Genomic DNA, 288,358 nt, shown 5'->3' with positions numbered 1-288,358 from the left:
ATGTGGACCAAATGCAGTGTCGCGACAAGTCGTAATGAACTGGTGGCAACAATTAGACCAAGAGCCCTCAGACGGAGGTGGTGCTGGTCAGGAAGTATGGCCACCGACATCGGCCACAGACGACAATGTCCAGGGAGCTGAGGAACAGATTCGCAGCAATATCAGATTTTCCAGCGATGAGGACGTCATACAATGGACCTCAAATGGCTCTGTGACGAACGAGCGGATTTCTACTGTTGAGGAATTTAACAATTGGTATAACGTTCCGACATTTGTTAACAGCGTGTCCCTCTGAACTGTAGTGCACCATTCCATAAAAGTTACACGGCCTACCATAACAATGTGCTACTTAACTCTAGAAGTCCTCTCGTAGAATTATTTGCCATTAAGTTTGCGACTTAGACATGCATTCAGAGAACGCCGTATAAGGGTCTCTTAAACGCAGGAGGTAAGACAGAAAATCGCTGCGAACCTCTCCAGCTGCTGCCAGTGGAAGCAGAGCTGCAACATGCTGCACGGAACTGCCGCAGTCTGCTACTGGTGTGACTGTGAAATTCCATCCTATATGACAAGTGTTCACTGTATCCCCTTCCACAAGTCTGTAGTGATATTGTTACCATTCTCTAAGTTGCCCGCTCTGTTTGCCGTGGTGTAACGCACTGCTTTCCCGGCGGGAAGGAGCGCCGGTCCCCGGCATGAATCCGCTCGGCGGCTTTGTGTCGAGGTCCGGTGAGCCGGCCAGTCTGTGGACGGTTTTTAGGCGATTTTCCATCTGCCTCGGTGAATACGGGGTAACTCCCCTTATTCCGCTCAGGTACACTATGTCGGCGATTGCTGCGCAAACAAGTTCTCCACGTACGCGTACACCACAGTTACTCTACCACGCAAACATAGGGGTTACACTCGTCTGATGTGAGACGTCCCCTGGGAGGTCCACCGGGGGCCGAACCGCGCAATAATCCTGGGTTCGTTGTGGGGCGGTGGAGGGGTGAAGTGGACTGCGATAGTCGTCGTGGGGTTGTGGACCACTGTGGCTGCGGCAGGGACGGAGCCTCTCCGTCGTTTCTAGGTTCCCGGTTAACATAACGTAACACTCTCTAAGTTTGCCTCAAATGTTCAAAGGTGTGTGAATTCCTAAGACACCAAACTGCTGAAGTTATCGGTCTCTAAACTTGCACACTACTTAAACTAACTCAAAGTAACTTATGCTAAGAACAACACACACGCCCACACCTGAGAGAGAACTCGAACCTCCGGAGGGAGGAGCCGCGTAGTCCGTGACATGGCGCCTTAAACCGTGCGGCCACTCCGCGTGGCAAATTTGCATCATAAGAATAGATAATCTTGGTCCCAAATGTTGACTTTTGGAATAAACTGACACTTGTCCATATGATTACCGGGTATAGGAGTATGAAACCGGAATTTCGCTACAGTTGGTGCTGGCCGTCAATGCAGGGCCCTTGAGACCGCGTCTGCAGCGCCTTCTGCTTCCTGCAACGGCTGGCGACGAATGTCAACACACAGTAGCCCAAGTTCCATGCATCGGTATCCGTCTCAAACACGTAAACATGCCGAGTTTTGTGCCTACCAAGTACGATTAGAGGACAGCTATGGTTTTCAGTTATCATTTGAAGTAAACTCCTGCAGAATCGCATAGAATGCTCGTCGAAGCCTTCAGCTAGCATGCTCTCGGGATAACAAGGTGTCTTAAGTGGTTCGAAAATTTCAAAAGTGGTGATTTTGACGTGAAAAACGACGAGTGCGGGAAATGATCGAAAAAGTTCGAATACAACGAGTTGCAGGCCTTACTGGCTGAAAATGTTACTCGAACTCAACAGGAACTAGAGGAACAGTTGAATGTGAGGCAGAAAGCCGTTTCTCTTCGGTTGAAAGATATTGGGAAGATGCAGAAATTGGGAAAATGGGTTCCGCATGAACTGAATGAAAGACAGCAAGCAAATCGAAAGACCGCTTTTGAAATACTGCTCGACAGATACAAAAGAAAGTCGTTTCTCCAATCGAATAGTGAAAAATGGATATATTTTTAGACTTCTAAGCTTCGTAAGTCATGGATGAACCCTGGAAAACCATAGACATCCACTGCAAGACGAAATCGCTTTGGAAAGAAAACATTGCTCTGTGTTTAGTGGCGTCAGAAGTGTGTCACCTATTATGATGAAACCTGATGAAACCGTTAAGACTGATCGCTACCAACAGCAAATGATCGATTTAAATCGACCATTACGGGAAAAACGACCGGAATATGGAAAAAGGTAACACAAAGTCATTTTGCTCCATGGTAACGCCCCGTCACGCAAAGCAAAATGGGTGAGGGAAACGATCGAGGTGTTCAGTTGGGAAATGCCAATGCACGCAGCTTATTCTTCAGACTTGGCTCCGTCAAATTATCATCTATTTTCATTACTGGGAGAAATGTATGATTAGTACGGAGATTACTTTGAATAAAATATTGTTTATCTGTTTCAAACAACAGACACGTAATTATTGCAACCAAATTCCGATTTCATTCTTCTACACCTGGTAAGCTTAAGTCAACCACCGCATTCAAGGGCCCTGACAAAAAAATCCCCCGAAAAACTAATTTCCCCAGTTCATAAGATACTACTGGGATCCTAAATAACCATCTGACTGCGTATTATTAACATTTCGGGATTCCGCTGGCATCTGTCCCCGAATATAATAACTAAATTTTGAAGCTCAAAAGATTACTCTTCTAACGTGTATGTGTCAATTATGAACCTCTGTTTTGATATGTTATATTACTCTAAACAAAAGTACAAGTCGAATTCTCACGTTTGTGTTCAGTCACCTCGTTCCAGCATGTGGCCTCTCATCTAGTAGGCACAGGGTTCGCCATGGGCCCTTGCAAATCGTTCCATACGTGATAGCATCGATGTGTACAGGGCACAAATGGCGTTCTGCGGTATAGCCATCCATGCTGCCTGCACCTGGTTCCAAAGTTCATCTGTGGTGGTTGGCACAGGGTCACAGTGCTGCATCCATCGTTTCACCACATTAAACACATTTTCGATTGGCGACAAGTTTGGTGGTCTGGCGGACCAGGGCCAGAAGGCTCACATCCTATGACATCAACAAGACACGTGTTGCTGTAGCAACATGTGGTCGTGCATTGTCTTTCTAAAAAATGGCGTCTGGGAGTTGTGCAGAAAGGGTATAGCTACGAGGCACAGGGTGTCATTCACTAGGTTACGCCGGTCATAGTGCCTTGCACACATACTAACTGTGATCTGTGGTTGTACCCATTAGCAGCCCACACCATAAGCCATTGGGATGGCGATCCATGTCTTGTGTGAATGCAGTCACTGTGATGTCGATCCCCCTGTCTACAGCGAGCCAAAATGTGGTACAATTTTTAAACAAACAAATCCTGGATTCTAAACTTCCTGGCAGATTAAAACTGTGTGCCGGATCTAGACTCGAACTCGGGACCTTTGTCTCTCGCGGGCAAGTGGTCTACCTACTGAGGTACCCAAGCACGACGTACGCCCTTTTCTCGCAGCTTTACTTCTGCCCGTACTTCGTCTCCTACCTTCAAAACTTTACAGAAGCTCTCCTGCGAACCGAGTTCGGCAGATAGTTTTATTCTGCCAGGAAGTTTCGTATAAGCGCACACTCCGCTGCAAAGTGAAAATCTCGTTCTGGAGACCCTGGATTCGTCCAAAAATACTATATAAATTCCTGTCACCAGTGACGTCCTTCCACGCGCCATTGCCATCTAGTATGTTTCGGCACATTGGTCAAGAGAAGGCGGGGAAATGGACGACGCACATGTAACCCACACTGAAATAAACGTCGATGGACGTGTAGCATTCCCTAGACCGATGTACCATTTTGTAATCTCCTCTGCGGAATGACAAACCCTAACTTCTAACTTACTGGACCCCTTGGACTGTCTGGTACGGTATGCGATAGATTTACAGGGGTGCGTATCAGGTCCTCTTTGTTACCTACCTGCGCGGTGGCAGCGTAGTCAACCTCTAAACATTCTCGACCTGTAATGTTACCTGCACTACGTGCAGTTCAGCCGCTCGTACGTTATTCGGCACCCTGTGGATTCCAGACTTAGAAAATACGTAGAACTAAGGTTTTGTAGAGGAATTTGGATGTTACTAAATAATGAAACGCAGCTCAGATAAAAACAATTATATTCTACAGCCTCGTTGGCCTCAAAATCCGTTGATACAATTTATTACAAGCAAATTGCAAAATCGTAGTTTGCACGCCAGAATCCAGCCAGATAGCGGTCAGACGGATGTGCCCCTCTAAGTAGGCCTAAGACCACTGTCCGATACCGATTGCGTTAGTTTGTAGTCTCAATCAGGCTAATCCCAATTGTGAACGAATTAATATAATGCACTCAGCTGCCATGCGGGTCTTTTAGTGCACAAGGCCAGGATCTCGTATTACCAGATGCCACGGAACTCATTCTTTACTTACAGTTGATACTCCACATAAAAGTAAGCATGATCATAACCAATTGGTCATAATTATCAATGGCCGCAAAGAAACACAGTGCTACAACAGCAGGAGCGAGCACAGCAGCTGACTTACCGTGGATATTGACTGTCGTGTTGTTACACGCAATAAGTTTTGCTCAGTTCACTATTTACGTCTACGCCTCGGTAATTGTCACATATTAAGATAAACATTCGTTGTCAGTCAAACTAACTTCACCACCTACGCGAACTTTACTTTCTCACGCTCCTATTCAGATTTAGCCAAAAGGCAAAGCTTATTTGGTAATTTTGCGGGAACGCAACTGCCGGCCATCCGTACTGCGCACCAGTCGAACATCTAGTCCTCAACAATGGTGTGCTGTGTGTCCTGCTCCCTCATTAAGCCGCTTGTGACATCAGCTACCATCTTTTCACTTAAAACATAAAAATTTTACCTTATATTTTCCCTCTTGCCTCCTGTGCATATACGCTTTTGATTTACACTCTTCTGTAAATTTTACTCTGGCCCTCTGCTCTAATTTAAAGCTTATCCAACGTAACTACTTTTTTACCCTTCGGCAGTCTCTGCTAGAACCAGCTCACCATCCCCAAGGGGTTTCCGCCCGTGGATGCTGCGTCATGTTTGTAAGTTACCCCTGGCTTTTCTGTGACCTTCCGCCTTCACGTTCTTGCAAGACACCGTGCTGGCCTACCGCGCTCGACTCGGCTCTTAGCGTAACCCTTCGGCACACTACCTCCGCTGTGGCCGTTCGTCTGTGTGCTATCCCGCTGCATTCTAATCGGCATTCCCTTAATTAAAAAGGCTACAACTTAAGCTTCATCGCCCGTTCTTTCTGAAGCCACCTCATATTCATGGCTATCGAATGAAGTTCTTAAATCTATTGCTTATCTGAAGCGTGGTAATTCATGCACAGCACATTGCCCAATTTCAGAGTGTCACCCATGATAGTATACGATGTGTTGCGCCGTTCCACTGTTGACCAAAGCCAACGAGGACGCAGAAAAAAATGGTTCGAATGGTGCTAATCACTATGGGACTTAACATCTGTGGTCATCAGTCCCCTAGACTTAGAACTACGTAAACGTAACTAACCTAAGGACATCACGCACATTCATGTTCGAGGCAGGATTCGAATCTGCGACTGTTGCATTCGCGTGGTTCCGGACTGAAGCGCCTAGAACCGCTCGGCCACTGCGGCCGGCGAGGGCGCAGATCTGTCCTGCAATGCCATTCATATGATATGCTAATCTTCTCGGGGTATGGTCTGTGTGGTGCGGCCTGGTCCATCTCGTCGTGTTCTACGGCCTTCCGTGAACCATTCGGCAGGCACCCGTCGTACTGCCGAAGTACCTCGTTCCATCGAGCAGCAGTTTCCTGGATGGACGCAGCACAAATCCCTCATGCACATAATGCGCCCTCTTCAAGACGCGCTGATTTGATTGTACAGTTCACGCATACATCCACGTGACGTCCTGCACGTCTACTCAAGCCACATGATCGATTACCTTCTGTTTATAGCGACAACGAGAGCCGCAGACACGTTTTCAAAAATGGTTCAAAAGGCTCTGAGCACTATGGGATTTAACATCTGAGGTCATCAGTCCCCTAGAACTTAGAACTACTTAAACCTGACTATCCTAAGGACATCACACACAGCCATGCCCGAGGAAGGATTGGAACCTGCGACCGTAGCTGTCTCGCGGTTCCAGACTGTAGGACCTAGAACCGCTCGGCCACCCCGACCAGCGAGACACCTTTTGCCGGTAGGTGATGTTTTGGCGCGGTATCGATGTTTACCTTCAACCCGCTGGCCAATATGGTTCAGATACTAATCATTTCTGTAGAACATACTAATGTGCATTTCCTGTGAATAGGGGAGTCTTATCTCTAGTCGTTCAGAGTGTTCTGTTTCACTGGAAACGAATCGAATGCACTTTTCCAGTCTGTAGCATGACACATATGTTTCAATACACAGCATTATAAGAAGAACATCCCCACTCAGTACCACTTTTCTATCACTCAGCAATAGATCTTCTTTTGCTGTGTATCATCTTCCATTTTAAATTATATATTTTGGCATGAGTAAAAGAACCAGATATAACTGGACCCTTACAATATTAACTACTGTAAGGCATTCTGCTTCTCATTTTGGCCTTTTGCGCAATAAATTGGCTTTCGCTTTGTGGTAAGCAGACGTATTCAGCCGCACGGATTTAGCATGCGGCTATGTAGCTTCGTCAGCCCTTTCCCAAGGATCTGAAGACAGTGTATAAGACATACATGGTGTAATGGGTGTAACCGCAGGTAATGTAATCATTGGCACCTTAATATGTGCCCATTTCAGTATGTTAGTGGGTTTTATCTCTGCGATACATATTCTCCACTCAGACACAGCATACGATTTACTGCACGATTATTTTTGTGCAGTCGTAACTGGACTGGAAAGTGAACTAAGCCTGCAATGTAGAATTACCGATTTGCATGCATGCATCCACACTTCAACACCTCACGTGCTGCCCACTGTAAAATAAGCATTAAGGGCTTGCTCTTGCCACATATCCTTGTAGGTACTAACCAACCTAAAAACATGCTGCTCCTAATAGCTATAATTGTTAATCTGCAAATGAAGTAAATAGTGATGTAATGTTGTTCAGTACAGTGCCCTCGGTCACCAATAAAAATATCTGGACTTACACTAGTAACACGGTTTATAAGATGAAAATGGTAACGTCTAGTATTTTTTGCGAATGACACAGATACTCTCGTACTACACTCCTGGAAATTGAAATAAGAACACCGTGAATTCATTGTCCCAGGAAGGGGAAACTATATTGACACATTGCTGGGGTCAGATACATCACATGATCACACTGACAGAACCACAGGCACATAGACACAGGCAACAGAGCATGCACAATGTCGGCACTAGTACAGTGTATATCCACCTTTCGCAGCAATGCAGGCTGCTATTCTCCCATGGAGACGATCGTAGAGATGCTGGATGTAGTCCTGTGGAATGGCTTGCCATGCCATTTCCACCTGGCGCCTCAGTTGGACCAGCGTTCGTGCTGGACGTGCAGACCGCGTGAGACGACGCTTCATCCAGTCCCAAACATGCTCAATGGGGGACAGATCCGGAGATCTTGCTGGCCAGGGTAGTTGACTTACACCTTCTAGAGCACGTTGGGTGGCACGGGATACAGGCGGACGTGCATTGTCCTGTTGGAACAGCATGTTCCCTTTCCGGTCTAGGAATGGTAGAACGATGGGTTCGATGACGGTTTGGATGTACCGTGCACTATTCAGTGTCCCCTCGACGATCACCAGTGGTGTACGGCCAGTGTAGGAGATCGCTCCCCACACCATGATGCCGGGTGTTGGCCCTGTGTGCCTCGGTCGTATGCAGTCCTGATTGTGGCGCTCACCTGCACGGCGCCAAACACGCATACGACCATCATTGGCACCAAGGCAGAAGCGACTCTCATCGCTGAAGACGACACGTCTCCATTCGTCCCTCCATTCACGCCTGTTGCGACACCACTGGAGGCGGGCTGCACGATGTTGGGGCGTGAGCGGAAGACGGCCTAACGGTGTGCGGGACCGTAGCCCAGCTTCATGGAAACGGTTGCGAATGGTCCTCGCCGATACCCCAGGAGCAACAGTGTCCCTAATTTGCTGGGAAGTGGCGGTGCGGTCCCCTACGGCACTGCGTAGGATCCTACGGTCTTGGCGTGCATCCGTGCGTCGCTGCGGTCCGGTCCCAGGTCGACGGGCACGTGCACCTTCCGCCGACCACTGGCGACAACATCGATGTACTGTGGAGACCTCACGCCCCACGTGTTGAGCAATTCGGCGGTACGTCCACCCGGCCTCCCGCATGCCCACCATACGCCCTCGCTCAAAGTCCGTCAACTGCACATACGGTTCACGTCCACGCTGTCGCGGCATGCTACCAGTGTTAAAGAATGCGATGGAGCTCCGTATGCCACGGCAAACTGACTGACACTGACGGCGGCGGTGCACAAATGCTGCGCAGCTAGCGCCATTCGACGGCCAACACCGCGGTTCCTGGTGTGTCCGCTGTGCCGTGCGTGTGATCATTGCTTGTACAGCCCTCTCGCAGTGTCCGGAGCAAGTATGGTGGGTCTGACACACCGGTGACAATGTGTTCTTTTTTCCATTTCCAGGAGTGTATTTCCAGTCTTACACGGTGCATAATCCTTATGCGTGCAGGTGTATTAAGCGGATATTTGATATTGGCCAATGTAGCTAGACAACTTCTACATCTTGACACACTGTTAACGCGGCCAGTGTACTGAGAAGTCGAACTCCCTCCTACCGCAGCTTAAGAAACTAGTGGACGTTGCGAAATATTTCCTCCACATAAAGTGAAGTGAGAAGAGAGCTGAGTATCTCCTGGTGTATAAAATGTTCAAATAACTTACGGGAACACAGGAGGCTGACCTCGTTGCCATTCACCGATATTTTGAAAGTATCCACTTTGTCATTTGCAATACAAAGCTACAGCAAGTAAGGCAATGCAAGGCTACGAAAACCTTGGTTTTCACAGCAGTTCTAGAGACACACACATTACACGCACGCAAGTACACACAAAATACACACACACACACACACACACACACACACAAACACTAACGCCATCACACAATGAAAGTTGACCGATGTCAGAAGATATAAATAGCGAAAATTAATATCCAACAGGGAAGGTAGCATTAACACTGTCCCTCTGTTTTTGACAAGTGATACAGCAGGATTTCACACAGAATTTAAACACTAACCCCCATTGCCATTTATGAGATTATTTGCCAATTGAATTTCAGCTGCTTCCTCACTAAACACTGTCCTAGTCGCTGGAATTTACAATTTTGTCCATGTTCTACCTTGTCAGCTGCCAGCCGGAAGCCTGTTTGACCAGTAGACTGCCAGCTAGTGGGAAATGCTGAGAGTGATGCGGCAGATACGGAAGCTGTCGCGGCACATGGCACCAGACAGTGCCCACGTGGGCAAGCTAAGCATACTGAAATCATGGATGCCGAGAGATACTCTCATATTAGTGAAAAAGTAGAGTTTTGTAAGGAAGGTTAGGTATAACGCTACATTAAGAATTCAAATCCCAAGCCAGCAGAAAAGTGCCTCTGAAAGGTGAAGTTGCCAAAAGCTGAAGTCAATAGGACATTTGACAGCGAGAGAAGACCAGGACACATGACGCCATAGCCATCCCCTCCGCTGCGCAAACAAATGCCTGATTGCTAAGTACTGATTGCTGACTTCCCTGTGCATAATCTCAGCCCTTGTGTCAGCTGTAGCTCTCAAGTGAGAGGCGAGGCTATAGAGATCGAACCTCAGCACATCTAGCTAACTTCAGTCGTCTTTGCAACCACAAGCCCGGCTGGAAGGACGCTCCAGTTGCCAGCTGAACTACCAGCTTCCGAAGCAACGCTGATTGGGCATGGAGACCTCCATTACCCTGCAGGCCTGCTGGAGACTTGATCTGCGTAACCTGGATGCTGCCCATCATCCACCTTCGAGGGGAGAGGCGACTGCAGCTGCTCGTCCCACTCTTGTGGCAGACACCAATGAAGCCAGCTTCTGTCTTCTAGCCGGCTGGAGTGGCCGTGCGGTTCTAGGCGCTACAGTCTGGAGCCGAGCGACGCTACGGTCGCAGGTTCGAATCCTGCCTCGGGAATGGCTGTGTGTGCTGTCCTTAGGTTAGTTAAGTTTAATTAGTTCTAAGTTCTAGGCGACTGATGACCTCAGAAGTTAAGTCGCATAGCGCTCAGAGTCATTTGAACCATTTGAATTTTTCTGTCTCCTAAAGGGGATGTGAGTTGACAGCCCTGATCCAGTAAGTATCTCAGAGGGACCTCAGGGCAGACTCCTCAGTGCAAATCTTTGACATCAACGAGAGCATGTAAATCGATACGTAGAACTGCATGCGGCCAGAGTACACCGTAGACAGGCGCTCATGACGTAGTATCCGCCATCTGATGGTCTGCTGTTCTGGTGATGCTGCGAGATGAGTGAGTGGCAGTCTGGCGCCATTGACAGAGCATTGCTTCGCCGGCCGGCTGAGGTGCGACACTTTGGAAGACAATCCTGTATTAGTGTCTAATAAATGTGTTGCTGTCAATGATGCTTTCTTGGCACTGTCGAACACAACTAGAACCTCACCACTTCATCCCACCTGGTTCCTTGCTGACGACTCTAGGATTCTGGGACTGGGCGCATGTATTTGGTGACAGCGAGTGGTGGCCAGTGATAGAGACTTCTGCACCTAATGTCACATCCACACATCTAGGACAACAGCGACCGAACGTCTTGCAGCTTGATGTGAGGTCCACAACTACGAGTTAAACTTTGTAACATTGTGGTGTAGGGAGTGACTGATATTTGTTCGATTACTTGTTCTGTATTGTCGTATGGCCATGTTGAGTTGCATGGACCTCCACAGTATGTTGAAAGTGTCACTTGCACGAACAAACAGACTTGTCTCAGTTCTGTGGGAACACTAGGGAAGTTCATGTGCAGCCATTGTGGTGTCTGTAAAGTAATTCATCTGGACATCACTTGCCATGTTTTCGAGTTATGTCAGCTACCTTTAGTACATGTAGAACGGTTAGAAATGAAGCACACCAGTGCACAGAATCTCGTTGCGCTATGATATCGCATAAAGAATAAGTATCGTTTAATTTAATTTTTTGCCTTCTGCGAGCAGTTTTCTTCTTTTCTGGTCTAACGGCAGTTGGAGTTTACATAGACGCCAGCAACATGAGCAGCGACTCTAAACGAAATGGTGAAAAATTTGAAGGGACAGACAGCCACATTATTATGAACTGTAAGCGCTGCAGGGGCAAGACAGTGAAGCACTTCGTAGGAAATGGAGCAACAGGAAGCCGTTGGGGACCAGGACTCCTTGAGAGGGAAGAAAAAATAAAAAGCATGTTGATACTATTCGCCTATTCCATCCATCGCACAGTAGCTAATTTCATAGCTTGATTTTAGGGTCAAGCAACTCAGGTTGTATTTATTTTTATTAGTTATGCAAAGGGTGCCATTAAATTGGGAAAATGGTCCATGAATACAGCTAGATTAAGGGTAGTGGGTGAAGCAAAAATGTATGTTATGTGCTATGAGACCCTCAGTAATTGCCAAACGTTTCATGAACTGTTAACAGTTTTACGGTGCTGAGGTTCTTTAGGGAAAAACTCAACGGACTATCGCAGAAGTATCGCGAATCAGTTGCGTTCTTCTCTGACAACGTTAAGAAACTGAACTCGCAAACATATGAATCAACGCAGACTGCGGAGGCCGATAGAGTGACTCTGCATGAGAATAGGGCTCTGGAAGTTTTTGTGAGAGATATTTCTGCTGATATGCCAAGGATGGTCAGAATGGAAAACCCAAGTTACTCACCTGCTGCCATTAGATTTGCTACGCAGTTGGAGAAGACTGGCATTGCTTCATGAAGACAGGATGATCGTGGTGTTTTTTCTTCTGAAGTGAAGGGTTTAGATGTGAATACACATATCAAATCAGGAAACAGTCTCGTTTCAGTCCGATTACTATGAATGCAGGGATTTGGACGATAAACTGCGTGACTGTTGGAAGAAAGCATGGGCAAACAACGTCCTGAAATTGGTCATTATAGGGATGAGGTATTGCGTCATTAATCAGAAGGCATTTCCAGTTGAACACGAGACTAAAGAAAATTATACATAGTTAAAATGTTCTTTGCTACGCAGAGTAAATGGTATGGAACATAAATTTCTGAGGGACGCAGGGGTTCACGTGTCAGTAGTCAAATACATTATTGCTTCGATATATCAATCGTAGAAAATCATGTAAATTAGGTGTGTGGTAATAAAAGAATGAATAAAATTGTATGTGTAACTACCAGTGCCAAGCCGGCCGGGGTGGCCAAGCGGTTCTGGGCGCTACAGTCTGGAACCGCGCGACCGCGGTTAATTAGGTTTAAGTAGTTTAGAGGTCTAGGGGACTGATTACCTCAGACGTTAAGTCCCACAGTGCTCAGAGCCATTTGAACCAGTGCCAAATTTGTATGATGAGTTTCATGATGGCTAAGCCAAACTGAAAAATTCGAGACGAAGTTTTGGAGGCATGGAGAGATGTTATATCCCATGATATTACCCCAGGAAACTCTACAAATTCGTCCAAATTCTATCTTGGCCCCTCCTGGAAGCCATACTGCTTGTATCAATGACCAGACGGCTTCCAGCTAGGGGGAAACGCTGAGCGAGTAATACAAACACGGAAGATACCATAGCATGGTGTCCAGGGCTGCAAGCAAAGCATAATGATTTCAAGGGAGCCACGAGGTGCCATAATGCTAGTGGCAAAGCAGAGTTTTCTAAGAATAGCTAGGTACAATGCAGTACGAAGTATTCAGGTGTTGAGTCAGCAACACTGATCGGTTGTGGAGGCCACCATCAGCGGCAGGCCTGCTGGAAGCTTGACCTGCGTGACCTGGATGGTGTCTGTCCTCCGCCATGGAGAGAAGGGTAACTACTGCTGCTCGTCCCGTTTTTGTTACTACTGTTTTTGTTACTAATGTTGCTTGATCTTGCCTCCTACACATCGACTGAGAGCTGAGTCCTATGAGCCAGCACGTACTTCAGGAGTAACTAAGGCCTGACTCCTGAGCACAAATCTTCGGCATCAACGAGAGCACATTGGAGATCGGTATGTAGTGCTGGAGGTCGCCGGAGTTCACAGTCAATGGACACCTGTGACACTGCAGCCACCACCCACTGCTCTCCTGTTCTGGAGTTACTGCGAAATGAGTGCACACCAGCCTATCGCACTGATGAATGGATGCTTCACTGGCCCAGCTGAGGCACGCCGATTTGGAAGACAGTCCTGTGTTACTGCGTATAAAAGTGTTATTGTCAATGATATTTGGTGGTGCAGCTGAGCTTAACTAGGTGTTATACAATGTTCTGCAATAGCAGATTTACATGGGTGCCATAAGCGTGTGTGACACTTATTCTCAGCACAATACAGGTTCTCTCCAGCCGTGCCAGTCTTATTAAATACGACACGCCACATTTAGAGGGAATACGGTAGACCCTCATCTTACACAAACCAAAATCATCCTTTGCAGGTACCTAAAACGACTATAATTTTAGATGGTAGTCGAAACACACATTTCCCGTCATATTTACTCAAAATACGACCAGCTCCGTTCCAAATTCCCCATGAATAATGCAAATATTCCAGATAAATTGGTGCCACCTCGGTACTACCAGCAGTCATTCAGTGAACACATGGTCGATAGTGCAATGGACGTCTGGTCTGTCATTCAATGTAACCACTCTGTCGAAAGATGACATCAAGGTAGGTTAACTGGAGACTGTAAAGAGTCTCAGATCTTACTATGCTCTTCCTTCTAGGTTATTTGGCCTTTGGAAAGTTTACAAGGAATGGAGTTCTCTTACGCCGATTGTAACATTGGTTCTTGGGCATATCGCGTAAAAAACACCTTCCTGCTCTGTTAAGCCCACTAGTAGGTCGGTGTGAGCATCAGATTAAGAACTCAGCTGATTTTTAGTGTCGATTGGAGGGAATACGTTTCAATGACTCTGATATACTAATGTGTTTTAATGTGGTCTCTCTCTTCAGTCGCATTCGTTTGTCTTCTCTGTTTCGGTTAATTGAGACTAGTTTGATATTGTACTAGCAAACCTATTTCGTCATGTGTTGACTGCCACTTACTTTTAATGAACAGAGAACAGACAGGTGAAGTTGCAATGTTAAACCCATTGTCATCTTCCATTGAAAGATTGTTAATGGAAGAGTTCGTGAAATGTGCCTTGGTGTCGGCGGCTTTGAAGCCTGCTTCATTTTTCGGATGTGTAGACGGTACGTTTGTTGTTTGGCCTCATGGCAGTGAGAATTGGAACGAATTTTTAGAAATAAATATTGGTTCAAATGGCTCTGAGCCCAATGGGACTTAACATCTATGGTCGTCAGCCCCCTAGAACTTCGAACTACTTAAACTAACTAACCTAAGGACATCACACAACACCCAGTCATCACGAGGCAGAGAAAATCCCTGACCCCGCCGGGAATCGAACCCGGGATCCCCGGGCGTGGGAAGCGAGAACGCTACCGCACGGAATTTTTAGAACACTAATAGTTACCACCCTCTTGCTGAGACTGAAGGCACATATCCTACCTTGATTCTGCGTCCCCGCGTCATCTCGGATCCTGTGAATTTGTCACATGAGTTAGTCGATCTTAAGGCCACCATTCGTGAGAATGGTTGTACTGAAAGATAGATCAAGGCTTGTGTTGAACTATCGACTTATTGTGCACCGGATGAGTGACGATAACACCGAAGTGAGGCCAAGATATACAGCCTCTTTGCATTATGCAGAGAGCATTTCGAACAGGACTACGTATTTTGTGGATATGTTATTCGATATGTGTATTTTGAGAATTGTTTAAGATCAGTGCCCTTTAAGGTTTCGTGAAGTGTGATCTTGGCTTTTTTAAGGTTGGTGTGTACCGTATTCCTTCCAGCTGGCCGGCCGTGGTGGCCATGCGGTTCTGGGCGCTGTAGTCCGGAACCGCGCGACTGCTACGGTCGCAGGATAGAATCCTGCTTCGGGCATGGATGTGTGTGATGTCCTTAGGTTAGTTAGGTTTAAGTAGTTCTAAGTTCTAGGGGACTGATGACCTCAGATGTTAAGTCCCATAGTGCTCAGAGCCATTTGAACCATTTGAACCTTCCAGCTGTGGCATGTCATACATAGGTCATACTGTCAATACTGTGGGGGACCAGTGTACTGAGCGTAGGCAGCATACACGTTTACAATAGTCGAGTAAATCTGTTATTACATAACCTTGCTTTGGCACCTGTCATTGTATGAAATATAACAATACAGATATTCTGACGCGAACTTCCTGCTTTTAGGATAGTATTATTAAGGACATAGTTGAAATAAATTACGAAGTAAGTCTGTAAATAGAAATAGAGGTTCTTATTTAAATTCTGCGTGGAATCTTGTCCACTCAATTGACAAAAACAGGACATAGTTAACGCTACCTCACCTGTTGGTTATAAAGGGAACGTTGTATGTCCTATGCCGCCAATGTTAAATTATCGGTTTTTGTGACCCATTATCATGGAAATTTTTTAAGACACCAACTTACAATTTTCCATACTAGTGAATGTATCTTTGTAGATATAATGAACTAGAATTATTACTAAAATTGTATTGTGGGGCATGTTATCTTTTTTTTCCAACACTCAATTTTTTGACATAATTTTGTAAATAAAAACAAAATAACTCAGGATATTCCAGTTATTCTAGTTCCATATGTACTGAGTCTCACACTTGGCATGTTGTGAAAATTTCATGTATGAACAATCAGCACATTTTTAGAAAACGATTGTTTTATTGCAAAAAATGTAGTTAATAGATGTTGAGGTTTAAAACTTTTTTTACTACAAATTTTTATACAGACTTACATTTCTACGACTTTTATGCACTAGTATTGCCCTCGGCCCGTAGTCTGTGTCTTCTTCAGTGTTACAACCGACCAGTGCTTGCCTCCTCCTTTTCATTCTTGCTTCCTTTGTCATTTCCTGAGCAACTAACTCTGCTTCACGTACACGAATCTCATCCAGTTCCCACAGCCCTTTAGCTGTGTTCTGTCCACCTGAAGTATTTCATAGTTCCCACCATTAAAAGTTAATACAGCATCAGACACTACTAACTTTAGAGTCATAAGGCCAACAAATACATTTTTAGGGACATGGCACCACACAACATTATTGAAGCACTCATTCACATTCTAAGTCTTTCCACCTAAACACTTCTCAAGTAGCTCAGGATTTGCCAAATCTCTGTAAATAGGTTTGATTGTCTCTATTATTGTCAAAGGAAGAGAATGTTTATGTGTGAATTCATGCAGGGTGCCAGAAAATTCAGCTTGCCTATATTTAAGCCAAGAGCTTGGTGGAGGTAGACACAAAGTATGACATGGTTTTTCATCGGTTGATATTCCATGAATGAAAGTGCTTCACACAGCTCATTTCATCTTCTCTAAATTGTCACGGTTATCTCTAATGGCTTACCCATAATATTTCTGTAATTCATTAATTACTTTGTCCATTAGTCTTCCAGCACATTTTATTGTCCTGCCTTCAGACAGTTTTGTGTTACCTAGCTTGGTTTTTAGGTTACGCAGAAGTGTTCCCATCTTTTCCTTTACATGTCCAACACACTCAAGTTTTTGTGTAGGAAGATTATATGGCTTACTGTTTTGCCCCGTAATGAAAGCCTTGCATATCTGACACCTCTCTCCTTCTCTGAAAGCTGGAAAATGTTAACTGCTCCTTCTACCTCCTTCACTTGTGCCATCATAATTTTTTTACACTGCTGCTTATGAAGTAATCTGTTCTTCAGGTCCACTGTACAACCTTGACAGCACTTGTTGAGAACTTCAAAATCCCAAACATTTCCAGTCTCAATACTTATTGTAGAAGTAAAACCATTTTTAGAACTAAACCCACGCTTTTGCCAGGATCCATCCACAGCAATGCTGATGTCTGTGTCACCATAATTTTGTGCAACAGCTTCTGATGTAGCAGCAACCATTCAATCTTCAGTCACAGCATTTACAGTGTCCCCAATTGCTCTTACTTATTTCGTATACCTAGAAGGGGGTTTTGGCAATTTCAACGCAGTGCAGAGAACATTACCAGCCCTTGCACCTTTACCAATGCACGTAAGGCCATAGAACAGTCTCACATTAGTTTCATACAATTCACTTTCCGAACAGTTTCATATAGTATGAAACGCTTTCTTTTTTTTGCGCTTCTGACGTTTAATAATTAATTTAGACACAACACCTATTATAGCTCTAATATCCTCATAAAGTTTAACTTCACCACCACAAACACAGCAGCAGACAGTTTAAATAGAAAGAACTTGTGCAAGGATTTGCATATCAGTAATGACGCTGTCCATAATATCATTACTTTTACCACTGTCACCCGTCTCTAAAGTTACTTTCCTTTTCGATGCACTAGGGGGCGTGGTCACTTCAGAAGCATTATTGTGGTTTCCTTCACTGGTAGCACACGTGTTTTCAAGTACTTCAAAAGAAAATGCAAGTCTTACATAGCTGTTACCCGGAAATTTGCGTTTCTTGAATTTATAGTCTGTCGGAAAACTGAAGAGCGAGCGAGCGAGTCCCCAATCTGCCAACCCAGCTACGTCACAAGGCGCTTCTACAGGCTGTTTCACAACGTAGTACCGGCCCTGTCGATGCGCGCGCTTCAAATCTGTGGTGACGCCGTGTTCAGATACGTCTCGGCTGCGTTTAGTTTTAGACAAATGCATTAAGATAATAAGGAATACAAAAAACGATAGCTTTTTTCGAAACACAACGATAGAATAAATAATATTAACATAAGAACGGAAGTCAGGATTCTACTACAAACATTGAACCGAATGCCTGTTCATGTGAATATATGTTCCTCTATTGCTATTCATTAAACGGACCGCAAATAATGCAATCAATCTGTAGACTTTAAGGCTTGATCTTACTTTGCGTTTCTACTGGAAGGTAGAAGTTTTCTTTGAAGAACTGTATCGAAACTTAACAATTCTTGCAACATGAAGAGTGTTTAAAAAGTAAGTAGAAATGTATATTTTTGTGTGTTAGTCTGATTTGCACTAATTTTTTGTCACTGTCTTCGTAAACATGTCTCAAAAGTATGTGTACAATGTTATGCATCTTGGCTATTTACTCTGTTGTTAGCTGTCAAAAAGGTTACGTGTGTTTTGGTAGCATCAACGATTATTTGTTTTGTATAAAATAGATTAGAGAATTTGTATTAAATTTTATTGTAAGAATATAATAAAATGAATGAAATTTTTAGAAATGTTGCTTTTGGTGAGCCTGTTATGAGTAAACCAAGGGCATACGAGTGGTATAAACATTTCAATGCGGGTCTTAAAGGGCAGCAGATTTACAAGTACGGATGAGATTAAAAATGCACAGTTATAAGACCTATAAACTATCCCGAAGAAATAGTTCCTAAAGTGTTTCGCGAATTGGAAAAAGCACTGGCATAAGTGCACAGTATGTAGTAGAGAATATTTTGAATAGTATAACATTGCTGTAGACTAACAAATAGAATTCTTTCCAAAATTTAAAAGTTGATATGTAAGCGTACCTCGTATGTCAAGCTTTCTGCTTAGAAGTCTAGAATTGGGTATGTGTTTCGAAGGAAATTTCAGCAGTGTTTAGAATAGCTATTGCGCACATTTTTTAAGCAATATGTCTTTAGTGACAGAGATAGAGATTCAGTGATTCATCAGCATCAAAGGTTTTACGTGATTTTTAAACTGTCTATAACGTTGGGTTTCCTCACAAAATTATTAGCTTTCCTTCGTGGCGATTCCAGTAAACCATGTGGCCTATCTCCGCGTTTCTTCATTATGCGTCCTGTTTGGCGAAGCTGACGTTTGCATAAATTGCAGCCGTTAGGTTGGGAGTGGTAATATTAGCCAACAGTTCCTTTTGCATCGCCTTTTTAACATACGCTGTACTAACATTTGAGACGAACGAACGCTTGTTACTCCACAAATACCTCCTCTTCTTCGTATTCTGCACATTTTCTTGCAATACTGGACGATTATCCATCACTTCCGGATATAGAAGTGTATCAGTACATATGCAAAGTTAACTGACACTGCCAACTAAGATCCCACGAACAGAAACGACGTATATCAATGCACGCCGAACCGCACCGCTAGACAGGTAACGGGCAACAGATTTTGGGTGCCTCTGTAGGCTGGTGGCAGCCTTCTTCCGGGAAAGGCCACTTCCCCCACCTTAAGGACTTCTCGGTCTTGAGTTTACAGGCAGACTATACATCTACGCTAAGTCATCTTATTTAGTATAAAAAGCAATAGAAGTTAGCTTACTACAAAAATAGCCAATAATCATACTACTTTCAACGAAAACTAGTATTAGAAACAAAGAACTGATTTCTTTATTCGTAATGTCAACTATTGAGACGTAGCAATAGCCACAAACAAAGCAATTCACAGCCTTTTAGACTGCGTAGTTCCCAAGATATGACTGCTCAACTGTGGCAGTATATGCGTAGCCGCGAAATTTGACAGTTACACATCAAGATTCAAAATATTATTTGAAGGGCTCACAATTGTCTGATTTTAATGTATTATATACCAAAATGTTCAAGAAAGTCCAAAGTACGTCATGGAGTAGAAAACAGAAAATGTCAAATTTCAACGAATTTCATGTACAATGAATGACCCATTAATTTTGACTACCTATAACTTCTGACGTCAGTCTCTTTGGTTGTGTTGCAAGACTGCATTGGTCTTGCGGTCTGATTAGAAAGACTACAGGCAATTGCAAGTTCACACCCTGACAGCAGTCGCTTAACTTATCCTAACCTTCCACATGTCGACATAGCCATGCGTCTGCTAAATTATATCTGCCCTCTGACAATGGTCCCTATTGCTAGCCTGCATTGAAGGTTATCGCTTATATCAGAATCATAAATAAATATTGAATGTTGAAAAAAATTAATAAGAAAGGGGCCCTGTCATTATTGTACTCAATTATGGACAGGTGATAAATTTATACCAACATAAATTTTATCTTTGATGAAAATGGCAAGAGTTTATTAATTCTTAAATAGGATGACAAACAACACAAGTTAAACAAAATGACAACCAAATCACAACACAAATACAAGCAACAAGTAATCAGCACTCTAATGGACGGCCTTTGGTTGTAAAAGGTGAAGCTTTACTTGTGTAATCTGCTTACCCTGGCTCAATACATGGATAACGCAATCTTAAATTATCTAACGCTGAATAGTTCTTGATACGTTTACACTACACAGCAGCTACACTACGTTGATGCAGCTGAGAACAATTGGCGAGACTGTGATTCTGTTTGCCCTAACAAGCAGTAGCAGACAAACTATACCATTTTCTCAGTGCGTAGCACTGTCTCTGGTGATGGTTATGTCCAATCGTCGGCAGAGTAGCGAAGTGCGTCTCCTGTAATTAGTTATAGAGGGCATGAAATATGCAATATCTCTAATAGAGCCCTGAAATCTCGGCAGATTCCGGAGTGTGACATCCCATTCGCCGATTATACCGTGGACCAATTTGACTAACTTACACAGCGGTGCATACGAGGAAATGAAACGTCAAGGCAGATGGGCGGATATGAAAATGTTTGTCCTCATCTCAGGGCAAAATGATTGAGGTTCAAACTATCGGCACAGCTAAGAATTCACTACAGGCTCCCTAGTCAAGACCACTGCCAGATCAAAGTCATCATCAGGCCAAGTATCCCGAGTGCAACTCATTCATAGTAACAATCAAGAACAGAAATTCCTGTTCAGACTGGAGTCTAAATCAGAAGTCTTTTTCTCCATTCGTCGTTATTTCATTAAAACTCGGTAATCTCAAAAAGTGCATCAATGTAACTGCCCCAACACGGTTTTTCCAAGTGCCAATGCTGCACAAGTGCCACGTCTTCCCTCTAGCTCGTCTGCTCAACATCTGGGCTGACCTTAACTAACGTTAGTAATTTTCACAACATTAAAGAATAGCATTGAACATTAGAATAAGTGACAGAGTGACTTGTCCTCTCTCAGTGTCATGGTGCTAATGTCTACAATGTGTGGATGTGTGTGTGTGTGTGTGTGCGTATTATCTTTCCAGAACTGCCGAGTGATCTCTCTGGTTTTATCAAAATGATTGATTAATGGTGTGCCTTCGGGTGTCCTGCTGAATAATTGATCCCATTTTTCGAACGGTATTTCCATAATCGATCTCGACTTATTTTTCATCTCCATCTTCAAATGTAGAGAAAAATCTCTGCATATTCTTGGAAATGGGTTGACAATCCGTCGTATCGTAGGTTGTATTCCGCTGCACACCAAAAAGCAAAATTCCAGCTCTAAAGTAAAAAACTGAGACAAGTATTGGCGAGCTTCTGTTTTAACTCAGCCATTGTCAGTCCCAAGCCCGGGGCCCTATCTCGCAAGTCATGGGGAAGGAGGAGGGGGAGGAGTAACAACCTCGTAAAAAAAACCTCGGTCCATCTGGCTCCGGATGGTAGCACCCTGTTAGGGCCCCTACCTAGGGTTACAGGCGAAGTCCGGCCAACGGTCTTGAAGGCGGAAGAGGAACGGCGCTTCCCAACGGCAGAGAGAGCGGAAGAGCCACTGAAACACATCAGGTAGCGGCTGTACTCCATGTTAGGGGCGGCTACCAAAGGCGTCTGTGTCCCCATGTCAGGGACGGCCTGAACACATCTTCTGGGGCTAACAACTTCAGTCGTATAACTGGACGGACATGAGCCGTCCCATGAGAAATTTTTTTAGCTCATGGAATGGATCGCACTATGGAATCAAGATTACCCCAGGGGGACAATCCCCCGTTGACCAAAGTCGACGCAAGCAGGCATTCGGATTCTGGGGGACCTGCCAAAAAGTGCATCAGTGAAGAGTCGGAGCTCCCAAGAACCTCAAAGAAGATTAAAACTAAAAAGATTTTCAGAATTGGAACCATAAATGTACAGACAATGATTAAGACTGGTAAACTTAAACAGATAATAGATGAGATGAAAGAGAGAAGCATTGGAATATTAGCGATGCTAGAAACAAGATACACTGACGAAGATACAGTGGAGTCAGAAGGCTTCATAATACTGAAGGGGAGACCAGGAGTTAAAGTGGGAAAGGAAAAACATGCACCTAGATGCTTTGGTACAGGGTTCATAGTAGACAAGAGATACGAGGATGGCATAACTGAAATGAAGAGCAGATCACAAAGGATATCAACACTGACATTTCATGCAGGGAACAAAAATTATACAATACTAAATGGACATGTACCAACAAATGACAAGAACACGAAAGACAAGAAAGTTGCTGATAGTTTCTGGGAAGAGCTAGATGATACACTGAAAAACATACCATACAGACACGTAAAGATACTCGTAGGAGATTATAATGCACAGATTGGAAGAGAGAAGCAACATAAAGGAGTAGTGGATGAGTACCCTGCACACCACCGGACAAACAAAAATGGAGAAAGACTAATTTAACTGTGTCGAGAACACAAAATGAGATTGATGACAACACATGTCAGGGTCAAACCGTGTAAGAAAATGACATGGGCAGATCCATGCACCTGCCTTGGGGAATTTCAAATTGACCACATAGCAATCAGCTGGACAAATGCTAAAGAGATCATGAACACGAAGGTCACGAAGAACACAAGAATAGAATCGGATCACTATCTTACAGAAGTTAAGTGCCTTTGGATTCCAAACAGGGACAGTCTGCCACAGACGACAGAGACAAATTAAGACACAATCGATCCAGATATGAGGAACGAATTGAATCATTCAATGAATGGGACGACATGAAGCGAAATATGGCGAAACAGGCTGAACAGGAAAGGAAGAAAAGAAACGGAAGCACTGGTGGTGGAACAAGGAATGTGAGGAAGCGGTAGAGACTCGCAGGAAAGCCTGGAGAGATTGGAGCAGCAAGAAGGACCCGAAAAAATGGCAATTTTCTTAAGAGCAAGAAAGGAAGCGGCCCGAACAATAATATGGACCAGAATACACAAGATGAAGGAGGAAATGGAAGAGATTGAGACCAACTTCAGGAAAAACAACAGCAGACACTTTTTTCTGGAAATTCAAAAAGAGCCTGATTGGATACAAGGGTAGAGAACTGTTTATAAGAGATAAAAAAGGGGAGCTGGCTGTTAGTGCCAAGGAGAACTGTCGGGTTTTTTGCAGAGCACTTTCACGACCTGCTGAACTGTGAACCACCTGAAGAAGAGCTGGAACTGGGGACTGACACAGAAGAGAGAGAGCCACGACCTCCAACCAGGGATGAAGTCGCATATGCCATAAACAATCTATAGAATAATAAGGCAGCTGGAGAAGATGGTATAGCAGCCGAGATGATAAAGTGGGGAGGCAACAAAGCAATAGCCAACAGGACAAACATCATTCACCTGATTTGGAGAACAAAGAAGTTGCCAGAAGGTTGGAAGAATGCAATTGTAGTACCAATATATAAGAAGGGAGACAAGAGAGATGCAAACAACTACAGAGGAATATCGCTACTAGAGGTCGGATACAAGGTGCTGTCAAAACTATTGCTCAAGAGAGTAGAAGAACAGGTAGAAAGTGCAGTTGGCGACTACCAAGCGGGATTCAGGAAGGGAAGAGCCTGTATAAAACAGATATTTATCCTGAAGCAGCTGATAGAACAAAGGGCCTTAAAAAACAAAAAGACAATAATAACCTTCGTAGACTTCACAAAGGCATAAGACTCCATCGACAGACAGACTCTTGTTAGGGTCCCGAAGAACAGAGAACTTGATGGAACTACACAAGAACTCATAAAAGAAATTCTGACAGACACAAAAGCATGGGTGAAATTCAGAGGAGCACTGTCAGAAGAATTTGATATCAAGACTGGTGTTAAACAGGGAGATGGATTGTCGCCATTGTTGTTCAATATAGCTCTGGATGAAGTGATCAGGCAGTGGAGAGCAATAAACGAGGAAACGGGAATACCAAAGATCCATGTGGGAGACAAAAAGGACAACAGGGCTCAAGTGGACTGCCTAGCCTTTGCAGACGACATAGCAATAGTAAGTGAGACGGAAGAAGACGCAAAGGCACAACTTGACAACTTAAGTAAGGTAGCCAGAAAGGTGGGACTGAGAATCGCCTATAACAAGACAAAGACATTAAATACCACTGAAGACTGGGAAACACCGGGAGGCACTGTGCAGATGGTGGACAAATTTAAATATCTCGGAGAATTTATAACAGGAAGGAACAGGAGCAAGGAGGGAATAACAGAGAGGATAAAGAAGATTAGGTCAGCTTTCTACATGATGAGACACATATATAATAAAAAGAATATATCCACAGAGGCAAAGTTACGCCACTACAAGGCAACGGTGAGGAATGCAGTATTATATGCTGCTGAGACGATGAAACTAGGAATAAATGGGGCACAACAACTACAGAAAGGAAGAAAAATACTGAGAAAAATACTAGGTCCCAAAAGAGGTGGAGAGAGGTGGATGCGAAGACCTAGGGAAGATTTGTACTGGAACATGAGAACAATATCCGGGGAAATCAGACTCAAAAGGGAAAGGTTTGCTGGACATGTAGTTAGGATGAGTATGGACAAAATGACGAAGAGAGTGTGGGAAACAACAGGGAGGACAAGGGGAAAGGCAGGAACCTAGTGGGTTGTTGAACTTGGGAAGGACTGGTTGGAATTGGGGATCAAGGACGAAGGAAAGGAAAATTGGAGGAACAAATATACACCGACAAATGTGCCAGAGATTAGTGACAGAGAAGAATACTGGAAAGGATTAGAGTGTCACCAGTGGAGCCGACAGGAGAAACGGAAACTGAAGATCTCGGAAGAGGAGCAGGAGAGAAGAAGAGAAAGAATGAAGAGGTTCTGGGAGAAGAAGAGGAAAATGCAGTCCTCAAAGGGGCTACCCGTGGTCCTACAGAGGCCGTAACGTAAGAAGAAGAAGAAGAAGAAGGAGCTTCTGTTTTTTAGTGTTTGAAGAAATCAGCATTCCACCAGTCCATACTGTAACACCTATGCACAGTTCTGTAGCTAGCTAAGCTAAGAAACACATCGTGTACTTACAACTTGATGGAATCAAGCCGCTGTATTTTTGTCATCAACAATCTGTAAAATGGAGTCATATTCTTTGACTAATAGTAATCTACAATAAATTTCTAATCTGCATGGAAGAAATAATCAAACTGATGTAACGTCACGCTCAACAGAACTGCAAATGCTATTGTACAACATATGTCTTTTGAAACAGCCCTGTGCGGTGTACACAGAGGTAGTTCCATATTGCTTTAATCAGAGGCGATATCCTGTTTCATTTGCGTTCTGAAACATATTGCTATGTTGCGAAGTCGTATCATATGTATGTAAGTAATGGAGGAAAACTGTTCATTTTCTTCACAGCTGATTGATTTATACAAAACCGAATGGCAATGAGAAAGAGCTTAGAGAACGCCGCACTTGCTTCAGTTATATTTGTAATAGCCTGACATTTAGAATGGACGTAGAAGATGAATTCAGAATTAATTTCGTAGATGGATTAGTAGTGATAACTGAATATATGTATTCTACATTTAGACGTAACACTATAGACAACATTATTTATATATTCTCTTGTCACCTCTTGATACACAATAAGCCTTCGTTCCATAAAACGGTTGAAAGTGTACTAAGACTGCCATCAACGAATGACAGGAAAGGTAAGGAACTTAGAAGTCTTCATCACACTGCTATTAATAACGGCTCTGAGCCAAGTACGGTAGATGAAATGTACAACAATAAGCTGAAGGCTATAAATCAGGAAAGACATAGAGAAACAGCGATAGAAAATGTAGCGTCAGAAAGAAAAATACAAAATTTGCCTTTAAATCTGATGTTTGAGACAATACAGAGACATTTGTGAGCCGTGGCGCTCGTTACTGGCGCGCCAATCTCTTGGATGTCCATTATCGATCCTTGGATATTACTTATCTTTGCTTGCGTTGTTGTTTTTCGCATTCGCGGGGCGAGTGGCAGTTGACGTTTACTGGGGCTACCTGCTGAGACGCCGCAAGGTACGAGGTTGGAAGCAACTACGTATATGTGGAGTTGGTTGTACGCGGTCTGCCGGTTCAGGATGGAGGATACGTGTTGGCTGCCTGCCTGTCTGCTCTCCTGATTTTGCTCGCCATGCCTTGCGACCGCTTAGCTTGGGTTTCTGCCTGGTGTATCCTACAGGAGCCATACCGGACGTCCAGCAGAAGTTAAGCAGCCTTGTGTTTCTTTTAAAGAAAAGGAGCAGATGCATAAAACTTTTTGTAACCAATTTTGGTGGCCTCTTAAGTGTGGCCTTAGCGTTTACACTGCGTTTGGGGAGAGCTAATTCTTTTAAATTTAAGTAGTTGGGGTTCCCTGACCTTTATAATCTTTTGAGGGTTTTATTTGAATATTCTGTTTGGTGTTCCTTCCTTGTGCTTGGTTAAATGTTAACTTGTATAGCGGGAAGTGACTCCTGGTCAAAATTCGGGGAAGGTGTTTGATGTTACTGCCGCTTCCGGCATTCGTCTTTTAAATTAAGTGTTGTCATCCCTTCGAGCGACCTGGTGTTACTCCTCTTTAATTAATGCTGCTTTATGTGTACTTAATTTTGAACTGGCCATTTGAATTAATATTTTGGAGCGCAGTATAGCACTAAGGCAACCTCATTGTATACCACCTTGTGCCCCTGTCTAGTAGCTTAATTTTCAGTGGCACGAGTTAGCTTAACTACTAGTTCTACTGATGTGCTCCTTTCAAAATCTTGTCTTGTATAAGTTTGCCCGATGTGTGTCTAGGAACACAGAGATGAGCTTTAGTGTGACTTCAGTGCTAGTCAGTTAATGGAATCTTCATCTTGGCTTGGCTTCCACTGAAGAGTTTGAGTGGAGCGTAGTGTTTTTGATTTGTTATTCATTTAATTACTGTAAGTTTGTTTATTTAATGGGGAGCAACACATTTAAAGACTGTTGGTATTAACTCCTGTAGTTGCTGTGTGTTGCTAATTCGTTCCAAATGGCCTACCACTTATTCAAGGGCAAGGTTGTTGATTAGTTGGTTACTGTGAGTACAAATCCACGCTATTTATTTGTTGCCGAAATTGTTAAAGTGTCTGTGTCATGATTCATTCATTAGCTACGTGTTTGAGCTAAATTGATGTAAACCTTACATTGCCTCCTTAAAATTTGTTGCCAGCAGAAACCCTTAAGAGAACTAAGTTTTGTCACTGCTTGTGTTAACCTCTACTGGGAGCAATATTTCATGTAGTAAAATTTTGTCTTAACATGTGTATTTCTCTGATGGAAAAAAGCTAAGGGGCCTGGTCCTTCCTATTGTGTCCGGTTTGTAACATGTATCAATTTGCTAACATTTTTTTTAGAAACAGGCATAAAAATAGGTTACAGAAAACCAAACTGATAAGACGAGGAGTGACGACCTACGATGGTTTCGAGCAGATTCGAGGCGAAATTTTGTGCCAATGTAGTATCATTGAACCACCTTACACCTTACATGATCTTCTGAGCCCTGCTCTTTGTTTCGCATGTGTAGACACCTTTCTGTTTGAAGCATCGCCGAGTTCAGTGATGATGTTACCGGGAGCCACTTACGAGTTGTAACACAAGACGGTTGTAGGCATTCTCGAGCCAAATTCCAAAATTCTGCGTCGCAATAGGACTGAGTTATGAGATATCAAAAATGTGATTCTTCAGTTGTGTTGCGCTGTATATTCAGAAACCTAACGGTTGTGGCGTCTCTTACGTCCGTTCCAACGTGGTATCTAAATCTGCATCATACTCCACAAGCCATCTAACGGTGTGTGGTGAAGGGTACTTTCTGTACCACTATCTGCTCCCTCAAACCCTGTTTCACTCGCGAGTAGTGCGTGGGAAGAACGATTGTCGGTAAGGCTCTGTATTGGCTCTAATTTTTCGAATTTTCCCTCGTGGTCAATACGCGAGATGTATCTGGGGGGAACTAATTTCTTGTCCGCCTCCTCCTGAAAAATACTGTCCTAAAATTTCAATAGTAAATCTCTCCATGATGCACAACGCCTCTGTTGTAACGTCAGCCACTGGTGTTTGTTTAGAATCTCCGTAACGCCGTCTCGCTAGCTAAACGATCGCTTTACGAAAAGCGTCGCTCTTCGTTGGATCTTCTCTATTAGTCCTACCTGATAGGGATACTAGATAGATAAAAAATACTCAAGAATCGGGCGAACAAGCGCCTTATAAGCTACTTCTTTCGTGGATGAATTACATTTCCTCAAGATCCTTCCGATGAATCTGAATCTGGTATCTGCTTTTTCCACTATCTGTTTTGTGTGGTCAATCCACTTAAGGTCGCTCTGGGTAGTTATGCCTAGATGTTTTACGACAGACGCTGTCTCCAGCACTTTGTCATCAATAGTGTGGCTGTACAGTAGTGGATTTCTTTTCCTATGTATGTGCAATATGTTATATTTATTTACGTTCATGGTCAACTGCCAGATCCTGCACCATTCATCGGTTCTCTGCAGGTCGTTCTGCAAATTCATACTATCTTCTGGCGCTGCTACCTCGGTATGGTCAACTGCCAGATCCTGCACCATTCATCGGTTCTCTGCAGGTCATTCTGCAAATTCATACTATCTTCTGGCGCTGCTACCTCGGTATAGACAACTGCATCATCTGCGAATAGCCTGAAAGACCATCCGTCGCTTGCTACTGGTAGCAGATTGTTTACATATATTTAAACAGTAACGGTCCTATCGCACTTCCCTGTGGTACACCGGGTATTACCTTTACATCTGTCGATTTTGTTCCGTTTAGAGCGACGTATTGAGTTATATCAGGTAAAAAGTCTGGAATCCAACCGCCAGTCTACTCCGATTCTATGTCAAATGCGTTCCATCGCAGAAGCATTGACTCGAATTCAAGAGAACAGAAATTTATGGCCAATCTTACGAAAAAAAGATATTACCTGACAGATTCCGTATTTCTGTGTTTCATAAGGTCGTGTTCGTTGGTCGCCGGCTTTTGACCCTGTCTGTTCCTGTGTATTATTTTAGCGGGTCTTAATACAACGCAGTGAAATGTTTCTGTTTCGTAAAATAAAAGGAAGGTGGAAACTGAAAAACGATGCTAGCACAGAGCCTACCCCTCTCGAATAACTTCACTGCAAAATGGGCAGATACGCCAAATCATTTTTTTTGTTTATCTCTTTTTCTATAGAAACTAATCTGTCTACCTCTGTCTACCTTATTAAAACCATATTTTGATTTTTAACTTCCTCTCCGCAGCGAAAAAGGCATCTGCGAAACACAGCGTACGTATCCATCTTCGTTTCATTGTCACTCCCTTCCTGAGCTATCGTCACTGCCTACAACATAAATATTAACCAGTGTTTAGAACTTATTTCTGGGATTACGTAGCATAAGATTAACAACAATGAATGTATGTAGTACTCATATAAAAGGATCTCTCCTATGTGTACTTACCGATTAGTATGGTCAATGAGACGATACTAATAGTAGCGAAAACAAGAAGTATCTAATCCAACACGTACAAGTGAAGAAAAATTAAAGCACAGATAAAGCCTTAAAAAAGACTATGACCGTATTTGATGATTCTTATGTATACGGTATGGTAGAAATGCGATGAATAAATATTCTCAGTCACTCTGGGAAGTGTATGGTTGTACCTCTAAATAAATTGTTGTGTTCTTGCACGAGAACCGCCAAGAAGTGCCATCAGACTAAACCCTGAATATCAGTCAAACGAATCTTGTACAATATGTCATGGACAAACGTTTTCGAAATGCAGTCCGTATGCCACACTCGCACTGTGACGTGTTGCGTTAACGCAGTTGGGGTACTTCCAGCAATCGGGTAAACAACACGTAGATTGTGTACATATCGTTATTTACCAACAACAGCACTCCTATATCCGTACGAGACAGACAAAAAGGCTTAAAACTGCATTTGTGGAGCTTCTGAACGCGCCTGTTCGGTTTTTAAACGTATTATGAAAGAGAGCCAAATATTTTTGTTGAGTTTTCGTTTTACGATCTCAGCACATTTCGATCTGCTAGTCAGAAAATGGATTAATCTCCAAATATTACAACCATTTGTTACTAAGAGAAGTTTCAGATACGTTAGCCCAGTTTACAGTGTCACATTATGTTGCACACTTTTATCCAAAGCTGAATATGTGGTCCATTCTCAAGCTTTTTATAGCATTCGACTGCCTGAATGTCTCCATTGAAGATTTTAAATCAGGCTTTTTCTTTCTAGCAGCGGCACAGTTTCTCTTTGCGCTTCACTCGTTACATTCCGAAAGAGCTCATAGCTACTAGTATGCACAGCGTTTTACACTTTGTCCCCACATTATCTGCACCAAAACACCATACGTCATGCCGCTATAAATTTGCAGTGCCGCGAAATTCTATACATCATTTGTGGATACCTGGCATATTTATGACACGACGGTATGGCTACCTTGTCGGCATATATTTTTTAACAGCCATATCCTGTCTTCACTGAAATATTCGCAGTGACTCGGCAGAAATGTACCACCCATTCTGGTGTAGGAGAATGTTTTCCAGGTTCCACCGTAATCGTACGAAGAATGATATATAGAACATTCGGTCGCATGCTTTTCGTTCAGCACAGCAAATGCACTGTAACGTGATTTTATCTATTCTCTTCAGGCAATGCCGTAAGTTATTGCCGAAAAATTAAAAATGGGACTTCCCACATTTCTAACGAACATTTCGTCGTGGCACATTATTGGACGATTCTGATTCGTCCACGAATATTACGGTATGACAAATTAGCCTTAAGTTCTGGGTACGTCTGACTCCTAGACACTTCACGACCTCTAATATGGACATTAATCACTAGACGCAGCCTCACTGTAGGGTTCTCTTCACAAACTGGTTGTTTGGAGGTAACCACTGCAAGACTCACGCGAAGCGCTGTGACAAGGCAAGCAAACACTATTAATGTACCCTGGCGTATTCTAAGCGCTTCTATATACTGTTGAGTGGTACTTAAGATGGGTAAATAATTAGTGAAATCAATGTGAAGTAGAAATTAGAAAATAAATGAAAAACTTAGTTTAGTTTAGAAGAATTACACACTGGCAAACAGCGGGCAGAGCAGCAGTGACAGAAGAGGCCATCGCCCTCCCCACATAAGCGCACGCTGTCGATTCAGACATCAGGGCATCGCCCGACCGGCTCACGTGTTTCTCAATTATCACATGTGATCAAAGGTCCTCGCCTACATTCCAAGAACCAATGACCGACGTTAAGAAGATTCTTCGAGAAGCTTTTCAACGTGACAGAAAAGGCAATGACCGTGAAGTCGTTCACCTCCAGTGAACTGAAGTGAATAAATACACGAGACGCAGTGGGCCCGAGAGGATTAGTTTTCAGTTCAATTTCGGTGCTGAAGACCGTCATGCAGGAACAGACTACATCGTGCACAGAAGCACCAAGTCCGCCACTGTGATGGAATAGCGAGCCGCAGCCTCGCCGCCTGAAGTTAAAAAGTATTTGAAGGCTGATTTTTATGTACCTGGGTGATTCTTAAGGACAGGAAGGAGACGGCCTCAAATCAGCAGTCACCTGTGAGCTGGGGTGAAGATCGGACAGCGGAAGGCTGGCAAGATGGAGTCCGTTGTTCGAGTCCAGGACACTGGCCTTCCCCCGCCACCCTGCCCACATGTTGTTAAGAGAGAAAAAGTAATTTATTTAGTATTTTTCACCCTGACATAATGCTTTACAATCAAATGCCCTTTGCAGTAATGCTCATCCTGACAATTGGCTAGCATCAAAAGAGAAAACCCAGTTACATTTATTTATTCAGAAGTGTTACAATACCAACATTGGAAACATGTGACAGGTAATGCTACAAAGTGAAGCTGGAGTAATTTGAGCAGTTCAGTAGAAATTTAAGTTGACTCGCTTCACTGTCCTTACATGTTGTGAACCTGTCCCACTAAATTATCAGATAGACATGGTTCTAGAAATGTTAGAAGATTTATTTAGTCACAACATAGTAAGCGTAATCCATGATGATATATTTGTACTCCAGTTTCTTGTGGCATGTACAAATATTGATGGTGCGCTCTAGTATCCACTTTACAAGGGGCAGTCAAATAAAAACTAGAAAGACGGAAAAATGTAAGTAAACTGTCTATTATTTCAAAATTAATCGCCCTGCATTCCTTCAGTGCCCCAAAAATATGAAAAGCGCATGGGAGTGATCGGGACCATACAGTCCATTTAACGCCCTATGTGGCCAATAGAGTAACTGACAACAATTTCCATGATGTGTGTCATAGATATCTGTCTTATCAAATAGACTACTCTTATCACCACCATGCACTATGTTTGCATTGAATGTAAGTATAGTTTGCATGCCGTGCAAAATTAATCGAAGAATCTCTGTTACTTATGAAGCATAATGTACCTACAGCAACAAATGCAGCCAATATTAAGTTCAAAGATGATGAAATTTCACATGTAAAAAAAATATTTTTTTAACTTTCACTGCTATGAGTGTGAATCCTGAATCATTCCTGGTCAATCTGACAAAGTTTTATGAAGTTATTTGCAAAAGTATAGATAGTCGAAATTAAAACTTTCTGTGGTGCTTCTCCTGCTCCAAATCGGTTAGTTTGAAGTCCGTTCCCTTAAAACATTTCGACAGCCATTCTGTTAAGTGCCGCTCCATGCATCTCTAGCACAAGCTCGCGAGAATGTGGACTCGGGTAGCCCGCTCTGAGGCAGTAAAGCAGCAGCGGAGCTCCATTCAGTTGAATGGATGTTCAAGTCCCTGTACAGGTACTTTTTAAAATGCTTAACAAAAGCACACAGGTGGCATCGAGAGTGTTACCGAACTGGAAGTAGGGTTTCTTAGAGGAACCCTCTGCCGCTTTATGCTAGCAAATGTCGGTGCCTGTGGCACTCCCTGATGACGCCTCGGTCACATTCAGATCACCTCGAATAAATTTGTGAACAGTCCCTAGTGGATCTACACTGCATAAAACTAAGCTTCGCCCGATTAGGCCATGAAGGCCCAACAGTACCGACCGGCCGCCATGTCATCCTCAGCCCGCAGGCGTCACTGGATGTGAACGTGGAGGAGCATTTGGCCAGCACACCGCTCTCGCAGCCGTTTTGTCCTTTTACGAGACCGAAGCCGCTAGTTCTCAGCCAAGCAGCTCCTCAGTTTGTTTCGCATGGGCTGAGTGAACCTCGCTTGCCAACAGCGCTCGGTAGCCTGGACAGTGGCCCAGCCAACTGCTAGCCCACCTTGATAGCACTTAACTTCGGTGACCTGACGGGAACCGGTAAGGCCGTTGGCTGCACTGTATAACACAGCAAAAATTACGGTCGTCCTACCCTTCAATGGAGTCTCATCACATTCAGTGGGATTGCAGCCCAACGATAGGCTTCGAGAAGAATTGAATAGTCCGGGAGGTGTCAGAACGTCGTCCTGTTCCTTTCGACAGTTAAATGTGCGTTAGTGAACGCCCCACGAGAAGGGGTGGTTTTGTTGACACCCTTTATGGCCAATCCTTAGGCCTTTTCGAGTAGATTCTGAGCGGTGTTTTTCCCTGCCGCCTATAAGAAAATCGCGTTATTTCAACTGTGGGAATCGTAATTCTGACCTCCACCACAGAGGCGTCAAAACAAGGGATGGAATGTGGGTAAGAGGGAGTGTGACGACTACCCATCTTGTGGCACGTCCACGGTGGGGTTGGGCTGAAGTATGGTGACATCTGCTGCCAATGTGGCGTCATTAGTACACCTTTTACCTCAAGTGAACTTCTTAGCTCTGGCCTTTGTTCCGCCTGTGTCGGCACTGTGCTCTTCGAAGCATCTTCAGTCCCAAAGGCGACGTAGTTGGGTGCCATACTTTTGCACCGTTACTAAGGAAGGTAGTAGGCACGTTTGACCCAAATTTTAAAGTTCTGTGCTGCAATGACAAGCAGTGATGGGTTTCAAAATACTGACCCCTAAACTGCGTTGCGCAGTGAAAACCTTATCACAGTAAGTAAAGGTCACATGGGTCTCCAACCTCAGACAGGTACCAAGGGCGCCAGAGCGCAAGATTTGTGTACAGTGTTTGTCACAATCAGCAGCGAAAACCAAGACGACTGAAGTGCACTGTAAGGCGGGTGGGGACAGGGAGGTACCAGTGATAACTCGCTTGTGTGGTACGAAATATGCAGATTGTATGTAGCGTGAATAAAACGTCGCTAGGTGTAGGAAGCGTGAAGCGCACTTTGAATGTATCCTGATGGCTGAAAGAGCCATGCCTGCTTTGAATAAGAAAATGCTACCTGACATTGAAATCAGCGTAAAAGATTGGGTAGCCACCAACTCTACCCAAACGACAAATAAGAGGTTGCGCTGAGTCGGAAAATTACTTGAACTATTCGTAAGAAAAACTCACAAAAGAACATTCATTGTCAAGTCACTGATAAAGAATGGGATATAATTATTAATATGACCCAGTCTTTGTTCACGTGAATTAAATATTGACTAAAGTAAAGAGTGCGTGAACACTCTGCATAAGTGCAGCTTGCAGCAACATTCCTGAAAACAAGATCTATTCCAAAGAATTAGTTTTATATAGAAAAGGGACACAAATTATTGGACCTGTGCGCATGGAAGCGCTATGGATGGGCTACCAAGGAAAACTACAAGGTAAATGGCGTAGGTAACGGAGACGTAACATCGGTACACTGGATAAGAGTGTAGGCGAAATTATTTATTCCTTAAAACATGGATGTAATGCACCTACAGACTTCTGTTGCCTGGTAACCAAGTACATTTGTGAAACGCTACACGTTTCACAACAGACTCGTGTGCCCGCGTGGTTAACGGAGACAGAATTACTACGTACCGTGGCCAAATTTTAGTAACATCAAACCACGCAGTCGTGAACAGTTAACATTTTACAGAGGGCACATTTAAACAGACAAAGGGTAATGGCAGAGGGCCAACAAACTCTAATATTAACCCACGTGGATGTCTTCCACCGTGCATACAGTAATGAGACAAAGATAATTCAGAAAGAAGCAAAAATTACCAAGATTTGGGAAAGATTAGAAATCATGTACACGCAGTTGTAGGCACGCAAACATTTACACTGAACCGTGGGCGCTTCAACATATGCAACACCTTTGTGCTACGTTCTTCTTACGGATCAACGTCAAGTCTGCATTAGGAATCAAACTGAAAGTCTGCAAAAGCCTGCATTCGTAGCTGCCACCCAGTAAATCAATCTTTACAAGATGAAACGCGAGACAAAAAGCTAAAAGCTCCCATTTTGCAATGAGACAAAGCGCCACGCGGTTAAGTTAACTCACCCTTCTTCGAAGAGAATTCGGCTGCAGACCCTCGGCGATCTGGAAGCAGACTGACCGTCTCACGCACTCCAACAACTCTCACACGACCCCGTGGCCAGGAAAACCCAGAGATGAGGCTTCCGCCACCAACCTAACACCGGTAACTTTCACACAAGGGGAGAAAACGTTTTTGCCTACCTGAAAACTACAAGGGTTGGCCGTTCTGTACTACTACCACTGAATCTCTGCAGCAGACAAAACCACTGTATAGCAAAATGAAACACACCACCATTAATCACTCACGCATTCCAGAGAGTTCTGCGCCATTGGAAAGCAAATAAAATGATAATGAAAGGGGACTAAAAGACCCTTTCAAGGTCTCTGTTTTCTATCCTCTTTACTTCTCTCACTGTTAGCCATCTTGCAACCCAAATACGGCGACTCGTCCACAGCGTTTATCGTTTGACTTACAAATCTAATTCTCTCCGAATCCCCTTCAATAATTCTGCTCCATTCTTGTACACTTTTTACTTTTGTCGATGTTTATCTTATGATATATCTTTACAAGATACTACCCACAACATTTAACTGGAATACCATGTCGACTGCCGTCATTAACAGAATTTCGATGTCAGCGGCAAACGTAAAAGATATTTTCATCTACCTGACCATTAATTCCCTTTACAGACTCCTCCTTTTGTTCTTTAAAGCTTGTTGAGTGTACAAACTGAATAATAACGGGCATAGGCTACGACACTGTCTCACTCCCATATCTGCTACGGTTTCCTTTTCAAGTCCTTCGACTATTATAACCATAGTCTGGTTCCCGTACAATTTTCGCTTCCTTTAATTTATCACTATTACTTCCATGATTTCAAAGAGTGTATTGAAGTCAATAAAATCGAAAATTGTCTTTAAATCTTTAGATGAGATAAATGAAGGCCTTCCAACAGAGCAGCTTCCAATACCATTCGTAGAATCAGCATTGCCTGAAGCGTTCTTAAATTTATCCAGAAGAGACATGACTATCTTCTTTGCTGGTACTGCCGGTATTTCGCAATCAAGATTTATTCAAATGATGGTCAGATGTCATTCAAACTTGTCGACATTTGTCAACTGTGAAATTTGGATGCTTACATCTGGAGGTACACTAAGTGATCAGAAGTATCCGGACACCTGACTGAAAATGACTTACAAGTCCGTGGCGCCGAATTCAATATGGTGTTGGTCCACCCTTAGCCTTGATCACAACTTCACTCTCGGAGGCATACGTTCAGTCAGGTACTGGAAGTTTTCCTGGGGAATGGGAGCCCAGTGAGGAGAGGTCTCGTTGTCGATCGGTGAGACCTGGCACGAAGTCGGCGTTCCAAAACATCCCAAAGGTGTTCTGTAGGATTCAGGTCAGGACTCTGAACAGACCATTACGGGGATGTTATTGTCGTGTAACCACTCCTTCACAGGCCGTGCATTATAAACAGGTGCTCGATCGTGTTGAAAGATGCAGTCGCCACCTTCGAATTGCTCTTGAACAGTGGGTAGCAGGAAGGTGCTTAAAACATCAATGTAGGCCTGTGCTGTGATAGTGACACTCTCAACAACAAGGGTTGTAAGCCCCTTCCATGAGAAGCACTACCACACCATAACACCACCGCCTCCGAATTCTACTGTTGGCATTACATACGCTCGCAGATGACGTTCAGCGGGCATTCGACATCCCGACACCCTGCCATCCGATCGCCAAATTGTGTACCGTTTTCGTCACTCCACACAACGTTTTCCCACTGTTCAATCATCCAATGTTTATTCTCTTTACACCACGTGATGGGTTTTTTGGCATTTACCGGCGTGATGTGTGGATTATGAGCAGCTTCTCGACTATGAAATACAAGTTTTCTCACCTCCAGCCTAACTGTCATTTTACTTACAATGGATCGTGATGCAGTTGGGGCTTCCTGTGTGATGGTCTGGATAGATGTCTGCCTATTACACATTACAACCCTCTTCACGGGAAGTGTGCCAGGGATAAGTCCCTGCAGTCGCACTATCCTCTGTGTCCTCGGTGGCTCAGTCGGACAGTCGCCTTACGGCACGCTAGCGGCATGGACGTCTTGTTTACGTCCTCGCCGCGCAGAGTCGCTCGCGGAGTTGTTAACGTGATTCTGCAGTCTTCGACAGAGAATGGCTTACGGCCACTGAAAATCGACACTGAAGGTTAGAACCTGAATATGCCTGACCAAAAGCACTGGAAATCGAACAGTTTATCTGAAATGGAGTCAAGATTGATTTCAACGACCTTGTTGGCATCCACCTGTCCATAGCGAGCAGTGTGGAATATGTGAAATTGATTAACGAAGATATATGTGACAAAATTCTAAGTGCAACTCGACGTGGTCTTAAGATCTGTCACTCTGATGGACGCATCAGTGACACAACTGTGTGAAGTGCGGGCCTTGGACTGCGGATGATACGTGTATTTTAACTCTCTTTCGAGGTGACTTCAGAGGTAGTGGTATCTGCATTCCGCCCATACGGAATGTTGATTAGCCATACAGCTGAAAAATGGGTTCAGTTCACTACATACCAAGTTCTCAGTGGAGTACGACTGATTCACATAGAGCTAACCAAACATGTGCCGTCCTACTTATATGTTAGTTGCTGCCGTGCAATTATTATTTATGATGGCCAGCCGAAGATATGCTCGGTATGTGGTAAAGAAGGACACCTCCGTTCCAGCTGTCAGCAGCACAGAATCACACAGCTACCAGGTGGGGACCTGCCGGCCACGACCGCTCCGACGACGCCACCGCTGACGTTTGTCGAAGTTCTCCATAAGGAGCCCCGTCCGCGATCACCACTGGCTCCTACTACTGCCACATCGTCGTCTCCGGTAATGCCTCAGGCTGTTGCGGAAGGACAGACGCCTTTCCCTCCTCCTCCATAAATGGGCATTGGTGAGCAATCTCTAGGACAAGGGACGGCCCTTGATTCCATGGTTGTGCCTACCGATGCTTTTGTGCCCGAACATCCGGATCCCCAGGCGTCTTCGGACAATGAAGATCACGTGCGCAAGCAACGGTCGCCGATGAGACGGGGGAATCGGCGGACACCTGAAGGACGCAGTCTCAAGATGATGAGGATCACACCTACCAAGATGTTGCCCCCATGGACGATTCCGTGGTGGAAGCACCGGTCTGCACCCCGTCGGAGGTACAACCATCCTTGCAGGCACCAGACGCTGTACCTATGGACGTTGAACAGCAGCTGAGCCAGCACCACTCTTCCACCGCCGACGTGGGCCCGCCCTCAGACTTCACAGGTACTCCACCGGACGCACACCATCCATGCATCTTTGCGTGGTCTGACGATGTAGACGACGAAACACCCACCGTTGAGACAGCAGCGAATGCTGCTTTTACAACCCACGACTGCTAATCGACAGAGTTGCAGAATGGGGATGTGTATCCTACTGGGACAACATTCCAGTTCGATGCTGCTCTTCGTGCCTCCATGAGCGTTCCAGTAGTCCCAATTCCACGACACGCTTACAGGATTGGCTCCATCAGTGTCAACACCATTGGCATCCCTGTCAAACTACAATTGCGCCATGAAATGTTTCGCGCGTCGGACCTCGATGTTGCCCTTTTGCAGGAAGTTCGCCTGGCGACGTTTCCTAATATCTATGGCTATGTTTCCTACCTCACGCCGTGTGCTGATGGAGACAGTAGGACAGCTATTCTTTGAAAGGAAGGGATTGAGGTAGACGACGTGATTTACCTACCATTGGCTAGGGGTCTTGCTGTACTTTCCAACGTGTCCGAGTCACCAATGTTTACGCTCCCATGGGCACGGCCAAGCGACGGGAACGGTCGCGATTCTATTCAGAACAAGTCGATCCTTTGTTTGTAGGCCACTACGACCATATTCTTCTTGGCGACGACTTCAATTGTGTGTTATCACAGAATGACCAACATCCCCATTTCGCCACATGCTGGTAACTCAAGATGCTCGTTCATGAACTGAACCTCACCGATAAATGGGACCACGTACATGGTGATAGGCCTGGATACATGTATGTCACCAGCCATTCAGCAAGTCGTCTTGACCGTGTCTACGTTTCCCAAGGAAGCGTAACTGCCACGCCATGTCGCCTACATTTGCAGTGTTTAGCTCCAGAGGCAGAAGGTGCGGCGCGGTCGAAGCCTGTGGAAGCTAAATGTCGCCCATCTCAAAGAAATGGAATGCAGGCAGGTCGTAGAAACGACGTGGAACAATTGTGTGAGACGCCTTTCAGCGTATCCTTCGACACTCCGATGGTGGCTCGACTGCACCAAGCCTGCTTTACGTCGTTCGATGACGAATTACCGTCGCGACAAAATGCTGTGGCAACGACATTCCATGGAATACTATTTTATAATTCTCTGTTCAACCACAGGTGAAATTCAACGTATTAAGGCGAAGATAATTTCTCTTATGTGTCACCGCCTTGAGGGCACAATAGTACACGCAATCTGTCATGATTCTGTACTAGCAGAGCCCCCGTCCATGAATGATACTATCCGAGAGAAGCAGCGGCGTCGGAGAAAGCTGGCCACCGCCCTCGACATGCCAAATGGTCGTCGATTGACGTCCAAGAATGACATTGTAAAAGCCTTTGTGGATCACTACAACCAGTTCTATGCAGCAGAGGACCAGAATATAGCGGTAACGACTGACGTCCTCCGTTCCTTAACGGATACCCTGGATGAGGCTGCTGAGGAGATTCTCACATTGACAGTTACGGCTGATGACGTCGCCGATGTTCTTCATAAGGGTGCGGCGAATGAAGCCCCAGGTCCAAATGGATTCTCGCTGGAGTTTTACCGCACATTCCACGACATCGTGGGCTCACGCTGGAATGCGATGTATGAAGAACTGATGAACACTGACCTTCCCCTCCCACCCGAATTCGTAGAAGGCTTGCTTATCACGGACCCCAATCCCTCGGGAGGTCGGGGAGTTAGTCATTATCGGCCGTTGACCATGTTAGATTGTTTCAAGATTTTACTCTGATTCTGGCCTCTCGACTTCGGCGCGTCATTCCTCAAGTCATCTCTCTGGATCAAACGTGCTTTGGTGGCGACAGTAACATTCAGACGGCACTCAGCGATTACCGTGACGTCATAGCCCTGGCCACGACCTGACGCAATCGCAGTGCCTTAGTGAGAGTGGATTTCGACCACGCCTTCGATATAGTGAGTCATAACTTTCTAAAAAACGTACTCAGACGGATGGCCTTTCCCCACAGATTTATACACATCGTCTTGCGGCTCCTCCGAGGTGCCACGTCGCGTGTGCTGGTCAACGGCCGTGTGGCGGGCCCTATTAATGCCATGCGGTCGGTCCGTCAAGGATGTCCGCTGCCGATGCTGCTTTTCGCCATCGCCCTTGAGCCACTGTTACACGGTTTAAGGAGCCGGCTCACAGGGATAACAATGGGGGGGGGGGGGGGGGGAACAATTTCATCTGCCGCTCCTATGCAGATGACGTGGTGTTCTTGGTTCTGTCGGAGGCTGAGAGGCAACCAGTAAGGGACTGCTGCGGGCAGCTGTGTGAACCTGGCGAAATCTAGTGCTATGTCCGTCGGTAGAGATCTTCCAGCAGAGACTGTGGCTCCATTGCCATTAGTGGACAAGCTCAAATGTTTGAGATCACCTTCACGTGTGAGATACAGCGCACGATCTCATTTGACTATAAACGCCTGCTTCAAGCTATCTGCACGATCGTTCATGGCAACCTCCTGAGACCACTGGTCATGTTACAAATGGTGGATTTTGTTAACACTCATCTAGTCTCGTGACTATCCCATTTAGCACAGATCTTACCGATGCCAAAGGCAATGGCACACAGACTTCAGGCGGCGTTCGACTACTTTGTAAGCGTGAGTTTTATCTTCAAAGTCCGCTAAGACACGCTGACACTTCGTCCTCGAGATAGAGGCCTCGGCCTTTTCCACGTCCAAGCGACAGCTGCTGCCCTTTATGTAAGTACGACGCTTAAATCGTGGACCCGCCGCCGAACCGGATTATCGGGAAGCCTGATGGACGAACTGGCCCTTCCCTCTCGAGTGGCACCTGTTGCAGTAGCCCATATTTATTCCTCGCTCTCACATGTCAGGACCTCATTCGTCGAATAAAGTTATGTCCACGCTGACTTGACTAGTACCAGAAACACTATAGCACGTGATGAGAAATCATACTCGGAAAGCCGACATCCAACCATCGCATGGCCCGTGGTTTGGCATTATGTGCACCATGTCCTCCGCGACACGAGCGCTCGTGCGACCTGGTATCTGGTCGTTAATGGAAAGTACGTGACACAACTTCGTCTACATGCCATAAAAATGACCGATTCGCCGCTGTGTCCTCGTTGTCACACGCTTGATACGGACGAACATCGACTGATGTGTGGATCCTCTGCGGAGGTTTGTCACCTGATTCAGAAGATACTTGGCTTTCTTCTACGTACGGCTCCCAATGCCGTTAGACCGAAATCTCTTCTGTTCCCAGATGAGACATTTATCACGTACGAAGATCAATGCTGTGATCTGGATAAAAGGCCTGTCGATTTATTATTTGTTCTGTGAAAATGAGAAGAGTGTCCTTGATTTCTGGACGTTCGTGCAAGATCGATTTACTTTTCTCGTGCACCATTCGCGATACCGTCAGTATTATGCCAACTTTTTGGGTAGTGCCTTCTTCGATCCCTCCTGCAGCTGGGGTGTCCCAGGTATGAGACGGTGATTTCAGAGGGATTGTATAATACCGGGACTCAGCCCAATGTACCGGTAAATACAATATTCTTCGTGAAGGCGTGCTTGGAACATGCCTGATTCGCTTGGGATTCAGTGCACGTCTACCCACAAGTTGGAGGGACGGGGATGCCATTTTGTCTGTTCTGCCAGGAGGGCGTTTTCTTTAATTTCTATAATTACCTTTTTATTTTGTTTTTTACTGATGGTAATTGAACATAATTGTTTTTCGCCTTGAGGGCGTCCTCTGTGATCTAAACAAATATATAATAAATAAGTAAATTAGCATGATGAAAAAACAAGACAAAGATGAATTGAGTGTCTGCCACTTAAACAGGAGATCCCGTTTTCGAGTCCCGGTCGGGTAACAAATTTTAAGCTGTCCACATTGATGTATATCAACACCTGTCCGCAGCTAAGGGTCTCGATTTAATTATCATATCTTTTCACAGTATCATATCTCCTTTCTCGTCTTAATCTACTTCCTCTCTACTTTCTGTACTATCATCTTAAAGTTTCGTTCTTTTGTGCAGCCCATCTATTATTCTTGACACCTTTCGAGGCTTCCGTCCTTTGAACAATGCCGACGTCCGTCTAAATTCTTGATGATCGTAAAGTTGCGTTTCTTTCCTTTTTTAAATTTTCCTACCAACGACAGTTATCTTCACCGCAGTCATGCATCCTACTTTAGCTTTGCCTTTCTCCTTTAACCATTACTGACTTGGTGGTTTTGTCCTCTCTATCAAATTTTTACACCCCTGTATTCTATTCCGGCTAACTTATTTTTTACATTTCTATCTACATCGATTAAATTCGGTGACTCACATGCTACCCAAGATTTGTCCATATGGCATTCCCAGTTTTCCTATTTGATCATCTGATAAATTCACTACTTCATCTCTCAAATGTAGCCTACCCAATCAACTTCTACTGGGTGCCGTTCCTCTGATCAATTAATAGTTGCATAATCTTAACTCCAAAACTCTCAACAACGTCTGTATCTCTCAACATATCAGGCCCCAGATCCTTAATTTTCTACCATTCTTCAATTTTAATCTGCTCCTGGATACGTTTAGCTGTGTAACATCTGATCTCTAAATCTGTGTTTCACCATTACGTATTCCATCTGTAAGCCTCCGGTGTTCAGAACCTTACCACATATAGAAACATCCTTAAAGATTCACACATCAAATGTTTGCAATGATTCCGTGTCGCGCTCTAGTCTCGCATTGCAACTGAATTTTCATCTATCTTAACGAACGGTATAATTTCTTTGCTTTCTAAACTCATTCTTTCTGTCTCTTCGAGATATACAGAGCGTAGGCCTATACAGCTGTGCTAATGTACTGACTCTTGGCTTTATGGTTGTCTTGGATAAAGTAATTCAACTATTATGCTGTTCATGGGATTTCTCCCGGAATTATTTCATTAATTATCAGTCCTGCTTCTTCACTACCCCTATTTGATTTTGTGTTGACAGACCTACACACAACTGTCAAAAATCCATTTCTTCCGACTACTGCCCTTCCCTAATACTTACTATACTTTACTTCAACCTACTTGTTTCTCGTTTCAAGATTTTTAACCTACCTGCAAGAATAAGGCATCTGACATGAACATTTCAAGTGACAGAGCAAGGCATGTTGGTTTTGTGATGACAACATGCTCCTCAATAGTGCCCATCCCAAAACCAAATGGGGTACTATTTTACCTCCGGAATATTTTACCCAAGAGCATGACATGATCATTAGGACTTGTTGTACAGCTATCTGTAGTCGGGAAACATAAAGACTGTAGTTTTCTCTTGCATTCAGCCGTTTGCCGTACCAGTAAGGTAAAGCCATTTTGGCTGATGTTGCAAGCCTTCATCATTCTGTCATTCAGGCTGATAGCCCTGTAAGTATGGAAAATGCTACAATCCGTCTACGTTAGTCCGGTTTCTCCACAGATATACACGCTGTATGGTTGAGCTTATGGAAAGTATGTCTGCGTCGTTGAGGTATGCAAGCTTTTCCACCACGAAGAGACACAAATTTCATGTGGGGTGGGCGCAGAATCGGAAATAGTTTCATCGGTGAAATTCGCATAGAAAACATGCAGTGCTATATACTACGTTCTCATGCGTCTGTTGAAAGAGAGAACTGTTGTAATTGGCCGCGACTCTGGTAATTATTTCGTTCTATTCTTAATGCATTGGGAAGACCCGTTATTGTTTGATGACACGATTGCTGGAAACACACTGGGAACAGTTATAGCCATGAAATACATGAATACGTAAGACGTGAAGTCCAATGGATGTTGTAATTGGCCGCGACTCTGGTAATTATTTCGTTCTATTCTTAATGCATTGGGAAGACCCGTTACTGTTTGATGACACAATTGCTGAAAACTCACTGGGAACAGTTATATCCATGAAATACATGAATATGTAAGACGTGAACTCCAATGGATAGTCAATACCAAACAAATCATAGGAAAGACAGGTACTACAGTGAGATTGATTAGTAGAATCCTTAGGAAGGACAGTCGACTCATTAGGAAATTAGCTTACAATGACGCTGTCCGGCCAACACTTGAGTATTGGTCCGCATTCTGGGGCCCTTAAAGTGTAGGATTAAAAGCAGACCGTATCAACGGAAACTTAACGTGTCTCGTTATTGGTTCTTTTATTGAGGGTGAAAGCGTAGCAGTGATAACAGTGGTTCGCGCTAGAATTAGGTATTTTTGCATTACGGTGTTGTATATTCTTAAAATATGGGATGCGTGCGTCCCAACAAAAGTCAACCAATATGCAGAGGGGTCCAGAAAAATAACACTCTTTGATAGTAAATATTAATGTAACAAAATGATATACCTTTACAGTTCTTGCTACGAGGGGAAGCTAATTTTAAGTGTTCAAAGTGACTCCCGTTAGCATCCAACAACGTCGATGACGCTGAACTGGCTTCCGTTGACAAATTTCATTTTTCAAGGTCCCACATAGGTAGAAATCATGAGGTGTAAGGTCTGGAGACAGTGAGTGGTACACAATAGCTTTTCTTCGACCTAATCATCGTCCACGTAGATTCTCATCCTAGTAGCCTCTGACATCTCTGCGGTAGGCGGAGCGCCATTTTGTTGTAGGTTAATTTTGCTTCATAGATGAATAAATGCAATTTAATCACAATTCTTTTTACCTAGGCCACGGAGAATGATAGTACTTAGAACGTATGTGGCTATCTCCCGATCTACGTTGGCATACAACTGAATGTGTACCTACAGAACTATATTTATAACCCATTTCCTTTACGGTATTAATTCTTATTTTGACCCACACATTCGCAAATGTACGTTCCCTCTTATTCTGTGGAGTCAGTCTGGCACATTCTACAATAACGTTACTTGTAATATCCAGTGGCTTAGTATCCACAATTGACCTTTGCCACTGTCGCAACGGCGCTTCACGCGGAATACTTACTACGAGACCGCCATAAAAACTCTCATTTCAAAATTACGACACCGGCTGACTAAGATTCCAACACTTTAACAGGGAGGTTACACTCTTTTAACGCTTCTACATCTACATCTACATGGATAATCTGCAAATCACATTTAAGTGCCTGGCAGAGGGTTCATCGAACCACCTTCACAATTCTTTATTATTCCAATCTCCTATAGCGCACGGAAAGAATGAACAAGTATATCTTTCCGCACGAGCTCTGATTTTATAGTGGTGATCGTTCCTCTCTATGTAGGTCGGGGTCAACAAAATATTTTTTCATTTGGAGGAGAAAGTTGGTGATTGGAATTTTGTGAGATGATTCCGTCGCAACGAAAAACTCCTTACTTCTAATGATTTCCAGCCCAAATCCTGTATCATTTCTATTACACTCTCTCTCATATTTCGCGATAATACAAAAATGTACTCCGTCAGTCCTATCTGGTAAGGATCCCACACCGTGCAGCAGTATCCTAAAAGAAGACGGACAAGCGTAGTATAGGCAGTCTCCTTAGTAGGTATAAGTGTCCTGCCAATAAAACGCCGTCTTTAGTTAGCCTTCCCGACAACAGTTTGTATGTTTTCCTTCTAATTTAAGTTGTTCGTTATTGTAATACCTAGGTATTTAATTGAATTTTCGGTTCTTAGATCAGACTGATTTATCGTGTAACCGAAGTTTAACGAGTTCCTCTTTGCACTCATGTGGATGACCTCAAACTTTTCGTTATTTAGGGTCAACTGCCACTTTTCCCACCATTCCGATATTTCTTCTAAATCGTTTTGCATTTTGTTTTGATCTTCTGATGACTTTATTAGTCGACAAACGACAGCGACATCTGCAAGCAACCGAAGACGGGTGCTAAGATTGTCTCCCAAATCGTTTATATAGATAAGGAACAGCAAAGGGCCTATAGCACCACCTTGGGGAACGCCAGAAATCACTTCTGTTTTAGTCAATGACTTTCCGTCAATTACTACGAACTCTGATCTTTCTGACAGGATATCACAAATCCAGTCACATAACTGAGACGATATTCCATAAGCACGCAATTTGACTACGAGCCGCTTGTGTGGTACAGTGTTAAAAGCCTTCCTGACATCCAGAAATACGGAATCGATCTGAAATCCCTTGTCAATTGCACTTGTCTCTTGACTTAACCCTGGAGGAACAGAGGTGTGAGATCTGACAATCGCGCTGGCCACGGTGCAGGACCTCCCCTTCCTATTCTACAGTGAAGGTATGTGTCGTTCAGTTGCCTGCGGACATTAACATCAAAGTGGGCTGATTCACCGTCATGGTAAGGGTCCCAGTTTGATGAGAAATTGTCAAGAACAGGCCTAACAAACGGCTTGTAAGACACTTCATTCGTGGATGAGTTACATTTCGTTAAAATTTGTCCTACGGATCTCCGTCTGCCATCTACTTTTCCTACTACTTCCTGTGTGGTTATTCTCATTAATGTCGCTCGGGACAGTTACTCTCAGATATTTTACGGGCGATGCTATTCCCTCAAATTTGGCATCAGCAGTGTATTTTTTTACCTATCATGCACAATACGTCACACTGATTTACGTTCACGGTCAACAGCCAGAACCGGAACCACTCATCAGTACTCTGCAGGTCTTTGTAACAGAATTTGCTACCTTCTTATAGACAACAGCATAAACCACGTATAGCTTTAAAGAACTTCCGATGCTTTCAGTTAGAACATTTGTATACACTGTATACTGTAACCGCCCTATCATACTTCCTTGGGGTACCCCGAAATTTATCTTTACATCAGTCGATTTTATCCCTTTGACAGCGGCGTGTCGCCTTTAAACTGAAAGGATCTTGAATCCAGTTGCAAATCTGCTCCGATGCTCGGTAAGCTCGTATTTCTTTTTTTTTTTTCACTAAATGTCACTGCGTGACCGTGTCAGTTGCTTTCCTGAATAATTCAAGGAACACTATAAACCAGAGCGCCGTTGTCCACAGCGCTATGGATCGCATGGTTGAACAGAGCGAGCTGAGTTTTGCAAATCTCTGTTACCGAAGTCCTTGTGGACTTTTAAAGAGGAGATTTTCTTTCTCCGTAAATGTCGTAATTCTTGAGCATAAAACATGTTTCATATTTCTAAAACAGATTGATGTCAGCGATTAAAGGCCTGTAATTAGAGGTATCTATCCCACTACCCTTCTTGAAAACAGGAATGACCTGCCCTTTTTTCCAGTCGCTACGTGCTCTTTGTTGCTCAATATAACTACAATAAACTGCTGCTAGAACGGGAGCAAGTTCTCTTGGATAATCTTTTTGAAATCTTACAGGTATCTGGTCGGTCCTGATGACTTTCCACTAATAAGTGTGTTCCGTGCGTCGTAACCTTCGGCAAAGTTCTGGTATTTTTAGACTTTGTGCCTCTCTGGTGGAATTGCTGGTTGTTTAGAATCTCATTGCCAGAGACGCTTGTAGTGCGAATGTGGCCCACGAGGTGGTGTGTGACAGGCAGTGACGAGAGTCTTGAGTTAGCAGTGGCACGGGCAAGGTGGCTTGTGGGAGCAGCCCACGCATGTGACGGAAAACGAGTTGACTGCACCTGGATTGACAGCGCGTCTAGTTGTACTTGCGAGCCGTAGTCTGGCAGGCTGTAATGTGGAAAGGGGCTCCCCTTTCGCACAAGAGCACTTCGGTTGCACAATACTGGTGTTGTGCGAAGCAGATCGGCGGTTAAAGCAACGGTTGGATGTCTTTACAGCTGTCACTATACTGTCCCTGCGCCATGGTTGCATTGACACAAGAGTACAGGGTAACGCCACGTGAAGCTGAGTATCTTTGTTATTGAGTACTTGCCCATCTGTGTGGTTTCGTTGTCTGTCTTTCAAAATTGTAATTGAGTCTGCCCTTGTGGGGCGCCATTATTTCCAATATTTCGTGACTGGTCATTTGTTTAACAGTTCATGTTACAAGATTGTCACAGAGTTTGCCCTGATGGGGACCCATTATTTGTATGTGTGAGGGGAAACAGCACTAATTGATTTATGTTTCAGATCTTATCACGAGAATTTAGTGATATGTGTAATGCGTTGCTGTAAAGGCGCACAAGACTGAGGCAGCAGCGGAGGAATTGAAATTCGGCAGATTTGTTCTTGAGTTCAGTAATTACCTTTTGTAACGGAACAGTTCACGTCTCTTAATTCGGCATTCATCTGAAGGAGTTTTGCACCTAAACTTGATTTGAAATTGTTCGGTACTCTCGTACAGAAAATAAGCAAGTTTTAAGCTGTGCCATGAGAATTACTGGTGTGTACAATTCTTGTGATAAGAGGGTTCCGTTGTAATTTGTTGTTGTGTATTGGAAGCGATCTCGTTAAATATGACTTACCTTAATACTCCCTAATCTTGTTTTTAGGTCTGAATTAGTCAGTGTGTTGGTATAAATTTTTTAAAGGTTAGTACATGCTTTTTTAAGATTGTTTTGTGTATTTTAAATTTTTAATCGCAAATAATTATCGAGCTTGATTTGAAACTTTTAACTGGTGTTATAATTGCTTGGGATTCTAACTTTATACTACGGTATTTTACCTTTGATGTTAGATCAGTGTAAATATTATTAATTAAGAGTAAGTATTGTAATGCGTACCCTTTAAAGGAAAAAATCAAAGAGGCTGGGCAATGTTTTCTAATTACTGTTGAGCATGAATTTTATTAATAAATTTGTTTTAAAGGATGTCTCAATTCATATTAGTCCGGCACCTTATCACTCTGATACCTCCAGCCACAACGAAGTGATTGTAGCTCATTTATATTCCGCTGTCGGTTCTCTCACAATCGGTGCTTTCGACGTTCGTACGATGACCGAAAGGAGCGATCGGATAACGATTTTCTGACGTAAATGTATTTCGGAAGATCCCATTCCGTATTTAGGCCAACTCTCTGTTATCTTCCCTTCCAGTGCCTGTTTTTTCACTGGGAGTCTGAATAGATAATTTCGAACCGCTTACCGATTTTGTGTAAGACCTAAACTTCTTAGTGTTTTAGTCAGATTGGTTGACAGAATATTGCTTTCTAAGTTACTAAATGCTTCCTCTTCTTAAGCTCCTTTACGCTTCATTCAGCTCTTACTTGTCTACAATGTTTTGACGTTTCTTGAATCTGTGATTAAGCTCTCTTTGTGTATGCACAAGTTTTCTAACGCCGCTATTGAACCATGTTGAGTCTGTCCCATCCGTTAAGACCCTGCTCGGAACATATTTTTCTAATTCATACTGAACAATGCTTTTGAAATGTTTCCTATTGTGATCGATATCTTCTTCTCAGCACTGAATATATGGCGATGACTGCACAGACATTAGACAACTTATAGCCTTTCATTCTTGCTAAGAAAAAATCTTTTCCTACATTCCTTAACATTCCTTGTAATATCCGTAAAAAATGGTTCAAATGGCTCTGAGCACTATGGGACTTAACATCTGTGGTCATCAGTCCCCTAGAACTTAGAACTACTTAAACCTAACTAACCTAAGAACATCACACACTTCGATGCCCGAGGCAGAATTCGAACCTGCGATCGTAGCGGACATGCGGTTCCAGACTGAAGCGCCTAGAACCGCACGGCTACACCAGCCGGCTAATATTCGTAATCATAGTTGCTATAACAGAATTGTGATGTAAGTTCACTTAGTCTGTAGGCTGGGGTCTGTTCTTTGCCAGAACTTCTAACTAGGGAAAAGTTCCAGTACGACATCTCGAAACCAACCCTGAAATTTTGTTCATAGGAAGAATATAGTGGAAGAAATGTACTGCTATAAATTTAGCTGTTAATTCACACAGCAAAAATATTGAAGCAACTCATTTTTGACCCACGATGAACTGCTAACAGCTGTTTGTATAGCTCTTCCTGCCTAGTGCGCGAGCCGGTGACAAGAGAACGTAGCAGTGCAGCACGAAGTCTAAAGCACTCACATGTGAACTTCGAGTACTTAAAACTCACCGAAATTGCCTCAAATCGTTAATTTTTTGGATAACTTGCTGTTAATATCGACAACTAAACTATTGCCAAGGTAATTATTACACCAGTAAGTGGAAAACTTCGGCAGTATGTGATGTTACATTACAGGCAACTTCCCACAATTTGAATTATAATTTGTTACATAAAATATTTTATAACGATTGTAGCACGATTCTTACTATAATTTTCGAATAATATGCGTTCTGCTAACAACGAAACAGGTCCTTCTTCGTCCCCTCCAGGCGACACAAAATTGCGAAGTGTCTATTGGTTGATGCAAACAAACATTTTCCGTACATCATGCATATCAGATAAAAGAAAACTTGGCCAGCTGCGACTAGGACTCGGGCACTGAGGGATCCGTACAAACTTAATGATGTATGTAGAATAGTTCTTCTATTAATGGAATAGAGAATCTCTACCATTTTGGCCTATTATTGACATTAATACTGCCAAAATGTCTCAGGGATTCCCAGATTTTGAATAATATTTTCATTTCAGTAATGTAAATATGACAGAAAATCACGCAGGAGGCACGCGAGCACTTTATACACCGAAGCGGCAAAGAAATTGGTAAACTCAAGCGTGATTCAGATACAGATATACGCAAACAGGCAGAATACGGTGCTTCGGTCGGCACCGCCTATATAAGACAATAAGTGTCTGGCGCAATTGTTAGATCGGTTACTGCTGTGACAATGGCAAGTTATCAACATGTAACTGAGTTTAAACGGGGCGTTATAGTCGGCGCTCGAGCAATAACTTATAAAGCCGGGATTTTCACGAGTGTACTATGAATATCAGAAATCCAGTAAAACGTTAGATCTCCGACATCGCTGCTGCCGTAAAAAGATCCTGCAGGAACGGGACCAACGACGACTGAAGAGAATCGTTAAACGTGGCAGAGGTGCAAGCCCTCCGAAAACTGCTCCAGATTTCAGTGCTGGGCCATTAAGCGTCAACGTGCGAATCATTCAATGAAACGTCATTGATGTGGGCTTTCGGAGCCGAAGGTCCACTCGTGTGCACGACACAAAGCATTACTGCTCGCCTGTAAACGCCAACATTGAACTGTTGATGACTGGAAACATGGTGCCTGGTCGGACGAATGTCGCTTCAAATTGCATCAAGCGGACGGACGAGTACGTGGATGGAAGCCACCTCATGACTCCATGGACCCTGCATGTCAGCAGGGCACTGCTAACGCTGGTGGAGGCTCTGTAATAGTATGGGACGTATGTAGTTGGAGTGATATGGGACACCTGATAAAAATATACACGTGACTCACAGGTGGCACATACGTAAGCATCATGTCTGATCACCTGCATCCATTCATGTCAATTTTGCATTCCGACGGTCTTGGGCAATTCCAGCAGGACAATGCGGCACCCCACACGTCCAGAATACTACACAGTGGCTCCAGGAACATTCTTCTGAGTTTAAACACTTCCGCTAGCCAGCCAACTCCCCGGATATGAACATTATTGAGCACATCTGGGATGCCTTGTAGCTTGCTGTTGAGAAGAGATCTTCACCCCCTCGTACTCTTACGGGTTTGTGGACAGTCCTGCAGGATTCACGGTGTCAATTCCTTCCAGCACTACTTCAGACATTATTCGAGTTCATGCCACGTCGTGTTGCGGCACTTCTACGTGCTCGAGCGAGCCGTACACGATATTAGACAGGTGTACCGGTTTCTTTGGCTCTTCAGTGTAATAACTAGGAGTGTTCATCCAGGATGCCTGAGTCGCAATGGTAAAATTCAAAACTCACGTAAGGAATGAAATTGTTGCTCATACGACTAATTTCGTAATTTATCCATCATCAGATATATGGGTGCCATTACTGTATCTAGATACAGCGTTTCATGTTATACGTAAAACAGACATTCGTAGACTACTCTGCCATTACGGTCCGGTATCATGTGCGAGTAAGGTATGCATGCCTGTGTGAAAGAATGTGTGTGCGCTTACTTTTTTGACGAAAGCTGTGGCCGAAAGCTAATGCGTGTCTTTTAGTAGTTCCTGTCTCCAACTCAACGTCTCATCTTCACCAAAGTAGCAGTCTGTCTTTTCCTTATAATTAGAAATTAACAATTTTCCGATTTTTTTTACTTGCACTGTTAAACATCAATTCTTGCCAAATTCAATATTATATATCAACAGGAAAAACCCTATAGGTTTTAATGACTGAGCTTGCGAGTATCACAATGTGTGACATAAATGTCTGTTCCTTCTGACTGCATTGACGTACAAGCTTCAGTTTTTTACACCGCCAAGGGACCGTAGTCCATATGTGATGTAAATAGCCATATCATTTGACTGCATTGACTTTGCAGCTTGAATTTTTATACCGCCTATGGACCGTATACCTTTATATGTGACATGAATTTCTGAAATTTCTGAGAAAAATGGTATTTAACAGTCTGACGGACATACGAGTAACAAAGCGATGCTATAAGGGTTCTGTTTTCCCCAAATGAGGCAAGAAACGCTAAAAATTTATGCATTGAGGCACTTTAACGTGATTATTAGTTTTATTTCACAGAATTGGGATGGAGTAACAAATATTCGTGGCCATTCGACACACGTGCATGCGTACCAGGCATACTACCGATCAAATTCGTAAAACGTGGTGATGAAAACTGGCAATGTACAAATGACTGACGTTTAAGAGTACTGTCGGAAATCATATTTGTCCGAAAATTTTCTACATAATGCTCACCCTAAGTGAAGGAGTTCTTTATCGAGAGGCAGAATGAAACTAATATTTCCGAGTGGAATTCGAATTATATTAAGTCTTTTCGTCGTCCATCTAAAGAGAGACGTGTCGTTATGTCCCCTCCAAGAGTCCAACGAAAGCCATGAATTAATTTTTGCCACAGGTAAGATGCGTTTGAGCTCTAATATTGAAAACTATTCTCTCATTTTTCCAGATTTTGCTACGTCTAGTTTTAGATTGTTTCTGCTAAACAGTCCTTTACATAATTACTGTTCCTACTTTGTCTTAAGGTTCATGAAGATCAATATAAATCCGCGGAAACATTAATACACTGATACGTATCACTGGCATTGTCGTATATGAATGCGTCGTAGCGTTCACCAACTCCACAAGCGGCTCTGTCTTATTTTCTCTAGAAATGCTGAAGTGCGGTTGTATGTAGACGTTGCGCGTAATCGAAATGTGATTGCCTGCATACGCTGGATTTTAAGGTAAAACAAGAAGATTCGTCTTCGTGGCAGTTACCAATTTCTCTAGAGTATTACCTGTTAATGACAACTCCATGTGTTTACTTTAAGTAATCTTCGAAATTATTCAACTTTCTTTTCCATATAATTACCCGATTCTGCGTAGCCAGAGGACACGGTCTCTTAGACCTCGACCGGTAAAGGTGCGTTGACTATCAGGAGCAGTTTTAAACCTTCCCAGTAGTCTTTATTTTACATTTCCACGAATTTTATTTTGGAGCATATTTCATACTTCCAGCAACTATTTCTTTCATTTATACAACTTACGTTCAGATTTTACGAGACGAAACAGGCTTTGCGCCTTCGTTTAGCAAAAAATATCACATCGGGTATTGTATTTTTGTTCTCGACTATTCCCTGTTTCTTCTAATGTTTACAAAATTTCTGTCAAAACGTCGACATCATTTGAAAGAATTTGCAACAAATAAACTAATAAATAACACAGATGCAGGTCTTCAGGAGAAGCAGGCGATTTCGATAGCATACCACATTCTTTATATTTCATATTTGCAAGGTTCAAAGCATTATTCAGTTCCATATTACTGTGAAATTATGGAACCTGCGCGAAGGCAGATCTTATTAGCAAGCAAATACGAAGAAAATGCAAAGAAAATTGATTCAATCTAATCTCTATTGACAACACATAGTCATACAGTGAAGGAAAGTGCCACTTATTATGGATATTAAATGAGTTGTTAATTTTAGTGAATAGTAACTGTGAACAACTGTCACAAACTGTCAAAGAGAAGTGGAATTCGTTTTACAAGTTACTGTCGCGCTATACAGTGTTATGTTTACTGATGTGCCTTCGACCAAAGATATGCGTCTGTCACGTTGCCTGTGTTCTGTGTACTACAAATACAGTAAGGGTGTACAGTACTCCAATCGCCTAGGGATCTACGATTTGGCTATTTTCAGGGCTTTTTTAAATACTTTTCGCCTGCCTTAGCAACTAAAACTTTTGCATGGTGTTTCTTTAAGTGCATTCGTCCTGTATAAAAAATTTCAGGCAAGGTTTAGACATGTCGGATTGGACCATTCCCTGGCAAGACGTTACTTTTTCACTAAGGCCCTCTAAGTATCCGCTCGAAGCATGACTCTCCCAATACGTGACTAGCAAGCTGAAGTCACCCCCAGTAACGAGGGCATGATCAGGAAGTGATTAACGATATTCTGCAGGTTCTGTGACGCTCTCTACCACTACAGTTCCTGACCGAGGTGTTCTGTAGATCCACTCGATTACCATTTGTGTGGAGTTTTGCCCAATCGTCACTAATAGGATGCCTCAGGGATGCAGCGTTCTAGGAATTCCATACTACAATTCAAACAAATAACATTATTAGCTTTGTTTCTAGAAAGCAATTGACAATACTTAACTTTGGAGTTACAGCAAATGTCTCTAGCGAGAGGCGACATGAAAACAGTAAGGTTATAGCTATACACGGAGTTCCTGGAAGTTGACACGTCACTGATAACCACAGTTCGCGATCCAATGCCGATCGGCGCCGGCTGAGGTTATTTTCCTTATTTCCTTTATTGCCTGGCAGCGACACAGTCCACCACTCTTCAGATAAACGATTTTACAACATACATGAAAGGTGTATGCTTACAAAAAAAGGGGGTGATAAAAGAGGGACATAAGAAACACTGCAAATGGAGATGATGGGAGTGACATGCACAGGGTGGACAGTTAAAAACTCAACATAAAGTTGAAAGAACACAACTGGCAGTTCGTTACGCACTTAAAACCACAGGAGTCAAACACAAGTTAAAAGTCAGCCACAGTGTAAAAATCACACAGAGCGAGACACTCAAAACACAAAACCACTGGAAACAACAGAACACTACAAAGAATAAAAACCGCTGGTAGGGACCTGCCGAGGGACTGGAGGTCGGATAGGAGGAAAAACGAGGGGACGGGGTAGGTGCTGGAAGTTGCATTGGGAAAGGAGGTGGAAAGTGTGGAGATGGAGAGAGGGCGGGACACATCGGTAAAATCGTGGTAATGGGCTGAGGCTGGAGAGGAAGGGAGACACCAGAGGGTGAGGGGATCGAGTCGGCAGACTATATACAGGGTGTGGATGTGTTCAAGGAAAAGGAGAAGGTGGGGGAACGGGATGAGGTCATGGAGGATGTGTGTGGGGAACGGAAGGCTGATATGGAAGGCGAGACAGAGTGCATGGTTTCTAGGATTTGGAGGGCTTTATGGAACCTGGGAGGGGCGGAAATCCAAGCAATGCTGCCATAACAAAGGAAGCAGCACATCAAGAATTTGCAGGTGTGATGGGTGGTGGATGGGGCTCGCCAGCAGACGGATAGAAGGTACGAGAGTTGGAATTATGTCCAACCAGACAGGAGTTTCAGGAGGCGGAGTCAGTTGTGGGCTTTGTGTTGGATCGTAAGGATATGGGGAGTCCAGGTGAGGTGGTTGTCGAGGGTGATGCCGAGGTATTTGACGGTAGGAGTGAGGTGGGTAGAACAGCCATAATAGGTTTGGTAGAAATAATGGAGATGGGAGGAGCAGATGGTGCGGCCTATGATGATTGCCTATGTCTTGGAGGTGTTGATATGATGGAACGACTGGTTGCACCAAGTGGTGAACTGTTCACGGTGGGTTTGGAGGGTACGTGGCGACCATAGAAGGGTAGGATAAAGGGCTGGGAAGGCAGTGTCATCAGCAAATTGGTGGAGATGAACAGTTGGGGAGGTTTGGGCATATTAGCGGTGTACAGGAGATAGAGGGGAGGGGAAAGGAAGGAGCCATGGGGCACGCCTGCAGAGGGATGGAAGGTATGAGAGGTGGATTTATAGATAGTGATATATAGGAGGGACGACAGGAGAGAAAGGAAGCAACGAGATGAACGAAATTAATAGGGAGAGCATTGGTCTGGAGTTTGAAGAGGACTACAGGATGCCAGAGATGGTCGTAGACATTCTGGAGGTCAAGGGAGCAAAGATAGTGGAGCGACAGGAGTTAAGTAGAAGGTAATGAAGACTGGTAAGTTTAGGAGCTGGTCATCGGCTGAGAAGGAAGGCTGGAAGCCACACTGGGTAAGGGGAAGGAGGTGGTGCTGGTTAAGGAGGCAGTGAATACGGCATAGGAGGATGGCCTCGAAAACCTTACTGAACATGGAGGTGAGGCAGATGGGGCAATAGGAAGAGGTATCAGAGGGGGGTTTGTTGGGTTTAGCGAACAGATTGACATGGGAGGTCCTCCAAGGTTGCAGTAAAAGGCAGTGGACGACATTGTATAGGGTAGCAAGGAAAACGAAGAAGGACAGAGGGGGGGGGAGGGAGAGATTCCTTGAGGTGACAGTAGGTTATGCCATTGTGACCAGGGGAAGTGTTTCGCTTTTGGAGTGGAGGGTGAGTGTGATGATGTATGCAATAATGGGAGAGTTGATGTCTGAGGGGGGTAACTGATCCAGGTACTGGAAACTAGAGGTGAGAGGTAGACAGAGGCATCAGTGTGGTTAAGGATGGTGGGGAAGAGGGACTACTCGAAATGGGCATCATCAGGAATGGAGAAGACCTTAGAGAGGTGGGAATCAAAATGATTAGCCTAACTGAGGTTGTCAGGGAAGGGGCGATTGTTGTGGAGAATGCGGGGTTGGATGGCTACCAGTGGTGCTCTGGAAGGCTGACCATTACTTGAAGGAGTGGACAGGGAGGGTGGAGTTGAGGCATCTGTATGTCCTGCGCCAGTCCTGGCGTTTCTTTTCTGTAAGGAGCTTCTGGATGTGTAACTCTAATTGCCAGTGGTGGATGAGTGTATCGCAGTCATGGGTGCACAGGAAGGAGCGGTAGAGCATGCAGGATTCATGTAGAAGAAGGACAGCCTGTGGAGGAAGTGTAGGGTGTTGAGGGTGGATGAGTTTCGTAGGGATGTGGGCTTCCACATTGTCAGCGATGGTCTCCTGAAGGAAGAAAGAGGCATGGCGATGTCAACAGGAAGGTGAAAGGTAAGGGGTTGACTTTCGATGCGTGAGGCAATGAAATCCTGGTAGTCATCCCAGTCAGCATGGTGGTAGTCGGGGATGGACTATGGAGGGGCAACTGGTCAGGGGGCTGCAGGGGGCAAAGGCCAGAGGAGATGGTGAAAATTTTGGGGACGTGGTCACTACCAACAGGATCGAGGACGTCCATGGCAGTATGACCAAGGAGGTTGAGGGAAGTGAGGATAACATCTGGGGTGGAGTTGCTTTCATGACAGGTGTGTTGTCAGAGAGAAATAAGGTCATCATGGAGAGTCCCAAGGAACTAATGTCACCCCCAGATGGTCGCAGGGTGATGATGGCTGTGGATGTTGAGGTCGGCGGCAATCACATAGGTGGAGAAGGTGCTGTCAACATGGGTAATGAAGTTGTAGGACAGAGAAGCTGCAGAATGGATGTAGATAGTGGCACAGCTGATTGTGAGTGAGGGAAAAAATGCTGAGGAGAAGGTGTTTGCTCAGGTCATTGAGTAGGGGTTGTGGCCGGACGAAGAGATACTTGAGGTGGCCAATAGCGACCCTGCCTCTGGCAAAGGGAAGGGGATTGTCAGTGCAGTGAAAGAGATAGAGGTGTGGACTGCATGGGCATGGTGAAGTGGAGGAAGGTTTCATTAAGGGTGAAGGAGTCAACCGGGTGCTGGGATAGGGTATGCATGAAGAGGTATTTGTTGGCAGGGAGAGAGCGAATGTTGAGGTAAAGGACACATTATTGTTGACGCCACAGTAGGTGGGAGGGGAGATGGAAGTGGGGCGATGAGAGAGGGGCTTAAATGAGGGTGTCTGTATGGGTGAAAGTAAAGTGGGCCTGGTTGTGGGAGTAGGTGTAGTAGGTATTTAAATGGAAAACAGAACAGGTGGCGAGGGAAATCTGCTGGAGGGTGTGGGGGCGCTGGAAGGGGTGGATGTTCTGCATGGCGATGGTTGGGGACCTGATGATCTCTTCTGCCAGAGGGTAGAGGGGATAGAATTGTTGGGGTGGATGGGCAGGTCGATGGGGCGACTAGGACAGTGAGCTCAGGGTATGTGGGAGGGGGTTTTGCTTTGCATTTGGAGGAGTAGGAGGGGTGGGGTGCGTTATTGGTGTTGCACGAAGGGGGAAAGGTGAGGTTAGGACACTGTGTAAGGAAGTCGGAGCCTTTACAATGGGGTCAGGTGGAGGGTTCCTACAGTTTTGGATGAGGTGGTTGTTGTACAGCAGACAGCGCTAGCAGTGGTAGGGTTGGGGAGGGGGCCGAGGCTTGAATGAACAGCGTTTATATGCACTTGCAGGGGGCGCACCTGGTGCAGCGCAGTCCTATTCCGCGCACCACTGGCCGACGTTTCCTCACCGCCTTCTCTGGTCTTACATTCCGCATTTTCGTTCTGCGGTTTGTGGTAACGCCAGAACAATTTTTCACCGACTTCTGACACTTGACTTCATCTACATTTTTTCACATTTGTAATCCATGATAACCTCGCTATATATTATCGTTTTTTGCTCTAAGCCTATACAAAATTAATATAAAAGATAAAGTACGCCAAATCTCTGTTCAACTGGATTCCAGCTACTTCTACTTTTTAATTAAGCTTAAGCACCAAAGTAACTGGTACAGGTATGCGGATTCAAATACAGAGATACGTAAACAGGCAGAACACGGCACTGCGGTCGGCAACGCCTATATAAGGCAGAGTTGTTACATCTGTTACTGCTGCGGTTTTCAAGTTTTAAGCGACTTTGAACGTGATGTTATAGTCGGCGCAGGAGAGATGGGACACAGCATCTCCGAGGTAGCGATGAAGTGGGGATTTTCCCGTATGAACATTTCACGACTGAACCGTGAATGTCAGAAATCCAGTAAAACATCCAATCTCCGCCATCGCTGCGGCAGGAGAAAAGATCTTGCAAGAAGGGGACCAACGACGACTGAAGAGAGTCGTTCGGCATGACAGAAGTGAACCTCTTCCGCATATTGCTGCAGATTTCAGTGCTGGACCATCAGCAAGTGTCAGCGTGGGAATCATTCAAAGGAACATCATCGATTTGGGCTTTCAGAGATGAAGGACCACTTGCGTACCCTTGACGACTGCACAACAATGCTTTACGCCTGAGCCTGTCAACACCGACATTGGACTATAAATAATTAGAACCATGTTGCCTGGTCAGACAAGTCTCGATTCGAATTGTATCGCGCGGATGGACTTGTACGGATATGGAGATAACCTCATGAACCCATGGACCGTGCATGTAAGCAAGGGACTGTTCAAATTGGTGGATGCTCTGTAATTATGCGGGGCTTTTGCAGCTGGAGTGATATGCAACCCCTGATTCGTCTACATACAACTCTAACAGGTGACATATACGTAAGCATCCTGTATGATCACCTGCGTTCATTCGTGTCCGTTGTGCATTCCGACTGGCTTAGACAATTCCAGCAGGACCATACAACACCTCACACGTCCAGAATTGCTACAGAGTGGCTCCAGGAGCACCCTTATGAGTTTAAACACCTTCGCTAGCGATCATTACATGGATTGTATTATCTAAATATCTGACATCAAATCACTGTTGTAAACCTTGAACACGTCGTGTGGGGGTAGTGTCCTTGATTCATAATCAAAACATGTTCTGTCCCGGGTTCTAATCCCGCCACTTCTTAATTTTCTTTTAATAATTAGCATTGGTGGCCGAAGACATGAAGCATAAGAAGTCCCCCTCATTCTGTCAGTAGCCTTGTCAAAGATGGTGGTTGAGCGGACAGAGGTTCGGGGCACTTTCTTGCCCTAGGGGTGGGAAACTGCCCCTGAAGCAGCAGAAAATGGTAGGGTTCTTTATGAATAGAATTTTAGGGCAGAGAATGTGTTACTGTGATGAGTTTAGTAACAGGTTTATTCTTATCAGAATCGACAGCAAACCAACACCGACACGATAGTTCACGTATACACACCGACGTCGCAAGCTGAAGATGAAGAGGCAGAGAAAGTGTATGAGGATACTGAAAGAGTGATCTGGTATGTAAGGGGAGATGAAAATCTAATACTAATGAGGGACTCGAATGCAGTTGCAGGAGAAGGAGTAGGAGAAAAGGTTACAGGAGTACATGGTCTTGGGACAAGGAATAAGAGAGGAGGAAGACTAATTGAGTTCTGTAAAAAACATCAGCTGGTAATGCCAAACACTCAGTTCAGGAATCACAAGAGGAGGAGGTATACTTGGAAAAGGTCGTATTATAGGGGAAGATTTCAGTTAGATTACATCATGGTCAGACACAGATTCCAAAACCAGATACTGCATACTCAGGATCAGATATATACTCAGATCACAGCATATTAGTGATGAAGAGTAGGCTGAAGTTTAAGACATTAGTCAGGAAGAAACAATACGCAAAGAATTGGGATACGGAAGTACAAAGGAATGACGAGATACGCTTGAAGTTCTCTGAAGCTATAGATACAGCAACAACGAATAGCTCAGTAGGCAGCACAGTTTAATAGGAATGGACATCTCTAAAAATGGCCATTACAGAAGTTGGGAAGGAAAACATAGGTACAAGGAAGGTAACTGCGAAGAAAACATGGGTAACAGAAGAAATACTTCAATTGATCAATGAAAGGAGGAAGTACTAAAATATTGCGGGAGACTCAGGAATACAGAAATACAAGTCGCTGCGGAATGAAATAAATAGGAAGTTCAGGGAAGCTAAGACGAAACGGTTGCAGGAAAAATGCGACGACGTCGAAAAAGAAATGATTGTCGGTAGGACTGGCTCAGCATACGGGAAAGTCAAAACAACCTTTGGTGACATTAAATGCAAAGGTGATAACACTAACAGTGCAGCAGGAATTCCGCTGTTAAATGCTGAGGAGAGAGTGGATAGGTGGAAAGAAACCATTGAAAGCCTCTATGAGGGAAGATTTGTCTGATGTGATAGGAGAAGAAACAGGAGACGATTTAGAAGACAGAGGTGACCCGGTATTAGAATCAGAATTTAAAAGAGCATTGGAGGGCTTAATATCAAATGAGGCAGAAGGGATGGACAACATTCCATCAGATATTCTAAAATGGTTGGGGGAAGTGACAACAAAATGACTCTTCACGTTGGTGTGTAGCATGTATGAGTCTGGGGGCATACCATCTGACTTTCTGAATAACATCATCCACACAATTTCGAATACAGCAAAAGCTGACAACTGCAAGAATTATCGCACAATCAGCTTAACAGCTCATGCATCCAAGTTGCTTAGAAGAATAATGTACAGGGTGGTCCTAAAGTCCGGAAACACCCTGGTAAAATCCAAATGGAGTATCAAACAAGGAAACAGAGTCCCTACACACGAGGAAGGGGAAGGGGGAAACCTTATAGGATATGCCACCAACATGGCGGCCATCTTGAAAGCCGCCATCTTGGATTCAACTCCAAAATTTCAAATGGGAATGTGTTCATGTGACATATCGAACAGATAGAGAATTTCTCCAGCAAAAAATGCCGTTGTTATTATAAACATAGTTATCTTCATTCTCGGATTGTAGCCAGTTACATGTGGCAGCGGTGGGACGCTCGGCAGCATGTGTGTTATGTACCAAAGAGACGTTACGCCGTTGTTACACAGTCCCGAGAGACCACCAACAGTCATAGGAATGGCTCGATATGTTGTCCATTATGTTGGATTGTTAATGTTATCCTCCGAACCCAGTCCTCATGAACTTTCACCAACACATCTGGCTGAATTTGACCACACGCATCAACACTGCGCTGCTTTAGATGATGCAAATCCCGGATTTTTACAGAATAAACCATGACCCCCAAAGATAAAAATCCAAAGGGGTCAAATCTGGTGAACGTGGTGGCCACTCCACAGCACCCCTATGACCAATCCATTTTTGAGGGAACTACACATCCAGGTATGTTTGCATATTGTGCCCATAATGTGTTGGGGCTCCATCATGCTGCAAGAATTCCGGAAATGTCCCGCCGTCCGTTAACAACGAGGGAAACACTTCTTCATCCAATAAGCTCAGATAACCGTTGGCTATTAACGTACCATCAATAAAAAAAGGTACAACGACTTTCGTACCCCACACACCACACCAGACCATCACTTTTTGTGAGTCGACCGTTTTGGAAGCATCAATCAAGTGCGGTTTTGTGTCGGATCACTATCTGTGATTCTGCTTGTTCACTTCACCATTGATAAGGACATTGGCTTCATCACTGAACAGCACCTGATAGGTTAAACGTGGGTTTATCTGCAGCTGCTGTGTCACCCATTCTGCGAACTGTATCCGACGGTCTGGGTCATCCTCGTTCAGGTGTTGGAGCAGCTGAGTTTTGTACAGGAGCCATTCGCAGTATGGAGGTACGGCTAGCCCCACATTCTTGTGACAGGGGACGAGTACTCCGTTGCGGACTCTTGCTAAATGATGCCAACACGCATACTGTTGTTGCTTCATCGGTGGCGGATTTTGGTCTTCCAGCCTTAGGTTTATCTGCGACAGAACCAGTTGCTGGGAATTTTGCCAAAAGCTTGGCAACTGTGCTGTGAGTGATGGGTTGTCTGGTTGGGCGACGACTGTTAAAATCCTCAGCAATAACCCTTGTGCTTCTTTCTCCTGATATCAAGATGATTTCAATGCGTTCTTCATGTGTTACGGACATTTTGTAATCTGTAAATAAGGAAACAATGATTAAAACGTTAACATGAGTAAATGATACCTAACAGTTAAACGCATGTAACATATCAGGCATGGGATAGTCACTTTGCACCGTTTCAGACTGCATTTTATGACTTCTCAGTACGTAATACTCACGCTGCCTTCGTCCCACTGCTGCCGCAAATAATTGGCTATACCCCGGGAATGAATAAAGCTATGTTTAAAATAATCACGGCATTGTTTTTCTGGTGAAATTCTCTATCTGTTTGATATGTCACATGACCACATTCCCATTTGAAATTTTGGAGTTGAATCGAAGATGGCGGCTTTCGAGATGGACGTCATGTAGGTGGCATAGCCGATAAAGTTTCTCCCTTCCCATTCGTCGTGCGTAGAGACTCTGTTTCCTTGTTTGCTACTCCATTTGGATTTTATCAGGGTGTTTCCGGACTTTTGAACCACCCTGTACATCAGAATGGAAAAGATAATTGAGGATGAGCCAGATAACGACCAGTTTAGAAAGGTAAAGGCACTAGAGAGGCAATTCTGAAGTTGTGGTTAATAATGAAAGCAAGACTAGACAAAAATCAAAACACGTTCATAGGATTTGTCGACCTGGAAAAAGCGTTTGGCAATGTAAAATGCAACAAGATGTTCGAATTTCTGAGAAAAGTAGGGGCAAGCTATTAGGGTGAGACGTGCCATATACAATATGTAAAACAGCCAAGAGGGAATAATAACAGTGGACGACGAAGAACGAAGTGTTTTATTAAAAATGGTGTAAGACAAGGATGTAGCCTTTCACCACTGCTGTTTAATCTGTATATCGAGGAACCAATGATGGAAATTGAAGAAAAGTTCAGGAGTGGAATTAAATTTCAAGGTAAAAGGATATCAATGATACGATTCGCTGATGATATTGCTATCCTGAGTGAAAGTCAAGAAGAATTAAATGATCTTCTGAACGGAATGAACAGTCTAATGAGTACAGAATACGGACTGAGAATAAATCGAAGAAATACTAAGGTAATGAGTAGTAGTAAAAATGAAACAGCTAGAAACTTAATATCACGATCGATGGTCACGAAGTAGATGAAGTTAAGGAATTCTGCTACCTAGTCAGTAAAATAACGAGTGACGGACCGAGCAAGGCGGACATGAAAAGCAGAGCAGCAATGGAAAAAGGGCATTCTTGGTCAAGAGAAGTCTAATAATATCAAATATTGGGCATTATTTGAGGAAGAAATTTCTGAGAATGTACGTCAGGTATGTATGGCAGTGAAACACATACTGTGGGAAAACCGGAACAGAAGAGACTCGAAGCTTTTGAGATGTGGTGCTACAGGCCAATGTGGAGAATGAGGTAGACTGATAAGGTAAGAAATCAGTATGTTCTGTGCTAAATCGGAGAGGAAAGGAATATGTGGAAAACACTGAGAAGGAGAATGGACAGGATGGTAGGACATCTGTTAAGACGTGAGGGAATGACTTCCAGGATAAAAAAGGAAGCTGTGGAAGGCAAAAACTGTATAGGATGACATAGATTGGAATACATCCAGCAAATATCAGAGGACGTAGGTTGCAAGTGCTACTCTAAGGTGTAGAGTTCGGCACAGCAGAGCAATTCGCGGTGGGCCGCATCAAACCAGTCAGAAGAGTGATGACTTAAAACAAAATACTGTCTTTCATTAGATGAGATTTTTTAATTTGTCTTTTATTCTGAAAGGTGTCTCCCATAACATTTTCATTATAGTATCTTCATACTTCGGCCTTCGTTTATTAATTTGATCTGGAGACAACTTTATGCCATTTCGAAGACCGGCCCTATTTTATGACTGGTGCCGGCCGGCGCTACAGTCTGGAACCGCGCTACCGCTACGGTCGCAGGTTCGAACCTGCCTCGGGAATGGATGTGTGTGATGTCCTTAGGTTAATTAGCTGTAAGTAGTTCTAAGTTCTAGGGAACTGATGACCTTAAAAGTTTAGTCCCATAGTGCTCTGAGCCATTTCAACAATTTTTTTATCACTGGTGTGTGCAACACCTTATTAAATTTCTTTGCGGTGCTCTGATTCTGAGAAATACTGAGAGGAACTAATTCCTCAAATACGTATGAGGAGAATCTCGTTATGGAGAGCTCTCTTGATCTGAGCAAAAACACATTTTTTATCTTAGCTTCTGCCATTAAATGTAATTTAGCTTCCTATTTTCCACCAGGGCTTCTCAACCTTGATGTTAAAGTTATTTCTATGTTCCTTTCTACCGCCCTCTATCACTTTTCTTTTGGCGTTGTTATACTAATAAATTATCCATTCCATATCATCGGCGAATCGCCGAATTTGTATCTATTAAGTCACGTTTCTTATAAATACTATACACGCCATTTGTAGATCTGTACGGTGCTTCCATTCTGATGGATTAAAAAAATACTTACCCTTACAATTTTGAATATCGTCTCAATAGCGACCCGATTTGTCTTTATTCTCTCTTCTATTTCTAATCAAAAGATAATAATTTTTCAGCTACCTTAATATTTCAGATCTTCGTCGAGAACCTCTTTTAATATTTCCTTTCGTAACTTAGTCCAGGCGATATTTTACAACTTTGAAATGACAGGCTTTCGTTACATGGGGATAACCCAAAACATCAGAAGAGAAACGTTCTATAGTCTTATCCTGTGGTGGCGTAACTACGTGTAACTACAAAAAAAAAAAAAAAAAAACTCTTTTACATGTGAGAGTTATTCGAATTACTGAGAACCTGTACACTCCCGATTCTGCGAAGTATCGAACTCCCACATATAAAACAACTCCATACTTCCAATTACTTTATAAATGAATTGATGTGTTAAATATTGAACGTTCAGCATCTATGAAACCCGTTATTCAAGTGAAAGCGCGATTCGGTTCGATTGTGGACGGGCCGTAGGCATTTACTATTGGTTGTCATTTACAATTACACACAATTTTTTTGCAACTACTAATTCCAGACTCAACAATAAAAAAAAGAATACCACACGTTACTAATGAAGGAATTAAGAAATGTGTAAATAGTAGTGTTTTCAGTGAGTTGCAATATAGCAAATCACCATTAAATACTATTACTACAGATAATATTTTACAAGCAAGTCACAGTGACCTGGGCAGAAGGTCTTACACGCCAGGAATGGCAATAAATTAAGAATTGTTTAAAACTCGCTGCAACTTACAAATTACAGGTATTAAAATATTAAAGGCAAGTCGCCACAAACACACCAGACGGCATCAGACGCCAGGAATGGCAGTAAATAAGGTTTTAAAGGCTTACTGCGTAAATACATATACCAAATTAGAATTTTGAGGCAAACGACTACAATCACGGCTGAAGTCCTTACACGCCAATAATGGCAATAAATTAAGAATTGTTTAATAATTATTCATTGTTTACGTTTTGAAGTATTCCTGAACGTATTTTTAACATTGCGACACAAAAACTACCACCAAAATACGAATAAAACGACGGCTTTCTATTGTGGGTCAAAAATGAGGGTACTGTGATATCCGATAGTTCTGGTGTTAAGCATCTCAATGTTTATGTCGTCGTGTCTTCTGAAATATATGTCGTGCAAGAATTTCATTTTCTGAATACAGTCAGTGGTATTCATGGATCCTTGTCTGGAAAACGTGCTGCGAATAGAGTTAGTAGAAAAAGAGCAATAAATTAAAATGTCATACCTGTTGCTGGGGTTTGACTGCATGACAGGGAGTTGCAGCAAGCAATAAACTATTGCCTTTTTATCATTTCGTGGAGATGTCAATAAGAAAGTTTTCTCGTAAAGATTTCAAATTATGTGTTAAGTATGTGACAAATTGCTAAGTTTTCTCATTCTCAATACTGGATCAATATAGTCCGGGTATTTGCATGTCGTGATTTACCCAGCTTCAAGAGAAATACGCAATTTCTACCTGTCACACTTGTCTTACTGTGTTAAACCTGTGACATAAAATTATACCTCATAATGAGCAGGTCACGAGAGCCAATAATTACTCGAAATAATGAAAACCAATTTTTTTTTGCCTCTTGAAGACTTTACATTGGCAACCTCAAGTAGGACTGGGTTACTGTGCCTCTAGTTAGTCATCCACTAATGGAAACGCACCGACCGAGATGATTAGCCCACTGGACTCGAATGTTGAGAGAAAGGTATTCAGACCTTGTGCAACCATTGTAAATTAGCTTTCTTGTTGTTTCCATGAACCAGTTACGATGAATTTCTGGATATGTAGTTTGAAACAATAAGTATGATAACATTTCCCATTTAAGTTTACTCTGCGTCGACGGGACATGAAGCATTGGTTATAGGTGGTTACTGCATGTAACATGTTACATAACAATTCTCTCGCTTCTATCAACGTACTGTAATGTTACGTGTACATAAAGTATAGGAAATATGCAGGAATATCGTACAATCAAGTGCAGCAACGGTATAGTTAGGTACGTCACACGTAAATAACCACATGTTTATTTGGCGTAATTGCTAAGAACACTTCTTTCGCAACTTTGAATGTGCGCAGTAGTGTAAAATTTTGCTCAAAAGTATTTTGTGGAGATCACAAAGTCGGAAAGCAAATTCTTTGGGAGAGAGTTTTAATAAAAATACTTATCTATATAAAGCTTACTTTATTTTCTTACACATACACTATGTGATCAAAAGTATCCGGACACGTGGATGAAAATTACTTACAAGTTCGTGGCGCCCTCTATCGGTAATGCTGGAATTCAATATGGTGTTAGCCCACCCTTTGACTTGATGACAGCTTCCACTCTCATAGTCATACGTTCAATCATGTGCTGGAAGGTTTCTTGGGGAATGTCAGCCCATTCTTCACGGAGTTCTGCACTGAGGGGAGGTATCGTTGTCGGTCGGTGAGGCCGAACACGAAGTCAGCGTTACAAAACATCCCAAAGGGGTTCTATACGATTCAGGTCAGGACTCTGTGCAGGCCATACCATTACAGGGATGTTATTGTCGTGTTACCACTCCACCTCAGGCCGTGCATTATGAATAGGTGCTCGATCGTCTTGAAAGATGTAATCGCCATTCCTGAATTGCTCTTCAACAGGGGGAAGCAAGAAGGTGCTTCAAACATCAATGTAGGCCTGTGCTGTGATAGTGCCAAGCAAAAGAGCGAAGGGTGCAAGCCACCTCTATGTAAACCAAGACCACACCATAACACCACCGCCACCGAATTTTACTGTTGGCACTACAAACACTGGTAGATGACGTTTACCGGGCATTCGCCATACCCTCACCCTGACATCTGATCGCCACACATTCTACCGTAATTCGCCACTCCACACAACGTTTTTCCACTGTTTAATCGTTCAATATTTACACTCCTTACACCGAGAGAGTCGTCGTTTGGCATTTAGCGGCGTGATGTGTATCTTAAGAGCAGCCGCTCGACCATGAAATCTAAGTTTTCTCACCTGCAGCCTAAATGTCATAGTACCTACAGTTGATCCTGATGCAGTTGGGAATTCCTGTGTAATAGTCTGGATAGATGTCTCCCTCCAATACCTTTTTTTTCATGAGTCTTCTGAATTCCTCTCGTGTGCTAACCTCTTCATCTCAGAATAGCACTTGCAACCTACGTCCTCAATTATTTGCTGGATGTATTCCAATCTCTGTCTTCCTATACAGTTTTTGCCCTCTACTGCTCCCTCTTGTACCATGCAAGTCATTCCCTCATGCCTTAACAAATGTCCTATCATCCTGTCCCTTCTCCATATCAGTGTTTTCCACACGTTCTTTTCTTATCCTATCGGCGCAGAACCTCCTCATTCTTTACCTTATCAGTCCACCTCATTCTCAACATTCGTCTGTAGCCCCACACCTCAAATGCTTCGATTCTCTTCTGTTCAGGTTTTCCCACAGTAACTGTTTCACTACCATACAATCCTGTACTTCTGACGTACATTCTCAGATGTTTGATATTATTAGACTTCTCTTAGCAAAGAATGCCCTTTCTGTCATTGCTACTCTGCTTTTGACGTCCGCCTTGCTCCGTCCGTCACTCGTTGTTTTACTGTATAGGTAGCAGAATTCCTTGACTTCATCTGCTTCGTGACCAACTATCGTGATGTTAAATTTCTGGCTGTTCTCGTTTCTGCTACTTCTCATTACCTTCGTATTTCTTCGATTTACTCTCAGTCCACTCTCTGTACTCATTAGACCGTTCATTCCGTTCAGGAGATCATCCATTTCTTCTTGACTTTCACTCAGGATAGCAATGTCATCAGCAAATCATATGACTGATATCCTTTTACCATCAATTTTAATTCCAATCCTGAACCTTTCTTTTATTCCCTTCATTACTTTCTCGATGTACAGATTGAACATTAGGAGCGAAAGGCTACATCCTTGGCTTACACCGTTTTTAATACGAGCACTTCGTTCTTGGTCGTCCACTGTTGTTATTCCATCTTGGGTGTTGTACATATTATATATGGCCCGTCTCTCCCTAATTGCTTACCCCTACTTTCCTCAGAATTTAGAACATCTTGTACCATTTTACATTGTCGAACACTTTTTCCAGGTCGACAAATCCTATGACCGTGTCTTGATTTTCCTTTAGTCTTCCTTCCATTATTAACCGCAACGTCATAATTGCCTGTCCGGTGCCTTTACCTTTCCTAAAGCCAAATTGATCGCTATCTAGCGCATCCAAAATTCTCATTTCAAATTCTGATGGATATTAGTTTTGTCAGCAACGTGGATGCATGAGCTGTTAATATTACACATTACGACACTCTTCAACTGTCAGCGGGCTCTGTCAGTCAACAGACGAGGTCGGCCTCTACGCGTTTGTGCTGTATATGTCCCTTCACGTTTGCACTTCACTGTCACATCGGAAACAGTGGACCTAGTGATGTTCAGGAGTGTAGAAATCTCGCGTACAGACGTATGATACAAGTGACATCCAATCACCTGACTACGTTGGAAGTCACTGAGTTCCGCAGAGCGCCCCATTCTGCTCTCTCACTATGTCCAGTGACTACTGAGATCGCCGATATCGAGTACCTGGTAGTAGGAGGCAGCACAATGCACGTAATATGGAAACCGTGTGTTTTTGGTGCTTTCGATGAAATAATGTATCAAACAATTCTAATCTTGGCATCAATAATAAAACACAATTGAAAAAATTACATAGGCTCAAATGTATTTTGTTGGAGCTGAATAGAAGATAAACAATAATTAAATCTTGATCCATGCTGTTCTTGGCTTAATACTTGGTTACATAGCCCTTTGCGTGTATTGCTGCAGCACATGTGGATCGCATGAAACCCACGAGTTTGACCAGTCGCACCTGAGGAATCTTCTTCCATTTCTCACTCAGTTTTTTTAGAAAGACCCTTGTTGATGCAGTTTTGTTGGCGAACGCCTCTATGCTGCTCGCCCCAAAGAAATAGTGTGGGGATCATATTTGGACTTTATCTTGAACATTCGAGTACCTCTGCTTTGTACGTCTTCAGAATTGTCTGCATAGGGTCAGAAGTGTGGTTAGGATCGTTGCCATGATGAAATTGTCAATTACAGGACATATTTCGTCTTCTGTAAGGTATCATATAGTCTGTTAATATTTCACCATACTTCGGACTATCCATTAACCCATTGAATTTCCACAGAGGTTCTATACCACTTAGTGAGAAAAAGCCTCACACCATTGCACTTCCTTCCCCGTGCTATATGGTGGTTATTTGGTACGTGGAGTCATTCGTCTTGTTTTTCGACGTCGAATTTACTGTATCTCAGAGGAGAAGAAGAGATGAAACTTGATAACGTCACTCCATAGAACTTTTCATCAGTCTTCAAACTTGCCTTCCTATTTGTCTCACTTATCAAAGGTTTTGAGAAGGTCACCCGCCTTTCACATCTATAGCTGGTAAGCGACATTTAACTGTCGAAACATGGACCTTCACTGTGTGTTTTATTGTGCGGGTTAGTTTCCCTGAACCAGCCATCAATCGCCTTCTTATGATCCTATACACTTCTTGTGTGGTTTTTCGGGACTGACCACTTCGAGCATTGTTCCCCATCGTCCCTCTTTTTTTCAGAAGGTGGGCGCAGACGCTCACAGACTGTTGTTAGATGCCAAACATCTTCGCAACGAAAGACTGTGTTTGGCCTTGTGTGCGTGCTGTGAAGTCAGCTGCCTGATAGGTAATGAATATTCTTTAGTTTCAGTCATTGCTGTGAGTAAATAACAAAATTAAAATTATATTTACCTTATGTAGTTGGGCTTGTTACTGCTTTCTCATTGTACAGGGTATTAACGAATTCCTTGGCTCAAGTCCATGCTTACCTGTACTCAGCAAGCAATACGTGAAACCGCGCCCAAGTCAAGCAGTCTTCTGTCTGAAGTACCGGTTTGTTTCGATTCCGCGTATTGACAAACATGTTTACCAACTTACCAGTTCCACTAGAGAACACTTTTGAGGGACACTGTAGCTGCGAGTAGGGTGACATGATCTAGACAGGATAGTATCCGTCGTTCTAAAAATAATTTTTGTAACTGTGACTGACTTGAAGAAGTTCCAGCGACGTAATTGAATTGAATCGTCTCACATCTTTAGTGTGCTGGTACTTCCAAAATAATATCATTTTGATTCACCACGTGTGTGCACTGTATCATTACCTGTTGTATTAATAATTTATAGATACTTTTACTGTGCACTCAACTACTAAGATGAGTTTTCTCGTTACGATACAGTTTTCGTTATATTCAGTGATAACATAGCCGATGATAGGATTTTCTCAATTCATATCCCCCTTTTAATGTTGGCATTAGGTTTCCATTCACGTTTCCTCTATGATAACTCGGCTACAAATAAAAAAAGTGAAAGGATTTGTGGGACCATAATTGGTAAACAAAGACACACAATCAGGTTCACAATCAAGTCTGCTGGTAAGGCAATATTGTTCAGATGAGTTTATTGGCCGGCCCAGGGTGGAAGAGAGCGAGGGTAGTGGACTGTTTCCACATTCACCTCCTAAATCCTCGTAGGTACTCTTTTCAGCTGCATACTGTACATGAAACTAAATTCTAATATTTTATTTTCTACTGCCTGAATACCGGACGTTGACTGGGTATGTATGAGTACTTATTCCAATCTTTAATTATTCTTTCTCCTCACCCCCTCCCCTCTCTCCATCTTCACCTATCCTTCTCCCTGTCCGTCTCCTCTGCCCCCTTCCTCTCGTGCATCTGTCCTTTCTACCCTTCCCTATCTGCTCCATCCCTCTCTGTCCATCTCCTTCTTCCACTCTAATACCAACTCTTCCTTTCCCCGCTACCTTCTCCTCACCTCCTCGAAGTCCATCTCCTCCCCCCCCCCCCTTCTCTCTGTCCACCTCGTCTCCCTTCTCTGCCTCTTCATCTCCTCCTCCTCCTCCATTTCACTGTCCATCTCCTCCTCCTTCTTTCTCTGCCTAGAGTCTCATCTTCCCTTTCTCTTTCTCCTCTTCGCTCCTCTCTCTGTCCATCTTCCCATCCACCCTCTCTTTGTACACTTATTCACTCCCAGCGTTTTAGGAGATAACTTGATCTTGCCTCCACAATATTTCTTTCCAAATAGTGAGTAATATGTGTACCAAGGGTTTATGGGGAGCATTTTATCCCCAAAATTACCCACGTACACACTTGTCACGTATATTTAACATATCTAACAAAAAACTGTATACATATTCCACCTGTATCACTAGCAAATTTCGTACTGCAGATTCGTTTTCACTCAGCTCAGTATTTATGACGTATTATCTCGTGCACTGCGTGTCATAAAATGATTAAATTTGGCAGGTTCATCCAGTGGCACATGGGACTACTGTCTGCGATATGTGCTAGTTAGTGGCAACGAAGTAATAAATTAAAACGTCATGCGTGATGCGGCCGTTTTACCCGCATCTCAGTGTTTCTGACATCATATCTGATGATGAACTTTGTGTCGAACAATTATAGGTTTTTGCAAATCCATTCAGTGGTTTATGTGAAAACTGGCTGCATAATTCATTGCAAATAGCGTTGGTATTAGATAAGTAATAAATTAAAATTCATGCCTGATGCGGCTGTTTTACTGCATGAACAGCGAAAATATGGTAAGCGATACTTTTATATCATCATTTGTGAGGGGTGTCAGAGACAAAGATTTGAAATTATGTGCGAAGTTAGCTGAAGGTCACTAAGTTACTTCATTCTTAAATGCTGGATGAATATATTCCGGCTGTATCAGTGCCGCGAGCTAAGCTTTTTTTCCTCTCTCCGCCCACACCTCTCTGAAAGGTAGGGGCTTCTTAGCACTGCAGTGATTCTCTCCAGATAGTAAGTGATATATGTACCAGGTTTCGTTGAACTCGGTGTGTTTTAGGTGGAGGCCTGCATCATACATATTTCCTACATCCTATTTCACAATCTGTGTTTCCTGATATTGATGTTGCCGAAGTCGATTAATTTTGTGACATTTTAAGAAACGTATGGTCGAACACACACATGAAGTTACAAGGGATTGTGAATCGTCATACCTACAGGCTATCAAATTTGTATTTTCATCCATGCGTTACAGTTGACATTAGACAGTATCCGAGAAGCTGCCTCTATGGTGAGGAAACGAGCGCATACCAAGCGATGTGCCATAGAAGGTAGCCCTAGGAGAAAATAACAGTAATAATAACTATAATAAAAAAATCGGGAGTCTTTTTGTTGTACCTATCTGCGACTCAGCATCTCCGCTGTATGGTGAGTAGCAACTTTCTGTCTCATAATTTTCAATAATAATTACAAATACCTTCGTTATTTGAACTCGCTTCATGACCCGTCACACAGAGACTGAAGTGTCGATAAGTTTGGAGAAAGTCAGTTCGTCTGATGGATATTAACTAGTAGCGGATGCAGATGCAATCATTTATAGAACTATATATTCTGGAATCTCAGATCTATATCGCCGCAAGTAACTGTTCTCCTTGCAACTAGTCAATCAAGTATGAACAATATTAATTTTCTAACTGCCTGGGATACATCAAGTTCTGTATCAAGATGCACATCATTATTTGCATTGTTTTGTTCTCTTCAGTCTGAAGACGAGTTTGATGCAGCTCTCCATCCAGTCTACCCTCTATAAGGCTCACCATCTCCAGTTAACGCCTGCAATCTACATTCCTCTGAACTAGCTTACCGTACACATGGCTTGGCCTTCCTCTACAGTTTTTACCCCACTATTCCTTCCAGTACTAAACTAGTGATCCCTTCATGTCTCAGAAAGTGTCCTATCAACCGATCTCTTCTTTTAGCAGTCCATCTGCTTGGCTGGGTGGTACAGTGCTTGCCTCCCAAGCAAGCGGGCCCGAGTTAGCTCCCGGCCGGGTCGGAGATTTTCTCTGCTCGTGGACTGGGTGTTGTGTTGTCCTCATCATCATTTCATCCTCATAATAGGCGCGCCAGTCACGCAGTGTAGCGTCAAATGAAACAAGACTCGCACTTGGCGGCCGAACTTTCCCATATAGGGACCTCCCGGCCAACAGTGCCTTACGCTCATTTCATTTCCATTTTTTCTTCTTATAGTCAAGATGCGACAGAAATTTTTTTCTCTCCAAATCTGTTCATTACCTCTTCATTAGTTACCTGATCTACTCATCTAATCTTCAACAATATTCTGTAACACAACGATTTCAAAAGTTCCTATTCTCCTCTTGACTGAACTGCTTATCGTCCATGTTTCACTTCCGTAGATGACTTCACTCCACACAAATATTTACAGAAAAGACTTGCTAACACGCAAATCTACATTCAATGTCAAAAAATTCCTCTTCTTCAAAAACAAATTGCTTGCCATTGCCAATCTATATTTTATACCCTCTCTACTTCGACCATCACCAGTTATTTGTCTGCCCAAATAACAAAACTCATCTATTACCTTAAGGGTATTGTTTCCTTATCAAATTCTTCTCCTTATCTTCTGATTTGCGTTTTATTGTATTGAACTGGGGACCTAGAAACGATGAGAGGCTTCGTCCCCACCATAGCCTGCAGTGGTACACAGCTCCACAGCAGCAGTCCACTCACCCCACCGCCGCCCCACACCGAACTCAAGGTTAGTGTGCGGTTCGGCACACGGTGGACACCCACGCGAACGTCTCCAACAGGCGAGTGTAGCCTCAATGTTTGCGTGGTCGAGTAATTATGGTGTACCCGTACGTGTAGACAGTGTTTGCACAGCAATCGCCGACATAGTGTAACGGAGGCGGAATAAGGGGAACCAGCCTGCATTCGCCTAGGCAGATGGAAAACCGCCTTACAAACCATCCACAGACTGGCCGGTACTCCGGACCTCGACGCTAATCCGCCGAATGGATTCGTGCCGGGGAACGGCACGCCTTCCCGCGCAGGAAAGCAGTGCGATAGACCGCACGGCTAACCGGCTTGTTTTTCTTTTATCTATCATCGTCTTATATCCTTCATTCCGTTGAATTTCACTTCAGAGTCTTTTGCTGTCTGACACAGTAGCAGTGTCGTCGGCAAACCACAGATAGTTTTCTTCTTACACGACTTTTTTTTCCCTTTACTGCTTCCTCAGCCTGCAGATTGAATAACATCTGGAGTAGTAGGAAGAAGACAACCCTGTCTTATTCCCTTCTCAACCACTGCTTCCGTTTCATACCCCTCGACACTTAAAACTGCCGTTTCGTTTCTATAGAAGTTGTAAATACCCTTTCGCTCCTTGTATTTTACCCGTGCTAGTTTCACATGTTCAAATAGTGTGCCCCAGTCAACATTATCAAAACATTTCTCTAGGCCTAAAAATGTTATAAACGTAGGTTGGCCTTTCCTTAATCTATCATCTGAGATAACTCATGGGATCAAAATTGCTCCTGACTTCTCACATTTCTGAGGTTGGCTTCTACCAGTTTTTTCATTCTTCTGTAAATAATTCTTGCTAGTATTTTGCAGCCATCGTCGAAATGATACTTGGGTTATATTCACACTTTCCAGCACCATCTTTTTTGGAATTCGAATTATCATATTCTTCCTGAAGTGTCTGGATGTTTCGCCTGTATTATACATCGTTCACGACAGATGAAAACTAGCTGCGTGTTTGCTATGGTAGGACCCTTAACTAGTATGCAAGCCAGGGGGCGGAATCACGATGTTATGCAAATCACACCCAGGTAGGTGTTTTTTTTTTTAATTTGTGTTGAGTTATTATGGGACACAAATGCTGAGGTCATCGGTCCCTAAGCTTACGCACTACTTAATCTAACTTAAACTAACTTACGCTAAGGACAACACACACACCAATGCCCAAAGGAGGATTCGAACTTCTGACGGGGAAGAGCCGCGCGAATCGTGGCAAGCCGCCCTAGACAATTCGGCTACCCCGCGCGGCCATGTGGGTTTTTGTTGAAACTTCATCGAGCGGGATTGGTGCAGTGTTTAGAACAACCGACTAACATTCTGGTGGACGAGAGTTCTAACTGGCGTCCAGCCATCCTCATTAAGGCTTCCCGCGATTTCCCTGAATCTCTTTAGGCAAATGCTGGGACGGTTCCTTTGAAAGGGCACGGCCGACTTCCTTCACCAACCCGATGGAACCGATTATCTAATTGTTTGGTCCCCTCCCTAAATCAACCAACCTATTTTGTATCTTCACAAGGTGTGTAAGACAGTCTTTTAGGGGCCCTGATAAAAATCCTGCTTGGGGTGGCTAGCCTCTAATACAAATTATTCTTTAAATTGATTGATCGTAGTTCCCCACAAAAAATAGTGATGGAAAAGGATTGTGGTGAGTGTGACTGTTTAACAGATAAATGCGGAGCAAGAATTTTAAAAATTTTTTTCTTCAAATGGAACACAAAATTGATCGTGAGTTTTTACAAGGAACAATCATGTATATTAACGTATGGCAAACATGGAAATAGTACTCGCTTGACAGTGACGTAGGCAAGAACCAAGCACAAACGACAGTGCATGGATTCTAGTGCGCTTCTATACTAGCAAAGTGAACAGGTGAAATCGATAAACAAGTGGGTAATCGGATGCAGTACCACGATATCACCTAAGAAGGCAAAGTGGTGGTACAGCTGCCACGGCTGAGAAACCTCAGTTCGAAATTTGGGCGGCAGAAAAATAAATTAAAACCCTACAGGCTGGAGCTACTTGTGTTAACAACAGTGCGACGCAAGGCGGCGTGCTGAAGACGGCTGCTAGTCGTGGTCCACTCTGCAGAATGGAGACGGGCTCCACCTTAGAAACCGATCAAAGTGCGAGAGTGAAAAAGCTGAACGTTTGTCGAGGTGGCCGGAAAAGTGGAACTGAGAATGAAACTGCTCGGCATCAAGGGCGACGAAGTACCCGACCGACTCCTGCAGCAGGCAGGAAATAACGCTATTCAGTTATCTTCCGGTCTGCGCCCAGAGAACAAACACTCCGCTTTTGCCTTACAACAAATTCATCTGGACTGCCACTACCGGACTCTGTCAATCTAAGCGTCAGTACCATTCCTTCGCGCCAAATCCCGACGGTGTTTGCAAACGTGGGCTAACGTAACAGTCGAGCAGAGTATAGCCTCCACCATAACTTGGCGCGGAAAGCTTTCTGGCGATGGACACCAGCGGAATTCGGTAACTGGGATGTTATGTGTGGTGCAGTTCCGTCAGCCGTCCCCTAGAGCTCGGCAACCATTTCTCCAAAGCGTAAAAAACGACAGCACAGACGTGGCACTTCGCTGGCGCGTTCGTGCCCTGAACATGAGGCTCTTAGGATAAAACTGCCCAGAGCCGTTGTAAAAATAGCCAGCGTCCCTCGTTCTGGCCCCTGAGACCGGACATCAAAAGCAAAGGCCTCCAGTCATAGGCAGCTTGGGACTCAGTCCACAAATTCAGGTGACCGGATGGGTCCCCCTTCCCTCCCAACTCCCCCTCCCCAACCACCTGAACGTTAGCTGCTACTGTGAGCAGCTGACCTGATCAAGTTCGTTCTAATGCTGCAGCTAACCTCCAACGTGAAAAGGACAGAATTATGATACACGAGCATCTTATTGCGAATCATGTATGTACCGGTACACAGTATCCGATTAGCTTCTTTCCATGACAATGTAACATGGTAGCAAAGTAACATTACTTTGTTAAAAACTGTTCGAAAACCAAGATCGCAAAAATATATATTATTCATGACAACCGATTTTTGGTAGTAAAACATGTTCATTTTACGCTGAACCTCATGCCCACGATGTCAAGTGAATAAACCTTAGCACGTTATAAACGTTTGTCATCGCTTAAGTATTTAAAAATACTCAGTAAGTTGTCCAAAGGTCCATGTCCATACACATATTGCTCACAGATGATTGTTACACGGTACAAATCCGGTACACAACAGCCCATTTGTTTACATTTGCTTGACACATACTAAACAGCGCAAATCAACTTCCTTGTTGAAACCGGTTGTCTTGAATCAATTTTTTTTTTCGATCTTTGCTTTTGAATGGTTTTTAACAATTAAAACAGATCGCCCTTCAGTACTCCCGTAACGAGAAAATTCTAAATTTAATCTGCATGGGAACATATTCAGATTTTAGAAATACAAGATAGACTGGTTTGATGGCACTTAATAAGTGTATGAAGCGGAGAGAGCGCCTGCCATCTTGCACTGATGGAAGAGTTTCATCATTAATGGCATACCTAGGCTATCGGTAGTTCTGAAGGAATGTCATCTACTCCAGGGACCTTGTTTCGACATAGACCTTTCACTACTGTATCGAATTCTTCTCGCTGTATCGTATTCCCATCTAATCTTCATCTATGTCCTCTTTCAGTTCTTTAATGTTGACTTCAAGCTCATCTCTCTTGTATAGACCCTCTATGTACTTCTCCCACCTTTCAGCTTTCTCTTCATTGCTGAGGGCTGGCTTGCAATCTGATCTCTTGATATTCATAAAGCTGCTCCTCTTTTCTCCAAAAGCCTCTTTAATTTTCCTCTAGGCAGTATCTATCCTTACCATAGTGATATATACTTCTACGCCCTTACATTTGCCCTCTAGCCTTTCTTACTTAGTCATTTTGGACTCCCCATGATTCTCATTTTTTAGGCGTTTGTATTCACTTTCACCTGCTTCATTTCCTGCATTTTTGTATTTTCTTATTTCATCACTTAAATTCAACGTATCTTGTGTTATCCAAATATTTCTATTACTATTGTATTTTTACCAACTTGATCCGCTGCTGCCTTCACTATTTCAACTGTCAAAGCTACCCACTCGTTTTCTGCTGTACTCCTTTCACGGTTCTAGTTAGTTGTGGCTTGAAACTCCCTCTGAAACTATCAACAACCTCTATTCTTTGAACTAATCCAAGTGTCATCGCTTTAATTTCGTACCTTTTCTCAATTTCTTCAGTTTTAATCTTCAATTCGTAACTAACGTATTGTGGTTAGAGTCCACATCTGCTTCTGGAAATGTCTTACAATTTAATATCGGGTTCTAATTGCTCTGTCTTACCACGAAATATCCAATCTGAAACCTTCCAGTGTCTCCAAGTCCCTTCCACGTGTACAACTTTCTTCCACGATTCTTAAACCAAGTATTACCGATGAAATTACGCTATGTGCAAAACCCTGTCGAGTGTCTTCCTCTTTCATTCCTTCCCCAGCACATATTCACCAACTATTTTTCCTTCCCTTCGATTTCCTACTATTGAATTTCAATACTTGATCGCAATTGAACTTTCGTCTCCTTTAATTAAATAAATCATTTATTTTATCTCATCATACTTTACTTCTATCTCTTCTTCATTGGTGGAGCTAGGTGGCATATGAACTAGTACAACTGTGGTGAGTATGCCTTTCGTGTCTATCTGGCTCACGATAATGTGATCACTATGCTGTTCATAGTCGGTTATCCGCTATAGTGTATCTACATATAATCTATCAATATGTGTGTTTTACTATTTTATTTAATTTAGTTTATTATTTACTTTTATTTTTAATTTTATTTTGGGTCCCACTGCAAAGATATGCAAAGGCACGCATCGTTCTTAGACTTCACTGGTACAAAAATGTAGCGTGGGATCCTGAATAATTATTGAAATTACTTAGACGAATCCATGCTCAAAAACAGTTATTTATTATAGGTTATATACACATACAAAAAGTATTTCATCATTTTCAATACACAAGGACCCACGTGTGATTTAACTACGTCTTAGTGCAGGCCAAGTCTGTGTCCTATTGCACGTAACGTAAATCGTCTGAATACATCGTTAAGTACTTTGAAAATGCCAGTTTCCTATAAAACATGAATGGAGGAATAATATCGCCGATCTCCAGCGTCACCTGTGAAAGGAACGGGATAATAATTACGATAATTTAGAATTGCCGCTTAATGGCAGCCAATTGTCGGCGTCCAGCGATGATCAGCTTGCTGTCGGCGTGACGTCCGAAATCTTTTTAAAAATGATAGATCAAGCAAACAGGATATGGGGTGCAGACTACTGTTAAAATTAACAACAATACCTTAGACATATATCGAAGCTCAGTGCTCAAATAATAAAACATGCACACACCTTATTATGTAGATTGCAGACAATGGCGTCCTATCCGAATAAGAACAAGCAACAGAGAGTATGGTACTTTTTGTTTCACGCCGATACCGAAAAAAATAACAATACTTATGTTACAGATAATTGTTTTTCTTTGTAATCGCATTATTCCTTGACTTTCAGTAGAGTTTCTTATTCATATGACAAATATAATTGCTGAATATCATGAAACTATATTTAAGAATTTATAATTTGCTAATCTGGGCCATGGAAAGCCATGGTCCCATGTTTTAACGTCCGAGTATGGCATTCCACATTACGTCATATGAAGCACTTTCACTAAAGTTTTCACTTCGTATCACAATATTCAACATGTCATAGATTTCTATGATTGTACGATACTTTGAGTTCACATCAATACAGTTTACATCGTTCAACAATGTTACAAAATTTCAACATCATTGGTATATAGTGGGTGATCAAAAAGTCAGTATGAATTTGAAAACGGAATAAATCACGGAATAATGTAGATAGAGAGGTAAAAATTGACACACATGCTTGGAATGACATGGGGTTTTATTAGAAGCAAAAACAATACAAAGGTTCACGAAATGTCCGACAGATGGTGCTTCATCTGATCAGAATAACAATAATTAGCATAACAAAGTAAGACAAAGCAAAGATGATGTTCTTTACAGGAAATACTCAATATTTCCATGTTCATTCCTCAACAATAGCTGTAGTCGACGAATAATGTTGTGAACAGCACTGTAAAGCACGTCCGGATTTATGGTGAGGCTTTGGCGTCGGATGTTGTCTTTCAGCATCCCTAGAGCTGTTGTCGATCACGATACACTTGCGACTTCAGGTAACCTCACAGCCAATAATCGCACGGACTGAGGTATGGGGACCTGGAAGGCCAAGCATGACGAAAGTGGCGGCTGAGCACACGATCATCACCAAATGACGCGCGCAAATGATCTTTCAAGCGTCTAGCAATACTTCTTTTTTTTGGTTCTAATAAAACCCCATGTCATTCCAAGCATGTGTGTCAATTTTTACCTCTCTATCTACATTATTCCGTGGTTTATTAAGTTTTCAAATGTATACTGAATTTGATCACTCGGTATATTTAAGCAATTTATATTTTACCAGAGATGCCTGTAATTAACTGAAGCTGCGGACATTTACTCATTATCGCTTTCCATTCGGACGAGGACCCTAACGGAAACCGCAGAAAACCTGGGCGTAGCGATACAGACTATCCTTCACCTCCATCTGTTATCAATGTCTAAAATATTATCAGGTATTGCATTCTTGATTTGCAAAGTTTGCATTTGATAGATTAGATAATTTTACACTTGTATGACGATGCCGGTGGTCGACGGTGACGCCAGCTGGTAGGCGCCGTCGTCGGCCGTCGGATGTTCGCGGGACGTTGCAGGTAGGGCGCCGCGTAGTCGATGCTGCGTCATCATGGATACGTCCGGCGGGAAAGTACGCAGCGTCGGCGTGGAGGCAGGCACCGCCACCCGCGTTGACGTTTAACGACGCTACCGTGCACCAAGGCAGCATCGGCGTCGCCTTCTGCGTTGTCGTCTACCAGACCGCTCGTAACGCTAAGGAGTGACCATGCAACAAGGTCGATTACGCCGTTTTAAGTGTTTAACACAGAGAATTCGCTATGGGAAAAATGCAAACATTATTAGTCACTGCTATTGTGTAGTTCACTGTAACTGTTTATTACACCTCACGTGCGTAATTCCAGTAATCACATAGTGCTGCAAATATGGTTGCTTTTCCACTTTTTTATGATATTCTTAATGTTTCGGGCAATATAAGCGTCCTAAAGTTGTCACACGCTCTACATTTCACAGTGGCTATTCACTGATTATAACCTGTTCTAAAAACGTCACTTCGAACGTGTTACGTCACTCGCTGATCAAGTGTACCCTTCGCGTTGGAATGTAAATTGTCGTCCCGCGTGAAACGCTGTCTATTTCAAATACATCTTTCGCGCAGTTTACACGAGATGAAATTATACAGCTTTTCCACACTCGTCGCACTGTGTACACTTAACATCATCTGTTCATTAAGGATATCGCCAAAGTCTATGCAAAGTACGGAGATCGTTCACTTAACACTTTCTCATACTATAGACGGCGAATTACACAGTTCCATACAGTTCAAATCATGGTTTTTAGTGTCTCTGTGACTACACAAATTTTCTTCACAGAACAAGTTGATCACAGATTCTGTCACTTGTATTATCTGTCTATTGTTTAGAGGCAGGTGTTACAATTTGTGAATTACGCAATTCATTGCTTACGTTCCTGCACCCCACGTCACGTTTGTCTGACCAATAGATCATCAAGACTTCAACTCAGACTCTGGCCTCACGTTACAGTAATAATGGCTTTACCATATTATACTCAACAAATTATTTTTTTATATTTTCTCAGGACTGCCGTGCATGCTCCTGTGTTATACAGTGTCTGATACGCGTTTCTCAAGCCTAATATAAGTTTAGCCATGTATCCAAAAATCCAGCAAAGTCATCCGCTAAAACAGCATGACATATCCCTGCTCCATTAATTCTAAAACTGTTTCATCGAAATCTGCTGTGCTGATGACCCATGGTGTTTCCCTTTGACATGGGTTTTATTATTGGTCATGTTTCTTTTTACTCTGGTAGTTGAAATTTTGCCAAATAAATGAGTATTATATACCGAGTGATCAAAAAGGCAGTATAAATTTGAAAACTTAATAAACCATGGAACAATGTAGTTAGAGAGGTAAAAATTGACACACATGCTTGGAATGACATGGGGTTTACTAGAACAAAAAAAAACAAAGTTCACAAAATGTCCGACAGATTGCGATGGACAACAAAACGTCAGGGACTGCGCATGACAATCGTGTATAAAAGGAGCTGTAATGAGAGAGAGAATCAGATGCGCCAGCAGTCAGCATGTTGACGTTACCTGAAAGGCGCTTTTAGTGAAGTTGTATTATCAAAAATGGCTCAAATGGCTCTGAACACTACGGAGCTTAACATCTAAGGTCATCAGTCCCCTAGATTTAGAACTACTCAAACCTAACTAACCTAAGGACATCACACACATCCATGCCCGAGGCCGGATTCGAACCTCAGACCGTAGCGGTCGTGCGGTTCCAGACTGAAGCGCCTAGAACCGCTCGGCCACCACGGCCGACTTGTATTATCAGAACGGGGAATGTGCTAGTTCAGCGTTACGATCCTATCGCCATAGGCAGTGGGTTCGAATGGGTAAAGGTCCGTTGACGAATGCAGCTGTGGCGAGAATGATTTCGAAGTTCGAAGCAACGGGTTATTTAGACGATAGACCCCGTAGCGGCCGACCGAGCTTAAGGCGTAATACTGCTGAGACAGTTCGGGAAGAAATGTAGACTGTAGCGGGTTCGTCTATGCACGGGGTAGTCAGCGCTCGTGCAGTCGTACGTCGCACCGGCATTCCATACACTACTGTTTGGTTGGCACTTAGGCGTACCCTCCGATGCTATCCATACAAAATCCATCGGCTTCATAAACTGTTACCTGGCGATTTAGTGAAGCGGAGGGCATTTGCAGTGTGGGCGTTTCAAAAGATGGCGGAAGATGACGATTGGTTGAGTATCGTGTTGTGGACCGATGAAGCTCATTTCACGCTCCGAGGGTCTGTCAACGCCCACAACTGCAGAATTTGGGCCACCGAAAATCCTAGAACTGTCGTGGGAACTCCACTGCATGACGAGAAAGTCACGGTATGGGTTAGATTTACCACATCTACCGTTATCGGGCCTTTTTCTTCAAGAAAATCTGATGAAAACCTGCTGGAACGTATGATGTTTATGCAGGATGGCGACGCGCGTCGTTTGGTGATGATAGTGTACTCAACCGCCAGTTTCGTCATGCTTGGCCTCCCAGGTCACGAGACCTCAGTCCGTGCGATTATTGGCTTTGGAGTTACCTGAAGACGCAAGTGTATCGTGATCGACCGACATCTCTAGGGATGCTGAAAGACAGCATCCGACGCCAAAGCCTCACCATAAATCCGGACAAGCTTTACAGTGCTGTTCACAACATTATTCGTCGACTACAGCTATTGTTGAGGAATGATGGTGGACATATTGAGCATTTCCTGTAAAGAATATCATCTTTGCTTTGTCTTACTTTGTTATGCTAATTATTGCTTTTCTGATCAGATGATGCGCCATCTGTCGGACATTTTTTGAACTTTTGTATTTTTTTGGTTCCAATAAAACCCCACGTCATTCCAAGCATGTGTGTCAATTTGTACCTCTGTATCTACATTATTCCGTGATTTATTCAGTTTTCAACTTTATACTGACTTTTTGATCTACCGGTATTTAAGAAAATTAAACTTACATCTCTAATAAAGCTTTCACAAGCTGAACCTTCAAATGAAATAATAGTCCAAACGTTACCTTACAGTATAGAATTAAATCAGACGTTCTCATTGAACATACGCATTACTTTATATTCACTATTCTACTTCAATTTCAAGAACTTGTGTTCATTTGTGACACTGTTCAGTAACTAATGTCTTTCCTATGCATCTCTGAAAAGTAAGTAATACTGTTCTTAAGTCACGTACACCCACATAGCTGTCCTAACTACAGAAAAATATACCACGGATAGCACTACTATACTACTATACACGTGCAAACTACATCAAAAACTGAGGGAAAATCTTACATTTACAGTGTCATTATGAATCATTTTGTATAGAATTTGATGTCTTTATAATGGTACAGAATATGTGGCGTGACAGAAGGCTTCACGGGGCAACACCTCTACGTTGTATTCGTAACCCTTTATTACTCCACGCTTCTCAGAGGAAACATTTAAATGATTTGACAGCAAAGGAGTAAGCTCATGTTGCTGGTTACTGTTCAAATAATCCGATTCCTTAACCTTGTTGTGAACCAATTCCTGTATTCCCGCAGTGTTCTCTATTCCCTTTTCAGTATAGTAGTATTCCTTCACTTTTAAATCAGTTAACTTGTAAACTCTTCAAACCGCGGCATTTGTTTTGAATACTCTGGCCATAATTTCAATGTGTTCTTTCATTCGGACCACATCCAGTACAATTCTTCAACCACCGTACATTATGCTAATTTCCCCTGTGGAAAGGTCAATATTTGCCTTTCTGCTCCTCAGGAAATCACAACCCAGGATACAAACAACTGATAAACCTATTACTAACAGGAAAGTGCATTTGATCGCTCCTTCCCTAAATTTCTGGTTAACCTGGAATTTAACTATTTTTGCATGTGCCCCAATAGCTCCAGACACCCGACAGTTTTGTAGTGGATAAGTCAGTACTTTGTTTGTCTTAATAATGCCTTATACAGTTCCAAACTCGGAACACTACTAGTCGCGCCACTATCAGGGTACACGTTGACTGGAATATCTTCTATCTGCGTTTTAATCACAGACTCTATTCTAGATCACTGCTTTTGCACTTACTAGGTCCGTTTAATAATTCATCCTGCATTAAGATATCATCACTATACCGCAGCAGGTCAACGTTTTCTCTATTCTGTTTTTGTGTGCCCCCACTTCGTCCGCCGATCAACAACAGGGAGCTTATTGCGGTCGGAACTACTGTCGTTTGTCTGGACGGTTGCCGCCTGGCACCTCCACTATCCTAAAATTGGATTGTTGTGCTGGCCAATGTTGTTGATTTCATTTCTTTGTTCACTGTCCGGTCCCGGTGGGGGACCTGTGCTTCGATTCCACTGTGGCGAGAAATTACTCTGCAGCTGGTTTCGGTTGTTACTGTTGCTTTTTCGGCACTTCGAATTGCTTTGGTATCCGGCATTGGTTCTGTCTTCCCACTTTCTTTTTCTATTCAGTTGCGGGTAACCATTCCGAATCGCTTGCCTTCCGTTATTGGATGGCTCATCCCAAAGGTTACCATTGTTATTATTGTGGCCTTGTTTGTAATTTCTATTGCAGTTTTTCTGAGAAGAATACGAGTGATTTGTATCACTTATTTCTGCTTCGTATCATCTAGTGCCAAACCTATCTTGCCTCGTACTGATAGGTATTTGTCTAAATCTTCCTCGTCAACATTAATTAACTTATCTTTGATATGTCCAGGCAGCCGCAACCTTAGCAACCGGATCACATCTTTACGAGCCATTGGCTCGTTCCAGTACCTGGTCTTACTAATGTATTTCTCAAAATATTTCTTTAGACTACAGCGTCTGGGCTTATACATACCTTTCTGGACCATAGATTTCAATTCATAATCTCTCCTGAATACTCGGTGATCAATACTTGCCTAAGAAAGCCTTTTCAAATTGCTCAGTATTGTCACACCTATCGATTGCTACATTTGCACTAACTCCAGTATCTCCCTGTATATGACATACAATGAACTGAACTTTTAGCTTTTCTGTCCACATACTGGGCAAGATATTCCTAAAACTTTTAAGGAAAATGACTGGGTAAACCTATTTCTTTTCGTTGTTAAAAATTTGGAAATGCCTATGTTTAAATAGGCTTTCCTCTACCATCAGGTTCGGTGCCCGTACCGCCGCCCACGAAATGCTAGGTATCATTGTCGGAACACTATTAGGACTGTGGCTGTTCCGGCCATTATAATGTGGTCGATCATAATTACCATACACTTTACGAGTAGGCGTGATACTTTCTCTAATGTTTTGACAGCCGAGCGCCTCGCGCTCTAAGTTGGCAATACGCTCTGTCACTTCGCGATGCCAGTGTGGCAGCTCTGCGCGTACTTATCGCTCAACTGTGCGACTTCTGTTTGCAGCATTGCCGTTACTCGATTGTTAGCAAGGACTCTCTGAATTGCAGTGTTTACTTTTTCGTCTACCGGTTGAACGGTTGTTTGTTCTTTCAATTCCAATCTTTCCAAGAATTCTTTCTCGATTTTGTCAGCCTGATCGGCTAAATTATTTCCAATACCCTCTCGCTGTGAAACTTCTAGTCGCTCCATGCGCGGCGTGATTGTATCTACCTCCTCCTTCAAAGCCGTTTGTGTTGTCTGTATTGCCTTTACCTTCCAAGCTAAATTGCTGACTAGATCCGGCAGCCCCTGATAAGAATTCTTTAATTCAGTTACCTCTGAGGAAATTTTCTGAAGGTAGTCTGATAGCGTTTTTTCATTAGTTTGTTTGCGCTCAGCTAACTGTGATAACAGTTGCCTATCCCTCTCAGCTTGTAACCTTTCATCTTTCTCCGTTTTTAATCGATTACGTTCGTCGAGTTCTCGTTTCAGCCTTTCATCTCTTTCTGCCTGTAACCGATCACGTTCCTTGTCACGTTCTTTCAGTTTGCGTAGTAAAGCCGCAAATGGATCGGGCAGTGGAGAGCACACAGGTCACATACAAATTCTCTCCACTAGCCCGTTTGGTGTCATATATTTTCTGCTAACGGTCTGACATCCTCTACATCCAACATACCGTATTTGTTGGCGTCAGGTGTTCCGCCTGGCAACTACTGCCACCTGCCTCCAGCACCTCAGCTGCTGAGGCAAGGGCTGTGCTATCATCAAAAAATTTACTCGTGCCCTGCGCGTTATCATACTGAACAAAATCTGCGTTTGATTACATCCATAATTCTACCCACTTTGCCCATTTGCTATTGTGACAAGTCTGCACACGCTTAGACACAGTACATAAACATATACACTTACAATCACACACGTTAAGTACTATTACAAATGCTCATTGCTTGGTTGTTGTGGCAAAGTGAAAATTAAACTCAATACCATTACACTGTCCTTATATCAGTAATTGTTCTGATAACTTGAAATGAATTTCTGCCTTACCATGAGTCATCAGTTTAGCAGTGCATGTCAAGCTTTAGTGCAACAACAGGATAATACGCATGGTAGTCCTTACCTATATTACTGTATTCGCTATTGGTTTACTTGTCTTTATTTTCAGCTTCGCAGCTCTCTCTTTCATATACCTCATGGTCAGTTTTCTTCACATCCATATAACATTCATCGAGGCTCGCAATTTCATGTAAAATAAGTTTGGGTTGTGGTTAGTGTCCGATTTATGGACACAAATACACACACACATCATCACAAAAATACAAATATTGCTGAGAAATTGGCGCGTATATTTTCTATAATTCTGGCCCCACGGGCAAAGGGTGCCAGTTGTAGTGTATCTACGTATAACCTATTAATGTGTGTGTTTTATTATTTTATTTTATTTATATTTTACTTTTGCTTTTAATTTGATTTTGGGTCCCACTCCAAAAATATGCAAAGGGACGGATCATTCTTAGACTTTACTGACACAAAAATGTAGCGTGGGATCCTGAATAGTAACTGAAATTACTTAGACGACTCCATGTTCAAAAACAGTTAATTATTATAGGCTATATACACATACAAAAAAGTGTTTCATCATTTTCAATACATAAAGACATACGTGTGATTTAATTATGGCTTAGTGCGGGCCAAGTCTGTGTCCTATTGCACATAACATTAATCGCCTGAATCTATCCATAAGCTGGAGATCAGCGATATTATTTCTTCCATTCATGATCTATAGCAAACTGACATTTTCAAAGAATGTCAGTTTGCTATAGATCATGAATGGAAGAAATAATATCGCTGATCTCCAGCGTCACCTGTGGACAGAACGGGATAATAATTAAGATAATATCATATTGCTGCTTAATGGAGGCCAACTGTCGCCGTCCAGCGATATTCAGTTTGCAGCCGGCAGCGTCTGAAATTGTGTAGATTGCCCAAAATGGCGTCCAATCTGAACAACAACAAGCAAAATAGAGTCTGGTGCTTTTTGTTTCACGCCGAGACCGAAAAAAAGATAACATTAATACTTACGATACAGATAATAGTTTTTCTTTGTAATCGCTTTATTCCCTGACTTTCGGTAGAGTATCCTTTAGATATGGCAAATATAATCGCTGAATATAATGGAAAAGCATTCAAGAATTTATAGTTTCCCTAATCTTGACCATAGGACGTCATACCGCAATAACGCGTTTCTATTTTCTTATTCATTATTAAATCTACTCATGCATTACCCGTATTTTATAATGGACTTATAAACCTGTATTCCCCGGACCAGAAGTCCTCTTCTTCCTGCCGACGAACCTCTGTAATTTCTACTAAATCTGACTTCAATCAGTCCATTTCCCTCGTTAAATTTCCTAACCTACCTGCTCGATTAAGGGATTTAACATTCCATGCACCGATCCGTAGACTCGTGATGACAACACCCTCCTGAGTAATCCAAGCCTGGAGATCTGAATGGAGGAATTTTTCACCTTCGGAATATTATACCCAAGAGGATGCCATCACCATTTAACCATATTTATTACGCTGAAGAGCTGCATGCCTTCGGCAAAAGTTATGGCTGCAATTTCCCTTTGCTTTCAGCCTTTCGCAGTACCACCACAGCAAGGCCGTTCTGATTGATACTCCAAGGCCAAACCAGTCAGTCATCCAGACAATTGCCCCTGCAACTGCTCGAAAGACAGCTGTCCCCTTCAGGAACCATACATCTTTCTGGCCTCTCAACAGGTACCCCTCCGTTGTAGTTCCATCTAAGGTAAGGCTATCTGTATTGCTGAGGCATGTAAGCCGCCGCACCAATGGCTTCGACCGTGGTTCATGGGGGTGATACTTGTTTATCAGATTCATAAACTTAGAGACGAAACATAAATGTCAACCATGTTTTGGAATGAGTATTCCTGTCCGTATATTTCTATTTCAGCGTTTGCAGCTGCTCCGAGTCATGGATGGGCAGTCTAAAACAAGTTGCCAGATTCGCGCGGCTGGATGTTTGCTGGGGGAGGTGGTCAGTGGTCGCGCCGCCTTTAATCAGCGCCGGTCGGCGACCCGGCACCGCCCAGGTCACGTGACTCGTCAGCCCCTCCGCTGACACGCTTCCGCCTGGTAGCGCCGTCGGCTCGCGATTCCGAGCGCTGCCCGCCGTCCCCGGCTGACAGCAAGTGGCGGCTCGTCTGGCGCCACACCAGGGCCCGCGAGGCTTCGCCGTTGATGGCGACACCGTCTCCTGAGACGAATGACCTCAAAAGCTCTGCAGAGAGGTTCTCCTCATGCCCCATTTCCGTGGGCAACATCCGGGACAACACAACGATGAAGACATTTTGTACAAGGAGTCCCTCAGGGAACCGTTTAGGTTCATTGTCATACAGTAAATGTCCATCGTTACTTGTTATGTTTATCTTTGTTTTCTGCTACGATTTTCGTGCTCTGCGGCTGCCTGTACTAACTTGAATGGTACTCCAGAGTGTCACAACATAGAGCTCTGATTTATATGCACGATAAAGTATGAATACACGCTTGCATCTACGCTTTAAAAACCTCGTAATTGTGCTCTAAATACTATCAAATATGCATGAGATATAAACTAAATTATTTCGGCTGTCTTATATTTATTAATCTCGATGACGTAATAAAATTGGCAATTTATCCTTAAACTCAATGCTTAACAAAATTAAAATTTATTACTCTCTCTCTCTCTCTGTCTCTCTGTCTCACTCTGTCTCTCTGTCTTCCTCTCTCTCCCTCTCTGTCTAGTTGTTTAACTTTAGTTGGTTTTATTCCAATAAAAAGTTAAGTATTTTTCACAGTTTTTTTGGAATGAAACGATTTCATTCTGTTACTTAAAATTTGTTCACATGGAGAATGAATCTCTCTTATTAATAAGTTGCAGGACGATACCGAAGGTAGGCTTGTGTACCTTACAGAATGAGCCTTAAGTTATTTTGCAGAGTCTCCTTGTGGTACATGATTCACGTCCCGAAGGAACTTTAAGCCTGAACTCTTCGTTTCAATTTTCTACAGAATACACTTTCCGGTTTCTCTTGGTATGTCTCAGGCGACAGCTGTTTCGCATACCTGCGGGGCAGAAGTTAAAGGCATCCCTTTTCTTTCTTAATGTGTAACAGCGATTGGTAGTTTACCAGAACAGGTCTTAATAAACATTAATTTACTCTGCAGCAGACATAATTGCTGCTTCGTGTTTGTCCATCACGTCGATCACCTTTTCCACATCTTCGAAATGATCACTGTAGCATAGATCTGCTTTAATTGACGTTCCCCACCTCATGTGGATTAGCCCTCGAGGTTAACGAGCAACTAGCTTCGTATGAGGAAATAATTTCACGCTTAATGCCGTCTTCACAAAACTTTTTTCGCAGAGGAAATTAAGGCATTCTCTCGCAGAAAATTCGTTCCAATCTGTTCCGCCAATCGCTGAAGAGCACATGCGAAACAAGTTGTACTAACTGCCTTCGGATAAAATACCTGCAACGCACTAGCCATCTTACTCTTTTACTGTCTACAAACGTTTTTCCTCAGTTTCTTTAGCAGACCATAAAACACGCAATGGATCACGAACGACCCTAGCAATCACTGAAGGGTTTGTATCTTGCAGTAACCTAGAGTAATGAGACACGGGGTTGCTGGTTAAGATCCCATCATTTTTGCCACGATGACGTTGGCAATACACATCCCACACGAGTCGGTTGTTTGACATACGTATAAGTTTAAGTTTGAGTCACCGATATCGTCTTTTATTTCTTGTAGTACTTGAAAAATATATATAAAAGTTTAAAAAAATGACAAGTTACTATTAAGTTCAAAATACTGGTGGGAGAGGTGTAGGTGACAGACAAAGTAGTTTCTTTAAATAAATTTTTAAACTCACCTCGTCATGAACTTTGCCAAGACAGTTTCTTCTTATTGGTGATTAGTCACGAACCTTTCATTCTGAATAATTTTCGAGGAACGCTCGAACCTTTAAATTATTTAACTTCTTCAAAGGGATGCTCGCTCAGAGTATTACCTTTCATATATCTTTTGAAAAATTGTCATTGCCATCATTTCCATTTCCTCTTGCAGAAGATGCTGCTGGTAAGGTGGTTTCTGTCTTGGAGACATTTGATTTAACAGAATTTCTATGCACGGTTAACTGTTGTGTAATCTGGAAAATTTTATCGCTTCCTACGCATTGGTTTTGAAATGCCCTTCGTTCGGCCACAGAATTAATACTTCAGCATTTTTTCACATTTCTAATTACCATATACCGGAAACATGAAGTAAATATCAACTGAGAAAAAATGAGAAAATATCTTGTCAAATCACACCATTTCTAATAAAATATCCATGTTTAGGGTTTCTGACTCCGTCGTAATCATTGGGAATGGAATTACTGACTACTGCTGTTGTTAGGGTGTTAGGGTGTTAGGGTGATACAGGCAAAGCAATAGCGTGTGTTAGGAACTCCTGCTTACTTTGTAGGTGCGTTAACCACAGCACAAACTGGGACACAGCATCCATTGCGACTGCCAGCCTCACGACCAACCCAGATTCCCACCGAGCACCAGTTGTCCGCGGTCCCAATCCATTTCCACCAAATTCGGCACTCTCAGATTCCCGTAGGATGTTGGACTTACTTGTGCATCCACACTGAAGAACATCGATTCAGCGCCCGTAATCAGTTATATGAACGCATGGCGACCGTTCTTACTAATGTCAGCCGCACGGAACATAACTCATAACCAGTTACGACGAGCGAATGTGTGTGTCGGACTGGGATTCGAAACCAGGATCTCCTGTTTGATAGACAGTTGGGTTAACCACAGCTCCACAAGCGACACTGAATACCGCAACCGCGCAGACTACGTCGTCGCGCCTCAACGCCGACCTACACTCCCTCCGAGCTCCACCTGTGTGCAGTCCCTGTCCATTTTCTCCATGCAATGAAGAATATGGATCCTATGCCCTTCTATGTAAATCATTTATATGAACGTGTGGTGTTCGTACTTTCGAACATGTCCGAAAGAACAGGCACTACGAATTCATATGACCGTCTGTTACGTACCAGAGGATCGGTTGCACGTGCGGGAAGGCGAGAGGGGTCACTCCAAGACAGCCCCGGCAGGCTGAAAGACCGAGTGACGTCATATGGCGCAAGGACCGTTGCCACATTTACAACTGTGGCTCTTGACTGAGTGTAAACGTCCAGCTCGACGTCAAAACTCCCTGCCAGGTATTTCTGTTTTTGGGTACTCAATATCGTCACGATTTCTGCTCCTGCGCAAACATCTTCATCTCAGAGTAGCACTTGCAACCTCCGTCCTTTAGTAACAGTTGGTCAGCTCCCCGTAATGCTATGGAAGTTAAGTCTTTATTTATCAATACACGACCAATCATCCTGTCACCTCTCGTTGCCATTGTTATGCACATATTACTCTTCTCACCGAATCTCTGGAGAACGTTGTCATTTCTTATCAGTGTATCTAAGTTTCAGTCGCTCTATAGAAACACGGATTTCGAATGTGGTCAGGTGATTGGGTGTCACTTGTGTCATACGTCTGTACGCGAGATTTCCACACTCCTAAACATCCCTAGATTAAGTGTTTCCCTTGTGATAGTGAAGTGGAAATGTGAATGGACACGTACAGCACAAAAGCGTACAGGCCGACCTTGTCTATTTACTGACAGAGAACGCCGCAGTTGAAGAGGGTCGTAATGTGTAATAGGCAGAAATCTATCCAGACCATCACACAGGAATTCCAAATTGCATCAGGATCGACTGCCGGTAGTATGACAGATAGGCAGGAGGTGAGAAAACTTGGATTTCACGGTCGAGCGGCTGCACATAAGCCACACATCACGCCGGTGAATGCTAAACGACGCCTTGCTTGGTGTAAGGGGCGTAGACATTGGACGACTGAATGGTGGAAAAATATTGTGTGGAGTGATGAATCACGGTGCACACCGTGGCTATCCGATGACAGGGTGTGGATATGGCTAATGCCCGGTGAACGTCATCGGCCAGCGTGTGCAGTGCCAACATTAAAATTCGGAGGGGGTGGGGTTATGGTGTGGTCCAGATTTTTCATGGAGGGAGCTTTCACCCCTTGTTCTTTTGCGTGTCACTATCACAGCAAAGGCCTGCTTTGCTGTTTAAGCACCTTCTTGCATCCCACTGTTGAAGAGCAACTCGGGGATGGCGACTACATCTTTCAACACGATCGAGCAGCTGTTCATAATGCACGGCCTGTGGTGGAAAGGTTACACGACAATAATATCCCTTTAATGGACTGGCCTGCACAGGGTCCTGACCCGAATCCTATAGAACAACTTTGGAATGTTTTGCAACGCCGACTTCATGCCAGGCCTCACCGACCGACATCGGTACCTCTCCTCAGTGCAACACTCCGTGAAGAATGGGCTGCCATTCCCCAAGAAACCACCCAGCACCTGATTGAACGAATACCTGCGAGAGTGGAAGCTGTCATCTAGTCTAAGGGTGGGCCAACACCATGTTGACTTCCAGAATTACCGCTGGAAGGCGCCACGAACTTGTACGTCGTTTACAGCCACGTGTCCGGATATTTTTGATCAGATATTGTACTATTGGTTCAAATGGCTCTGAGCACTATGGGACTCAACTGCTGTGGTCATCAGTCCCCTAGAACTTAGAACTACTTAAACCTAACTAACCTAAGGACATCACACACATCCATGCCAGAGGCAGGATTCGAACCTGCGACCGTAGCAGTCGCACGGTTCCGGACTGCGCGCCCAGAACCGCGAGACCACCGCAACCGGCTACTGTACTTTTACTACTTCGCATGCTGCTAATCTCCTCATAACATAAACTAGTAGGGGCAACTCCGCAATGCTTCGGGTCTGTTCATCCGAGAAGTTTATTATGCCTTCGAGATTTCCTCCGTGTGTGCCTGCTCGTCGTCAATTTATTCTGCCTTCGAGACTTCCTCCGTATGTGTGGCTGTACATCGTCCCTTTGTGCACCATCGTCACTGTCGCCATCTCCAAATGACTGCCGTTTCGTTTCTGCTTCACTGCCAGCGCTGTAGCCACCGCCACACCTGCCGACGTGGACTTCAGTACCCATCCATCAATTGTTAACGTCACCTCCATCATTCCTCCCCTCACAACTACCACTGATTACATATGTGCCTCCCGACCACTACCACCATCCCTTGGACCTATTCTCTCCTCTCCAGGCTACACTAGGACTATCGTCATCAAGTATCGGACCAACACTTGAACTGCCACCATCACACGTCGATCCATCTGCGCCATTCCCATCGACTCAGGCAGGTGTTTCTGCAACAGGTTTCTGGATGTGGTAACTTCTTCATCCAAATCGCCTTAAAAACAATTCTATCACCTGTTACCCCCAGTTGTACTCTACACTCCCTCCTTACCTACAGCCAACAGGAAGATGGCCAGGTGTCCCAGCACTGACACTACCCCCACCCTTGAGCCAAAAAAAAAACACCTAAAACAACGGAAAGCCCAGACTACATGGACTGCCTGTTCTTCCAATCTGGAACAGTGGCTATAGCATTTCATACCTTTCATACATCCCGTCCTGACTCCCACTTTCTCAAATCCAAAACTCTCCTCCTCGAAACTACAAAATGTATCCCTTCCTTACCCATCACTCAGATTATACCCGGAAAAACTGAGTCCTCATTGAATCCCCTGATCCCGAATTCCACACCAAACTCCTTTAGAAGTTCCCTTGCGACACTTTTGGTCTGTATGCAGTCCTCACACTCTTTCCCAAAACAACACATATCAAGCAACCACAACCTTCTCACTGCCCACCAACTTCACTGCTGTGATCAAAGTGAACGACATAAGGTCAACTCCCGTCCAGACTTCGAAGTTTGTAAAGCGCTCCATGTCTTTCACGATTCTGGCTCAAACTTCGAATTTCTCATCTTAATTGAATCTCCATCCGCAATCGTCAGCCTTCTCCACAATGGAGTCCTGATCTGCAAACGATTAGACACTGATGAACCATCCAGATCCCACCCTCAGTTCTACCACTGCCAACGGTGCCTAATGTATAATGACACCTAACTGCTGACTGCAAAAACCCTCCCACATGTCGCCATTGCAAATTTCATCAGTTCCTTAAGGAATGTCCTAAATTTGCTTCCCCTTCCTCAAGTAATACCTACAACCTTCTCCACCCAACCTATTCTTCCAAGTGCAAGAAAGGCTCAACCTCCACCTTCCAAAGCTGGGCTGACAGTTCCAATGAAAGCTCATCACAACCCCCTGCACCACAACAACTCCCTCTGCCCACCTCCAACAGCGGAAGACATCAACTGTTATATGAATATACTTCTTCAAAACATCCACCCTTTCCAGAGGCCACACAATCTACACCAAATTTCCCTTGGTACCCACTCTTTCTTCCACCTTAACACGCAAGCCACCTATTCCTGCCACTAGGCCGACTTTCTTTACACCCATCTCGATTCCCTAGTTCAAACCCAATCCCGCCACTCATCCCCACCACCCTTTCTCTTCCTGTCATGGTCTAATAGCAGTATAATATCCATTTCTACAGTATCCTCTCCTTTTCAACCAATAAATACCTCTTCATGCACACCCTCCCCCAACACTGTATTGATGCTTCCATCCTGAACGAAAACTTCTTCCAACCTCATCACACTATGTGCATTTCAGCGCACATTCTCCACCAAACAGATAACGTGCTCCCTGGGGTCATGGAAGAGTTGGACATCACAGGAATCTCTCAGTTTGGCCACAACTCCACTACAACATTAATACCAAAAGCTGTTGCCGATGCCACTATCTATACCTGACCACATGATCCCAACCCATACGACTTTCTCACATAAATAGACCATATTTTTTCAACCTAAACTATTCCGCTTACCTGACTCCAGTGGTTGCATCAGTTGCCTGACTCCTACCGTGATGATACAGTCCTTCTCCTAATGCATACCTGCCCTGAAAGCAATTCTACTCCTGATGTTATCCTCACCTATCATAACCTCCGTGGGTGCATTACTGCAGCAATCTTTGACCCTGTCACAAGCGACCAGGACACACTCACACGCCACCAACAACTGCAAGGACACACCTAAAGCCTGCCGAATGCAAAGAAACGCCGTGTTTGGCGCCAAACGTGCACAAACCTCAATGTCATTTTGCTGATAAGCTTTACTAGGTAGTGGAAGGCATTTCATTACCTTACTGGCAACAATCCTGTCCGGTCCTACCCCTCCCCCACTGCATGATAATCACTCTTTCCCTAACAAATCAGGTAAAGCCAACCACTTTGCGTCCTGGCTCTCAGGTACCTTCACCTTCCCAGACGAACCCAACTTCGATCATTCCTCATTCCTCACAGTCTATGAGTGTACCAGCGCCTACCTCTCGCCCCTCGCTCCTAGCTTCCTGTACTTTGACACCATCCTGTAGACAGAAGGCAATACACCAATAATGACAAAATATGTTCAACAGACATTCCATAACAAACACAACACTGCTCTCGGTGATGGCTTTATAACCAAGAGACAAAGAATGCCCCTCTCGTTCCTCAAAACCCTAACCACCCTTTATAATATAATCCTGCTTAAATGTTTGTTCAATGAACCATGGCAAACCCTTCAGACCCTCCTCATCCTCAAACCTAATAAACCTGCCACTGACACGTCCTGCTACCGTCCTGTCAGCCTCACCTCTCTATTTAGCAAGGTTCTGAGTCCACCCTATCGTGCTGTGTCGATAAACACCTACAACAACACTTGCCCATTCCTGTCCATCAATGTAGCTTATTTTCCAGTTTCTTCTCCAATCACAAACTCCTGTACCTTACACATATCCTGTTACACCAAATCAACAACCACAAATCTGCTACTTTTGTCGACCTTGAGGTTGAAAAAGCATGTTACCATGTATGGTGCTCCTGCCTCCTCTTTAAGCTCCAGTCCTATGCACTTCTCAGCAATTGTGTCCCACTTATCGCATTCTTTCTCCCAAACTGCCCGTCTTATGTCACGACCAACAGTTACTAGTCCCATATCTTCTGTTCAATTGCAAGTGTATCCCAAGGCTCCATCTTCTCTCCTCGTCGGTAAGTCCTCTACACCAGCAATATGCTAAAGCCCCCTCCCCCTGTCCATCTCCTCTAATACACTGATGACACTGTGTTCCTCACCCTCTAGCCTACTCTCCAGAAATCCCAACTAACCCTGCGGCTCCATCTCAATCAGTTCACCTCCTGGTAAACCAGTGGCTCCTCAAAATCAATCATCCCAAAACAGAAGTCGTAATTATAGGCCAAACTACCTGTATCTTCTATCCCCATGACATCTTACATTTACAACAGTCCTATCCAGTTAACTCCCACACTACTTGGACTATCATTTGATCGCTGACTAACATGGAAGCCCCACTTGGTAACCATCCAACAGAAAGCCCACAATAGACTAAAATTACTGAAACTAATATCCAGCTGAACTTGGGGATTGCACCATCCCACGCTCCTGTACACCTGTAAATACCTGATCCGTACCATCCTCTGCCACACAAATATGGTATGGACCTCGGCTCTTCCTTCTTTTTAACATGTCCTACAGATCCTTGAATGCTGTATGCATGCACTCTGCCTAAACTTCTGAATCCGCCTACCCTCCCCTACTTGCATCTTCTAACAACTTAAAGAAATCATCTCCCTCCTCTTACATCTCCAAGACATCACACCATCTCACATTACCCTTAAACGGGAAACTACCCACCCTCTAGTTTTACACCCGCTCACTGCTCCTGGTACTCTGCTGTGCCTCTACCACCCCATTGCCCCAGTGCTACACTTCGACACTCTTTGCATGCGCTCCCAAAAAAATTTCAATCGCCTTCCCTTACCTGGCCATGAAATCTGACTTGATATAACCCATCCTAATAGAACGCACCTCACCTCCCTCCCGTCCTCCTGGGACAGGATTCCTTTCCTCTCCACCCACGTCCTAAGGTTTGGTCGAAAATGGCATCATCCATCTTCACTCTTGCGAAGTCCTGATCCAAACATACACCCACACAAACACCTTCTCATGCACTGACCAAGCTGCTACTCTCTTGTGATACTCCTGGCAGTCTGTGCCCACTTATCACTTCACTCATCTATGTCTCTCTCTATTTTTCTGTGTCTTTCTGCTTTTTCCTCTTATGCAACTGTCCCTCAATCTTTTATCTTTCGTAAAACATTCTTTTGCTATTTCATCTGTGCCAATCTTTAATTAATCAACAAGTACAATTTTTGTATTTTACATCATGCAACTGAATCTATATCTTGTACCTGCTGACAGCCCACCTTCGGCCCAAATGGGACGAGGGGAATAATATGACAATAAAGGAAAAAAATTAACTGCCAGTTTACAATGATTTAAATCAGTGGTGAAAGTTGAAAATTTGTACCAGGCCAAGGGGCGCTACATCAGTAGTGTGTGGATAAGTTGAGAATTTAGTTGTGATGGGAGGTATGCTAGGGTCGTCCGTGAGGTTGCTATGACCACTCTGTGTGTATGGCACAGTGGTCAGCGCATCTGCCTAGTAAGCAGAACACCCAGGTTCGGATCCTGTTACAACAACATGTTTCAACTTTTTCCATTGATTTTAATCAATGCACACTGGCAGCTGATCTTATTAATTTCTTAGAGTCATGACACTTTTATAACGGCTGTGAGATTGAAACTGTGTCAGTTCCTTGAAACGTGTCTCAAACAACAGACACCACATGCACACCTAACGTGAGGACGACGAATTGATCACTTTAGTGGGGATGAACACCACCCTCGAACTCTTATAGGAAACAATGAAGTGCCACGAGTAATTAGGATAATACATAAGAGGCACTACATCAGTAGTTTTTCGACAAAATGAGAGTTCTGGTAGTATGGGAGGCTTGCTAGGGTAGACCGAGCAGTTGCGATGACCGCTGTCTTCGGGTGTTGCAGCGGTTAACCCGTCTGCATAGTAAGCGGAAGACCTACGTTCGAAGTCCAGTCTGGCACAAATTTTCAACTCTCCTCATTGACTAAATCAGCGCCCACTGACAACTAATGTCATTAATTCCTTTGTGTCTTGATTGATTCATAACGGATGGGAGATCGAAATTATGTCTATTCTTTCCGACATATCCAAGAAAAGACACGATTTAGAGAGTTACTTTGCTTTATTTATTTGTTTGACCTCAATTTTGATGTTAACTATGTTGTTAATTCCTTTTCTGATACTCACCATTACTTCCGTCTTTCTTCAGTTTGCTCTAAGTTCATTAGCTTGTCACTCATTCTACCCAACTAGTCGTGAAATTCTTCCTCACTTTCACTAATTATAGGACTGACATCAGCGACTCTTATCATTAATACTCCAATCTGTATTGGTAAACCACCTTCCCAGAACCCAGTACTATGACGAAAGAAAAAAATTATGGTTTGCTACGATTCCAGTTTTCATTCAGTCAAATTTCTGCTTCAGACATGGACTTTTAATTTGTTTCTCTTTTGCTATCGTCTCTATTCGCAGCTCAGTTCACGGACAGTATTAAGATATACACTCCTGGAAATTGAAATAAGAACACCGTGAATTCATTGTCCCAGGAAGGGCAAACTTTATTGACACATTCCTGGGGTCAGATACATCACATGATCACACTGACAGAACCACAGGCACATAAACACAGGCAACAGAGCATGCACAATGTCGGCACTAGTACAGTGTATATCACCTTTCGCAGCAATGCAGGCTGCTATTCTCCGATGGAGACGATCGTAGAGATGCTGGATGTAGTCCTGTGGAACGGCATGCCATGCCATTTCCACCTGGCGCCTCAGTTGGACCAGCGTTCGTGCTGGACGTGCAGACGGCGTGAGACGATGCTTCATCCAGTCCCAAACATGCTCAATGGGGGACAGATCCGGAGATCTTGCTGGCCAGGGTAGTTGACTTACACCTTCTAGAGCACGTTGGGTGGCACGGGATACATGCGGACGTGCATTGTCCTGTTGGAACAGCAAGTTCCCTTGCCGGTCTAGGAATGGTAGAACGATGGGTTCGATGACGGTTTGGATGTACTGTGCACTATTCAGTGTCCCCGACGATCACCAGTGGTGTACGGCCAGTGTAGGAGATCGCTCCCCACACCATGATGCCGGGTGTTGGCCCTGTGTGCCTCGGTCGTATGCAGTCCTGATTGTGGCGCTCACCTGCATGGCGCCAAACACGCATACGACCATCATTGGCACCAAGGCAGAAGCGACTCTCATCGCTGAAGACGACACGTCTCCATTCGTCCCTCCATTCACGCCTGTTGCGACACCACTGGAGGCGGGCTGCACGATGTTGGGGCGTTTGCGGAAGACGGCCTAACGGTGTGCGGGACCGTAGCCCAGCTTCATGGAGACGGTTGCGAATGGTCCTCGCCGATACCCCAGGAGCAACAGTGTCCCTAATTTGCTGGGAAGTGGCGGTGCGGTCCCCTACGGCACTGCGTAGGATCCTACGGTCTTGGCGTGCATCCGTGCGTCGCTGCGGTCCGGTCCCAGGTCGACGGGCACGTGCACCTTCCGCCGACCACTGGCGACAACATCGATGTACTGTGGAGACCTCACGCCCCACGTGTTGAGCAATTCGGCGGTACGTCCACCCGGCCTCCCGCATGCCCACTATACGCCCTCGCTCAAAGTCCGTCAACTGCACATACGGTTCACGTCCACGCTGTCGCGGCATGCTACCAGTGTTAAAGACTGCGATGGAGCTCCGAATGCCACGGCAAACTGGCTGACACTGACGGCGGCGGTGCACAAATGCTGCGCAGCTAGCGCCATTCGACGGCCAACACCGCGGTTCCTGGTGTGTCCGCTGTGCTGTGCGTGTGATCATTGCTTGTACAGCCCTCTCGCAGTGTCCGGAGCAAGTATGGTGGGTCTGACACACCGGTGTCAATGTGTTCTTTTTTCCATTTCCAGGAGTGTACTCCTGAATTTAATTGCAAAACTGTTTCATTGTAGGACACATAGTTCAGAAGATATGACGTCACAACCATTTAGAAGCGTAAAAGCCTAGCTTTTCTTAAAACGAAGCGCAAATTACCCAGATCGTATTCTCCCAGTGTTTCATAAGCCAGAACAATGCGTAACTTCCCATAAATTTTAAGTATAATTTCGAAACTCTTCTACAACTTCCCCGTTTACTCGATTAAAATCAAGTGTGTAACACATTAGCTCATTTGTAAAATTTTCAGATGTTTTAAGCAGTTCTGTATACGGAATTGGATTCTTTAAATAGCCCGTGGCTTACTAATAACAAGGACACCTTTGACCTTAAATGCTCGGAACCACAAGAAACCATACTTAAACTAACATTCCACCATAAAAACAACAGTGGACTGTGTGATTTCCATGCAAAACTCCTCACTTGTTTCCTAGTTCCTTAAGACGGTGGCATGTTGTAGCAGCACTAAAACGTACTCGAACTGCGTGAATGGTATAGCTGCAGGGCAAATATCTCTCTTAGAGTGTTCGCAACCGGTTACTGTGTAACCTGTGTACAGTGATAACAGTAAGAAAATTAATGCTATGAATGAGGTCCAAATGTTAGGGGCAAAGTTACGGCTTGTGGAATATGGGAATGAAATCAGGGGACGAGGATAGAGTGTTCACGGATATATTATATGACATAATAATTCAGGAATATAATGAAGATAACACAAAAACACACAAAGGTGAAACACACAAAGTTACGCTGCAAAGATACGGAGTTCGAAGGACAGGAAGTACCTGAAACTGAAGGTGGCTGTTGAAGCAGCACACGAAGTTTGTCTCCAGAGACCCAACAGTCGAGGCCCAATGTATTAGAAGACAATGACAGATTACTAGAGAAGCTTTATGAAGACTATTACAGTCGTGGCTTCAATTCCTATACTATAGTAATGACGTGCTACAAGTGCATTAAAAGTAAACGAAACTGCAGATTAATTTTATATTACGTGTGTAGGAAAAGGCGAACAGGAGCACCTTTCAAAGGAAAAAGACTGTTGCAATTACATATTATAGATAGCGTGTAATATGGCAGTTTGATAGAGCAGGGTAGTATGGATCTATGATTCACTATTGACATCTGCAAATGTCGGTAGTAGCAGCGTCTACGATGTTTAGCTTGGACAATTTCATAGCTTCGACTTCTTTTGCTGACTATCTTAAGGTTGAATATGGTATTTCATGCAAGCATATTTCTACAGTTGTGACACGTAATGGCATAAAGGACGATAGTAGTATATGTAAGTGGGACAACAGTTTGTGTAGGATGGGAACGTTTTCATGATAGAGCAGTGTGTGGAGAAAGAAAATGTTTCGAATAGTGACCAGAGTAAGTTCCAGTGGGAAGCGTCTCGTCATCAGCATTGGCTGACAGAGGAGGAAAAACTACATACAGATAGTTTGCAGCAGTCTGCACATAGTTGACCCACAGCTACGCAACTGATGTGTTATCAATGACAGGCAGACTCGTAAACAAGTAGTACATCTGCTTTCAACAGGCACAAGGCACTTTCGTCCCAAATATTTCAACGAAACTTGAAACAACATGCCCACGCAACATGTATGTGGAAGCAAGCAAAAGTGGAAGAATGACTAAAGAACACATGAAGCGTTTTCTAACTTCGATCATCGGCAAACATGTTTCGAGTGAAAACAGCTTATTGCTGTGTGATTCTGTTCAGGTCATACAGGTCGAACCCTTGTCAACGCAAACTTTCTAAACAAAGATTTATGCAGGAAGCATTGCCATCGCAAACAATAAAATTTGGCCAACCCCTTGATGTTTACTTCTTTCGGCAATATAATCTCTGTATCAGAAGGATTACTGATTTTCTAAGATTACAATGTGACAAACGAGAAGTGAAGATACACAATCGTTATTTCATCATCAAACTTCGCTCTGTGATTTACAATCCCTATTCTGCACTAAAGTGTACGCGTATGTCGCAGTGTACTTTAGGAAGGCAGGTTATAGCACTGACATAACCATATCACCAATTAAAAACATAATTACTGTGGTTTTTAATATTGGGATACTAGAATGCGAAAGTGATTCTGAATGTAAAAACGTGGCTTCAGTGAGGTGTGCACCAACCATCTCATTCATTTTGCATTAACCACTTGCCAAAACCCCACATCTGTATTGTGAGGACTAATATAAGCACTATCATGGATTGGGTTGGCTTGTTTGGGGAAGGAGACCAGACAGCGAGGTCATCGGTCTCATCGGATTGGGGAAGGACGGGGAAGGAAGTCGGCTGCGCCGTTTCAAACGAACCATCCCGGCATTTTCCTGGAGCGATTTAGGGAAACCATGGAAAACCTACATGAGGATGGCCGGACCCGGGATTGAAAAGTCGTCCTCCCGAATGCGAGTCAAGTGTCTATCCACTGCGCCACCTCGCTCGGTCACTATCAGGCGTGTGGGGTTATGTGTGTTCTGTGCTATTATAATTTCTTTAAGCAGAGGTTTTTCGGCACTGAATTACTTATAATATCCCTCCTATAGTATTGATATCATGTTACTTTGTTTCTCTCTGTTAATATGTTACTTTTGGTAGAATGCTACGTTTTGCAAGGAGACGACACAGATCTCTGTTTTTCTATGATAGTGTGTAATTCTAACCATGTTTCCGTGAGGCTCCGAGCGTTCGAGGTCAAAGGCGTCCGTTGTATGTGTATAGCCCTGATCTCGGTTATAACGTTAGAAAATGCTGTCCAGTAACACTGATATGACCGACTGTCAAATCCCTAAATGATCAACATTTGCGGCTTTTACCACGGCAAGACGTGCCGGAAGAGAGTCATTGATGTTCCCGAAATTGCCGACAGGCAGGTGGAGCATTTCCGACTCTATTGCCGTGGCACGAGCAGCACGATCGAGCTGGTATCACGCAGGTTATAGAATAGCTTTAAATTTGGGGAGTTTGGTGGTCTGGGGAGTATGGTAAACGTATCCTGCCCTTCTTCGAAGCACGCATGTACACTGCAGGCTGTGTGACACTTTTGCATTGTCTTGCTGGAAGATTCCATTGTGCCGAGGAAAAAAGGGAACAATATATAGCCGTGGACATGGTTCTCCAGCGATTTTGAACGCTTGCTTTGATCCACTGTGCCTCCCAGAGTGTCGAAAGTACCCAGGGAATACAACGAAAACAATCCCCAGACCATAAAATTCCCTCCTCCGTCTTGAAACATTCTGCGATCGTTGCAAAGTATTTGCTTTCAGACGCTTCACTCCGTATGGAGCATTAAACGCGATTCATCTGAAAAGGCCACCTATCACCATTCACTGAACTTCCAGTTGCGATATTGGTTTCAAAATTTCATCCTTCGTCGCCGATGACTACCAGTCTGCATAGGTATATGACTCAGGTGCCTGCTCTGAAGATCTATATGCAGCAACGTTCACAGAATGGTCGTTGAGGGCACACTGTGGTACTCCCTAGGCGCTCGGATGCTGAACTGTTGCCGGTCTATTCGCTCGTACACATCTCTGCAGGCCTCGTTCACCCCAATCACCTATGTTCCCGCAGTGCTCCACTGTTGTCTCGACACCGGTTTTGGATACCCCCATTATGCCATGCACACTATACTTAACTAAAATGGCACGGGTACAGTTTTCAAACTTATGCAATTCGGAAATGGTTCCTACCTTGACCCGAAAGCCAATGACCATGCCCTTTTGGACGTTCCCGCATTACGACAAAGACTGTACTATTTTCTGCGTCCTAGACACGTTTTATATATCCTTCATTGCTACTGCTGTCACGTGCCACCTGTGAGTGCTAACTGCCCGTTGACATTGAAAATAGTTCGTGGTCACATTAATGTTGGCCGCGCGGAGTGGCCGCGCGGTTAGAGGCGTCATGTCACGAACTGCGCGGCCCCTCCCGCCGGAGGTTCGAGTCCTCCCTCGGGCATGGGTGTGTGTGTTGTTCTTAGCATAAGTTAGTTTAAGTAACGTGTAAGTCTAGTGACCGATGACCTCAGCAGTTTGGTCCCTTAGGGATTCACACTCGTTTGAACATTTTGATCACATTAATGTTGCTGGACCGTGTATGTTCAAATCTCGCACTCCTGTTTCATGATGGAGTCCCAATAGGTAGAACACGGTCACGATGGATACAAGATTGTGTTTATTTTCTCAGGTTCCATTTTGCGTCTCTTCTCTAGGTAATGCCCAGCCACGGCCGGCTTCTCAGGTCGCTTCTTTTTTACACTACTGGCCATTAAAATTGCTACACCACGAAGATGACATGCTACAGACGCGAAATTTAACCAACAGGAAGAAGATGCTGTGACATGCAAATGATTAGCTTTTAAGATCATTCACACAAGGTTGGCGCCGGTGACGACACCTACAACGTGCTGACGTGAGGAAAGTTTCCAACCGATTTCTCATACACAAACAGCAGTTGATCGGCATTGCCTGATAAAACTTTGCTGTGATGCCTCGTGTAAGGTGGATAAATGCGTACCATCACGTTTCCGACTTTGATAAAGGTCAGATTATAGCCTACGCGATTGCGGTTTATCATATCGCGACATTGCTGCTCGCGTTGGTCGATATCCAATGACTGTTAGCAGATTATGGAGTCGATGTGCTCAGGAGGGTAATACGGAACGCCGTGCTGGATCCCAACGGCCTCGTATCACTAACAGTCGAGATGACAGGCATGTTATCCGCATGGCTGCAACGGATCGTGCTCCCACGTCTCGATCCCTGAGTCAACAGATGGGGACGTTTGCAAGACAACAACCACCTGCACGAACAGTTCGACGACGTTTACAGCAGCATGGACTATCAGCTCGGAGACCATGGCTGCGGTTACCCTTAACGCTGCATCACACACAGGAGCGCCAGCTATGGTGCACTCAACGACGTACCTGGGTGCACGAATGGCAAAACGTTATTTTTTCGGATGAATCCAGGTTCTGTTTACAGCATCATGATGGTCGCATCCGTCTTCTGCGACATCGCGGTGAACGCACGTTGGAAGCGGGTATTCGTCATCGCCATACTGGCGTATCACCCAGAGTGACGGTATGGGGTGCACGTTACACGTCTCGATCACCTCTTGCTCGCATTGATGGCACTTTGAACAGTGGACGTTACATTTCAGATATGTTACGACCCGTGGCTCAACCCTACAGTCCATCCCTGCGAAACCCTACATTTCAGCAGAATAATGCACGACCGCGTGTTACAGGTCCTCTACAGGCCTTTCTGGATACAGAAGATGGCGCTGAGCACTATGGGACTCAACTGCTGTGGTCGTAAGTCCCCTAGAACTTACAACTACTTAAACCTAACTAACCTAAGGACATCAGACATACGTTCCCGAGGCAAGATTCGAACCTGCGACCGTAGCGGTCGTGCGGTTACAGACTGTAGCGCCTTTAACCGCTCGGCCAGATACAGAAAATGTTGTATTGCTGCCCTGGCCAGTACATTCTCCTGATCTCTCACCAATTGAAAACATCTGTTCAATGGTGGCCGAGCAACTGGCGCGTCATAATATGCCAGTCACTACTCTTGATGAACTGTGGTATCGTGTTGAAGCTGCATGGGCAGCTGTACCTGTACACGCCATCCAAGCTCCGTTTGACTCAATGCCCAGGCGCATCAAGGCCGTTATTACTGCCATTCAGGGTACTGATTTCTCGGGATCTATGCACCCAAATTGCGTGAAAATGTAATCACATGTCAGTTCTAGTATAGTATATTTGCCCAACGAATACCCGTTTGTCATCTGCATTTCTTCTTAGTGTAGCAATATTAATAGCCAGTAGTGTATTTGACACGTGAACTAAATTCAATGAAGAGCGACATTGTCAATCGTTTGCTGTACGTGGCGCTGACACATTTACAGGGGACATCATACCCCCTGTAGAGTTCAAGATATTAGGCCTCTTTCACCGAATGACGAGGCGTCCTTCGTCGGATGCTGCTGATAATATATGTTGATAAGAGCACGACACAGCGTCTTTGGCGCCAGTAAGAAGGTCTTCTAAACAAGTATGGTTACAAGAAGCCCACAATAATGCTATATCAGTAGAGCCAAACGAAATCTTTGAAAATCACACTGCCAATCACACTAAAACCAGTTCGGCTATAAATTCCAGAGAAACAGTTGAAACAGAATGGATAGAGTGAACGATGTAAAGGAGTACAGCTGGATTCAAAACTTGGCGAGCCGGCCGCTCTGCGATACACTAGCACTTTCGGAATCTGAGTTTAGATTGAATGCTGCACAGCTTAAAAGACTTTGATGTGCGGACGACGCTCGTCTTGTCATCTGCCAGTCTAGAGGATAGTCCCCATCAAGTCTACTACTGCCCTGCAATCAGAATAAAAACGCAGTTCCGTTGTACCCAAATGTGTGCGTCGCGGGGAACACAAATGGTTGGGTTTGTTGACGGCTGCCGTAAGAAACCTGCATTAAATGTTCTGTTATTTTCCTAATGTATGACTGTTTGCAGTGAGCGTTTGGGATTTAGTTTCAGAGACAATTACTGGCAATAAGTACGCAATTGCCATAGCTAATGAAAGGGGTTGCTAGTTGTGGTAGGGTTGCGTTGAAAAGAAATACGATTGGTCTCACTGTCTGTTGTGGCCTCAGTCTAAAGACTGTTGATGCAGCTCTCCAACTAGTCTATCCAGTGTACGCCTCTTCAAACCTACATGACTATTGCATCCTACATCCATTAGTCCATTAGAATCTGATTGCAGCTGATAACCCTGGTCTGTCTGTACAATTTTGCCTCCATTATCAAACTGATGATTCCTTGGTGCCTTAGGATATGTCCTATGAACCAATCGCTTCATTTAGACAAGCCTTGTAATAATATACTTTTTATCCTCAGTCTGATTCTGTACCTTTTCATTAGTTATACGACCAACATATTTGATCTGCAGCAGTCATCTTTAGCATCACTTTTCGAAAGAATCAATTGTTTTCTGAACTGTTTGTCGTCCACGTTTCACTTACATACAAAGCTACACTGAGATACCTTGACAAAATACTTTCCATCACTTCAATTTATGTACGATTTCAACAGATTTTTCCTTTTATGAAACACTGTTCTCGCTATTGCGAGTTTTCATTTAATATCCTCCTACGACCTAAGTCGAAGCAAGGCCCTGGAATAGACAACATTCCGCTAGAGCTACTGATAGCGTTGGGAGAGCCAGCCTTGACAAAACTCTTCCATCTCGTGAGCAAGATGTATGAGACAGGTGAAATAGCCTCAGACTTCAAGAAGAGTATAATAATATTAAGTCCAAAAAAAGCGGGTACTGACAGGTGTAAAAATTACAGGACTATCTGTTTAATAAGTCACGGTACCGAATACTAACACAAATTCTTTACAAACGAGTAGAAAAACTGATAGAAGCCATCCTTGTTGAAGATCAGTTTGGATTCCGGAGAAATTAAGGAACAGGCGAGGCAATATCATCTCTACGGCTTTTCATAGAAGATAGGCTAAGGGAAGGCAAACCTACTTTTCCAGCATTTGTAGACTTAGAGAATACTTTTGATAATGTTGACTGGAATACTCCCTTTCAACTTCTAAATGTGGCATGGGTAAAACACAGAGATCGAAAGGCTATTTACAACTTATACGGAAACCAGGTGGCAATTAAGAGTTGAGGGGCACGAGAGGGAAGGAATGGTTGAGAAGGGAGTGAGACATAGTTATGGACTATCCCCAATGTTATTAAATCAGTATATTGAGCTAGCAGTAAAAAACAACAAAAGAAAAATTTGGAATAGGAATTAAAGTCCATGGAGAAGAAACTTGGAGATTTGCCAATGACATAGTAATTCCGTCAGAGACAGCAAATGACTTGGAAGAGCAGTTTAATGGGAAGGACAGTATCTTGAAAGGAGAATACAAGTTAAAACGAAGACAGTGGAATGTAGTCGAACTTAATCATATGATGCTGAGGGAATTACGTTAGGAAATAAGACACCTAAAGTACTAGATGTGTTTTGCAGTTTGGGCAGCAAAATAACTGATGATGATCGAAACAGAGACAACATAAAATGTAGACTGGCGACGACAAGAACAATGTTTCTGAAGAAGAGTAATTTGTTAACATCGAGTGCAGGTTGAAGTGTCAGAAAGTTTTTTCTGAACAAATGTGTATGGAGTGTAGCCATGTATTTAAGTGAAACATGGACAATAAACTGTTTAGACCAGGGGAGTATAGATGCTTTTGAAATGTGCTACTATAGAAGAATGCTGAAGACTAGAAGGGTAGACCATGTACCTTATGAGAAGGTACTTAATAGAATTGGGGAGAAGCGGAATTTGTGCGCAACGTAACTAGAAGAAGGAATCGGTTGGTGGGAAACATTCTGAGGTATCAAGAGCTCACCAATTTAGTACTGGAGGGAAGCGTGGAGGATAAAAATCGTAGGAGGACATTAAGAGATTAATTCAATAACTATATTCAGGAAGTTCAGTAGTTACTTGGAGATGAAGAGGCTTGCACAGAATAGAATAGCGTGGAGAGTTGCATCAAACCAGTCTTTGGACTGAAAACGACCTAAACAACTACATCTTCTGTGCTTCTGCCTTCTCAGATATTCCTCGCTTTCAGGTCCTTGAAGTCTTACACTAGTCTGGTTTCTGTACAAGTTGTAGATAATCTTTACTTCCTGTGTTTTATTCCTGACAACTAAGAGCTCTAAAGAGTGTATTTCAGTGTAGATTGTCAAAAGCTTTCTCTAAATCTGCCAATGCTATAAAGGTTTGCCTTTCTTCTGCGACTACTTAGATAAGCGATAGGCTCGGAATTAAAGTTAAAACCTTCTAGGTTGTTAGGCCTTCTGCTGCGATCTTCTTCAGGAACTTCCGGCGTCCAATACTGCCGTTATAGTAGTACTGGACACCGGAATATCCTGAAAAATATCCCAGCAGAAGGAATATTCTTCAGGATCTTTTGGTGTCCAGTACTACTATAACGGCAGTATTGGACACCGGAAGTTCCTGATGAAGATCCCAGCAGAGAGGTCGAAACGTCGATTATTTTAGAGGAAATATGACGTGGCCTAACAATCCAGAAGATATTTTGTGACACCGGCCACGAAAGGCTGCAGACTTACATAAAACGCTTGTATAGAATCAGTACAGCTTGGCTTATTTTGAGTTTCACGAGAATCTAACACTGTGATCACATTCTTTTGTACAGTCGTTCGGCCCCCCTTCCCCGCCATTCTATACACTTCGCAGACACATTCTTTTGTGTAGTTGTCCCCACCCCTCCATTCTATACACCTTACAGACTTCTGCTCTTTGCCTAATTCTGAGCTACTGATATTCATACAGTTGCTTGTCTTTGCTCCAAACTTTTTTTTATTTAGTTTAATTTTCTTATATGTGACAACTACTTTTTCCAGTATCAAAACTGCAGCCTTGAATTTTCCTCCTAGACATTTTTGAGGTTGGATTTTGCACTTTGTCAATGTCATCTGTATTCCCTGCGGACAACTAGACTTGCTTCATTTTTATATTTCCTCCTGTTGTCATTTTATTTGAATATATCGTGTGTTTTCCAAGTATTTCTCTTCTACCTTCTTGCCATATACATCCTCTTCTGTCCTCATTACTTCTTCTCTCAGAGGTACCCATTTGCCTTGTGGTTGAGTCCTTCCTCTGTTTTAGTCACTGGTTGTCTAATGATCCCTTTAAGATTATCGATAAACATTGTATCTTAATTTATTCAGGTTCTGTCTCCATACTTTGCTACCTTTTGCCATATCTTTAGCTGTAAACTGAAGCTCATAGTCAATATATTGTCGTCAGCCTGCATCAGAACCTGGAAATGCCTTTAAGTTTAACATAGGGTTTCGAAAACTGTATTCAACATATGTATACTCCTTTCATGATTCTTAAGCAAAGAATTAACAGTGATTAAATTATGCTCTGTGCACACTTCCACGAGGTGGATTTCCCTTCATTCCCTTCCATGAGCTCATATTCGTTTACTATTTCCTCTTCCCATATCTGGTACCAAATTCGGTGTCTCATCATGTTTTAAATATTCGTCCCTCTTAACTGTCTGAGTAATTTTTTTGTCTTATCATACATAATCTGTTCAGTATCCATCGTGCTGCTAGGCTTGATTACTTGAATGATTGTTGTGGCTGGGTGTTGTATTAATGTCTATCTTGGCAATGTTATTGTAAATGGTAGTTTAAAGATGGAGTTCAGTGTTGTGGTACTACATTATTAATTGCTTCAATAACTAACACTCACAGAGTAGAGGAACTTAACACAGCAAATACCGAGAATTAACTGCCGGATGTTTTCAGTTATAAGTAAATGCCTGCCACATAAAAGGTAATCAACCATCATTATAGTGTACTCCATTAGGAACTGCAAATTTCTGTACTAAATGCGAGTGTCAGAGCAAGTTTTTGCTCTGATGCTGTTGAATTTATAAATGTTGTCGACCATGTCACGAGTTAGGGAACAAATGTGAATGATAACTCATCAAATCTGAAATAAGAAAAGATGAGTAATTAAATAAGAAAAAGAATATTTCATAAAGATAATAAACTAATGGCATGTCTTCAACCAACCCCGACTTTCTTTCATATAGATTCATGGTACAGTTAACCAAATACAACACGTGTTTCTGTGGATCCGAACCCATACCTCAGAGGCAGTCCTACTCACCTCTAATCACATTGTTGTCAATGGGAGGTTGAAAACTGATACACCTTCCTTTCAGGAGGATACCTACAAAAGAAAGGGTTAGAAGTAAAGAATATAAATGATAGTCGTAAATTTCCAAGTGAAATCTATGTTAATTGGCTCTCAGGACTCTTCATGTAAGGCGTATAACAGTGCTGCAGATAAACATAGATTATTTTAAGAGCTATAGCAGGGTAAAAGAAATTCACAGCAGCTGTTGACTTACAGCAAATCCTGTTTCTGCATTCCTATTAATTAAGGGTGATTGGCACAAAATAGGAAAAGAGAGTTCAAACAAGAGAAACTAACGACACGATTGTTGACCTTTGGCATTGCGTCACAAGTTCACATCGTCTAAATGTCGGAAAAACGTTGTCTGAAGTACGGAATTCCTTCAGTTTACACAAATTAAGAGACGGAGTTTACTTTAGCAAGGTTCAATTTGCCTATCAACAAACAGTTCACTTATTCATTACACGTAGTGCAAATTCTGGGCTGAACTAGCATTTATTCGCCGGAATTACTTCCTTTTACTTTACAGGTGTCTTGGAGATTACATTTCTTTCGCGGAGCAAGATAAAGGTTCACTGAAGGTCAGATCATTGGAGTCTATATTTTCCCCAAAGGCGGTACTGAATAAAGAGACTACAAAGGCCCCCATTCTTTCAGTAATATCAAATTCGTGCATGTTGTACAGGTCGTGTATCGTTTGTAAGTTCTTCTGTCTTTCCAGCCTTTTTACTTGAAATTATCATTTCAACGGCTATACGTGCTTCAGGACACGCATGTGATGCTGATCTCCATAGTCTGGTACAGAAAGTGTCGATATTTCTCTGCTTAGAGATTTATTCACGCCTCACTCGTAACCCAGCACAACTATGTCTTTACCAGAGCACATCTCGCAACGAACTCTCTGGAACTGCTCACGATTTGCATTCGCCCATTCTGCAGCGGGCCATCACGTCACTCGGGGTTCCAATCAAAAATGTGTAAACTCTTAGATAAACCATAATAAAATTATACAAACGTTTTGACAATTTCACCTTCTTAGAAATCCTACACAGTTCTATTAATACAATTATATCCAGAATATCAATTTAAAAATTTAGGTTACAATAATAATGCCAATCTGAAAAATACAATAAGCAGAATCTAAATAATAAAAAGACATACTAGGAAAAATATAAATCAAAGACTGCCTATGTATGTTGGAAATTTAATAATATTACAAGGCCTTCTTTTGGTCAAGAAGACCTGACTTAGTGGTTGTGCATTTCATGGTTTGATTTTCTATAACTCTATAGATGACTCCAGATAGAGAAGCTAAAACGAGACTTATAAAATTTGCTAAGAGATTTTTCTAAACCTTTAAGGATGATGAGAAAAGCCTCCTTCCTGTAAAAATAACATGGTTCAGTTTATTAGAATTAATGAATCGATATTTTCAAAAGCAATTTAACTTCAGAATACATTAGACAATTACATCGTAATTTCAAAAATGACAAACTGACTCAGAATATAAGGCGATGTAATTTATTTTACCAGATCTTACGAAGGCCTGTTTAGTATAATGAATAACATTTTGTTTTGCTGTTTGTTGAATTTCTAAAAGAAACAATAGCTACTAGTAGAGATCAAGGTGGATTCCTCCAACTCAGAAAAGGTGAAACACAAATTATCTTCTTCACTCACGACATCCATAGGGTTTTGAGCAGGGGGCTTCAGGTTGATACGATATTTCTTGATTTACAGAAAGCTTTCGTTAGCTTTCCAGCTTTACCTAGTAAACCAAACACATGCTTTCTTATAGCGCAAAATATATGAAGCTGGACCGAAGAATTCCAATTAAATTCCCTTTAAAAATGTTAATGATTAATGAAAATCACCTCAAGGATGTTGTTACTCATTTATTGTGTTACGTACAGTTTAGTTTGTAGAACATCTTAGGTTGCCAAGTAGTGTAACAATATAGGTGAGTTGGTTTTCACTAACATTGAGTCAGCTGCGGTGCTCAACATGATCAACTAGAAACCCTCAAAGTGAACGGATCGTGTATTTCCGTGCTGCAGCGAACGACCGTTGCAGTTAGCAATGGGAGAACCGCTGTGGGAACCCCCATGAAAAAGTCATTGGACGTTGGCGCGCCAGGTACATACAATCTGCGGCCGCGAGCACGAATCCACTTCACCACCAGCAGTGGAGGCTGAAGCTTTGACAATGCCAGCCACTCATGCTGTCGAAACGTCAGAAAAGTCATCTAACAACTGCTTGCCGAAGAACCTGAGACGAAAGCCGATAGGCTGTTTGTTATGATCAACATTAACTTAGCGAAGATAACGGACAATATTTCATTATGAGTGATACCGCAACTGTTTACTTCTTCGTTGCATATGCAATTCACTCTTGCAAATTCTGGCCTCGACTAACCAAATATCTCAGTAAAACGTAGTAGACGTCTAGTATACCAAAACAACGGCGCTGTATACAAGAAATCAAATGTATTGTGGTACACTCAATTACTTAACCGACTGTTGTACATCGAAGGCAGAGACTATCTGGGACACAGTAATTAGAATAATTTGCTCACAAAAACCAGTTGTAATAATATACACATCAAAAAAGTTTTGCATCACCTCGATTTCGAATGTTCCGCAACCTGCACAGAAAATTGGAATAGAGGTCAACATAAATATTATTTCAATCTTTTTTATTGCTCATGAAAAACCACACGTTGGATGTTGTACCACCATACAGCGAGAACTTCCTAGGTGGTTGTCCAGATTGCCGCATACACCGTTGTCTCTAATACCCAGTAGCTTGCCCTCTTACATTGATGCATGCCTGTATTCGTCATGGCATGCTATCCACAAGTTCATCAAGGCACTGTTGGTCCAGATTGTCCCACTCCTCAACGGCGATTCGGCGTAGATCCCTTAGAGTGGTTGGTGGGTCACGTCGTCCATAAACAGCCCTTTTCAATCTATCCCAGGCATGTTCGGTAGGATTCATGTCTGGAGAACATGCTGGCCACTCCAGTCGAGCGACATCCTGAAGGACGTCACTCACAGGGTGGGCACGTTGGAGGCGCGTCCATGAAGCCGAATGCCTCGCCAGTATGTTGCCGATATGGTTGCGCTATCGGTCAGAGTATGGCATTCACGTATCGTACAGCAATTACGGCACCTTTCATCATCACAAGCGGCGTACCGCGTCCTCATATTACGCCACCCCCAAAACAGTAGGGAACCTCCACCTTGGTGCACGTGCTGAACAGTATGTCTAAAGCGTTCAGCCTGACCGGACTGCCTCCAAACACGTCTCTGTCTGTTGTCTCGTTGAAGGAACATGCGACACTCATTGGTGAAGAGACCCTGATGCCAATCCTGAGCGGTCCATTCGGCATGTTGTTGGGCCCACCTGTACCGAGCTGCACAGTGTCGTGATTGCAAAGATGAACCTCGCCATGGACGTTGGGAGTGAATTTGCGCATCTTGAAACCTACTGCGCACAGTTTCAGTCATAACACGACGTCCTGTAGCTGCACGGAAAGCATTATTCAACATGGTGTCGTCGCAATCAGGGTTCCTCCGAGCCATAATCCGTAGGCAGCGGTCATCCACTGCAGTAGTAGCCTTTGGGCGGATTGAACGAGACATGTTATCGACAGTTCTAGTCTCTGTGTTTCTCCTCCAGTCCGAACTACATCGCTTTGGTTCACTCCGTGAGACCTAGACACTTCCCGCTTCAGGACTGGCGATGCCGTAAATGGTACTATCCCTAAGTATTTCGATATTCCTCTTTTCACATTCTACAGCTTCATATAACGCCTTTTCTGTGAAAATGAAACACTTGTTCTTCTTTGAAGATACACGCAACAAAAAAAGTTTTTCATCGCGCCGGTTTCCAGAACTCCTGAAGATAGACGTTGACTGCTGATATTTTATCACAGACACAGTCCCTTTACCTGTTCAGAGATGACACTAAAACCACCCAAAGATTTAAACTACCATGCATGAGCAGCGTCTATTAGACGGAGGGGGTCCAACAGCCGATCAGTTAAAGTCAATCCACCTGAAGGAGTTACACGGCTTGTGTTGTACGTAGTTCAACCATGAGTAGACGGTCAATACCGCAGTTCGATTGCGTCCGCCTTGTTACTTAGTGCCCGCAGCTGGTCACATACACTGAAGAGCCAAAGAAACAGGTACACCTGCCTATTACTGTGCAGGCCCCCAAGAGCGCGCAGAAGTGTCGCAATACGACGTGGCGCGGACTCGACTAATGTCTGAAGAAGTGCTACAGCGAATTGACACCATGAATCCTGCAGGGCTGTCCATAAATCCGTAAGTATACGAGGGGGTTGAGGTCTCTTCTGAACACCTAGTTGCAAGGCATCCCAGATATGGCCAATAATATTCACGTCTCGGGAGTTTGATGCCCTGGGGAAGTGCTTAAACTCAGAAGAGTGTTCGTGGAACACCTCTGTAGCAATTCTGAACGTGTGGGGGTGTCGCATTGTCGTGCTGGAATTGCACTAGTCCGCCGAAATGCTCAATGGATATAAATGGATGCAGGTGATCAGACAGGATGGGTACGTACGTGTCAACTGTCAGGGTCGTATCCAGACGTATTAGGGGTCCCATATCACTCCAACTGCACACGCTCTACACCTTTACAGAGCTTCCACTGTGTTGAACAGTCCCCTGCTAACATGGGATTCATGAGGTTGTGTCCATACCCGTACTCGTCCATCCGCTCGATACAATTCGAAACGAAACTAGTCCGACCAGGCAACATGTTTCCACTCACCGTCAGTCAAATGTCAGTGTTAACGGACCTAGGCGCGGCGTAAAGCTTTGTGTTGTACAGTCATCAATGGTACACGAGCGGGTCTTCGGCTCCGAAAGCCCATATCGATGAAGTTTCGTTGAATGTTTCACGCGCTGACACTTTTTGAAATCTGCAGAAATCTGCACAATGGGTGCACTTCTGTTACGTTGAATAATTCTCTTCAGTTGTCGTTGGTTCCGTTCTCGCAGGAGCTTTTTGCGTCCGTAGCGATGTGGGAGATTGATGTTTTACCGGATTTCTTATATGCACGGTACACTCGTGAAATGGTCATATGCGAAAATCCCTACTTCATCGCTACCTCGGAGATGATGTGTCCCATCGCTCGAACGCCGACACCAATACCATGTTCAAACTCACTTAAATCCTGATAACCTGCCATTGTAGCAGCAGTAGCCTATCTAACAATTGCGCCAGACATTAACCGTCTTAAATAGGCGTTGCCGACCGCAGCGCCGTATTCTGCCTGTTTACACATCACAGTATTTGACTACGCATCCCTTCACCAGTTTCTTTGGCGCTTCAATGTGCATAGCAGGATACCAGGAGAGTCAAATAGGGAACTGCTGCGGCGACCTTGAAGCATCCATTGATGCCTCAAGTTGCAGTACGTGGAGAGAGGGTCGCGGCCCGATGACTAAGCAGCCTGAGATCATCGCCTGGGGAGGATCGTAGCGCGCAACATTATGAGCGGTTATGGTGCAGGTTAAAGTGGCCCGGTATGACTCAGTGGGCCAGTTTCATCGTCACCGGACCATGCCGACGACCTACGAGTTGGCAGCAAAAAAGCGTACTCTAACACATTTTTCAAGTTACTTGTCGCGAAAGTACTTGCAAAGACGTCAGAGTTCGTTCGCTATAGAAACATACAGAAAGGAACCGACGTTTCCTTGATTTCTCCTTGGTCGGTCAAATTTCCATTAAATCTAACTCTCAGTTATTTAAATTATTTTCGTGGTCCCTTGAACTTCGAATTACTGCCATTATATTCTGTACGAAATGATGTCTGTTTTTTGTTATTCTTAATCAATTTAAGATCTACAAGTGAAAAGGAAACCAGAAAGTTCCAGTTTCAGTAAAAATGTCGTCTAACTATGGGCTCCCGTCCGGTATACCGTTCGCTAGGTGCATGTCTTTCGATTTGACGCCACTTCGGCGACTTTCGCGTCGATGGGGATGAAATGATGATGATTAGGGCAACACAACACCCAGTCCCTCAGCGGAGAAAATCTCCTACCCAACCGGGAATCCAACCCGAGCGCTTAGGATAGACATTCTGTCGCGCTGACCACTTTTTTTTAATTTTCTCATTTGTTCGTTTTTGTTCGTTGCATTTTTTCAGTGCGAATGTCCCATGACACCCGTTCAATTTCAGTGTTGAGCCGTTGACCCAGTTTTTTATTACAAAGGGCAGCTAACTCTCTGACCAAACAAGCTGAGCCACCGTGCCGGAAGCCACTCAGCTACCGCGGGCAGACCCTATTTCAGTGGACAACTAGAAAGTAAAAAAAATTTAGAAACTGTAGTTTCATTTGCGTTATCAAGATCGTCATTAGCCATAATATTTTAAATAAAACAAATTTATTTAAAAGTTTTATGCTAGATATCCTGATAGCGTGTTTCAATAGTGTACTTCCCAATATAACAAAAGAAAAATTACGTGTTCCAGAGCGAATCAAGACAAAGAATTTCATGAGGTTCAAAGTAAATGATCGGAAAATCTATAACAAAATTATTAGTACATACCTAATAAAATGTAATTTGCATAAAACTGTTACTAATCATTTCTCAGAAACTTGTTGACATCTCAAATGTTTATGCGATAAACGATTCGTTGAAAGCAATTCTTTTTCTAACAGAAACTTGACCTCTGCGGCACCACTTTCTTTCCTGATAGTTTGTCAGCAAGAACCAAATATACTGCCTCCCGGGGTTACCGTGCGGTCTTGGGCGCCTTGCCACGGTTCGCGCGGCTCCCCCCTTCCCACTCCCCTCCGTTGAGTACTCCCTTGGGCATGTGTGTTTGTGTTGTCCTTAGTATAAGTTAGATTAAGTAGTGTGTAGGCCTAGGGACCGATGACCGCAGCAGTTTGGTCTAATAGTAGTTACCACAAATTTCCAAATTTTTTTTCCAAATATACTCTGTATGCGCCAGCGCTCACCACTCCAGTCTGAGGAAAGCAGATGGGACAAAAGTATCAGCTTGAACATGCCAGGTCTCCAGGTAGTCAAAAACTGTATATCACACTATCAACGCTGACGGCAGTTATGGGACTTGGTCCACAACACCTGCTTTGCGGTACGGGATGTCACTGGCTTTAAGCTTCTGTGGCCACCTAAAGATACGTTCACACAGGCCATAAAATCTGCATGCTGCTGACAATATATCCCGCCTATGGGCACAGGAGTTCTAACCACAAGTAATGCAAGATCAGCGGCCAATTTGCCAGAAGTGTTTATATGCGGCCACACTGATGCGTTAAAATTGACGAACTCGAGCTAGTGGAAGCGAGTGGGACTGCCTACTTTTTCATGAGACGAGAAACAAAGATGAAGTAGGAAGGAAATATGGCTTTGTGGATAATTATATATATATATATATATATATATATATATATATATATATATGAGAAGAATGTTTCAGAAAGTTTAACTTTCGATCTGATGCTGGATGCATCCCTTCTCCAGAATTTTATCACACCATTTCGAATAATTAGTACAAGCAACTGTTAAAACTGATGCAAATGTAAGAGAGTGTATACTCCTTACAATCCCTGGTGATTCGTATAAAAATTTAATGTATGCCTTAATACAACAATGAGCCTCATGATAGGAAATGTAAGTAATGTTTTGACAAAAGGGCTGAAAGATTACCTTACGTTTGAAATAAGAATAAAATTTTTATTTATATTATATGTCTACTCATCAGTATAGAACACTGTATGCACTATCAATTCCTGCTTTGGGCCCATCTTGAAATAATATGAAACATATGCCACCATGTTCAAACCATGCAGATGAAATGCTACCGGTTCTTCCTTCCTTTATGTGCAATTATTTTCATGGTGATTCGGGATGGGTTCGAAGACTTCATCATGCATGATTCAAAGATCATTAGCAACAGCTAGCCAACTCTCTTTTGTAAAATTGTGGTTTATGTAAACCGTCAAATGGGATAAATAGAAATAATTTTCAAATTGAAAATCAGTTTTAAAATGAAATATTAAACTCAAAATTATATAGGGATTTAGGTCTTGTGTCTAACTTTAAACTTAAAATTAGATTTGGGACCTAACAAATGATTTCATACCATAAAAATAAAAACATGTTTCCATTCGCCCCACGGAGAGAGTGAATAGAAATGGGAGTGTTATGTTTACTATTGTTTCTGTCTGTTGGTCTTAAGGGTGAGTAGGGAAATGACAAAATCTAGTTTGGATCTAGGAGAATAAAAAAAAATATCTGTTCTAGTTTCGATTCGTATAGAGACTTTGCACTACATGCGACGGGTCTAATTCTTCGCACCTACGTGCTCACCTGTAGCAAAGTTACGTACACAATTTTATATTCATGCACCAGTAAAAACCTCTTTAACTTACTTGCAGTACCGACGTGTTTTACCTCACCTGCTCGTACCCGCTTCCTTCATTTGGCCAACCTTTAAGTTTTCAGGCGCAGACTCATGCGCCGGCTGGGGTAGCAGAGCGGTTCTAGGCGCTACAGTCTGGAACCGCGCGCCACTGCGGTCGCAGGTTCGAATCCTGCCTCGGGCATGGATGTGTGTGATGTCCTTAGGTTCGTTAGGTTTAAGTAGTTCTAAGTTCTAGGGCACTGATGACTTCAGCAGTTAAGTCTCATAGTGTTCATTTATTTGAACCATTTATGAAGCAGACGCACGCGCCGCCGTCCGGGCAGGATACAAAAACTACTACCCGTAATTCCTTTATTGTAAGTTTAAGTTGATGAACTTGGCTTGTTTGTTCATACACAAAGTCACATGTATCACGTGTAAAAATGATACATTTGAATATGCAAGTCGTCCTCCAGAAGTAAGTAAGAGCTTTACATGAACATCTCATTGATTAAAAACTCACTCCTCATTTGTTAAAAGAAACAAATTTAATCAGACTTAACTTTTTTAAAGAAACATCAATATAGTCTCTGCCTTCTAAATAACAACCTAAACAACTGCTTGCTTTTTCCATATGCTTCAGTCATGGCAGTGTCTCTGGATTACAGAACTGTGCTACGTGGTATTTCATTTCTCTCAAATTCGTGGCTTTCTTTTGAAGAATCATTAACGATTACTACACAAATTCTGTAAAAAACATCACTCTGCAGTTTCAGTTAGCTCAAACACAAGTCACATTAAAGTATCCTTTAAAAACAACACAATTTAAATGGTACTTATAAATAAAGCTCCTCGTTTTTACCTCCACATCTGATGATTGCTGTAAAGTAAATAAAACATCAACTGAAAGTGTCACCAACTGTTTCATTGGTTCACTACCAACGCAGACAAACAAGTCTTAGAATGATAATTCTACTAGTTTTTCGACACGATAACACAGAACTTTATGGAAGTTTCGTTTCTATTCATTCCACTGTTTATATTGACAGCACTTTACGGTACATTAAAATATGTTTCTGTTATTCATAAACAACTTTCACATTTTCTGTAATAACAAGAAAGTCGTATTTTATCATAATGACGAGCGTCCTATTGCATACAAAATAACAATAATAGTTAAATATATTTTTAATGTTTGTCCTTATAAACTGTACTTGCATCTAAAGTAACTATTTTGTTACGTAAAACCGCAGAAGCTATGCCAACAATCCACTTTTGTTACTTACAAAATGCAATTTATATTCTGTATGGATAAAATAAGCAATCGGCTAACAATGAATGATGTATGCTTCCACTTCTGTGTAGAACAACCAAAAAAGCAAAGAGAAGTCGTAGATCCCAATTTCGCTCTTACACAATCGTTTATGTTTTTTTCCATATCAAGTATACCAATACTACCAGCAATCCTACCATTTACTACGTCATTTATCCAGTGTAACGGAACAAATAAACCGTAGTTCTGGTAGAGCGCAACCCTAGTGACTGATAACCACTTGGCGTCAGTGATCCACCACGGCGGAAACTCGAGATGCCGGAAATTATTTGACTGTCGCTGCGGATTTAAAATTCATAGTAATAACAGTATAGAATAGGCAATGACACCACACGAAAGAGAGAGAGAGACGTCGAGTGGATCTACTTCCAAACACCCACTCCAGATATAAAACTAGCCTACTTCAGATATACGTGAAATATATGGAGTGTATTCGCAGTTGTGCATATGGATAACCAATATCTGTATAATGGAATTTTGACACCGAAAATTTATTGGGTGTTGGGGGGTGGGGCGCCTTACTATTTGGTCACTGGAGCACGAACTCACGGCCAGACCCAAAAAATTCCATAATTTCGGCAGCCATATGCCTGCAACATTTACTCGTACATCTATAATGCACTGAACAGCCAAACAAACTGGTACACCTGCCTTACATCGTGTAGGGCCCCGGTGAGCACACAGAAGTGCCGCAACACGACATGGCATGAACTCGACTAATGTCTCAAGTACTGCTGGAGGGAAACGCACCTTGAATCCTGCAGGGCTCTCCTTCAATCAGTAAGAGTACAACGGGGTGGAGATCTCTTCTGAACAGCACGTTGCAAGACATGCCAGATATGCTCAATAATGTTCATGTCTGAGGGGTTTGGTGGCCAGTGGAGGTGTATAAACTCAGAAGAGTGTTCCTGGAGCACCTCTCTGGCAATTCTGAACGTGGTGGGGTGTCACTTAGTCCTGCTCGTAATTGCCGAAGTCTGTCGGAATGCACATTCGACATGAATGGATGCATATAATCAGGCAGGATGCTGACGTACGTGTCACATGCCAGCGTCGTATGTAGACGTATCACATCAACTGCACATGCCCCACACCATTACAAAGCCTCCACCAGCTTGAACAGCCCCTTGCTGACACGCAGGGTCCATGGATTCATGAGGTTGTCTCCATACCCGTACACGTCCTTCCACCCGGTACAATTTGAAACGAGACTCGTGAGACCAGGCAATATGTTTCCAGTTATCAACAGCCTAATGTCGGTACTAACGGGAAAACAAGGCGTAAAGCTTGGTGACGTGCAGTCATCAAGGGTACACAAGTGGGCCTTCGACTCCGGAAGCCAGTATGGGTGATGTTTCGTTGAATGGTTCGCACGCTGACACCTGTTGATGGCCCAGCATTGAAATCTGCAGCAGTTTGCAGAAGGGTTGCTCTTCTGTCATGTTGAACAATTCTCTTCAGTCGTCGTAGGTTCCTTTCTTGCAGGATCTTTTACCGGCCGCAGAGATGTCGGAGACTGATGTTTTACCGGATTCCTTATATTCACGGTACACTCGTAAATTGGTCGTACGGGAAAATCCCCACTTCATCGCTACCTCGGTGATGCCTTGTCCCATCGCTCGTGCGCCGGCTTTAACACTACGTTCAGACTCGCATACATCTTGATAATCTACAATTGTAGCAGCAGTAACCGACCTAACAATTGCGCCTGAAACTTCTTGTCTTATATAGGTGTTACCGACCGCAGCGCCGTATTCTGCCTCTATACATATCTCTGTATTTAATATGCATGGCGCTGCAGTATTTATATTCCCGTACAGCAGAGAAATTTTACTTGACTGTCGCTTGCGTAGTTTCGGCGGATAAATAACATACTGCGGTGAGAACGTGTCCCAAAGAACATTGCATCGTAATTCGGAATAACTCAGTCAGTGTATACAATTTAGATACCGACATTGAAAAATAAGGCGGGCCTAGCACCTATTTCCTTTTAAAAATTAACAACTTCAAAGCGCGTTAAGGGGTATTAACGAAGAAAATGGCAAATGGAAGCACATAAACAGTGCCACAGCAAAGCAGTTTCAGTAGTTTCGTTAAAAAGGTGCAATTTGAGTCGTGAGAAGGACAATTAATACCATGGATTGAAGAACGGTTTTATTAGTGTCTCTCACCATGAAACACGTATGTATTCATTACCAGCGATGGGGAGGCATGACAGAATCTCTGACGAGAGAGTTATTTATCGTTGCTTGTCTGCGCTTGACCGCGCGAGTCGGCAGTTGCGTGTAACGAGTCGGCAGGAACAATTGTACCTTGTCTGTAGCAGTAGTCAGTCGGCAGTAGTAGTAGCGAGTGGACGGTTGTACTGAGCAGAAGTCGGCATGCGTCGGCGGCGTGCTCTTCTCGCGACTCTGGTCACGAATCGGGACGATGTGTATTGTTGTAGAAGGTAATGAAGCAGCATTGCGCACATCTAGTAATGTATGTTAATTATAATTAATTTGTTCAAATAATGCCCCAATAATAATTTTTTTGTAAAGTAACTCTTTTAAAGAAAAAACATTCATTTCAATTTAAAGTATTTTTCCTATGCATTCCGTGCAAGAATAAAAAAAAATATATAAGCCAGCATTGCACGAAGCTGTGTCGATAGATAAGAGCAGATGTAGATGCAGTTTTTATTGAGGTAAGAATTTTTGTTTTTTTTTTTTCAGAATACAGGGCCGAAGGTCAGCGCTGCTGTCCTTATAAAATTTGTCAACTTTAATTATTTCTGTTCAGATGTTACATACGGTTGATGGTTCATTATTTGATTAATATTATTGAGGGTTTACGATCAATTAATATTCTTTAATTTTGTAGGGAGTTTACACTTGGCTTCATTTCAATTTAACGATATTATGTGGGGAGTCAACATTTGGCTCCATTTCACATTAATACTTATTATTAATTTTCTCTGGGGAGGTTACACTTGGCGACATCCGGACCAGGATCGTATTTCTTTGTGAATCTTCTGAGATGTAGTCATATATCTGCTCTTATTTACTTAATATAATTAGCATATGGCGCAACGCATTTTCTAAATTGTCAATCTTTCTTCCACAGATCATCGGCAATTTGTTGCTCTTTGTTGTATTTATGTTTGTTGCTTTTTTCATTGTGCTTATTTCATTTGTGATTAATTTGTTTTGAGGAAAATACCGCGAAAAACTGTTAACAGTACATCGCGATGTGTAATGAATGAAATAGCCGATTCTAATAATTTGAACGATAGTGCTTGTGACACACAGTGTAATGATGACGATCCTCAGTTTACTGACAATCAGTACGTACCGACCATTAATAATGATTTTTATCTTAATGTTGAGCAAACGAATCCAATTGTGTCCTCTGTTAATTTGACGACAATTGATGACGCGGGGCGTTCTGTTGCAATGAGCGCTGCCCAGCTTAACACACCCGGTTTGCAGGATTTACGTGACGAACGGACAGATTTTTTTAATGAAAACGAGCCGTGTAATCAGAATGCGTCGGATTTATTTAATTCCGAGGTAGTGACTAACTGTGCACATCAGATTGGCAAACATTTTCAAGAATCACAGAATAACCAAATGGTTACACAAAACGTGACAATTGCAGGTACGTCATGAAACAGCACAGAGAATAGAGCCGGTAATATTGACTTGGAACAAATTATGGCAAGATTGCTACAACAACAAAATGAGAATTTCAAACGACTACTTAAAGAATATTTCTAACAACAGAATGAAAGAGAAGAGAACTATTTCAAACAACTTAATGAACAACTTAATGAAAGTTTCAAACTGACGAACGAAAAACACGACAACCTTAACGAACAAAACAAACAAGTTAGTGAACAGATTATAGCTGTTACCGTGCAACGTCACGACACGAAAGAAAAATCATGTGAAGAAAGTAAGGCTCATGCTAGGGAAAGTAGTGAAGAAAATAGATCTGTTGCACAAGAATTAATTAATACACAAGTAGCCACAACAGAATCTCATAGCGATGAAATTAGTGCGGTCACTGAACAATGTTCTGAAAACGCAACACAGATACGCGACGAGTTTAATTTAAAGTCACCAGAACTTTCACACACTGTGGATATGGAAGTCGATAAGAAATGTGAACAGCAGAACAACCAAATTGACGAACGTATTAAAGTAACAGAAATGAAAAATTGTTTCACTCACTAACACGTCACAGCATACGCCACGTTGCGGACATTTGTCACAGTCACACAGCCAGTACAGCTTAAGCAATTTACAGAGACTACGCGACTTAAAATCTGAAAAGCTACGGGAGCTAAAATCCGAAAAGATACAGACAAACAGATTCTTATGTAATCGTGAACCTGTTCCGTCATACAGAGACGATAACGTTGATTACGAGCAATTTATATCTGTAAGATATTTAAGATATTAGAAAATGACAGAGCACAGGTACACGCATTGAACTGGATACGTCAATTTATTTTTGCGCTTTCACCGCCATTGCGTGTGATGCAGAAATTAGCTTTGAACTGGATACGACAATTCGCTCTTGAATTTTTACCAACATTACCTGTAATGCAGAAACTACAATTAGTATGGATACAGCAATTAGTTTCTGAATTTTTATCGCCATTGCCTGTAACACAAAAGCTGAAATGTATTTGCAGCGCGTAATAGACCTTAGGGGATTCATTACGCTTTAATGATTATGTGCCGTAGCGTGCACAAGACCCCGAGCCGTAGTAGTGCTGTTTCATCTTTAGTTTTCTGCACTACTGCCTTCTCTTCTACTATCCTTTATATCAATCAAAACAGCTCTTTAACTATTGCCCTATCTAGGATTAAGAAAAATTACTAAAGAAAACCTGAAACGACAAGTTTTACCGAAAGTGACATTTTTCATTAGACGCTCAAGAAATGACAACCAGCGTAATCTTTAATAACAGATAAAATTGTAATCATCAATATGTGTAAAATTATCAGCAACATCGAACGCATTTTGGTAACAATAGAGATTTTTCTCCGCAACAGCAACAAAACCAGCCGGTTAGCATACCTAACCAACAATTTAATGTACAAGGTCAACCAAGCTTTAATGTTTCGCCACGTGCACGTATAGTCTCAGCTCCAACAAATAGTAACGCAAAGCAACAAGGAAATAACTACGTACATAAAAACACTATATTTCAATTCCTATCGCAATGCGCCGTATAGAAATGACTATCATGACAGACGTAAATGTAATGAGCACAATTTTCAGCGTACGTATAATAACAGTCGGTCTTATCAGCAGCAAGAACATCAGCAGCAACATATTATCATGAATGAACCAGACAGTAGGTTTCATCCAGAGGGTAATACGTCAGGAAGAATTAACAGAACAGTACAAATGGTTGAAGTGCTACAGCATTCTCCTGAAAATAATGACACGCCAGATAGAATTTGATTAAATACAGTACAGGTTGCATATTCCAGTAACGCAAACAATACTTTTGACACGCAAAATCTTGTTCACGAAAACGTTATGTGAAACATGCTGATGTAATTAATTCCATACCAAATGAATCCACTATGCTATCTCCGTCTGTTATACTGAAAACTGTTGAACCACCTAACAAAATTAAAGAATTAGTAAACTTTCCTACATCTCGTCGACTACGACACCATGAAGTAATTGACATTGCGCTGAACAACATCAAACGTGCCGCCGAGAGCCGGAGAAGACAGCAAAAACAGGTTTGTACACGCCGTGACTTTCACATTGGACAGAAGATATTAGTACGTACACACTATTTATCCAATAGAGTAAAAGGTAAGTGCAATAAATTTGAACTTCTATACGCAGGTCCATATCGGATTCGGAGCATTCCCAACCCCAATGTTGTACACGTCGAAACTTTGAGAACCAAAAAAAAAAAAAAAAAAAAACCAAAGGAAACCACCACATATCCAATATCAAACCTTTTATTGAATGAAGATACTTCATGATTTAACATGCTGTAATGCCATTTGCTAATTTTTATGACCACTTATGCAGTTATATTCACATGAATACTTACTGATGATTTTCGTACTTTCCTTGGCAAGCGCCCGGCAAGGTAAAGTTAGCAGGTTGCTCTTCTTGTCGTTACACATCAGACCGTGCATATTTTTCCAGATGAACTTACACATTTTATGACCATTTATGCAATTATATTTATGTGACTACTTACTGATGATTGTCGTATTTTTTCTTGGCAAGTGCTCGGCAAGGTAAGGTTAGCAGGTCGCTTTTCTTGTCGTTATACACCGTAGACCGTGCATATTTTCCATTTTTTATGTATGTACGATTGTTTTCCTGTTTTGATTGTATGCACTATGAAATAGTTAAGATATAGCAAACACCAGTTGACTTTGACAATTTGCTTTATGATATCTCAACATCGTGACTACTTTACTTCTTTTTTTTTGCTGCTACATTGTCATACACTGGGTACATTTTTGTCTCTGAACACTATCTATGTTTTTGACATATTACGTTTTCTGTCATGCTATGCTGTATGCTCAATTATGCTACTATAATCTAATGGGTATATGATTTAAATGCAAGACATTAATCTTTGTTCATCATTTTCAGAAAGAAATAATGTGTAAAAGAAATAAATTAAACAGAAATGGAATTTCACCTTCGGAATGAACAAAAGAAGATGCAAAAAATAAAAACCTTATGATGAAGAGTAAATGGATCAGAGTTAACAAGCATTAACAAGAATATACTATACACATCGTAGAATACCAATCTTAGCTAATTTTTTCTTTCAGAGTACAAGGCGATTGATGCAGGCTGTCAGACAGAACTACACATCTTAGTTTTAGCGATGAAATATGCTAGAAATAATGAATAGTTGTGTAATGAGTAATGAAGTGACTTTTTTTGCAGATGATAATGAATAGTGATGAATAATGATGAAGAGTATGCTACTATGGATAATGAAGTTTTTCTTTACAGGTGATGATACTAATGGAGTTATGGTGATATGGATAATGAAGTTTTTCTTTGCAGATGAAAATAATGATGAAGTTTATATATTTACTGTTAGTTAAGAGATGCTATATAGTTTTTTAAGTATTTGTTGCAGTTCGTTTTGACAGTATGTGTTATATTGCATAGTATGATGACTGAAGGTTTTGGAAAGGACAGCTAGGGAACACATTTTTTTTTATACACATTTCACCACCTGTTAATTCGAAGTTCACTAATTTTCAGCATAAAATGAGTTTCTTCTTTCAGTTTAATAATCCATTTTTGTACTTTGCAGGAGAAATTATTTATGAAATTAATGTGCTATAAGCAGTTGTTCATCAAACCTATGTCATTTATGAATGTGATTACATATGTTCTACTTGTTTCATTATCTTGCTACAGCTGACTCATGATGAATGACGTTACACATCTTCATTTGCAGCAACAACTCAAAAGCAAATATTTTCATTCTTCAGTAATTACCCAACGCAATGCATTGCTTATATATATATATATATATATATATATATATATATATATATATATATATATATATATATATATATAATGCTTTGTAATTAGGCAATGAGTGCCAATGTTCCCTGTAAAACGATGTCATTTATTACCTCCTGTTTTCAATGATGACCTCTGATGGTTTATAATTAGGCAATGAGTGCCAATGTTCTCTGTAAAACGATCTATGTACATTATTCTGTAATACTATGTCATTTATTAGCTCTTGTTTTCAATGATGACATCTGATGGTTTATAATTAGGCAATGAGTGCCAATGTTCTCTGTAAAACGACTCATGAACATTATTCTGTAATTCTATGTCATTTATTAGCTCCTATTTTCAATGATGACTTCTGATGGTTTATAATTAGGCAATGAGTGCCAGTGTTCTCTGTGAAACGACTCATGAACATTATTCTGTAATACTATGCCACTTATTAGCTCCTGTTTTCAATGATCACTTCTGATGGTTTATAATTAGGCAATGAGTGCAAATGTTCTCTGTAAAACAACTCATGAACATTATTCTGTAATACTACATACATGGTACAGAAATGTTCAATAACTGGGCAATGAGTGCCACCAACTATTAGTGTAATTGTCAATGAAGACTAGTATGTGACTTAATGTCCTTCACCTTCTTACCTAATTACCGGGTATTACTGCAATATCCGTTTGTCCTGTAAATCCTCATGATCATGGAGCACTATATTTGGTTTTTGCACTAATTCTACGTTGGTGTACCTTGCAAGGGCGTGGTGTTGACACGACATGCTGTCCACTACCGTGAGCGATGGAGATGTTATTATGGTCCCAGTGTTTGGTGTACCTAATGTACTACCAAAAAGATAACATGGAATATTACTATGACATTTCAGTGTCTTCGCTACGCTGATTGATATTTCTGGGAAAAGAACTTCAGATTGTCTCACTTGGTGTTGTGCTTCTGTAGAAAGATATGGACTTTCAGTGCAGCTGCGTGCAACCTAAAGTGCTACAACCATGATGCAATCCTTCCCTTTCCTATCCCAATTCTTGTAACATAGTGAAAATCATTTTTCTAACATGATTTCTACTCATTGCACATACATTTTTTTGATTTGCTGATATGTTCTGTACTACTGTGCGTGTGCACTTTTGCCATTTGTGAATATGTTTTGTACTCATTGCATATACATTTGTCTTTGCTTGATATCTTCTGTACTCAGTGCGTGTGCACTATATATTTATTTCATGTTCTACACCTATATATATCTGTATATTCTGTGATTGTAAAGTTAGTTAGTTAAAAAAAATTGTTGCTCATGGCAAGTCCAAATGACTCACCATCGCTGCCAAATTTTTGCCCCCCCAGTGGAGGGTTATGAAACACGTATGTATTCATTACCAGCCATGGCGAGGCATGACAGAATCTCTGACCAGAGAGTTATTTATCGTTGCTTGTCTGCGCTTGACCGCGCGAGTCGGCAGTAGCGTGTAGCGAGTCGGCAGGAACAGTTGTACTCTGTCTGTAGCAGTAGTCAGTCGGCAGTAGTAGTAGCGAGTGGACGGTTGTACTGAGCAGAAGTCGGCATGCGTCGGCGGCGTGCTCTTCTCGCGACTCTGGTCACCATTCGGGACGATGTGTATTGTTGTAGAAGGTAATGAAGCAGCATTGCGCACATCTAGTAATGTATGTTAATTATAATTAATTTGTTCAAAAAATGCCCCAATAATAATTTTTTTATAAAGTAACTCTTTTAAAGAAGAAACATTCATTTCAATTTAAAGAATTTTTCCACTCTTTTGAAGAAAAAGCATTCATTTCAATTTAAAGTATTTTTCCTATGAATTCCTTGCAAGAATCAAAAAAAATATATAGGCCAGCATTGCACGAAGCTGTGTCGATAGATAAGAGCAGATATAGATGCAGTTTTTATTGAGGTAAGAACATTTGTTTTTTTTATTCAGAATACAGGGCCGAAGGTCAGCGCTGCTGTCCTTATAAAATTTGTCAGGTTTAATTATTTCTGTTGAGATGTTACATACGGTTGATGGTTCATTATTTGATTAATATTATTGAGGGTTTACAATCAATTAATATTCTTTAATTTTGTGGGGAGGTTGCAACCAAGAGGATAAACTCGCTATAATTGAAGTGTCCACGTTAGAAGAACAATAATTGCATGTTTATTAAGTCTAAAGGGCAGAATACAATATCATGATTTCTTGATATGTCAGTTGCACTCCTTGGTGGAGGCTGTGACCTCAGAAGGCGGTATGTGTAGCGTGTTCGAGGATGGACAAAGTCTGTAAGGTCGTGGTTGGCAGTGAACGTAGGCTGTTTAAGGATGGCTGGGATCCATGAAACTATGGTTGCCAGTGAACGTAGGGTGCTCGAGGATGGACGAAATTCTTTAGACCATAGTTTCAGTGGGCGTATGGTGCTCTAGGATGGACATAGTTGTGGGTGCTGTGGCGAGATGCTCCTCTTTGGCTCGGCAACGTGAACTGCGGCTGACGAGACGCTAGGCGCAATTAGGATAAGCCTTGAGTTTGAACTCGCTGCAGAGCAGACAGCCGACGATCTAAATACTGGCCCGGTAAATGAACACTGGCGGAAGCACGTGACTTGCGGAAGCGAGGTAGTGCTGCAATGGTAGCGTGATTCCCGGTGATGCTTACGCCGCTGGCGGTGAGGCTGGTGTCTAATGTTACTGTGGCAGCTGCTTGAGGCTGGGTTCAAAACTACCCATCATGCAACTGTTAGTACCAACTGTTTGCGTCTGATCTCCGGAACAAGCGTCATTAGCAGCCAGAGCTGCAGCAACCCGCACTACACAACAATATGGTTGGTGGCTGTGGTACTGGTGGTAGCCAAGGGGCATGCAACATTTTTAACAGCAAAGAATTGCGAAACATTACGCGTGGTGGCAGTATTACGTAACAGGCTATCTGTAGCAGTTTAATGTTCCTGAGATCTAAAGTAGGTAATATTAAACGATGCTAATTTCCCCACGTGACTCAATACGATTGACATGACTTAAAAACCAAGGACCCCAGAAAAAAATTACTTCAACTCAGAGAAGGTGATGAAGTTCTAGCCACAGTGCACGTACAATACTTACACTTGTGTTTAGCTTAATGCAGTTCTTCTTTGTTGTGATCTTCTCACACAGAAAACGAAATACATTGTTAGATTTTCCAATAAAAATAAAAATGAGCATTTGTAACAGGTCAAAGGAATCAGCCCACAAGTTTGAGTCTAGAGACATGTTTAGATATGTAGTTTTTCAAGTGATACACACAATATTATTCATTTTCGCTACCGAGCGGTATAGCGCAGTGGTTAGTAGACTGGACTTGCATTCTGGAGGGCGACGGTTCAAACCCGCGTCCGGCCACCCCGATTTAGTTTTTCCGTGATTTCGCTTAAGGAAATTGCCGGGATGGTTCCTTCGAAAGGGGACGGACGATTTCCTTTCTCCATCCTTCGCTAGCCCGAGGTTGTGCTACGTCTCTAATGACCTCTTTGTGGACGAGAGAGCCAGACACCGCTCGTGTTCATCTACAAGTAGACAACTGTAGTCCACTTTATTGTCAATAGTCCTCAGCCTCTTCCTGTTCTAGAAGCCTCTTCACTGGATAAATTTAAGAGAGACTTCGCCGGAAGCGCGGCTGATCGCATAAAATGTTATTGATGACATCGGTTGCGCTGCGTCTGACGCATTATTTGCCAAATAAAAAATACAATTGCTCTCTTTCGCTAATTTTAACATCTGTATACTCTCTCACATTGAAGAATTATTTACAGTTTTACGTTATAAGATAATTAAAAGACAATATACCGAAATAAGGCAAAAATACAGCGTTTCTTACGTAAGATTCCATATATTATTTTAGTTTTGGGGCTTAAATTTATTTACACATAGAAAGAAACTTTTCAGTAACCTTTATCTTCGCGCATCACTACCATTTATTAACTTTTGGTATTACTGTTATTTCTTTCGTGCTGCCATAACTCGAAGTGAAATGTACCGATAGTCATGAAGCATGCACGATAGGAGGCAAGAATTAGGTCACTGTAAGGTTGCCTAAAATGGAATACGAAGCCTTTGGGATAATGTAATATTAGACTGGTGCCGAATTTGGTTAGACAACAGAGAGAAGATGAAAACAAAAACACAACTCAGTGATGTTATAGGTCAATGACAACACCAATAAATATGAGAGTTTCGATGGTCATGGTTCGATATTTGATGAACGTAAGTAACAAATATAAGATCTGAGAGTGCGTCAGTAGTCAGAAGAGTTTTCTGCACACTAGTAATAATAAAAGAGTCCTGATGAAAATAAACAGGGCACACTGAGAACTTATTTTTTTTTTTATTTTCGTCACAGAAATCTGAGAGTGCTTTGCTACTGACAGTAACCACGGTAATATTATGATCAACCTGCGGTAAACTGTAAATAAGCCTGAAAATCGTGTTCCAAGATTTTAATTTCCTCTTGTGTTAGTCATACCGAGAGTCTTTGACTTTTTTGTGATGTGTTGTAAGACTTCCTTGCTCTCTTTAGACTTCTTGCAAGTTTAGACGATTAGTCATTATGGTCATTACATTCTTTTTCTACCTACTGATGTTTTTGCATTACTTACTTTTGTCTTTAAGTGGGTTGTTGTGGTGTTGCTGCGAGCGGTGGTACAAATACGATTATAGACGCCTCTCACGTTAGAGGTTCCTTGTCCATGCCGTCTGATAGATACGTCATCTCTCAGTACACTTACCTTATCAAGTAAATCCCTTCTTACTATTAAATTTCCTCCTGTATTTAACTTTACGTTGCTGATCAATATTTATTCGACTCATTATATTAGAACTGTGAGAAACGATCAAGGTGTCCACCATCTTTTTATACTGCTGTATTTCATACGCAACTCAGGAAAACCATATACTTGCAGTTGAGTTCAATGATGGACCCTATACGTGATGCTATATTTTCTTACCATCATTACTGATAGTGTAGTGATAGCTTTGTGATTCTTACCATATTTCCTTCACAATTTCCATTCACTGTTTTCAGTTCTCATTGTTTCGACTGGTTTGAGCCAGTTCACCATCTCTTCCTAACTTTGCTAGTACCTATAATTCTTTGTATTAGAATCTTTTACGTCGCTATAATTTCATTAGCACATTATAGTACTCTGTAAAGTACATCAGCTCGAATCACTCGCTGTTCACTTCTTTCCACAAGCAGAATACATAATCAAACAACACTACCTATCTTATGCACGGCGCATTACTGATAACAGATCGAGCCGAAGTAGATGTAACGCTTACGATTAATTCTGAATCGCATAAAAACCATTCACTGGATCGCCTAAGCGTATATTACAGTTACACACTGTAACTACATGTGTGCAGTACTGTAAGATTCACCAACGTTGTTGTTATACATGATTAGCCCTATTAGGTTTGTTCTTGCTCTCCTCCCGTCTTCTTACAGGTACTTACTCCATGTGAAAAGCTATACTATCAACTACTTGCAGCACGAAACTTTTCATAAATAAAGAGTAATTTGTATCAATTGTTATGTTTTTCACTTTCACGATACATGATCATATCATTAATGGCTAGAAAAACATAGAGAGCCAAACGGGAACCATTTCCGGGACATTCATCCTTAATATTGAAATACTGTATGAAGCTTCCAGTCAGAATTGAAGTGTGGTAAATACAAGTGTGAAGCTAAATTTCGTACTGATTTCCTATTCACTTTGCAGTCGTCCAGACCTTTCTCCTGTATAAACCGATAAATGAAAGTTGTCACTCAATTTGATGCTGTTTAATTAATGTCTGTAACATTCGCTACATTTATTTATTAATAAAATTATACTCCTTCGCAACATAGCCACCCCTCCCCGTCCAGTTTATAGCAGACGCAATCGCTCCCAACTAATCTCGTTTATTAACTGCCGCAGGGAAACGCTGGAGCGGCGCTCTCCGTGACCAGCGGTGCTCCAGCAATAGGAAACAGGCAACATCGACTTTTAATTAACAGAATTAGCCTCCGGCTGACTGCTCAGTTTCGAGGGGCAAAAGGAAACAACTGTGGCACCGGCCGAGCGATATGAGAGAAACTTCGCAATCTGCCTGGGTCTTCACACTGCTCGCTGCACGACGGCTTGCCCTTAAGTAAATAGAATATTTTCTTCTTCGCTACGGCAATTGAATACACAATGAAATCAATGACTACGCTTCCAGAACCTTATTCTACTTCTGTTACACCTTTGTGTCTCCTATGACTTAACTATTCCACGTAATACATCTTCAGCGACGTACCAAATCTCTTCCTCTTGCAGCAGGGCTTCTATGTGAGTGTGTTTTCAGAAATTGACAAATACATACCACTACTACAAAAGCTGAAGTCTCAAGGGATTACAAATTCCTGTATTGAAAATATGCAAGTTTTCAGAAGAAACATTACGGCGCCTGTAGCAATATTCATCATACCCGAGTACCAAGCAGTTATATAATTTGATGGGTCAGAATGTACAAAATCTCATGAAGTCCTTAATCGAACGTTGGAAAAGTTTGATGATTGCTGCAGTGGATAAATAAGATTAAAGATTGTGATTCAACTTTCTGCTCATGCCGAGGTAATTAGAGATGAACAAAAAGCTCGGAATGTACATGTATCTGGCAGGAAATCGGCAATTATTTTACTTAAATAAACTCTCTCGGCATCCAGTTTCAGTAACGTATACAAAGTGCATGTCGGTGGCAGTCACGGAACGATACTACTTGATCGGACGTGCGAGATGGGAGGTTTGGCCTGTAGGAATTGATAGTCAGTGTTTTGTTGTTTAGTTAACATCTGATTTCGAAATCGAGTTGCAAATGTGAAAACCCACACTTCGATGTGGTTTCTGTTTCACTCTCAGTCGACCAAAAATATACGAATTCGGCGCTTATTTTTTTGGAAACATTCCAAGTATCTGAAGACGTACTTCACGATGGATGGATGGATGGAACTTGCGTTAAACATGGATGCAGGTCACTCAGAGGACACAGTCAACATTTTATGTTAAGTTAAATACTCAGGAAATGGTTTCGCACTGGTGGCACCGCAAGGTGGAGATAGTTAGTCGTCCTACATGAACATTTTTTAAGAAACACATACTGTATAAATTTGTTTTATTTCCGTCTATCATAAAAAAGCTTTCTGGTAACTAGATTACTTCGGATCTGCAGTATAACATCCAACTACCGAATACAATAAGTTTGTCATTGCCGGCCGAATCCAGTAATCTTAGGACCAAACAGCGTTTTGATCATAGACAGAAATGACTGATTAATTTATTCATTTATTTGCTACTCTCTTTTAGTATGTTACCTAGATACAAAAACAGACGAAATGTTCGGCATATTTTGGCATCGATACAGCTAATAACGTTTTACGTTTGGTTTAACTAAGCATTAGGGTGAAACCTCCTGGCAGATTAAAACTGTGTGCCGGACCGAGACTCGAACTCGGGACCTTTGCCTTTCGCGGGCAAGTGCTCTACCAACTGAGGTACCCAAGCACGACTCACGCCCCGTCCTCACAGCTTTACTTCTGCCAGTACCTCGTCTCCTACCTTCGAAACTTAACAGAAGCTCTCCTGCGAACCATACAGAACTAGCACACCAGAAAGAAAGGATATTGCGGAGACATGGCTTAGCCACAGCCTGGGGGGATGTTTCCAGGATGAGATTTTCACTCTGCAGCGGAGTGTGCGCTGATATGAAGTAAAGCTGTGAGGACGGGGCGTGAGTCGTGGTTGGGTAGCTCAGTTGGTAGAGCACTTGCCCTCGAAGGGCAAAGGTCCCGAGTTCGAGTCTCAGTCCGGCACACAGTTTTAATCTGCCAGGAAGTTTCATATCAGCGCACACTCCACTGCAGAGTGAAAATCTCATTCAAGGATAAGGGTGTTTAAGGGAAGAAGCATACACATAATATCTACGTAAAAAATAATAATTGAACTAGTCTATGTCCTCTAGTAGACCATCCGGCGCTCAGACATATGGTCATCAAGAATCCAAAAGGCACATGCTACTGTTCCGCACAATGCTGCATTGCTTGATCACAAATTTTGCAATATATTAATCTGAAATACAGTATTGTACAATGCTACACTCCACAGTATTACACTATACATCGCAGTACTACACTGCCCTACACCAAATGACTATACTTAATTCCAGAACCAAGCAATACCCACTTTTGTCTGGATAATTAGCCCAAGGCACACTGAGGTGCAACTCAGGATTCACAGGGGCTGTGCAGCTGTGTCACCCAAGGTGTACAGCTTTGGAGTTTGGTGTCAGGGTGTCAGGAAATCCCTTCTGGTCCTCTCGGAGGCTTATCTCCTCACTGCTTCGAGAAGACTGTTGTATGTGGATGTTCCACTGTGATGCGTCTCTCAGTCATGATGTTTGGCCTCTTGTTGTTTGTCTGTCAGCCATGTAGGCTTGCGGTTCTTAAGATGGCACTGTAGCTGTCAGCGAATTCAGCTTCTGCCTGTTTCTCATTCCTTATCACGTTATAGTCAAAAGACGAGAATGTCGTCCGAGGTGCCCTAGGTAATTCTGATAGGACGGTTATTGTTCGCTACATACATAAATGGTTTTGTTGGCAGGATGGCCAGCTATCTGAGGTTGTTTGTTGATGATGATTTAGTGTACGGTAAGATATCAAAGATGAATCACTCTAGGGGGATACACGATAACGCAGACAAATTTTCTAGTTGGTGTGATGAATGGCAGCTAGTTCTAAATGTGGAAAAATGTAAGTTAATGCAGATGAGTAGGAAAAAATATTCTGTAATGTCTGGATAAAGCTTAGTAATGCTATGTCTGACACAGTCACGTCGTTCAAATATCTTCTCGTAACGTTGCGGAAAGGGAATGAGCATATGAGGACTGCGATAGGGAAGGCAGGCGAATGATAGAGACGGCGTATAGGATTCTGGTGGGACCTGCGCTTGAGTACTCCTCGGATGTTTGAGATCCACACCAGGTCGGATTAAGCAAAGATATCGAAACAATTCAGAGGCAGGCTGCCGTATTTGTCGCTGGTAGGTTCGAACTACCCGTAAGTATCGCTGAGCTGCTTCTGGCACTCAAACAGAAATCCATGGAAGTTATGCGACGTTGTTTTTGTGGACAACTACTCAGAAAATTTAGCGAACAGCCATTTGAAGCTGACTGCCGAACGATTCTACTGCCGCCAACATATATTTCACGTAATGAGCATGAAGATAAAGAGTCCGCAGCTCGTGGTCTCGCGGACTATTGTATTACCAAAGACGTTCCTGTCCTGGTCTGACGGAAATTTAAGAAATTAATTCTTCACTATGTGGATCACCATTCTATTCGTGATTATGTCACAGCTTGTGAAATTTATACCTTGTCCTGAAAGCCTACAATGTTAACACCTTCATCCCTGACAAAGCACACAACGTAGCGCCTATATATTCCAAGTCCAATGTCACGGCCAAGGAATTCTTAGCAGTAGCAGGTTGGTTCATTTGGACATTAAATACATTTAATATTCCATTCGCACTTACTGCAACTTCTTGCTAGATAGACAGTCTTGGGTAAAAAGAAAAGAAATACATGTACAAGCCATGAGACAATCTATTTTAAACGAACGAATAGGTTTCTCATAATGGAAACATATTGTATTACCAAACGCTTGTTCCAGATTTACCAATCAACAGTCACTTGAAATTCTGCCAGTACCAATGCGGTGGTGTTCCATGTGAATAGGTAATGTAGTGATAGATATCTGTCACAACGACACTTTCCGGAACCAAGTTTCTTTCAATCGCAGATACTATAAAAACATATATTCCGTACCGAGCTATCGATCTGTGAAAATATGACTGTGTTTAACGCGCCTAGTATGATGCCAGGTGGAAACACTTCGACGTTGCAGTTGAGGTTCACGAATGAATGCTGTGCGTGGTCTACTTGGAAACTTTCAGCTTGAATGCGCAAGGGGAAGTGAAGATATGGTCGACGTGTGCTGGTATGGTAAGGTCCACTTGGCGTAGTGGTGTTCACTGTATTTTCAGTATTGAAACTTATCTGTTTACAGTTACTGTGTTCAAAGTGGTTTGATGGGTCACTTAAGAGCAATGGTATGGGATCGTGTTTATGTTAATCCATACGAATAACATAACATATGAGTTCGTCATATTCCACTTCAGTGAGGCGCTTTCAATACTTTTTGGTGCACATAGAATTGATTCTGTATAAATACTTGATATTTAGTGATTAGTTTTACCTAATGTTACACACATGAACGTTCTGGGCTTCATCGTGGCTATGAAACGATTTAAATCGAGTTACGCATTATCTTGTACAAAAATTCCAAATTTTATTCGTGATACGTTGCTATTTCTTTAAAACATTGTGATCTTTCTGAGAAAGCTGCTCTTTACGATCAGTATCGTACTATCTCACATAATGTTCTCTCTGCTTGCGGCAGAGATACCTATTTTCCTATTTTTGCGTTCAGTTGGAAGTGTGTGTGTGTGTGTGTGTGTGTGTGTGTGTGTGTCGTAAAAATGGAACTACTACCAACAGTAGTTAGTGGAAGCCCTAAAATATTAATATATGCAGCAATATATGAAACTTTATGTCTCAGAAAACCAATTCGGAACGCTATCTCACCACAAATATTTAACAAAATTATCATAGACACACACACTTATATAATCTACACGCAGCTGACGTGATAGCATATAAGATGAAGTGGTCGTACGGCAATATGCCTGAGACAGTCTGTCTGTGTTTGTTCGGTTGCCTAGTACGGTTCCTTCTGTTTCCTGACACTTCAGCGACTTGGGCGTCGACAAAGAATAGGTAAAATGATGAGGAAAATACAATCACGCAGTCTCCGAGCAAAGAAAATCACCGACACGGCCAGGAACCGAACCCGGGATATTGGGATCTAGAGGCAGCGATGCCACGGACAGACGTTAAATATTAATTAATGATTCATCAAGAAGCTGTGCAAAAACTGAAACGTTTGCTTACGTTCGATATTTGTCTGGAAGCAATGCAGATAAAGATGTTCCCTCAGATATGGAATTGTTGATTCTGAATTTGGAAGGATAACTAGACAAATACTTTCTTGAATTATTAAATCAGAACACAATGTCGCAATATAATTTCACGTAATATTGTAATTACAAAGCCCCTTACTATCATATAGGCAACGGCCTTGCCGCAGTGGTTACACCGGTTACCGTGAGACCAACGAAGTGAAGCGCTGTTGGGCTTAGCCGGTTCTTGGATGGATTACCATCCAGCCGCCATGCACTGTTGACATTTTATCGGGGTGCACTCATCCTCGTGATGCCAATTGAGGAGCTACTCGACCGAATAGTAGTGGCTTCGGTCAAGAATACCATCATAACGACCGGGAGAATGGTGTGCTGACCGCACACCACTCCTATCCGCATCCTCCTCTGAGGATGACATGGCGGTCGGATGGTCCCTGGAGGCCACTCGTAGCCTGAAGATGGACTGCTTGCTATCATGTACTCCACAATATAACGCAATAAACTGGCTGGTCATTGAGCAGTACAATTAGAAAATAGCGGTCGTCCAAAACTGATTCCAGTCCCCTACGTGCCTCCATCTGAACTTAATTTTACCTAAGCAAATAATATTTGTCCCTAGTGGTTTGGAACTTCAGACTGTTGTACCACCTTAGAATATATACATGACGCATTCTACTTCAATGTGTTGGCTCAATATGGTGGAATACCCACACGTAGCTGCATTAATTAAACGTAGTAAATCAAACGACTAGGTTGAGGTCAAACAACTGAAAGAAAGGTTATGAATATGTATGTTCACTATTAGCCATTAAAATTCTTACACCAGGAAGAAATGCGGATGATGAACGGGTATTCATTGGACAAATATATTATACTAGAACCGACATGTGATTACATTTTCACGCAATTGGGGTGCATACATCCTGGGAAATCAGTACGCAGAACAACCACCTCTGGCCGAAATAACGGCCTTGATACGCCTTGGCATTGAGCCAAACAGAGCTTGGATGGCGTGTACAGGTACTGCCGCCCATGCAGCTTCAACACGATACTACAGTTGATCAAGAGTAGTGACTGGCGTATTGTGACGAGCCAGTTGCCCAGCCATCATTGACCAGTCGTTTTCAATTGGTGAGAGATCTGGAGAATGTGCTGGCCAGGGCAGCAGTCGAACATTTTCTGTATCCAGAAAGGCCCGTAGAGGACCTGCAACATGTGGTCGTGCATTATCCTGCTGAAAAGTAGGGTTTTACAGGGATCGAAAGAAGGGTAGAGCCACGGGTCGTAACACATCTGAAATGTAACGTCCACAGTTCGAAGTGCCGTCAATGCCAACATGAGGTGACCTAGACGTGTAACCAATGGCTCCCCAAACCATCACGCCGGGCGATACGCCAGTATGGCAATGACGAATACACGTTTCCAATGTGTGCTCATCGCGATGTCGCCAAACACGTATGCGACCATCATGATGCTGTAAACAGAACCTGGATTCATCCGAAAAAATGAGGTTTTGCCATTCGTGCACCCAGGTTCGTCGTTGAGTACACCACCGCAGGCGCTCCTGTCTCTGATACAGCGTCAAGGGTAATCACTGCCATGGTCTCCGAGCTGATAGTCCATGCTGCTGCAAACGTCGTCGAAATGTTCGTGCAGATGGTTGTTGTCTTCCAAACATCCCCATCTGTTGACTCAGGGATCGAGACGTGGCTGCACGATCCGTTACAGCCATGCGGATAAGATGCCTGTCACCTCGACTGCTAGTGATACGAGGCCGTTGGGATCCAGCACGGCGTTCCTTATTACCCTCCTGAACCCACCGATTTCATATTCTGCTAACAGTTATTGTATCTCGGTTAACGCGAGCAGCAATGTCGCGATACGATGAACCACAATCGCGATGGCCTACAAATCGACCTTTTTTCGAAGTCGGAAACGTGATGGTGCGCATTTCTCCTCCTTACACGAGGCATCACAACAACGTTTCACCAGGCAACGCCGGTCAACTGCTGTTTGTGTATGAGATATCGGTTGGAAACTTTCCTCATGTCAGCACGTTGTAGTTGTCGCGAACGGCGCCAACCTGGTGTGAATACTCTGAAAAGCTAATCATTTGCATATCACAGCATCTTCTTCCGTATCACAGCATCATCTTCCTGTCCGTTAAATTTCGTGTCTGTAGCACGTCATTTTCGTGGTGCAGCAATTTTAATGGCCAGTAGTGGATACAGCCCATCAAATAATTAGTTGGTCTACAAAGCACACAAGAATCTACAAGAAATAAATGCAATAGAAGCTTCTCCAAATGAGTAACGAAAAGGCATGATCACCGTAAACTACTTCCAGCAAGACAATATGTCATTCACAGTTCAGGAAGTGATCAAATGTTTGAATCTACAACATGACTAACTGGAAAGATAATGTTCATTCCTATAAACAGTTTCCATCTAACAAAAAATGAGCAGTGTGTGAGGTTCGGTTTCGTCATGCAAAGGATACCATCGTGACTACCAGCAAGGAGTAATCTCAAGTTAACTGTACAGATCTTTAGAACACTCTTCTCCAATAACCTATACGGTTTCCTTATAGTAACCAGAGCAAGTATTTGAAAGGATCTCATCCGATTTCTTCATCATTGTAGAAGCACAGAACCAGCTCAGTCTAATACCAATCACCTACCCAAATGAAACGGAACACAACTCTATGAGAAAGAACACTAGCAGAAAGGCGAATGCACATTTAATCCAGATGACACTGTGGTACCAAAGCCTCTTTGGATGATGGTCAAAACTGTCCATCAACGATTCAAATTGCCCCAGTGGACACTGAAGTAAATTGCTCGAGTAGCTTATTTAGATAAATCGAAGTTACCACAGCTAAAACGTGCAGAATATTGGAAAGATAATTTCGCGATTTCGGAAAAGCAAACATACAGCGAGCAAAAAATGTATCTGCAAACTGTATAATTTCTTCACTCCCTTCCTGCTAATGATAGAGAGTGGTAAAGTGCTCCGGAGGAAGCCGCTAGAGGACATTACGAACTTGTACACTACGCCCTAACTCATTTCAAAAGAATAAAAGGAGTGATTTGTGAAAGATTAAATAACTAACTAAATCTAATTAAACTTCTCTTTTTGAGTGAATTAACGAGAGGTAGCAACATAGTAGATCCTACTTGTTGAATACTGCCTAGTTGTCAAAGATGTGGTGTCCAGGAAACCTGCTTCTCGGATCCCCGGACAACAATTCAACCTAATTGTACTAATGAGTTTTATTTACAATAAGATAAGTGACAATACTTAACCTCGAGAAATACAGATGTGTTGCAAGCAAATGGCGACGGACAAAAGTAAACAATGTTCTTCGGTATATGCAATTCCTAAGTCGATGGGCATGAAGTGCTTATTCTGGATGCTGCTGTAGAAGTAGGCCTTGGCCAGTCGGCGCCGCGCTTATGTCCTCTTTGGGTAGAAGCCGCTGCCATCGCTTTGTCGTCCTTGAGAGGGGTCAGTCAGCGTGCTACTGGCTGACGTCTTCTTCACAGCCCTCTGTACTCTCTCGTTTCCGACTGGCGTGCGGCCCTTGACTTTAAGCTGTAACACTATTGATTTGATATTACAGAATAGTATGGCATGATCGAACTTCATGAGTTCGGTATAGTGCTTAACATTTTCAATGATCATAAGAATGGGTAACATAATAAATCAGAAACACTATGGAAACATGAAACAAATCTGATTATTAGGAAGAGAAAACATTTCAAAATGAGCTATCTAACATTAAAAGAAGGTAATTATTTAGGCTAGCACTCAGATGATCTGAACAAAATTAAAGTTTAAGATATAAGAACAGAAATACACTGCACAACACAATTTAAGGGTCCACTTCTCGAAACCTCATTGTTTTCCCCGACTGCGATGCAGAAACTTGACGCTCCTTATGCCACCTTCTGAGACCCATTCATGTTGATACTGAGCGGCGGTGTTTCTAAAATGTTTTCCTCAGGCCAAACATTCCAATACCACGTTGTTTCAACTCTGGACGTTGCGGTTATGACCTCCATCGCAGAGGCGTCTAACAAGTGATGAAATGTGAGTAATAGAGGTTGCTACTACTTCCCCATCGTGTAACGTGCTCACGGCGGGGCTGGGCAGAAATGTGTTTAAATGCGGTGCCAATCTTTCAAATTCTGAAGGTGGGAGGGGTCAGATACAGGGAGCGAAAGGCTATTTACAATTTGTACAGAAACCACCACATGACAGTTAAGAGTCGAGAGGCACTAAAGGGATGCAGTGGTTGAGCAGGGAATGAGACAGGGTTGTAGCTTATCTCCGGTGTTATTCAATCTCTTCATTGAGCAAGCAGTAAAAGAAACAAAAGAAAAATTTGGAGTAGGCATTAAAATCTATGGAGAAGAAACAAAACTTTGAAGTTTGTCGACGACATCGTAATTCTGTCAGAAACAGCAAAGGATCTGGAAGAGCGGTTTACGGCATGGGTAGTGTCTTGAAAGGAGGATATAAGATGAGCATCAACAAAAACAAAACGAGGATAATGGAATGTAGTCGAATTAAATCGGGTGATGCTGAGGGAATTAGATTAGGAAATGAGACACTTAAAGTAGTAGACGAGTTTTTCTATTTGGGGAGCAAAGTAACTAATGATGGTGCAAGTAGAGAGGGTATAAAATATATAATGGCAACGCCAAGGAAAGCGTATTTGAAGAAGAGAAAATTGTTAACATTGAGTATAGATTTAAGTGTCAGGAAGTATTTTCTAAAAGTATTTGTATGGAGTGTAGCCATGTATGGAAGTGAAAAGTGGAGGATAAATAGATTAGACAAGAAGAGAATAGAAGCTTTCGAAATGAGGTGCTACTCAAGAATTCTGAAGATTGTATGGGTAGATCATTTAACTAATGAGTAGGTAGTGAATAGAATTGAGGAGAAGAGCAATTTGTGGCACAACTTGAGTAGAAGAAGGGATCGGCTGGTAGGACATGTTCTGAGGCATCAAGGGACCATCAGTTCAGTATTGGAAAGAGGCGCAGAGGGCAAAAACCGTGTAGGCAGACCAAAGCAGAAATGGACTAAAAAGATTCAGAAAGATTTAGGTTGCAGTAGGTACTCTGAGGTGAAGAAGCTAGGACAGGGTAGCGTAGCACGAAGAGTTGCATCAACCAGTCTGTGGACTGAAGACCACAACAAAAATAACATAGCATCACTAAACCTCTTTACGCCTCTCATGAATTTTGAGCTCTGGCCTTATCGTCGCACTTGTTGACACGTCACTGTTTGAAGCGTCGCCGAACGCGAGGGTGATGTCCCAGGACGCCATGCTTGTGCACCCTTACGGAGGACGTTTGTAGCCATCTCTGAGCCAAATTTCAAGTTTCGAAAAAGTGACCCTTTAGTTGTGTTGTGCAGTATAGAAACAATCCACACTTCTGATTGAAATAAACTGCAAAAAAATCTTAAATTTCAATCAGGCAGCAATCACATCGTATGCTTCATTTACTGTAAGCATTTTACATGTGTTGCAGTACATGTACATTTTTACATCATGATTATTACGAGTAAGATTTAATTATGTTAAGTGAATTGCTGAGAGGGCACATCCACTTATTAAATGGTTTAAAGAATGTTTAATTTTATTTATTTATGTATTTACTGCTCATTTAGTCTCTCTTACATCTGTCTGGAAACAATACACACAAGAAAAATTACGCAACAACCACAATAACAATAACCTGTTTCATTAATTAAAACAATAACTGACACTAATAATAATAGTAACTATAGTAATAATAATAATAATAATAACAGTAATAATACTGAAACAATTATGGAAGCATTAAAAATAATTTTGATTCTTTTAGCGCTTTTCTTCCTTGTTCGGGATTATAAGAAGTGAAACGGATGATGAAAGAGGATACGGATTGAAATGAAAGTCACAATGGCTGCTAGGAATGAAGATAATTTCAATGTGGAGCTCTGTATACAAGGAGAGGGAAATCCAAAGTCGTGTTCCTGATACAAAAAAATTAGTTAGAGAAAATGACAGTGCTGTATAGTGGTTCAGAGAGGATTTTACTTTGTTGAGAATGAGTATTTCTGCTGTGTTGTTGCGATTGTAGCGTAAAAGTAGAGGATAAATAGGAGGGAGTGCAATGATTCAGAAGGCGATACAGCAAAAACAGGCTGTAATAGTTTCTATGACTGTTAGAAAGTACCTTTGACAATTCATAGGTTGGAGTGACGAGGCCGAACTAGCGTAGATGGAAAATGTACCTCACGCAAGCATTTATCGCTAGTTAAACCCGATGTGAGCTCTCATACGACAGTCCTTGGCGAATAGGATCACCATAATGAAGAAATGAAGAATGGCGAGTATTATTCACTCTATGAGTTTCTTTTTAAGCTCGAAAAGAAATTCCGTCTTGTATATCTGTAGCGAAAGAAGTGATGTTGACACCTTGTCACAGACTGCAGTTGTCTGCTCAGACCAGTCTAGGTGACAGTCCAGAATAGTCCCCAATTATATATATGACGGTAGTATCTGTTCCCGAAAGAACAGTTACCGTGGATGACCATGAAGCTTTGCTAGAAATGAAATGATAATTAAATAGACACCCTAGCTGCAGGCAGGCGTTGATACACTTCATTGGGGACATGTTGAAAATGTGTGCCCCGACCGGGACTCGAACCCGGGATCTCCTGCTTACATGGCAGACGCTCTATCCATCTGAGCGCACTACGAATGTAGTGTTGTGGACATGTTGGGAATGTGGATCTCACGGGGAGCGTGCAAGGGATAAGTCCCTGCAGACGCACTATCCTCTGTGCGCGCGGTGGCTCAGATGGATAGAGCGTCTGCCCCGTAAGCAGGAGATCCCAGGTTCGAATCCCGATCGGGACACACATTTTCAACATGTCCCCAATGAAGTGTATCAACGCCAGCTTGCAGCTAGGGTGTCTATTTAATTTTCATTTCAGTCCCCAAATTGTTTTCAGAAGAAGAAAATGGGATTTCTGTGCTCTTTAGGGTTAAGGATAGAGGAGATTCTCTGAAGTGGCATATAACAAGTCTTTTGTGAGTGACTAAGATTGCGCGTTATGGATACGTTAAGTTGCAAACGTATTTTCTGCGGCCATTCTGGTATAGCAAGTAAGACAACAGTTACGTTCTGCATAGTTGTTCCTAATCTATATAAACGATTTAGGAGACATTCTGAGCAGCCGTCTTAGGTTGATTGCAGATGATGCTGTCGTTTATCGACTAGTAAAGTCATCAGAAGTTCAAAACATAGTGCAAAACGATTTAGAAAAGATATCTGTATGGTGCAAAAATGGGCAATAGAACCTAAATAACGGAAGTGTGAGGTCATCCACATGCTTGTTAAAAGGGATCCATTAAACTTCGATTACACGAAAAAAATCACTCAAACCTAAAGACCGTAAATTCAACTATATACCTAGGAATTAAAATTACGAACACTTGAAATTTGAAGTAACACATAGAAAATGTGGGAAGGCTAACCAAGGACTGCGTTTTATTGGCAGGACATTTAGAAAATGTAACAGATCTACTAAAGAGACTGCCTACAACACGCTTGTCCGTCCTCTTTTAGAATGCTGCTGCGCGGTCTGGGATCCTTACCAGATTCGATTAACGGAGTACATCGAGGAAGTTCAAAGAAGGGCAGCACGTTTTGCATTATTGCGAAATAGCGGAGAAAGTGTCACTAACATGATGTAGAATTTGGGGTACACATAATTAAAACTAAGGCGTTTTTCGTTGTGGCGGTATGTTCTTGCGAAGTTTGAGTAACGAATTTTCTCTTCCGAGAGCGAAAATGCTTTGTTGACTCCGATCTACATTAGGAGAAACGACCATCATAATAAAATAAGGTAAATCAGATGTCGCAAAGTAAGATATAGGTATTCGCCTCTTCTCGTGTGCTTATCGGGACTGGAATAACAGAGAATTATTGTGAAGGTGGTTAAATGAACCCTGTGCCAGGAAGTTAAGGGTGATTTGCGAAGTATCTATGTAGATGTAAAAGCAGACGTAGATGTAGATTCCTGCAACAGGAAAGTGATGTGTTGTTCCAGAAGGATAATGTTCGCTCACACAGTGCCCACGGAACTCACCGTGCTCTGCAAGATATGCGGCAACTTCCCTGTCCAGCCCGATCTGCAGACTTGTCTCCAGTCGTGAATGTGTTGGGTATGATGGGACAAGAAGTAACTCGTAAGACTCGTCAACCAACAACTCTTACAGCATTACGTGAACAGGTCGAGCAGGCGTGGATTAATGAATTCCAGTACAGCATTCGACATCTGTACGATCGACTGGATGCCATAATCAGCTCCTGCATTCCGTCCCGTGAAAGATACTCGACGTACTAATGTGAGGGTTTGAGCATTAGTCGATACCTCGTATCTCAGAATCTCTTGTACTCCATATGTAGTATTGCAGCAATAATTCTTGAGTGAAATGGAAACCTCTATTATGGGTATACAAACCGTTTTTTCTGGCAGGTTATCTATAACAGGTAGACCTGTCTGGCTTTGTGGTAGTAAGTTGTATACACAAACCTTTCTCGTAAGTCGGTCTAACTATTAGTGGAGGCCATACCAAAATCCCTGCATTACTTCCTGAGGTTAGCCTTGACATGCAGACAGATAAAAGCTGCGAGGAACAGTAATTTAAGCTACTGCCCATTAAAATTGCTACACCAAGAAGAAATGGAGATGATAAACGGGTATTCATTGTACAAATATATTATACTTCAACTGACATGTGATTACATTTTCACGCAATTTGGGTGCATAAATACTGAGAAATCAGTACCCAGAACAACCACCTCTGGCCGTAATAACGGCCTTGATAAGCCTGGGCATTGAGTCAAACAGGATGGCGTGTACAGGTACAGCTGCCCATGCAGCTTCAACACGATAGCACAGTTCATCAAGAGTAGTGACTGGCATATTGTGACAAACCATTTGCACGGCCACCATTGACCAGACGTTTTGAGATCTGGAGAATCTGCTGGCCAGGGCAGCAGTCAAACATTTTCTGTATCCAGTAAGGCCCGTACAGGATATGCAACATGCGGTCGTACATTAACCTACTGAAATGTAGGGTTTCGCAGGGATCGAATGAAAAGTAACTTCCACAGTTCATAGTGCCGTCAATGCGAACAAGAGGTGACCGAGACATGTAACTAACGGCACCCCATACCATCACTCCGGGTGATACGCCAGTATGGCGATGACAAATACACGCTTCCAATGTGCGTTCACCGCGATGTCGCCAAACACGGATGCGATCATCATCACGTTGTAAACAGAACCTGGATTCATCAAAAAAAAATTACGTTTTGCGATTCGTGTACCCAGGTTCGTCGATAAGTACACCATCGTAGGCGCTCCTGCCTGTGATACAGCGTCAAGGGTGATCGCAGCCATGGTCTCCGAGCTGATAGTCCATGCTGCTGCAAACGTCGTCGAACTGTTCGTTCAGATGGTTGTCGTCTTGCAAGCGTCCCCATCTGTTGACTCAGGGATCGAGACGTGACCGCACGATTCGTTACAGCCATGCGAATAAGATGCCTGTCATATCGACTGCTAGTGATACGAGGCCATTGGGATCCAGCACGGCTTTCCGTATTTCCCTCCTGAACCCACCGATTCCATATTCTGCTAACAGTCATTGGATCTCCACCAACGCGAGGCCATTGGGATCCAGCACGGCTTTCCGTATTACCCTCCTGAACCCACCGATTCCATATTCTGCTAACAGTCATTGGATCTCCACCAACGCGAGCAGCAATGTCGCGATACGATAAACCGCGTACACGATAGGCTACCATCCGACCTTTATCAAAGTCGGAAACGTGATGGCACCCATTTCACCTCCTTACACGAGGCATCACAACAACGTTCACCAGGCAACGCCGGTCAACTGCTGTTTGTGTATGAGAAATCGGTTGGAAACTTTCCTTTTGTCATCAAGTTGTAGGTGTCGTCACCGGCGCCCAACTTGTGTGAATGCTTTGAAAATCTAATCATTTGCATATCACAGCATCTTCTCCCTGTCGGTTAAATTTCACTTCTGTAGCACGTCATCTTCGTGGTGTAGCAATTTTAATGGCCAGAAGTGTATAATACGCTCATCTTCAGATAAAAAATTGGGAAGTTCCAAATACTAGAGATAGGAAGTTCTATTCACGGACAGATACATTAGTACGTTCTGCAGTAACGGTTAGCATTTGGACCATGTCGTCCCGCGGGTTGACGGTCAACATCGATATCGCGGCGCAAAACCATCTACCGGTAAAATGTGCCTGCAGCTCTAGTTGTCGCTAGAAACCGAAGGTAATGGGGTGAGTGTGACCTGGGTAGACGTGCAGGATGCGTCACAGACATGTGCGCTAACGGTAGGGTCAAACCAGTGATTTTGAAAGAGGACCCATTATTGGCAGGAGAGGATGTGATGTATCAATATGGGAAACTGCTGCTCGGTTGGAGGCGAAGTGTTTCGGCAGTGCTACGCTTGTGTACTGAATGGTTCACGGAAGGCTGCTGAACACGACGTGATGGGTCAGGTCGCTCCAACCATATCATCCCCGGAGAGGACCGACAGCTCATCCGAATTTCATTGCAGGACGGATTTACGACCTCCTTGGCTCTGACGCGACAGTGGAATAGTGTAACCAACAGTACGCTATCAGGGGTGCCATTCCGTTGCCGTTTATTACGGCATGGGTTCCGTGCGCATCGACCACTTCTCTACCTATCTTTGACAAATGTACTGAAACTTGCTAGAGGGCAATGATGTATCGAGCGACTTCACTGGGGACAGGAATGACAGCAGGTAGCGTTTTCGGACGAAACCAGCTTCCGTTTGTTTGAAGACGATAACCCCATTTTGGTTCGCCACACAGTGACTGCATTCGCACAAGACATACACTCCTGGAAATGGAAAAAAGAACACATTGACACTGGTGTGTCAGACCCACCATACTTGCTCCGGACACTGCGAGAGGGCTGTACAAGCAATTATCCCACGCACGGCACAGCGGACACACCAGGAACCGCGGTGTTGGCCGTCGAATGGCGCTAGCTGCGCAGCATTTGTGCACCGCCGCCGTCAGTGTCAGCCAGTTTGCCGCGGCATACGGAGCTCCATCGCAGTCTTTAACACTGGTAGCATGCCGCGACAGCGTGGACGTGAACCTTATGTGCAGTTGACGGACTTTGAGCGAGGGCGTATAGTGGGCATGCGGGAGGCCGGGTGGACGTACCGCCGAATTGCTCAACACGTGGGGCGTGAGGTCTCCACAGTACATCGATGTTGTCGCCAGTGGTCGGCGGAAGGTGCACGTGCCCGTCGACCTGGGACCGGAACGCAGCGACGCACGGATGCACGCCAAGACCGTAGGATCCTACGCAGTGCCGTAGGGGACCGCACCGCCACTTCCCAGCAAATTAGGGACACTGTTGCTCCTGGGGTATCGGCGAGGACCATTCGCAACCGTCTCCATGAAGCTGGGCTACGGTCCCGCACACCGTTAGGCCGTCTTCCGCTCACGCCCCAACATCGTGCAGCCCGCCTCCAGTGGTGTCGCGACAGGCGTGAATGGAGGGACGACTGGAGACGTGTCGTCTTCAGCGATGAGAGTCGCTTCTGCCTTGGTGCCAATGATGGTCGTATGCGTGTTTGGCGCCGTGCAGGTGAGCGCCACAATCAGGACTGCATACGACCGAGGCACACAGGGCCAACACCCGGCATCATGGTGTGGGGAGCGATCTCCTACACTGGCCGTACACCACTGTTGATCGTCGAGGGGACACTGAATAGTGCACGGTACATCCAAACCGTCATCGAACCCATCGTTCTACCATTCCTAGACCGGCAAGGGAACTTGCTGTTCCAACAGGACAATGCACGTCCGCATGTATCCCGTGCCACCCAACGTGCTCTAGAAGGTGTAAGTCAACTACCCTGGCCAGCAAGATCTCCGGATCTGTCCCCCATTGAGCATGTTTGGGACTGGATGAAGCATCGTCTCACGCGGTCTGCACGTCCAGCACGAACGCTGGTCCAACTGAGGCGCCAGGTGGAAATGGCATGGCAAGCCGTTCCACAGGACTACATCCAGCATCTCTACGATCGTCTCCATGGGAGAATAGCAGCCTGCGTTGCTGCGAAAGGTGGATATACACTGTACTAGTGCCGACATTGTGCATGCTCTGTTGCCTGTGTCTATGTGCCTGTGGTTCTGTCAGTGTGATCATGTGATGTATCTGACCCCAGGAATGTGTCAATAAAGTTTCCCCTTCCTGGGACAATGAATTCACGGTGTTCTTATTTCAATTTCCAGGAGTGTAGAACTCCAACTGAAGGCTTTATGCTGTGTGGGTGTCCAGGGCAGTATAACCAGTGTGACCTACGTGAATGACATCCTGTGATCCGTAACCATATCCCTTATGCACAACACCTTAGACGCCACATCTTAGCAAGACAATACACCACCACATGTTGCTGTACGACTACGTGCCTTCTTGGTGTCCTGACCCGACAGATAACCAGACTTGTCACGAATCGAAAATGTGTGGGATATGGTAGAACGACAGATGCAGCGCTGTGACACGATAGTAACCACCACAGACGAACCTTGGAAGCAGGTGAATGCAGCATGGATGGCCATACCACACGACGACATCTATGCCCTATACGTGTCGGTGCCATTACGCAGGGAACAAATTATTAGGTCCCATGGCGGACCCTGTGCCTACTAGGCAACAGAGTACACGCTGACCCAAAGAGCTGAAAAGTTAATCATTTCTGCAGAATATAGTAACTTACATGTCCTGTGAATATGAACGTCATATCTCTATTTCTTCAATGTGTTCTGTTTATTTTCTCAACATTAGTGTATGTATACCTTGGCAACTTACTTACTGTAACAAAGTGCTGTTAAGAGGACTATACTACTGTTGCCCTGGGTGTGGTCTAGAGGTTCTATTTTAATCTGAAAAAACTTGCTCTTGTAGGTATTAGAGAGTAGTCAGGCTGCCTTCAACTCTGGAATAATGTTTTCATGTTCGCTAGATGATGATGAAATATTGCACATTGGTTCATGTACTTAACATTAAAATAATTCTGGAATGCAGAAAACTATAAACGGTAAGGCTCTGTAATGACAAATAACGGATACTGTGCTAATTGATGTTATTTCCTTTTACTCTGAATCAAGCATTCAATAGACTCCTGTGACTGTAATAACACTACCTCTCATCCGTAACTAGACCGAACCTCCATCCATTAAATCCTTTATGTTCAGTCACTACAATTATCAGAATGGTCCTCCATTTTACTCCCCGACAGAACATGTGAAAGCTTATCTCTAATATCACAGGGACAATATCCAGGCTCTGACGGCCGGCTCCAACACTTGTACACCAAAGACGAATACAACACGACTTAGAAAAAATGTATAGAATTTCTATTGACGAAAACTGCTTGCTCTAATGGAGCAAAGTGTAAGTTAACATAGATGAGTAGGAAAAACAGTCTCGTAATGACAGAATAGAGATATGCAGTGTTCTGCTTCTCACAGTCAAGTTATATAAATACGGGGGCATAACGCTGGAAAGCGATGCGGAATAGTACGAACATGTAAGGCCTGTAGTAGGTAAAGTCAACGCTCGTCTTCAGTTAATTGGGAGAATTTTTGAGAAATGTCGTTCATCTGTAAAGGACACTGCGTATAGCACGCTAAAGGGACCTACTCATGTGTTCTGCCCGAGTGCTTCGGATCCCTATCACCTCTTAAAGGGAGACATCGAAGCAGTTCACTGGCGGTTTGCTAGATTTGTTGTCGACAGGTTCGAACAACAAGTAAGTGTTACTGAGATGCTTGGTGAGATGAAATTGGGATCGCTGTAGAGAACACGACGTACACGACGTACTTTTCGCCAACCACTAGTGTAAAGATAGGGAGGACCGCCATTTGAAGTTGACTGCAGAATGATTCTACTGCCGCAAAAGTAAATTTCCCATGAAGACCACGAGAGTAACATATGACAAATTAGGACTCACACGGCAGCACGTAAACAAGAGTTTTTCCCTCGCTCTACTTGCGAGTGGAACAGGAAATGAAATGAACGGTTATAATACGTTTGTTTGTGTGGCCTTCTTCCGCGGCAGCTGTTCACATCTGTTATTATCCGTTATCTGTCTTGAACTGATTGCAGTGTAATTAAAAAGAATTACACCAGAGGCGTTTCTCTTTTATTTACAAAGCATCTTCTGTGGTATTCTGTAAATTGGATACAAATATTTGTACATTTATTTTTTTTATTCTTTTAGGTTAAAAACAGCGATTCTTTATGAAGTTGGTCTGCAAGCTACATACGGTGTTTCTTTACATAGTCTGCACCTTCCCCTCTTGCTAGCAATGGTTATTGTCGACAGGCTTCATTTCACATCTGCAGTTTTGGGCATTTCACGTTATTTCCTCCCTTGCACAATTTATAATTAACTTTCTTAACTGTTTTTAATTCATCATGTGTCACACTGTTTATGCCTATTAGTTTGTTTCCGTTCATGCTGCGAGTGTTGCCAACTTATGAAAAATTTTTTGTGTTGTATGAGAGAGAGAGAGAGAGAGAGAGAGAGAGAGAGAGAGTTAGTTAACTTTTCTTCTTTTCTTGTATGTAGGTAGAGACGTGAGAGCGGCGGTTTCTTTTCTCCATTGCGGGAGGGGGGGGGGGTCGGGAGGGTCGGGGGGGGGGGGGGAAGGAGGAACGACAGGGATGGCCTGGACAGAGACGTTATGACAGATCTTGGAGGACAAGGTAGTGGTAAATAGAGCCTGTGGTTATATTTGTACTTTTAATGTTATATTGAGTGGTCAATTAGTTTGAAGATTGTGTGGTTTGACAAGTTGATCTGATCATTTATGAGCTGTTTCTTTTGTGTTATGGTTTTTAGGATGTGGGAGTTTTCTTGTATGGTGAGGAGTTGCTTTTTGTTGTTGTTTATCCTTATGATTTCCATGTCTGTGTCTCTGGTTGCAATTTTATGTTGTTGTTGGTGTAAGTGTTCTGCAAAAGTTGAATGATTTGTCCTATACTTCCATTTTCTTTCATGTTCTTTGTATCTGGTGTCAAATGTCCTCCTGGTTTGACCACCTATGTATCTTCCCTCACATGTGATGCGTTTCAGTTGGTATATTCCTTATTCCTGGTACAGATCAGTTTTTTCTATTGTTTTTGGGAGGTATTTGTGTATTGAGTTGTTGGTTTGGTGTGCTATTTTCACGCCTTGTTTTTTGAAAACATTGGATATTCTGTTTGTGTATTTGTGGTTGTATGTCATTGTGTACGATCTTTTGCTTTCTGTTTCTTTCACATTTCATGTTGTTTCTATAATTGTATTTTGTGCATTTGTTTGTGTGTAGTTTTGTGTATGTGTTGGTAACAGTTGTGTGTTTGTTATTTTCTGTTTCTTGATTTTCTTGTTCGGCTTTGTTACTAAGTTCTCTCTGTATCGATTGCTTGTGACTAATTGTATTATAGTATTCACTTCTTTTTGTAATTCTCTGTACCTAATGGTATTGTGTTTAGTCTGTGAAGCATATATATAAGTGCTGCCTGTTTTTGAGAATTGAGCTGTTGTGATGTCTCACGTATAATTGCGTCTGTTGTCGGCGAGCGTGCACGGAGGCTTTCAGACAGTCGTTCTTCCCGCGAACCATACGCGACTGGAAAAGAAAAGGAAGGTAATGACAGTGGGACGAAAAGTGCCCTCCTCCACACACCGTTGTGTGGCTTGCGGAGTATAAATGTAGATGTAGATGTAGATGTAGAGAGAGAGAGAGAGAGAGTTAGTGAAATTGTCTTGATTGTAGGTTGAGACGTGGGAGGGCTGGTATTTTTTCCTTGGGGTTGGGGGGTGGGGATGAAAGACAGGAATCAACTCTGCAGTCATTTTGGGATAAATATGGGAGGACATGGTAGTGATAAATAAAGCCTCTGGTTATATTTGTACTTTTAATGTTATATTAAGAGGTCAATCAGTTTGAAGAGTGTGTGGTTTGACAAGTTGATCTGATCATTTATGAGTTGTTTCTTTTGTGTTATGGTTTTTAGGATGTGGTAGTTTTCTTGTATGGTGAGGAGGAGCTTCTTGTTGTTGTCTATCCTTATGATTTCCATTTCTGCGTCTCTGGTTATACTTTTATGTTGGTGTTGGTGTAAGTGTTCTGCAAAAGTGAGTGAATTGCCCTATACTTACATGTTCTTACAAGTTCTTTGTTTCTGGGGTCAAATGTACTCCTGGGTTGAACCTTGCATCTTCCCTCACATGTGTAACGTTTCAGTTGGTATATTCCTGATTCTTGATACTGTTCATTTTCTCTTATAGTTTTTGGGAGGTATTTCTGAATTGAGTTGTTGGTTTGGGGTGCTATTTTCATGCCTTGTTTTTTGAAAACATTGGATGATCAGTGTTTGTGTTTGTGTTTTTATGCCATTGTGTACCGTCTATTACTTTCTGTTTCTTTCGCATTTCGTGTTGTTTCCATTATTGTATTTTGTGCATTTGTTTCTGTGTAATTTTGCCCTTGTGTTGGTGACAGTTGGGTGTTTGTTCTTTGCTGTTTCTTGATTTTCTTGTTCAGCTTTCTTACTTAGTCCTCTTTTTAACCAGTTCTTGTGGCTATTTGTATTATAGTATTCATTTCTTTTTGTAATTGTCTGTAGCTAATGGTACTGTGTTTAGTCTATGGAGCATGTATCTAAGTGCTGCCTGCCTTTGAGAATTGGAGTGATGTGATGTCTCTAGAATAATTGAGTCTGTTGTCAGTTTTCGGTATATGGCAAATGTGGGTTGGTTGTTTTGAATCTTTATGGTGTTGTCCAAGGAATTTAACTCTCAATTTTGCTCTTATTCTACCGTAAAATGAATCTTATATCGAACATAATTTATGTCTGTGTGTAACTGGTCTATTTTATTGTTTGGTTCATCTATCAGGCACAACATATCGACCATATATCTAATCCAGTATAGGATATTGCACATATTTGGCACTATTTTGTTACATATAATCTGTTCTACATGTTTTATAAATACTTGCATGCTTGCAATGGTTCGAGACACTGGAGATCCCACTGGTAATCCTTTACTTTGTAAATAGAATTCATTATTGAACTGAAAAAATTCTGTTCTGTTATTAGCTCTAAAAGCCTTACTGTTTCTTTAATGTATTCATGTTACTGACTAGCTCTCTCGTCAGATCCTTGTTTACCTCACCTGTTTCGTTTCTGTTTTCCTGTGTGAGAATGCTTTCTGATTCAACTATGAGATTTTCTATGTATTTTTCATCTATCTGTGTACTGACTTTGTGTTTCAGACCTTATTCGTGTGGTTTTATCTCTACTGTATGCAAAGCATTGTCAGTGAGGTTGACCAGTCTAAGATGGAACTCGTGTTTTTCGTTAGATTGGATGTCAAATGATGTTGTGATGGGTGTTTGGTTAGCTTTTTCATTTGCAACCTTTCTTTTGTGAGTTTCTTTAATTTTTTGTATTGCTGCATGTGTACCTTTCTCAGCCTTGCTAACAAGATAAAAGAAAACAGTAGTATTATTCAGAAGACTGCTAAGGGTAAGATGTCCTTTACATTTTTTCCAATTTAGAGTTTGCATTTGGCAAAAGATACTTGATTACATTGCTTAGCCAAATTTTTTGTGCAATGGCAGAACTGATTTTAAACTGTAGATTAATAAAATTAGGTATAATATTACTTGATCCACAAGTATTCTTAAACTTTATATGTTGGACAGTTTTATGCAGGATGAGAGGTATCATTCTAAACTTCGTGTAGAGGCCACTTGGGAATCCCTGACAAGGTGTCTATAATACGTTTGTTTGTGTGGCCATCTTCCGCAGCAGCTGTTAACTTCGGTTATTATAGGTTATCTATATTTAGCTTACTGCAGTGTAATAAAAAAGAATTACACCAGACGCGTTTCCTTTTATTTAAAAAGCAACTTCTGTGGTCACAACTGCAGTTTTTGGCATTTTGCGTTAATTCTTCCCTTGCCATATGTATAGTAACCTTCTTAACTGTTTTTCATTCATCACTGCCACACTGTCTCTGCCTATTCGTTTGTTTTCGTTCACGTTGTGAGTGTTGCCTACCTATGAAAAGATTTTTTGTTGTTGTGTGTGTGTGTATCAGAGAGAGAGGGGGAGAGAGAGAGAGAGAGAGAGAGAGAGAGAGAGAGAGAGAGAGATAGTGAAATTGTCTTGTATGCTGGTAGAGACGTGAGGGGGGAGTGGATTCTTTTCTTTTTCTCCATGGGGGGGGGGGGGGTTGGAGGAATGAGAGAATGAAAGGGATGGCCTGCACAGTTACTTTATGACAGATCTTGGAGGACAAGTTAGTGGTAAATAGAACCTGTTGTTATATTTGTACTTTTAATGTTATATTGAGTGGTCAATCAGTTTGAAGAGTGTGTGATTTGACAAATTGATTTGATCATTTATGAATTTTTTCTTTTGTGTTATGGTTTTTTGGATGTGGTAGTTTTCATGTAAGATGAGGAGGTATTTTTTGTTGTTGATTATCCTCAGATTTCCATGTCTGTGTCCCTGGTTGTAATTTTATGTTAGTGTTGTGTAAGTGTTTTGCAAAAGTGGAATGATTAGTCCTTTACTTCCATGCTCTTACATGTTCTTTGTATCTGGTGTCAAATGTCCTCATGGTTTTCTCTACAGCATTACAGGTCCTCCATCAGCTTGAACAGCCCCCTGCTGACATGCAGAGTCCAAGGATTTATGAGGTTGTCTCCATACCTGTACACATGCATCCACTCAATACAATTTGAAACGAGACTCGTCCGACCAGGCAGCATGTTTACAGTCATCAACAGTACCATTTGTACAGTAACCAGACAGCAGTTATGAGGGTCGAGGGGCTTGAAATGGAAACTGTGGTTGAGAAAGTTGTGAGACAGTGCTGTAACGTATCCCCAAAGTTATTCAATCTGCACTTTGAATATGTAGTAAAGGAAACAAAAAAAAATTGTAGCAGGGATCTAATTTCAGGGAAAAGAAATAAATTACTTTGTGGTTTTGCCGATGACATTGTAATTTTGTCAGAGACAGCAAAGGACTTGGAAGAGCATTTGAACGGAATGGAAAATGTCTTGAAAGGAGGATGTAAGATGAACATCAACTAATGCAAAACGAAGATAAAGGAATATATTCGAGTTAAATCAGGTAATGCTAAGCGAATCAGATTAGGAAACGAGACACTGGTAGAAGTATATGAGTTTTGCTATTTCGCCAAAAAGTAAGTAATGATGACCTAACTGTGGATATAATACGTATACTAGCATTAGTAAGAAATGCATTTTTGAAGACGAGAAATTTATTTACATTGAATATAGATTTAAGTGTTGGGGAGTCTTTTTTTCAAAGTATTAGTCTGGAGTGTTGGCATGTATGGAAGTGAAAACTGGACTATAAGCAGTAGAAGCAAATGGAGAACAGAAGCTTTCGAAATGTGTTCTACAGAAAAATGTCGAAGATTGGATGGTTAGGTGACGTAACTAATGAGAAGGTATTGGATAGGAGACAAGAGATTTATTTCAAAATCCGACCAAAAGAAGGGCTCGGTTGATAGGACGAATTATGAGACGTCAGTTTTCACCAGTTTACTACTGGAGGGAAGTGTGGGCGTAAAAGTCGTGTAGGTTGAGCAGAGGATAAACGTAGTTAGCAGATTCAGCATGGAGAGCTGAATCAAACCACTGTTAGGACTGAAGGCCACAACAGCAACATTTTCCGTTCCAAAGTTTAATAAAATGATCTCGTGATATACGTATTTCTTAATGACAATGTGGAACGTCTACTAGCAGCTGCTTTAGTAATACTGAAGTCGCTACTTTAACCTAATTAATCACAATACGGCACTGAAAGATACGCTTTTACAGAAACATAGTTTTCTGAGACGTTTATTAACGACAGATGGGCAAGACAAAGTCAAATATTTGTTTGGTTACACGATCTTTGCATTGTTTAATTATTAAGTGCAGTGAAGTAAGTAATTTATTTCAGCATCTGATGTACGATAGCTTTCGAATATGACGAGGTATAGGAAGATCTTGCTCTTTGGGTAAAACAGAAAGTAAATTCTCCCCACTTGAACTTCGGTGTTACCTGTAATCAGAACCGAAGAATAAGAAGGAACAGAAAACAAAGACAGTAGCGTTGCTACTGGTTCCGAGAAGTCGGGGACAGCACAGTGGGAGAGGTGGCTGGAATTTCATACCAGGCCACTGTGCCAGCAAAAAGTGCCGGACTACACGGCGAGCCACTTGTAAGCTGAGCGGGTGAGGCGGTGGACACGAGGGAGTGGGTGGCACAGACAGCTTGCGGAGAACGGATGCCTCCATGTCTGAAGTATATGTTTACACTTACATTTAGAACATTTATACTAAATAATGTTATAACATACGTGTTTTCTAATATAATGAAATGGTTAGAATTGTTAAGGGGACATGAATCCATCCGTTTTTGGTTGCCATTTTCCGCCAACGTACTGTATCTATTACAATAAAACATTTACACTCTCAATCCTGCGCTCAGAGGCTACTTCATCAGCGTCTATGCTTTCGTTATCGAGTCCGCTTGTGATGAGCGATAGGTTCCTGTTACGACATTGACACCACACTTGTGTAAGAACAGTGATAACTACACTACTGGTCATTAAAAATGCCACACCAAGAAGAAATGCAGATGATAAAAGGGTATTCGTGGGACAAATATACTATACTAGAACTGACACGTGATTACATTTTCATGCAATTTGGGTGCATAGATCCTGAGTTATCAGTACCCAGATCAACCACCTCTGGTCGTAATAACGGCCTTGATACGCCTGGGCATTGAGTCAAATAGAGCTTGGATGGCGTGTACAGGTACAGCTGCCCATGCAGCTTCAACACGATACCACAATTCATCAAGAGTAGTGACTGGCGTATTGTGACGAGCTAGTTGCTCGGCCACCATTGACCAGACGTTTTCAATTGGTGAGAGATCTGGTGAATGTGCTGGCCAGGGCAGCAGTCGAAAATTTTCTTTATCCAGAAAGGCCCGTACAGGACCTGCAACATGCGGTCGTGTATTATCCTGCTGAAATGTAGGGTTTCGCAGGGATCCAATGAAAGGTAGAACCACGGGTCGTGACACATCTGAAATGTAACGTCCACTGTTCAAAGTGCCGTCAATGCGAACAAGAGGTGATTGAGAATTGTAACCAATGGCACCCCAGACCATCTCGCCGGGTGATAACGCCAGTATGGCGATGACGAATACACGCTTCCAAAGTGCGTTTACCGCGATGACGCCAAACACGGTTGCGACCATCATGATGCTGTAAGCAGAACCTGGATTCATCCGAAAAAATGTTTTGCCATTCGTGCACCCAGGTTCGTCGTTGAGAACACCATCGCAGGCGCTCCTGTTTGTGATGCAGGGTCAAGGGTAACCGCAGCCATGGTCTACTAGCTGATAGTCCATGCTGCTGCAAACGTCGTCGAACTGTTCGTTGTCTTACAAACGTTACCATCTGTTGACTCAGGGATGGAGACGTGGCTGCACGATCCGTTACAGTCATGCGGATAAGATGCCTGTCATCTCGACTGCTAGTGATACGAGGCCGTAGGGATCCGGCACGGCGTTCCGTATTACACTCCTGAACCCACCGATTCCACAGTCATTGGATCTCGACCATTGCTAGCAGTAACGATGAACTGCAATCGCGATAGGCTACAATACGAACTCGGAAACGTGATGGTACGCATTTCTCCACCTTACACGAGGCATCACAACAACGTTCCACTAGGCAACGCCGGTCAACTGCTGGTTGTGTATGAGAAATCGGTTGGAAATTTTCCTCATGTCAGCATGTTGTAGGTGTCACCACCGACGCACACCTTGTGTGAATGCCCAAAAATGCTAATCATTTGCATATCACAACATCTTCTTCCCGTAGGTTAAATTTCGCGTCTGCAGCACGTCATCTTTGTGGTGTAGCAATTTTAATGGCCAGTAGTGTATATGGCAGTAGATGGACGTGCTGCACACTCATGAAAAGTTAAGATACAGATAGTTGCTATGTTGGAGAAACGAGTGCTCTGTGTCCACCCGACGAACGCTGCATTCAATAGTGAAATCTTTTCGGATGTCCCTGAAGCTGGTTATAATTCTCAGTGAGGGACGTGAAAGGTGACATGGAAATAAATTTTCTGAAATGGCAACTGATACGTGAGAACTGTTAAGAATAAAGATCCACATACGAAATGAACGATCAAATATGTGATTTTCTTTCCGTCATGACATAATCTACATCTACTTATATTCTGCGCAAGCCACTGCATGCTACACTGAAGTGGCAAAGAGACTGGTATAGGCAGACGTACTGGAATATATGTAAACAGGCAGAATACGGTGCTGCGTTTGGCAACGCCTCTATCAATCAACATGTGACGAGCACAGTCGTTAGATCGGTGACTGGTGCTAGAATGGCAGGTTATCAAGATTTAAGTGAGTTTCAACGTCGTGTTGTAGTCGGCGCACGAGCGATGAGACACAGCATCTCCGAAGTAGCGAAGAAGTCGGGATTTTCCCGCACGACCATTTCAAGAGTGTACCGCCAGTATTAAGAATCTGGTAACACATCAAATCTCCGACATCGATGCAGCCGAAAAAAGATCCTGCAAGAACTTGACCGGCGATGACTAAGAGAATCGTTCAACGTTTCAGAAGCGCAATCCTTCCGCAAATTGCTCCATATTTCAATGCCGGACCATCAACAAGTATCAGCGTGCGAACCATTCAACGAAACGTCATCGATATGGGCTTCCGGAGGCGAAGACCCAACTCATGTACCCTTTATGACTGCACGACACAAAAATTTACGCTTCGCCTGGCCCGTCAACACTGACATAGGACTGTTGATGACTGGAAACATGGATCCTGGTCGGACGAGTCTCGTTTGAAATTATATCTAGTGTATGGACGTGTACGGGTATGGAGACAACCTCATGAATACAGGAGCCCTGCATGTCAGCAGAGGACTGTTATAGCTGGTGGAGGCTCTGAAATGGTGTGGGGCGTATGCAGTTGGAGTGATATGTGACCCCAGATACGTCCAAATACGACTGCGACAGATGACACGTACGTAAGCATCCTGTCTGATCACTTGCATCCATTCACGTCCATTGTGCATTCCTACGGACTTCGGCAATTCCAGTGGACAATGAGACATCCCACACGTCCAGAATTGCTACCGAGTGGTTCCAGGAACACTCTTCGGCGTTTAAACACTGTCGCTGGCCACCAAACTCCCCAGACATGAACATTATTGAGCATATCTGGGATGCATTGCAACGTGCTGCTCACAGGAACTCTCTCCCTCCCCTCCACCCCTACCCTTCATACTTCTACGGATTTATGGACAACCCTACAGGATTCATGGCACCAGTTTCCTCCACCTCTACTTTAGACAATAGTGGAGTCAATGCTACGTCGTACTGCGGCGCTTCTAAGTACTCGCGAGGGCCCTACACGATATTAGGCTGGTGTCCCAGTTTCTTTGGATCTTCATTGTAGGATAGATGGTGACTTGTCAGATGTTTCCTGAAACAGCACGTTGCCTGTGCACGCACAAGTTTTTGGAGCACACTGTTAATTGTTCGTTGTTGAACATGGTGCTCCGCAGTAGACCACTCCTACTTCTTCACTCGTTCACCCAATGACATCGCCGCTTACGATTGCAGCGGGCACAGTACCGTCGGGATTCGACTGTCTTTCAATGAAAAGGTATCGGCTCTGCGGGTGAATCATATTTCTGTACACTAGGGTGACGATCGTCTCCACAAACGCCGTCATCGAGGCGAACGGCGGCTCGAACCGTGAAGCGCGACACTGGTGCATGTTTTTGGGACCTGTATTATGCTATGGAAGACATTTTGCTGCGCTCGCATGGGAACTGCGGTAGTAATCAAAGGCATGCTTACAGTTGCGAACCACATGAATGGCTTCGTGTTTTATGTCCTCCCCAACGGCGATGTTATCTTTTTGCAGTATACCTGTTCGGGCCGCGGAGTGGTTTGAGGAGCATTATAGTGGACTCCAGTTGAAGTCTCGGCGACCAAATTCGGCTAGTGTAAAACCTATGGAAAACATCTGGATCGCTATCGGACGCCATCCCTGCGTACGCGGTCCGTTATTTACGCGAATTGCATGATCTGCACGTAGACACCTAATGCCCCATACCTTCATAAACATACCAACAGACTGCTGCATTCCTAATATGCAGGATCAGTGATCTACTTCGTTCCAAAGACGGACAAACAAGCTTTTACCCAGGTGGTAATAATGTTTTCGCTCGTGAATGTATACAACCATCTTTCCCTACGGCTTACCATTTTTTTCAGAATTTGGTACAGTTGGCACCATTTTACATGTGTGTATGCCATTTCTAGCTCGGCAAAAACATGTCTACATTTTTCTCAAGTCTTGCTTCCTTTAGCAAGCGTGACACCTCTCTGCTGCCTCTAACTTTTGTAAAGAGAAACTAATCGTCATCTAACAATCCCTCCGTTTTCTGTTCTATTCTTTTATATATTGTTTTACTTATCAATTTCGATGCATGCTTTGTTAAACTAATGTCCGACAACTCTCGCACTTATCTGCCGTTGATATTTTTGTAATTGTGTTGCTGATTCATTTTTTCAGAAGTGTTTTAGTCTCTCTGTAGTCTCGCTAGTCTGTTTCTAGTCGCCTGCACAACTTAGTTATATAATTCCAGAGATATTTATATTGCTGTATTCTTGCCTTTCTTTCTACATGCCTGAATACATTTCTTTCTTGCATCAATTTAAGTGTTTCATTCGTTACCTACGATCTTCGCAGTTACCTTTTTTGTATCAATGTTCGTCAGCCCACCTTCTGTGATTGTCCTTTTTAGATAGGTCCACTCCTCTTCAACTGACCTGACTGCTGTGGTTATAGTTATCGCAATACTTATAACATTAGAGATCTCCAAACGTATCTCACCAATCCTTAGCACTTCAGTGTCCCTGTTCTTTCCACACTGATTGTTCCAGACGGTGCCTACACCTTATCATTAATAAATTGTTATTTGAGTACGGTTTACAATAAAATATCTGCTTTTACAACCTCTGTCTGGCCACTATGGATTCCAGGAGGATTGTTCTTATATCTTCGAACCTTTTCGAATTGCGCCATATAAATTAACAAACGACGGAACTGATACACCTCGGTACACAAAATGGGTAAGAACACTGTTGCAGAAACAACGAAAAGAGAATGCCAAATTTCAACGGGTGCAAAATCTGCAAGATTGGTGATCTTTCACACAAGCTCGAAATTTAGTGCGGACTTCAATGGGAGACGCTTATAATAGTATCCACTACGAAACTGTGTCTCGAAACCTGGCAGAAAATCCAAAGAGATTCTGGTCGGATGTGAAGTATGCTAGCTGCAAGACACAATAAATGCTTTTCTGCACGGAAGCAGTGGAAATACAATAGACGACAGTGCTACCAAAGCAGAGTTACTAAACACAGCCTTCCTTAATTGCTTCACCAAAGAAGACGAACTAAATATTCCAGAATTAGAATGAGGAACAGCTGCCAACATGAGTACCGCAGAAGTAGATTTCCTCGGAGTAATGAAGCAACTTAGATCACTTAATAAAAGCATACCTCCCAGTCCAGACCGAATACCAGTTAGGTGCGTTTCAGACTATTCCGATACAATAATGGTTCAAATGGCTCTGAGCACTATGGGACTTAACTGCTGAGGTCATCAGTTCCCTAGAACTTAGAACTACTTAAACCTAACTAACCTAATGACATGACACACATCCAGGACCGTAGCGGTCGCGCGGTTCCAGACTGTAGCGCCTAGAACCGCTCGGCCACACCGGCCGGCCTGATACAATAGCTCCCTACTTAACAATCATGTACAACCATTCGCTCGACGAAAGATACGTACCCAAAAACTCGACAGTTGGTCACACCAATATTCAAGAAAGGTAGTCGAAGTAATCCATTAAATTACAGGCCTGTACCATTAACGTCGATATGCAGCAGGATCTTGGAACGTATATTGTGTTCGAACATTATGAATTACCTCGAAGAAAACGGTCTATTGACACACAGTCATCACGGATCTATATAACATGTTCTTGAGAAATACAATTAACTCTTTACAATTAATTCTTTACTCACACGAACTCTTGAATGCTATTGAAAAGAGATATCTAATCGATTCCGTATTTCAGGATTTCCACAAGGCTTTTAGCACTGTACCACACAAGTGGCTTCTAGTGAAACTGCGTGCTTATAGATTATCGTCTCAGTTATGTATTTGTCATTTCATGTCAGAGAGATCACTGTTCCTAGTAATTTACGGAAAGTGAACGAATGAAACAAAAATAATTTCTGGCGTCCCCAAGGTAATCTTATAGGCCCTTTGCTGTTCCTTTTCTACGATTAGGAGATAATCTAGGCAGCCGTCTTAAGTTGTTTGCAGATGACACTGTCGTTTATCGACTAGTAAAGTCATTAGAAGATCACAACAAATTTCAAAACTATCTATAAAAGATATCTCCATGCTGCGAAAATTAGATTTTGACCCTAAATAATGAAAAGTGTGAGATCATTCACATGAGTGCTAAAAGGAATCTGTTGAACTTCCCTTACACGATAAATCAGTCAAATCTAAAGGCGGTAAATTCAACTAAATACTTAGGAATTACATTTACGAAGAACTTAAATTGGAAGGAACAAATAGAAAATGTTGTGGGGGTGGCTAACCAAAGACTGCGTTTTAATGGTAGGACACTTAGAAAATGTAAGAGATCTACTAAAGAGACTGTCTGCACTACGCTTCTCCGTCTTCTTTTGGAGTACTGTTGCGCGGTGTGGGATCCTTATCAGATAGGATTAATGGAGTAAATCAAGAAAGTTGAAACAAGGGCTACACGTTTTGTATTATTGAGAAAGAGGCGAGAGAGTATCACTGAAAAGATAAAGGATTTGGGGTGGACATCATTAAAACAAAACGTTTTTTGTTGCAGTGGAATCTTCTGACGAAATTTCAATCTCAAATTTACGCCTCCGAATGCCAAAACACTTTTTTGACGCTCATATCCATATGGAGAAACGATCTCCATAGTAAAATAAGGGGAATCAGAACTCTTACGGAAATATATAGGTCCTCGTTTTTTTCTGCGCGCTGTACGTGACTGGAATAACAGCAGATTATTGTGAAGGTTGTACGATTAACCCGCTACCAGGTACTTAAATGTGATTTGCAGAGTATCCCTGTAGATGCTTATGTAGATGCCTCCTCCTATAAAGAGTTTTGAATAGTTAATTTTTTATTACTGTACTAAAATGATTGCAAAACTCAATTACTCTTTGTCCTGCCTCATTGGCACTAGCAAGCGCATGATATCCCGTAACTCCGCCTTCTGTTCCTCACCCCACTTCCTATTACCCATTCTTTCTAGATTGCCATCACCCTCTACGTGCTGAATTAACTGTTCATAATCCCCGTATAGTTTGTCCGCAGCTCGTGGTCTCGCGGTCGCGTTCCCGCTTCCAGAGCACGAGGTCCCGGGTTCGATTTCCGGCGGGCTCAGGGATTTTCAGCTGCCTCGAGATGACTGGGTGTTTGTGTTGTTCTCATCACTTCATCATCACTCATGAAAGTGGCGAGTTAGGACTGCGCAAAGGTTGGGTATCTGTACGGGCGCTGATAACCGCGCAGTTGAGCGCCCCACAAACCAAATATGATCATCATCATCGTATACTTTGCTTATGTGTTTATCGTCTGCTTGTGACATCGGCAGGTGTACCTGAATTATTGTTGTTGTCATTGATTTGCTGTCTATTCTAATACAATTATTCCTGTGACTGAAACGACCACAGGGACTCACTCTCTGACCCACCTTTCTATTCATGGTGATCCTACACCCTTTACACTACTTACTGCTGCTGTTGATGTCACTCTGTAATGTTTCTCCCATCCACGTACTACCAAAAAGAGACATTTGACATTCCGTTCTCCATCTAATTCGTTGATATTCAATCTTTTTCTCCTGGTCACCTCCCCACTGGCTATCCCTGCCGAAGATGCGAATGGGGAGCTATTCCGGAACCAGTCGGTAGTGGAAATGTTCAAAATCCTACTATCTCAGTTACAGGCCACGTGGCCTGTTGATAACATATTATGTGCCATAAACCTCTCCATTCTCAGGTCGTTGATCACTGAAAATTCTTCTCCCTTTTCAGGGGTAGTTCCCGACCAGAAGGGCAGCAAGGTGTTCACTATCTCTGTCTGCTCCTTCGCCCCCTTGACAAGTCCGTTGTATGAAGGAGAGTGATTGCTTATATCTTAAGTCTTTGGACGTCATTGCTGCTCATTTGTAATCAAAATCTAAGCAGGCGTTGTGCTCGGACTCGCGACGTAGTAGGTTTATTTCCTGGGCCTCGCGTCTCCCCCTAAAACCCATCCTGTCTCTCTACAAAATTGCCTTCTTTGGCTAATTTCTCACACTAAATTCTTCATTGTGTTTCTTTCCCTTATCTCCTCTTATTTTTCGACATTCAATCGTAGTTCGGGAAATTGGTTCAAAAATGGCTCTGTACACTACGGGACTTAACTTCTGAGGTCATCAGTCCCCTAGAACTTACAACTACTTAAACCTAAATAAACTAAGGACATCACACACACCCATTCCCGAGGCAACATTCCAACCTGCGACCGTAGCGGTCACGTGGTTCCAGACTGTAGCGCCTAGAAGCGCTCGGCCACTCCGGCCGGCAAATCGGGAAATTAAATTTCTTCGTGTTGAAAATGAAAAAAAAAGAAACAAAACACTACGTTTTCTGTGATTCTGACATTCTTTCTGGTCCAGTAAAGACCGAAAGCGTCATACTTATATTCTTCGTTAGCGCAAACCAAGAGAGACGATTAAAAACTTTTGGAATGGCTCAACTTATATTTTCTGCCACTACTGTCGCAATACAACATCATGCTGTTGTAAATAATATTCTGGACTAGGAGTGATAATCGACTGGCGAGTCAAATGAGCCTCTTACGAAGTGTACGACCACTGTTTTTTCCTGGGAACCTGTGCGCATTGGGTTGGAAAACGTCATTCAAATCGATCGTGGTAGAGTTTGTTCTGGTGATTAAGGCGACCTTCTTCCTAGCACAGGACCAAAATGGGTTTTCATCTGTACAGATGACTCTATTGTAACTAAATTGGAATGCAATGAACACCGGTGGTGCACAGCGACAGTTGAATATTAATATGTAAAGGAGGACAGCAGTCAGTCTCATAATCCGTAAGTTATTTCAGATCTAAATTTAGATTAAGACATAGCAGACTCGGTAACTGGTAATATACACATATACATGGTGGAGACAAACTGTGTCACAACATTTTAACCCTGGATAGATGATGCCAGTAGGAAAGAAACTTACTATTGTTGTGTAGGTCGATAATGCACCATTTTTAAACTACAGAAACTTGGCGCCACGTGCTCCGATTGGCCGTGGGATTGCCCTGATGCCGTTTGTCTGTTGACCGGCAGCGCTTAGGTTGTCGGTTCACACATAAACGTCCCTCGCCCCGTCACTGCCACAACGTCATCCACACCCATGTCGAATAGGTGTTGCTGTTTGTCTCCACCTCACGTCAGAGGCATTCAAGCGTAAGTTTCGCTTCGGAGCACACACACTTCACCTGAGATTTGTCACGCAGTAAGCATGGCGACACAGCATTCGTTTGAAGGACAACGATAAATGGTTTTTGTTTATGGACTAGCCGAAGATAATGCACATGAAGATCGACGGTTGTATGAGGAATGGTAGCTATCAAGACGCCACCCACACCCACAAACGTTTGCAGCAATTGACGGGCGACTCGGCGAAACAGTCTCGTTTGCGGGATATCGTGGTAGGGATGCTGTATTCGAAGAAACTGTCCTCGTGTGCTTCTAGGAAGCACCTACGACAAGTACTCGAGCGGTTGGACACGATATGGGGGTCACCCATCGGTTAGTCTGGGAGGTTTTGAGGGACGACGGCCAACATCCATTTAGTTTCCACAGCTGTCGAAATCAAAATCCTGTGGCTGACTGTGAACACAAGCTAGGGCTTTGCCGGTGGTTTCTGCGAAGTGTTGCGCGAGATCCAGTCTTCCCCGCCATTGTGTTGTTTGCCGACGAGTGCACTTTCCAATGAGTGGCCTTTACAACACTCGAAACGTTCATTACTGGCCAAGGGGAAATACTCACGTCACGCACGTCCACGAACACGAGGAACGATTTTCGCTCAACATTTTGGCAGGCATTGTGGGTGACCGTCTGGTTGGGCCGTTCCGTGTACCTCCTCAACATACTGGGGCAAATCACCTTCACGTTATGCAAGAAACACTACCCAGCCTGCTGGAAGATGTTCCCTTGGACATAGGGCTACGCATGATCGAGTGCCCGCACGTCACAGTCGTGCTGTGCGCTGATATTTAAATAAACTCCTCGACGGCCGGGTAGTTGGTAGAAGTGCTCGTGGGATATGGCCACCGCCATCACCAAACCACACGCCTCCAAACATTTTCCTGTGGGGATTCCTCAAGGTTCTAGTTCACCCCATCTGGACTCGAACCACCTACAAATGAAGAGGAATTAATGGATCGCAATCAACATTCCAACAATCACATTAGGGCTATGCCAGCAAACCTTGAAAGAGTTCGGAAAAACACCGTTCGACGTTACCAAGCTTCTGTCCCATCAGAGGTTCGCTAGTTTGAGCACCTGCTTTAAGTAAACAATGTCCTAGCTACATAAAAGGCCACTTTCAGGGACGACACAATTTGCAAAAGTCTTTCTTGTTCCCGGTATGTCCAATCATGAAACTCTAATGGATGTGACGGGACCATGTGAGGTAACAGATGAGTTGTGGCATCCTGAAAATATTCTAAGTTCGGAGTTGGCATTGCCACGCTGGCCGCTCGGCAGGCCAATCGCGTGGTGCCGGACAAGATGGGTAGCCCCAGTGCATGGTCAAGGACGAGCACGTGTCTGGAGATACCATGGTGATGCTGTGTCGATGAAGGAGACATTCCAGGCGTGCCAAAGGTGGCGGAATTTGACAAACCACAATGGCAGACATCTCACAGTTGACATAGAAATTAGTAATGGCAAGAGGAATCGTGATACCTCAAAAACAAACATGTACATTACCATTATTTGCACGATGATTCTGATGTAAACAGACTTTCAATATTTTTATTAGTTTCAAGTTTAGTATCTGACGATAAATTATACAAGTAACACCCAGCAACGAATTTCCAAAATCTAAATGGTTCATCCATTTAGTCGATCGACGTGCCTTTAAAAAGCCGTTAGTGTAAACCTAAACTGGTATGAATTACAAGCACGTAACTTGGATTGTACATGAGTTATTGGAGATGAAAGTGGTTGAGTACTATTAATCGTGTCAGGCCATATGTACTCCACAGGTACACGAACAAAGGGTAGCAGGTTGCTTATAAATATATTTATTCATCTATGTCTTCGTTAATTTCCTATATATACTATTCATGAAGAAACTGGTCAATTACTTACTGTTTTTTAGAAAGCACACGGACATTAGGATACTGGCTTACTTCTCCCATATTCCTTTGATATGTGTTTATTTAATTTGTTTATGTATTTAATAATGTTTGTTAGAGCGTGTTTATGGTCCACGCGCGGGGACATTTAGTTAATTTAAAGTTATTTATATGTAAATCCAGTATTTTGAATGTATTTCATTATGTTTGTGTGTGTGCGTTTGCTTGGAGACAGGGCAGGAATCCTCTAGCTAATCACAGCGATCATTCCAAAAAGGACACGTGGAGAGACTGTGGGAGGTGGGGGAGAGTATGGGAGAGGACACAGGAGAGTCCTGAACAGTACCGGTTCGACGGACTCGCGGTCGTGGTTAAGGCTGGACGTGGAGCAGCGACGGACAGTCGCGGGAAAGATTTGGAGAGTAGAGCAGTTTGTGCGTGGTCACGGGAGAGAGAAGTATTTCGGACTGCCATCTAGTGCACTTTGATTTTCGTGGATTCTGCAGTGAATATGAAGTATGGGTTTAGAAGTGAATATGTCGTGAGCTATGTAGTTGTTCATAACCGCTGTAGCTTTTCAGATGTATACTCCAATTGAGGGCACCACAGTTCTTCGAAGTCATATTTTCTCGCTGTCTGCACTGGCTGTAAGCAACTGTCACATGTTTATACTCTGACATGTTTATGCCATTATGAGTCTTCTAGTACTGGTCTGTTATCACTGTGTCCCCAGTTACATAGATTCGTATGATAACTCCATTCTATCATATTTTGTTCCTCTTCTTGATTCATTCTATTTTAGTATTTTGGCACCGATGATGAATATGTGGTTAGATTTAAATGAATGTACAGAGTACGTCCGAGGGTGTCCTGTAACGGACGCTTTCTGCAAAAATGAGTTGATATTAGGATGATGTTGTGCAGCTTCATTTCACTTCGCACCTTCCCATTGAAGACATCCAACCAAATGCATGTGACTCTGATGGTAGGAATTGTACGAGGACGTTTCGCGAATTTCTGCAGCCGTCTCTCGAAGGGTAACTCCCATAATGTGGGTCTACTGGTTGATGTTGCACTGTTAGTTGGTACAAATCAAACTATAGAACATGCCATAATGAAATACGACTACATATAAGAATATGGTGGTTGGAGGAATTTAACAAGATTTTAGTCACAGAATTTCTCGTACCTAATGAGAAATTGAAACTAGATCTGACAGAAATAATATAGAAATGCCATTACTTGATGGGGAAATACATTCATGGTAGATGCAGGTGACCATTCAAATGTGACACACTTTAGAAATATGAAAAAGCCATGAGCGGACACGAGTCTCAAAGTTTCGTCATCGTACAGAGAGTGTGGGATAAAATGTACAAAAGAGTGAATGTGGCAAATACGCATGTACAAAGGCAAGTATACACACCAGAGATACATATAGAGAATTTTCAATTTTTACATTTAATACCGTACTTACCTTTAAATCAAACCTTAGTAGAAGGCTGCTGGAAGTTTGCATACATACTGAATATAACACAGATCTCATGTCATGGTGGCAAATTTGATAGTGCAGATTTCTATACGAGGAGAACCAGTGCCAATGTGATTATGGCGAATAAACAATGTGAGAAGTAAACATGAACGGTAGGTTGCACTAGCATTGACCATTGCTATAAAATCAAAGCCGCGCGGGATTAGCCGAGCGGTCTAAGGCGCTGCAATCATGGACTATGCGGCTGGTTCGGCAGCTGGTTCTGGCGGAGGTTCGAATCCTCCATCGGGCATGGGTGTTACGGCAAGAAAAAAGGAATAGAAGTGAGATAGTGTTAATACTTTCATCCTTCTTTACCTCCTCTGCATTACTGCAGATGACGTGTCACTGAGCGCATTAGTACTGTGCATCCAGTACACGTGAGGTGCCTAGTTGTTTCCACTGCCCTGTGTGGAACACATAAGTTCTTGTACACTTCACTAACCTGTGGTCTTCATGAAGATGATGTCCCCGCGCAGAAAACAGCACGCAGGTAGTGGATTCTCTTTCTTTAGGCTGAAATTAACATCGCAAGGAAGTGCTGCTACGAATAAGCTATAACTCTTTTGGGATGCCACTCACGTTTTTATTGATATAGACACGAGAACTATTCTTGATCACAACGTATTGAACATATCTTTCCACAGTCATCATATCTGGCTAAAATAACATGAAATACATCCTGCCACAGACGACATGTCTGTCTACTGGAACCGTCAGAACTGGAGAATAAAATTACATGAATCAAATACTACTATTACAAACAACGTGTCGGAACTGTAGTAAATAAAATTGCATGAAACAAATACTGCTATAACACACAACATGTCAGTCTACTGGAACGGTCAGAGCTGGTGAGCCGGACTGCCTGAGACACTTCGCGCGCCAAGCCAGCAAGGCGTGACCCGAACGCCACCGAAGTGCATAGGCATTAATATCGTCAGTCTTTTGTTTTAGTAATACTTTTATTTTAATAATTTTGAAATGACTGATTGATAGCTGGCTGTTGAGAGATGTTTATTTTAAAAAAATGAAGTAATTTGGAAGACAGGTTTAATTAATAACTAAAGTTTAACGTTTTGGCGCCCTATCGCCGAACACAGCAGCCAATCACAGAGCAGCAGCATCATGCGGTCTTTCTCACGGGAACGGTACCGAATCTAACATCTGTCACCGGTACCTCATCCCACATTGCGTCATCTCTATGGTTCTTGCATCTCCACTGGCCTTGGAATAGCTTCCAGGAGCCTAATATAATGGATGAATAAGCCAGAAATATTACAGTGTGTGTGTTTGTCCTTAGGATAATTTAGGTTAAGTAGTGTGTAAGCTTAGGGACTGATGACATTAGCAGTTAAGTCGCGTAAGATTACACACACATTATAAAATCAAAGCGTGATTTTGCAAAGAGACCATCTGGGTGAAGTCACTATTGTTGTGGTGTCAGACTCCAAATATGGCGTGAAGACACCAAATGTAGTGGGTTGACAGGAGGTGCCGTATTGAAACTAGGCGAGAACTTTCCAAATGATTTATTCATTTCCATCCTAGTGCTTCGTTCACCTCGTTCTGCGTCACTGTTCCCCACAATGCTGAGGTACCATCCCCAGCGGCCTGTGCAACGAAATGCGGTGTTGGGGCGTCCTTGTATTGCAGCGGAGTGCGTCGTCGTCAGGATGCCGCGGCTGACTCGGCGGTCTGCGTCCCTGCCGTCTCAGCGCCGCTCGGTGTGAGTTGCAGGCGGCCAGCTGCGTCCTTCTTCTCGCCGTCGTGGCTGAGATCGCGGTGATCAACAAGCGCCCGCTAACCGGTGTCCGTATCCGCGGCCCTCGCCTCGGATGTCTACGGCCTGTGTCGGTACCCGAGACGACTGTCCGCGGAAGCGAGCCGAAGAGTGGCCCGCTGCTAAATGGCTGTGGACCCCGCGTCGGCCTCAGAGTGTCGAACCAACGACTCGCCATGAACTGGGACGCTGGCGCCCCATCTGTTGCTGCGTGTAGCCCGGTGGTGTGACACGCGCCGCCGTCCTGGAGAGCTGCCTCATTTGAAAGACTCTCATTAGAAAAACTATTTATACTCGGCTGCACGCCTCTGTTTCGCTAACGCACTGCTTTGCATCACGTACGTATAACACTTAGGTTGGTCAGTGGCCCTCTTCTGCCTGTGACTTGCGCCATGGAAACTGCTGTGTGCGCCCTCTCCGGCAGTTCTACGCCCCCATGGCCTCTATTTGCCTTCGCAACCGCTGGTATGCGTAACTTACTGCATTCCGACCCACACCTGGCTGTAACTCGTGCTCCGAATATTGCACAAAACTATCTTTCACTATCCTAAACGGTGGTGCCGCTACACTATACTAACTACTCCTTCAGTCCAATGTAACGTATTAAAAGACTACCACGTTATTTGTAAAAAGGAACACTGTTATTCAGAATTGATAATTTCGCTTATGCATAGGGACGAACTACATGTCATAACATAACATGGTGGACGACGTGACAGAGGTATATTTTGCTTTTTCTATAAATGTGAAAGTGATATGTTCACCTCAGATAAAATTTACATAACATGAAATGTGTGTCGGAAGGTAACATCGTAAAATACGTAACAGAGATACTTGTTAGTCTATAATTAAAACAGAAGACGCATATTGGATACATTAACTAGTGTAGAACAGTGTAAACATAACAATAATGTAAATCACTAAATAAAAATTAAATGAAAGTGGTAGAAATCTAAGTATACCATCACCACAAGCTAAAATATTGCACGAGTATGACGAAACAGACAATATTCAAACGCATAAAAAATGACTTGCAGCAGAACCATATAGGTAAGCTTGGATGAGTGGTAAGAACTTAAAATAGAGGAGAAGCTAGTGCTACAATGAAAAATTGGTTTTTCTTACTAAAAACTTTTTTCAAAAAGTCATATGTGTATATTTGACCGTAACAGTCTGGCTTGAAGTAGATGCGTAACGCCACTTAACGACATCCATGCATATCGTGGTTGAGGATGACTTTTAGCTGTCAAAGACTGATGTCTTATCGCATATAATGATGAAGCAGTAGATAAACTATTTTGGAAAGTAATATTGTGGTATGACTACATTTGGTCATACTTACGTAACATTTTAGCTTGTGGTGGTTGTAAACTTATTTTTCTACAAATTATATTTCATTTTTATTTTGTGATGTATATCGTTTGTATGTTTACATTCTACTATACCAGTTGAAGTATGTAAAATGTGTCTTCTGTTACTATTATTGACTAACGAGTGTCTCTGTTACGTCTTTTACGATGTTACCTTAGGTGGCATATGTCATGATAGTTATATTTTATCTAATGTCAACTTATGAGTTTCTCCTCTGTAAAAATAGCATAAATGTGTCTCTGGAAAGTTGTCCACGATGTTATGTTATGAGATGCAGTTCTCCCTTATATACAGAAAAAAATTGCCATTTCGAACAAAAGTTTTTCTTTTTAGAAATAATAATATTTTTATTAATTACATTGTACTGAAGAAGGTATTGGTATAGTGACATCACAGAGAATGGTTTCTTTTTAAGGCTACTCTTTTATTTCATAGCTACTCGTAAGGTCAATGCTAGAGCCAACTACTGTCCTTTGTTTACTTTTCAGATAGTTTAATCGCTACTGTCAGTTTGGCACTGGTTCTTTTCTAATAGACAAAGTCATTGTCTAATTTGCCTACATAATATGAGATTTGTGTTATATTTAGTCGATGTGCTGACTTTAGCAAGTCTTTTGCTAAAGTTCGATTTAAATGTAAGTATGATATTAACTGTAGAAAGTGGAAATTCAGTACGTGGATCACTAGTTGCACATTTATTTTAGTACATGTATATTTGCTGTTGGTAATCTCTCTGTAAACTTTATTCCACTGCTTCTGTCTGATGATGAAGTTTTGAAATGTGTAATGCGCAACAGAGAATTTCGTGATCAAGACTTATTTCCCAGTTGTGTCAATACGAAAATGGGTTAGAGGACTGCGCTAGCACGGATCACCTTCCGAAATTGGTGTGACTGTAGTTAGAAAAAAGTAACTTGAAGATATTGGACGACCAGATCATCCAAGCAGTGTCTCAAACAATATGTTTTATTGTGTTGCAGTGGATAGAATATACCGATGCGACCAGCTGGAGATTAAGTAAAACACACGTCTCAATGAAATGGGTCGTTTACAATCTATTACAATAATCCGTCGGTTCTCTTTTAAGCTTCCAAAAATGATTACATTTCGTTCATCGAATTGTTCTGTAACATACTCTTTAGGTTGGCTGAGACTTATAAAACTTACTTACGAAACGTGACATGGAGCCATGGCAACGGGTTCACGACTGGTTCAAGTCAGACCGTTATCAGAGCTGATATTTGCCTACTGCGAATGGCGCTGCTGTTTTCATATTCCTGCATGAGTTGTTAGGTGAGATGAAGATCTGCTTCTCTAGCAAGGATGCTGAATTCCATTCTTAGGGCTGAGTAAGGTTAGACCGTTAGACGTTGTCCTTGTCTCAGATGTCGAAGGAAAGTCCTGTGAAATGTGAGGAGCTAATGGACCGTAATTCTGGTTTAGGTGTGAAGATGCATCATATTACAGCCTGAATCATGTAGGGCACAAAGCCGTAAGTTAGCAGACACTGTCTTGGGTGGAAATACTTGATGCGATCGTAGGCATTTTTAATGTCCGAAAATGGGAAGTGCTAGGATGTGTTTATATCCCACCCGTTGATACGAGGGGCGTCAATAATTAATGCAAAACTTTTTGTGCTAAAGGGAGATTACTTTTATTTAGGATTCCTATACGCCATGTTACTCCCCACTCTCTTGGCTACAAAACTCTATTTTTCAACATAATCTCCGTACAATGCTACCTTAGTGATAGGGCCTGAATGCCCGTATGGTACCACCCTACTGGTCGATGCCGAAACGAACGCCTTGCTGCATCAATGACTTCCCTAAGTATTGCTTCCCGTGGAGTATATCCTTCAGGGGGCAAACGGAAGTGAGAAGGTGCGAGATCCGGGCTGTAGGGCGGATGAGGCCGAACAGTCTAAAACTTTGGCAGCTCTTGTCGGTAGTGTAGACTTGTGTGATGTCTTGCGTTCTCACAGAGAAGGAGAAGCTCGTTTGCACTTTTTTGGTGACAAGAGAGCGTTCGCACGTTCCAAAATTGCAAGAGTCACAGCTGAGGGCGACCGACCGGCACATTCGAGATCGCACAGCTTGTATAACCTGGTTGCGATGTTGACGGATGCTTCGCCCTACGGCTCAACGCGCTTTTCTTCACTGCAAGGAATACGAACGATGCTCTGGTTTTCCACTGAAAGAAACGCATTATCAACAGTCTGTTTAGAAAGCACGTCCGTTACATACGCCGTCTTGAAAAATATTATATTGCTACCATATATCAGAACTACATGAAGCTATAGGGGCTGAAACGGGAATATTCCTCGATGCTCCACAACAAATTCCGCATATTTTCTACCGAAATTGTCCGATAAATAAAATATGTTGCATTACTTACTTTACGCCCCTCGTACAGCGTCAGTGTGTAGTGGAAGAATCTTTAGCGTGGATCGACCTGGTTCCGCACTACATTGATACTGTCCCATTATTAGCAGGGTAATCGTCCGCATTCGTGCGTTAAGTGCCGAGATATACAGCTTGAACTCAGCATTAAGGAACGTGATAGGTCGATAATGCAGTGACATTGTTGGTTTCGCTTGATTGCCAATGTTGGCAGTAATTCCCTCAGTGAAAGTCTTCGATAATCGCACACATATTTAACACTTCTTTAAAGATCTGCAGATGTGGTCCCATTACGTGGCAAAACCTCTTATAAAAACTTTTTGAATATTGTCTGCTCGAGGGGGCTGCTTATTGGTTGGACCGTTATGAAAGATTTGGCCTTCTAGACCGAAGGATTGAGAAATTCTGGCGTTTGCGTAATTCATATTTTGCATATGGTCAGGTATTCGATAAAACCCTTGTCAGAACATGTATGGCAGCGTCAACTGCTCAGGTGTAGATCTGTTGATAATGGTGAGTCTTGCAGTCTTTAATTGCCTTTTGTGTATTATGATCCTTGCCTGCCAATCCATCAAGGTGGCGATCAGTTGTTATTTTGATCGACTGTATCCTCTAATTACGTGTTGTATGGGTGTGGTTTGATGGAATCTAAATCCCTTATCCTACGGCCTAATTTTAGATATGCTTTTGTAGGTATGCTAGTAGGGAGGAGAGTCTTAGTCTTATATTGTTCAATACCGGATAGATTCCGAGGTAGATGGCGAGAATCTTCGTATAGCTCTCCGCGTGCTGTAAAAAATATATCCCTAAGTAGATCGCCACCATTGAACATTCGTTCAAGAATAGTGATTTAAAAACTGAGTGGTTTTCACCTTGGCACAACTCAGCCAACTTTCTGCTCCGCTTTTGTATCCTGGGCGTGTAGAAAGTCATTTGCCCCCAAGTGCTACTACCCCCATCGTGTAATTTTTCATCTGTTAGACAGCTTGTGTTTAGCCGCCACGAGTTCCTGGCTGTGTAAATAGGTTCTTGCTCATGTCACCACAGAACGTGACGGGCGGAGTGATCTATAAACTTAGTAATTCAACACTATCTACTGTACCTGGTAGCATTTGCATATCAGTGTATGTTCTGTCTAGAAGGTTAATAACAGTACCTCTGGCGTACGTAAAGGCCGACTGTGATGGGTGGATGCCATTGGCGCCCCATATCCACTAACTGTATTTTGCTAGCAACTTATTGCACATCGAAGCAAAAATTAAAATAATTATTTTTGTCCAGTTTTTGTCCTTCGCTGAAACTCTTCTGGCTGGGATAGCAGTCGCAAATGGAACGAGGTTTGTTATATCTGTGACTCGTTCGCCTGTGCATTCAGTGGTTCGACTGAGGGAGTGATGGGTTGTACCCCATTTTTGTCGCTTGTATATTTTTATATCTGGTTCATGGTTTCCCATCTTATTGAGCTAATAGCCACTGATTCCAATGTTCGTTCCATTATCGTTTTCTGGATGTCTTCAATGCTTCTGTCTGGTTGTAGCTTAAGGGGTCTACGAACTCAAACACATTGCGACCTAAAGTGACCAATCCGCCCTAATGCAGTACCCGTTTTGGAGTGACTTTCACACACTTTGAGAGCCTGAAAACCTTTCACTTTAATATAATTAGGGACAAATTTTTGTAAATAAATGAGCACCGGTCGAACACCCTTAAAAACGTGTAAGTGATTATTCATTGTGCACTTTTCTTGTTTGATTTGTAGATGTCAGCATCGACCGAAGGTGTTCGCCTGGCACTGAAAAGGAAACTTAATATACCTTAGACGTGAGTAATCCCAATCCAGGTAGCGTAGTCGATACCTTGTTAATTAGTCTTGTCCACGAATCGTAGGCAAGTTAGTTCCGAGTTGGATTTAACAGAATCTGCGTTTGAAGTAAATGAAACTGCAATGCACAGATACCTTCGGCAGGTGAACCTAGTTTCACAATAAGCCAATCATCAGCCTCAGCTGTCTGAAGTTTGGCATAACCATAAGGGAGGCTTAATCTGATCGTATCCTTTCCAAGTTTTTCTATATTCACTTTGAGCTCAGCAAGCGCTAACTTACAGCTGCTGCCCTTACACGGCTTAGGAGTAGAATGCGGAAAGTGTCTTAATGCGATTTCCTGGATAATTCGGTCAGTAGAAGAAAGGTCCAAATTAGCGAACTCGTGTCTCGCCTTAACCGTTGGCATTCGCGTCTCTGTGAAAACGACGATCAAACTTTTCTAGGTATTTGACGCCCCTTTCAGCGAGTAAAATGCTCCAGTGGAGCTGTGGCACACTGGCTAATGTCACGGCCTCGCAATTTAATGAACTGTGTTCGAAACCCGATTATTATACATGGTTTTCATTTATCTACCCATGTCCATAGAATATGACTACATAAATGTTTCCCAGTATATTGCAGCAACGTTGTCCATATTGTTCTGCTAATTATATGTCTGGTGAATGAATTTAAAAATAAATAAATAAATGAACGAGGATATTATTTGAAATTGTTTTTGGTGGAATTCTTGTAGTGTACCTTGATTCACGACCAGCTTGCCGCGAAACTATTACTACCACGTGAAATCTTCAATAGTGTTAACGACTTTTCTTTCGCGAGAGAGATTCCCAGGGAAAAAAGTCACTACAGCAAGCTTACCGTCGCAGGAAGCTCGTGGTGTTATCATTTTGTATGGTTCGAATGTGGGTACGATCCTTGTCATCCTAGTGAATACACCGAATCTTCCTCAAGAATAAAAGTAACAATAAAGTATTGCAATCCCTGAATATATATATTATGTAATTAATTGTGACAATTATTGTGAGATCCAGTTGTAATTTTACGATTAATATAACGTCCTCGTCTTCTCAAACTGGATGAGAAATATTCGTGTAGCAGTCTTTTACGGACATGGGTTGATAAACGGAAAAATTGAAATGAAATGGAATAAAATGAAAACATTAATCGGGTGTCGAACACAAAGCGCGAAAGTGCGAAGCCGCAAAATTAGCCACTGTGTCACCATTTCGGCTGGTGATCTTGCCCGCTAAAAAGGCACAAACAGCACATCGTAAACTTTGACAGTCGTTCTCTTAGAAACGGTCAAGTACCTACGGATGAGCCGAGTCACTTTGTTTTCAGCGCTCTTTCTCTGCTCGAAGATGCTGGGAAATCAGGTTACGGCACTTGCCGTGTTTTCATTACCTTCAGTACTCCCCCGCGATGTGCGTGCTCCGCGAAACGGCAGATGCACCGCTATGACCTAAATACGGCACGTTCCCACACGACGATCGCCGCAAGAAGGCTGCATCTAAATTTCGGGGCACCACGTCAAAACAGCTCATTTCCAGACAGGTTCTGATGAAGTACATGAAAGTACATAATACCTGTAGTACGGTCAGCAAGTTTTTTACACTACCACTTGGTTGTGTTAATGTCCGTTTCTCTACCTTTACTAGCACATTAAATGTCACAGATAAGCCTACACTAGTATGGCTATTAGCTATCGTTTCAGTTACAGTATTGTGCTCAGTTCAACAATACCATGCTTTCACGGTGATAACTAAATGAACTGACGAGTGGAATGCCCATACTCTCCACGCTCAGTTGGCAATTTCGACTTCGAGGGGTTGTGCAGGTTCGTAAAGCTGTCACCCACACTTGAAAGTTGTAGCCCTCTACACATTCGCTTTTTGCTGAGTGTGCTACCAAACCAGGCCAGCCTACAGCTAATTCGTCGTCAGGAATTGTTTGGAGTGTTCGTGTCACTACGTCATTCTCAACTGAAGAAATGTGGATCTTTGGACAAAAATGGTGAGATGCATCTCTTCACATCGTGGAATAAATTTAACCTGATTGACATCAGAGTAAGATATAATTATTATTGCCTACTTTAATGAAATGTTTACACCTCTTGTAACACTTACATCGATTAGTCGCAGGTTTATATAAGGTAACTGTTCTAACAACCCTACCACCACAAAGGTCAAAAATTAATTATGATTGTAGTGTTGCTCACGTTGCTAAATATTGTATTTTCGGGCAACAACAAAGTTATATTATGTGGCAGGTGTCATTAGAGCACAGTTAATAAAGTCATTTCTTGAAATAATGGATAAACTAGGCACTCATCTTTTCGTGTTTCCCACGCTGGTCTCGTTGTGAACTCATGGCTCAATCGTCCAAAATCTAATTAGTGATGATTCCAAGCTCGAATGCAAAGAGGCCTAGGTTTTATTCTGCGATATTCAAAAGTTTTATAGATGTGTTTTATAAACCATTCTTGAAGATTAAACTTTTGCAAGTTAGGACAATGGTGATGTATAAACAGTAATCAGCACTCTGAATTTAAGTTACACTTCTTTTTTATTACTTTTGTTGCAATATCACGTAACTCATTCCAAAACATCACTTCACAATATAAAACATACTTGAAAATATGTTTCTCACTGTTAAAGTTCACATTTCATAAACTGACTACAAATTGCATATTTTTAACATGGCGACCAAACCTTGACTTCTAATAACCGCTTACGCACCCAAAAATCAGAGTTACAAGTACGTCAAAGATCATAGTGACAAAAGAAAGAATACATATAAGAATAATATCATTGCAATATATACATATCGATGTATCGAAGTACCTCTACGTTAAAGAAATCAAATCTGAAAGTTCTCACAGAGATATGTTGACTATTTTACAGAAACACAGTAGAATATTGCTGGTATCGAGAGGTTGAGGTGAGGTGCCGTAATAGTTACGTAATTGAGGTACAATTACACTGTGTATCTACGATTAGGGTGGGTGTGTTCTTTGTTTGTTAAGGTCATTGATTTGTGACAGGATATTTAAAGTTTGTGATGTTTATATGGAAAAAGATAAACTATTGTTTAAAGTAATGAAGTTTTGTAATATGAATATATTTATACGAAAATCAATGTATACTGGAAGCTGGTTCATGCTTAGGGCACTTGTATTATAAAAGATGTGGTGAAGTCCCTCCACAATTGAAATGGCATGGGGCGATGTAAAAGGTGGTTTTGACGGTAGAACTGGGCTGCTCTTCGGTGTGAACGGTACACATCGACGGTACACATCGACGGTGCCAAGGGAGACAGTCGGCAGCCGCTTTGCAAGGAAAATTGTCTCGGATATGGATTTGGCTGTTGCTGAGTACTCTCGGCAATAAGCAATGGCTCTAACACATTAAAAATCCGTCGCCAAGAATAAATTTTTTTAGAGCATTCAAACATCAAGAGCCATGGGTACAGTTAGCAGGCATGTCGCTTGCCACCACAACTTCGCCACTGCTCCACTTACTTTATACATACAGATACGTATCAGAGCATGAACTAGTTAATTTGTGCGAGTGATTTAATGATAATCCAAATGGTATGAATCTGTGTTTGGAACCATATCTTCTTTCCAGATCATGAACCTATCCAGGGTCCTCTCGTAAGTGTTTATAAAACTGAGTTCAGATGTTCAAATGTGTGTGAAATCTTATGGGACTTAACTGCTAAGGTCACCAATCCCCAAGCTCTCACTACTTAACGTAAATCATCCTAAGGACAAACAGACACAGCCATGCCCGAGGGAGGACTCGAACCTCCGCCGGGACCAGCCGCACCGTTAAAACCCAGTATCCTGTTTCAAATGTACTAGTGATTTATTTATATTTGTTAAATGTGTAATAATTAGCAAAAGTTGAAGTTAAAACTACAAAATTGAAGTTAGTTAGAATTTTGCTGAAGTACTCTCAGTTTATTGCAAACTATTTCTGTTTCAAAAATGAAGTGCCACATTGTGTAAATTTTTCTGTCTAAAATACATGCTTCACAGGTGATGAAAAAGGCAAACAAATTAAACTTGTTCGAACATAGTGTAGTCTTCATTACTACCACGAATGATATTTTTTGGAGTTAATTGAGTTAGGTGTTGAACAATTTGCCTTGAAGACTAAAATATAAACTATTCTGAGTGAAGCTAAGAATTACCTTGGGGTGAGTTAGTCTCTGCTACTGAAATAATTGTAAGACTTGATTAGGGATACTATACTAGTTTATGGGTCCCCACCATATTCTTCACGTATTATAAAGATGAGTGGAATAGTATTGCTACTGAAGATATCTGATACATTTTTATAAATGGGAGTAGAAACAGAGTAATTATGATGTTAATTGTGTTTATTAGTGGTTGTTATATATCAGTGAAGTCTGCAGCCCCTCCTGTCCAATTTTAGTTTCGCACTTCTTGCAGTAACATCCCTGTACTGAGTCAAGTAATGATCTTGATTGTAGCTGTTATTAGTATGAAATGGTATAATTTTTTCTTCTATGATTACTGGTTGGTGCATTATTGGTAACTACTGCTGCCCACAGCTCAGATTGCCCTGTATCCGTTTGTACCCTGTGTAACCTCAGTAACTGGCACTGAATTTTTTTAAATTTGTATTTCCGAATTATTGTCCCTATTTGGGCTGGTCACCGCTCATTTTTTCATTCTCATATGAATTTTACTACTTTTTTGAACCCCAAAGCTATAGTCTATTTAGTTTTCTATTGATCGCAATATATTCAATATTACAGTCCGATAACTTTTTCCATTAGATACACACGCGGTCAAGTTCCCCAAAACCTCTCAGAGCGTAACATTAGCTCTCGTCACGGCAGTTTAGGGCTAGACTCCCTTATCTCAACTGGTCACTGCTCCGTACCAGTTGTCATACCCTTGTACTTTACGACGTCTTCTTAGTCCAGTGTTCAGCGAGTCGAGTGTAATAGCTTCCTCAACTGCTCATAAACTGTCCCACAGTGGTCCTTAGGAAGAAATTTCGTAAAGGAGCATAATGTATGAGGTTGGCTGTGGAATTGCAGAGCGATTCCTTAATTAAACCTTCCATGCATCCTGTGCAAGGCCATTTATATTGAGCAGTCATTTTAAAAGTACTGAACCATCGCCACAAACAAATGAGCAGTTAAAAAAGCGTTTCCGGAATTTATTTCATTTTACGTTGGAAGTTTTTCAAGACTGTGATGGTAGAACAGAAGAAAGGAATACACTAGGAGAAGAATGGGTAGCTATGAGAGATGAAATATTGAAGGCAGCAGAAGATGAAATAGGTACAAAAGCAAGGTATGGTAGAAATCCTTAGATACGTGGGAGATAGTGATTTTAATTGATGGAAGGAGAATATATAAAAATGTAGCAAATGAAGCAGGCAAGAGCGAATACAAACGTCTTAAAAAAGATTGTTAAGAAGTGCAAAATGGCTAAGCAGGAATGAATAGGGGGCAAATGTAAAGACTTAAAGACACTAGGGGAAGTTAAAGAGGCTTTTGAAGAAAAGAGCAGTAGCTGAAGCTCAGATGGAAAATTTGTCCTATGCATAGAAAGGAAAGCTGAAAGCTGAAAGCTGAAAGAGTTAAAGAGTATACAGAGGGTCTACACGAGGGAGATGAACTTCAAGGTAATGTTATAGAAAGGGAAGTGCACATAGATGAAAATGATATGGGAAACATGATAGCGCGAGAAGAATTCGACGAAGCTCTGAAGGACCGAAGTCTAAACAATGCCTTGGGAGTAGACTACATTCCGGCACAACTAGCTACAGCCTAGGGAAAGCCAGCCATGACAGAACATTTCCTTCTGATGTGCAACATGTACGAGATAGGCGAAATTCCATCAGCCTACAAGAAGACTATAGTAATTCCAATTTCGAAGAAATCGTTTGCTGACGGGGTGAAAATTATCGATCTCTCAGTTTCATAAGTCGTTTTTGCAAAGCGGTGAGACGAATTCTATAAAGAAGAATGGAAAAAGTGATTCAAGCTGACCTCGGAAAGATCTGTTTGGATTGCGGGGAACTGTAGGAACATGCAAGGCAATACTGACCCTAAGACTTATCGTAGAGGACGGTTTAAAGAAAGGCAAATCTACGTTCATAGCATTTGTAGACATAGAGATAGCTTTTCACAATGTTGAATACAATACAGGCTTTGAGATTCTGAAGGTAGTAGGGTAAAATACAACTTGTACAGAAACCAGACGACAATTATAAGATTTGAGTAGCATAAAAGGGAAACAGTGGTTGGAAAGGGAGTGAGACAGGGCTATAATCTATCGCCGATGTTATACAATCCGTACACAGAGGAAGAAGCAAAGAAAATTAAAGAAAAATTGGAGTAGGAATTAAAGATCACTGAGAAGATATAAAAATTGAGAAGTTTTCCGATGAGACTTTAATTCTCTCAGAGACAACAAAGGACTTGGAAAAGCAGTTGTGCGGGTTGGACAGTGGCTATAAAGCAGGATATAAGATGAACTTTAACAAAAGCACAACGAAGATGATGGAAAGTAGTCAAATTAAATGAGGTCAAACTGACGCATTTAGATTACGGAACGAGACACTTAAGGTAATAGATGAGTTTTGTTATTTCGGCAGCAGAATAATTGATATAAAACGTGGACTGATATGCCAAGAATAGCGTTTCTGAAGAAGAGAAATTTGTTAACACCGAATATAGATTTAATTGCAAGGAAGTATTTTCTGGAAGTGTTAGTGTGCAGTGTAGCCGTGTATGAAAGTGAAACATGGAGGATAAAAAAATTCGAGTAGAAGAGAAAAGAAGCTTTTAAAATGTGGTGCTACAGATAAATGCTGAGACATCAAGAGATCGCCTATTTAGTGTTGGACGGAAGTGTGCGAGGTAAACATTTTAGAGGGAGATTAAGAGATGAAGACAGTTAGCAGATTAAGGAGAATATAAATTGTTGAGTTATTCGGAGACGAAGATTGCACACGATACAGCAGCATGGGGAACTACATCAAACCAGTTTTCGGACTGGAGGCCACAACAAGAACGATGGCAGACCTCCTCTGCGCAGTGTAGAAACGGTGGACTTCTTTATCCTCGAGATAAACGCCCCTGTAGTTATCGTAGCCTCAGGTGCTACGTGCTGGAATACCTCGTAGTTTCCGCTGGAGTCTCGAGGAAGAAAGCTTGGAGAGTCGGTATCTGCATGTGCTCCCATCAGCTGCTGCTTGTGGCTTCCCCCAGCGGCACAGGTGTGGTCCACCGTATGGCTCCCGCAATTACTTATCACTTTCCACTCCCTCTGGCCAGCTTCTGTCTTCTCACAAAGACGCTTTCAGCAGCGTCCGTGTCACCTCTGTGCTTCCCACTGAGAACCGATCTGAATAGTGGCTTACACAATAAAATGTCTCTTTCAGTAAATTAGTGCCTAGCATGCTCAAATCTTATAAGTATTTACAATGTTACTTCATTTCAAATATAAATTACTATAGTCTTCACTAGAAATGTTTAATAAAAGGAGGGAGTTGTCGCAGGTTAAATTTGCCTCGTACACTGCTCATCAATAGCGTGACTTGTTGATCTGAGTAAAGTTCGTCCAACTATGTCTGTGTGTGTTGCGTAAGAAACCCGAAGACGACCATCTTGGTTTTGCTTAGCGATGTTGTATAGTAGCCAGTACAGGCGACTTTTGAAATATTTTTATAACGCCTTCATCGCCGAATTTTTCCTATCAGAGGAGTGATTTTTGTCATACTGACCAAATCATTATGACTTTTTTCACCACTATTATTGTTACTATTATTAACAAGGTTCACAAGCTAAGACAGCCTTTCACTCCTGACGTCACAATGCTTTGTTGGACAGTTTTATTTCGGAACTTAATTTTGCGATATTGTCAGTAACTGTCAAAAAATGTTACCATGTAATGAAGTATGTCTAGCTGGTTGCCCTGAAGTATTGCTTCCAAGGTAGAAGGCGCGCAGAAGCAGTTGTTACAGCATATGTAGCTGATATGTAATGTTATCTAGTTGCTTATTTTAAAATAAAAGTATAAAATATAACGCATTACAACGCAAAATAAAATAAAATAAGAAGCCATTAACACCGCTGTTTCACTGCCCTTTGCGAGATCATCTGTCTGAATAGGTCGCTGCTGGTTACTTAGCAACGATCAGGATCGATACTTGTCAAATACGTTATGATGTAACGGATTATGTTGAGATCTTTGCTCGAAAGTATTGCTTGTAAACTGAAACTGGTCGCCAATAAAGGTGACTTTTGCGATGAAGACTGTATTCCTAAGTACAACTGTAAAAACCGATCTCGGTTTTTCCCAAAAGTTTTCAAAAATTTGTTACTAAATTAGGCTGAGACTACCATGCTTAGTCAGAAATACCGTTCATTTCAATTTATTTCTAATTATTTGCACTCTTTTCAAATATTGTAATTTTCTTTTCATTTTTAATAAGTTTAATCTCGTAAATCTTAGCTTTCGTATTGCAGACGTATTTGGTATAATAAAGAAACAACATTACCACACCCTCGCAGAGATACCTCTGCAGATTCTGTCGTGTCCGTCAAGCATTCAACGTCGCCGAGGGAGCAGAATCGTATCAGCGCCGCGGTCGGGATCAGCCGCAGGTTTGTCGATTCGATTACATGAGGGGAATGAGCTACCGGAACGAGGCCGAGAACTTGGCACACGACACATAAAAAAGTGATCCTCTAACGCGGCTCAGAAATTGCTTTTCGATTGTTCGTCCGGCAGCTCTTTTATTGTATTTTCGAAGTTGTATGTGTTTCGCCAAGTTCATCCGCTGCAGGTTTGTTCCGTCACATACCCACAGGCTGCCTTTCGTTTCTAAATTTGAATCTGTGGCATCATTACCGATCTGCGTCACTTAATTGGAGTTTTTACTCAATCCAGAAAATTACACTTCAGATAAAATTAAGAAGACAGCAGAAAATATAAAGTAATTGAAACTCTTTAGCTTCAGGCCATTTGTAAATTATCAATGGCTCTCTGTATATTTTGCTAAGGCAGTTATCTTAATAAATGTATGAAATGGAATTTATCGTATTTTTCTCGTCATTTTAAGGCAGTTTAAATTTATCCTCTCAGAATTAAACAACTACATATGCGAAGAAAGAGGAAATCCGTGAGTTCTCACTTGATAATGAAACTTATTATGCACAGTTCATAAATAAATTCTAGTAATTGTAACAAGGACGATTAATGAGTACAAACCTGTTTAGTGTGCTATCAGGTTCATTATTTGTATATCCAACGTCTGAAGTCCATTATCCGCTCATCCAACATGTACAACCTATAAAAATTAGTTGGAAAAGAAGTTTTATGTAAGAGACTTCAGTACCATCTTACAAACAAGGAACATAGTAAAGTCTGACCATTTCGGCTACTTGAATGTCGTGAGGTTAGTATAATCTTTATCTTCTTGCGTCGTGAACGTAGTCTTTCCGTTATCCTAACGCGTCTCTACTAACTTGGCGTAAGACGAACATACGCCGGCCGTTGTGACCGAGTGGTTCTAGGCGCATCAGCCTGGAACCGCGCGACCGCTACGGTCGCAGTTTCGACTCCTGCCTCCGGCATGGATGTGTGTGATGTCCTTAGGTTAGTTACGTTTAAGTAATTCTAAGTTATAGGGGACTGATGAACTCAGATGTTAAGTCCCATAGTGCTCAGAGCCATTTGAACCATTTTTTGACGAACATACATGACTATTGAGCCGAGTGCTGTGAGCATATCTTACGTAAGCAATAGCCCTCTCCAGTTTTCATTATTTGCGACGTACTGAACTGTTTCTCGATAGTAAAGAAACAACAAGACTAATGGCCAGAACAGGGTTCCATTTCAACCTGGGAAAATTTCTTTTCCTAGTTAAGTATCTAGTACTTGTGTCTTTCTTGATACTTAGATGCCTGGGATGTCAAGAATTGATATTCATGGAGTCGGTAGTCACACAGCAGCAGGATGTCAGCACACAATATATGGCCAAAAGCATGTAAAACAGATTAAACGACATTAATATGCAATGAGAATAGCAACACAGCAGCTATAAAATGCTGAGGGACTTTAGATGACAGTTTAACTGTAATGACATTTCCTACTCACTGTTGCATCTTCGCCACTATGTATCTTCGTGTTTCTCGTTTTCATCTATAAATAATATACTAAAATATTCGCGTTAAACTCTCAGTAGGACCAAACACTGCAACATCCGTTTCGTGTTCCATGTCCCATGTTTATCGTGACAACCATGTACCCAGTGAGATCGAATACCAGGGAATAGCGCTGGTAAGTGTACTTTGTATCGCAACTGAATACGCTTGCGAATAAACGGCCTATCCCTCAAATATGAAAAGTTAGAGACAAGTGCTGCCAACTATTACTGGGTAGAGGAAATATCAAAATTGACATTGGTCTCACTACTCAATATCACATTAGGATGTTATACAATGCAGAGAATTTCTTGCGTTTCTCTAGATATTATTCCTGTATGATAAACAAAAAACATGTAATTAACTCTAATTTGCAAGGGTTTGAGGATTGAGGTATATTATATTGGATTTAATAAAAGCATAGACACGAAATACAATCCTTGTGTAATACATAATATGAAACACGTTATGAATCTCGTTTAGAGTGTTTGAAATGTTCAGTTGACACATTCAGTACAGAATAAAAATAGTGAATATGGCGGATGTAGAAATGGGAAACATTGGCGAAAGTGTGAAATATCAGTGGTAATTACCGAAAGAGGAAGCATAATCCACTTAAGTGGCACAAAGGAGATGAGAAGAGGAAGCGAAACAGTGGTAAAGGAACAGTTATTATAAGCGTGTAGTGATAAAGGCAAAATCACAAGGTTGAGATTGAGCCTATGCGAGAAAATGTTTCGATATTGTCCTCGAAGGTACACGAGAAAAGTTGTTTCGTGACTTCTGAAATCTGTGTAATCTTCAAAATATTTGTGTATCTGAGTGCGTGAATCTGAACACCGTCAAGCGATGTTATACTAACGAAAGGGCTCTGAACACTATGGGACTAAACTGCCGAGGTCATCAGTCCCTTAGAACTTAGAACTACTTAAACCTAACTAACCTAAGGACATCACACACATCCATGCCCGAGGCAGGATTCGAACCTGCGACCGTATATACTAATGATCCAGAGAGTAGTAGGCGGCAGACAACCAACGTCTATAAGGATACCGTATGTGAAGTAGACGTTCATATTCGTAAAAAACTTGTTTAGCAATCGTTGGTATAAGCAATGGATGCCTATCCAGTGTGAATCAAGGAAAAAAAAAATCAGGATCACCTGAAGTTAGTTTCTGTGTTTAATTTGGCAATAAAACACTAGACGTACATTCACAATGACAGATTTATTGTCACATAACATAAAAGCTAAAAATTTTATATAAGGTGGATAATCATGGGATACGTAACAATCGCGCAAATAAATGCAGCGAGGAGGACCAGGAATGTCCATCGGCTCGTATACGAGTAGATAGTTTTTCTACAAAGTCAAGTCATTACTCCGCGAAAAGGAATCCCAACATGACGTATCTGTGTGCAGATACAAACATTATCAAAATGTACAGTCTTTATCAAGATAAGTGCAGAGACTGCAGCAAGGAACCTCTTAGCATTGGCAGGTATTGTAAAATATTTTATCAGCTTTCAATACTGGCTGGCACCTGTCAAGTTCGCTATTACCTTAAGATACAAATTTCATATGAGGAAAACGATCAGAAAAAGACGGAACTCCAAGGAAACCAGAAATTCCATGCTAATTAGTCTAATACCGCCTACGAAAATCTGAAAAAGAACTCAGAATATTCCAAAACTTACAATTCCGTTATGGTCATTGCTTTCATCAATGGAGGCAATACTTTGCGACATCAGATTATGATATTGGCCTTAGGCTCCATCTGCTTGAGCCATATGTGACGTGTTATCACCAATTTTTCCGTTTTACATTACTTTTTACTGCAGTTAATGGTAATATGTGGTTGTGGATGTTTCATAAGGTACAAAAAAATCTTAAAATATTATTTTTCTTCTTTTTTCATGTTACGTTCCAAAATGAAAGATATGAGACATCAGAAAGAATAACTGGTCCATACTGTATGGACGTCCGTTAGAATAATAAGAATAAAACATTCCGATATATTTTTTCCATCCTCATTTACACAACCTCATTTTTCTCCATTTCTAAACACTGCTGGTTAGCCCGTTTCTCCGTGCATGTCTTCAATTACCTCTGATCCGATAAAACATACTGCTGTCATGGTCGGCTACCAAAGAGGGTATGACTCAGCTACAGTTACTTTTGACAGCAGCAGATTGTCATAACACACGTTGAGGCAGGTTATGAAAATCAAAATACGTATACCCCTATGACTCATCTCCCCACTATAGGCTGCTTAGCCCACGACTGCTAACCATTACCCTCGTAACAGAATGCCATACGGCGCAGTAATTAGAAACAGTCAATGCCTAGAATGATGAATAAAATAGTGTGGAGTTGCGAAAGGAGTGGTCTATTCCTGTCGCCGGCAATTTACATTTCAGGTTAATATTTGCGGAAAATTTTACATATAAAATGACTACGCGGTATGAAATGATATTGGTTTTCTGTACGCAAGCACCTCCTATACGTAAACAACATCAGGAAATAGGGGTAGAATATGAGCTTGTATTAACCAGCTTATGAACTCCGTCTGCTGATACCGAGTGGAACAGGATTAAAAGCTTCCAACGGCTGTCCAAATCTAGGTTTACCGTGCTTTAAATAAACCAAATAGTGAGTATCAGGATGGTTCCAGTAATAAAAATATGAGTGTTTTTGGGAGCCAAGGCAGCGCAGCGTGGGGAAAATTTAGTTCCCCACTGCAGTGGACTGGAGTCTGGCTGGGACCACGCTGTTTCTGCAATATCGCAGCCCATGCAGCAGGATTTCACAGACATGTAGTTAGCACGCCCGTCTCGCCGCAGGTTGTATAATATGCACCAAGTGGTGTTCGCTGCAATATTATAAATGAGAAAATATGTCAATGTAAAGGATGCTAACTTTGCTAAAAACTATAGATGCATTTTTCCCTTGAATTAAAAATTCATTTCTGTTCAATTAATGAGAATAATTATGTAAAATTTGAACTCCACAAAACATAATTAATTCTTCGGAAGCAGTATTTGTAATATTAATTGAAAACCATTGACCCTGGATTTTAAAAGTGATTTAACGTTTTTGTCACCTATGCTGATAACTTTTGTGTGGTTTCGTAAATTTATGTATCGGTGTCTTCACCGTGTTTTAGGGTTCCATCCTTAACAGTAAATTATCACCTATGGCACTTGTCCAGATTATTGCATACGACAGACCAGATCAGTCACAAGGACCAGACATAAAGAACATTGAATAGTTTTTTTTGTGGGTCATTTGCTAATTACAGGGTACAAACTGAAAAGAGACGATAAAGTTAATATCCGCCATAAAGAAAATAAGTGCTTCAAGAACTGGAAATTTTTAAATATATTTTTGTTAAAGAGAGTCTCAGTTACAATGAACAGCTCTAATTGCGAAACAAAAATTTCCTTAGCGTCTTTCAACTACTATTCGCTACTATTTGACCTGCTGTCGTTCTACGGCTGAAGGTCTTCACACACAGTTGTCAAACGTTTTCCTCCTCTTTGAATTTGTTTTTATTGTATTTGATGGGTATTGTTTTTACTACGTTAATTCTGGTCATTTGGAGCACTTTAACGCAGTGGACAGATGGTGCGATCACGTTCTGCTTCAGTTTGCAGTACCTCCTGTATTTTTAATTTATTACTCATCATTACACTTCTGTTGTTAAGCTTTGTTTCTTGTGATAACTGTTTTCATTTGTAATAAAACTATATTCGTAGTTTGTGCCGCTCTACGCTTTCCGTTCCCAAATCTAGCGCGCATTGAGCTGTTTTCAGGTAGCACCGTAATGATTTGACAAACATTTCGTTTTGATTTCAGGCCTAGCGGCTTGCTGTGGTTGTGATTCTGATGTTGGCTTTGCAATATAACTTGTTTCTCTTCAGAAGTTCTGATTAGTACGTAACTGTAACTTATTCTGGTGAAGATACCCTTAGTTGGTATCGAAGACCAGGTCAATGCAATAAAACTTGCGCAATCTGTTGCCTGTTTTATGTTTCATTAAAATATAAATTATTTTTTAGAATGGTTTCTTAATCGAAATTGGTAACGCCAAAGATTACAGTGAAGTAAAGATACGTAATAATTATCAGATTAGTTCATGCAGAAATTTGTTCGGTTTTCATTTTTTCAACAACTTTCTTGTGCGTTCTAAAGTTTTGAATATGTACTTGCATTTGATTAACTAGTTCTGTGATCATATATATACTACTGATTATTAACGAAGACAAAATTCAATCAAAACCAATTGGTTTCAGGAATAAGCTGTCCACATTAGGACGTGTTATATCTACGTGTAATTAAAATTTCATTAGAATTCAGTTTCTTATTAATGGTGATTCGATTGACCAGTCAAAATATATCATTTTAATTACGTATATTTGCAGACATCCACCGTCAAGGAAGTGTATCAGCATGTCATTTCATTTCCCTTTATGTTCTTCGGAATCGGTGTCTCCCCGATAACTTACGTACATTTACATCTATATGACCACTCAGAAATTCAAACTAATTATCTACCTTTCCACTCTCGAACGGAGCGTGAGAGAAACGAACTTTAAAATCTTTACGTGTGAGGCCTGGTACCTCTTATTTTATAACGATGATACCTTCTTCCTACACTGCGGGTGAAAGTCATCATAATATTTTCGCATTTTAGGTATAAACTTGGATATTTCGTGAAAACATCTCGCTACACCCAAAAGCTTCTTTGTTTTATTGATTGGGACCTCAATTCATGCATTATATCCTGACACACGCTCTCTTATTTCGCGACAATACAAAACCAGCTACCCTTCTTTGAGGTTTATCGTTGTCCCATACTGCAGAGCAGTAATCTAGCAGAAGACAAAAGGGCGTAGTGCAAGCTCCTTCTTTAGTGGCCTTGTTGCATAGTTTAAGTGTTCTGCTAATAAAACGCAACCTTTGGTTCGCCTTCCCCATAAAATTATCTAGGCTATCGTTTGAATTTAAGTTGTTAATTGTTATACTTAAGTATTTAGCTGAACTGACGATATGCAGAATTGTGTGATTTATCTTGTAACCGACAACTAATGGATTCCTTTTCGTACATAAGGTGATGGCCTTACACATTGCATTAATTACGGACAATGGTCACTTATCGCGTCATTCAAATATCTTGTATAATTCACATGGGTGACAGCAGCAACCGTAAATGAATTTTCAATATACAAAGTATATAGCCAACCGGATACATAAGTTTAGTATGAAAACCTTCACTATGTTTCGACACCCCTAAGTGCATCTTCTTCAGAAGGAAGTCACATAAATTACATGGCGATGAAATTGTAAACGTACTGGTTGAGCTAAGGAGCTCAAGTCAAACAGTAGAAGACATGAAATAAAGTCCTCCATGGAAACAGTAAAAATTGTTGAATAAGTACAGCTTCGTTTCACAATTGGTTTTGATCTTCTAGACGGCAAATGTCAGCATCAGATTGTCTCGTAAATCGTTTACATAGATTAGGAATAGCAGAGGGCCTGTAACACTTCCTACGGGAACGCCATTATATTCCCTCTGTTTTACTCGATAACTTTCCGTCAAGTACTACGAACTGTGATCTTTCCGACAGTAAGCCCTGAATCCAGTCACACAACTGAGATGACAGTCCATAGGCGTACAATCTGTGAGGAACGATGTCAAAAGGCTTCTGCAAATCTATAAATACGGAATCAGTTTGGGATCTCTTGTCCATAGAACACATTACATCATGAGAATAGCAAGCTAGTTGTGTTGCACAAGGAATATATTTTATGAATCCGTGCTGTGTGTCAATAGATCGATTTCTTCGAGGTAATTAATTATGTTCAAGTACAGTATATATTCCTAATTCTTACCGTGGATCGTCGTAAGTGATACGGGCCTGTAATTCAGTGGATTCCTCTTGTATCTTTTCGTGAGTATTTATGTGAGCTGTGCAAATTTCCTATCCTTAGGTACTCATCTTTCCTTAATCGACCGATTGTCCGTGACTGCTACGTATGGGCTATTATATCAGCGTTCTCTGAAAGGAATATTATTGCTAATCAAACTTAAACGGAGGACTTGAATTTATTAAGTGATTTTTGTTGTACCGCTAAGCTGAGGATAACTCCTTGTAAGTTACTTGTGCTGGCAGCAGTTATAGATTGGAATTCAGGAATATTTATGTCGTTCACTTTGGTGAAGGGATTTCGGAGAACCATGCTTCATAGCTTCGCTATAGTGGAACTGTCATCCGTAACATTACAATCGGTATCATGCAGCGAAAATACTTCTTGTATCTTTCCGCAGGTATTATTTAAATACGTACAGAGTGTCTTTGAATTTTCTGCAAGAATTACAGGTAGAGTTTCGTTGTGGAAATTATTAAAAGCATCTCGCATTGAAGTCCGTGCTACATTTTGAACTTCTGTAAAACTTCGGCAATCTTGGCGATTTTGCGTTCTTTCAGATTTGGCATACTTCTTTCGTTGCTTTCGCAATAGTTTTCTCACTTTTTTGTGTACTACATGAGATCAGATCCATGTCTTATTAATTGTTGTTCATATTATTTCTCCGAATTCGAACCACTGGTTCTAGTCTACTCTTACATAATTCAAAAGAAAAATGAGACCATCTCTTAGGAAGGAGTCAAACGAGTTTCTCTCCTTAAAAACAATATACATATATTTTGCGTTAATTTTTGCCGGGTTTGGATGTTACGACAGCTAGTTTCACTACGCTAATCCCTGTATCCGTCATGATGCTCCCTATTTGCTCAGGCCTATTTTCTGCTAAAAGACCAAGTTCGCTTTTCCAAACATTTACGTCTGTGTAGATGTACAGCTGTAACACTATGAATGGGGAACGTATTTGAACGATACTCGAGTTTCCTTTTAACCTTTCAGCAATTGCATCATCTGAGTCAGGGAGTCATTGAAAGGAACCAATTATTAATCACTTCCAGTTTTCAGGTATAAAATCTACGCATATACCCATAGGAACTACGTGCTTCTACTTCGCTACAAGATACACTACCTGTAATAGCAACAGTCACGTCAACAAAAACTGTATTTAATCTAGCATTTCCGAACAACGATAGATCCGTTGTAAAAATTTCGGTTGAACTTACATCCAAAGACAACCAGGTTTCAGTATCTATGACGAGCTTCGTTGTTTTCTATTACCGCCTGGAGCTCTGTTTCTTTCTCAAGAGAGCTACACCAATTTACTACTATACTATTTATGGTTCCTACGTCAACCCTTGTCTCGTGTTGGACCCTCATCCTTTGAGTTATAACCCTTTGCGTTCTTTTCCGAGACACTAACTTCAAAAACAGACCAGTACAGTTCACGCAGCCCCCATTACGCGTGTAGCGGCTTCCTGTGCGTAGCACACCTCTGACCTTTTAAGCAAAACCCTATACCTCACCACCCTACGGCACAAGTCTAGGAATCTACAGCCTTCGCCGTCTGTACTTCTGATTAAGGCCCTCCACAGGTCGGAAATTCGTCATGTCGACGATGCTACGGATAGTTAGCTCTACCTTCATCTCGCAAACGAGAATGACGGCGTTTATCAATTCAGACAGCCACCGGAAAACAGGGAGAACCTCTACCCGTCTAAAGCAGCAAAATAAACACGGACAATTATCTCGTATATGAGACACTGGGAGTTTTACAAGATGCTCTGTTCAACAGATAAACGTTTGCCATCTATATAGGACCTATGCTGAAGATATTACAAAAAAGAAGAGAAAAATTATACATCTAATATTACAACATTGAAATTACTAATGTTAGTTTTGCAAATCCTATTTGAGATATGAACCAATGTCTAGTCCAAAATAGGAAAAATACGTTAAACGTATGTTTAAATGTACTCTTAGCTATGTTTAAGTGTTGCTTGAGTTCAAGAAATAAAGCAGCCACACGGACAGTAATAAAAATAACGATCATGCAAAAATTGTGTCACATGTGATGCATCAATCAATTTGAGATATGAAGGAAATAAACACGCCAGGAGACACTAGTACGGCAAAGCATATTTTGAAAAATATAGGAAAAGTAATATATTGAAAGGCATTTATAAAATGATGTCCAAAACGTGTGCTAAAGAAGACAATCCCTCAGTGTAATAACAATAGTATGATATTTCTATTTCGCAGGGAAGACAAAAGACAATACTTAAAAGAAACTAGATTTGATATGGCTTCAAGGTAAAAACGCGGACCCACATTTTGTCATTTGTTCTTTCGAGAATCAGAATTTTCATCAAAACTTGAACACACTCAACATTTAAAAAAAAAACTTCAACAATTGTACCATGAAGAGCAGGACATGAAAATCGGAAGTACAGAGTACCCAAAGCAAGATACGTCACATCAACTGGGAATGGATGAGAGCAGGTTCAACAAACAATTTTGTCAACCAAATGAATTACGATAACAGCTCTTAAATGTACTAACCAATTGCAAGCTTAGGTAACCGTTAAAAAATCCGACTACATTCACTAAAATACAGGAATGATCACAGGACACGCCACTGAATGAAGCTGTTGGAAAGTTGCTTAGCAATGCATAACCATTTACAAGAAATTCCCTTAAGTAACAAAATTCGTAGTCCCTGAAGCAAACCAACTCGGAAGACATAAAATTTAGACACAGCCCACCCATATATTCCAACCGTAAATTAACAAAAACGATAAGTTGGAAATACATGTAATTGAAATATGCCTCCAACTGGAGCACACCAGTAGAAACTTTGACACAACTTTTAATAACTAAATAATTGCCCAAAATTAAAAGTAGGCTTAGAGCGACAGCAGACGGCAGTCACAGCCAGCAGGGAAAGAGCAGACAAATGTCACAGCAAGTGCAGTACTTATGACTGTGGGTCAAGTTAAGGATCGGCAGTTTTTACTGATAAGTAAAGGGTCTTAGACTTAACGTGCTGAGAAGTAGTGATAGGAGCGCCAGCTTTAAATGAATAGTTACAGAGGTATAATGAGGAGAACTTCAGCCTTGGCAAACACGCCTTAACATCCTGATGTCTTTAAATTCACGAACCAAATCCAAGTATTGGTTCCCACATAAACGGTGATACTCCTCCGTAGCAAACGTAAAACAACTTTACTTAACTTGAGCCTTCGTGACGCGACTGGTGTGGGCGACAGACTGTCAGTCTACCCACACACCTTGCGACGATGGGAGCGCGGCCACGCCACCGAAACACACGCCTCTGATCCGACACCACGATAAGGGACGTGTCGTTTACCGCCAGAGCTACCCTGTCGACACACATGAAAAGGGAACAATAATCTGTGCAAATAAAGCTTCACTCAAGTATGGCTAGGGAGTATACATATAAAATGTCAAACTGCGTACCAATACGGATTAAAATTAACACTCCCTGAAATCACTAGCATTTACAAGTGACCACATGAGCGCCTGCTGCTGCAATAACACAAACATACACATGTACCACGTTGCCTCTCGCACAGATCATGTTACAATTTATTCCCTTCACAGAAGCTACCACTTGCGCCATAGGGTGGCGGGGTTCCGGGTTCCGCTGGATAGCTCAGGAGTCCACTACACGCAGCAAGCGGCTACACGGGTAGCAGGGGTTGTGTGACGTGGACTGGGCGGTTTTTTAGGTTAGATGACCTCGGACAAGTACAGAAAGGTCAACAGCCTCAAAGGGTGCGGGGCAAAGTCAGGACATGCGGGGGCCAAGCAGCAATCGGTATTGTTATTGTAAACTGTCGAAGCTGCATTGGTAAAGTATTGGAACTTCAAGCTCTGATAGAAAGCACCGAAGCTGAAATCGTGAAATCGTTATAGGTACAGAAAGCTGGCCGAAGCCAGAGATAAATTCCGCCGAAATTTTTATGAAGGCACAGACGGTGTTTAGAAAGGATAGATTGAATGCAACCGGTGGTGGCGTGTTTGTCGCTGTTAGTAGTAGTTTATCCTGTAGTGAAGTAGAAGTGGATAGTTCCTGTGAATCATTATGGGTGGAGGTTACACTCAACAACCGAGCTAGATTAATACTTGGCTACATTTACCAACTTCCCGACTCAGCAGCATTAGTGGCAGAACAACTGAGAGAAAATTTGGAATACAATTCACATAAATTTTCACAGCATGTTATAGTCTTAGATGGAGATTTCAATTTACCAGATATAGACTGGGACACTCAGATGTTTAGGACAGGTGGTAGGAACAGAGCATCGAGTGACATTATACTGAGTGCACTATCCGAAAATTACCTCGAGCAATTAAATAGAGAACCGACTCGTGGAGATAACATCTTGGACCTACTGATAACAAACAGACCCGAACATTTCGACTCTGTAAGTGCAGAACAGAGAATCAGTGATCACAAGGCCGTTGCAGCATCCCTGAATATGGAAGTTAATAGGAATATAAAAAAAGGGAGGAAGGTTCATCTGTTTAGCAATAGAAGGCAGATTTCAGACTACCTAACAGATCAAAACGAAAATTTCAGTTCCGACACTGACAATGTTGAGTGTATATGGGAAAAGTTCAAGGCAATCGTCAAATGCGTTTTAGACAGGTACGTGCCGAGTAAAACTGTGAGGGACGGGAAAACCCACCGTGGTTCAACAACAAAGTTAGGAAACTACTGCGAAAGCAAAGAGAGCTTCACTACAAGTGTAATTGCAGCCAAAACCTCTCAGACAAACAGAAGCTAAACGATGTTAAAGTTAGCGTAAGGAGAGCTATACGTGAAGCGTTCAGTGAACTCGAAAGTGAAATTCTATGTACCGTCTTGACAGAAAATTCTAGGAAGTTCTGGTCTTACGTTAAATCAGTAAGTGGCTCCAAACAGCATATCCAGACACTCCGGGATGATGATGGTATTGAAACAGAGGATGACACGAGTAAAGCTGAAATACTAAACACCTTTTTCCAAAGCTGTTTCACAGAGGAAGACCGCACTGCAGTTCTTTCTCTAAATCCTCGCGCAAACGAAAAAATGGCTGACATCGAAATAAGTGTCCAAGGAATAGAAAAGCAACTGGAATCACTCAACAGAGGAAATTCCATTGGACCTGACGGGATACCAATTCGATTCTACACAGAGTACGCGAAAGAACTTGCCCCCCTTGTAACAGCCGTGTACCGCAAGTCTCTAGAGGAACGGAAGGTTCCAAATGATTGGAAAAGAGCACAGGTAGTCCCAGTCTTCAAGAAGGGTCGTCGAGCAGATGCGCAAATCTATAGACCTATATCTCTGACGTCGATCTGTTGTAGAATTTTAGAACATGTTTTTTGCTCGAGTATCATGTCGATTTTGGAAACCCAGAATCTACTCTGTAGGAATCAACATGGATTCCGGAAACAGCGATCGTGTGAGACCCAACTCGCATTATTTGTTCATGAGACCCAGAAAATATTAGATACAGGCTCCCAGGAAGATGCTATTTTCCTTGACTTCCGGAAGGTGTTCGATACAGTTCCGCACTGTCGGCTGATAAACAAAGTAAGAGCCTACGGAATATCAGACCAGCTGTGTGGCTGGATTGAAGAGTTTTTAGCAAACAGAACACAGCATGTTGCTATCAATGGAGTGACGTCTACAGACGTTAAGGTAACCTGTGGCGTGCCACAGGGGAGTGTTATGGGACCATTGCTTTTCACAATATTTATAAATGACCTAGTAGATAGTGTCGAAAGTTCCATGCGGCTTTTCGCGGATGATGCTGTGGTATACAGAGAAGTTGCAGCATTAGAAAATTGTAGCGAAATGCAGGAAGATCTGCAGCGGATAGACACTTGGTGCAGGGAGTGGCAACTGACCGTTAACATAGACAAATGTAATGTATTGCGAATACATAGAAAGATGGATCCATTATTGTATGATTAGATGATAGCGGAACAAACACTGGTAGCACTTACTTCTGTAAATTATCTGGGAGTATACGTGCGGAATGATTTGAAGTGGAATGATCATATAAAATGAATTGTTGGTAAGGCGGGTACTAGGTTGAGATTCATTGGGAGAGTCCTAAAATGTAGTCCATCAACAAAGGAGGTGGCTTACAAAACACTCATTCGACCTATACTTGAGTATTGCTCATCAGTGTGGGATCCGTACCAGATCGGGTTGACGGAGAAGATAGAGAAGATCCAAAGAAGAACGGCGCGTTTCGTCACAGGGTTATTTGGTAACCGTGATAGCGTTACGGAGATGATTAACAATCTCAAGTGGCAGACTCTGCAAGAGAGGCGCTCTGCATCGCGGTGTAGCTTGCTCGCCAGGTTTCGAGAGGGTGCGTTTCTGGATGAGGTATCGAATATATTGCTTCCCCCTACTTATACCTCCCGAGGAGATCACGATTGTAAAATTAGAGAGATTCGAGCGCGCACAGAGGCTTTCACAAGGGGAGGCCGCCAATTGTGAAATTCAGATTCGATTCATACTGCGCATAATGAAATTCATATAATAAGTTGTTGAAAGTCGTTTGTCGTGGAAAAATAATACTTGAAATAAAACAGAATATCACAAATAATATTCAAGTGGGTACAATTTATTGAAAAGTTCGGTATACACTCGCACATAATTAACAATTAGTGACCATAAGTAGCTGGAGTATAGCACGAACCAGAGTGATAGTTATCATAGAAACATGGAGAGCAGAAAACAGCACGACATCGAGTACATCTGATAAACGTTGCGTTTTTACAAGAACTATTGTTTTTTAAATTATCTATTGGGAAACACACCTGATTGACATTCTGAAAAAATTATTCTATCGTTCGTCAGGTTTGATGCATACCACAGAAAAGGGAGGTAATGACAGTGGCACGTAAAGTGCCCTCCGCCACACACCGTTGGGTGGCTTGCGGAGTATAAATGTAGATGTAGATGTAGATGAAGCAATACTCTTCAAATTGCACGACTTAAGGCCTGGAACACATCTTGCAATTAGTAACACGCATAGGCGCGTTAATGAAACAGGTCTAATTCCTTATAACACAAACATGGTCTTCCAGTATCAAATATTTAAAATAAGGAACCATCACTTTAAGCCCTGTCAGGTTTGAAGGATCCGTGACTTGGACAATCCACCAGCGCTTCATTGTCTCCCACCCCTAAAGGCTAAAGGTGATCTTCGAGGTGCCGGAAACCTCAAGTTAGCCGAGAAAGAGGGAAACTTGGTGACCAGGATGCAAGCTATGTCCGCCTGTCTTCGGGCCGCTCGCTGCTACCAATTCTTAAGCGATGCGGCCACGCTTGCCAACAACCAATTTAAATTTACGCCGCTTCTCGAGACCCTTGCTGCACAGTCAGAGTCATTCAAAGGTTACAACTTGCCAGCCACGTGGCCCACAGTCAACTGACTATATAGGCCCCGCCAAACCACACCAACACCCACACAAACACACATCTCGTCCATAGCCTTTAGCTTCTGACACATCATCGAATCGATGTACGCAAACTAAGTAGTTAGTGGCGCCAGTGGAATTCTATACCGCAAGCATTAGAGCTGCCACGGCTCAACCTCCTTCCCTCCCCCCACACTAAAACCGATTGTCTCTCCTCCCCTTCCCCACCCCAATTGAGAAAAGAGGGGTGAAAGAAGAGGTTCATAACTTTCTGAACAGCATGGCGGCGAGCTGGTATGACATGAGCAAACAAAAACTGCCACAGCGTCTACAAAAATGCATCGATAGAAATGGTGATTATGTCGAATAATAGCTAAATGTTCAACCTGTAAACTGATGTAAGCCATTGAAGAAATAAACAGGTCTATTTATTTATAAAAAAAATAGGAGATCTTACTTTTGGGATTATCCTCGTAGCTTATTTTTTTCAGTTGTACTTATCCCTTTCTCTTTTTTCTAGATAGTAAACCTTTAAAATCCTTTCTTTCCCCATCATACTCTTCCTTATCGAAATCTTTTCTGGGTTAAACATACCTCCCTCTATCTACCTCCTTACATGAAATAACATGTTTCTTGCTTAGGTTGATAATTTAATTCCCTCTCTCAATTCTTACCTCCTAACGATCTCTTATTTTTATTTCCCTCATATCTCTATTTTAATATCAACTTGTGGTACCTTCCACAAGTCATATATGCTTCTCATATTTCTCCAAAATATCTCCTCAACTATACGTTCACCGTCCTCGACGGAACACATTAGAAATGACTTCTTACCTAATTCTTTACCTCCTTCTCACGCCTTGACTTCCTTTCGTTCACAAAAACCAACTTCGTCCTCGTTTACACTACGTTTTTAAGAGAGATTCTATTACTATTCCATCAAACTATCCACATGCTGATCTCTATCTTCCTCCTCGCTTTCTATTCTTTCCCCAGAACACATTTCGATTGCAGAAGAGTTACTATAGTTCTTACGTTACTGTGTTTTCTTCCAAATTATTCTTTCAGATTACTGCGAAATCTGCTTTATTTATCCAAATGAGATAAGTACAGGTTAAAAAGTCTTATCTGTGTGCATCTTGTTATCTTTCCTACTCTTTGATTTCTGGACATTTAACACAACTAAATTTTCTTGTGGGGTTACTCTTTTTTCTGTTTACCCTTTATACAATTTCAAATGACTCGCATGGTGCAAACCCAATGATTTTCCTGTTTTTGGATTAATTAATTCAACTGCATTATCATGGACTACTTTACTCTCTTCCATGTAGCCTTTGTATGTTGGAAAGAACTTATGGCTTTGGTGTTTTTTACTGCTAGAGAGATGGTGGGTTTTGACTAGAACCTTTTGTCTTAGTGAAAATACTTGCTAGTTTGCCGTTTTGTCCGTTCGTTTCTTTCTCTTTAACGCCGCATTCTTCAAACTGCTCAGTGCTGATTTTACTAGATGTTGATGTTGTACTCGGGTTCTGGTAGGACTTTACTTATAACTTGGGTGTCACTATTGGTGTGATCCATGTTGCATTATCCTCCTGGCATACTATTCCTCTCTCAGTTTGGTATAAATGAACTACATCCTTCACAGTTAGGTCATCATAAGTCTTTGTTATACTGTCCATATTAACAGTTCACATCTCCTGTTCCTCATCATCGGTCGATTCCCAGTCAACTGAATCCCAGCATGCAGGTGTTTGTATCCGATCACCCCCTAAACCTACTTCAGAATCTTGATGATCAAAACTAAGCCCATTTACATGTTTAATTATAAGATTAACTACATTTGGCGATTGAATCACTTGTGACTGGTCTTCGTACCATTTATCTCGTCTATTCTGTCTTTAACCTGGGTTTGGTGGCCTCAACTCGACTTCCTGGACCAATTCATTTCGCGTGTTTTGTCCTGCTGAAGCCTGATTTTCCCAACCTTTCTGTGTCTTAGCCATCCCAGTTTCACCTGAATGACTTGGATTTTGTTGTTGAAAACCTCTAAACCTGCCTCGTTCGTTTGCGCGGTGATTATATCTCGGATTACCACCGTAGTTTCTGGGACGAAATCCATTATTTTAATTCTCCGGCCCAACGAAACCATAATTATTGTTTGACCTCTGTGAATTTTCAAAACCATAGTCATTATTGTTATCCCACGATTACCTTTTCCTGCGTTACTATTCCATTGCAAGCATTATTAAAGCCCAATCGGTTGCTATGATTCCCCCTATCATTGTTTTCTCTCACTGCACGTTGTTTCTTAACGTCATCTTTACAAAAGGTAAATTCAAATTGTCATAACATCCCTTCAAATCCGTATATATTATCTCCTGTTCTGCCAACCAACGATCGCTGATAACGCGACGGTAACTACATTGTACACATACGTATCAGTTCCCCTCGCAGTGTGGACTATCTAAACACTGATTCTTTTTTGTCATTTCTTCAAAAAATCTAACTGCTTTCTTTTCACCCGAATTTAGGAATGACAAATTCTGGAACAATTCATATTTTATTCTATTTTCGGTTTCTGTGGACCAGTATCGCTCCAAGAATGCAGAGTTAAGTTGCTCATAGTGTAAAGACAATGCTTTCCCCGAAAGTCGATAATATTTTTTTTCTTTTTTTTGCATTAACTTGTCATAGTACGTATGTATCATTTATTTCAACTCTTCTTTATTTATTAACACGTCACATTGTTTCTTCACTCATTTTGCTACTGTTTTATATTTTATATCGTACGTATATGAATGTTCTGGCTTTATATGCTTTGTAAAGCTTTGGTTAGGCTAGGAGAAGTACTGTGACAGAGAGAGAGCGAACGACTATCGATAGAGAGCGTGCGAGTTGTTGTGGTATCGTGGCCGGTTCGCGGGTGGAGAACCGTTGCGAAGTTCAGGGTGACAGACGGTGATATGCGGAGGGACAATTAATTACAGTGCGTCCGCTGTGTTAATAGGTGAACAGTAAAACCTGAAAAGTATATCGAGTGTTTGCGGTGACGATTTTACATACTGTGTGAACGTTGACAATTATCCGTGAACCAGACACCATTGTCGTGTGGAGACACTAACTGTTAGAATTGCGTGAAAGTGGAACAAACCAAAATGTTAAGTAAAAGGACAGTGCTGTGATTTGATCAAGAAACATTTATTATATCATCCAAACTGTCTTAAAGACGACGACGTGAATTGAACTGATGTTTAACGGACTGTTATAGAGATAAATACATGTGACTGTTTTCCTGTGGCAACTCGGTGAAAGAACTCTGCGAAGTATTGGTATTAACCGGATACATATCGTAAATGCTAAATACACTGCATAATTCCGACCTACCAGCACAGCGTGACTAATAAAGATTTTAATAATAAAACGTCGCGCGCGTAACGACAACGCACACACTGGAACTATTATTATCGCGCAACTGCTGCTACAACGGAGACGTGGACCTCCGCCGTAACTGAAATATTAATGAAACATGATGATCCATCATTATCTTCACGCCACGAACCAGGGTTAACTTCACACATCGTCCGTGCGGTCCACCGCTGACGTCATCGCACTGCCTGCAGCAACAGTTAAGACATTAAAAGAAAATTATTACTTTCTCTCTTATTTCAAAATTAAAGACAATTGCAGTTAAATTATCTATTTTAAAAATACTGTCACAACATTAAGGTTCAATTTTGTTTAGTTCCAATAAATATTCTTTTCATTATTTCGCCTTGTTGACGGTATTGAAAACCCGCCAATTTGAAGTTCAAAAAATTATTTTCTTACAAAATTCTTCTCAGACATTTTGTTGCTCATCATAATTTTATTTTAATGTTTGTGTGTAATTTCTTTTGGAGGGAGTACATATTTTATTTTTTGTGCAGCAAAATTAGCTACCATAAAATTAAGTATATAACCAGCTGATGCTGTCCGCCATTCCTGCTTGAAAACTGACCAATAGTACTATTGCACCTATTTTCTCATTGGCTGTCAGCTTCAAAACAAAATTACGTATTTCGTGGGCATCTAGCAGATGCGCGATGTCTACGTAGGCCCCTACAATAATTTTTTCTTGTTTTCTTTTGCAGGATTCATTTGGCCCCCGTTAAAGTGATTTATCGCATCTATATGATAATTGTACTGAACTACCTAATTAATTTTTTTATTGCATAAACATTGGCATACCATATTTAGATTAAAATTGACAACTTATTCGTTAGGCTAGGAGAAGTACTGTGACAGAGAGAGAGCGAACGACTATCGATAGAGAGCGTGCGAGTTGTTGTGGTATCGTGGCCGGTTCGCGGGTGGAGAAACGTTGCAAAGTTCAGCGTGACAGACGGTGATACGCGGAGGGACAATTAATTACAGTCCTTCCGCTGTGTTAATAGGTGAACAGTAAAACCTGAAAATTTGTGCAGCACGTTCTGCACGTTCTGACAAGGACTATGTCAATTTTTTTTTCGTCCATGACTAACAGGGGTAGTCAGATTCCTTGTATAGGTCACTTTTTTTATTATTTAAAAGGTTTTTTTTCAGAAGTAGAGAACCAGTTTCTTTACAGTAGGACTGACAGTTGCAGCTACTCTTGAGATGGTTTCCACTATTGCGCCGTCCATGTCACCACAAACGAAGTCAAGTTTGCAGCTAAGTGGCCAATGCTCTGGTAAACCAATCTGGAATTGATGTATAAACGTGCGGTGGTGTAAGCCGTTCCCTCTTTCTTTGTAATGCTGGAATTTTCTGACTGCCAAAAAGTGACCACTGTCAAATTTTTCTATTCCAACATATGGCATTTGTGTTTTCGCAACCTGATCCGTTTCCTTAAACTACGTCATCTTTTCCTTTATTTGTTCTACCACATTTGATTCCCATCTAGCATCACATCTACGCAATTGTGTGCAATTATCTACACCGTACCGTTCCTCGTGTATCGGACTGAAAGATACGTTTGTATTTCGCGTTACTGGATCAGTGGTTTGTCTTTGTATTTGATTCATATTGACTTACGGTATATAACCTGTTGTACTGTGACTTGTAAATTGAGAATTTGGTACATGTGTCACCGTAACTTGCTTTGTTCTTGCGTCATTTGCGTACTTTCGGAGGGTCGGTTGGCGCTTTGTTGGAATGCGAACAGATATCGTGTCCCACCATTGTCTGCTGTGTATGCACATTGCGACGGATTTTTACGTGCGTGCGTGCGGTGCACCAATTGCGACGGATTATATGTTGCTGCTGCAATGCAATTTCTTTTATAATTTTTGTTCACCTACCTCTTTACAGCGGTAGATCTTCGCACGTAAAACTCCTGACTGCAGCTACTTACGAGATCACAGAAAAGCAGTGTTGAGGAAACTGTAACCTCATAGCTACTCGCTGGAGGCCGCTATAAGTAAAATTTGCTGAAAATTTTCTATGTACTTTAAAGAAATGATTCGGAAAGGGGATGTCACTCGTACTTTAAACATGAAGTTCAAATTTAAACCTTCAATAGATCTTTATTGCCGTTAAGCAAGATCATCAGCCCACATTTACGAAAATTACTAAAGTTTCTGCTCACAGTTATCACCATACCTAAAACCGCCAGAACTTTTACCTTCCAAATTCCGAAACCAATTAGTTGTAACGCAGTCAATGATCGGCCAATTACTTCTGCACACGAAATTCAGTGGTTGTCTTTAGTAAAAGTTAATGCTCGCCATAAAATACTCAGTAAGAATATACTCAGTATCGCCACGCTATATAATTCAAAGTTCACTAGCGATTTTCGTCGGAACGAATAGTTTCTGGTCACTACCAGATACCATTAACACTGGAGCATAACGCGGAAGTCATCCCATGACTTCATCTTACACATAATGCGAAAAGTCACATCTAGCATAACCGCTTCCAATTAAAGCTACCTCGCGAGTCTCTTCTCACTCTCCCACACTCAAAACTCGCTAGGCGGCCAACCGTCTCGCTTCTCATTGGCTGTCAGCACTTACGACCAATGAGAACTCACTTCTAGGGCGCGGCTCGCGCCAAAATCTAGCAAGCACCAACCACTTCTCTAGGCTCATGGACGTCATCAAATTAAGTAACACAAAATCCTCTAATTAAATAAACAAAACAAAATGAACTATAAGCTTTACTCTACATCTGGAAATTTATTATTTCGCGAATGTTCTGGCTGTCTTATACATAAGCATACATACTTGGACATCCGACATTCACTAGTAGGGGAACCACTAGTGGATTCGTTCCCACGTTACAGAGTTGGAACACTTGCCAGTTCCTGTAGAGAATTACATGAATGATTTTTAATAACGCCGAACGTCCCACATACTCTCACGCACGCATTCTCATTCACACGCACCCTAACACACAATACACATATTTACTTAGAATTCTTGAAATTATTATTATAGAAACTAAAAACTTCCCAAATCTATATATGAACACTGAAAGTGTTGTCAGATCATCGTACATAGTCACTGAAGGTGAACTATTACATCACTGTATTTATCTAAATTCTTGACTGTCGGAAAATTACGTTTTTTTGTGTGGAATTTTACTAACTTCCAAAATACAACTATTTTTGATCTCAGACTTTGACATATTGTTTGTTTCCACAACAGAAGGATGTACATCAAATATGACTCCTCAGGTTATTCATTAATTAATTATTAATATTTTTAGTTTCGTATAATGTAAGTGGCCTGCCAGCGCTACTCCACTGCTTTCGCATGCGCAGCTGCAACAGATGGTCGTGACGTCAGTCTGCAGGACACAACTCGTCCTTTACTGACCGTATAATACTCTACCGGCTTACATTGCAGCCCACATACATTCTGAAGTAAAGCTTATAATAGACAAATGGGCGATCGCGCACTAGTTGCGATGCCACAACATCACCTGGTTCGCTCCACTGTGTTAACTGCTCTCCTCCCATTTTCTTCTCTTTCGCATCGGAAATTACTGACGCAACTTTTGTGGATATAAATGTGGGATCTCATGACATTTTGTGTTTCCGCTACTAACACGGAAGCTTACACAACTGACTTTTTTACCTCTGGATTTCTATCCACCACTATGTCGGATAACAATGCCGATTCCGGTGCCTCAATACTGCTTTCTGTATGGTTCTCGATACACTGTTTCAGTTCTGCACGAAGCTGATCATACTGTTGCAGATTTCTCAAGACAGTGTTTTCAATGCCTCTATCCAATCTTTTTAACGCGGCTCGCGTGACACGTTTTCTGACAGTGGGCTCTTCCACGATCTGTTGCGCCTTACGAGACGTCTTATAGCTAATTTATTAACTCTTTGGTTAACATTAGACACTCCATCCTGTACCTGGTCAACGTCAGAACGCATCATTTTCTGGTCAGCCGTTAGCGATTATATAAGCACACGCGAGTCTCTCACCTCTTTCCGGATTTCAGTAAACTGTTCATTAACTTCCGTTCTCAATTTTTACCAATCTCTGCAGATTTTTTAAAACCTGTTTGACTCTTCAGCATCGTCACCTGTCAACGTTTGGTGTAAATTTTGCCGTTCGCGTCTTTCACGTGACGTCTCACCGACTTCCGTGCATAGTGCAGACGCGCTTACGCACATTCTTTCTGGAGGAAACTGTCCCGTTTGATTCAGAATTACTATATTTGGTTTAACGTGCCGAAGTTGCTCGTCCTCTCATTCTGTTTCTGACCCACTAGATCCGTCATTTGTTCGTTTTTGTGCATTCTCAGTCTGTGATAACAACCGCAAAACTGCCACCATTCCCTCTGTAGTAGCACTTCTTCCAGTTTCGTGACTCGCACTACATATTTTTTGTGTACATCAGTTTCTATCTAGTCAAGTTTTTCAGTTTGCCCTATATGCGATGTTCTCCGTCCTCCCACCATCTCCGATAGTCTAACTAACCTCTGTCTTTCTAGATTTGCGAGAGCTTGAGCTCTCGTCAACATCAAGTTATATGATCTTACACTTGAATAACTCCGCGATCGCCAGGCAGATCACGCACAAGCTACTTTTACACGAACACAAAACCTTATATTACTCGTTATTACAACTTTTCTACTCTTTGGTCACACATTTTCTGAATTGTGACCACTACACATACACTTACACTGAGTAACTTCGCCACAGGCACAACAAAAGCAAACAATTTTTTTCTCGCCTAAATTTTTATTTCTATCTCTATTTTGACTAATTGACAGCCTGGCAGACCAACGATCATCGTGGCAGGGTCGCCGTTATCTCACACTTCACTCCTCTTCTCTTTCGTCAAGGGTCAGCATAAACACTCTTTGAGTGCATTAATGTCTATAGAATAAGTGACTGGAGTAAGAAGTGGACCCTTATTCTATGACAGAGCTCAACGATGTTTAAGCTAAAACAAATTGGTTCTTAATGATGACTTTTTTTTCATAGAAATACACGAATTTACACAGCTTGCAATATGACAATGTTAGGACAGTTGTCAGGATAATGCTACTTGTCCTGAGTAAGTGAAGTAACTCTAAACAGAACAACATCAATTTTAAACTATAAGTTTCTTCACAACATTATGCTTACTACTACATCATGAAGTCGGCCAATATGAGGATAAATCATCCAATTCCGGTTATTTGTTTGGTACTATTTAGGATGACAATCAAGTCTATGGTGGATGGTCAGTTTTGTGACAAACTGAGCAAAAGGTTACCCAATGTTGCTCGAGTTTACAGAGGCCACAAGCTGGTTGGTGAACCAACAAGTTACGCCTCTGCTCGCGGTATTGACCTTAGCTGCGTTCAGCTGGCATAAGCATGGCTGCTCTTGTCCTCTGAAATTCCTATAAATTCTAATCAAAACCGTTGCTGATTTTATCAGCAGAAACTCTCCTATGTTTCTCGTGAGGCAAGAAAATATGCACTCATCCCTAGTCTTGGAATATGGCGCTATGCACTCGCATGGTTGGAGCAGCGTGCACATTACGTTGCCCTCTCAGTTCTTGCAAGAACATCTTTACTAAGTCGCTGGTTCGTTTCTCCGCAGTTGGAGCTCAACGATGCTACAGCTAATATTTAGCTGAATGTCAGACACAGTGAATGCAGTGTTCACAACAATTTCTCCTCTGCGTCGTTTAGTGTGTTATGCGCAGTGTTCTGCATTTGACGCCAGTTCAGAGGAGAGTGTCCTCCAAAATATCAGTCTTGTCTTTCTTGTAGCAAAACTGTCACCCACCTGGGTCCTTTCATACTCCACATCACTGTTTTTTCCGACCAATAGGAGCGTTTTCCTTATTTATTGGAAACTCCACCCGCCAACCGCAAAGGCCGTACCATTAAACTGCATCGAAATCTCGGCACTTCACTCCTTCCTAGATCGTTTCCGCCAATCGGACATTTTGTGCCCATTCCAGAAACCTAAAAGTTACATACATACAACATGATCATCTGCATCACTGGTTTGTTCGTATCCATTTGGAGATTCCAAAACACAGTTTCCTAATGCTTCCTTCCATCCCACTCTGGTGCCTGCTACTTGCTCTCCTGCATAAGTCACCTGGCGCTCGTTCGTGGACTGTCGCCGCAGTACGCCCCCCTAAGAGCTTTCCGTTGTACTGCCCGTGGTGAGCCCTTCACGCCTGCTCGTGCCTGCTTCCAAATAAATCGATTCCTCTAGCTGCTTGGTTCACCTCTTGTTCATTGATATGCAGGATATAGAATCTGTGTGTTAATACTGTCCATTATGTGTTATCCCTTTGCATTACATGTTTATAGGAAAATCTGCTCATTTTCGCTGAAGTAAGTTAGGTGTCATATTCATCTTCCGTTGTTGTTGTTGTTGTCTTCAGTGCTGAGACTGGTTTGATGCAGCTCTCCATGCTACTCTATCCTGTGCAAGCTTCTTCATCTTCCAGTACTTACTGCAACCTACATCCTTCTGAATCTGCTTAGTGTATTCATCTCTTGGTCTCCCTCTAAGATTTTTATCCTCCACGCTGCCCTCCAATGCTAAATTTGTGATCCCTTGATGCCTCAGAACATGTCCTACCAACCGGTCCCTACTTCTTGTCAAGATGTACCACAAACTCCTCTTCTCCCAATTCTATTCAATACCTCCTCATTAGTTATGTGATCTACCCATCTAATCTTCAGCATTCTTCTGTAGCACCACATTTAGAAAGCTTCTATTCTCTTCTTGTCCAAACTATTTATCGTCCATGTTGCACTTCCATACATGGCTGCACTCCATACAAATACTTTCAGAAACGACTCCCTGACACTTAAAACTGGTTCAAATGGCTCTGAACACTATGGGACTTAACTACTGCGGTCATCAGTCCCCTAGAACTTAGAACTACTTAAACCTAACTAACCTAAGGTCATCACACACATCCATGCCCGAGGCAGGATTCGAACCTGCGACCGTAGCGGTCACGCGGTTCCAAACTGACGCGCTTAGAACCGCACGGCCACACAGGCCGGCCCTGACACTTAAATCTATACTCGATGTTAACAAATTTCCCTTCTTCAGAAACGCTTTCCTTGCCATTGCCAGTCTACATTTTATATCCTCCCTACTTCGACCATCATCAGTTATTTTGCTCCCCAAATAGCAAAACTCCTTTACTACTTTAAGTGTCTCATTTCCTAATCTAATTCCCTCAACATCACCCGACTTAATTCGACTACATTCCATTATCCTCGTTTTGCTTTTGTTGATGTTCATATTATATCCTCCTTTCAAGACGCTGTCCATTTCGTTCAACTGCTCTTCCAAGTCCTTTGCTGTCTCTGACAGAATTACAGTGACATCGGCGAACCTCAAAGTTTTTATTTCTTCTCCATGGACTTTAATACCTACTCCGAATTTTTCTTTTGTTTCATTTACTGCATGCTCAATATACAGATTGAATAACATCGGGGCAGGCTACAACCCTGTCTCACTCCGTTCCCAACCGCTGCTTCCCTTTCATGCCCCTCTACTCTTATAACTGCCATCTGGTTTCTGTACAAACTGTAAATAGCCTTTCGCTCCCTGTATTTTACCCCTGCCACCTTTAGAATTTTCCGTTACTATGTATAAAAACTCTTGTGTAAGGTGCGAAATTGACCTCCATTTAATGTGCCACCTCCCAACCTCTTTAAGTTCTTCGTTCACTCTTGGTCGACACCAATACCTCCTGTGGAAGCCAGATGACCCGAAAGAAACCCGATGCCTAGAAAGGGTAATTTTAGAAGGCCTGATGGTCAACACAGTGTCGCGAAGCTTGGTAGCTAAATACACAGATAAACTTGATATCCTCCATTATGTGATGCAACAAACGAGAGAGAACAGTGGCTCTGGTGGCCAACCCAGAGGGTACCCTGTTTAACTCATAGAGGTTCCAGTGGGTGCAAAAATCCGTGACGTGCTTAGATTTCCCATTAAGGGGATATAAAAATAGGCTTGATTCACATCGTCAACAGTGAATCACTTAGCCCCAGATAACCTCATAAAATAGTTGTGAAGATCAGGCAAGGGGACTGACTAAAACAACCTTTTTATTCAGCCGCCTATAATGCACAACCGGCCAATAGTTCTGACCTTGAGCCTTGGGGACAGTAAAAATGAGGAAAGCATAAGGAGAAACAGAAGGCCTTATCACCCCATCCTGCAGTATAAAAGAATTGACTTATGCCTCAAGACATTCATTTTAGGCGGCGAAAGTCCATAGGGAGACTGCCGAACCAGAACATCATCTAAGAGACGTATATCAAACTGGACCACACTAGTTACTCCTAGCTTATTCGACAAAACATAGTGAAACTCCCCCAACAATTGCTTAGCCTGCTTCGATTGAAGATGAGTCCCATCAAATTCCCCACTCTCGCTACTTATGTAATTAGTCACTCGTGAATGATGAGAAGAACAGAGGGCTGTCTTCTGGCCTGGAGAAATCTTGAAGAAGAAGGCACGACTAGCAAAATCAAGGACCAATGTGGTTCTTTGAATAAAATCACAGCCGAGTGACAGATTAACTGCTAGGCCCTATGCCATCAACAGAGTAACCAGTAAGGAGAAATGGACAAGCCACCGTGCCCCTACCCCAATCAGCAGCATCTCTTGCCCACTGGCACCACGACACTTTGGAAGGCATAAAATGGCCGACTCCAAATACCTCCTATATTCAAGTGAGGCGACAGAATTACCGCAGTGCAATAATGCGCACAGAGCTTCTTGGCCAACACAGGCATGCAGATAAGGAAGGGACGATGGTGACGCAGCGAAAATACATGCACGAGAAGGATCTGACATTCCCCGACACGTACGAGCCCTCCCCGCCCCACTGCATCAGCTGTTAGCCCTCTGTGGCCTTACAACCGGAAACTCGCGCACAACATGTTAGTGCGCGCCACACTTAAACAATGGCTGCATGCACATGAATCAAATTTGGGAGAGGCTTCGTCCTACCTGGAAACCGAAAGCACTGGTGCCGAACCCACACCTACCCTACGCTGCCTATCAGCAAAAGAGTGGGCCGCAGCAGTATTTACCAGTTCTTGCAATTCATCAAAGTTGGTGGGACGGTGAGCAAGCACCAGAAGTGATCGATCCTCGGGACGCGTGCCCTCTAAGAAGGTAGAAACGCTATGGGACTCTGTAACGGACATACCAAGGGCTAGCACGGCCGTACGCACTCGCTCCACACATTGGCTGAATTCTCCAAGGACTCCTGCACCTGCCAACAATACCTTCTCTCAAGCTCAATGCGCATACGCACCGACAACTTTCTGCCGATATTAGGAGCCCTGACGTCTCAAAGTTTCCGAGACCAAAAACCCACTGTCCCTTTTGCTAAAGAATAAAGCAAGGATATAATCACGTGGTGCGGTATGTGTAAGGCATGAGCATGAAATTCAAACGACACAAATAGCCACAAGACTTGCTCCACTTGATTTGAACTATCAACCATTTCCAGGAAGTCCCTTGCCCGGTCGCTTGCCCAGTCTTTAAACTGCTTAACTAACAGGGATAAACCAAGAACCTTCACTTACTAGTAATCGTTAAGCTCAACACGACTTAAATCCAATAAGGGATTCCATAAATGCGCCAGAAGCGCCTGTATCCTAGCGTCCTCCCTAGGTCTGCGTTGGATATCCTCTAGAAAAGAGATATTTGGCTGTATGTCATCTAACTTAGCTGAAATGGCCTAAAGAGAGCCACCTACCTCCCAGATATTGACTGCCCCAAGTCTTAGCGGCCTATCCAACGCTGCGCACAACCTGGCCGAAAATTCCAGGACGCTGTCTTCGGAAGTTGACGTATTTGCAGCTCATGCAGCGAACACTCCTTTTTGGGATATGGAATTCTGGGACACTGTCTGGAATCCACAAGTAATGGCTCCCTGAAACAACTAACAATGTATGTGTAAAACACCTTGAAAAGGAGAAATACATTATCGCAATTACCACAAGAAATCAAAGGGTAGTCAACTCTAAGCCCACATGCCAAACAGAACGTAACCACGCTACAGCTAGCTTTGGGATGACTTCAAGGGAAAAACATACTTGGTCGTTTGTTGTTTCATGTAATACACTTTAGTACTCAACAACAACGTTAACATCACAATTTTAAAACTTATTAAAAGAATCAGAATTCTCTCCAAAACTTGAACAAGCTCAAATAATCTTTTTTTTAAGAAAAACAGTTCTAACAATTGTATTATTAAGATCAAGACATAAAAATCGGAAGCACAGAGCTCCCAAAACAAGAGAAGTCACATCAATGGGGCGTGGCTGCAAGTAGGTTCAACAAACAATCAACCAAATGAGTTACAATAACAACTTTTAAGTATACTAACCAACTGCACGCTCAGACAGGGGTTACAAAATCGGACAACATTCATCCAAAATGGGAATGATCACATGACACGACATGAAGGGTAACTGTTGGAAATCTGTCAGTAATGCATAGCCCTTAATAATAAAATACCTTAAGCAACAAAAACAGTCCCTAAAGCTAACCAACTGGGGAGACATAAAATTTAGACACAAATACCCACCCATATATTTCAACAAAAATTTAACAACAACGATGACTTCGAAATACATGCAATTGAAATATGCTTCCAACTGGAACACACCAGCAGAAACTTTGACACAACCTTTAATAACTAAAGAATTTCCCAAAATTCAAAGTAGGCTGAGAGCGACAGCAGACGGCTATCACACCCAGCAAGGAACGAGCAGCCAAATGTCACAGCAAGTGTAGCAGCTAATGGCAGTGGATCAAGGCAAGACTCGGCGGTTTATACTGATTAGCAGTAATAGCAGCACCAGCCTTAAATGAATTACCTTAACCTCCAACTACTGGTACTCGCTTAAATAACCGTGACATGCATGGAACGAACAACATTACTTAACTTGAGCCACCTAAACGCGGCTGGTAGTGGAGACTGTGCGACGACTGGAGCCAACCCAGAAGCCGTGCGACGACTGGAGTCCCGCCGCGCCAACAAACACACGCGCCTCTGCTCCGATCCCACGAAACAGGAAGGAGTCGTTAACCGCCAAAGCTACCCAGCCAATATACATGAAAAGGAAACCGTAAACTGTGCAAATAAAGCTTCAAGCAACAATGGACCGGGAGTGTGTACTTATATTCAGGGTGGACAAAAATTGTGTCACGAAATTTTAACCCTGGATAGCTGATGCCAGTAGGAACCAAAATTACTAATGTTGCGTAGGTCGACAACGCACAATTTTTAAATTAATGAAACTAGGCGTCACAGGCTCCAATTGGAAGCGGGACTGCCCTGTTGCTGGATGCTCTGGACAATGCATGACAGCGAATGCTTTGGCTGCCGGAGACAGCGATGTATCCAAGGCTGGACGCATTGTCTGTGGTAGCGCGCCAGCCTTCCACAGCCTTCCATTCTGGAGGCCTGGGGGCCAATTCCCCGGGGGCCGACACATCCATTGTAGTTTCATGATAAGACGTACCGGCTACAGACACGTGAACAGCGGTTATTTCGCGTACAGAAGGTCTTTTATAAGTTGTGTCGGCCCGGAAAAGAGCTCATTTTGTTGCTAAGACATTGTTTACTTAAAGCAGGTGCTCGAACTGGAGACATTCTGACGAGACAGAAGCTTGGTAACGTCGATCGGTATTTTGTCGAACTCTGTCAAAGATTCTTGACAATGCCCTGATGTGACTGGCGGCATCATGAGTGCGATCCATTTACTCCTCTTCGTTTCTAGGTGGTTCGCATCCGAGTGGGTGAAGCAGAACCATGAAGAAACCCCACAGAAAAACGTCCGGAGGCGTGAGGTCTGCTGATAACGGGGCCCATGTCCCACGAGCACCTCTGACAATTACCCGGCCACCGAAAAGTTCATTTAAATATCCGCGCACAGCACGAATGTTATGCAGCGAGCTCCCCATCATGCTGAAACCACATGCGTAGCCGTATGTCCAGGGGAATACCTTCCAGCATGCCAGGTAGAGTTTGTTGCAAAAAGTGGAGGTAATTTTCCCCCGTAAGTCGACGAGTTCGACGTAGCGGTCCAATCAGATAGTGATCCACAATGCCTGGCCAAATGTTGTGGTGTCCGTAGACGTACGTGACTTGAACTTTTCCCCTTGCCCAGTAATGAACGTTTCGAATGTTGTAAAGGCCATCCCGATGGAAGGTGCACTCGTCGGTTATCAACACGATCGCAGGGAAGTCTAGATCTCGTGCAACATGTCGCGAAACAGTAACCTATGTTCAAAGTCCGCCACGGGATTTTGGTTTGGACGGGGTGGAAACTAAATGGATACTGGCAGTCAGCCCCGAAAACTTCCCATACTAACCAATGAGTGACCACCATGACGTGTCCAACAGCTCAGGTATTTGTCGTAGGTGCTTCATAGAAGGGCTCGAGGACAATCTCTTAAAATGCAGTATCCTGTCCAGTTCTAGGTCTTTCAGCGTCACCACGTCATGCCGCTATCGAGCCTGTTTCGCCAAGTCACCTCTGAATTGCTGTAAACGTTTGCCGGATGTGGGTGGCGTCTTTCTGGGTACCATTCCTCTTAGAAACGTAAAGCTTCATGCGCATTACTGAGGACTAGTCCTTAAACAAAAACCATATCTCCTTGTTGTTGAAACGAATACTGTGCCGAAATGCTTACTGACGTGCGTGTGCTCCGAAGCGAAGCTTACGTGTGAATACATCTGAAGTGAGGTGGAGCCACACAGCAAGACACGTGTGGGTATCACGTTGGGGTAGTGACGGGGCGAGGGACGTTTGTATGTGTGAAGTGCCAACTATATCGCTGCCCGCAACCAACGAACGGCAACAGGGCAATCTTATGGCCAATCGGAGCGCGTGGCGCAAAGTTTCCGTAGTTTAAAAATGGTGCGTTGTGGACCTACACAGCATTAGTAATTTTGGTTCGTACCGGCTTCAGCTATCCAGGGATAAAATTTCGTGACTGTTTTTCTCCACACTATACACGGTGGTCCGTTGATCGTGACTGGGCCAAATATCTCACGAAATAAGCATCAAACGAAAGAAACTACAAAGAACGAAACTCTTCTAACTTGAAGGGGAAAACCAGATGGCGCTATGGTTGGCCCGGTAGATGGCGCTGCCGTAGGTCAAACGGATATCAACTGCGTTTTTTAAATGGGAACCCCCATTTTTATTGCAAGTTCGTGTAATACGTAAAGAGCTGTGAATGTTTTAGTTGGACGACTTTTTTCGCTTTATGATGGATGACGCTGTAATAGCCATAAACATATGGCACACAATTTTAGACGAACAGTTGGTTGTGTGCTGTCCTTAGGTTAGTTAGGTTTAAGTAGTTCTAAGTTCTAGGGGACTGATGACCATAGATCTTAAGTCCCATAGTGCTCAGAGCCATTTGAACCATTTTTTTGAACGAACAGTTGGTAACAGGGAGGTATTTTGAATTAAAATAGAGAATGTAGGTACCTTTGTACATTTCATTTCGGTTATTCCAATGTGATACATGTACCTTTGTGAACTTATCATTTCTGAGAACGTATGCTGTTACATCGTGATTATGGCTCTGAGCACTATGGGACTTAACATCCATGGTCATCAGTCCCCTAGAACTTAGAACTACTTAAACCTAACCTAAGGACATCACACAACACCCAGCTATCGCGAGGCAGAGATAATCCCTGACCCCGCCGGGAATCGAACCCGAGAACCCGGGCGTCGGAAGCGAGAACGCTACCGCACGACCACGAGCTGCGGGCCATCGTGATTATCTGTAAATGCCATATTAGTGCAATAAATTCTCAAAATTGTGTCCGTCAACCTCAGTGCATTTGGCAATACATATAACGACATTCCTCTCAACAGCGACAATGCGCTGACGCATGTTGTCAGGCGTTGTCGATGGATCACGATAGCAAATATCGTTCAACTGTCCCCACAGAAAGAAATCCGGGGGCGTCAGATCCAGTGAACGTGCGGGCCATGGTATGGTGCTTCGACGACCAATCCATTTGTCAAGAAATATGCTATTCAATACCGCTTCAACCGCACGCGAGCTATGTGCCGGACATCCATCATGTTGGAAGTACATCGCCATTCTGCCATGCAGTGAAACAACTTGTAGTAACATCGGTAGAAAATTACATAGGAAATCAGCATACATTGCACCATTTAGATGGCCGTCGATAAATTGGGGGCCAATTATCCTTCCTCCCATAATGCCGCACCACACATTAACTCGCCAAGGTCGCTGATGTTCCACTTGTCGCATCCATCGTCGATTTTCCGTTGTCCAGTAGTGCATATTATGCCTGTTTACGTTACCGCTATTGGTGAATGACGCTTCGTCGCTAATCGGAACTCGTGCAAAAAATCTGTAATCGTCCCGTAATTTCTGTTGTACCCAATGGAGAAACTGTTCACGACGTTCAAAGTCGTCGCCATGCAGTTCCTGGTGCATAGAAATATGGTAGGGATGCAATCGATGTAGATGTAGCATTCTCATCACCGACGTTTTTGGGATGCCGATTCTCGCGCAATTTGTCTGCTACTGATGTGCGGATTAGCCACGACAGCAGCTAAAACACCCACTTGGGCTTCATCATTTGTTGTAGGTCGTGGTTGATGTTTCACGCGCGGCTGAACTATTCCTGTTTCCTTAGATAACGTAACTATCCCGCGAACGGTCCGGACACTTGGATGATGTCGTCCAGGATACCGAGCAGCATGCATAGCACACGCCCGTTGGGCATTTTGATCGCAACAACCATACATATCGACCTTTTCCGCATTTGGTAAACGGTCCATTTTAACACGGGTAATGTATCACGAAACAAATACCGTCCGCACTGGCGGAGTGTTACGTGATTGTTGGCGCTGTTATAGTCACAAACATATAAGGACGTGGGTCCTTATATGTTTGTGACTATAACAGCGCCAACAATCACAGAGCGAAATAAGTGGTCGAACTAAAACATTCATATTTCTTTACGTTCTACACGAATATGTAATAAAAAATGGGGGTTCCAATTTTTAATTAAACGCAGTTGATATCCGTTTGACCTACAGCAGCGCCATCTGGCGGGCCAACCATAGCGCCGTCTGGTTTCCCCCTTCAAGGTAGAAGAGTTTCGTTCTTTGTTTTTTTTTCGTTTCATGCTTATTTGGTGAGATATTTGGCCCGGTCACTTTCAATGGACCACCCCGTATATGGTAAAGTGGGTACCAATACAGATTAAATTTAACCCTCCTTAGAATTACTAGTATTCAGCGCCTGCTAATGCAGTAACATAAACCTATATACGTATCACTTTCCCTCCCACACAGATCATGTTACAGTTTTTTCCTCTCATGGAACCTATCACAGGGAATACACTTATACTAGCACGACGTATGGTATAGAACACAGATTGCAATTAATAACACTCACCGATGGTCATTGACTCAAACACTCATAGGCGTGTTAATACATCATCATCAGTGTTCTGCCTAAAGGCAGGTTTTCACATGGTAGTTCTCCAGGCTGTCCGGTCTTCTGCCATCCTCTTCAGGTCTGCGTAATTTCCACTTCTCTTTATGTCGTCTATCACCTTGTATCTCCTTCTTCCTCTCAGTCTTCTCCCACAAACCAATCCTTCCAAAGCATCTACTAGCAAGCACTCCCTTCTCAATGAATGTCCCAACCAGTTCTTTTTCCTTTCTCTTACAACCTTCAGCAGACATCTTCTCTCACCAACCCATTCCAATACTCTTTCGTTACTCACTCTTTCCATCCAGCATATTCTCTCTATTCTCCTCCACATCCACATCTCAAATGCTTCTAACCTTTTTTCATCTTCTCGTCTCAGTGTCCACGTTTCTGCCCCATATAGTGCCACACTCCAGACAAAACATTTGCCAAGCCTTCTCCTTAGTCCTTTATCTAATGTGCCACAAAATAGTCTCCTCTTTCTGTTGAATGCCTCCTCCGCTATGGCAATTCGAGTTTCCACCTCCTGATGACATCTCAAGTCTTCAGTTATTGTGCTTCCGAGATATTTAAATTGACTTATTTGGCTAATGCTAGATTGTCCTATTTTAATATTGGACCGTCTGCGTCTTGTACTGATGACCATACTCTTTGTTTTTGCTGTGTTTATTTGCATCCCATATTCCACACAAGCTTCATTCAGATCTTTGAGAATGTTATTCACTGTCCGCTCACTTTCTGCCATTAATACCATGTCATCAGCAAATCTTATACATTCTATTCTCTTTCCACCAATACATATTGCTCTTTTCCCATCCAAACTTTTCGCAATAATCTCTTCAAGGTATACGTTAAACAACAGTGGGGAAAGGCAACAACCTTGTCTAACACCTCGTCCAATGCTGGTTCCTTCTGACATTTCATTTCGAATCCTTATCCTTACTTTCTGGTGTAAATATAGATTATGTATCAGTCGTCTCTCTTTAATCTTCAAGATGTCCATCAGCTTGTTCCACTGAACTCTGTCAAAAGTCTTTTCTAAATCTATAAAAACAGCAATGATTAGCCTACGCTTTTCCATAAATCTTTCCCCTATAGTTCTTAGCAGGCCAATAGCATCTCTTGTTCCTTTTCCTCATCTAAATCCGAACTGCTCCTCTCCAATCCCTCTATCTAGCTTGCCATATAACCTTCTGTTCAACACTCTCAGCAAGACTTTAGCTGCATGAAAAATTAGACTGATGGTCCGGTGCCCTTCACATTTTTTAGTGTTTCTCTTTTTCTCTATTGGTATCATAACTGTTGCAGCGAAGTCCTCAGGCCATTCCCGTTTGTCATATATCTCATTACAGAGATAGACTATTTCTTTTCTTGCCTTGTTTGCCAGACTCTTCAACAGTTCTGCTGACAAATCATCCATTCCACATGCCTTCCTATTCTTCATCTCCTTCAGCGCCTTTTCTACTTCTGCTTCCAAGATGGTAAATCCCTTTCCATCTTCCGGCACATATTGCTCCTCTTCAACCTTAATTTCGCTTTGCCTTTCATTCCCCTTATACAGACATTCAATATATGCTTGCCATCTGTTCAAAATCTCCTGTGGTTCTTCTGCTAGAGTACCATCCGCTCTTTCTATTTCCATGTTATTCCTCTTTCTTTTACGTTCTAAAACTATCTCACTTGCCAGCCTATACATCATTTCATACTTTCCCTCTCTCTCCATTTTCTCTATTTCGTCGCATTTCTGTTTCATCCATTTTTCTCTTGCTTCTTCAGTTTCTCTTCTTAATTCGTTAATCAATTTCCTGTACCTCTTTTTGCCTTCTTCAGTTTCTACACTTTTCCACTTTCTGCGCTCTTCCATCTTTTTCAACATGTTTTCTGTTATCCATTCTTTCCTGGTGCTTTGGGATACTCTAATTCCTAGTACTTCTTTGGCAGAGTCCATGAGTCCTTCCCTCATTTTTATCCAATTGTCATTAACACTTTCATCAACACTACCTCTTTGCCATTTTTCCATAAATCTGTTCTCCAAATCTGATGCCTTACCTACCTCTTTGAGTCTTTCTATGTTTAGTCTATCCTTTGCTTTACCTCTCCAGACTTTTTTCAACTTCACTTGTATTTCTCCCATCACTAGCTTGTGGTCTGAATTTATATCCGCCCCGTGATAAGCTTTAGCATTCTTCAAACAGTTTCTAAACCTTTTTTGTATCAGGATGTAGTCCAGCTGATATCTTTCCATATTCAAATTTGATATCCATGTGTAATGTCTCCTTTTGTGGTGTTCAAATAATGTGTTACCCACTGCTAATGAATTTTCTGTACAGAAACTAATAAGTCGTTCACCTCTCTCATTTCTTATTCCTAATCCAAATTTTCCTACTGTATCTTCATCTCTTCCTTCACCCACCACTGCATTCCAGTCCCCCATGATGATAATGCAGGAATTTCTATTTTCTTTCTCGATGAGTTCTTGTATTTTCTCATAATATTCTTGCACTTCCTCATCTCTGTGCTGGCTGGTTGGCATATATACCTGTATTAATCCCAAATCTACTGAATTACCCTTCAGTCGTATCATCATCAGTCTTCCATCAATATATTGTACCTTTATTACATTATTTTTCAACTTTTGTCCTATCAATATTCCTACTCCATTTTCACCACTCTCGATTTCCACTGAGTAAAAGAGTTTATAATCTCCACTTTTTATCTCCACATTCTCTCCCCATCTCATTTCACACAAACCGAGGGCATCTAATCTGTTACTTTTCATCTCCTGTTTTGCATTCTCTAGCTTTCCTGCTTGCAGAAGTGTCCTCACATTCCATGTTCCAATTCGTATCTTTTCTCCCTTCACTGTCCCTTTCTTCCTTTCAAATGTATCTACTCTCAATGTGTTCCCCTCCCGGAGATCCGAATGAGGGGAAGTTTTATCTCCGGAATCTTTCACATGGAGAGACATAGCATGTACTGCTTGGGAATGTAATGTGGTAGTTTCCCGTTACTTTCCACATAGGCAGTAGGATGCCCAGCCTAAAGTCGGCCGCTCATCATGAGTCAGACGCTGTCTGCAGCCGCCCCTCTGGGGTTCAGTCGCTACTTGTACTCTTTTTGTACCCAAAGCGAAAAGGTGCCTCTTCTCCCAGCTCCGCCGTACCGAAGCCCATCTTCTCCGCCTTCGCTGCCGTTGAGGTCTTCACCGTATCCCTGGCAAGGGGCCCTCACGAGGTACTATCACCCGGGCCAGGTGAACCAAGGTTTTTTAACGAGGTGTTACTCCTCTCCCTCCTCCTATCTCAACTGGGCTTGGGACCGGCTATACAACAGGTCCAATTCTGTATAGCACAAACTTGGCCTTACAATATCAAGTACTTAGAATAAGAAAACAACACATAAATCAAATCCTGTGTGAAGGAGCCGCTGCAAGGTCCAGCCAGGGTGTTATTGCCTCCAACACACACAGGCGATCGTCGAGGTGCCGTAAACATTAAATTTGCTGAGTAAGTGGGCAACTTGCCGCCCATATTTCACGCGATGCCCGTCTGTGTTGGCGCAGCTCGCCGCTAAAAATTCTTAAGCGAGCCGACCAGGCTCGCTCCCGACCAATTTAACTTTGCGCCGCTTCTCGAGACCCGTGCTGGACAGCCGGAGTGCCCCAAAGGCCACAATTTGCCAGCCTCGTGCCCCTCTGACAACTGACTGCCCAGCCTCCATCAATCCAACCACACACACACACACATACACACACACACACACACACACCTCGACCAAAGACCTTAGCTCTCAATACACGATCGAATCGGTATTGGAAGCCTAAGTAGTTAGTGGCGCCAGTGGAATGCCAAGATTAGAGCCGCCACAGCTCGTCTGTAATACTCCTTTCCATAATACACAAGACGTTCCCTAAAATCGGTACGAATTACGCAGTGAAATGAAATTAATTTCATGCTTGAGCAAAGGATATTCTATAAAGTGACATGTCTACAGTACCACTGTGTGTTATAAAGCTTCGAAACATAAATAATCCTGGTATTTTTGCCATGTAGCAATTGAAAGGAAATTAGGACGCAAAGGAAAGCTGCAAGCAGTTACCGTAGAATCATCCAGTAATTTTTCCTATATTGTAGGGTGAACGTAGGCAAAACTGAGTTAAATATGCCTGCTGTATTTTCATGTGCATACTATGGTACCGAGAAATGTACTTTATGTATGGTAGGCCTTCTGAATATTATTTGTGTTACTGTGCATTTCTGCACTGTGTTAGCTATCGGAAAGTGATAAAGGGTACCCGTAATCGTTACGATCAGTTGCAATTGAAGAGGACCCTTCGGAGCACCTTAAAGGGGAACCGATCACCAGCAGTCGGCAAGTTCGTAAAACACTGGACTCAATCCATAGTACCTTGAAGAAAATTGTCTGAAGACGAGGGTTACTCACAGACCAGCTGCAGAGAGTCCATTCAATAGTAGCGAAAGTTTATCCGCGATTAGTTTAGCTTGCGCTGCGAATCTTACCGTCCTGCAGTTTCCAAACATAATTCTTCACGTTGGCGCTCTCTCCTGAAGAATGACAGTACTTTGAGGCGGGATTGTGATCTCGGACAACACGCATATTTAAACAGTCAGAAATCCACAAACACATGTGATTAGAAGTAACCATCGCAGTTGTCGATGTTGTTACTGGAAGAGAATCAAATGGAATTAAGGTAGACAGCCTCGCTTTTCCAGACGATTTCTCAATACTTCCAGAAAATTTAATAGAAACAGTTGATCAAATAAACCTTCTAGAAAGAATAGTGAGTAGAACCTGTCTGAAAATATAAGATGAGGAAACAAAAGTAGAAACATTAAAAATTGTACCGAAATACTTAGAAACAAAAATAGATAACGTAAGAGCTAGTTAGTACGAGTAAATTGCAATAGCTTTTGAGAATCCATATGGTGTTACCAAAAATATTTACATCATGAACTGCAGATCTGGAAATACAGAACTAAATTCTTTACTCCAGTGGTATAACCAGAATATTTATATAACTGTAAATTTTTAACAATGAATTGTGAATTGGACAGACAAGATGCTTGAAAGACGGATTGTTAGAGGATTACTGGGCACAACATAAACTACCATTCATTTGAAACTGAGAAGTAATGAAGAGATCTACCAAAATACATAGAAAATATACTAAGTAATGGTAAGGCGAAGGGTAATTTTCTTTGGACACACCTACCAAATTGATGAGTACGTGCTAAGGAAATAACTACCCCTGTACTTCTTGATGATGAAACCAAATATACACTGATTACAGAAATTAGGAAAGAACTAGACAGACACAACATGAAAGAACTGGAAGCAGCAGGCAGAAAACTTTACAAAATACTAAATTCAGAAGCATTTCAAGGCACAAAAAATAAGAAATCGCAATTGACGTGGACACAGAAAAGGAAAAGATATTGTAGAAAGAAGACGGAGCATTAGAGAAATAGAAACGGACAAAGAAGGAAGACGGACTGGTCACAAAGGGTAAATACAAAGATAAAGAGACAGTCATAGACAATATTAGGAACACACAGGAATTAGTAAAAATAAATATAGCATTAAATAAATAAGCAGAAGATAAAAAAGACCTTGTATGTGTTTAGTACAGTGAATAAGGTTTTCAGGTATGTCTGAAATGGTAAGTGTACATCAGTGTGTATTAACATATGACGGTGAATCATGGACAATACGAGGATCATTCATAGCTTGAGAGTATCTCAGTGAGCAATGTAAATATGCATAGCAGAAATTACACACAGAGGAAAGAAAACCGACAAGTGATTTAAGGAACGAACTGGAATTCGTACATGACAATGAAAATGGACAATCAACATATGAAAGAAAAATGTGCTGATAACCAAGTAAACCAGTGAGGCATCTGCTAAAGTTCTGATTTTATGTCAGCTACATGCAGGGAGTGGATAAACAGATAAGGAGAGAAACAGTAAGGCAAAAAATGGATGTAGTGATATTCGTAAATTGAATAGGATTTATAAAACTACTAATCCAATATGTGTGCAAAGGAAGGACTACATTCAGTGCGTACTACTACTTCTTATTGATGGCAGTGAGGTACAATATGTGACGCAAAAACGTTGTGGTTGCTTAGTTACTGAAGTAAAGATGCAACTTGTAATTGCTTGGCGAAACAGAATAAGAAAGAAAGGGAATAAGTAACTCACTTGAGTGAGATTACATTACAAACTAATATGGATGGGAAAGGTAACAATGTGAATGGATGACAGCGAGAACAAGGATGTGTTCTGATATAACTCAAGAGCTAAGAAATCAATCAGAAGACGACGCAACTGAGTACTGGTGGATGCTCTTAGAAAACATGCTTAACCAACAATGATGCGTATGTGACCTTCATGGAGGAGACTGGAAGAGACGATCTTCCTAAGTGTGTGCCAGTTAGATGATGACAGTGCACCAAAATTAAAAGTTTGATACAAAGACCGTTATTGAATCTTGGAGAAGTTTTCTTCAGAAAAGATGAAAATGGAGAGTGGAACGTCTTTTTAGCAGAAAAACAATGGGAGCGGAAGCTGATGACGATTTTCTTGAGTGGAGTAATCTGATATATCTACTTCCCCCCCCCCCTCTCCAAATTCTATATGTCTTATAAAAATGTATGTATGTATTTGTGTATTTGTCACCTATTGCTGTGTGAGTAATGATGAACTTCCTGCCAAAGCTCAAGAGAAATGAAGTCATCAACAATGAGGTGCGACAGAAACTGTGGCATTGTGTATTACGTTTAAATTTATTACTTCCGTGCTTCTACCTCCATTTGCAATACAATTCGCATACAGTGTCCACACATGCCGCTAAAGGCACCTAAAAAATTATATCAGGGCACCACACATAGTTCAGGAGACACGATATCATAACCAATGAGATACGTGAAAAACTGCCACATGACTAAATGTATTACTTCTGTACTAGTAAATCTATTCGCATCAGAATTTTCAAACAGTATCCACATACGCCGCTAAATGTACGTACACAAATTTATCGTTGTGCGACGCATAGTTCAAGGGATACAACCTCGTTAACATAGAGATGCGGGAAAAAATGCAGCATCATGCATGAAGTTTTAATACCTCTCATGTATTGTTTACTACTGTGTCACTCCTGCAGTCGAGACAACCGGAATCCCTGACACGTGGGAGTGATTTTGAGAACTTTCAACAGCGAAGCGTAAACGGCTAAAGGCGAAAACAACAGCCGTCTGTAGAATTAAGAAGAGGCGTTTGTAAAATCATCGTAAACAAGTGAAGCAGATGCGCCCAGCGTTTCATACTTTCAAAAGTATTTTCTCGAATACACGGAAATGAAATGTTTTCAGTATTCCGCTATAAACACAGTTAATTTTATTGCCTTCGTTTGTATTAGAAAATTGGCAAAATGAATAACTGGGCAAGACTGAGTTTTCGGGCTAGTGGATAAATAAAATGAAATAAAATTAAATTTACCGTATTAAATTATACATTCCAGGAATGAATCAGTACCTAAATCTTTCAGTCGGACAAGACGGAAGTATCATGGAATCGTAAACCCTACGTTCAGTTTTTGTTTTTCAAGTGTAACCTCCCCACAAAAAAATATATTTAAATATTATTTGGTTAATGATTCTAATTTTAGTGTAACCTCAGAACAAAACAGGTTCCCATTTAATGTACCCACAAAATCCTTTTCTCATTTAATATAAGCTCGAAACAGAAAAATTCCTAAACCTCGTAATAAAAAATAAATTCAGTAACCTGGTAAAATTTGGACGACAGAAGTGCTGCGTCATGGCCCTGTAAGATCATTCTGAATAAAAAGCAAAAATTCTCACCTCGATAAAGTCAGCAACTATCTGCTCTCACAATAGCTCTTTTCCGCCACAGCTCTGTGCAATGCTGGCCTATACATTTGTTATTTATGAAAGGAAGCAAATGATTTTTCTTTTGCAACAATCGGAATGATCGTGCATTGAAAAAAAAATATTAAATTCTTCAAATTGAAATGAATGCTTGTTATTATTAGGACATTTTTAAAAGATATACATGGGAGTTTACATAATATTACTAGATATGCGCAAGGCTGCTTTTTTTTACCTTATACAATAATACTCAGGCTCCGGCATCGCTGCACCGCGACCGGCCCAGCCAACATGATACACCAGACCAGACCAGAGCAGACACACACACTGTCAACAACTTACTGCTACTGCTACACAGTTCGTACAGTCAACACAGCTCTCTGGTCAGCGATTCTCTGATACCTCGCATATCACAGGCAGCGCATGAGCAATACATCGAAATTACACCTGCTCGGACCTCTTACATAAAATTACATCTGTATTACATCTGCTCGGACCTCTTACATAACCCTTTACTTGGGGGGCAAAAATTTGGCAGCGATGGTGAGTCAATTGGACATGCCATGAGCAACAAATTTTTCTTAATTAACTAAGTTTACAGTCACAGAGTATATACATATATATAGGTGCAGAAGATGAAATGAAACAGAGTTCACATGCACTCAGTACAGAACATAGGAAGAAATCACAAAATGTATACGCAATGAGTACAAATCATATTAACAAATGACATAAAGTGCATACGCACTGTAGTACAGAACATACCTAGTAATGACAAAATGTATACGCAATGAGTACAAAACATATTAACAGATGACATAAAGTGCATACACACTGCAGTACAGAACATATCTAGCAATGACAAAATGTATACGCAGTGAGTACAAAACATATTAACAAATGACATAAAGTGCATACGCACTGTAGTATTTTTTTACAATTTTACAAGAACTAGTATATTAAAGGGAAGGATTGCATCATGGTTGTAGCACAGTAGGTTGCACGTAGCTGCACTGAAAGTCCATATCTTTCTACAGAAGCACAACACCAAGTGAGACAATCTGAAGTTCTCTTCCCTGAAGTATTAATCAGTGTAGCCAAGACACTGAAATGTATGAATATTCAAAGTTATCATTTTGGTAGTACATTAGGTACACCAAACAGTGGAACCATAATAACATCTCCATTGTTCAAGGTGGTGGACACCACGATGTGTCAACACCACACTCTTTCACCAACGTAGAATTAGTGCAGAAATCAAATATAGTGCTCCATGATCATATGGATAGACAGGACAAACGTATATTGCAATAATTTCTGGTAATTAGGTCAGAAGATGAGGGAAATTAAGTCTTATGGTAGTCATCATTGAGAATTACACTAGTCTATCAACCAATTTGAGTAATTGGTGGCACTCATTGCCTAGTTACTAAATATTTCTGTACTATGTTTGGAGTATTACAGAATATTATTCATAAGTCATCTGGTGACAGTGAATATTGGCACTCACTGGCCAGTTACAAACCATTTTTATACATTATTTAAAAGTGATCATTCAAAGCAAGAGTTAATTAATGGCATACCATTTACATAATTCATCTAGTTATAGTAATAATTGGCACTCTTTGGCCAGTTACAAACCATCAGAAGTCATCCTTCAAAACAGGAGTTAATGAGTGTAGCATCAAGCTACTGGTATTCATATATATAGCATGTAAATGACATAATACAAATTTAAAATATAAGAAACAGTGGCATTCATTGGCCAGTTACTAAACATATAGCAAGTATTGAATATTACAAAACATTTTTCATCATTCAAGTAACATATGACATATTTAAAATAATTATTGGCACTCATTGGCCGGTTACAAAGTATTCTCATATCTTTATAAAACTTTATTCAGTATTATTCAGAAGTTATCATTCAAAATGAGAGTTAATTATTGGCATAGCATTTATAGAGTATAACAAAAATATTATTTACAGAAATTATTGGCGTAGTATTTATGCATTATTACAAAACATCATTCAGTATTACTTAGAACTCATCATTCAAGTGACATAGGACATATTGAAAATGTAACCACTGTAACTATTACTCAAGGTCTGCGATTAGAAAACATCATTCAGTATTACTCAGAACTCTCTTAAACTGGTAGCATTATTTGGGACTGGTAATACTTTTTTTTTGTGCTAGCAATGCGTTGCGTTGGGATCGACAATTAATTGCTGGGGCATGAAAATATTTGCTTTTGACTTATCGCTGGAAAGAAGGATTAATGATGTCATTCGTCATGAGTCAGCTGTAGCAAGGTTATGAAACAAGTAGAGTATATGTGATCACATTCATGAATGACACACACAAATGGATAAAAAAAATGCAAGTACTAGAACAGGTTAAATGACTAACTGCTTATAGCACATTAATTTCATGCATAGCTTCTCCTAGAAAAAAATAAAATGGATTATTAAGCTGAAAGAAGGAACGCATATTATGCTGAACAGTAGTGAACTTCGAATTAACAGGTAATGAAATGTGTAATCAATATATATGTACTCTAGCTGTCCTTTCCAAAACCTTCAGTCATTATACCATGCGACATAAGACATACTGTCAAAATGAACTGCAACAGATACTTAAATAACTACATAGCATTTCTTAACTAACAGTAAATATATAAACTTCATCATTATCCTCATCTGCAAAGAAAAACTTAAAAGTGGTGCGTTTAGTGGCCATATAAAATTTATAACTATCATCACCTGTAAACAAAAACTTCATTATTCACATCACCATAACTTCATTATTATCATCACCTGCAAAGAAAAACTTCATTATTCATAGTACCATATTTTTCATCACTGTTCGTCATCATTCATTATCATCTGCAAAAAGACACTTCATTATTCTTTATTCATATTACCATTTACTTCATACAACTATTCATAGTATAGAGTTCCTTATGTCTAGCATATTTCATCACTAAAACTATGATGTGTAGTTCTGTCTGACAGCCTGCATCAATCGCCTCGTATACTAAAAGAAAAATAATTAGTTAAGACTGCTATCATACGATGTGTATAGTATATTCATGTTAATGTTTGTTAATTCTGATCCATTTACTCTTCGTGACGAGGTATTGCATTTTCTTTCGTTCATTCCGAAGGTGAAATTCCCATTTCATAGTAATCCACTGTGATCTGTTTCATTTATTTCATTTACACGTTATTTCTTTCTGAAAATGATAAACAGTGATTAATGTCTGGCATTTAAATAATATACCCATTAAATAAAAACTGGTTTCTATTGATATAACTAAGCATACAGCATAGCATGACGAAAAACGTAATATGTCAAAAACATAGACAGTGTGCAGGTGCAAAAATGTACGCAGAGTATCGTAATGTAGTAGCAAAAAAAATGTAAAATTGTCACGATGTTGAGACATCATAAGGCAAAAATGTCAAAGACAACTGGTGTTTGTTATATCTTAAAGATTTCATAATGCATACAAACAAACAGGAAATCAATCGTACATACATGAAAAATGGAAAATGTGCACGGTCTGATATATAACGACAAGAAATAACTTTCTTCGTGTTCAGCTTGTATGTTGTGTAGTTGATAGAGGCGAGAGTTGAAGACTTTAATGGAGAAAGAATTTGATAAAATTAATATGTCACTAGATAGAATTGCATAATTGTTCATAAAATATGTAAGTTTATCTGGAAAATGTGCACGGTCTTATGTGTGACGACAAGAAAAGCGACCTGCTAACCTTACCTTGCTGGGCACTTGCCAAGAAAAAATATAATACTCATCAGTAAGTGTTCATATAAATAATTGCATCATTGGTCATATAAAAATCAGGAAAAGGCATTACAGTGTGATAAATCATAAAGTATGTACATTCAATAAAGGGTTTAATATTGGAGACAATGTAATTTCCCCCGCTTTTTCTGGTTCTCAGAGTTTCGACGTGTACTACATTGGGGTGACGAATGCTGTGAATTCTGTGTGGACCCGCATATAGAAGCTCAAATTTACTACATCTATTCTTTCCTGTGTTAGATAAATAGTGTGTACGTACTAATATCTTCTGTCCAATGTGAAAGTCACGGCGTGTACAAACCTGTTTTTTGCTGTCTTCTCCGGCCCTCTGCGGCACGTTTGATGTTGTTCAGCGCAACGTCAATTATTTCATGGTGTCGTAGTCGACGAGATGTAGGAAAGGATGCTAATTCTTTAATTTTGTTAGGTGGTTCAACATTTTTCAGTATAACTGTCGGAGATAGCATAGTAGATTCATTTGGTATGGAATTAATTACATCCAGGAATGAGAGTATTTGTGTGTCCCAATCAATATGTCTTTTATGGCAGTATATTCTACACAGTTTACCAATTTCTTTCATTAATCGTTCGCAAGGGTTCGAGGAAGCATGATACTTGGATATAAAGATCGGAGAAATGTTTCTTGTTCGTAACATACGTGTCCATATAGCAGTTCGAAATTGTGGTCCATTGTCGCAAATTACTTTCAATACATGCCCTACATGAAATAGAAAATGTTTTACAAATGCTTTCGAAACAGATTTAGCAGAAGCTTTGCGTAACGGAGTGAAGGTAAAAAATTTTGAAGTGAGTTCAACAGCGTCAAAGATGTAGCGAAAACCTCTATTAGTTCTGGGAATCGGACCAAAAATGTCTACAGCGGTCATGTGTCTCAATTTAACAGGTCCAATGGGATGTAATGGGGGAATATGTGAAGTCGTGTCTGACTTAGCTTTCTGGTAGATTTTCCATGACGCTAAAACTCGTCGAATACGTTTCTCCATGTTGGCAAAATAACAGTTCAGTCGCAGTGTTAGAAAACTTTTTCTGGCCCCATAATGTGTGTAACTTAAATGAGTATACCAAATTAATTTGTTAACAAGCTCGTCAGGAATGCACAGTAACCAGTTGTTGCTGTCAGGGTGAGAGCGGCGAAACAGAATATTATTGCGTACAGTGTAATGGTTTTTAATGGTAACATTATTCCTATCTTACCAAAGGTGTTTAATTTCTTTCCATATCTTGTCTTTACTTTGCTCTTGTGCTATGTCTCGTAATGACGACGAAATGAAATTTTCAAATGCAACTTATTGAATATACATGACGCTGAAATTTGCTTTGCAAAAGTTGGTTGCGATGTCTTGGTGATTGTTGCTGAGAGAACGGGATAATGCGTCTGCTACAATATTTTGTGTACCGGGAATGTGAACAACTGTAAAATTAAATTCTTGTAAATAAAGTTTCCATCTGCTTAATCTGTCGTGTGTAAATTTAGAGGAAAGTAAAAACTGTATAGCTCTATGATCTGTGTAAACGGTAGTGTGTCTTCCATAAAGAAAATGCCTAAATCTCGTAAATGCCCATACAACACATAATGTTTCAAGCTCTGTAACAGAATAATTTCGTTCAGCAGGTGACAGAATGCGACTCGCAAAGGCGATATTTTTAATTACTGTAGTACCATCTTTTTCAATTTCCTGAAAAATGTGTACGCCTAAAGCGGTGTTAGAACTGTCGGTAGCAATGGAAAAATTTCTAGTAAGATATGGATGTGATAAATGTGGTTCATTCAACAAACCTTCTTTCATATTCATAAATTCAGAATGTGCTTCGCTATCCCAGGACCAAATAGTGTTTTTACCCGTCAATTGACATAATCTAGCGGTGACTAAAGCAGAGTAATGAATAAATTTACGAAAAAAGTTAATTAAGCCCAAAAAGCTACGTAGTTGTTTCTTCGTCGTAGTAATAGTAATGCCACGTAAAGCTTGAAGTTTTTCCGGGTCAGGCGCAATGCCTTCTGCTGAAGTTACATGTCCAAGAAATTTTATAGAAGTTTTACCAAAGTGCGATTTGCTAAGATTAACTGTGAGTCCTTGTGCACGAAAAGTTCGTAACAGTTGTTCAAGAATCAGATTGTGTTCAGACCAGTTAGCTTCTGCAATAAGAATGTCGTCTACATACTTTGTGATTCTGTCTGTAAGTTCTGTCGGAAGTATACTATTCAAACCGCGAATAAATGCTGCTGAAGAAATAGTTAAACCGAACAGTAATTTACAAAATTGATAACAGTCACCAAAACAGAGAAAAGCCGTGTACTTTCTGCAGTTCGGATGGAGCTGAATTTGCCAAAATCCCGATTTCAAATCTAACCTGGAATAAATAGCAGTACCATGAAATTTCAGTAGTTCTTCTAGTGCCTGTGGGCGATCTGTTTCATTAATTATAATGTCGTTGATGTGACGCGAATCAAGTACGAGACGAAGTGAACCATCCTTTTTCTTAATAATATGGAGCGGGTTTATGTACGGACTAACCGCCGGTTCAATAATACCTTGGTCAAGCATAACTTACAATTCTTTCTTAACTTGTTCTCTGTCAATATATGGAATGGGATAATGTTTGGCTTTAAATGTGTCGTGCTGTTTAACTTGAAATTCGTACATAAAACCGGACATAGTACCAGGGACGTTGTCAGAAACTGGAGCTTGCTGTAAAAGAATTTTGCGCAGTTGCGTGCGTTCGTCGTCTGTATTTGCACTGCTCTGTTTAACTTTATCAGATATCATTTGCATAACGTCATAGTCGGCTTCGTCTGGAGTAATATAGTTGTGTACGTACGTATCTGTGAACAATGTGGAATGACAGTCTATGTTACGTGATGAGGAAATGACCTCTGTATGATTAATTGTTTGTTCTTCTGCTGATATAGAGTGCTGATATTCTAATGCCAGTTGTACATTTTCATTCTTTAACATTAAATAGGAATTTTGAAAGTCAATAATTGCGTCGTGTTGTACCAGAAAATTCGTACCTAAAATAACGTCTGTTGTCAAAATTTGAGTGAAATGTGACCTGCAATAAAAATGATAAATGTGTCTGTAATTTTACATCTACTCCATTACCAGATACTGCTCCTTTTACTTTAGTTTTGCCTAGTGGTAATATAGGATAGATATTCTCTTTGTTACATTCGTTGAAAGTTTCCTCATTTTTAACTGACATAGGTGATCCAGAATCGATTACTGCTGAAAATTTGGATGATCCAATCTTTACTTCAATGACAGGGTGTGAAATGGTTTTTTGAATAACTGGTCTTTCCTGCAAAAGAGTGTCTCGGATGTCGTCAAGTGTAATAACATTTTCGTGAACAAGATTCTGCGTGTCGAAAGTATTGCTTGCGTTGCTCGAAGATGCAACCTTTACTGTATCTAGTGAAATTCTATCTGACGTGCTATCATTTGCGGGAGGATGCTGTGGCATTTCCGCGATTTGTACTGTTCTGTTATTTCTTCCTGCCGTATTACGTTCGGGATGATATCTACTGTCTGGTTCATTCATGATAATATGTTGTTGCGGAAGATTTTGCTGCTGATAAGACCGACTGTTATTAAACGTACGCTGATAATTGTGCTCATTACTTTTACGTCTGTCATGATAGTCATTTCTATACTGTGCATTGCGATATGAGTTGAAATGGTGTGTTTTCTGTACGTACTCATTTCGTTGTTGCTGTGTGTTACTATTTGGTGGAGCTGGCGCTATACGTTTAGGCGGTGAAACATTAAAGCTTGGTTGACCTTGCACATTACATTCTTGGTTAGGTATGCTAACCGGCTGCTTTGTTGCGTTTTCAGAACATTGTTTAGTGACTGCAGTAATTTCATCTCTAAGTAATTTAGTTGTGGCTGCATGTGTATTATTTAATTCTTGCGCCACAGATCTAATTTCTTCACTACTGTTCGTAGTACAAGCCTTAATCTCCTCACGCAATTGTTCTTTAGTATCATGACATTGCGCGGCAACAGCTGTAATCTGTTCACTAAGTTGTTTGTTCTGTTCATTAAGTTGTTTAAATTGTTGTCTTGTTTATCATTTAGTTGTTTGAAGTTCTTTTCTTGTCTTTCATTCTGTTGTAGCAATACTGCCGTAATTTGATCCAAGCCAAAATTAGTGATTCTATTCTCTGTGCTGTGTCATGGTGTATGTGCAATTGTCACGCTTTGTGTAACCATTAGGTCATTCTGTGATTCACAAAAAGGTTTGCCAATCGGATGTGCACTGTTGGCCACTACATCGGAATCAAACAAATCTGACGTTCTTTGAGTACATTGTTCACCTTCGTTAGAAACAATTATTTCCTCTCAATTCAAATTTTGCAAACCGGGTGTGACAAACTGAGCAGCGTTCATTGTAACGGAACGTGTCGCGTCATCAATTGTTACATTTACTCTGGACATAATTGGATTTGTTTGCTCATCATTAGGATCAAAATCAGTATTAATAGCCGGTACGCACTGATTGTCTGTAAATTGAGGATTATCATTATTACACTGAGTGTCGCAAATATTATCGGTCAAGCTATTCGAGTCGGCTATTTCACTCATTGCACATCACGATGAACTGTTAACAGTTTTTCGCGGCATTTTTCACAAATCAAAATTAAGCACAAAAATTAAACAAAGACGAAGCAAAAATGAAAGAAGCACAATTACAACAAAGAGCAATAAATTGCCGATGATCTGTGAAAGAAAGAGTGACAAATTAGTAAATGCGTTGCGCCAGATGCAAACTACATTTAAGTAAATAAGAGGAGATATATGACTATTCTCAGAGATTCACAAAGAAATACGATCCTGGCCGGATGTCGCCAAGTGTAACCTCCCCACAAAAAAATGTATTTAAATATTATTTGGTTAATGATTCTAATTTTAGTGTAACCTCAGAACAAAACTGGTTCTCATTTAATGTACCCACAAAATTCTTTTCTCATTTAATATAAGCTCGAAACAGAAAAATTCCTAAACCCCGTAATAAAAAATAAATTTAGTAACCTGGTAAAATTAGGACGACAGCAGTGCCGCGTCATGGCCCTGTAAGATCATTCTGAATAAAAAGCAAAAATTCTCACCTCGATAAGGTCAGCAACTATCTGCTCTTACAAAAACTATTTTCCGCCACAGCTCTGTGAAATGCTGGCCTATACATTTGTTATTTATGAAAGGAAGCAAATGATTTTTCTTTTGCAACAATCGGAATGATCATGCATTGAAAAAAAATATTAAATTCTTTAAATTGAAATGAATGCTTGTTATTATTAGGACATTTTTAAAAGATATACATGGGAGTTTACATAATATTACTAGATATGCGCGAGGCTGCTTTTTTTTTTGCCTTATACAATAATACTCAGGCTCTGGCATCGCTGCACCGCGACCGGCCCAGCCAACGTGATACACCAGACCAGACCAGAGCAGACACACACACTGTCAACAACTTACTGCCACTGCTACTGCTACTACTAGTTCGTACAGTCAACACTGCTCTCTGGTCAGCGATTCTCTGATACCTTGCATATCGCAGGCAGCGCATGAGCAATACATCGAAATTACACCTGCTCGGACCTCTTACATAAAATTACATCTGTATTACATCTGCTCGGACCTCTTACACAAGTAAAAATATTAATAATTACATATTTTCTTTTTTTCAAATTTCGTAACTGGAAATTCCGTTACATCAACTTCCTACGGTATTATTCCTTTCACCTGAAGGTGAATGTTACTCCCTGGGTTTCGTGACGTTCGAGATTAATCTGCTGAGGCGATCCAGTGCTGGAATAGCGCAGCACGGCAAGTTTGGTAAAGGCCCGCCGCCAGCCGTGTCCACCGTAGTTTGGGGCTTTCACCACGCCGTGCAACGACCGTCCATTAGGGGAACGTCAGATTGCGAGGCACCCTAAACTTTACGAGCCGGAACTTGAACTGAACCTGAGAGACTAAGTGGATGTATCGCATCGTATGGCACAGTAATATATAAATAAATATGAATATGCAGGTCGAAGGAGAAGGAGGAGATTAGTGTTTAACGTCCCTTCGACAACGAGGTCATTAGAGACGGAGCGCAAGCTCGGGTGAGAGAAGGATGGGGAAGGAAATCGGCCGTGCCTTTTCAAAGGAACCGTCCCGGCATTTGCCTGAAGCGATTTATGGAAATCACGGAAAACCTAAATCAGGATGGCCGGAGACGGGATTGAACCGTCGTCCTCCCAAATGCGATATGCAGGTCGGTTATAAGTAAAGTTTCGCTACTTGAGCTAGTGTAGACGGAAAACTATTTATTTTCTGGGTACCCAACTCTATAAGAACGATGTTCACACTGTGCGCCGCGGGATTTGAGTTGTTAGTACCATTAATGTAAAGACTTGTCTTGGCCCCGGTACTGGTAAGGAGACCTAAAGTCGAAACACAAGCATCAGTTTGCATTACACTTGCAGTACAGTCAGGGAGGTGTGAGCAGGGCTTTACATGTAAAGCTGTTTTGTGAAAGCAGCACCAGTAGTTCTGTTACCCTTCGCGAGAGTCTGACGCATTAAAGTAATAGGGGAGGTCCTCTTTCCGCTCCGGGGTAGAAGACCATGATTCGGAAGTTCGTATTACCTGGAGGTATGGGGATTGGTACAGGGAGAGGTTGACGCCCAATTGCGCCACAAATTGTTGTACATGTTGCTGTCACCATGTCTGGGAATGCGGGACGCAATGTGAGATCTTGAAGCAGTGCATGAGCTGCGTCGTAACAGCTGAACATTCCATGGTCGACTGTTCCAAAAGTACTGCGAACAGTTGTCAAATGGGATCTCCAGCGCAGTTCCGGGCTGAAGTGGACGCAGGTGGTCGACGCATTGAGCAACGTTTGTAACCTGTAACGTAAACGTGGTACGCAGCTAACAAATGTTACCCTCTTATGTATAAATTAATACGTGTTTCTTCCAGTGGTTTGTTCGTTATTTGCCGACATTTGTGGCCGAGCGGTTCTAGGCGCTTCAGTCCGGAACCGAGGTCCTGTTACGGTGGCAGGTTCGAATCCAGCCTCGGGCATGGATGTGTGTGATGTCCTTAGGATAGTTAGGTTTAAGTATTTCCTAGTCTAGGGGACTGATGACCTCAGATGTTAAGTCCCATAGTGCTCAGAGCCATTTTGTTCGTTATCTCTCTTTCGCATGTGTTTACAAATGTCCTAGGAATACTCATTTTTCATGAGTACTCTCTCACGTAGCGGAAGTTTAATTCTACTCATACTGTATATAAAAGAATAAGCGGATAGCGTCGGAAGTTCTGTGGGGCTGTTTGCAGTTGGTGGTGTTGTATGTGGAGAAGACTTGGAAATCGTAGCGGAATGCAGGAAGATCAGCAGAGTATAGATTGCCGAGCGGTTCTAGGTGCTACAGTCTGGAACCGCGTGACCGCTACGGTCGCAGGTTCGAATCCTGCCTCGGGTATGTATGTGTGTGATGTCCTTAGGTTGGTTAGGTTTAAGTAGTTGTAAGTTCTAGGGGACTGATGACCTTAGAAGTTCAGTCCCGTAGTGCTCAAAGCCATTTGATTTTTGAAGCAGAGTATAGACGCTTGGAATGTCGATGCAGTTGACTATTTACATAAACAAATAAAGCGTAGTGCTCATAAGTGGGCGGAAACTACCGTTATTGTACGAATACACGATTGCCGAACAGTCATTGGGAGCATTTGCGTAGACGAATTGAAGTTGAACGATCACGTAAAAATAGTTATACGAAAACAGATGCCAGACTATAATATTCATCGGAAGATTACACCCACGAAAGACGTAGTTTATAAAATCCTCATTCGACCGTTACTTGTGTAGTGATCGTCAGCCTGCAATCCGCACCAAATAGGACACAGAGAAAAAATCCATAGAAGAGACGTGCATTTCTTGTCACGTTCGTTTACTAAGTGGGATGCCGTGACGGAGATGATCATCCACGACAGTGGTAGGTGCGATAAGAGGAGCACTGTGCGATACTGAATAGTTTACAGTTAAAAGTCCAAAAGCGTACGGTTCTAGAAAAGTCAGCGAACATATTGCTCCCTTCTATGTATATCAAGCGAAATTACAATGAAGATATAACAAGACAGATTTTAGCCACATGGAGTAATTACTCTTCATGTGCGCTGTCCGCGAGTGGTACATGATAGGACAGCAGTGGTAGTGGTACTGAAAGTACTCTGCACGACATCTTATAAAGTGTCGTGGAGTAACTGAGCAGTTGTAGAAGTTCCATACATATTATAAAAATGTGTGTGTGAGTGTGTGTTTTCCACATCTCCACCTAAACCACTGGAACGACTTCAAAGAGACGTGGTGCACATATCTCTTAAGGTCAAGCAACAATCACTCTGAGAGAGAGAACCACCTACCTATCATAGTTCGGGAACTATGACTCATAAGCAACTAGATGCCGGAAAAATGACCGCACCATGCTTGACTTTAAAATTTATAACTATTGTATTATTAGCTCTATTGGCAAATCAGTTTCGCAGACAGTACCCACAAACACCACTAAATGCATCTACAAAATTATATCATGATGCCACTCATAGTTAAGTAGATATTGTCTCATAAACATTGAAATGCGTGATAAATTGAGGCATCATGCATGACGTTTAAATTTATTACTTCAATGATTCTACCTTTATTCACAACATATTACGCAGACAGTATCCACATATACGCTGAATGTAGTAACAAAAATATAGCATTGTGCAACACACTGTTCAAGAGATGTGATGTCATAAACAACGAGATGAATTTAAAAAATGTCGCAACAATCATGAAGTTTTAATACACTTCCACTGAGGTCACGTAAGTCATAAAATAGCAATATTCACATGTAAACATGGCGGTATATTGGCATACACAAGAAATAAAATGCCACGGCATTGCCGGAGCTGTCTTTTACACCCAGGTGATTCACGTGAAAAGGTTTCCGACGTGATTATTGGCGTACGACGGTAATTAACAGGCTTTAAACGCGGAATGGTAGTTAGAACTATACCACCACGAGCATTCCATTTAGGAAATCGGAGAATTCAATATTACGATGTCTGCAGCGTCAAAACTGCGCCGAGACCAGCGAATTTCAGCCATTGCCTCTCACCACAGACAACGCAGAATCAGAATCCGACGGCCTTCACTTTGCGTCGAGTTGTGCTAATAGACAATCAACACTGCTTTAAGTAACTGCAAAAATCGATGTGGACGTACGATAATGTATGCGTTAGGACAGTGCGGCGAAATTTTGTGGTAACACTTTGCCGCCCGCACGTCTCGTACAGGTTTATTCACTTCACGCGAGCAGCGCTAATTCGGATTACTTGGCTCGTCGCCGGCCACTTGTCACCTTTCCGTTGATGACAAGCTTCAACCACATTGACTTTTGCGCGTTTTAATTTTCCGGAAATTCTATATTTTGCTGTATCGTTCCACAAACTCGAAATTTCTTTTCAAGTGAAAATGATAATATTTGTCTGAATCGGTTGTTGGACATCGTTTTTCGAAATACCGGTGTGTCTATCAACGGATTCGTTGGCCAATAATCATCGATACTTGCTTTTTTTACTATTCCCATAAGCATAGCAAGTCCAAACCATTTTCTAAGTTCGGGTCCCGTAACGTCGACAAATTTGGCATTTTTTAAACCTAGTTTCCTCTTACTGCAGTTTTGACTGTAGTATATCTTGGTTCCGTCGCTAACGTAGTCAAATAGATCGTTCCCAATATATAATTCTACGATATCCTCGACGCTCTGTCTATCTTTGGGAAATATGTTTGGATCCGGGATCCTTCAGATTTATTATTGGTCCTCGATAAATCAAAGTCTGGCCACTGTGCAGCGCCTTCTTCGTCTGGTCCATCCGAATCAGTTGGCAACGGTAGCGTTCGCCGAATTCTTCGGGGAAGTATATATATATATATGAAACTGGAGCAGAGTCGTAGGAAGGTAGTGAAATACTTCCACGAAGAATTCGGCGAAAGCTACCGTTGCCAACTGATTCGGATGGACCGGACGAAGAAGGCACTGCACAGTGGCCAGACTTTGATTTATCGCAGACCAATAATAAATCTGAAGGATCCCGGGCCCAAACATATTTCCCAAAGATACACAGAGCGTCGAGGATATATATATATATATATATATATATATATATATATATATATATATATATATATATATCCAATGTCTTCATCCCAATCGGCCAAGTCGTCCGGAACGTAAGACAAGACGTCCGCGCATTCATCGTAAATAATCCTATTGTCTCTTTCGTCCGCCATGATGAAAGGGCACAAGCACTTATAAAAACAAAAACGTGTTGACGTGTGTAATTTATTGTTACCTGAACAAAACACCAAGAGATTGTAAAAGATACTAAAGTGCTAGCGGCTTTGTGGTGTCGCCGGTGACTGAACGATACTGTGGAGACGATACCACCGTGGTATCGCCGGCCGTTGACCGCTATATCTCGCACGACACCACTATGATGTCGCCGGACGGCATAGTTTTAATAGCCAATAGCAGCAGATGACCTACGCGAGTACCGAGACTCACCTGCAGCACCTCTCCTGGGTTCGTGTCCACATCGGGTATTTCCCATACGAATGGAAAACCGTGGTCTGGTCAGATGAGTTCCAATCTCAGTTGGTAAGCACAGACAGTAGTGTTCGATCGTGGTGCAGACCCCATGAAACCTTAGACCAAGTAGTCAACAAGGTACTCTGTAAGATGGTGGTGGATGTATAATGATGTCGACTATTGTTTACGTGGAATGGTCTGGGTCGTTTGGTCCTGCTGAACCGATCCTGGACGGGAAATGATTATGTCCGGCTACTTGGAGACCATCTGCCACCGTGCACGAGGTTCATGTTCTAAACAACGATGAAATTACTGTGGATGACACTGCGACATGTCACCGCAACACAGTTGTTCGCGATGGGTTTGTAGGTCATTCTGGACAATTAGATCGTATGTTATGACAGCCCAGATCATCCGAAATGAAACGAATAGAAAATTTATGCGACATAATGGAGAGGTCATTTGGTCCACAAAATTCTACTTCGGTGACTCTTACGCAGTTGTGGACGGCTATAGAGGCAGCATGGTTCAAGATTTCTGCAGCGGACTTCTACCGACTTGTTGAGTCCGTGCCACGTCGCGTTGCTGCACTATGCCGGGTGAAAGAAGGTCCGATACGCTATTAAGAGGTGTCCCTTGACTTTTGTCACGCCAGCGTATTCTTCAATACTAAGACACTCCTACAGCAGAGACAACCGAAGGAAATCCCTGACAATTGGCAGCGCTTCTGACAGCTTTCAACTGCGAAGTGCAAACGAGTGTAGGCGAAAACAACAGCTGTCTATAGAAGGATGAAGAAGTGTTGCCATACAGACATTTCCAGAATCGCGCTGCCCAACATACAGAAACTAGTCGGGGACACTTCACGCAGAGTCTACGGCAGCATCACGTATAAGATTTCGTTTCTAATAGGAAATTGCCAAAATAAATACCCGGGCTATTCTTGGTTTTGTAGCTACACTACTGGCCATTAAAATTGCTACACCAAGAAGACATGCAGGTGACAAACGAGTATTCATTGGACAAATATATTATACTAGAACTGATATGTGATTACATTTTCACGCAATTTGGGTGCATAGATCCTGGGAAATCGGTACCCAGAACAACCACCTCTGGCCGTGATAACGGCCTTGTTACGCCTGGGCATTGAGTCAAACAGAGCTCGATGGCGTGCACAGGTACAGCTGCCCATGCAGCTTGTACACGGTACCACAGTTCACCAAGACTAGTGACTGGCGTATTGTGACAAGCCAGTTGCTCGGCCACCATTGACCTGGCGTTTTCAATTGGTGAGAGATCTGGAGTATGTGCTGGCCAGCGCAGCAGTCGAACATTTTCTGTATCCAGATAGGCCCGTACAGGACCTGCAACATGCGGTCGTGCATTATCCTGCTGAAATGTAGGGTTTCGCAAGGATCAAATGAAGGCTAGAGCCACGGGTCGTAACACATCTGAAATGTAACGTCCACTGTTCAAAATGCCGTCAGTGCGAACAAGAGGTGACCGAGACGTGTAACCAATGGCACCCCATACCATCACGCCGGGTGATACGCCAGTATGGCGATGACGCATACACGCTTCCAATGTCCGTTCACCGCGATGTCGCCAAACACGGATGCGACCATCATGATGTTGTAAACAGAACCTGGATTCATCCGAAAAAATGATGTTTTGCCATTCGTGTACCCAGGTTCGTCGTTGAGTACACTATCGCAGCGCTCCTATCTATGATGAAGCATCAAGGGTAACCGCAGCCATGGTCTCCGAGCTGATAGTCCATGCTGCTGCAAACGTCGTCTAGCTGTTCGTGCGGATGGTTGTTCTCTTGCAAACGTCCCCATCAGGTGACTCAGGGATCGAGACGTGGCTGCACGATCCGTTACAGCCATGCGGATAAGATGTCTGTCATCTCGACTGCTAGTGATACGAGGCCGTTGGGATCCAGCACGGCGTTCCGTTTTACCCTCCTGAACCCACCGATTCCAAATTCTGCTGACAGTCATTGGATCTCGACCAACGCGAGCAGCAATGTCGCCATACGATAAACAGCAATCGCGATAGGTTACAATCCGACCTTTATCAAAGTCGGAAACTAGATGTACGCATTTTTCCTCCTAGCACGAGGCTTCGCAACAACGATTCACCAGGCAACGCTGGTCAACTGCTGTTTGAGTATGAGAAATCGGTTGGAAACTTTCCTCATGTCAGCACGTTGTAGGTGTCGCCACCGGCGCCAGCCTTGTGTGAATGCTCTGAAGAGCTAATCATTTGCATATCACAGCATCTTTAAATTTCGCGTCTGTAGTACGTCAGCTTCGTGGTGTAGCAATTTTAATGCCCAATAGTGTAGTAGTCAGATCTTTTAGTCGGACTGTTTTTAAGACTTTTCCTTCGAGGGAAGTCCAAGTATACGTCAACGGTTGGTTTAATTGATTGTGTGTTGCGTGTGTGGACGGTACCATAGCACGCTGATGGGCATGGGTAGATCAGATGGATAACTAGCCACGATATTTACGATAGTATATTAGAAACATAGTGACATTCAGTGATGGTGAAGTTTGCCATAGGCTATCGATCTTGAGAGATCCCAGGAGTAGCATTTCTGTTGCACAAAGAGGTTTTTACTATTTTATGAAATCATTTTTACAAAATCCGCTCTGTGCCTTCGTTTTGGAACCGTGTATCTGACCACTGCAGAAACAATGACAAAGTATATGATATATTTCTATTGGAACATTCTCCTGCTTCCTAAGTGTGTCATCTGAACATAAACTGCGTGGTTTCATTGTTTATAATTTAGCACAGACGTCTTTCTAAACTCGCCGTAGGTTTTTGTTCATGGTCTCCATTCCGCTCAAGGACCGATAAAGATATCTCCAGATTGTTATACTTTAGTGGCCACAACCATTAAAGGAATTTGTGTAATAAGCTCTGATTTGGTGAAACTGGCATACACTACATTAAGCCTCTGCAAAAATTTCAGTGAATAAAAACTACGCAGATACTTAACCGATCGAATCCATTACTCAACGGTGATACTGAAGAATCAGATCCTCCCGCTTATGGGGCAGTGTATGAAATATTACAATTATGTGGAAACATTTTATTTCGTCGTCTTTATGACAGTTTGTCTTTTACCTCCCACAAGAAGTGAAAGAGATACGTAATTCTCCGCTGCGCAGCTTAAGACCTTTGTTAGAGATGCATGTGCAGGAACATAACCGAGGATTTTATGCCTTTTCTTCACGAGTTATGACTTCGGTCCACCGGTCTTTACGCCCCAGCACACGCAGTCGAACTTTACGATCGCACACCTCGGAACCGCATTCAGATTCAAGGATTTCGTTCCCCCTTGCTAAGCTTCACCGAGATGCGCGCTACACTGGGCCTGTATGCAGCCGGCTGGCGTTCGCACTCTTCCTTTTCGCTCCCTTAAAGTTTTCTTCTGGCGGATAAACAGAAGAATATATACATCGCAACACAAAGCAAGACGAAGTATCGAGGATAAGCTAAGAGAGACGTCAGAGGATTTCAGACATTTACAAAAACGAGCCCTGTGAATAATTCACTTGTTCTTCACGCCTGTGCGTTGTACCAGATGGAAAGACCTTGTATTTACAGTGTACGAGAACTACCACTGGTACAAGACACAAATGGAAAGAACTTACAGGTCATTCTAGTAACATTTCCGTTCACTCTGTTACGTTTAGTCGCATGATATTATTTAGGAATAGAAAAAAGCTCTCTTGAAACATTTGTCTTCTTCGATTTCCAATAGTCACACGTCGTTATTTGCAAAATAAATAAATAGATAAAAATAAAAATACACAACGTACGAAACAATAATTTCTCAGCTCGTATACATGCAATGCGTAATGTAGAATCTCTGAGATTATTATTTCGTACTTTATTTTTATTCTTCGTTTCAACTTCATATCAGTTCGTCATTTTCAAAAATAAACATTGTATTTTTGGTTCCTCTCATTTTTTGTTCCTGCTTCGAGTCCTGGATCTCGCGTTTAATCAGACGTAAAAAAAAGTTGGCACTTTTTAAAATATTATAACTCTGTTATAGGTACGTTCATTTACCGTTAAGTTTTAACTTTTCACGTTACTCGTCCTTTTATTTCAAGTTCTTAGTGATACGTAAACGTCAGTAGTGGTATCTGTAGGTATGAATGCACAGTGGATGGACAGAAGGAAATACAGAGGAATACCTTTTATCTCCCTAATGGATAAAAAAGTTGAGGTCATCGGTCCCTAGATTTACACACTACTTATACTAACTTAAACTGACTTATGCTAAGAATAACACACACACACCCATGCCTGAGGGAGGATTCGAACCTCCGGCGGGAGGGCAGAGAAATACCTGCCGAATAAACAGTTCATTTGTAACTTAATACTCCTAAATTATATTCATGTAATTTGACTACTGAATATAACATACATACAATCGAACAGCTTAGTAATCAACAACACGCAAAAATATAAAAATTTCAGCAACAAAGTTTTCTTTGCAGTAGAGAATTAGGGTAGTACTAATATTGAATCACGAGTAAGAAATAACATACAGAAACATGACTAGGGAGAGAATTTCCTCCATGGACGAACGTCCTATATTATGTAAATGTGCAGCACAATGACACGCATGCGCGGTGTCATGCACTTAAGAAAACGGTGCCGTTGTGGATGGAAGCAAGTTACTGGTAACACTGATTTGATGTACGTAAAGAAACGGACAGCATATAGTGAACCTTTTCGTAGGTACCTTACAACCGAAAACTCCTATCATGCTCATATGTACAGTGGCAGCAGTAGATGGAGGTAGATTGAGTAGCCTATGATGTGGGATAGAAATAGCCAGAATGATACTGATTCATGTTCTTATGCCAAACAAGTGTTGTGCTTTGTCCGTAGTTGATAGAATTTGAAGGAACTAATATTTGAATAAATGTTTGTGAAACTATATGGCAAATAATTAATATGATGACAGAAGACTGAATCACAAAATTATCATTCGAGCGCAACACTGGAAACTTAAACAAAATAATGATAATAAATGGCAAGTTTGGTGATACTTCCACCATGAAATAGAATTTCGTGACACATGTAATATACACTGTTGCTGGAATGTCGATACGTATTCAGAGACTGAGCACGTTGAAGTTGTATACTTTTTGCACACATGTTTGAGATACCTACGTTCGAAAATTTTAATAGACATCTTACGATGTGATGGCTGTTATTCCGACATTTTGCGCTGAACAACGTTTGAATCTTTGAAACTATTCGTCGTAATCAGTACGGGCTTAGTGCTATAAATTAAATATGTGTACTATTAAAATAATGTTAAGTAATAATGAAGTTAAGTTTGTGTTTGTGTCATAGGCAACAACGAGGCCATAATATTGAAATTAATTCTCTTAAGCCAGGTATTAGATACAGCCTACATTGACACATATCTCACGAAATTGTAACTACTGAAATTTTCTGTTAGACACTTCGTGGTTTCACAACTACTTGACAAATAATGATGAGTGTTTTAGCTATGGGAACGAAAAGTTGTCTTGGATCCATGTTCTATTAGTAGTGCTACAAGGATTAGTCCTCGGCCCTTTATTGTTCTCTTTGTATATCAGTGAAGTCTCGTCGATGTTTACCTCCCGTAAATATTTTAATTTTTTCTTAAACGGCACATCACAAGATATAAATACTGCAATCTTCCAGGTGTGACGATCTCTGTTTACATTTTATTTTGGCACAAAACCTTAGACTGGAATTAATGACAAATTCTAACCTAATTTTAATAAGTCACCAGCAGTTGAATATTTCTAAACTCTGCGGGTACTGAACACCTTCTCGTCGATGCATCAGTAGCGTATGAGGAAACTCTGTAAGCGAGCTTCTCAGCTTGGCTGAAAACACAATTGCCAATTTCCCCATGCTCTCCAGAAAATGTAGAATGTATTTCCACAGCCCGTGAAACGCAGGTTTTGGTGGAGTCTCGTTGTGCGGGCTCTTCACTATTTCGATGTCGTCCATACTGGTAATGAGATCATGTGACGGTCAAAGCTAAGTGTCACACCTGTATCACCCACCTGTTTGATCAAAATATATATACACGCTTCGGATGGTTGCAGCCATGAAGTAACGTGATTACCACCTGCTGTATCTACCTCATCTGCTGTTCAGGGGACATGCTCCTCTCTATCTCAAACCACAGATCAGTTATCTGTTGCATAATCTCAGTCGTAGAACGGTGCATATGAAACATCGGTGCTGTAGCCGTTCATGGAATAAAAGTATTCTTTAACTCCGTGTCAATGACACCTGTCTACCAAGGGTACTCCATAGCATTTAGGAAACAGACGAAGCAGTACCTTCTGTGATCGATATAATTCGTCTTTCAAATATTAACACAACATCTGCTTCATTTATGAAAGGTATAACAAAACAATGCCGTTGCATTGTAAATTCATCGTTGTTATGAAGAGAGAAGAGAACAAAGTACATGCATGAAGGGGACTTTCTGGGGCCGCTAAATCTATCAAATGTTGGTTGAGACAGACAACTACATCAAGCCAAGTGCCTGAACTACTGCAAAAAGTAAAAATTTGGTAAATATCATGTTGTTATTTAAATGTAAAACATCCTCAATTACAGCAGAACATATAATCAAGTAATGACCCCATGGGTATGGATCCCAAAGAACATTTAGAGGAATGGCGAAACGAAGACGTACTCAACATGAAAAACATGCTGAAACTGGTGAATGGTGAATTAGAAAATATATGTACTTCAATAGCCACCTTTAAGTGACGAAGATTATGTAAATACACGAAGTTGATTTCATAGGTCTTGGAGTCCGTTCTTATGTCCCCACCCGACGTGCTGCTTTTAAAGACAGAGTTTTGGGCACATAGCCCCAGCATTCTACTGGTAGCCAACCCGGGGAGTTTTAATTTGGATCCTCATGATCCAAGTTCACCTTGCACTCAACAGCCATTTTGTGTTCACTGCTCAGGTAAACATCCAGTACGGTCAAAGAAATAGACTGGCTGCATACTAGAACAAAATATTTAGGAGTTTGGGTTCACAAGGCGGCTACTTTACTTGGAGGCAAAAAAAATTTCTAGGCTGTTCGACCTCCAATGATCGCAACCACGTTCTCTGCCGTCGCAAAATAATCAACCACCAATGTTAGTCGTCTCAGTGCCAGCGCTCATTGCTGATGCCAAAACAGCCACTTCTGTTTGTAAATGCACCTGTAAAGGCAGATGCCAATTTGGCTCTCAAAGCCGCGTTGAGTAAAGAGAAAAAGCAAAGTCTGAAACAAAATCTTCATCTACTTCTTCCCAACACTACCCAGAGAGGAAAAATGAGCAGAGAAAACCTTAAAAGTAAGATATGAAATCCACTTCCCATAGAGCTTCAGTAATATATGATGGGGAAGAATGTCTCATGGACATCGAAACATGTTTGGACACTCCACAAAGCCTATCTATTGCGCCTCGAAACGCTTTCAAATTCACTCCTAAGCTACACGAACGAGCGACGATAAAACACGATGTTAAAACAGCTGTTGTCCTTCATAGGAATACAAAAAGTTATATGATATAATTGGAAGTCCCAAAATATTCTATGTGCATACATTTTCAGTACATGGACTTAGAGACTCCATGTAAACCTGTACTGCCACGCTTTAATCTTCACACGAAGGATGAAGTCAGTGGCGATGAAGCAAATCTAGGCACTGCTTTGTACATCAAAGAAACTGGGCCATCACACTCACCATTGAACTAGTGGCTTACCTTCTACAAGGTATTGGTCGCCAGCTACCACCTACTACTACTGATCAAGGATGTCGATCGTGGTGTTCTTACGTCCTCGTTATTAATTATTTTCCAAAATGCTAATTTTTATAAAAGAAAAGCTCAAAAAATCCATGACAATTGCACATACCGCACCTAGATCAAAAGACACCGGTAAACACGAAAGACTAGACCAAATATGTTTTCAACAGACAACACTCCAACTTATTACATTTTAAAAAGTTACCACTACACTTGTACTGACTTAAGTTACAGATATCCAAGCCTATGTATTATTATTAGTATCAGAATGTCAGGTAAATATGAAACACAAAAATATCAGTCAAAATGGGTTCATGAACAAGTGTATACTTTGTGGAGTCACATTGATGTGACCACCTATCATAAGCCTGAATATCTAGCTTTTGCAGTGTGGACTGCAGTGAGAAGTGCATTATGAGTGTCAGTGAATTTCAGGAAGGTACCAAAAAGGAGTTGGAGCCATGCCAACAACAGTGCTGTGACAAGCTGCTCTGGGTTTCTTGTTTGGAGATCCAGGGCGCGAACAGCACTATGGAGGTGGTCGTACAGATTCGCTACTGGGTTTAAATCCGGGGAGTTTGGTGGCCTGGGGAGAATGGCGAAGTCATCCTGCCGATCTTCGAACGATGCACGTACGCTACAAGCTGTGTGACACATTGCATTGTGCTCCTGTTTATGTAATCGTGCTACAGGAAAAAGGAACAGCTAGTAGGGGTGAACATGGGCCCTAAGGATAGATTCATACTTGTCTTTATCCACTGTGCCTTCCAGACTGGCGAGATTACACTGGGACTTTCACGAAGACAATCTCAAGACCGTAACGCTCCGTCGATTGTTGCAGGTGCTTACTTTTAGACACTCAATGAAAATAGCCCTCTGTCCAATGCAGCATGAAACGTGATTCATCTTAAAAGGCCACCTGTTGCGGTACTGAAGTTTAAATAGCCCTCATACCCGATGAACATCAGTTAGCGTAGGTGCATGAACCAGGCATCTGCTACAGACTGCCATATGCACCGAGGTTCGTTAAGCAGTCGTTGAAAAGACGCTATTGGTATCCCCTTGTTTCATCTGAGTTGTCAGTTTCCCAACAGTTGTACATCTATCCGCCAATACACATCTCAGCAGCCGTCGTTTTACCCTGTCATCTATAGTCCTTGGTGCACGGCTGTTGCCTCGGTACCGATTTTGGATAGCGTACACATTGAAACGTGTATGTACTCGGTAGCAGCGATGGCGAGGCATGATAAAATCTTTGACCAGAGAGCCTAGTCTGCGCTTGACTGCGCGAGAGTGCAGTTCTGTTCTGTTGCGAGTTAGAGTTCGAGAGTAGTAGCGCATGCAAGATGACGTAGTCTGTGGTAGTAGCGCACGAGAGATAGTCGCAGTTGTGTGTGAGGAGTCGGCGGGCGTCGACATGGCACTCTGGTCAAAATTCAGGGCAAGGAATATATTTTAAATAAGGTAATGAAGCAGCATTGCGCAAATTTGATAATGTAATGTAAATTAACTGTAACTAATTTGTTCAAGAATCACCCCAATAATAATTTGTTTTCAAACCAAGCATTTTAACAAAACAAACATTTTATTGAAAGAAATATTTTCCTTGGTATTCCTTAAAGAAAAGTTTCCCTTAAATTCAAAATTTTTGCAATGCATTTCCTTCGAGCTATGGCGAAAAATAAGAGCAGATGCAGTTTTACTGAGGTAGGAGTCTGAGTTTAATTATTGAACAGGGCCTAAAGATCGACATTTCGGTCTATTTGCATTTTTTATTGTGACTGAGATTTCATTATCTTTGAATTGACTTTAATTTTGGTGGGGAGCTTATACCTGGGTCAGATTGCTAATTTTCATTTAATTGTCAGTGTCTTTAAATTTAACTACCGGGAGGTTACACTTAGCTCTATGTCCATTTATATTTGAGTATTATCATTCATTTTTGTGGGGAGGTTACACTTGGCGACATCCGGTCCAGGATCGTAATTCGTTGAGAATCTTCTGAAACGTAGCCAGATATCTGCTCTTATGTGCTTAAATATAATTAACATATGGCGCAACGCTTTTATTAATTTGTGAATTTCTTCAGATCATCGGCAATTCTTTGCTCTGTTGTATTTTTGTTTGTTGCTTTTTGCATTGTGCTTATTTTATTTGTGAATAATTGTGACTATAGTAAAAATGCCGCGAAAGACTGTAAATAGTGTATCGCGAGGTATTATGAACGAAACAACCGAATTAAATAACTTCACCAATAGTACTAGTGACACGCAGTGTAATGATGACAATCCTGCGTTCACTGACAATCAATACGTTCCAACCACTCATGATGATTTTTGTCTTAATGATGAACAAACGAACTCGGTCATGTCCTCTGTTGAATTGACGACAATCGATGACGCGGGGCGTTCTATTGTAATGAGCGCTACCCAGCTTAACACACCCGGTTTGGAAAATTTAAGTAACGCACAGACAAATTTTTCTAATGAAAATGGACAGGGTACTGAAAATACGACGGATCCATTTAATTCCGAAATAGTGACCGACAGTGTACATCCGACTGATAAACGTTTTTGTAAATTACAGAATGACCAAATGGTCACACAAAACGAGACAATTCCAGATCCACCATTAATTAGCACAGAGAATAGAAATGCTTATTTTGGCTCGGATCAAATTACGGCACTATTGCTGCTACGAGTTAACCAAATAATTGAAAAACAAGACAACCAGAGTGAAGATAACAAACTATTTAAAAAGGATTTTAGACAACAGAGTGAAGATTTCAGACAACTTAGAGAACAGAACAAACAAGATAACGAAAATCTTAAACAACACTTAAATGAAAAATTAGACAACAATTCCAGACAGCTTAGTGAACAGATTAAAGCCGTTGCCGCACAATGTCATGGTACTAAGGAACAGTTGCACGAGGAAATAGAGGCTTGTTCAAGAAAAAGTAGGGAAGAAATTTGGTCTGTTGCTCAAGAATTAAGGGAAATGCAAACAGCTGCAACAGAAACACTTAGAGACGAAATTAGCGGAGTCGCTAAACAATTCTCTGAAAAAGCTACACACTTGCGCGACGAGTTTAAAGCAATGACAGCAGAACTTTCACGCACAATGGAAGAAAAGATTGACGCGAAATTCGAACAACAGAACACTCAAATTAACGAACGTCTTAGTCTTCACATACAAAACAGTGATACGCGTTTCCGTAAATTTATTCAGGATCAAAGTAAAGTCAACGTCAAGTCATGGAAACAATCACTGCTCAGAGACAGGAAGACAAACGTAAAATGTTTGCAAAGGCAAAAACATACGTAGACAACAATATTGCTACAGTGTCCGACAAAATCAATACCATCGAACAGTTGAACGCGGAATTACGTGATGAAATTTCTGATCTTAAATCAAAAACAGATACACACACAGCAGATATCCAGACAGTGACAGCCAGATTTGAACAATTACAAATAACACAGGATTGCGATGTCATCAAAGCTGACGTTAAGAAATTGAACGAAACCACACGCAAATTACAAAAGCAGATTAATACTTTTGATACTAAGACCGATGATCAGGTAAAAATACTGACTGAAAAATGTGATGAACTGGCCAGTCGTATTGACGTTATTGAAAGTAATACTGACAGCAAATCAGACGATACTTCACCGGTTTCATTTAATCAAACACCGGAATTTCAAAATCTACAGCAGAAAATTAATGAGATCGATTCGTCTAATAACACGTTGCGTAGAAAGTTGTCAAGTTCACAACAAGAAGTAACAGAGATGAAAAGTATTTCAGTTAATAACACATCACAGCAGACGCCACTTTGCGAACATTTGTCAGACTCGCGCAGCGCGTATAATTTGGGTAATCTACAGAGGGTACGGGACTTAGATTCCGAACAACCACAGTTCAACAGATTCTCTTACAATCCTGAACCTGTTCCATCACACAGAGACGATAATTTCGATTACAAACATTTTCTGTCAGTAAGAAAATTTTAAGTGTTTAAGAATGACAGAACACAGATTCACCCACTGGATTGGATTCAACAATTTAGCTTTGCTTTTCCACCGACTTGGCCCGTAACACACAAACTTGAATTTATTTGCAGTTTTTTGGAAGGTGAACCGGCAACTCGTATGAGACCGATCGCGAGGCAATGTTACTCGGTAGAAGGATTTCAGAATGCTTTTCTATCAGCGTACTGGTCGAAGACGACACAGCGCGGAGTTAAAGATCAATTAATTAGTTTACCAAATTATGAGAACTCCAATTTTTCCACTGTCACGCAATTTTTTGAGCACATGGTCCAACAAAACCAGTACTTAAGTGAACCATATAGTGAATCTGCACTGATTCAACTATGTATCTCTAAATTACCATGGTCATTAAGAGTGTCACTTTTAACGGGTCAACAGAAGGAAAATATTTCAGCATTCAGGGATCTGCTGCAGCTTTTAGAAGTACAGCAATCTGATTATTCTTTCGTAAACAAAAACTTTTCGTATAACAACCAAGGCCAACAAACATACAGCAATTACGATCAGCCACGTAATTTCAATAGTAAAAGTAACAGACGCTTGAGGAATGACAACCACCAGAACTTTAATAACAGGCAAAATTCTGATTATCAATATCGTCAAAATTTTCAGCAACAGGAACCACATTTTAGTAACAATAGACGTTTTCCACCACAACAGCATGACGGTCAGCCGGTTAACATACCTAACCAACAATGGAATGCACAAGGTCAACCAGGCTTTAATGTTTCGCCGCGTGAACGTATAGTTCTAGGTACAACAAATAGTAACGCACGGCAGCAAAGGAACAACTACGTACAGAAAACACAGTATTTCAATTCCTATTGCAATGCACCGTATAGGAATGACTATCACGACAGACGTAAAAACGATGAGCACAATTATCAGCGTACATATAATAACAGTCGGTCTTACCAACAGCAAAATCATCCGCAAGAACATATTCTCATGAATGAACCCCACAGTAGGTATCATCCAGAGCGTAACACGTCTGGAAGAAGTAATAGAACTGTTCAAATAGTAGAAATGCCACAGCATCCTCCGGAAAATAGTAACACGTCAGATAGAATTTGACTAGATACAGTAAAGATCGCATCTTCCAGTAACACAAGCACTACTTTTGACACGCAAAATGTTGTTCACGAAAATGTTATTACTTTTGACGATATCAGAGACACTCTTTTACAGGAAAGACCAGTTGTTCAGAAACCCATTTCACACCCTGTCATTGAAATTAAAATTGGTTCATCGAAATTTTCAGCAGTAATCGATTCCGGATCACCTATGTCAGTAATAAATGAGGAGACTTTTAACGAGTGTAACAAAGAGAATACCTATCCCACATTACCATTAGGCAAAACGAAAGTGAAAGGAGCAGTATCGAGTAAAGGAGTAGACGTTAAATTACAGGTGCATTTATCATTTTGTATTGGAGGTCATAGTTTTCACTCAAATTTTTGGATTGTTCCCTTATTGACAACAGACGTTATTTTAGGTACTAATTTTCTCGTACAACACGACGCAGTGGTTGATTTTCAAAATTCCTATTTAAGGTTGAAGGATGAAAATGTGCAATTGGCTTTAGAGTTTCAGCATTCTTTATCTGCGGAAGAACAAACAATTAATCGCACAGAGGTCATTTCCCCAACACGTAACATAGACTGTAATTCCACATTGTTCACGGATACGTACGTACATAACTATAACACTCCAGACGAAGCCGAGTACGACGTAATGCGGATGATTTCCGATAAAGTTAAACAAAGCAATGCAAATACAGACGACGAACGAACGCAATTACACAAAATTCTTTTACAGCAAGCTCCAGTTTTTGACAACATTCCTGGTACTATGTCCGGATTTATGTACGAATTTCAAGTCAAACAGCACGACACATTTAAAGCAAAGCATTATCCCATTCCATATATCCACAGAGAACAAGTTAAAAAAGAATTGCAGGATATGCTCGACCAAGGAATTATTGAACCAGCAGTTAGTCCGTACATAAACCCGCTGCATATTGTTAAGAAAAAAGATGGCTCACTTCGCCTCGTACTTGATTCACGTCACATCAATGACATAATTATTAATGAAACAGATCGACCACAGACATTAGCGGAACTTCTAGAGAAATATCATGGTACTGCTATTTATTCTACATTAGATTTGAAATCGGGATTTTGGCAAATTCAGCTCCATCCGAATTGCAGAAAGTACACAGCTCTTCTCTGTTTTGGTGACTGTTATCAGTTTTGCAAATTACCATTCGGCTTAACAATTTCTTCTGCTGCTTTTATTCGCGGTTTGAACACAATACTTCCGACAGAACTTAAAGACAGAATTACGACGTACGTAGACGACATTCTTATCGCAGAAGCTAACTGGTCTGAACACAATATGATTCTTGAACGTCTGTTACAAACTTTTCATGCACAAGGACTCACAGTTAATCTCAGTAAATCGCATTTTGGCAAAAACTTCTATAAAATTTCTTGGACACGTAATTTCAGCAGAAGGCATTGCGCCTGATCCGGAAAAACTTCAAACTCTACGTGACATTACTGTTCCTACAACGAAGAAACAATTACGCAGTTTTTTGGGCTTAATTAACTTTTTTCGTAAATTTATTCATCACTCTGCTTTAGACACACCTAGATTATGCCAATTAACAGGTAAAAACAGTATATGGTCCTGGGATAAGCAAGCACATTCTGAATTCGTGAGCCTGAAACATGCTTTGTTGAATGCTCCACTTTTATCGCACCCAGATCTTACTAGAAATTTTTTCATTGCTACCGACAGTTCCAACACCGCTTTAGGGGTACACATTTTTCAGGAAATTGAAGACGATGGCTCAACAGTAATTAAAACATTCGCATTTGCAAGTCGCATTCTGTCACCAGATGAATGAAATTACTCCGTTACAGAATTGGAAACATTATGTGTTGTATGGGCTTTTACGAGGTTTCGGCACTTTCTATATGGCAGACATACCACCGTTTACACAGATCACAGAGCGATACAATTTTTACTTTCAGCTAAATTTACTCACGACAGGTTAAGTAGATGGAAACTTTATTTACAGGTATTTAATTTTACGATTGTTCACATTCCCGGCACACAAAATGTTATAGCAGACGCACTATCGCGTTCTCTCAGCAACAATCAGCAAGACGTAGCAACCAACTTCTGCAAAGCAAATTTCAGTGTCATGTACATTCAGCAAGTTGCATTTGAAAATTTTATTTCATCGTCATTACAGGACATAGCAGAAGAGCAAAGTAAAGACAATGTCTGGAATGAAATTAAGCACCTTTGGCAAGATAAGAATAATGTTACGATTAGGAACCACTACACTGTACGCAATGACATTCTGTTTCGCCGCCATCATCCAGACAGCAACAATTGGTTATTATGCATTCCTGATGAACTTGTTAACAAATTAATCTGGTACACTCATTTAAGCTACGCACATTACGGAACCAGAAAATGTTTTCTTATACTGAGACGGAACTGTTATTTTACCAACATGGAGAAACGTATACGACGAGATTTAGCGTCATGTAAAATTTGCCAGAAAGCTAAGTCAGACACCACTTCACATATTCCTCCTTTGTATCACATTATACCAGTTAAATTAAGACATATGGCCGCAGTAGACATTTTTGGTCCAATTCCGAGAACTAATAGAGGTTATTGCTACATCTTTGTCGCTGTTGAACTCACTTCAAAAGTTGTTACTATCACTCCGTTACGCAAAGCTACTGCTAAAAGTGTTTCGAAAGCATTTGTAAAACATTTTCTATTTCATGTAGGGCATGTGATGAGAGTAATTTCCGATAATGGATCACAATTTCGTTCTGCTATATGGACACGCATATTACGAGCTAGAAACATTTCTCCGATCTATATTTCCAAGTACCATGCTTCTTCGAACCCTTGTGAACGATTAATGAAAGAAATTGGTAAACTGTGTAGAATATACTGCCACAAAAGACATATTGATTGGGACAAACACATATTCTCATTCCAAGATGTAATTAATTCCATACCAAATGAATCCACTATGCTATCTCCGTCTGTCATACAGAAAAACGTTGAACCACCAAACAAAATTAAAGAATTAGTAACATTTCCTACATCTCGTCGATTACGACACCACGAAATAATTGACATTGCGCTGAACAACATCAAACGTGCCGCAGAGCGCCGGAGAAGACAGCAAAAACAGGTTTGTACACGCCGTGACTTTCACATTGGACAGAAGATATTAGTACGTACACACTATTTATCCAGCAAAATAAAAGGCAAGTGCAGTAAATTTGAACTTCTATACGCAGGTCCATATCGGATTCGCAGTATTCCTCACCCCAATGTAGTACACGTCGAAACTCTGAGAACCAGAAAATCGAAAGGAAACCACCACTTATCCAACATAAAACCCTTTATTGAGTGAACATATTTTACGATTTATCACACTGTAATGCTATTTACTAATTTTTATGAGCATTTCTGCAATTATATTCACATGACTAATTATTGAAGATTATCGTATTTTTTCTTGGCAAGTGCCCGGCAAGGTAAGGTTAGCAGGTCGCTCTTCTTGTCGTTACACATCAGACCGTGCATATTTTCCAGATGAACTTACACATTTTATGACCACTTATGCAATTATATTTATGTGACTAATTATTGATGATTATCGTAGTTTCTCTTGGCAAGTGCCCGGCAAGGTAAGGTTAGCAGGTCGCTCTTCTTGTCGTTAAACATCAGACCGTGCATATTTTCCAGATGAACTTACACATTTTATGACCACTTATGCAATTATATTTATGTGACTAATTATTGATGACTATCGTATTTTTTCTTGGCAAGTGCCCGGCAACGTAAGGTTAGCAGGTCGCTCTTCTTGTCGTTACACATCAGACCGTGCATATTTTCCAGATGAACTTACGCATTTTATGAATAATTATGCAATTCTATGTAGTGACGTATTAATTTTATCAAATTCTCTCTCCATTAAAGTCTTTAATTCTCGCCTCTATTAACTACACTCCATACAAGCTGAACACAACGAACGTCACATTTTGTCTTTTTTATGTACGATTGTTTTCATGTTTTGTTTATATGCACTGTGAAATAGTTAAGGTATAACACACCAGTTGATTTTGACATTTTTTGCCCTATGATATCTCAACATCGTGACTGTTTTACATTTTTTTTTTTTTTTTTTTTTTTTTTTGCTGCTGCATTGTGATAATCTCTGTACATTTTTGCCTTTGAACACTGTCTATGCTTTTGACATATTACGTTTTCTGTCATGATATGCTGTATGCTTAATTGTGTCACCATTAACCAGTCATTATTTAGTGGGTATATGATTTAAATGCAAGGCATTAATCTTTGTTCATCAATTTCAGAAAGAAATGATACGTAAAGGAAATAAATTAAACAGAAATGGGAATTTCACATACGGAATAAACGAAAGAAGATGCAAAAAACCTTATGAGGAAGATTAAAGGGATCAGAATTAATAAGCATTAACAAGAATATACTATACACATCGTAGAATAGCAGTCTTAACTAAATTTTTCTTTCAGAATACAAGGCGATTGATGCAGGCTGTCAGACAGAACTACACAGCTTAGTTTTAGTGATGTAATAAGCTAGAGATAAGGAATAGTTGTGTAATGAGTAATGAAGTGATTTTTTGCAGATGATAATGAATTCTGATGAAGAGTAATGGTGAAGAATATGCTACTATGAATAATGAAGTTTTTCTTTACAGGTGATGATAATAATGAAGTTAAGATAATATGGAAATGAAGTTTTTCTTTACAGATGAGGATGATGTTGAAGTTTATGTATTTATGCTATGTAGTTATTTAAGTATTTGTTGCAGTTTGTTTTGACAGTATGTTTTATATTGTATGGTATGATGACTGAAGGTTTTAGAAAGGACAGCTATGGACCCCTTTTTTATACACATTTCACTACCTGTTAATTCGAAGTTCACTACTTTTCAGCATAGTATGCGTTTCTTCTTTCAGCTCAATAATCCATTTTGTATTTTTTCCAGGAGAAGCCTTTCATGATAGTTACTAAACTTGTTACTTATTAAGCCTACACTAGTACTTGCATTTTTTTTTACCCACTTGTGTCACAACCCTGCTACAGCTGACTCATGACGAATGACGTGACACATTTTTCATTTACAGGAACAACCCAGAAGCATTTTTTTTCTTTTTTTCTTCCTGCTTTCCCTTATAATTACCCAAAGCAGTGCATTGCTAACTAACTAGCACAGAAACAAAAAAAATGTATTACCAGTCCCAAATAATGCTACTGGTTTAAGAGAATTCGGAGTAATACTGATCAGCTCTGAATAGTATGTCACTTCAGTAATGACTTCTTAATGATACAAAAAAAATAAAATAAAATAATGCTTTGTAACTGGCAAATAACTGCCACTGTTTATTGTAATGAGACTACTTATAATGCCCATGATTATTAATGCTATGACTGTAATTAACTGATTTTTAATCATGACTTCTTAATGGTGTGTATCACCAGTTTCAAATAATGCTACTCATTTAAGAGAATTCTGAATAATACTGAATGATGAACAATGTTTTATACTATTCAGTACTTGCTGGCCATTAAGTGCCAATAATTAATGTAACTAAATGAATTATGTTATTAATTATGCCTTTAATTAGCTCCTGTTTTCAATGATGACTTTTCATGTTTTGGTAACTGGCCAATGAGTGCCAATAATTTGTATAACTCAATGAATTATGTTAATGCTATGCCAATAATTGACCCTCCTTTTCAATGATGACTTTTGATGAACATTATTCCGTCATACTAAATATGCTTAGTGACTGGCCAAGGACTGCCACTGTTTATTGTAATACGATTACGCATGATGCCAATAATTTAATTTTATGAACATTATTCTGTAATACTAAATACATGGTACAGAAATGTTCAATAACTGGGCTATGAATGCCGCAAACTACTAATGGAATCAAGACTAGTCTGTGACTTAATGTCCTTCACCTTCTGACCTAACTATCTGGAATTACTGTAATATTCATTTGTCCTGTCCATCCTCATGATCATGGAGCACTATATTTGGTTTTTGCACTAATTCTACGTTGGTGTGCCTTGTAAGAGCGTGGTGTTGACACGACATGCTGTCCACCACCGTGAGCGATGAAGACGTTATTATGGTCCCACTGTTTGGTGTACCTGATGTACTGCCAAAATGATAACATGGAATAGTACTACGACATTTCAGTGTCTTGGATACGCTGGTAAATACTTCTATGAAAAGAACTGCAAATTGTCTCACTTGGTGTTGTACTTCCGTGGAAAGATATGGATTTTCAGTGCAGCTGCGTGCAACCTAAGTGCTACAACCATGATGCAATCCTTCCTATTCCTTCCCTAATTCTTGTAAAATGAAAAAGTCATATACAGTGCGTGTGCACTTCCTTTCTTTTGTTAATAAAATCAGTCATCCTGAAATTACTAAAGACTTCTATAGTGCATGTGCACTTTATTACACTCCTTGATTTGTTTGTTTGTTGTAGAAAAATACTAGAGAGTACTACAGTCCGTGTGCACTTTTGTCATTTGTCAATATAATTTGTACTCATTAGGTTTATTTGTCGTAAAAATATTAGAGAGTTTTTCAGTGCGTGTGCACTTTACGCCATTTGTACTCATTACGTATATATTTTGTGGTTTTCTGATATGTTCTGTACTACAGTGCGTGTGTATTTTTGCCGTTTATTAATATATTTTCTGATTTGCTGATATATTCTCAACTGCACTGCATGTACACTTATGTCACTTGTCAAAATGATTTTTTACCTTTGCGTTTATTTGTTATGAAAATGCTAAAGAGTTTTTCAGTGCTTGTGCACTTATGTAATGTGTTAATATGTTTTCTACTGAACTTCAGTGCCTGTGCTCTTTTCTCATTTTTCAATATGATTTGTACTCATTCTGTATACCTTTTATGATTTCCTGATATGTTCAATACTTCAGTGCGTTTGCACTTGTGCCATTTGTTACTCATTGTATATACATTTCGTCATTTGCTGATAGGTTCTGAACTACAGTGCATGTGCACTCATGTCACTTGTCAACATGACTTTTTGCCATTCTGTTCTGAAAATGCTAAAGAATTTTTCAGTGCGTGTGCACTTTATTATCCACCAAATAATTTGTATATACATTTTTTTCTGATTTGCTAATATGTTTTGTACTCACATTTTGTCATTGTTTTGTACTTGGTGCATGTGCACCACATTTAGTTCATGTACTACATCTGTATATATGCTGTTATTGTAAATTTAATTAGTTAAGAAAAAATTTTGCCGCGCTTGCAAAGTCCAAATGACTCACCATCGCTGCCAAATTTTTGCCCCCCCCCCTCCCAGTAAAGGGTTATGAAACGTGTATGTACTCGGTAGCAGCGATGGCGAGGCATGATAAAATCTTTGACCAGAGAGCCTAGTCTGCGCTTGACTGCGCGAGAGTGCAGTTCTGTTCTGTTGCGAGTTAGAGTTCGAGAGTAGTAGCGCATGCAAGATGACGTAGTCTGTGGTAGTTGCGCGCGAGGGATAGTCGCAGTTGTGTGTGAGGAGTCGGCGGGCGTCGACATGGCACTCTGGTCAAGATTCAGGGCAAGGAATATATTTTAAATAAGGTAATGAAGCCGCATTGCGCACATTTGATAATGTAATGTAAATTAACTGTAACTAATTTGTTCAAGAATCACCCCAATAATAATTTGTTTTCAAACCAAGCATTTTAACAAAACAAACATTTTATTGAAAGAAATATTTCCCTTGGTATTCCTTAAAGAACAGTTTCCCTTAAATTCAAAATTTTTGCAATGCATTTCCTTCGAGCTATGGCGAAAAATAAGAGCAGATGCAGTTTTACTGAGGTAAGAGTCTGAGTTTAATTATTGAACAGGGCCTAAAGATCGACATTTCGGTCTATTTGCATTTTTTATTGTGACTGAGATTTCATTATCATTGAATTGACTTTCATTTTGGTGGGGAGCTTATACCTGGGTCAGATTGCTAATTTTCATTTAACTGTCATTGTCTTTAAATTTAATTACTGGGAGGTTACACTTAGCTCTATGTCCATTTATATTTGAGTATTAGTATTCATTTTTGTGGGGAGGTTACAACATTAACCATGGCAGCACACGAAACCTAGCGTTTCGGAAACACTTCCACCCTTGGCCCAAAAGGCAATGTCATGCCCTTTCGGACGTCAGATAAACCGTTCCATTTCCGTATTACTACAACGACTGCAGTGTTTCCCGCGTCCCCTCTGATACACGTCATATACCCTCCACTGCTATAGCTGGCACCTGTCACTCGTGGGTGGTTACTGCACTTTGACATCGAACACATAGGTGATGGTCAAGTAAATGCGACTGGGCCATGTGTTAAAGCGATCACATTCTATGAAGAACTGAATAAATATCTGGTGCTCTGTGATACAAATAGTGAAAGACGTATCTTTGTTTAATTATGTTCAATTAGACATTTTATTCATACAAAAATGTAAATTATATAAGGTATTTGCTGTATACACAGTACGTCAAATGTAGATAAACGAGTGTTAAAAGTCTGGTCTCCTAAATTTTAAAACGCCTATTGTGTGTAAATAATCAAGAGTAGAACACTGTGAACAAAATGAACGTAAAGACATAGTTTCTGAATCCACAACTACCAAACAGACAGTCCCAGAGACCTCATAAACACGAGATCATATTACGTTAGACTGATTCCACTGAACTTCTGCTATTAAGCATTATACACAACAGTAAATTAGACATGAGTAGAGTTATCTATAAAAAAATTTCTGTAAGAGAGACAAACAAATAAACACTCATGTGCATCATTAATGTCTTGTATTCCTTTAAACACCGCACTTTACTTGTATTCACTGGACTCAGTAACACTTGAAGTACTCTTCATACTAGAAAGCTGGTGTGCGATGAGATGCAGGAGGCGACCTGCTTCGCACTGGGCTTGTCCTGGTTTTGAACCTCCACCCATCAGATTGTCAGGCATGGCGAAATGGTGTTGGCCAAGAGCAGCGTCTTCGTGCCACCGCGAAATACTTCAGGGATCAGTTCATCTTTTGTGGCTTGCTCGCAGTTACGTGTACAGTGCGGGCCGATACTGAATGGGTTTATTAGTATAAAGTTTAATCGAACAATGGAAAATCTAGGAAGGAATGTAACAATACCAGAGAAGGAAAGCTGCTCCTCACCATATAGCGGAGATGCTCCAGTCCGGTCACTAACATCACCAATCCCACCAAAGACAGGACTACCTGTGAAACCAGTCATGTGATTTACAAGCTAAGCTGCAACCTCTGTGCTGCATTCTATGTAGGCATGACAACCAGCAAGCTGTCTGTCCGCATGAACGGCCACCGACAAACTGTGGCCAAAAAACAAGTGGACCATCCTGTAGCTGAGCACGCTGCCAAACGTGATACCCCTCATCTCAATGACTGCTTCACAGCCTGTGTCATACGTATCCTTCCCACCAACACCAGCTTTTCTGAATTGAGTAGGTGCAAACTTTCCCTGCAATACATCCTACGTTCCCGTAACCCTCCTGGCCTCAACCTACGTTAGTCACTGTCCTCACCCATCGAGCTCCCTCCCTGTTCCCATTCCAGCACTACTCAGCCATCATTTCACCACCACACCCAATCTTTCAATTTCTATTTATTTCCCTCCATTCCGCTACTTACCCCCTCCCACCTCCACACTTTCTCTCCTGCCCATCATCTAAGCTGCAACACTTGACTGTCCGCCACTCCCACCATACTATCCCTCCCCCTCCCCCTCCCCGCCCCAGCCACCTCCTTACCCCCATCCAGTCTCCACTCCCATCATGCACTGGTGCTCCTGTTCGCAGTGTGGTATCAGCTCTCTGAGACAGCAGACAAGTGTGCAAGCTGCGTTTACGTGAGTGTGTGTGTGTGTGTGTGTGTGTGTGTGTGTGTGCGTGTGCGTATGTGTGTCTGCTGCTGACAAAGGCCTTAATCGCCGAAATCTTTAATTGTGTGAATCATTTTGTTGTGCCTATCAAGACAGCATCTCCGCTATATGGTGAGTAGCAACTTTCCTTTTCTGGTATTGTTAGTATAAAGTTTGATTTATTTTTTCACTTTCTGTTTGTCAGTGCCTTCTGCCTGGCGTTAAGCTGCAGCGTCTCAGTCACGTTGCCCACAACAGGATAGAGCCACCCTGAAACTCACGTGTTGAGCCATCAGCAGCTAAACTCACGTGTTCGTGACGAGGTAACGCTACCGAACTACGCGTCTTACGATCTGATTGACCAATAGGAAGGCTTGGAGGTGGACAATGTGGAAGTGGAACTCATGCCGCTCTCTTTTGCTGGCAGCTTCCAAACCGATCAGACGCCCTCCTCACCTGGGCTCTTGGGCGGCTGCTCATTAAGTCTCGGCGGCTTCTCCAGGGCTGCCTATCTTTACGGCATTAAAACTTCATACAGTTTAAACTATATTTTATTCTTCGCCTCAGCGGGTGCCTACTGCTTTCCTCTCCTGACCAATCCTGATGCATTAACAACGAGTGTAAGAAGTGGGATGGCTCGCCGTTAAGCCGTCGGCACACGGACCGTGCATCCGAAAGTTGAGCGTTGAGCGTGCTGAGTTTCTGACGTCATTACGTGGAATAGCACGTTCGGGAGTCTTTCCGAACGTGCAGAGCAATATCTGGCATGTCAGATATTCTGATCGTGCGTCTGAGCGTTGACCAATGAGATGGCACAACGCCACCTACGTCACACGCACGCCGTCTCCCTTCAGTATAGAGTTGTGAGGCGACATATTGGCGTTCATTTCAAGCCTATATGTATATATGCCGTTTCTGAGCACCAGAAAATTGATAATCACTGGAAAACCCGTTGTTAGTTGTGCGATTCGTTCCAATAAAATAATGAGAAACATCATATTCGTCGCAAAAGAATTATTGTAACTTGCGTATTATGAGAGTAGGCTATTTGAAAGCAGTGAACACTGAAGATCCACCAAAAACGCATTGTTCTTGGTACAATTTGTTATAATTAAATTTCGGTTAGTAGCATAATTATTTGCGATTAACGTTTTTAGTAAGGGGTAACACAATATGGTTATCTACACGCAGGGAGTTCTTGGTTTAGCGTAATGAGTTGCGTCTCTGTCGCCAAATGACATTTTGTTGGGGCGGTGGTTCACGTCTTAACACTTCTAAATTATTTTTCCCTATCATTCGCGTATTTATTAGGTTCTGATACTTTATTATTAATTTAATATAAGTATGTTGTTGTTGTTGTGGTCTTCAGTCCTGAGACTGGTTTGATGCAGCTCTCCATGCTACTCTATCCTGTGCAAGCTTCTTCATCTCCCAGTACCTACTGCAACCTACATCCTTCTGAATCTGCTTAGTGTACTGATCTCTTGGTCTCCCTCTACGATTTTTACCGTCCACACTGCCCTCCAATGCTAAATTTGTGATCCCTTGATGCCTCAAAACATGTCCTACCAGCAGAACCCTTCTTCTAGTCAAGTTGTGCCACAAACTTCTCTTCTCCCCAATCCTGTTCAATACCTCCTCATTAGTTACGTGATCTACCCACCTTATCTTCAGCATTCTTCTGTAGCACCACATTTCGAAGCTTCTATTCTCTTCTTGTCCAAACTGGTTATCGTCCATGTTTCACTTCCATACATGGCTACACTCCATACAAATACTTTCAGAAACGACTTCCTGACACTTAAATCTATACTCGATGTTAACAAATTTCTCTTCTTCAGAAACGATTTCCTTGCCATTGCCAGTCTACATTTTATATCCTCTCTACTTCGACCATCATCAGTTATTTTACTCCCTAAATAGCAAAACTCCTTTACTACTTTAAGTGTCTCATTTCCCAATCTAATCCCCACAGCATCACCCGATTTAATTTGGCTACATTCCATTATCCTCGTTTTGCTTTTGTTGATGTTCATCTTATAGCCTCCTTTCAAGACACTGACCATTCCGTTCAACTGCTCTTCCAAGTCCTTTGCTGTCTCTGACAGAATTACAATGTCATCGGCGAACCTCAAAGTTTTTACTTCTTCTCCATGAATTTTAATACCTACTCCGAATTTTTCTTTTGTTTCCTTTACTGCTTGCTCAATATACAGATTGAATAACATCGGGGAGAGGCTACAACCCTGTCTCACTCCCTTCCCAACCACTGCTTCCCTTTCATGTCCCTCGACTCTTATAACTGCCATCTGGTTTCTGTACAAATTGTAAATAGCCTTTCGCTCCCTGTATTTTACCCCTGCCACCTTCAGAATTTGAAAGAGAGTATTCCAGTTAACGTTGTCAAAAGCTTTCTCTAAGTCTACAAATGCTAGAAACGTAGGTTTGCCTTTTCTTAATCTTTCTTCTAAGATAAGTCGTAAGGTTAGTATTGCCTCACGTGTTCCAACATTTCTACGGAATCCAAACTGATCTTCCCCGAGGTTGGCTTCTACTAGTTTTTCCATTCGTCTGTAAAGAATTCGCGTTAGTAATTTGCAGCTGTGACTTATTAAACTGATAGTTCGGTAATTTTCACATCTGTCAACACCTGCTTTCTTTGGTATTGGAATTATTATATTCTTCTTGAAGTCTGTGGGTATTTCGCCTGTCTCATACATCTTGCTCACCAGATGGTAGAGTTTTGTCATGACTGGCTCTCCCAAGGCCATCAGTAGTTCTAATGGAATGTTGTCTACTCCCGGGGCCTTGTTTCGACTCAGGTCTTTCAGTGCTCTGTCAAACTCTTCACGCAGTATCTTATCTCCCATTTCATCTTCATCTACATCCTCTTCCATTTCCATAATACTGTCCTCTAGTACATCGCCCTTGTATAAACCCTCTATATACTCCTTCCACCTTTCTGCCTTCCCTTCTTTGCTTAGAACTGGGTTGCCATCTGAGCTCTTGATATTCATACAAGTGGTTCTCTTCTCTCCAAAGGTCTCTTTAATGTTCCTGTAGGCAGTGTCTATCTTACCCCTAGTGAGACAAGCCTCTACATCCTTACATTTGTCCTCTAGCCATCCCTGCTTAGCCATTTTGCACTTCCTGTCGATCTCATTTTTGAGACGTTTATATTCCCTTTTGCATGCTTCATTTACTGCATTTTTATATTTTCTCCTTTCATCAATTAAATTCAATATTTCTTCTGTTACCCAAGGATTTCTATTAGCCCTCGTCTTTTTACCTACTTGATCCTCTGCTGCCTTCACTACTTCATCCCTCAGAGCTACCCATTCTTCTTCTACTGTATTTCTTTCCCCCATTCCTGTCAATTGTTCCCTTATGCTCTCCCTGAAACTCTCTACAACCTCTGGTTCTTTCAGTTTATCCAGGTCCCATCTCCTTAAATTCCCACCTTTTTGCAGTTTCTTCAGTTTCAATCTGCAGTTCATAACCAATAGATTGTGGTCAGAATCCACATCTGCCCCTGGAAATGTCTTACAATTTAAAACCTGGTTCCTAAATCTCTGTCTTACCATTATATAATCTATCTGATACCTATTAGAATCTCCAGGATTCTTCCAGGTATACAACCTTCTTTAATGATTCTTGAACCAAGTGTTAGCTATGATTAAGTTATGCTCTGTGCAAAATTCTACAAGGCGGCTTCCTCTTTCATTTCTTCCCCCCAATCCATATTCACCTACTATGTTTCCTTCTCTCCCTTTTCCTACTGACGAATTCCAGTCACCCATGACTATTAAATTTTCGTCTCCCTTCACTACCTGAATAATTTCTTTTATCTCGTCATACATTTCATCAATTTCTTCATCATCTGCAGAGCTAGTTGGCATATAAACTTGTACTACTGTAGTAGGCATGGGCTTTGTGTCTATCTTGGCCACAATAATGCGTTCACTATGCTGTTTGTAGTAGCTAACCCGCACTCCTAATTTTTTATTCATTATTTAACCTACTCCTGCATTACCCCTATTTGATTTTGTATTTATAACCCTGTAATCACCTGACCAAAAGTCTTGCTCCTCCTGCCACCGAACTTCACTAATTCCCACTATATCTAACTTTAACCTATCCACTTCCCTTTTTAAATTTTCTAACCTACCTGCCCGATTAAGGGATCTGACATTCCACGCTCCGATCCGTAGAATGCCAGTTTTCTTTCTCCTGATAACGACGTCCTCTTGAGTAGTCCCCGCCCGGAGATCCGAATGGGGGACTAATTTACCTCCGGAATATTTTACCCAAGAGGACGCCATCATCATTTAATCATACAGTAAAGCTGCATGTCCTCGGGAAAAATTACGGCTGTAGTTTCCCCTCGCTTTCAGCCATTCGCAGTACCAGCACAGCAAGGCCGTTTTGGTTAATGTTACAAGGCCAGATCAGTCAATCATCCAGACTGTTGCCCCTGCAACTACTGAAAAGGCTGCTGCCCCTCTTCAGGAACCACATATTTGTCTGGCCTCTCAACAGATACCCCTCCGTTGTGGTTGCACCTACAGTACGGCCATCTGTATCGCTGAGGCACGCAAGCCTCCCCACCAACGGCAAGGTCCATGGTTCATGGGGGAAGAATATAAGTATAAAAAAAAAGGTGAACTTATATTTACATAAAACCAAATATTATAGCATAATATAAGTATATGCTATAATATTTGGTTTTATGTAAATATAAGTTCACCTTTTTTTGAGGGGTGACTTTGTTCGATTGGTTTAATCTACAGGACAGTTTGCACTACTTGTATAAAGATATTTTGCTCCTTTTCCTTTTACGCTTCGTAATTCACATGTTGCAAAGATTCTGCTACTGGGTAGGAACGGTGATCAAGTAAGACCGACCTTGGGGTTTTACTAAAATGTGGGAATGATGAAATAATGTTTATCATATGCAGAGAAGTATTCCAAATTTGTACCGCGCTGTTTGTAATGGAACTTTTATAAGCCTGTGTCCTCATTGATTGGGCATGGAACTTCCCTTTTCGTGGACGATGGAGGAAATGTGCGTTTTAATAGAGCTAACGTGGGAATTTTACGCGCGCCCGTTGAGTAAACAGTGTGATTTACGAACTAGAAACATCCCTCAACTGCCGCTGGAGTGCGTTGCGATCGCGTATACTACGTTGTGGCAACACCGACTCAAAAGAAGGCCGCGGCGCTTGTTCATGACGTCACGTCAGCTAGGCACGGCAAATGCCAGGTCTCATGCAGGCATGCTTATAATGATGGTGTCTCCCTCTCTGACACAGGAAAATGTGAAACTATTGGCGGTAGTTGACCAACACACATTGTTCTGAGAGATTTCTGCAATCAATTAATTGTGCTATTCGTTACACTTCTTAACAAATAGTGTACTCCTGAACTTAAATTTCCACCTGTTTTATGGACTGACATACAAAAACAACTTCATGGTCCAGCAGCAACAGAATTCATGCTTCTTTACCTTAGTTGTAAATCTGAGGAAGTTACGTTTGTAGTAGGTTGCTTTTACAAGAAACTATGAACATATTGGTGCTATTCTTTAGGTATCTTGGTTGACAATGGGGTGAGGGGCACTGAATGTTAACGAAACATCTTGCTATTGTACACGTTGGGAGAGTGGGTGGGGGACAGAAATAGAGGCAAAAGAGATATATTTGTTTAATCAAATAAAATTTTTTTATCTTATAAAGTTTCTCTTTTCAGTTGCAAGAGGGGAATATTTATCTTTTTTAGTGTGCGTGTTTAAAAAAGGTTAGGCTCAACAGTATTTTCGATGTATGAAGCTATTTTGTTTCCTGTTTAGAATTCCTTTCGTTGAAAACGACTGTAATCTAATGACTGGCAACAGTTGGACATTTACACATGTAAATTAGTTCACATTTCCAGTGACGATGTAAAACTAAAATAAATAAATAAATAAAAGTAACGGGTTCACCGTAAGGGGGTTGGGGTAAGTTCAAAATGATTCAAACGGCTCTGAGCACTATGGGACTTAACATCTATGGTCATCAGTCCCCTAGAACTTAGAAATACTTAAACAACCTAAGGACATTACACAACACCCAGTCATCACGAGGCAGAGAAAATCCCTGACCCCGCCGGGAATCGAACCGGGGAACCCGTGCGCGGGGAGGGAGAACGCTACCGCACGACCACGAGCTGCAGAGAGGTTGGGGTAAGTTTCGATAGCAAAATGGAGCAAGTAAATGTAGTTACTTGAATGTAAAATTTCCGAAGCTTGCAATGGGGCAAAGCATCTTCTCATATTGATCTACGTTTGTTTCGACAGGATTCAGTAATACAGAACTATGGTCTTCATTCGTAGCTTTACGATAGTAAGAAAATCTTTCAACTAAATAAAACTGCAGAATCCAAAACAATACCAAACATTTTGTCCAAAAATAAGGGATTTATAGTGATAAGAACGCCCAGGCGTTTCTGCCTGCAACAGACCTGGCGTTCGCCGGGCCTAGCTGACGTGATGTCACCAACAAGCGCCGAGGCCTTCCTTTGAGTCGGTGTTGGTTGGGGCCCACGTACCGTATGCACAAGTCGCATCGTTCCTGAGCGTTCAGCAGCACGTTGAACCTGGCACGCTCAACGTTAACGTTCGACAGCACGGTCCGTGTGCCGACGGCTTTGGGCCCGTCTTATTCATCTAACTGCCGTACTCAATGAAGCTGCCAGAGGTACTTTGCGCTTGACGTGCCAGATTGCGATGCTCAATAACAAGCGCACGCACCGTGGTTCGCCACGCAGCCTCCCGCCATTTCGGCGTTCTTTCCAAACAGCTGCCCCAGCGACCGCCAGGCCGCTTGCGTGGCCAAGCGCTTCCCCGCGCCACACAGCCAGCCGCTCCGCTGCCGCCTCCTAGCATTCCGGTGCTACGCCACGCCACGGTTAGCCACCCTCTGCGCCACCCCGATGTAGCACAGTGGCGTGTTCCGGCCGCGCGCCGCCATCCAGGATACACGGGTGTTCTGGCCGGCTACCTGAGGCACGGCGCCCAGCCATCAACACCGCCGACATCATCTTCGCTGCCGTTTCCAGCCGCCGTCACCCAACGCACCACCGCCACAGCTTCTGTAAGTCCGCCGCTTCATTTTTCTACGCCACCGCCTCCAAGCTGTCAGCTACGCTGTCGTCCTGTCCAATGTAAGCCCTCTCTTTCTTTCCGTGCTCTGACTGTAAAAGTCTCCAGCGAACAGTAGCTGCCTTAGCATTGTAACCATGCCTCAAACCCGCCACTGGCGAAGATAACTCCCCACCTACGGGAAAACCAGACCCAGTAACTGCCCTCCAAGCAGAAATTGACAAATTACTATTTCGGAAGAAAAAAGTAACGGAAGAATGCCAAAACTTGGCTCAAATTCAGTCTGCCAGTTTAAGGCCGGCCGCGGTGGTCTAGCGGTTCTATGCGCTCAGTCCGGAGCCGCGCGACTGCTACGGTCGCAGGTTCGAATCCTGCCTCGGGCATGGATGTGTGTGATGTCCTTATGTTAGTTAGGTTTAAGTAGTTCTAAGTTCTAGGGGACTGATGACCATAGATGTTAAGTCCTATAGTGCTCAGAGCCATTTGAACCATTTGGCCAGTTTAAGTGTGCCAGAAACACACACTGCTACCCTGCAAATAACGGCTGCAAGCACCTCCAGTAGCATAATACCCCAGCCGTACATTGCCACTTTGGCTAACAGTTTCCCTGCAGTTAACTTTATCCCGACATTTCCCGGGAAACCCAATGAACAAATAAACTCCTTCCTGCAAACTGTCCGAGATGCAGGTCGCTTTTGCGCTTGGCCAGACGCGTTCCTGTTAATTGTACTCCGCCTTAGCCCGCCTCTCGTGGTCGTGCGGTAGCGTTCTCGCTTCCCACGCCCGGGTTCCCGGGTTCGATTCCCGGTGGGGTCAGGGATTTTCTCTGCCTCGTGATGGCTGGGTGTCGTGTGCTGTCCTTAGGTTAGTTAGGTTTAAGTAGTTCTAAGTTCTAGGGGACTGATGACCATGGATGTTAAGTCCCATAGTGCTCAGAGCCATTTGAACCATTTTGTACTCCGCCTTAAATTTTCAGGTGACGCCCTTAGCTACCAGGTGTAACGGTATGAAATGAGCGTTAAGATACAAATGTGTCGATAGGGAACATTTGTTGTGAACGAGTCTTAATTTGTTTTGTTTGGGTGGTATGACGTCCGTCAAAGATATTTAGTATTCATCAAGTCATGGAACAAACAACATCATATATTTTCATCGGGTTAACAATTTTGTACCAGAAAGTTGAAACGTCCCCTTAGAAAAATTATTGAATTACTGTGCTGATAAACATCTTACGTTATTTGATTTTCAAACAGATGAGCAAAACTGAACGTACTCACACATTTCGCTCTTTACATGTTCTGATCAACACTAAACTGACACACAATATTTTTAGCGCAACGCAATCAGACTTTTAATAATCCCTACAAAAGAATGGCCCTGACTAACAATAACCTATACCTTTCATGAATCACTTACCTCACAAAAATCTTCATTACTCAAACTACTGCAATACAGCGAGCGCCACTACTGCCAGCTAAATACAAGATTCAAACTACTTAAGGCACTAACTACTGATGGGCATAGTTAGCAAATGAAAGATTTTAATAGAGAACAAACAATGTATTTACCTTAATAGTGTTCAAAAGTCATAACATATATATCAGTTCATGACATCCATTCTTACAGATGTACTGCTTCTGATGGACACACGTCCAGATCATCCGATCTCAAAAATTCGCCATCTCACTTCCCCACATCCACCACTGCTGGCGGCTCACCTCCAACTGCGCAACGCTACGCGCTGTTAACAGCCAGCTGGCCAACACTACAATAGCCAACAACAATGCAAACCAGCCACAGACTGCACACAGCACAGCCAGTGATTTTCGTACAGAGCGCTACGTGGCGTTACCAATATAAAAACCTAAACAACCTACTTACAAAGTGATTATTTGCGGAAAGCATTAATTTTTTGTTGTCATTTGAAAAAAGTGCTGCAAAGTCGCATCGAATGCTTGTCGAGACATATGGTGATCATGTTCTATCAGAAGCAACATGCAAAAGATGGTTTCAACGGTTCAGAAATAATGATTTTGATGTATGGAAGACGACCAAAAAAGTTCGAAGACGCCGAATTGCAAGCAATATTGGATGAAGATGATACTTTGAGTTGGAAGCAGAAGACAGCAATGCTAAATGTTGCACAACAAACAATTTCTGACCGTTTGAAAGCTATGGGAAAGATCCAAAAGTGTGGAAAATGGATGCCACACGAGTTGAATGAAAGACAGATGGAAAACCGTAAAATCATTTGTCAAATTTTGCTTCAAAGACATGAAAGAAAATCAATTTTGCATCGAAATGTTACTGGCGATAAAAAATGGATTTATTTTAAGAATCCAAAAAGGGAAAAATCTTGGGTTAATCCGGGACAACCATCAACATCGACTGCAAAATGAAATCCATTCGGGAAAAAGACAATGCTCTGTATTTGGTGGGATCAGAAGAGTGTGGTGTATCATGAGCTTCTAAAACCCGGTGAAACTGTGAATATTAATCGCTACACACAACAAATGATCAATTTGAACTACGCATTTATCGAAAAAAGACCATAATGGGCCAGATGACATGGCAAAGTAATTTTTTTACGCGACAATGCACCTGCACACAAAGCAAAACAGGTTCAGGATACAATCAAACACTTGGCTGGGAGCTGCAACCCCACCCGCCGTATTCACCAGACTTGTCCCCTTCCGACTACCATTTGTTTTCATCAATGGGACACGCATTGGCTGAGGAACACTTCGATACTTACGAAGATGTGGAAAATTGGGTGCCTGATTTGTTTGCTTCAAAAGGCGAACATTTTTTTTTTTTTCGTGATGTCCACAAATTGCTAGAAAGGTGGTCAAAATGTATAGAAAGCAATGGTCAGTACTTTGAATGAAATGTTTTTATTTTTCAATTTAAAATTAGTGTTTCATTTTCACAAAAAACGCTAATTTCATACCGGTACACCTGGTATATTGAATCAGTGCACACCCTTAGGCACACCACCTCTTTCGCCACGTTAGAAGCTCGGTTGAAACAAAGATATTCGGACAGACGTGACGCCCGCTATTACAGGGAAAAGTTGTCCACCCTCCGCCAGAAGCAATTGGAGGATTTCGAAACATTCACTGACCGAATCCTCGCCGTGGCTTGCCGTACTAACACGCTGCGTTCGGATCCCGTCCCTAATGAGGTGTAAATTGAGCAGGCCGAAGCCCGCTCGATTGACATATTTATACGTGGAATCAACCTGTATTTTGGAGGGGAGGTCAAAATAGCATCACCCGCCTCGTTGCATGATGCCACACCACTCGCTATCATGCGAGGAGAGGTAGCATATTTTATTGCCAGTTCGGAGTGCCCGGAAGACCCGTCGCGTCCAATTCTTATATATGAGCAGCCATGCCAACGCTGCCGAAAGACAGGCCATGCTTACGCGCAGTGTCCTGCACCTTAATGTCCTCGGTGCGGAGTCATAGGGCATATGAGTAAAAACTTGGAAAACTGGGGACCCTCGTACAACCAGCAGACGGAACTATTCACGTACAATTCATCCAGACCGCAGAGACAGCCGGGAAACGGTCGAGGGGCAAGTCACGCCGCAAGACCGTGCCCCCTGTAAAATTTACGCATCCAATCTGCCACGATGTCGTAAATGAGGCGGCGAGTATCCTCCTCCAGGGCCGTGTACCTTGCACGTTGCGGTTAGCGCCCGTAGAGCGCCCAACTGATCGATTTATTCTTTCAAATTACAGTTTAGTAGATCGATCGCCTACCTATCTCTTTCATCTGTGCGTTATTGTCTCCCCGCCAGAGGGAACAATCTCCCAATTTGTCGGAGGGCTCCTTTCCGATATTCTGTCCTACAATATGGTCCCCCAAGCTATGGCTGAATCTCCACAGATTGCAGCGTGGAAACTGCTCTACTGAGTACCTCACCTCTATAGACGATTCCGTTACTTTGTCTTGCGGAACGCTAATTGTTACCCTACATTGGTCAGTTAATAGGGAGTGTTGGGGTTAATTTTCGGGGACTGGGAAGGCGAAGCTGTAGCTAGTCCGTTCTGCAGGGAATGCCGAGCACACTTCTATCTCCGGCGTCACAGAAGTACTGGAACAGTAGGGGATCTTGAGCTGGAGGTGGGGCGGTTTTCCTGTCTTTGGGGTCTGTCATCTTTCCTTCTTCGATTCCAACACTTGGAATCTTCTGTTTCATTTCCCTCAGTCCACATGCGTATGTCTCTATTGCTGAGACCCTTCTCAATTACCATGTTGACATTTGTCGCTGTTGACTAAAACCTATTATACAGGGTGGTCCATTGATCATGACCGGGCCAAATATCACACGAAATGAACGTCAAACGAAAAAACGGCGAAGAACGAAACTTGTCTAGCTCGAAGGGGGAAACGGAGATGGCGCTATGGTTGGCACGCTAGATGGCGCTGCCATAGGTCAAACGGATATCAACTGCGTTTTTTAAAACAGGAACCCCCATTTTTATTACATATTCGATGAGTACGTAAAGAAATATTAATGTTTTAGTTGGACCACTTTTTCCGCTTTGTGATAGTTGGCGCTGTAATTGTACAAACATATGGCTCACAATTTTTGACCAACAGTTGGTAAAAGGTAGTTTTTTAAAATTAAAATACAGGACGTAGATACGTTTGAACATTTTATTTCGGTTGTTCCAATGTGATACATGTACCTTTGTTAACTTATCTTTTCTGAGAAAGCACACTGTTACAGCATGATTACCAAATACGTGTAACGACATTCCTCTCAATAGTGACTATTTCGCCTTCCGTAATGTTCGCACATGCATTGAGAATGCGCTGACGCTTGTTGTCAGGCGTTGTCGGTGGATCACGATAGCAAATATCCTTCAATTTTCCCCACGGAAAAGAATTCGGGGACGTCAGATACTGTGAACGTGCGGGCCTTGATATGGTGCTTCGACGACCAATCCACCTGTCATGAATTATGCTATTCAATACCGCTTCAACCGCATGCGAGCTATGTGCCGGACATCCATCATGTTGGAAGTACATCGCCATTCTGTCATGCAGGGAAACATCATGTAGTAACATCGGTAGAACATTACGTAGGAAATCAGCGTACATTGCACCATTTAGATAGCCATTGATAAAATGGGGGCCAATTATTCTTCCTCCCATGATGCCGCACCATACATTAACCCGCCAAGGTCGCCGACCGGAATGGTCGTGCGGTTCTAGGCGCTACAGTCTGGAGCCGAGCGACCGCTACGGTCACAGTTTCGAATCCTGCCTCGGGCATGGATGTGTGTGATGTCCTTAGGTTAGTTAGGTTTAAGTAGTTCTAAGTTATAGGCGACTGATGAACTCAGAAGTTAAGTCGCATATTGCTCAGAGCCATTTGAACCATTTTTTAACCGCCAAAGTCGCTGATGTTCCACTTGTCGCAACCATTGTGGATTTTCCGTTGCCCAATAGTGCATATTGTGCCAGTTTACGTTGCCACTGTGGGTGAATGACGTTTCGTCGCTAAATAGAACGCGTGCAATAAATCTGTCATCCTCCCGTAATTTCTCTTGTGCCCAGTGGCAGAACTGTACACGAAGTTCAAACTCGTCGCCATGCAATTCCTGGTGCATAGAAATATGGTACGGGTGCAATCGATGTTGATGTAGCATTCTCAACACCGACGTTTTTGAGATTCCCGATTCTTGCGCAATTTGTCTGCTACTGATATGCGGATTAGCTGCGACAGAAGCTAAAACACCTACTTGGGCATCATCATTTGTTGTAGATCGTGGTTACGTTTCACATATTGCTGGACACTTCTTGTTTACTTAAATTACGTAACTACAGGCGAACCGTCCGGACAGTTGGATGATGTCGTCCAGGATACCGAGTAGCATACATAGCAGACGCCCGTTGGGCATTTTGATCACAATAGCCATAAATCAACACGATTTCGACCTATTCCGCAATAGGTAAACAGTCCATCTTAACACGGGTAATGTATCACGAAGCAAATACCGTCCGCACTGGCGGAATGTTACGTGATACCACGTACTTATACGTTTGTGTCTATTACAGCGCCATATATCACAAAGCAAGAAAAGTGGTCCAACTACAACTTTCATATTTCTTTACGTACTACTCGAAAATGTAATAAAAATGGGGGTTCCTATTTAAAAAACACAGTTGATATCCGTTTGACCTATGACAGCGCCATCTAGCGGACCAACCATAGCGCCGTCTGTTTTCCCCCTTCAATCTAGACGAGTTTCGTTCTTTGAATTTTTTTCGTTTCATACTTATTTCGTGAGATACTTGGCCCGCTGACTGTCAATGGATCACCCCGTTTAGGGTAACAACCTAGCATTTCTGCACTATTGAAGATACTGCATTTACTTGAATATGTTTTATGTACAACGCCAGCCTATCTCTTTCATCTACGCGTCATTGCCTCCACCACAGAGCGAGCGGGAAGGAAGCCTTTCCTATTGCAATATTACTACTACAGTCGGAATTTCTCTGTTATCACTGCATCACCACTGAATCAATTTTTACTCTGAAATCTGTTGCCTAAACTCGTTCACGATCGTACTCCATTCCTCACTCTTTAACGTGAACACCTTCCCGGTTCACTGCCGGCGGGCCGCTCGACATAAATGGCCAATATGTCGGGCTACCTTGGCGTTGCAAATGCGGACGGCTGTACACAAGTATACCCAGGAGAAACTATGCGTTAAACGCAATATTAGTTTTCCCATTGGTAAAATCCTTTTCCTTCCTAAACCCCAGCCTCCAGTACTAAAGATTCCGATTCAGCGAGTCACTTACGATACCACTATCTACAGCGAATTCAACCTAAGCATTCATTGCAGGCGTTTATTAATGCAACCACTCATTGTAGCGCCATTTCCATAGCTAGAAGCACGACCATACGATCCTCAGCCCCTCACTACCCCGTTGCTACTAACGTCTACCCCTGTAGTTCTTTGGAATATTCCCCGACTGTTTATTCTTTTTCTGTTTTTCATAAGTGGTAGTTTCTTGATTGGTTAACTCAATGCACGACGCTACGAAATGACTTCTGGCTGTTAACTCCCAGAGGGCAGCTAAATTTGTTGATGATGAAAGAGAACTGATTTGTTTTACCCCTGTAAGTTGATTTATGTACAGGCAAGAGTTCCTGTGTGTGTTTGTTGTAGGTGATGCTAAGTGGTCTGTTTTATGCTGCTACGCCTAGGTCAGAGCAAAACCGTTAGCCTTGATTCACTTCACCATGCAGCGAGTTTCCGTCTGATACAAAGTTTTGGAGTCGTTTAAATTGCATGTTAGCCGCGCGGGATTAGCCAAGCGGTCTCGGGCGCTACAGTCATGGACTGTGCGGCTGGTCCTGGTGGAGGTTCGAGTCCTCCCTCGGGCATGGGTGTGTGCGTTTGTCCCTAGGATAATTTAGCTTAAGTAGTGTGTAAGCTTAGGGACTGATGGCCTTAGCAGTTAAGTCCCATAAGATTATTAAAAAAACATTGCATGTTATGCTACCAGTGAACGCTTACTATAAGCAGAGCATGGTGCTAACACGCGGTCTGGCACAGCTGTCGCCTGGTGATAAACCAGTCACGGCCCTAAACGCTACCACTTCATCTCTATTCTTCGCCTTGTCTCCCATATTCAATTCTAATTTTCATGTTATTTATCGGTCATTTTTTGTACACGTTTTAAGTAACAACCACTATCGCATGTTACGAACACTTTCGAGCAACCCAGTCCTACCGTGTGCTACTTAACGGTAGCTGTTTACTATTTAATAGTTCTCCCAGTGATAACACTTACCCGCTGAGGATGTGGCTAGACGCTTGTCCTAGTTCTGTATTACTCCTTTAGAAATTATCTTTATTGGTTTATGAGTAGAGTTTAGAAAAGGACTTTTTGCGCGACTTCGGTCGCTCCCTCCCGCTGGCCCCGAACAGCAACATAATAGGGAATACCATCCTTAAGCAAGAAATGGGAGCAAGAGTGTTCCTTGCTGCCCCCGTACTGTAGTAGTCAGTAAAAGATAGTAGTGAGCAGAAAAGAATAGGAAATAAATAAAATCTACCCCAAAGGAAAGGCATGGCCCTCCTTTAGATGTAAGCAACAAGATATGCGTGTCAAGTGCTCCACCAGTGTTAACCCCTTCCCGCACTTCCTTGTGATTTGTGCATCGCCCCTTCCGGAACGCCCGCTTATACGCTTCGGCCTTCGGCGGGAGTTGCAGTGCGTCACAGCGCGCCGCTGCCTGCAGCGGTCAGCGACCTCCGCCGCTGCCAAAGAAAAAAAAAAAAAAATGGCTCTGAGCACTATGGGACTTAACTTCTGAGGTCATCAGTCCCCTAGAACTTAGAACTACTTAAACCTCATTAACCTAAGGACATCACACACATCCATTACCCGAGGCAGGATTCGAACCAGCGACCGTAGAGGTCGCGCGGTTCCAGACTGTAGAGCCTAGAACCGCTCGGCCACCTCGGCCGGCCCTCCGCTGCCACCAGCAGCTGATCGCCGGAACCAGCGCGCTACACGCAGCGACCCACACCACCGCCGCACCATTCTCCTCCGTCCAAATTTTGCCAAGCAAGCATTCGTCACCTAATTATAGACATTTTTAATACAAATCTACCACGAAAACACGATTAATGAAGGTGTATTGATAAAATTATATAAGGCCGTCCTTCGCAGGAGCTCCTTAGTAACTGTCAATCTACCATCCCCTCATGCCTCACTCCTCCGGAAGGGGGGAAGGGTGTACAGTGAGGGCCGATACTGAATGGATTTATTAGTTTAATGTTTGATTTTTAATTTTTCACTTTCTGTTCGTCAGTGCCTTCCGCCTGGCGGTAAGTTGCAGCGTCTCAGTCACGCTGCCCAGAACAGGATAGAACCACCCTGAAACTCACCTGTTGAACTATCAGCAGCTAAACTCCCTTGTTGCTGACGAGGTAACGCTACCGAACAACTCGTCTTACGATCTGACCGACCTATAGGGGGGCTTGGAGGTGGTCAGGTGGGGGTGGAACCGCGGCCGGCTGCCGGGAGCGGACACGCTGTTTGCTTCTTCTGCTGGCAGCTGCCAAACCGATCAGACGTTCTCCTCACCTGCTCTCTTTGGCGGCTGCCCATTCAGTCTCGGCCGCTTCTCCAGGCCTGCCTTTCTTTACGGCATTAAAGCTTCATACAGTTTAAACTACGGTTTATTCTTCACCTCAACGGCTGCCTACTGCTTTCTCCTCCTGTCCAATCCTGACGCATTAACATATTTGTGTGATAGCACCTCCGGAAGCAGATGCGAGGGGGCAGACCATCTCAGTTGCTGCTTCCAGCGAGGTGCCACCAGGTAGCTGCGTTTTGAATGAGACGGCGGTACCCTCGTCAGGGAACGTGTTTGTTTTGGTACGTCAAGCGTTATCAGTTGTTGAGCTGTGGCTGTCTGTTGTTGTAATCCTTATGTATCTCTTACGCACGTGGCCTACAATAAATACAGGCCGAAGTACACATCCGCGTGACGTCAGCAATGTGGTTGTTAACAGCCGCTCGACACAAACGCATGCTTTGTCAAAGAGTCTGTGAAACTTCTTTGACCAAACTATTTCACGGGAGCTATTACACGATCATAAAATTTTTCGTTATAGTTGTTCGGGAATGGATGCCAAATAATTAAAAACTGTATATACTGATGGTTTGCTAGCAAACATTGAAATGGAAACGATTGTGCGTGAAACCGTGGTTAGCGAGTGGAGATGCTCGAAGTGTTCACCAAAATTTGCTTCGTGAGCTTCATTGCGTAAAGAGCAACGAACATTGTTTAGCAATGAGCGAACAAACATTCCAGTTTGCCCTCTTGATAGTGGTCCCTCATATTTACACTCCAGATACACACTTATGAAATACCATTTCTCAATGTCATACATCCTATTCGATGCTTTTGGAAAGCCTACAAGTGAGTTATTTATGATTTAAATAATAAAACACTGCTAGTTACATATTTTTTCATGTTTAATGTGACGCTTTTAGAGAATTTATTTTCATTATATAAAGGAAATATTCACATAGTTGTTTTACATGGTGTTTATATTTGTGTTCGGCCTCTCTTGCTCAGCAGTTGTTATTATGGACAACTGCAGTCGGACACACTCCTTTTGGGCGGTTTTCCTAAACATCACATACAACACCTATTTAAATACTTGTACCTGATGATGAAAATAAATTCTCGCAAAGCCTTGTCCAAATCGTAAAAAATACGTAAGTGTTGCAGAGTTTAATTCTTTAATTCATGAATGCTATCTCTGCTAAAGATGGTCTCATGGTTAACTTAAGATTTTTAGCAACAGGGAAAAGCTATCCCAGCTTTCAATATAGCACTCAGATCCCACAATGT

The sequence above is a fragment of the Schistocerca piceifrons genome, chromosome 3 (assembly GCF_021461385.2).
Source record: "Schistocerca piceifrons isolate TAMUIC-IGC-003096 chromosome 3, iqSchPice1.1, whole genome shotgun sequence".
NCBI classification, from domain to species: domain Eukaryota; kingdom Metazoa; phylum Arthropoda; class Insecta; order Orthoptera; family Acrididae; genus Schistocerca; species Schistocerca piceifrons.
This window is presented reverse-complemented; position numbering follows the sequence as displayed.